We start from the raw sequence: 228013 nt of genomic DNA, 5'->3' as shown, positions 1-228013 counted from the left end.
TAAACTATTACTAAACGGTTAGTAAGGGATGTTTTTGCCTTTTTTGGTTGTGCATATAATAATGAAGTTTGGTTGTAAGTGGAAAGCACCTCAAGGTTGATTGGGTGAGGGAATGAATGCCAAGAGTAAGGATTTCTCTATTAATCGAGAGATAAGTGTCACATAATAACACATAAAATGTCATATGTAATAACATTTTTACCCTTTTGTTTATCATAAAATTACTTTTTTATTATTGAAAATGTAAGTAAAAACAATTACTTGTCTCTCCATTAATAGATAAGATATATGGTGTCCTAAATTCATAAGAGAGTATACTGTGTCTGTTACCATTGGGGGTCACTGACATGGAAAGGGCAAAAAAGGGATTTTGAAGCTTTCTTTTATGTGTTTGGCTGACTGCATCTAAAATGCAATGGCTAGCTGGTCATCATTAACTGAAAAATATGTTATTTGTATCTTAAGTTTTGAATGTCATAATCATATACATATATTTTTATCTTTGATTTACTTTTTATATTGTTTGTTTTAAAAAAATATAACTAATTTTTTTTTGGGTCATACACCTCTATGAGTAAGAAAATAATCTCTTTTAATATGTATAATTATCTCTTTAGATAGACGTATAATTTTGTGACTTATAATAAAAAGAGTGGGATTGTTACAACTTTAAGCATACCCTCTAACTATAATGAGAAATTCTTTTTTTTGTATTATCTATCTCTTCACCTTATGAATAAATAACTAATCAACTTCAAGTTATGTGGTTGTACAAGTGTCACTTATAGAAACCAGACTCTTCATTTTTTAATCATCTAAAAAATATAGTGGATTTGATCTTATATTATTAAACCAATATCTTATTAGTTTGTTTGTCATCTAATTCTAAGTGTGGCTGCTGAGAATTTATGTTTATGGAAAAAGATTAATTCCTATAATGGTATCAACACACTAAATTAGCTACATAAAATCTAGTAAGTTATAAAATGAGCTAATCAATTAACTTATACAAAAAATAAAATAAGATAGAATTAATTAAAATAGAAAATCCTGATGTTTTATATTCATACTGCTATGCTAATTTAATGGAACAAGATCCCCTCAATTAATGGAGAGACAAGTGATTATTTTTACTTATATTTTTAATAGTAAAAATGTAATTTCCTGTTAAACAAAATAATAAAAATGTCACTACATATTATATTTTATGTGCTATAAAATGGTATTTAATGGAGAGGATCCTTACTGAATTTAATGGGTGTCATGCCCCCAATTACGGTGGAAGACGGCTTACGTGAGCTATTAGAGTCCCTATTATGTTTTTATAATTAATTAAATAAAAAATCATCAAATTTTATTCTCAAATAAATTAACAAATAATACATATTGCTATAGTATTGATTAAGATTTTCGTGACCACCTATTTTTACTATCTACAGCTCAGTCTAGGAGTGAATTTCTCTTCGATATCATACTTTTTTTAATTTTTATATTATATTTTTAATGTCATTTCTTAAATAGTCAACCTATGACTAGCAAATAAACAGCCCAACAAAATTCCTAGTTACAGTGTTTCTGCTAGTATTAATCTTAACACGATTTCAACCTCTTTATTTTAGTTCAAGTGGTACATGTTTGATTCCCTTTAAGTAAGGTCTCAGATTCGAGTCTTATAGATGGAAAAAATGTCCACTGAATATACCCGACTCAGACATGATTGCCTCCAGTGCAAGGACACATGTGTGAAAAGAAAAAACCTCTTTATTTTAATTTTATAAGTTGTGAATGAGAAAGGACCCGACACAAAAGAATAATAATGAAGCCTTAGTCCATCCTTTTCTTTCTTGTCTTCTGTTATGTTGTCATTCTTTTAGACAAAGTTCCAAAGTACAAGAAACAAAAATGAAAATCTTAAATAATTATGATGTGTATTATACAAGGATAAGAGCCTGCATCTTTAACTATACTGCTTCATTGTTTATTTAGTCTAAAAAACTTTAAATATCCTTACAGAGTGTGATACAACAATAATAATAATAATCAAACGACTAATGCTAAAGTTTCATATTTTAAGAAAGAATATTTAGGATTAAGGATTCTCTCAAAGTAACTCAAAAACAAAATGAATAAATAATATGATAATATATTTTTACCATTTAAATATAATAATAACTTGACATTTTTATCTTTAAGATCAGAAGTAAAAGTAACAACTTCTTTCTCTATACGGAGTCTCATTGATTTTATGCTCAAAGTTAAAGTGTTTCAACCAATGTTATGAGGATCAGATCGGGCAGTCCGATTGGTCACATTGTTTACCAGACTTGAAAACGATATTGGTTTGCAGTCTTAATCAAATGAAAATTGAACTACTTTGAATTAGGAAAATTGTAGTCCAACTGCGTTAAACCCGATTAAACTTCACTTAAAATTTAAATAAAAAAAGTGGAACACACTCCAAGGTTTTATTTTATTTTTGTCCAAAAAACAATAGAAAAATACTACTTCAATATAACTATGCATATTTATTAATTATATATAAAATATATGATTTAAACTAATAATTTAACCGTTTAAATTAGTTTAATTTCTAATGGGCTTTTTTCAATTCCTAGGCAAGCAATATAAGATCTTCACTTTCAAAGCTTGACCTTCCCTTTTTTAAAAGTTAACTCAACCAAACTTGACTTGTGTGCTTCAAAATAACAAAAAGAATGAAAACCTAGTGGAAATCATTTCTAGCTTGACCTTCCCTATTTAATAAAACTATTTATAGTTTTCCAATATTCAATCATCACACTGCCTTGAAAAAAATTACATCGATTTTAGTATACACTTTAAAAATTTTAAAATTGTGACGTGTGCTAATTTTTTATCGACTTTATGTGCTAATAGTTATGCTAATTTTTACTATGTTGGTTCAAGTGGTATATGTTTGATTCTCCTTAAGCAAGAATCCGGGTTTAAGTCTTCTGGATAAAAAAATATTCGCCGAGAGAACTAACCCACGTATCTGTGGATGTTGCCGAATTGGATAAGAATACAATAAGCCGATGAAAGTCATAAAAGCATTATAATCTAATATTCTACACCCAAAAAATTCCAGAGGCCATCCTTGAGCCACCAACGCTATGGCGGATTTTGTGTCGAACCTTTGAAGTTGAACTGTGTCATACAAAATCTTATTCCATAATTTCCATTATCCAAATCTCAATGCTCACAGAAACAAAATACATACATTATTTAATCACGTATTAGCTTAACTTCAACCTCACCTTCTTTTTTTCTCACTAAATGGAACCCTTATCTCTTTCACTTCTATAAATGGACCTTTCTGCGTTTTCCACTTTCAATCCACTTTCCAATCCTTCACCGTTTCCATTTCCTTCGATTCTATCTCTTCGTCACCGCAACTATGGCTTCCGTTCGAGTCGCAGTTCAAAGCCGTTTGCTCCGATCACGATGTGTTTGGAGAAAGGTTCATCGTTCAACGGTTATCGCCAAACCAAATCCGATTTCATTGATGTCGTTGGAATTGGTAGCAGGAAGGACGCTGTTCTAGATTTCTGCTTCAATTCGAAGTTTCAGTTAGCGTCGCTGCGGTTTTGGTAATACTCAATGTTTTCATGATCTTGTTATTACTGAATTGAATTTTTGGGAGCTGTTGTGGTTTATGATAGCCTGTTATTTTCCTTTAATGTATTCGAGTGGATGCTTTTGGATTCTTGAGTGCATGAAATGGATTTTGAGCCTCAGCATATTTTTTATAATTTGAGATTCCATGTAGTTAATGATTGTAATTGCTAGTTTATAAGTTATCTATTTTAGTATTGAACAATGTAGGGTTAAAGGAGGGTTTGTACATTCTTAGGTTTCTACACTGGGAAATAAAAATAATAAACCAGTATGATGTGCATGCAATGTTTACTCAAAGTTTTGTGATGCTTTTGTTTTTGTTCTATTCACTGCTTTTACTAGTTATGAGATTTGAAACTATTCTGCAGGAATATCCTTATGAAAGAATCACAAGAGGCACAATTACAACAAAGGCCAATTGAAGAAGGTTTACCTTTCGATTTTAAATTGTCACAATTCCTTTTTACCCTATAATTCTTATCTGTCAAGTTGAATATAGAAAAACAGGCATTTTAATTTTTTGTGACATCTAATTAGATGTAAAATCTTAAATTATAGTTATACATTCTACTTGATTTATTATTTATTATACCTTGTGTTTTTCATTACTAAAAGTGAAGCTTAAACCTCAAACTAGAAGACAGATTATGAAATTCATAAACTTTTTTTGTGAATAAGATTAAGTTGAAATTTTCATATGTATGCCAGTTTGTTCTATACGGTTACGAGTTGCTGATATATCTGCTTATTTTTTCAGAATATTGTCCAAGAATTGTCAAGGCTCCAATATTTATGAAGTCATGCTCAAAGACTATTGTCCTTGTTTGTACATTCCTTACCTCAAAACTCTTGTAGTAAGACCTTTGTTTTATAGTGATAATTTTCAATTTCCATCCATAAAGTTTCCATGGGTATCCAGTTGGTCTGCGTTATCCCATTTGGTTGATGATTTGTAAGTACACAACTACACACAAGTAAACCGAGCAACTTCAATTTATTATACATCACAATAGATAAATGTCTATTATGTGATTATAATGAAATTGTAACCCACTATTTATTGCATCAAATATGATAAATCTTACTGACTTAAGGTTGCATTCCTTGCATAGTTACATATTTATGTGAAAAATAAGATATGTTAGCCAAAACTGTGAAAGTTCTCCTGTATGACCTCTGTCCCCCCTCCGCCCATTTTTCTTCTTTAGGTGGCTAGTGCAGGATATGGATTGGACCACACTGTTGCAGTTGATATTTTTGATACTGTAAGGTCCAGAAATGGATTAACAGTTGCTATAGTTTTGAAACCTTTTAACTTTGAAGGGCTAAGACGGCAAGAGGAGGTATTGTCTGTGCTTTGAATAATATTTGCTGTGATGATGCAAGAAATTAATTTTATAAAAAGGATTTTTAAACATTTCAACCTGCAATATGATAAATATTTCCACGGGCTCAACATCTTATGAATTATGATAACTTGAGGAAAATGGCTAAAGAGTAGAAAACTAGAAAGAGAGAGAACAGAGAGAGAGAACAGAGAGAGAGAACAGAGAGAGAGAACAGAGAGAGAGAACAGAGAGAGAGAACAGAGAGAGAGAACAGAGAGAGAGAACAGAGAGAGAGAACAGAGAGAGAGAACAGAGAGAGAGAACAGAGAGAGAGAATGAGAAGTAACAGTAATTTCTTAGAAAGTGAAAGTTAGTTACAAGAATGAGAGGGAAATCCATTTAAAGTAGTTAGACTAAAACTAACTAACTACTACCAAAGTAACTAATTATTTACAAAGGATAGTAACTAATACTTCTTTCTTCTAAAACATTCTAGATCCTTCTAGACTCTTCTATTTTATTCTGGACTCTTCTCTAATAACATATTAGGCATCTACTATGTTTTCCACTCTATGATTTTTTGAGATTCCTTGACATGATTGATTAATCATTAATGTTTTGTAACTCAGCCATTTTTTTTTAAAACCATTTAGTCTGTACTACATATTAATTGAATCATAATTTCTCAGGTGAAAGCTTTGCTGGGGAAACTTAAGGCCAACACAGATTTACTTATTGGTGAGCTATGTTTCACGTGTTTGCTTGTTAATTATAGTGTAATTTTTTTCTAGGGCCTTCCTTTTTCCCAAACGGATTCAGTACTTAAAGGGAGCATTTTCTTTTTCTGAAAAGAGTATTAGTTATCAGAATATCTAAAAGACTTCATTATCTAGGATGTCAACTTTTAGTGTAAAATGACTTTCATGTCCTCATCTATCTAACCTCTTATTTTTAATCAAGGTTAAAAAGTTCGACCAAATGGACAAGTCTCCCACTTAGTGGGGTCCGGGGAGGGTAGATGTACACTACCTTACCCCCACAAGCGGAGATGTTGTTTCCAGGATTTAAACCCGTGACCTCATATGGTCACTAAGCAACAACATTACCGTGGCGCCAAGCTTACCCTCTATTTTGTAGTCAACGCTAATTTTTGAAAATCAATCATATTCCCAGGAATGTTTTATATGAACCAAACGTGGGAATAAAACCTACCCAGGTATCACATTCCCAAGAAGGTGCTCAAAAACATTCCTGCAACTAAACACCATCTTAGAGGATGGTGGAGAGCCTTTTGATTTGTATCACCAGCATGTCCCACCCATGTTATACCTTTGATCCATATTGCCCCAGTTACTTAGCTGAAATTATCAAAATGTTCATTCCAAACCGTCTAAGCTGATTGTAATTCAAAAAACACAAAGTATAATGATTTATTGAGTTTCTCAAGTGTGACACACATTAGGTGACTAAAGTTGGAAAAGCATGATAACTGGGATGTGTTAGAATATATGACTATCATATAGGGAATATCTGAAGGATATTTGGATCGAGATAAATATCATATTTATCATGATTATATCTTAAGATTAGTTTTGAATATTTTAGAAGACCTTAGGATTGAGACTACTTTATCTTATTTTTTATGATTTGTTTCCTTATTTTATTATGAGCCTAGTATTATTATAAATAGGGTTTAGTATTATGTCTTTTGTATCATAAATAATTATTTTAATATCTATACAAATTTATTATTTTTGAGTACTCCTTCTCCTTCTGTACCTCAACCTTGTAATTTCAACATGATGGATTCATTTGTAATTCCTAATAAAATATCGGTATATAAACAGGTGCATTTGACTTCCCATTTTAGTGCAATAAAGGCTTTAAGTCGTTTTAAACTGCTTGTCAATGATATAGTGGCTTTCTTTTATTTTTTCAAATTGATGACACTGATCTGAGATTGGAATAACTGGGAAAAGAAAACTATATTTTATTTTGAATCAGATCACCTGAAGGGCTACAAAAAACCTGAAGTTTTGCTCACTTTTTGTTGATTTATGCACAGAAATTGATATTGATGCACTGCTCAAAAAGGACTTGTTGACTCTAGATGAGGCTATGAAGACTACTAATGATGCAGTTTTGCTGGCTATTAAGGCCATATTTATTTTAAAATCTGTAAGTTTTTTTCTAGCCTATTTCAGGTTGTTAGTTTCTATAATACAATCATATGATTACAAATGGATAGATTTGCAGGAGATGCACAAAAAACTTATACACAGATTGCATGATGGCATGAAAGAAGCTAGCACTTCAGAAGTTAATAAAGTAAGTTTATAAGATTTTCGCCCTTGTAATGTTAGGCTTCCCCCCTTAAAAGATACTCGCTAGCCTTGTTTATATTTTCTTGAAACAGGGCCACATTTGAATATCAAAGTGTTCTCTTTTGAAATCCACTTCTGATATTTGCATTTCCTGTCACCCTATTCCTATGTAAAACCAATATTACTATGTACAGATATTGGAGTGCTATAAAGAAGCAGAAATTGGATTTGGAGCTGCATATAACATCGGAACTTCAATTTTGAACTCTATATTTGATTGTCCTTTCCTTGGTGTTCGTTTGAAGGTATCTCTCTTTTTTACTTTCTATTTTTCTTTGTTGATGGATTACAATTTTTTAAATGCATAGCTTTTGTTGCTGGAAGATCCTTTTTTTGGAATAATTTGCCCCTCTACCATATATTCAGTGTAGAACCTTTTTCTTTTTATTATTTGTTTAAACTTTGGATTGTTTAAGCGTCACTCTTCTGGTAATCTTGTTGCACTGTAGTTCGTTTTCCTTTACTCTATAAACTTATTGTAATCATTACTTTGTTCAGGATCCAAATAGCATAGTTATATGCATTCTCGCAAGTTCAGTACCCATCAATGATAGTGATATAGCAGCTTTTGTGCGTACTTTCCGTCAAACAACAGAATACAAAAGAGACATTATACTATCAACAGTCCATGAGCCTAATGCTGAGCCCAACCAACTGATTACAACAGTCCTTACACTTGGGTAAGTATCATATTTAAAAATAGTAATGCCTGTGGGTAAACTTATGCTCCAATGTTTATATTGAAAACATGTGTTTTTTTCTTCCTTCCAACAATACATTGAGGTTTTTTTGAATTTGATTGCATTATCTCACTCTCCTTCATATTTTAGGTTGTTGGTTGAGATCGAGCATGATTTATCTTTTCCCCCTCTATCTTACTGAAACCTTTCCATATAACCCCCAACCCCCACCAAAGCCACTTCATTTAAAAAAAAACATTTGAAGAAAACAATGGGGTTCATTTCACACCGAAGACTGATTTTTTATTTCAATTGAAAATACTGGAAATCTGGCAGAATTTATGGTAGTGGAATTGCTAACAATAACAAGTGAATGATAATATACTAGGATCTTATCATCTGTTTAACAGGGGAGTGTTTTATAGTGTAGGTAGGATGATGAAAGGAATTTCAGGAGTCTGTGAACTGGTCTTATTAGAATGAAATTGTGTGAGGATTAAGAGGAAGAGTAGAATTAGAGTTTCACAAAACATTGTGGTGATAGCCATATTTTGGAAACTAAATAATGGCTTCTTTTGATGAATGGGCAAAGGGTTGGAATCTGTTTGGATATTCGCAAGGTGTGGGACTTCTGCCCCACACTAGAATGACTACTTTTGTGGTTGAGATTTGTATCAATTGGTATAGGAGCCTTCCACAATGTCTCACAATTTCAAAGGAACTGTGTGGGCGGTGATGCTCGCATTGTAGCGTTCACCTATGACTAGCAAAGTGATAGTACACAGCTTGCTCATTGGACACTGGAGCTGCAAAGCATGGTGGAAAGTTACGATTCATTTGTAAGATATGATACTTGAATGTCACATTGGAAGTATGGGATAACGATGTGAGGTTTAATAACCTCAGGCTCTCCCACTATAATCACTGGCTGCTGTGGTGTGCTTCTCAAAGGTTTGTATAAGAATCACGGGCACAATAATCCCAACTTACCTAATTTGTTATCAGAAAAGATACTACCAACGGCACCCATAGTTTCTCAGTATTGTAAATTTCATAAACATCATTTATCAAACTATCCCGTTTGTGAATTTTCTGGAACCAGATTCATGTATTGGCATAAAAGACTTACTATCTGACTCAACTTTAAAGTGCATATTATCCTGAACTAATAATTATTTCCTTAATATCCAGACATTTCTACAAGGTCATTTACTTTTTTGGCATGCATAACTTTGATGGTAATGACGAGTCAGATGTAATAAATTGCACACGTCTTTATTTTTTAATGCTTCGGGGTTAACGCCACATGTCTTGAATTTCTAATTGATTTCTGTTTTCAAATGTTAGCAGTTTAAACGCGGAACAGTCCCCCCAGAGTGGTGGTATACTGTCCACACTGGCCCTGCATTTTCCTCTTCTTTTTAGCTTTTGGGAGAGACATAATCAGCAACAAATTGCTACTAAAAAAGAGAATGCAGTATCTCCTCACGAAGTAACAGATTCTAATGACATCGATGAGGGAGCAACTAGGATTGCATCCGATCTCATAGATGAGAATCCTAGTATGGACTATGAAGAGTTGGAGCCAGCAGTGAGCAGCAGCAGCAACTCAGAGTTGCCTGCTTCAAGGTTATATCTCGTTATTACTTTTCATTTTGTTTTTGTTATATAATCTTTTTAATAAAATTTATCCTGCTGTTTCACTCGCTCCCATTTTGGCCTCTGAATAACAGGGGCTCTGAAAAAAGTGAAGATTTATTTGACAGTATGGCCAAGTATTCTATTCATTATGACTCCATTAATGAAGGAGGTAACTTTGACATGCCTAAAATTCGATAACTTTGTGTCAGTGCATATGAACAGTTGTTCAGTAATATTTTTCTCTGATGTTTTTTCTCATTCTGAAATCAAGTTGCAGTAGATGACTATGCTTTTCAAAGGGAGCGACTTGAAAACTGGAATCTTGGTCCTGGATATGAGGTGGCAAAGGAGTGGGCCCAAGAAAGAGCAGCTGATGCCACACCCGTGGTTGATAAAATAAGCATCTTCCACCTTCCAGTTGGTGTGAGGCCCTCAGAAGAGTTCAAAGACTATTCAAAAGATCCATTTATGAGAAAACAGCATGAGCCAGAAATTGATAATGATGCAAAAGTACCAACCACAAATGGAGGTATGTCTTCATGGAGCACAGTGACTGATGCAGGTTTGGAAGCAGTGATGGAATTTGCATATTCACTTTTGAAGGGAAACAATGCTAATAAACCAAAGAAGCATGGAGTTCTATCTGTTCGTGCTGCATCGATGCTGGTAATAATGACTGAAATTTGTTATTAATATATGTTCATTAGTTCATACATGTATTACTGATTGAAAATTCGAGTAGTGTTTAGTAAATTGATATTTGTGGAAAAGTTGAGTTATGTCAAAGTAATGCATAAATTCTATGGTTGACACTTGACAGTGACAAGTCAGCAAGTAGCAACAGACAAATCTCCAAAATTGGATGATCATCATGAATGTCGCCATTTTCTATCCTCTAATTGCTCTTTGTATACTTTATTAAAGAGCTCCTTTTTATTAAGTTTAAATTTTTATTCTCATGCTGTAAACTCTATTAGTCTATTGCTATCTCATGTCATTAGGATTTGAGGTGTGAATTTATATTTTTCACACAGGAGGCAGAACGTGATTTGCCAAAAAAGTGGAGTCCCGTTGTGGAAATGCCATATAGAGGAGGAAGGTACAAGGGAAGATGCCAAGGAGGTCTACCCGAAGGAAAGGTAAGTTGTTAAAAAATCTAAAATAGGCAACAGGAGCTTTGGGCTAGCTTTGACTCTGGAAGTATGATTTTTTGTTTTTCCTACATACTGAAGAGAACAATTATATGAAATGAAAATTGACAATCAGGGGCGCCTTGTTCTTGGAGATGGAAGTATATATGATGGTTTATGGCGCTATGGTAAGAGATCTGGTACAGGTACATTCTATTTCAAAAACGGAGATATGTTTCAAGGATCATGGAGGGATGATGTCATGCATGGCAAGGTTTGTACTCTTTTGAAGTTGGCTTTTAAGTGATGATTGTCAAAGCTAAAGATGAGACAAGTAACTTTGTATAGGGTTTAATTTACCTAAATATCTTACTTGTGTGTGAATGAATGTGAGTTTTTTATATGTAGAAGGCTAGGTAATGATCAGTTAGCGCTGGTGTAACAGTCCTGGCAATGGCTACATCATCATATGACTTACGGAAGAGATTTTGATCAATTTATCTGTCTAGTTGTTATTAATAATCATGTTGGCCTTTCACACCAAATTTAGCTATTATAAGCAGCTATAAGTAAACAATCATATGGTTTATATTTATTTTTTATTCGGAAAGTGGATCATACATTATAATGGATTACACGACAGTCTTTGATGCAGTACTAGATAAATTTCTATTAGTGAATTGGATGGTAAATGTTGCATATTGATTTTGCAGGGTTGGTTTTATTTTCATACTGGTGATCGGTGGTTCGCAAACTTTTGGAAGGGAAAGGCTAATGGGGAGGGGCGGTTCTACACAAAGTCTGGTGATGCCTTCTTTGGCAATTTCAAAGATGGATGGCGGCATAGCCAGTTTCTTTGCATTAATTCTAATGGAACAAGGTAAAGCTCAGTTAGTCAGACTTCTTAATATTACTGTTATTACGCTTTCTAATTGTGGATATAGTTTTCCTCTCCAAACAGCATATATGATTATCAGCATTGCACCATTTTGCAAATTCCACATACCATTTTACTATGATTGTTGTATGTTGAACTGGCATGTGAACAGGTATATTGAGATTTGGGAAGTTGGTGTTCTTGTAGACACCAAGCACTTAGGTAGGTGACTGAGCTGGATAAGATAAATATGGTGCTTCAACTTCTGATTACTGTTAATCTCATAAGTCTTCTCTCTTTTTCAGTCTTGTATAGTACCATTATTACTTCACCATATCTTGTGTTTTATTTATTAATTTTCCCTTTTAGTTTCTTTTCTTTTCTTTTTTTACTGCTACGTTAGACTCGTATTTAGAGTCCTATATGGTAAATAGATTTTCAAATTACTTCGAAATCTCGTAGTGATGTATGAAGATCTAATGCCTTATGTACCTAACTTATTTCTATTTGTTACTTCAAATCTCTTTAAACCGTATGTATACCTACATGATTATGGCCATGATTGTTTGATCCATTACTTGCAATTCAATATTTTATTTACATTTTACTATTTTAACTATAAATTTAGTATCGAGTTGGTGAATCGAATGTGTACTTTAATTATGATAATTTGTTTTATTATAGAAATATTACATTTAAATAAAATAAGTACAAAAATAATTGTACACAAAACTTTTTAATTTAAAGTAAATGTAGTTTGTATTCTGAATATTAAAAGTAAATAATAGATGAATTGTTTTATGTTAAAAATCATCTAAGTGGAAGAATGTAATAATACTTCTATCTATCATATACAATGAAAATAGACGTGTCAGTTTAGAATTTAGAGTATATAAATGTAATATAAATATAACATATCTAGGTTTTGTAAAATAAATCTCAAATCCGATAATATGTTCTCATCAGTTCTTTCCAAAGATCGAAAATCTATTTCAATCTGTTTTTGAAATAAAAGATCCAATAAAAATGAAATTTAGTAAATTCATACAAAAGCCAACCAAGGTAACATTAATATATATATAAAAAAAATTATGTACTCTCACAGTGTATAAGTTTTATTTATTGTCATTGTATCATATATTATTTATGTTAAATTGCTATTCACTCTTAAAAAAATGTTACAAATGAATGGTGAATGATGTGCATTTGTATATAAGTATCTCTATATATTATATGAATCATTACCTAATGATGCATATTAACATTAAATATCAATAATTAGTGATAATGGCACACAGAAATCGATTTTGACATAAGAAATTATTTGTTTTGAAGTTTCAAAAGTTTATAGGCCAATGTTTCATTCTATTTTTCCTTTTTGTTAGGACTTCACTTCTCCTTTACAAAAATGAAGGTCAAAAATCCATTTTTATTTTATTAATTTGTTTTCTCTATTTTTTTTTAACTTTGTTTTCATTATGATGATAGAAACCAATGAGATATTGATTTAGTGGTGTAAATGGAATGGTATAAAAACATACTAAATCTATATAAGTTTTAGTAACTAAAAAGATACCGTGATAAAAAATTCAACAAAATGATTAACGTGATCCAAGTGGTAGTTTTTCACACTCTAAGCATTTTCAACTTTTGTTTCTTTTACCACATTACCCACATTTGTGTTATTAATGCTATGGCCCTATTTTCTTCTTCTCAAATGATATATAACTATAAACTAGAAATAACACTTATTTTTCTCATATCCTCATTTTTTTTAAAAACCCAACCACAACATTAAGAAAATTACAAATGATTTTCTTGGAAGTAAAATCGAAAAAAATCTGAAGAAAACTCTAAAATACCAGGTGTCACTCTGTGATTAGTAGATATGGTCCAAAAAAGTTGTGAGAATCTGAGTAATAATGAAAAGAATATTTGGAAATAGAAATAAGATTTGAACCAAACGCATCCTTCAAGTTTCAACTGTTACCAAATAAAACATCATAAGCTTTTGTTGTCTCTACAAAAATACCCATCACTCTCTTAAACCCCTTTTCTCATCTCCGATCTCACTTCAGGTTTCCCTCTTTTCCCTTTATCACATTTCTTTTCTCTTTTCATTTCAATTCTTCATCTTTTATTTTTTATTTTTTTTCAATTATCTGTAATATTATTACATTCTAATGATTGTTTAATCTGTGTTTCTTGTAGATTTGGATCCATTGTTGATATTTATTTGGAAATTTAGTGAATCAGAAGCAGAATTGTTAGAGTTGTGATACCTTGTATTTGATTTGATTTTGATATTAGATTCAGTTATGGCTTCTCATGTGCCTCCTCCTGGGGCACCTAGGCCCAGAAATAACACACCACAGTCACAACCCCCTAATTTTAATGCCACACCTGATTCACTATCTGCTAATTTCCATAATTTGAACCTTAATCGCCCTCCTATTACCTCCAATCCTGTTTCTAGGCCTCCACCCTTTGGCCAACCGCCTCAGTTTGCTAATTCGGCTCCCTCGCCTTCGTTTTCGCGACCTGGTCCACCTCCCGGACCACTGGTGAGGCCTGCAGGGCCTCCTTCGGGTCCACCTGGCCCACCGTTATCCTCGTCGAATGTTGCACCTGGAAGGCCAACTGGGCCCCCTCCTGGTCAACCTCCCTCTTTTGCGTCGAGACCTTCTCCCAATGTTGCAGCGCCATTTTCTGGGGTTCCTCCCCCTGGTGGTTCTCTGCCAAATCGTCCACTTGTGGCTTCACCACCAACTATGGGTGCTCGTCCTGGTCCAACCCCTTTTAATTCGTCGCCGATAAGTACTCCTCCAGTCATGCCCCCTACAAGTGCACCCAGTCACTTTATGAATAATGGTCCGCCAGCATTTTCTGGTGGAGCTTTGCCAGGTCCCCAACGCTTTCCTGCACAACAGCCTATTGGTCCTCCAACAATGAGAGCTCCTCCAGGCCCAGCTGTTCAACCTCAGCCTCCATATCCCATGCCATCTCAAGGCGCAATGCAGCCTCCAGCTTCACCTTTTGGAGCACCATGGCAGATGCAATCCCAGCAGGTAGCTCCTCTATATCTGAAATTTATTGTATTTGAATGTATTTTATCTAAATTGGGCCTACAATATTTTGTTTTCGTCGGTACTAGAACAATGATGTTGTTGCTAATTGGTCGAAAGTGGTTTCAAAGGAGATGTAAAATTTGTTATGATTGGTCTTAGATGGGGAATTTTAAACTGTGGTTCTTGAGTTTGTTTGTTGGTAGAGAGATGGTTCAGAAAAGTATTTTCTTCTGAGAAATGAAGGTGCTCATTTTATCATAGAGAAAGCTTATATGAGTTCGGCTTAACCCATCTCCACACATTTGACTAGTAATTGCAAACTTACAAAAGGAGCTGACTATTTTGAAAATCCTACTCTCTATTGGTCAATAGTGGGGAGTGCCCTATATGCTACACTTCAATATCAACACAGGATACAGTATTCTCTGATTACAGCAAATTGATGAGTAAACCCCATAAAAGTCCCACTTCCCAAGTACCTTAAGTATGCCAGATAAAAAATACAGACCTATTCTCATGTAAATGCAATTGGACAAGTATGGTTTAAAGGTGTTACATTTACTTTAACCAGTAAGTACAAACTATTAACATAAATTCTTGATTTTTGCGCATGTCTTGTAGGTGGCACCGCCTCCTCCAGTTCCTGTTCCTTCAGCTCCTCGGATGTTTCATATGCCACCAGCATTGCCAAATCAATCTATGAGTACTACTATATCAACTGCTGTTGGTCAAACTGGAGCCCCAATGACAGGGCATTCGAAAATTGATCCCAATCAAATTCCAAGGCCCTCTCCAGGTTCTGCAGTGATCTTGCATGATACTCGTCAAGGCAATCAGGCAACCATTCCTCCGGTATTCATCTGAAAATTCTACGTATTTTTTAAAAACTGGAGAAAGAGAAAATTGGGTTTATGTTGATGCTTGCTAACTGTGCTTGCATTCTTGGTCTTCAGTATTATTAGTTACAAGCTTCTTATTCCCCAATCCCCTTTATTATCTTTTCCTTTTATTTTATTCCCTTTTCAAAAAGCTTTTTAAATCTGCAGTTTTATAACCAAAGTCCAATATCGTGTCTTATGTTTTCTGGAAAGTTTTATATATTGCATTAATCACCACTGCTGTATGTTCTTATGATTTATTTATGTTCAAATTTTGGTCCAGCCTGCCACAAGTGATTACATTGTAAGAGATACAGGGAATTGCGGTCCGCGATTCATGAGGTGCACAATCAATCAGGTCACATTTAATGTCTACAATATACTTTTAGCTTCAAATAAGATAATTAGAAATGTTCAGATTTTCAAGGATAAGCTCTTGCATGTTTCACTTCATAGAGTTGTATTTGTGGGTTCTATGTTGAGTATGTTGTGGTTAGCTAAAGGTTACTTTTTGATGAACTCATATGCAGAGGGATTGGAGGACTTTATTCTTTTGATGTATTTGTTCTGCTTTGACTTATAAGTAGCCTTCATTGATTCGGTTTTTTGTTTAAGAAGATACCTCATACTCTAGCTCTGTATTCTCCCCTCTCTCTAATAACTTACTTTTATTGAAAGCAAATTTTAACCTTAAGGTAATTTTCAGAGGTTTGTTACTGAAAATTTGAAAATGTTGACATTCCTGTCTTCTCAATTTTTATATTGATCTTTCATTTTCTTTTTGTTGTTGTTGAATGAAACAGATTCCTTTCACTGCCGACCTTTTGTCAACATCAGGAATGCAGTTGGCTATGTTGGTCCAACCTTTGGCTCTTCCACACCCATCTGAGGAGCCCATCCATGTAATGATTATTATTTTTCTTTAAAGTTTCCGCATCTGTCATTATTTTGAATTGAAGTGCTAGTTGTAGATGTGCTGGAGTCGTCTAAATTTTTGGCCTGTAGCTTAATAGGGTAACTTATATAGATTTCATGTGGTATTACTATGTTTAGTAAGTAAATGCTAAGGTTGAATTTTTCTTTATTTTTGTTCAATGTTTGATGGCCTGTTAGCTTTTTCCAGCATATCTTCTTGAACTAGCCAAATACATTGTTTGGGGAAAGCATCCCTTCCATTTTAAAAATTCATGAACCAACGACATTTATAATTCTCTCTTCATATTCAGAATGGCTGTTTCTCTTCTTTTAAGGTTTTTGGAATGTTTAGACTAATATGCTCATTGATTTGTTGACCCTAGCATCTGTTTTTTCAGATCATATCTTGTCTAATCTGTGTTGCTTTGTGCTATTTCTAACATGTTGCTTTCAATCAATAATTAGAGAAAAAAATTCCAATACATCCTTTGGCTTATAACCTAATGTTCTTATAGGTTGTTGATTTTGGAGAGAGTGGTCCTGTTCGTTGCTCACGTTGCAAGGCCTACATCAACCCCTTTATGAAATTCGTTGACCAGGGGAGGCGTTTCATCTGCAACTTGTGTGGTTAGTACAAGTAATATCTGCAATACACTTGAGCCATCTTATTATTGTATGTTAATTTTAGAACTTAGAAGATACAAGGATGGTAGTCTTAGTTTATTGTTTGTGGGCTTGGGCCTGTACACCTAATTATTAGTATAAATAAGCAAATCTGGTAAGCGGCATCACATTTTCAGCTTATCAATAGTATTACTCTCTCCGATCCTTTTTATAGGACCATTTTGAGTAATTTCACGTGAATTATGGAATTTGGTTAATATAGTTAGTAGCATTAAATTTATCAACAGTTAGATGTATTTTTCCAAAATTACCCTTTAGTAGTGGGACAGTGGGACTTATTCTTTCTCTTTCTACTCTATTAATAAAGGTATTTTTGTAAAGAAATTAATCAATGTACTTCAGAATCTGAAAATGGTCCTATAAAAAGGATTGAAGGACCGAAACCAAATTCTCAAGAAGTTCCTATAAAAAGGACCGGAGGGAGTTAGTTTATGCTTGCTATCTGCCTCTCTCTTCTCTTCTTTTTCCTATTCTTAATCCTATAATTCTGTAACAGTTGGCAAATACTATGGAAGGTGCTGATCAACTGTCTTGCTTATTTTGTAATTTTTGCTATTGCCTAATGGCTCATTTAAAGTCTATCATTCGATAGTTTGATTCTGTGACATGGACAACCATTTAGTTGTGACTGCATATTTGTTTTACAGGATTTAGTGATGAAACTCCACGGGAATATCACTGCAATTTGGGTCCAGATGGTCGACGTAGAGATGCTGATGAAAGACCTGAACTATGCAGAGGAGTAGTTGAGTTTGTTGCTACAAAAGAATTCATGGTTAGTTTATTTGTAAAATATAGAAGGCTTTATGAAGATGGGTTTTTGAGTGTGTATTTCTTTTATAGTGTGTGATTTTGTTGAGATTGAAATTATATCTAGTAAGTCAGTTAAAACCTGACCCTCTGAACCTTAAATGCTATACTCTAAATGCGGTTTATTCTCAACATTTTTATTTGCCATTTGATCTGTAATATGAGATTTGAATTAATTGTCATGATTAGATGTTGAATGGCTCTAAATCCAAGTTGGCGGAAAATAAATTAAATAAGTGAAATTTAAAATCATGGTAATAATATACCATTAATGACTGCCTGAAGGTTGATACTAGGATAAGTAGATGGTGTTAGTCATGAAGAAGGATTTCTAAAATTCTACTTCATAATAGGAGTAATTCTTGAAGAGGTCAGGTTGACCTTCATAAAAGATAATTCACTGGTCTTTTTCAATAAAAGTTCCCTAAATTATCTCCCATGGCGTTGAACAAAATTCTTGTTCTTCTAGGATTAAAGCTTCCCATTCATATAACCCATTAAGGGAGACCTAAATATTAAAACTATGCCTGATAACATATTAGTTTTAATTCCAGATGCAAGCTCTAAAAATTTAAAATTAATACAGTATTGACATTCATAAAAGAGTCATGCTTCCAGGTTGACATTATGAAGTTAACATGGTAGCAGCTCATTGACCTAATAATTTTAAGTAATTTCAATATTTTTTATGGATTGTTACTCTGTCCCCGTATCAGAACTAAATCAAAATATTGATGCAGTTTTGTTTTCTTGCTGATACTTTCTTGATGCTATTTCTACCTTCTTAATAATTGTTTGGTTGCTCATATTGCATTGACTTTCTTTGATCTTTTTGTGTTGTGGATTGATAAAGTATGGTCAATTTTATGTTGGCTTCATATCTGTTATAGATTTAAGCTTAAACATAAAGTAAGCAGTTATGCATCGGTCTTGAACAAGCTCTCATGTTTCTCATTCTTGTTTGTCTCACCCTTAAATATCCATGATGACTGATGTGCAATTCACTCTATTTTCTGTAGGTTCGTGAGCCAATGCCTGCTGTGTACTTCTTTCTCATTGATGTATCTATGAATGCTGTTCAAACTGGTGCAACAGCTGCGGCTTGTAGTGCCATTAGTCAAGTTATCAAGGACCTTCCTGTGAGTTCTAACTGTAGATATGTTTGATATTGTATCAACCATTATATCTGATAATGTTCTGATGCTTAGTGTTTTCAAATTTTCTTGTTCTGTTGATTGAATCTTAAATTGCTTCATTATACTTCATTTAGATTGTCACTTAAATATCAAGAGACAATACCTTTAACCTCCTCTGCCTCCAAAATAAATAATGAGAAAAATGTTGTTTGAACTGAATGGGGGTGATAACAAAAATAATTTTTCCACTATGTTGTAGTAATCTCCATTTAATCTACTCTCCGTACTAAGGCTTCTAACGCTCTCCTCTTCACATGCCCAAACCACCTAAGACGAGATTCTACCATCTTTTCTAAAATAGGAGTTGCCCCAAATTTGTCCTTGATGCATTCATTTCTGATCTTATCTTGTCCACACATACATTACCAAAAAAACACAACGGCACTACTATTATTTCTGTAATTTTGATGTATTATTTTATTATATATGAGATTTTTGTCTTTTGGCCTTCTATTATTTGAATGTGATGTTTATATTTTGATGATGATCTGGCAACACAGCTAATTCCGGATGGTTGCTTGTCCCTTGTCAACTCTTTTTACTGTGAATTCCAGCTATATTAAACTCCAAATTGCACAATTGGCATACAGAAATTACAATGGTGTTCATGCTCCCATTCTTATGATCTCTTTCCATGTTGATTATGAGCACAGTGAACATGCTCTGCGATGTGGTATAGAGTAAAGGGCTTAAATTGAAATCCTTGTTCAGTAAAAAAATGAGAAAGAAAAACCAGCAATGCGAGAGAACCTTTTTATCTTTTCCCCACCCATTTTGCAAACGTCTCCTCATTTTGTTGATATTCATGAATGGTTATGTGACTGAATTCCTATTATGAGGCTTAGGGGATTTTTATATTTTGCAATTCATAACTAGTTTTTTTTGTTGATTCAGGAAGGTCCTCGCACAATGGTAGGAATTGCAACATTTGACTCGACAATTCATTTCTACAACTTGAAGCGTGCATTGCAGCAGGTAAAATATAAATATATAACCAAACATACACTGATTTTTCTTGGAAGTTTTAGTTGTATTTTTTTTCATTTTAAAATAATTTGAACTTTTTCAATAAAATGTATATTTTATATTGCTTGAGGCATTAACTTGAACTTCTTTTTTTAGAAGGTGAATGACACTAGTCAGTAGGTATTAGCTGCTACAGTTAATTGGTGTATAAAGGAAAACAAACAATCATATTTGCATTGTTTGCATCAGTTTTTATGCAATGTAGTAGAAACTTTGGTTTTCTAATTGTTCTTTGTCTGCATTTTATGTTTTTTATTTGTCTGCATTTTATGTTTTTTACTTGTGTTTCTTGTGATAATTACAACATGAAATGTACTTCCTCATGATAAATAGCTATTTAGAGGCAAGCCTTGATGCAACGATAAGGTTGTATGCTTTATGACCAGGAAGTCATGGGGTCAAATCCTGGAAAAACTCTTCACTTACGAGGGTGAGACTGAAACTCCAAATCATGAAAACATCCTCTTCCCTGGCAAGGGTAAGGCTGTGTACATATAGCTTCCCCAGATCCCACTAGGTGAGAGGCTTGTGCATGGGGCCGTCATTTTTTTAACAATAAAAAGTTGTTTACAGATCTGTGTAATTGAGTAACTAGTTTAGATAAGTTTGGAATTTTTTTAGATAAGTTAATATTTACACTGTACTCTTCTAAGTAGTCGAGTCTTGCTGATTTTGAAATTTAAAATTTGTAGCCGTTGATGCTCATCATTCCTGATGTACAAGATGTTTACACTCCTTTGCAAACCGACGTTATTGTTCCACTATCTGAGGTAAGTTTCAAACATTTTGCTTCTTGATGAATGCTAGTAAATAAATTGACTTAACTTTGGAGAAGGTATTTGCATTGTTGTATTTCTTGTACTTTTGGTGTAGCAAATTTTTCTTTACTAAATTGGTTTGCTTCTTTGTGGTTAGTGTCATCAACACTTAGAATTACTTCTGGAAAGCATTCCTACCTTGTTCCAAAACAGTAGAACCTCTGAGTCAGCCTTTGGTGCAGCTATCAAGGTATGGCCTTTTGTTTTAAAGTTGTGATCGCCTGACTTTGCAACATCTTACATGTTATTTGCTTAGATAGTTATAGCAGTGGCATCAACTCTTTATCTATATAATGTTCATATAATTTCTTTCTTTTAAGATTTTCCTTTATACTACCAAGGCTCCTTGGTAGTCTTTCCATGACTGCTGTTTTTATTTAATTTCAAAATAGAGGGAAGGGAAATAAGGGTGAAACTAGGAGAGATCGGGTGCAATGTTTGTTTTCCCTGCTTGTGTTTGGAACACCAACTCCCAGAAGAAATCATGTTTAGTTTTTAGTAGTAACTGAAAAGAACGGTTACTCATATTTACACTAAAAGTGTCCATATTTGTAAAGCAGTAAATAATGTGCTAACAATGTAAAAAAATTACATTGCTAGTGCACATGGAGAATACTTCCTAATTACCAAAGACAGACCTGGAAGGATCGTTATATGCATATGAAAATAAGTTGATGCTCATACTATTGTTGTCTTGTTGTAGGCTGCATTCCTTGCACTGAAGGACTCTGGAGGAAAATTGTTGGTATTCCAGTCAGGTGAGCTTGGCACCTTGTATATTTCTTAAACACTTGAAATTTATATCACATAATTGTTGTGTCTACATGTTCAATTATATGTAAGTTCTTACCCTATGTAGCCTTGATGGAAAACTTTTCTTTTGGAGTTATATGACTTGAAAAAAATCAGTATATCACCATAAATATAAAAATAGTTATTAGTCTTCAGAAAAACTGCAATTTCTGCTATGTAATGTTAAAAATACTAAATGGTATTAGAAGATTGTGCTCCAACAAGAGTTTAATGACAAAAAATAAGTAACTAAATTTGTTAACATGGTTTATTTATGTGGCACAGATGAATTCCTCAGTTGTTAGTAAACAACTTTGTTTAAAGCCCTTTCTCAGCCTCTCCTCTTTAAAAAAAATAGGCGCTTCAGTTAATCATTGGTGCACCTAAGTTTTTCCAACATGTCCTGAAACAATATTATTGCATTTACAGTTTCATTGCATTATTTGTGTTTGGACATGATAGTTAGATCTTTATTTGTATGTTTGGTTGGGCCTTTCTTTTATTTTTTGTTCTGTTTTGCTTGTAATCATTTTGTTTTTATCTTAGTCCATTTCCTTGATTCCTTCTTTTTCTCTGTAACCACATGCATTTTACTGTTTGATTCATCATTGAGTGTGTTTGGTGTTCCTCATGATTTTGTTTTGTTGTTCTCAGTCTTGCCATCTATAGGCATTGGTGCCCTTTCGGCTCGGGAGGCTGAAGGTAGAACAAACATCTCTGCAGGGGAAAAGGTATTCATCTCAATTTGTCATTGAAAATTTGAATTATTTCCTTTATAGTAGAAGAAATTATATCAATTTTGTTATCACTCAATGGCTATGATTTTAAGATTCTATTGTGGCTTTTCTTGCTACAAGGTCGAGCTTGACAGATGGTGACTTGTGATTAATGCCATATATTTGCAAATCTATTGTATTTTGTGGTGGAATGGAGATGAAATTTCATAGATCATGTAATACTGGCATTTGATTATATATTAAAAAGAGGAAACATATTTACCCTTACAGTATACTTAAATTTTCTGTGATACATCTGATATTCTGCATTGTTTTATATATTCTTCTATAAAATTCCATTTTTATTGAATTTTAGGAAGCCAATAAGTTACTTCAACCAGCAGATAAAGCATTCATGGAACTGGCAGTTGAATTTGCTGAGTATCAGGTCAATCTTCAGCACCTTTTTTGGGATTCAGGCATCACTTCTGTTATATATGTGGTTGAGGATACTGGCTGCTATTTGCTTGATATGGATGGGTTAAGTGTAATCAGTGTTTAAATGTGCAGGTTTGTGTTGATGTATTTGTGACTACCCAGACTTATGTAGACATTGCATCCATATCTGTTATCCCGCGAACTACTGGTGGACAGGTAAATGTGAATTCTTGATGGCTCTGTTGTTTAAGTACATACTGAAGTGTTAATTTTCATTGTTTTTGTGCTAAGGAGGTGAAGAGCTGATTGTTTTTTTCTCCTTAAGTTGATCTAGATCTTTGCAGTAGTGAAAACATAAACGTTCCTTTTTAACCTGTTCCACTTCTTATGTAAGTCTGTCTGAAAATGCTGGAGACCCTTCAACCACTTATCAGGAAAGGGTAGGAAATGGGCCGAAATGGGAAACTGATTGAAAAGCATACCCATTAAAGGGTAGCAGTTGTTGTATCTGAAGAAAGAACAGCATTAACTATATCCATAAAGGGGTTATCAATATATATATATAGCCAAAATTTACTTGATGCCACCTGATCATGTTATTTGTAATCATTTTGTTATTCCTGGCTTGGAATTGGCTATGTAAGGATTGACTATAAAGAATGGCATAGGCGGAGTTAAAAAGGGTAAAAACTTGGGAGAAACCTTATAACGCCATAAACTAAATGAATTGATTGAAAATTTGGTTTATGATCGAGCTTGATGGCATCATTTGATCTATGTAGCCAACCCCACCAAATGAGATAAGGCCTAGTTTTTACCTCTCATTTTGTCCTTGTAATGTGATAAGTAGATTTATTTTAAGCTTCCATAAGATATAATTGATGAGTTTTTTTCGAAAGGAGAAAGTATTTATTCAATAATTTAAGACGTGTCTTTGTTTTAATCTATTAAACTTGTTATGTTTGTAATTTGTCTTTCTTTCTTTGGTGAAGCCTTTAATATGTTAAAGAATTAATATGTTATAGAAATATGTGTTGCACACATCAAATTTAAGATGGAAGTTCTCACCTTTTGCCAGGTCTATTACTACTGTCCCTTTTCAGCACTTTCTGATCCAGCCAAGCTTTACAATGACCTAAGATGGAATATAACTAGGCCTCAAGGTTTTGAAGCTGTGATGCGTGTGAGATGCAGCCAGGTAATCTGCTTGTGTCACTATTTTTTTAAATCTCCTTATACAACGTACAGGCTCTAACAAATTCAGCATATATTTTGTCAGGGTATCCAAGTACAAGAATACCATGGCAACTTCTGTAAACGGATACCAACTGATGTTGACCTACCTGGGGTTTGTATATTTTTCTAGATGTTGGATATAATTATATACATGTGTATTGATATGTGCAACCTTTAGCGTATGTTTATCTGTGTGAATATATGCATGGACAGATAGATATTAATGTTGTCGTTTGTGTTGTTAATATGTGCTTAATTTTTTGTTTTAGTGTATTTCCTTTAATTACTATGGTATGTTCAACTTCAACCTGTGGCCTAATTTTTCTTTTGTGCAGATTGACTGTGACAAAACTTTCATGGTAACTCTTAAACATGATGATAAGTTGCAGGATGGGTCCGAATGTGCTTTTCAGGTATTATAAAATTTTACTGCTGAAGGAGTTTATGATCTTCGGATCCGCCTTATATTGCTCTTCAAAACTCTTCAGTGGCTGTGGCCTGTGGGTGTAAAATTTTCTGCTCATTTGTTCTGATTAAACTTTTCTTTTCCATTATTCAGTGTGCTCTTCTTTATACAACCGTGAATGGCGAAAGAAGAATTCGTGTCATAACCTTATCTCTGCCTGTCACTAGTATGCTTAGTAACCTATTTCGTGCAGCTGACCTGGACACTCAATTTTGTTGTTTCTTGAAGCAAGGTATCTCATATATCCTCATTATTTTGTTTTTGGCATTTGTGGTTGCTATATAATAACTGGAAGAGCTTTGTATTAAATTTGTTGGCTTTATATGCGGTAACTGTTTCCAGGGTGGCGTCATCCTGTTCATTTTCTAGAACATGTGTATAAGTGTATTCAGTTAAAGTTTTTAGATGAAAGAATTTTAACAGCGTCACTTTTATCTGTAGCTGCTAATGAGGTTCCTTCCAGGCCACTCCCGCTTGTTCGAGAAAAAGTGACAAACCTCTGCATCAATGCTCTATTTTCATACCGTAAATATTGTGCTACAGTATCTTCATCTGGACAACTTATTCTTCCAGAGGCACTTAAGCTTTTGCCTCTCTACACGCTTGGTATGCATGAATTGAATTTATTATTCGCAAAAGTTTCCGAATTAACAATCATGTGGAACTATTGATTTTATTTGTTAATTTATTATTCTGTTACCTTCTACCTTGCATATGAAACAGTTCCCTTTAACCATTTTTTCTCTTTCTATTGTTTTTTTTTTAACTTTGCCACTCCTGCATTCTGATACTAGTACCACGTGATACAAATTCTTAAAACTAAAACATATCCTTTGGAAGAAATTTTCCTTCATTTTATTGGTTATACTTTCGATGGGTTTGCAGTTGCTTCCCCTTTAAAATGGTCAGTGACTTTCATTATTCTTCTTTCTAGTCCTTCTGTTTTGAGGCAGGGTCTTGTTTATCGCTGTGAATTGGGGATGACTTCCAAAGCTGATAAATACTTGCTTTATTTGTCAATGATCAATCTTTATTGTTCAAATTCAAAATGAATATAATGTGGTCTCCCTTCTTTTCTAATAATATTTCTTTTCTTATAAAAAAAAGTGGGTGCTAATTTCACTCTTCATTTTTTCCAGCATTAACTAAGAGTACAGGGTTGCGAACAGAAGGAAAGATTGATGAATTTTCATTTTGGCTTAACTATGTCTCCTCTCTCTCTACTCAATTGGCAATACCACTTGTGTATCCTAGGATGGTAGCTATCCATGACCTTGACTCAAAGGTATATCGATTAAATGTTAAAAGTTGTTTTTATAAGAAAATGTGATGTTCCTTATGACAAATAATTAGATAATTGTATAATAGTTAGTAGTTATAAGAATGTATCTTTTATTTTGAAAATTATAATGAATTCTTATTTTTGAGAATAAACTTGTCTTGCATGTTATTTAATTTACACAGTCCCAATTACCCTGACTTATTTATTTACTTTACTTGTAGAGATACTGATAGTTTTTTTTATAAAATGCAGGAAGATGAGGAATCTGTTATTCCTTCCTTTCTTCCTCTTTCTAGTGAACACGTCAGTGATGATGGAGTATATCTTCTCGAGAATGGTCATGATTGTTTAATATATATTGGCGACTCCGTAAGTCCTGATATTGTGCGGAGACTGTTTGGTGTTGCCACTGTTGAAGAAATTCCTTTGCTGGTAATTTATGTTATGCTCTCTCTCTCCCCTGGTTCTGCTGTCTAATGTCCTATATTCAGCCCAATTTGACCACTATCAGCCCTTGTTTTCAAGGGAATTTCAATTATTGGCCAGTCAAGTGATTGGACATCTATGGTGGATGCTTGCTTTCTTAAATTTTTTATGATTTCTTATCTTCTAGATGTGCATTCTTTCTTTTTCTTCTCATCGCCAAAAGCAAGGAATTTGTGGTAATAGAGGAACTGCTGAATCTTCAAGTGGTTTACAATGTTCGAAGGGTAGTTAATGAGTTATTTACTTCCAAGTTTTACCTACCTTGATTAGTGGAAGTAAAATCCACCATATATGATGAAAATTTTAGATTAAAATTCATCATAACCCTCAATTAATCAAGAAGAAAAGGCAGGCATTGGTTATTAGTTGCATTGCACAATGTCAGCATTGATGTGATATGACATTTTTCTTTGAAAGCTCCATCATCAAGAAGGTTTCAGCATTTTAGCATTTGCAAATAAAGATTAATCATTTTCCTATAGTCAAAACCTAGAAGCGTCCATTGATTTAATCCCTCCTAACCCAACTTTCATTCCCTATAGCTATTTATCATCCTTAACACATTGTTATAAGCCCCATCATAGTTTTTATGGATACTAAATCCCCAGCATATTTTTGTCTTTTACGTTATTGAAAGAAATGGTTGTTGTAATTATGTTATTTTCTACTTATTGCTCTGAACTGGCAATGTAACAATTATGTTTTATCAGTTTGTATTGCAGCAATATGACAATTCACTATCAAAGAAGCTAAATGAAGTGGTTAATGAGATACGGCGGCAAAGATGTTCTTACCTCCGGTAAGCTAATTGTTTTCGCAATTATAACATATTCTAGACCTTGTTGAATTATCGTTCATGTAAGGCAACTAAATGAAGTGAAATTTTAAATAATCTTGTAATCTTTTGGCAGGTTTAAGTTATGCAAGAAAGGAGATCCATCAGGTCAGTGCCCTGGATTTTTTAAGTATCAGAATGAATAAAGGAATGCTTAGAACATGAAACTGCATGACATCATTCCCCAATCTTACTGGAACTATTTTGATTTTGCTTTTCAGTCTCATGGGTTTTTAAATTTGGTTACTCTTTTGGTAATAGTTGGTTCATGAATCATTGGTCTATGTTATGTTGAATAGGGTTATATCTTGGTCCTGGACCTCCAAAACTTGACGATGTCCACTAAAGCATTTTCATATTGCCATCACCAAGCTAGAACACACTTGCGTAGAGTTTTTTTCTTGTTGATTTCAACTAAACCTTTTCTTTCACCATCCTTCATGACCAACTTGTTTTAACTCCATGCATTCTTTCTGATTTATTGAACATTCTCAATAATTATTGACAACTTCTGTGCCTAATTTTCCTAAACTGAATGTTTCTCATCTGTAAATCTTGTACATTGCGTTAAGCTGCTTAGATTGGTGCATCGTCTACGTTTATTTTAACGGGGTTGTACATAGTTTTCTGTTGGGTTGGTATGCCACATGCCAGGCTAGATTAGAATGAGGTATTCAAATAGATGTAATCTGTGTAAAATTGTTAACTTGTACACTGTTAATGTTCTTTCTTTTCTTTTCTTTTTTCGAGTAACCGATCTTTATTTATGGTATCTATCAGGAATGTTATTCTTCTCATATATGGTGGAAGACAAGAGCTCTGGTGGCTTCTCCTATGTAGAGTTTCTTGTCCATGTTCATAGGCAAATCCAGAATAAAATGGCATCATAAAGACTATATTTCTGCTTCATTTTTGCAAGCTTTTAGACCTAAATGATAGACCAGACACCAACACAAGTTTATGGGCATTCTTCATTTGCTGTGAGTTTATCAAAGAGGAAAACCAGACAACACAAATTTTGTTATTTTTGTTGATTTACACATGTACAAGGTAATTGATGTTGGTAATAGTTGAACTGTTTATTTATTTTTTAAATTTTGTTTTGTTCTATAATACCTGATAAAAGTTTTGGGCAATTATATGTTAACTTTACAAATGTTATTACCTGTCTCGTTTTACTAAATTTTGAATTTAAGAACAGAAAGGCAATAATTATATGATGTTGATATCATGGTATTCAATATATTTTAGAGTGGAATATGTATACATTGATAATGTAAAGATTTTTATACAGTCAGTACATTATTTACCATTAATTTTGTATTACTTTTAGTTAAGAGTCAATAATGATTAAAAAATGAATGGTAGATAATGCAGTGATAATGTGAAAAATTCATACATTATCAGTGTATACATATTTTTTATAATTTTAAGCATTATTTATGCTGCAGTTCAAATGTCAATGAACGTGAAAACCCAAATGATTTTCGGACATTACTTTGAATGTGCTTGTATTTGGTATGTAACAGAAATGAGTTTCAGATTTCATTCTAAGGGATGTTAGGAATTAATTCGCATTGAGTTACACTATTTTATTTTTAATAACCATTTTCAACTAGTTTTGAATAAAATTAATATTCATTCTGTTCAATTTTAAAAACACTTAGTTATATTGAAGTCAAATTATAGTAATTTCAAGTCACTCAAAGGTTGTATATGAATTTTTGACGTAATCTTTGGGTGGGAAGATAGTTGTGTTACGCATTTATCTACAATCATGATAATATATGTTTCAATAATCTTATAATCTTTAAACAAATGTAATACAATACTTAATAACGGAACAAATTGAAACAAATATTTATCCAAGTAATATTAGTGAAAGAAAGTGTTTTTAAGTTTGTCTTTCAAAAAAATTGTGTAATTTATGCTTAGAGCTTATTCCAACAAGGGATGACAACTACATGATTGGGGTCAAATGTACCAACTATGAATATGAGCTTATTCCAAGAATTTAAGTTTAGGGTACACGACTTCCATGAATATGTCAGGTGGATGGGATCCCATCCACGACTTTCCTCAAAATCGTGGATCTCATCCACGATTTTCCTAAAAATACACTACTTCTATAAATATTTTAAAACATATACGAAACGTGTGATAGTGTAGTCAAATTATATATCCACGTAAATTTTCCAATGTAGTTCCACTTTTTAACTTGCTTTATGAGTGGTTGAAACCAGAGCAGTAAGCCATATTCTGATCACACGTGTGAGATTTGGTAAGTTATAGAATTTCCCTATTTAAATCCTTCATTCATATTCTGATCTCTACTCCGAATTTGGAACTCTGTCGCAATAAGCCATCCTCCGTCAACGGCGGCGATCCTCTCCATCACCACCCTCGCTACGTACTTCATTCTCTCTCTATCTAGATCTCTTTATCTCATTCTCTTCTACTATTCAATCATAACTCTCTTTTTTTAATTTAAAAATGTTGAAATTGAATGCAGCGCTGTTTCTTATGTTTTCCTTTTTCAAATAGTAGATAATAAATTGCAGTCGTGTTATGTTGTGATAATGTGTTTTTCAGAAAAGCTTTCATCGAAAGAAAAAATGTGTTTGCAGAAAATTTACCTAATTGGCAGTGCACACTGAAAACAATTTTCTTTGATTGAAAAAGTAACACACAAAAAAGGAGAAGGGAAGAAATCATTCCTTTTATATGAAGTGTTTTCGATCAGGGACACACATGTTGTCGATCAGATCTTTATCCCACTTGAGTTTTGGAGGGAAATTGAGGTTAGAGAGTCATGAAATACGCTCGTAAGATGGCTTCAAAACCTTCTTTCTCCCTTATTTCCTCTCCAAAACTCAACTTGCAAATAGACCTTTCACGAATTCACACAATGGTTGTTACAACTAACTCAAATATTTATACATACCTAGAGTTGTCAGTTTAGTTAGTTGAAGTACATATACGAAGCTATAGGTGTTGTTGTACATGAAAAGCTCATCCCTGTAACTCAGTAGCTGTTAGTTTAATTCATTTTCTCATTCAGAAAAGTGTGTCCTGTTTTTTCTCTAGTGTTCTTTATATCTTCATTTGTTTCTTCAATTCTATGAGTGGCCATCACTCGTCATCGTTCAGTGAATTCTTTCTCATTAGAACAGTTACTAGAAATGATTTTGCTTCTGGTTTTTTTGCTAGACTGTCTAGTAATCATATATTTTGCTTATCATCAACATCAAGTAAAAGGATTAGCATTTGGCACCACTAATCTAAAGTTAATCAAAAGATGGATATAGTACAATATTAAGTGTGTTAAATTGTTAATACTAGTTTATAGTTTAATACCATACTCAAACTCAAAGTACTTCTAGACATGTAGAACTACAAAACTCTCCCAGTTAGATGATCACTGACCAATATTTCATATTTTCTCATTTGTGGTGAGTGAAATAGTATAAGATGCTGTAGGATGGTATTCCATATGTAGAAGGAAGCTCTCGTTGTCTATAGTCTTTTGACTCTTTTTTAGGACCACTTTGCTTTCTGGTGGTACAATATTCCTATTTTCCTATTTGGCTTTTTAAACGTAATTAAAAAAATTGCATTTACTCATATATATGTGATATGATGTTTCTGCTCTGTTGAGGTCATCTAACATTTTTGTTATGCCATTCAGAAGTAGTACCAGTGTCAGATGGCATCCTTCAGAGCATTCTTGAACAGCCCAGTTGGTCCTAAAACAACTCACTTCTGGGGACCTGTTGCTAACTGGGGATTTGTGGCAGCTGTGAGTTTCACTCATATCATATGATCATCTTTTTTATAGTTGAAGAAATCTGGCATATTTATTTACTTAGTACTTACTAGTTATGCATATTATAAAGTGGGCTTATCCTTTGATTATAGACTAATATGTCAAAATATTTGATTAAAAGGGATTGGCTGACATGCAAAAACCTCCAGAAATGATCTCTGGCAACATGACAGGAGGTTTAACATCTCTGTTCCCTCAAAATGTTGAAAAAATTTCATTTACTTAAGATCAGTGGCTTATTGAACCTCTTGCTTGATTTTAATGCTGCAGCGATGTGTGTCTATTCAGCATTGTTCATGAGATTTGCATGGATGGTACAGCCACGCAACTATCTACTTCTTGCATGCCATGTCTCAAATGAGGGTGTTCAACTCTATCAACTCTCCCGATGGGCCAAGGCACAGGGGTAAGCAGCTGAGCATGCAAGCAAAAACAAAAGTAGTTGATTTTAGTCTGTTCTATTTGCCATTACTCCCTGTTATTATTATTTTTTCATGCGTTCTCATTGCTATTGACTTCTAATATACTTATGATATGAATAGCCTAGGGCTGTTAATGAACCGAACCAACTCCGTATTCGTTCGAAACTCGATTCGTTATTTAGCTCGATAAACTTGGTTCATGAACCAAATGAGTCGAATTTGAGTTGGAAATTGAGCTCGATAAATAAATGAGCCGAACTTGAGTTGGATAAAGTTCGATTCGTTAAGTTCATGAGCTAGCTATATATATATATATATATTTATTTATTTATTTATGTGCATATATGTATATATATTTATGTATATAAATTAATTTTTATGCTTATTATGATCCATACATTATATTTATATTTACTTTTATTATATTTATAAACCATGTTCTATTTATATATGTAAAACATTTTATAGTATTTTTTAAAATGAAATAAGTATTTGAGTTGTCTAAATGAACCAATTCAAACTGTGCCGAACTATTCCCGAACTTTAACCGAGTCGAACTCGAGCTAAAAAAATAACTCGTATCGAACTCGAGTTAAAAAAATAACTCGTATCGAACTCAAGTCGAGTTTCGAGCTGGACCAATCCTTATCGAGCTGAACTTTGGTTTGACTAAGTTCAGGTCGTTTCTAGCCCTAGAATAGCCCTTTTAACTTGTGTTTTAAAACGGTAGCCATAATTTTGTTATGCTCCTAGACATACTCTTTGTTTATTATGCTTGGCCTCTGTCAGTGTATTTGCCACTGAATTCCATCTCCATTTTATTATATGTATAAATTCTGTTTGTCGTCTAGCAAGGTGTTAATTCAGTAGTATAAGAGTTCGCTACATCCTTATGATGATCAAAAGGTGAAGGGTTTGATTACTGAGAGTGACGTTTGTTGAGAGGGGTAGTCACACACTCCAAAATAGATTAGTTTCTTATCCTATGGGTAAGGGAATAGATAACATTCATAGTACCAAAAGAAACATTGTTTGTCATTCCAAGGTGCCCCTTCCCTCTCTTATGTCTGATTCTAAACTTGCACGGTCTTTTATGCAATATTAGATATTATATTGACTCAAAGAAGGTATGTATATCAGTTTACTGTTATAAGTATTGTATCTGTTGCAATTTCTTTGGTAGGTATCTCCCAGAGAAGAAGGAGGAAGCTTCATCTTCATCCCAGTGACTTGATGCTAACATTTTCCTGAATGGGGCAGTGTGAAAAGATTTGCAGTGGAACTTATCCATGTATTAATAATTGATCCAAAGAAAGGGCTAGTGGAAAATGTAAAAGATTGTTAATTGATTATTTGGATTTGAGAAGGAGTAAACAAAAAGTTTATGGTATACCATAAGCAAACGGTTTTTCAGTTATATCCATGTTGAAATTCAGTTTAATCATTACAATTGGGGCATGCATGATCCCTAACTCTTCTAGGTTCTAATGGCAAATGGAGCAGACGTTGAAAACAGAAACATCAGTGTTCCGGAGAGATAACATGTCCTAAACAGTGTTACACTTCAAGTTCCAAGCCAATCAGAATATTATATTTTATTACTTTTTGCTTTTAAAATTTTTCTTTTATTCACGTGTCAATATGTGATTGTCTTGGAACATGGAATAAGACACAGTTGAGGACAAGTCATTCATGCTAACTGTTCCCTTTTGTCATAACATTAGGCTTTAATATTGATTTCAGGATTAGTCTCTGGTCAATTAACCAAAAGATTAATCACTATCAATGAAGATTGGTTTTTCATTAGAGAGAATTCGGGTCCTATGATACAGATGTGCCTTTAAATATGTATTTATGGCTAAGTATAAGTATATAGCCTCCTAAGTTGAAATGAGTAATTAATTGTAACACACAACTATAATAGACTAAAATGAATTTATTGGTTAAAACTTGGTAAAACAAATTGCAACAATGTTCTAGTTCACAACTTGAAGGCGATTAGAAGCTCTTGGTTTCAGCCACAACCGATTTGAGTACTTGTATTAATAAAAACAAAGATAAACACACTATACATTATTATGAACATCACACTAAATGAAAAGTAAAAAACAAACCTACCAACTTTTCAGTCCTTTATCTCCCAAATAGATACAACCTCCTCTTTTCCATGTTTTAAGAGAAAATTTAAACGATTTTAATTACTCTTTTCTTAAAAATAGATAACACATTCTACTAAGATTTTAATGTAACTGAAAGGAAATAAGAACATTACCCCAAAAAATGTAAAAGAGAGGGAATAAACAAAAGGCAAGACTGTGGAATATAATATTACTAGAATAATAGATGATCATACAATGAGAGCATCAAATCAATTGGCACATAAGGCTAAAGATAAGTCTAAATTAATTTTATCTTTGACAGTTGAAGAACTAGAGCAGTCCTTGAAGTTTGTAAAGCCAGGACATGATGTTATTGCCTCACTTATCTCACTTGCTGAAGAAACATTACTACCCTTAGGGGAAGGATTTGGCAATGGAAGTGACAATGACAATTCACACCTTCCTACATTTTCATATTCTTCTGCATGTGTCCCTCTCTCCTTGTTCATCACTACTTTCATTGGCTGTGAAGTGGTCCATTTTTTATTTAATTTAGTAACCTGTCAAAAACCATAGGTAAACTATGCATAAGAAATAATGCCATGCATGCATGGTATGAACACGTTTGCAAAAGTTATGGAAGGTTGGTCCATATTATTTGTAAACTATATGAAAGAACTCATTTATCTCTAAACATGTGATACCTCATTTACTCATACATAGTTCAATAAATCAAATGCTGTCATTTTGTCTAAAAATGTTGTACAAAAAGACATTCCTCATAACTAGAATGCCCCATGACCTTATAAAGAATATAAATTTAACAAAGGGCAAATATAAATTTGCATTCAAAATGTTTCAATTAATTATGGTGGACCACTGAATGTCAGAAACTCAGAAGTAATGGAGTGTACAAGATAGAAGCCAATAATGATGACCCTTTTGGCCACAATGAAGATCATGATAAATTTTGGACTGTAATAAGCCCCCTAAGTTCCCACTTAAATGTACATTTGTTGTATAAGGTGACCAAAAACATATAACCACTTCATAAAGTGATTAAATGCCTACACACAAAAATCTATCTAAATCTTTACCTAAAAAATCTATACATTTCAAAACTTATAACAGTTTCTCATTTAAGCAAGTTCAATTTTAGTACAAGTGTGGTTTTCAAGGAACCAAATTAGTCAGAATAAATTGAAAAAAACAAACACAATAAACTACAGCTGCAAGAGAAGGTAACAAGAAATAATTCAAAAGCAGGATATTTAATAACAAGTATGCAATCTTAAAAGTATTCACTTTTCTTCTACATTTAATCACAGATGGCAGTGAAAGAATAAAATCCATAAGACAACTAATATAAAAAAAGCTAGTTAGGATATTTAAAAAGTACCAAAAGAGAGAAAGAAAATAGATTTTGTCTTTTAGGAGTGGCACCTGTAGGAAATCAGAGTCTTGGTTTGGATATTCTAATGAACTGAGGTTGCCAAAATAATGAGGTTGGTGTTGTTGTGTCAGCCATGTTGAACCACCAACAACATAGTAACCACTCACCTTTATGCCATTGTGTTCAGTTAACTTCTCTCCTATATCATTAGAGCATTGGTAGGTATTTGGCACTGCAACACTCATTCTTTGGCTGCATTGCAGACTCTTTGACATGCAACAACTCTTCATCTTGATTCTAGCTCTGAGGAAAAGATAGATAGAGAAGCCAAATAAAAAGGAATTTCAAAAGAAGCAAAAAAGTTAAAGTTGGTTTAGAACAAAAAAGCTAAAAGATCTCAAGCTAATATTTCAATCCTTTTTGTTTCTTCCACACCACCTTTTAAAGTTAGGACAGTTTACCTTTTTGGGGAGAGATTACTGTAGCTGAATAAGGAATCAGATTCTTTTGCAATGGGTTTTGAACAAGCAGGACAGTGAACTCCAACATCATTAACTTCATCAACACAACCATCATAGTCCTCAGAAGATTGGTTTCTATGTTGGGTAGATGTTCTACCTATCAAAAGATAAACCAACACACTTGAGCAAATGAGATTTTTTTGATGAAAGCAATTTAAGAGTGGACACTCACACACACACACACATATATATATATATAGGTACATAGAGCATTAACAACATTTGGATTTTGAAAACTAACATAAATAAGTTGAGTTTCATCAAAATGCTATTAGAAGAAGATTTAAAAGGACATTGGCTTCACATTCTTCCTACACTATTTTGGCATCAACTAAATGCAGAAAGGACTAATAAATGAGCAATGCATTTGCATATTTCCCAAACTTGTGAGAAAATGAGAGCTCACAGTCTTTGTTTTTTAAATTCAAACAAGTACCAAGAGAGGAAATAACTATAGACTGAATCAGATCTATTGCTTCCAACATGTACAACTTGGATGACAGAAAAGTAAATACTAGGACTTCTATAAGCAGAAGTAGAGGGTTGAAAAGAGAATGTTTTAGCACCTTGTCTACGCAAATCACCTCTCATGCTTCTATACATCTGGTTAGATTCGATGAAAAAAGAGGTAAAAAAATTAGATAAGTTGAGCATCATGAAATATGTTTCTAGTAAAACTAAATAATATTTGTGTTTGTGTGATAAAGGAAGAAGAATAAAGTAAAAGGAACCTGTAGATGACTCTTGACGTGTGAAATGGTGAGCCCTTTAACATCCATTAACTGAAGAACAAGCTTAGGAGTGGCCTCTAGAAAGGGATACATACAAAAAAGTAAATCATGTTGGTAAAATTGAATCCAAAATTCTAAAGAAGAGAGTATCAAAAATGGAAAACAAATAATTGAGAAGATGAACATATAGTAAAGTTATTACTGTGATGACCACCAAGGTTCTCAATTGCATGAACAAAGCAACGATGAAGCTCATGAGTCCACCTTAAACGAGGGACCTTGGACCTTATATACTGTCTCACTGATCCTTCTCTTACACAACTACCCATTTCCCTTCTTTAACAAAACTCAAAAAAGATCTTCACTTTCTTCTTCAAAAACCAAATGGGTCCTCTCAAAAACTATCCTTTCTCTCTTATATAACATAGATAGATAAAAGCAAAAGCAAAAGCAGCACCTTCAGCAAAACAAGAACAAACTGGGGTAGCAAGAGAGAAGGAATGTCACGTGAGAAAAGGAAAAGACGAAGAGAATATGGTTAAGAGAGTCCTGCAAAAGTGAAAATTCCTTATTATGACTTAAGAAGAGTCATCATAATATAATAGCTTATGAGAAAGGAAAATAGTTCATAGTTCATAGTACATAAAAATTGAAAAGCAAAAAAAGGAGAAAAGGAAAAGACTTTAGAAGTGATAATAAAAATCACGAGGAGGCTTCTTCTGATATTGTATGAGCTTCCACGAAATGATTACAGCTATAGGATATAGGATATAGCTTTCTCTCTCTCTCTCTCTCTCTCAATGTCAATGTAATGAATAGTACTATTACTATATACGCCAACTTCGTCATGATCACTATGTTAGAGAACAAGACTCCATGAAAAATAAAATATAATCATCAATTACCTTTTTCTGATTTTACCCTGCTATTACTATCTTATATTGTCTTCTCAACGATCTACTTATACAAGAATAGTACAAAAATTAATTATTTTAAATAATAAGTAAATCTAAGTCAATAAATTTTTTTACATTCGATGGATATGATGATGTGAAGTAACTTTTTTTATTTATTCTCGAAATAAATGAACACGAATGATTCTTATATATGGCTTATTTATTGCATATGGAACTTTATGTTTTAATAAATAAATATATGTAAATTTTCAACTTTATTCACTTCATTTTTTAATCTCTTTGTTAGGTAAAATAGTTACTTATATCTATTATGCATCATAAATCAAGTTGTCAAAAAATATATTTTATAAAATAATATAAAAATTGATAAATAGTATAAAATTAAATACATTCACCATAAATTATTACTTATATCATATAGATTATCAAAAGAGCCTGATATTTATACAATGTCATTATAAAGATTTTCAGTTTTTCCCCATAATGCCAATGTTGTTTTTCCCCATAATACCAATTAGGGGTGAGCATGGGTCAGGTTGAGACAAGTTGAGGCTTGTCCTTACCTGACCCTAACTATTGGTCGGATCACTTTTTTGAACCCGGATTCGGCCCTAGATCCGAAGTTAACCCGACCCTAAATAGCAATCGGGCTAGCCTTTAAACGCGACCTGACCATAAACTCGATTATATATAATGCGTACTCATTTTAGATAAAGATTTCTCAGTATTATTTATTATTATGAATGTATAGTTTGACTTTAATATATAAAATGATATATGTATATATATTATTAATCATGTATATATTATGAAAAAATTAAAGAATAAATTATACTTTCGACCAAAAGGCGTATCATTACTCTATACATTTAAGTAGAAACACATACAAATATGATAAGTGGAGATTTTAGCACGGTATAGGTCAAGTCATGCTTGGTCTCTACCTAGCCCTAAGTATTGACTGACTCTATTTTTGGAACCTCAATCCAACCCTAAACTCGATAGGGATCCTACTCACCCTAATGTCAATGTTTGTTTCCCGCTCAACTTGGATAACCTGTGACCTAAGTAATATGCTCTGATTGGTGCCTTTGGGTTTTGCATGGGGAGTTGCATAAAGTAATATTGAAATTTTCAAAGCATTGGATAGGATACTTTCATAGAAATTAATTTATCTATGGATCTTGATAAAGTCATGAGCCTCCTATATTTATTTAGCTTATTTTTATCAAATAAGCTAACAACAAAAAGCTTATAATCTCATTGATAGTGTTATCAAAAAGCAGTAGATAACTCATTTTTTTATCAAACAAACCCAAAAAAATAAAAACATATTGTGCAATTCTCAGTCTTGTATCATGACACTCTAGCTCTCTATAATAATTCACAATAATATGTAATAAAGAAGACATATATCTACTCAACATAAATAAATAGTTAACATAAAAATGAGTATGAAACTCACAGTTAGAAATGTATTTTACTCTATTGTACATAAATTAATAAATATACTCCTTCTAAAATTGTCGGTGATTATCTTCTGCATATAGGAAAAGACATTATTTGCTAAAAATATTCTTTAACAAAATATAAATAATGATGAGGAATATTATGATTATTATCTAGTAAAAAATGCTGTATGAATTCGTGACTAGACACTTCAGTTAAACGTTATAAGGAGAACCTTTCTTTTCAATGGGAATATTGAAGGATAAGTCAACATATTTACACAATTTACAGTAAGATTTATATGGTTGATATTTTTTTCCATACTGGGATGGTTATCTCTTCATTTTTTATGTAAGTAACTAATTTATTAATTTTGGATTTGTGATTGTCTTTTTTAGTAAATATTACTCACGGAATTGAGCCTTCGATCCTAGGATCTAGTAAAATCTTATATCAATAAATTAATACTAGTTATTTATATGGTTGATATGAGCCCAAGAAAGAAAATTAAATGGAAAATATAATTAGAATAAAAGCAAACTAGCAAATTAATAAATGCACGTTTAATTTAATTTATAGTTAAATCTTTGAAGAAGAAGAAGAAAAGTGATGAATACTTACCAAACATGGTTTAATGGGTTTGAAATTTGATAGTCCCAGGTTGACACCAATTGGAAGGATCTTGATAAATTGGGTGTGTGGAATTTCAACACTTAACTATTCTCCATTCTCCATTATTCTCCATCTATCACTACTATCTACATCTATCATCTACCATCAAAATCAATCAATCAATCAACTTTAATATCTTCAATTCTTCATCATCTTTTTATGTTTATATACTAATATTTAATGTTTGGTTTAAGTCAAACTGAGGGTAAAATGGTGTATTAGATAAAGTTAATCCCATCACTTGTAAAAGAGAAACTCATAGATCTGATTAGTGAACAGGAATTATGCCAAATTAATGTATCTCTTTATCTATAACTAAGTGTAATAATTTTAATTTAAATATTAACTTAATTTTTATTTGTCAAGTCAATTGTGTCCAATTATTTTTTTATTACTTTTAATATGAACGTCTTGTTATTAATATAATAATGTTTCTTCTCATTGTGATAAACCTAATTATATTTGGTGTTTGATGTAGTAATTTTAAATTTATACGATAATATTAATATATGTGAGGTTTGGAGTTTAATTCTTAAATTGCTATTTTAATAATTTAAGTTGACTAATAATGTTTTCTTAATAAATTAACATGCATAATAGTATATGATAGTTAGTATAATCCTCTTGCTCACTTACCAAATTCAAGATTTTAATTTCATGAAACAATATCATATCATGTTTTTGTTATTATATCCATCAAATGAGGTTTTAGTGCCATTTAAAGTTTACTTATGAATTCATATACTTTCAATTTTTACAATTTTGGTGTATTTTAAAGCTTAATCATGAATTCTTATACTTTCAATTGGTATATAAAGTACTATTAATTAGTAGGTATAATAAAACCATAATAAAATACGGATTAATTTATATAAAAAATAGACCATTTCATTTTATTTTACTACAAATATTCCATTGCACAGTATTTGATGTACCAAATTCAAAGTCCAAAAGAATGAGCAATAATAATAGTACAACACTAGATCATAGATGGTATATTTATTTAGGGGTACAGAACATTTATAAGAGAGGAAAGGAACAAAATTACAAAATCAGCTGATGAGAAGGAATTGTTCTAAAAGATGGCAGAAAGTGCAGAGTTTTGGGATAAATGTATAGTAATAATAATACAAATGCATAGGGCAAAAGGAATATAATTGAGATAGAAAAGAAGGGTCAGCTTAATTATCTCTTTTAACTTCTGAATATGTGTCAGTATTATAATGATGGAATTGGCAGAAAGGAGAATGGTGCTAGTAATTTCTGCACAAATGGAATGATGGGTTATGAAACACTCCAAACACCATTTAATTTCATACAACTATTCATTATCTTATTGGTTGCATGGATTCAAACTTTGTATTTTGCAGTAGGACACTAATGTGCCTAGGTATATGTGCTCTTATTTTCTCTCTTTTTAACTATCATTCTACACACAACTTCTGATATAATAGGAACATTACTTATAGTTTATCTCTTTTTATGGTAGGGTTTAGTTTGATGAATGCAGTTATACATTAATAAATCTCATTTTAGAAGCTGAGATATTACATTTTAAGGAATATGATAAAAAGGGTCATTCATAATAACAAATACCACATAAGTGAATATATAAATACTTATTTACTCACTTTATTGTATTTATTTGTATTCTATTATGCAGGTGAGACTATTGTGAATTCTTATGGTTAGGTTGTGCATTAACTCTGATATCAAACTTTATGCTAATTTACATTTATTCCCTTTATTTATAGTTATGTTGAGTCTTGTCAATAGCCGAGCTAGCTAGGACGCACATTATCTAAGATATACTAAGTCCTCAACTGTTCCCCATTTAGAAATATGACATTAATTAATAGGGTATGCAGATTGCAAAATGCAGTCAATTAAATACAATTTTTCCTTTTCTTCTAGGCTTAAAATTGTCATATTTAATATTGGAGTGTGGGTTAACCCAAAAATATTATTCTAGTACAATGGGTCAACTAGTTCGATCTAAAATAGATACATAATCGGTTTGAGTAGTTCATATGATTGGTCATGACTAATAATTAATATGAATCATCGACTCTATTATTTTATAAAACCAATGACTTTGTTAGTTAAATTAGCCAAATCAACCAACTTATTTTTAGAAAATGCCAAAATAATGTCTTTTTGCAATATTCTAGTTATGTTTATCGTAATTAGACTTCTGTTTATCATTTATTAGGTTATCTTGTAACAAAATATTAGCTATTTATGATCTCATAAACTTTTTATTTGAAGATTGGTACCTTGAGTCTATTTTAATTTTGTTTCATACTTGTTAGTTGGCTTTGTCTCTATTGTTGTTTTCTACGTCAATAATTGCCTAACATGGTAGAAAGAAAACGTTAAAAAGAGAAACCTAACAAAACAATCCCATCACAAAATCCATGAAGGAAACACTTAAGTCAATGATATTAACCTTGTACCTTTTAATCTCAAATCCAGTGCTCCAAAAACATTGGTTAATAATGAAGTTAACAGCACATGTTAGCCCTTGATTGTTATATAGTCAAACAGGGAAGGAGAGTTTGATTTGAACCCCACCACTGAATATGTCAAAGTTAATAAAACTCTCTCTTTCTTTCTCTCCATAACACCATAATTTCAAACTTTTTATACCTAACTTAATACACCTTCAGGATGTAAAGTCAATATGGTGGGGGTGCCTTTCTTCAATCATTACTCACATCACAACAAACTTCTTCAACCTCCTAATATTTTATTCATCTTTTCAGTGTCAAGTGAGCTAATATATAATAACCACATAACCTCACCTTTTTTTTAATTCATCAACACACCTAAATTACGTAAGTTAAATGGATACAACAAACATGTAAGTTCTTTATAATTTGAGTTCTTTATATTCCATTTTATTTTTTAGATCCAACACTTGATTGGAGGTTGTTAGTGATGCGATAAAATTATCTTATTATTTAGGCCTGCTTACATGTGTTGTTTATATGATATTAACAGGCCGTTATTAACATTTGGAGAGAACATATATACTAACCATAGTCCATAAACAAAATTTCGGTATATACGATATTAATATAAAATTTTGGTATATAAGAACATATAAATTTTGTGGGATTGGAGAAAAAAGTAAAAAATGAATAGAAGAGACTAATCCAGATTACATGCAAGACTAAGTTTGTGGATCAGTTTAGTAATCCAGAAGCTACACCACCATCAGCTGCTTTTAGTCACTCTTGGGCCTACATAACTTGCACAAGTTGTTTGCCACAGCACCAGGAAGTGCTTTTCGATAGTATTTTTAACTGGGTTCCGCTCTTGCTAAAAATTATGAACTCTTATATTTAACAACTCATTTGGATTTCAATCTTCACCTATTTGTGATCACAACTCAGAAATGTTAGGCTACAAAAAAGGTAAGATTAGGTGAACCAAAGTTGTTACAGTATGCACAAGAGAAACTCCATGTTGGATATAAAAGGAACTGTGATTGTCCTAATGGAAAAATGCTTTCCAAAACCAATAGGGTCTGGCTTAACATACGCCCACTAGCCCTAGGCACCTTGCAACATATATAACCTGATAACACTCTCTATATACTACGACTTCAAAAATATATTTAAGCTAAGTTTTGATTGAAAATGCAAAAAAAATCAAACCCTGTATAATTTACCAGATACATTTTGTCTTTCTAGCGATGAACTCAATTCAAGACAGAAAAATACGGCAGAAGTTGCCTTTTTAAAACAGCAGGCTTGCATTGCATGCAAAGGTAAATTCCAAACCAATTATGTGATTAAGGAGAGGGGGGAAAACATGTGAAATCAAACAGTTAGCAAATCCCTTTATGAATTGTTTACAAATTTTATTCCTTCAAGTAAATCATGGGTGCATAACAGGGGGAAAAGGTAGAAATAAAGTATAAGCAATCTGCAGCTGTCTCTGGATAAACATTCCAAGTAACTTCGATTCCAAACAATAGAAAAACATGAAAGAACAGCTGATCCAAGCAGAAGTTCCTGCCAAAGGTTGAACATGAGTCAAATAACATACAAGGCATTAGAAAGGGACTCAAAAGCAGGTTGAAAAGGAGGATGGTAAAAAAGGCAAGATCTGAAGAACCCATGGAAAAAAAACAAATGAAGCTTACAATGGGAGACTTTATAGCTTACACTAACTGTTACACTTGTGGAAAACAAAAAAAAATTGGCCCCTTTTAGATCCCTAGTGGTTTAGAAGGAAGCCATATCAGTCAAGATTGCCATTCAACAAAACAGAGTCCAAACCACATTATTTAAATATCACTTCAGCATGAAGAAAAACAAGTGATTAATAGAAGTACAGATTCCTCGGCATGCTAAATTCAACATTCATAATTCTCATGTGGCAAATTAGTTTATTTTTTTAAAAGGGAGAGACAGTTTGTTTAATTGTGTGCAACCATTTACAGGCTTTACAACTAAAAGTTGTTTAAAAGGCTCATAAACTTGAGATCATATTATAGTAAGCATACTATCTGATATAGCCTCTTTAATACCGGTTACCAAACATTAGAACGAAGCGTTTAATTGTATCACAAAAGCATCAGAGCCAACATTCAAAGCAAAACCCCTCAAGAACATATTGAAAAAAGGAGAAGAGACATGAAGGGGCAGAAAAGCGGAAAGGAATATAAAATAAGATTTGAAAACCAACCATTTAATTCAGAACAGCTGAGATATAATCTGACAGGGTTTCCATTACCATTAATACTAAGTAACATAACATGACAGGTATAAAAGTTATGAATTCATTTACATTTGTTTCAACAAGTAACTATTTTATATCATGCAAACACTTAATATTAATGTTCTCCAACAGTCCAAAGTCCAACACAATACTTAGATTACAGTATGTATAACCAACTGAATCCAGTCCAACTCCAATGCAAGCAGCAATGAGATCAATGATATCCAAACCATAAGTTATAGTAGTATTACTTGAAATCAAGCCTAACTATCACGATAGCGTTCAATTAGTCTCAAAATTAGTCAATATAAGAATCTGATGTTACTTTTCACCCCAGAAACTAGTTACATATTAATTATTACTCATTTCCCATTCCCCTTAATAAAAAATCAGCATCAAAGAGTCACAAAATACCAAAAATTTGAGTTACACTTTACTGTCTCCTAAAATTAGCTCCTAAAAATTGTTAAAACCGGGTTCAATCCCGATGCCTAATTACTCATGAGCAGATCAATCACAATCAATTCAAATAAAGACAAATACCTCCTCAATAATAAATTAAAAAAGTGAAAATATTTCGACAAAGCCCCAAATTAATAAACCCTAGATCACAATAAATCGACGAATTGAAACAATCAATTGAAATCGAAGATAATATACCTCAGGCATTTGCAGTTTTGGGGATAAGGGGAACGCCAGCACCTTGAGGGTGAGAATTATTGATGTTGGCTTGTTCTTCGCGGATCTTGTTCATCTGAAGCATTCGCTCCATGACGAGTTCGTATTCGCATTTCTCGTAGGAGTGGCGTTGGTTCTGACACTTCCAAGGAAGGTAGAATTCGGATTGTCTGCATTTGTTGAGAGGGATCAATAAGTGAGCGCATTGATCTCGATACGCTAATGGAACCCTAGCTTCAACCATCTCCTCTTGTGTCGCTATCATCTTCTTCGATGACCCTTCTACCTCCATTCTCTATGATTCACTAAATTCTCATCAAAAATATGTATATGCTTTTTATACATAGGATCAAACCAATCAAATAGTTTTATTATTTTCATTTTGTTACATAGTTTTTTGTTAAATAGAATCACTAAAAAAACTAACTAAAAGCACGACCAACATTATAGTTATGAAAATCGTACATCTAGTTTCAATTTATTATTCCCATTAATTTTATTTAAAATATATGTATTTTTATTTAAAAATACATTTTATAATAATAATTTCACTATTTTTTTTATGAATGATTAATATAAACCTCTACGTGTGTATATATTTCAAAAACATTCTACATTACAAAGTCACATATTTTCGAAATAAATAAAAGTATTTCTTACGTTCTTTATTAATATCCTAATAATGATGGTATAATATATAGAGTAAATTACATTGACATCATATGAGTTTTAGTTAAATTACACAAACTATTTTTTACTTTTCTACATGTATACAAACTCCTAAATTTTATACTTTCATTATATTAACCACTCCTGCATGAGAAATAAGTGTAATCTTTTAAACAAAAAATATGATAATATAATTAAGTTAAGCAAAACATTGTATATTGTGAAGACAAATCTAAATAATACACAAATCAATGTACATTTATTATTTTTTGCTACAAAATGCATCAACAATTCTAAAGAGATATTGTTTAAATCGCTCTTATACTATATCGTAATGAACCAAAAATAATAAAGAGGTATTGACTTATATATTATTTGAATTTGTATCCACATTATATTATGTTTTGTTTAATTAAATTATATTTATCACATTTTTTGTTTAAAAAATTATACTTATTATTAAATTATACAAAAATTATACTTATTATGTTAAAAAAAGTGAAGAATGAATTGTATAATTTCAATAAAACTCAGAGGTATCAGTATGATTCAATCTAATATATAGGTATATATTGTTATTTGCAATGGTGGAAACATGTCTGGGTTTGACTTTGTTAGTCAATTTTAAAAAATTCAAAGTTTGGGTCTAGCCTATTTAAAAGTTGGTCTTACTTGTTAGCCCATTAAAAGACATTCTATATTATATATATGTTAGGAAAACCCAAAATAACTATCCATCATGGTGTAATTTGTGATTCTCCCTATTTTGCCCTCATTATTTTCTAATTTTTACAAAAAAATATATATATATATAACTTAATGTTCCTCTCCACCTAATATATGCTCATATTATTTGGTTAATTATTTTTTATTCTTACATTATGACTATCAGTCTTTAATGCAGAACATTACACCAATCAAATAAATTCAAATGTAGATTACAAATATTTAACACAAAATATTATATTTAACATTTATGACATACAAACTATACATTATAAATGATAGGAAAGCGGATTGACAGACACGATAGTAACTGTCAACACGCTAGTGATAATTAAATAAATCACTATGTCTACATTTATATGGACTTATAAGCTCACTTTTAACTATGTCTATCTAACTAATATTAAAATTATATATCTTTATATAAATTACATATATGATAATATTAGTTATATTAAAATATCATAATATGAATATTGTTATATAATATAACTAAATTGGTCGGCCTTCTATACTTAATGGACATTTTAGGTGGTCTAAAACCTCACATGTTAAACTAAATATATTTTTCAAAAAACTTGAGTCTAACCTAATTTGTTATAAGTCGAGTAATATACATCTGATAGATAGTATGATCTGTTATCACCCTTAGATTAGTGGTATATTGTTTAATTAATAAATCATCCCTTGAAATGTTACACCAATACAACATTAATAATATATAGCAAGACCCATTTTCTAAATGTTATTTTTTGGTATAATCAAAGATATTTTCTTACTTTTTTAATAAAGAACTAATTCATTTATAGGTGTATGATTATTCTTCCAACAAATGTCGCTCATATGAATCGAATTCATGACCTTTTGATTATCTCATAAATCTAGTGGTACCTCATACAATTAGACTAATATATTTTTGGTATTTCTAAAAGGTTTGATTAATAATAGGTCACCTTAATGTATTTGATAAATATGTCTTTCAAAAAAAGTTGCAAGAATATCCCTAATAGGAGAATATACTCAATAAATTAAATATGAAAATACTGTGTTATATGAATACACATTTTATACAATATAAAGATTAAAAAATATGATTCTTATGCATAAGGTAAAAGTCTAAAGACACCTACTTAGAATTTTTTTTTTATAATTTCCTAGTACATTCTTGCTTGAGGCTAAACAGTCAAATACATCAAACTAACCTAACCTTACATCCTTGGATGACAAAAATATATATATTCATAAAAATGTTTACAACAAGTACCTACAACAATACCTTACATATCACAACAATTATCATATTTGAAATATATAATCTATTTTATTATTATTTAATATATATTACTTACGATGTAAAGTTTCTACAAAATAAATATATTATTCATTATTCATATATATTAGAATCAATTATTAAATGATGCAACAGCAAATAAAATAATATATCCCTTTTCTATAAATATTATTGTTCTTCTCATTAATATATGAACCATAAATGATTCAACAACAAATAAAATAATATATATTTTTCTGAATTATTATTGTTCATGTGTAATACCTACTATATCTTTAATATCTAATGTCTAATTCTTGGAAGGACACATATTGTGAAGAGAAATCACAAACCCAACAAAAATTAATTTATTATTAAAAAGTGAGAATACACTTAATAATACCAAAAAATATCATGTAATACCTATTTATACATATGTTAATTATATATAAATATTAATTAAATATGAATATACATAAAAGTGTATTACTTCATGTGCCATTATTTATGATTTCAGAAAAAAATACTTAATCATTTTTTTTTTACAATCAATCACAAGCACAGTATCACATGGTGGAGTGACACACTTTAGGTAGAACAGATGTGCTCCGTGTATGATAGGACCCATCGCGCACATTGTTATCTCGAGTCCTTACCCTTTCTTCCCATTTTCACTTCACTGTTGGCAGCGGCGGCGGCACTCACCATCTCCACCTTCTACGGATCTAACACCACCACTCCACCTCCACGTACGTATTTCCCTTCTTCCTCTTTCACCTCTTTCTCTGTTATCTCATTATTCCATTCTAATTTGTTTGGTTTTTACATCACAACACTTATTATCTATGATTGACATGATGACATTATAAACCATTGTAAACAGTGAAAACCACCAATGGAACAATCACCTGAAGCTGCAGTCACAGAAGCTGTTCAATCCTTGTCTGTCTCCAAACCTGAAATTGCTGACTCATCCAATCCAAATTCAAATCATGAGTAAGTTATGTTCTTTATCATTCACTCAATTAGGGTTTAGAGGTTTAATTTCCCTGATCTAGGGTATTTCATGTCTTAGGTTGAGTTTGGAAGAGAGGTTTCAGACCATAAGGAATATTGGGGAAGAGTGCATTCAAGAAGAAGAACTCCGAAACCTGCTTGCTAAGAAGCCTGAACCAATTTGCTATGATGGCTTTGAACCCTCTGGCAGAATGCACATTGCTCAGGTCCTTTTCCTTTTTACTTTCAAATTATACTCATCTACCAACAATGCGTTGGTACAGTGGTGTAAGATCCTACTAGATCCCTAGAAAAACCCAAAAGGTCAAGGTATTGATTTGATTCCTTAGAGCGACACTTGTTTGGAGGGGCAACCACGGACCCTGAAAAAAGATCAGTTCCTTACCTATAACGAGGGGATACCCTCGGTAGTACCGAAAAAACTAGTCTCATCTCAATATTGATAAATAATGAATTGATTTATATTGTCCAAGTGATTTCTTTTTTAAAATTGTTGAATGTTGATATTGCTGCTTGAAAATGGAAGAATCAAAATTAGATTTTAGTACAGATAGATAGTGAATAGTTGAGTTGTCAGGTTATATGAATCTTTGGAGGTTGTTGGCTTATATCCTTTTACTTGCATATATATAGGGAGTTATGAAGACAATCAATGTGAACAAGCTAACATCTTCTGGTTGCCGTGTCAAAATATGGATTGCCGATTGGTTTGCCAAGCTAAACAATAAAATGGGGGGAGATTTGAAGAAGATTGAGATAGTTGGCCGTTACTTGATTGAGATTTGGAAAGCTGTTGGGATGGATCTGGAAGGAGGAAAAGTTGAGTTTTTGTGGTCATCGAAGGAGATTAATGCGAGAGCTGATGAATACTGGCCTCTTGTGTTGGATATAGCTCAGAAGAACAACCTTAAAAGGATTATCAGGTTTCTTTTTGTTTTTTCCTTCAATTTTTTTGTATGATATACAGACCTATTAAATGGTGAATCTATACTTAAAATGCTACCTCATGTTTTGTTTTTACCCAAATTATAGGTGTAGCCAAATAATGGGACGGAGTGAAACTGAAGAATTGACTGCTGCTCAGATATTCTATCCATGCATGCAGTGTGCTGACATATTTTTCCTCAAGGTTCATTTCTGTTGTTTGCTACATATGTGCCTTTGCATAAACTTTTTTTATAACTTTTGTATAGATTGTTGAGTGTTGATTACTGTAGAAAACTGTCCAAAAATAAATTTATTCATAATCATCACACTTGCAGCAGTAAAAATGGAATTTGAAATTGTTTAATTGTTTAGTGACTACTTAATGATATCTTCACCTAACTTATCTTTTGCTGTCATTGGTATTTACTGTCCTATTTTTGTTTGGCTTCTATACTTTTTACGGCTTTCTACTCATGTTGTTTTGTCTCATAAATCTTATGTGCTTAGTTGTGAAACTATGGGTGTGAATTTGCTTGAAATATATTAGTTAGTAATGCATGAACTTTTTTATATTAAAATAGGCCGACATCTGCCAATTGGGAATGGATCAGCGAAAAGTGAATGTCCTCGCGAGGGAGTACTGTGATGACATTAAGAGGAAGAACAAACCCATTATCTTGTCACACCGTATTTTCCAAATTTTCCTCTTTAGATTAATATTTATTGAAGTTGTGTATTTCTTACTAATTGATTCAGGGGTGATTTGCAGACATGTTACCTGGTCTACAGGAAGGGCAAGAGAAGATGTCAAAAAGTGACCCATTATCTTCCATTTTCATGGAAGATGAGGAGGTAAGTTGTGCTAAGTGTAGTAAATTTAGGGTTTTATGCTCCTCTCCCAATAAACTCTCTATGTCCAAGAGCAAGGGTCTTAAATTTGTCATTATTACAAAAGTGAAGATCTACTGTCTTCCAGTTGCATTATGTGTTGGGCATAAGGACAGCCAGGTGAAGAAAATCTTTTTTCACATTTGTGAAAGAGTTAATACTCAATTTGGTACTCCGTACTCCAAAAATCACGTTGCCATCAATTTAGTCCTCCAAAGAAATTAATCACCATATTAGTCCCTCAAAGATTACATTTGCCACCAACTTAGTCCTCCAGTAAAATTTGTCATTATATTAATCTCTCAGAGATTAAATTTGTCACCAAGTTAGTCCCTATATTAGTCTTTCATAGATTGAATTAGTCAACAAATTAGTCTCTATGTTAAAATGCTGTTAATCTTTGACAAATGACTATAAAGAAGTACTCATATTCTATGAACTTCACCATATATTTATAATATAGGTTATGTAAAAAAGTGTTCTATGCATGCTGATTAATGATTTAAAAAATGGTGATTTTTAGACTTAAAATGTCATGTAAAGATCATTTAACTACGACGAAGACAATGACATGTACACAATTAGACACCATATTCAGTGCCACCAACTTAGTCATTTAATCTTTAAGGAACTAAGTTTGTGACAAATTTAATCTTTTAAGGACTAATATGGTTTGAAGGACTGATGTGGTGACAAATTTCTGGGAAGGACTTAGATTTAATATTTGAGGGACTACTGTGGTGGCAAATATTTTGGAGAACTAAGTTGGTGACATTTGTGATATTTGGAGGAACAAATTGACTATTAACCCATCTTTGAAAATTGCAAAATTATGAAAAGGGAAAATGTCGGAAGGAATAAAAGTGCCGATTCTGTGTAAATTTATGGTCTTTTATTCCAATATTACATATTTTTTCAGGTGGTTCTTTTTTATAATTGTGCTCTTAATTTTTTTTTTAAACTTATGTTCTGACTGTTCAACTTCATATTTGGATATCATAGGCTGAAGTGAATCTGAAAATAAAGAAAGCCTTTTGCCCGCCAAAGGTTGTACAAAAAAACCCATGCTTGGAGTACGTTAAGTATCTTATTTTACCCTGGTTTAATGAATTCAAAGTGGAGCGTAGTGCTGCTAATGGTGGGGATAAGTAAGTTTTCTAGCTCATCCTCTAATAGTATGTGGTACATATTTGATGTTTGGGCTGCTTTACAATCCTTTTCTGCTCTAAAAATGTTTGGTTGATGTGCTTATGTTTCCATTCAATGTAGGACATTCAAAAACTTTGAAGAGCTGGCTGCTGACTATGAAAGTGGGGAGTTGCATCCAGCTGATCTTAAATCAGCTTTGTCAAAGTCATTGAATAAAATTTTGGAGGTGATTTTTCTTATTATGTTTATGCATCTTCTTGAATTTGATTTTTTCATTCTTATATTAATATGCTGCAAGCATATAGCGTGCCATATTCTGTTGCTTTTGTTTGTGAAATTCTTTTAAAGATTAATCCATCTAAATAGATTCAGAATGTCTAATCATATTGGCTAGTGTGTGGGAGTTTGAAATTTAATGTGTTGGTTTTAGTTTGCAGATTGAATAGGCTATATGAAGTAGATGGGTTATTATATCTTAAATGTTTTAATACATAAACTTCTCCAAGTAAAGCAAAACTAGTATATCTGTTTAGAGAGTACCATTTTCATTTCATACTTCTGCATTTGTATGGACAGTTCATGACATTTCTATTGAGGCTCTAGAGGCTATTTACATGTGCTTCAATTAATTAATGTATTCATGTCGAAATTAAGTTGGTCCAACCCATGAGAGGAAACAAGAGAGACATCAGTGCTGCTATCCTCATGCTTTGGCTGCTCTTGGTAATGTATCATATTGGTGCTGATAGCATGTTGTGACTTTTCATTGTGAGCTCAGCCAAAGCAACAGTAGTCGGTGTTTTACCGTTCATTGCTATAGTGAAGCTTACTTTCATTCCTTTATTTTCCAGCATGTGGCACAAGCTAAATTGTTGTTTATTGAATATGCAGCCTGTGAGAGTACACTTTAAAACAGACAAAGATGCTAAAGAGTTACTAAAAAGGGTCAAGGTGAGACTCCTCTAGAACTAAAAAACACAATTATCAATCATTTTTACTGAGTATGTATACTTATCAAGATAATGATCTGAATTGGTCCTTGTTTGTAGGCTTACCGAGTCACCAAATAAGCTGATTAAACACTTCAGGCTAATTCTGTTATTTGTCAAAGAGCCATATACTTTTCAAGTTACCAAATGCATGGAGTTACTTGTAAAATATCGTGGAGGTTCTCTAGTATGGCAAATGTGAAGAATATTTTTCTATAAGTGTAAGATGATTTTCAAATAGTGGTATGCATATTTAGGGTGTCTCAAACCCTGGGTCGCAGTGAGTTCTATTTGGATACTCATTTCCCTTTCTTTTTAAATGTTGGGTTATTATTTTTCCTTAAGGTATAATGTTTTGACAGCAGATTTTCAATTCACACTTTAGCAGACTTATGAAAAGCTTTAGTATTTTGAATAAAGCTCATGCATTTCATTTAGACACTATAAGCTCTTGTCAAAAGGATATTTTCATGGTTGAAGTTATCTGGAATTTATTTTATTCCTCCATGGTTGTTGGTGGACGATTTCCTCCTTAATGTGGTTTAATAAAATGGCTAGCAGTCTGTTTCATTGGAATTGACGGGAAAGAGAGTTAATCACAAGAGTATTTCGTGGCTCTCAAAGTAGATTCCAGGAGAACAAGGTTCTTTGGGTCAAATTATCAAACGGGGGGAAGCATAGGAATCATGGTTGTGGCTAGCTTAGAGGAAAAGTAAGGCCTCAACATCTCAGCCTGGTGCATTAATGAAAAACCAATCTCACCCACTTAAAAATGTGATTTTAATATTAAAAAAAATGGTTTTAAGAAGAAAAAAAGTCTTTCAGAAGCTGAAAAATAAACTTTCTTGTTAAAAAGCCGATTTCTATTCTTTGGTAAAAGTTCGATAAAATAAGCATATAAATGTCACAATTAATTTTTACTATAGAAGAATCATTTTTCCAGTATTGAGAATAAAAGAAACCATTGATAAGATAGATGAAAAGATTGAGAAATTCCAAACCACAATCATGTAGACTGGAATTTATTCATACAATTTTTTTTAATGAAATTAAATTTCAAAACTCTATATTCAACAAAAAAAAAAAAGATGATATAGGAAGCTACAACAAAGTGGGGTTCGATAAAATACATGTAGACAACTTTAAGGGAAGAAGAATACAAGTTTTTGATAGCTAATTCCTAAACGGTGGAAAATAAACTATTCACAAATTCATTATCAGCCACAAAATTATGGAGCCATTTTTGTCATTGGAGAAATAGGATGGACATTATCCTCTTAGTGCCCAACATGAGGCCTAAGTACACTTCCATTTCTTCAACTCAATCTCTTCCCCTCATAAAACCTCACATTATCCAAAGAGTACCAAAAAATCTTATACCCAACTTCAATTAATAAAACTACTACAAATAATGGTGGATAATAGAATGACTATGATAAATCTTTACACATATATTACAATGTATTATATTTATGTGAAAGACCAACTCAAAATTTGAGTGTACTGTGTTTCACTTCAACTTTGTACTTAAACTAGTCTTCCAAAGGTAACAGTGTTGTTATTGTTGTTGGCTTCATGGCCAAGCCAGTGTCCATTGAGGTATGGAACCCAAATGGGAAATACAGAGTTATTAGCACTAAACCAATGCCAGGAACTCGTTGGATCAATCTTCTAGTCCAACAAGATTGTCGTGTTGAAGTAATCAACTTTCTTTCTATATTGGTGTTTGCTTTTTCTATGCATGTGTTCTCTTCTTAGTAAATTAAGAGATTTTTCATTCCTGTTTCGTTTCATGTGTACTAATCAGATATGTACTGAGAAGAAAACTATTCTGTCAGTTCAAGACATTATTGCTTTGATTGGTGATAAGTGCGATGGAGTTATAGGACAGGTAATGATAACAAAATCATGATCAGTTCCATGAAGTAAGAGGTTAATCAGTATAAAAAATCAAGCTTTTTTATATTTGTATTGTTGTTGTTATTATTTTATGGCGTCGTTCGATCCATGTAGCCGACCCCACCTAGTAGGATAAAGGCTTGGTTGTTGTTGTTTTCTGGTGTGGGTTTTTCTCGGTTTTGGAGTTACCGAGTATGTGATGGAGTTGGTTGTTATTACAGTTGACTGAAGATTGGGGAGAAGAATTGTTCTCTGCCTTGAGCAAAGCTGGAGGCAAAGCTTTCAGTAACATGGCAGTTGGTTACAATAATGTGGATGTCAATGCTGCAAACAAGTATGGTGTTGCTGTTGGAAATACTCCTGTAAGCTATCTCTTTCATATTACAATTCATATATTAAATGCATGTGGCTTTTCTTTTTGTAAAGCTGCAATTTTTGCTTGGAAGAATGTTTCTTTGATAATATAACTGCGACCTAGTTGTCACCGGTTTAAATTCTACACATAGTCTCTCCACTTGCAGGGGATTAGATGCGTGCATTTACCCTCTCCAAAGTCCAAACCTTATCTATCAGGTGGAAGTCTAGTGTACTGGGTTGTCGGTTATAATATATTTGGTACCAGAAAAGACTACTAGTATATTTTTTAATATGTGATGCTAAAGTGGTTTTAGTTCTGCTCAGTATGTTTCATGAGCAAAGAAGTGATAGCCTTGAGGAGAAAATACTGATTCTAACATTAGTCCATCATTTATTTGTTAGGGAGTGCTGACTGAGACAACAGCGGAGCTAGCAGCTTCACTCTCTTTATCGGCTGCAAGAAGGATAGTCGAGGCCGATGAGTTCATGAGAGCAGGACTATACGATGGATGGCTACCTCATCTGTATGAAAACTATTCACATGCTTTTCTTGCTTCATTCTAATAGTAATAATGTTAAGATACAGTGAACTTATATTCTTTGCTCGTCTTCGAATACTAGATTGTATTTTTGACATAACTCTTCTGGTGGCTGGAATGACTGCTTTGGTTTTGGTAGATTTGTTGGAAACCTGCTGAAAGGACAAACGGTTGGCGTTATTGGAGCCGGCCGAATCGGATCAGCTTATGCAAGAATGATGGTAAGATGTCAAATTTTCAATAAATCTCAGATTTGGTGTTCTTCCTACTCTAGGTTGAATTGATAAATTGCATTTTTTGTATGAAAACCAATAGCTTATAAATTGATGAATGATAATATTGATTATCCATATGATCAGCATATTCAATGTTGGCAAGGGTAATCTTAGAAGTATATCCTTTGAATCAGGTTGAAGGGTTCAAGATGAACCTAATTTACTACGATCTCTACCAGGCGACTCGGCTAGAAAAGTTTGTCACAGGCATGATCCTACCCCACCACTCACCTCTATTTATAAACCATATTGCTGCGAAGTGATGATTCTGTTTATTCCTATTGCAGCTTATGCTGAATTCTTGAAAGCAAATGGTGAACAACCAGTAACTTGGAAAAGGGCATCAACAATGGATGAGGTCCTCCAGGAGGCAGATCTAGTAAGAACTCGATGCTGCGAATTTAACGTACTAGCATAGCATGTTACATTCGACTTATTTCGAATAATATGGTTTATCATGGACCCTTTTGTAGATCAGTCTTCATCCGATCTTGGACAAAACTACTTATCATCTCGTCAACAAGGAGAGACTCGCCAAGATGAAGAAGGTAAAACTTAAAGAACAAACTTTTGATCTAAAATCTAATTTATTTCCGGCATAAAGAGATGCAAACTCTGTTACTAATGATATCCCTATTACAGGAAGCAATTCTTATAAACTGCAGTAGAGGACCTGTTGTTGATGAAGTTGCACTTGTGGAGCATTTACGACAGAATCCATTGTTTCGAGTAGGTCTTGATGTGTTTGAGGTAATTGAACCTTCCCTATCTCTGAATACTAGAATTTGTTAATCTATCTCTTAAACTCTCTATATGATTTAACTTTTTCTTAGGATGAGCCCTACATGAAACCTGGACTTGCAGAGTTGAAGAATGCCATTGTGGTACCTCATATTGCATCGGCTTCCAAGGTAGTTCTTACCCTTACTGTTGGATTTATTCAAGTGTGAAGTCTCACATTGGATATGAGGGGAGGAGTGAAAAATTTTATAAGTAGAAAAGTCCTATGGAACTAATGCCTTAAGGTTTTGGTTCAAGTCGTGGTGTCTCACTTGTGACTCTCCACTCTTCCCATACTCTGGTAACAATGAAACTCCTCGGTGGTTAGAGGCTCCCCGACCGCAGTCTGCTCTAACACTTACATTATGAAAGTTAATTGACATGCACAAACAATGAATTATTTTATCTATCTTTGCAGTGGACCCGTGAAGGAATGGCCACATTAGCAGCTCTAAATGTGCTGGTATATGCTTTTTCATCTGATATATTTGTATGATCACTTAAATTCTCAGTGTATTGATGAAGCTCCTCATGAAATACAGGGAAAAATTAAAGGGTATCCAGTTTGGTTTGATGCCAATAAGGTGGAACAATTCCTTGATGAGAATGCTCCACCTCCAGCTGCAAGCCCAAGCATAGTTAATGCAAAAGCCCTTGGTAATATATAACAACATTTTATATTGTTAAACACTTAGGCCAAAATTTTGTTTTGGTTTAAACCCTCTTGACAATAGGCTTATATAATTACAGGTTTGCCAGTTTCAAAGCTATAGGCATACACATGCTTTTGTTCTACAAGGGCCTTCAATTGCAAAGGAGAGTTTATGTCCTTGTGTTGTGTATGTAGAGAGTGTCTGTGGAAGTGTATCAGAATAAACACTGTCACCTTAATATTAGTATAATGTACTTGAAATATTAATTAAACTTCAAACATAAATGAACTTATACATGAGAATTCATCTCATTAAAATCCATCTCAAGGGTAGCTCCTATTCATGTATAGACCTGAGGAAGAGGTTCCCTATTCCTTATTAAAATTCTGCTCTCATAACTTAGGGTGCATTTGGTAAATAATAAATAGCTTAATTAAGTGATTACTCATTAAGCTATAAGTTATTTTTCATAAGTTGTTCTCAAAAGTCCAATATACTCTCCATAAGCTCCTCCAAACACCCCTTAGTCTTAAACACAACTAAGAACTTCAGATAACAATCCAGTTACTAGTGAAAACTACAAAACTGGCTTTAATCATCAATAGATAAAAGAGATTGTGATTGAAAAACAAACATGAATCCTGTTGCTGCACCCTGATTTTTGCTTAAGCTATAACAATGAAGCAGTAATCACTGCATTCAATCATGGAGCTACTCTCTATATTATCCTTATAGTTAATATTTTGTGCACCTGATTTAATATAAAGTACTTTGAAAAATTAATTCACTAATAATCTAAAGGTGAATCAGTTTTTGCTTACACCCTCAACATATAAGTTTACATGTCATAAATTCAACAAGCTAACACAATACCATCAACTCAATATTGTTGGAATAATAAGATACCATTTATAAATAACTAAACATAAATAATTGAAGTCCAATTATGAGGCTGCATGAGTCTAAGATGCAATATGCATTCATATATTATTACCTAGCTTGAAGCTAAAGCTCATGTGCATTTTTATTCAGCAGCATATTCCACTTGTTAAACATTACCACAATACTAAGGGTGCACTTCAGAGACAAATTTTCTAAGGGGTTGCATTAAAATAGTTCATCTAGCATGGATTTGATATCAAAATTATTAACCTTGGACTTGATATATAACATGTTCTTGTCCAGATAAGATTTCTTCAGCTCAAGCTTGATCAAATGCTTGTTAATCTCTTCGATCCTTGTTTTAGTATCAGTTACCTCTAGTTCCTTCTCAGCCAAGGTTTCCAGTTCTGATTCCAGCTCTTTCCTCAACAATTCCATCTCACGATCAGAGTTAGCGTTTGCAACCTCTGCAGCCCCGTGCTGATTAATGAAATCCATGTTGTCAGCAATTTCGTCGAGTATGCTACGCAACCAAGCTACATTAAGTTCAGCAGATTCTACATCCTTAAGAATTGCCAACATTTCTTTGACTTTGGACTCGGTTAGGTGAACTATTGAGGTTGATTGTAACTCTTGCACCACAAAGCACACACATTCTATGTAGTATGACCTCATGACGACTGATTCCAAATGGCAGCTTGCACCTATATCTCCATGCTTGTCAAAGATGGACAGCAGGATGGATGCAAAACTTTCTTTTACATGGTATCTTCCAACAGGAACGCGCGATTCCGAAACCACAGACTTGGTCTCCTCTCCATCATAGTCATGAGAAATATTAGACAAATTGAAGTCCATGGATCCATCAGCTGATTTAGTGAGACCTCCGGTGGCATCAACATTGGTGACCGGAACAACTTTCCGTGAAGAGTGTTTGTCCGATTCATGCTTTATTCCCATTGGGTTGGCAGCAACATACTCCACACGATCCTTATTTGGTTGGACTTTGTGATTAACCGGCTGTCAGAGAAACAAGTCAAATATATGCTTATTGCTTAACTAGGAACCATATGACATGATTGAGAAATATTTTTACACAAAATTCATAAAATAATTAAAAGGTATATAAATGAAAAGTATCTAAAAAGTATCGAAGTATCGGATATGATATGCATCAGATACCAGCGCGACAACCATTTTGAAGCATGGTGCTAAATAGTTGCTTAACATTGGTATACTTGCAGACAAAATTTTATAAAGAATTGCATGAAGAGCATAAGAGAAAAGAAAGACCACTACCTTGACATCTTGGATAAATATTTCTGTAGAAACTGGTATTATCTCACTTCGTTTTGTTTCCACCATTTTCTCTTCGGAATGATTCAATGATGGCGATGAAGCATCAGAGAGATAAATAGCCCCGATTTTTGAGGCTGGAACACTGTCAAGAACCGGGGGTTCTGGCTTAGAACCTAACTTCTTTCTCCTGTCAAGTGACAATGTACCTGCAATTTGGATTGTTTTAGAAACATATTCATAGTGTGTGGAAGTTCTCTCAGTATATCAATGATATCTTTAGTACCCTCAAAGTAACATTTTTTAACTAATCAAACAAATAAGCAGACAAGTCATGCAAGCAAATTTATTAATCGAACGAAGTTCATGAAATGACCAAACATGATCAAAATGCGAGATAGTTTATATCATGTGTACATACAAGTTGTTGAAATCCGAGTTTAATCAAACGATACCTGAGTTTATTTTCAATCCATAAACAATCTATTTCTTGGCAAAATATAGATAAATCCCACACTAGTTTTATATAATCAAAGAGGTTGGTTTACATGACTTATAGTAAATGGAAGAAGCAGGATATTCTGTACTGCATTAAAACCTGAAATATTTCTTAGGATCCCCTTTGAGATAAATCTAATTTGTTCAAATCCTCTAGTCTTTTTATAAGGTGGTAAAAATAAACAAAGAGAAATCTGTCTATTTTCAGAGCCTTGGCCTGCTAAGAAATTCACTACAAGAATACAAACTAAATAACCGGTTGAATGTTACGATTTAGATAAAAATGAGCAACATTGATATCCTTATATAGAAGATTAAAAAGGGGTTAAACCTGAATCAGCTCCTGACATTCTTTTGTTGCAAAAATCATCACACACATGGTAAGGATTGGATGCTTTAGGGCAGCCTGAGTGTGTGTGTTTTTGTCCGGTCGTCTTTTTGCCACGCTCACCATCTGCAACACTTCTGCGATAATCTTCGAACAAAAATACAAAAAAGAAAGATTGTTCATGCTTTCCGAGACGGCAGCTAGGCATTCCAAATATATTGGCTGAATTTGAAGCATTACAGTATTCTTATTTAAGACCAAATAGGAAATACTCAGCTCAAAGTATATAACAAATTAAGAACAGTTTGAGCATATCAAAATCACAAATAAGAATAGAAGGAAAAATGAAAACAGGCACAGAAGAATAGGTACATGCATCAGTTACAATTGTTAGCACTATATAAGTGATTCTTAAACTACCAGTGCACAAGGCTCCAACTTAGTGGAGTCTGAGAGGGTAGACGTACACAGCCTTACCCTACAAGCCGAGAAACTATTTCCAGGTCACACAACAAAATACAGGTATATAAACAAAGCATAATTGGCCACTAACCTGCACTCTTTTTAGTTTTAGTAGACTTGGTTTCCTTGATTTTTTGCATGCAACTATCTCTGCATTCATGATAGAGATTTGAAGCATATACACAGTTTGACCTAACTTTTTGGTTCTGAGCCATCTCTTTTCCAAGTATCACCTACCACACCTTTGATATGGATCAATCCAATTGTAATTGTTGCATTGCATTCACCAAAAAAATAACTCAAATTAAACCCCAAATAATAATCAATTATATATAAAATAAAAGGATCAAATCAGTTTATGTGCAAATCTAAGTAATACATACAATACAAAATATCCAAGAGAGAATCAGAATTTTACTAAGAAACAAAAAAACAATAACCAAAACTCAAACAACTGAATGATCTCATCACTTCAGTTCACTCCATCAACTGATATATGTTAAGAGTTATCATATAAAATAAACATTATCAAAGGTTATTATTTTTTGATGCATATTTGTTATCAAAACAAATGATGAACACATAAACAAAAAGAGACAGCCATAAAACATAGAACCAAGAAAGAGCAACAAAGGCAATAAAACATAGACAAAGATCACAAACAACAACTACCTAGGAAGAGAGATAAGATGTTGGTGCAATAGTTGAAGAAGTAGTTGATGCAACAGAAATTCCAAATAATGAAAACAATATTTGATGAGAATGAAGGCTTTGTTTTTGGACATGTGGGTATTGCTTTAGTATTATAGAACACGTGAGGACTCTTTCAACTACAAAATAATGATATAAATGGAAATAGCAAAAGCAATGAAAACACTTCCAAAACTAGTCTTTCTTAAAGGTTTTCACAACGGCTCAATTATACTTAAATTCCTCAATTTTCAATATTAGAAAGGCTTTTGAGTGGTATATATAATTTTGATATAAAAGTAAGAGTATGCACATTTATTTACATTTATTCACTATTGACTCTAAATAGGTGCATCAAGTGTAGCCGCCCAATATATCATAAGAGGTTATTTGGAAAAATATTTTTATTTTTTGTGATTTATTTCATTAGTATGTTTATTATTTTATAGTTTTATTTTAGGTACATTTGATGAACATGAAATGAAGCATCATATACCTACCTAATTTTCCAAATTCGGATAATAAAATTTTAAAAAATATAAGATTTAAATAAATGAATAAGACAAAGTAGATTAAAAAGTGTATAACAAAATATGGTGTGAGCACAGTATAAGTATTGTGAGAGATGTAGATAGTGACAATAGGAAGTACAAATTGGTTAAGCTATCAAACACCACTAGCCCTAGCTCTAGGCTCTAGTATGAGTTTTTGACACATTCGACTAAGATAGTAAAAAAAAATAACACACATTAACATTTATATCTTTTTTATTTAAAATAATATTATTTTTCTTTAAAATATAAAGAAAAAAGTCACTTGTCTATCCATTATTTTTAATCATTATTAACTTTTAGAAAAAAGTAATACAAATAAATGTTAAATAATATATTTTTACATTTCGAGTGCATACATATTACATTCATTGTTTATTTAGTGAAGATGTTATGTGATAGACACAACTAATAAAATATTGACAATAAATTTAAAATTTAATTTTAATTAAAAAATTATGTAGTACTAAAAAAACACAAAACCATTTATCTCTAAATATAAATATCACATATTAGTTAGGTTTAGATACAAGTTTTTGTCTCTTTATTTGTTACTGCTTCATAATATTTTAAAATTTGGTTCAATTTAATTATGTCAACCGAAAAGGAATATCCTTCCCTTCTCAAAATTTAACCGTTCCCACGGCTAATAATATAATAAGAATTTCTCTACTCGATGACATAATTTCTTTTGGTTTCCCATATCCAAAGGTATGAGATTAACTCTCTTAGTAGATATTTTTTCCATTCACAAAACTCGAACCTGAAATTTTGCTTAAGGAAAATCAAGCATATACCACTTGAACCAATACCCATTGACATAATTTGCAGATTAGTCATTATTTTTTAAAATCTGTCATGGAATATATAGCAGAAGAACCTAATAATAACAAGCCAAACAAAATAAATCCTATATAATTCATTTATCATTTTCTTAAACAATCCTAACTTTTTTAATTTATTAATAACTCCATACTGTGGAGTGTGAACATTAATTATCTTTTGATTATTTTAGATGTTATATACCCTCATATTAAAAATATATGACCTGCATTTGCTGCAAAAGGTTGCAAAAGTCATAGAAGTTTGTAATCAGTGTAAACAAATAATGATAGAATGCATCTGCAAAATTAAATGCCAAAATGCTAATAACAAAGCTTGTCATTTACCAATGTAGTAGAAATTATGTCAAATTCATTTCAGATCCAAAATAGAAGAAATCATTCTTCAATTATATTCAATTCATCATGACCAAATACTTTCAAAGACCTACAACAAACATTCAATTTTCCCAGTAGAAGGAATCAGCATCTAATAGAGTGAGCTTCCAATTAGCTAGGAAAGTAGCATTTCCTCTCTCCAGTTGTAGATACCAAATGTTTTAATGATAAAAGAAAATAACACATTAATCTTTACATCTCAAAGTGTTTGGGGACAGTCCACAAAACCTATGGCTTTGAGGCATTTGGGTAACTTCACAAAGTTATGTTACAACTCTTTCAAATGTTTAAATTCTTCACACTCAGCTCCAAGCTCACTCAGCGACAGGTAAAGCTTTGGCGCGATCTTGGCCAACATCAATTTGAAACCTACAGAGGTTGAGTTCTGAATGCTCTTGTCACTGACCGAGGCGTCTTTAGTTAGTGTGCCAATCAAATGGCCTTTCATATATGCATCACAAGCCTTTAGGATGTTATGACCACGCCCCTTAAAATGTTCTTTCACGAGCACTTCAAAGTCCTATAGCATTCATCAACAAATTAACAATCAAATGTTACTGTGTACAACAACAGTCTCATGTAAGCACGAATCAATAAATAGAATGCAAATATAGAATGCTAGAGAATAGAGATGCTATAGGCACAGCTATCGCAAAAACAAAAAAATTAACTCAGCTATACAATTAATAGAACGGTTTCATATACTATAAACGGTCATTTTAAGTAAGTTGGACCAATTAACTTTTAATATACTGTAGGGTAAATTTGCGTAAATTTACTGTCAATACCACTTGGTGAGAGCCTCGTGTATCATGTCACCATTTTTGTCCTATATCCTCCCAAGAAAATACATGATATTAAATTATTATATAGTAAATAGCAATTAGAGGCTGCCACCAAGAACTGAGTATGACCTTACCAAGGTAGGGTGTTATTTTGCATGCATACCAATTACCATCAACTCAAATTACCCAAAAAAAGCCTCCTACCTCTTGTCTTTTAGATTTTCAATTTTCTATAATGATACATGAGCAAATGACCTATACATATACAGATGGCAATGAAAACCGAGCTCATGGATATCCATCCGAATCTAACCCAAATTTAACGAGGAAAACCCAATGTGATTGGATTTGGGTTTTACCCGAGTTTAACTTTCGGGTTTGGTATAGTTAATACCCTATCCCAAACCCGATTAATATATGTAGAATTAAAAAATTTCACATAAATACATATATAAAACCTATTATGTATAGAAATTTGACATATATATATAGAACCTATATATATATAGAAATACATGTTTTGGGCGGGTTCCCATCAGGTTTGGGTTACCCGAAACCCAACGGATTAGGGGATGGTATCATTGTTATCAACCCCACTTAATTCGGGTTCGGGGTTGGGTAAGCACAAACCCGACCCCGATCCGCACCCTTGCCATTCCTATTAATACATATTGAGTCTTATGAAAGCTAAGTAAGCATAATGTGATATTTATTTAACTAATCATATAAAATAGGAAAATTGTTACAACTTTTATTCATAATCACCTTTGGGGGTTTCCTCATGAGATACATCATAGTCTTGCAGTTAAGAAGAAATGTATTCTCATTGTATGACAATGAATTCTTCTCTCCTTCGGCTGTTCCAACCTGCTTATCGTAACCAGCTTCATTGAAGTAAGGCTTAGAGTTGAGCACTAAGCCTTGCAGCGAAACTAGGACTTGAAGGATGCTAGACGATTTTGGATCCCATACTTCATTTCCTCTACCTGTCCATGTATTTAGAAGGCTAAGGCACACCTTCCCTTCCTCATATAAATTAGGGTTAACACGCCAACCACCAGAGTGATAGTAAGCCGACTGCAAAATTTGAACCAACATAAAGAACACATAGATGAGATATAATCATTTGGACTAAATTTATACAAATTGAATGCGTAATTTATATTTAATTATCTATCTGATCACTTTTCTTGATTGGGGCATAATAAGTGACAGCAGAACAGTGTCAAAATAATATTCCTTACCGGTGGAACGTCTGGGTACTCTGGTGGAAGGTGAAAATCAAAGAAGAAAAGTCCATCTTGGTAAGGGGTTCCATATGGCCCAACAATAACTGCTCTCAAGAGATCCATTCTATCTTCATAAACTCGTACATAAATTTCCTCTGTCAAAATGATTCAAGTTTTTACACTTACTGCAATGTGTACAGTACACTATGAAACTCAGATGGCATAAAAGAAATGTATCACTAACCAGGAAGGTTATTCTGCAATATGGTCCAATCTTGTTGCACCTTCTTAAACCATTTTCGGTTGTTACTCTGAAAGTGGATAGAAAATCATAATATATTGATTTCAGTCTGATATAGTAAAGGAAATTACATTCAAAATTAAGAAAACATTTGAATGAATTCATGAACCAGTCACATGTTTGATGCTCCAACATGATCAATACTGTTGTTTTTGGTATAGCTAAACTGAAAGGAAACTAACATAGATGAATACTAATATGCATAGATCACTTTTGTTAAAACTCGGCTAAGTGCATCATGCACATTTGTCTTGCTCAATAATAATCAGAGGAGAAAATATTGTTCACTAAAAAAGGAAGCATCTATTCATTTTTCATTTTCCCTACTTCTACCTTATATTGTTTCTTGAGACATTAGCAATAAGGCAGGAGCAGTACCTGTCCATTTGAACCAGTAAAATGATGGTCTGAAGGATCTTTAGTTATATCAAAGTGTTTGAAACTGCAAGCACCATCGTTATAACTTGCTGGAGCATCATCATTCCTCAAGCTACACAATGCCTCACATGCTTCCAAAATTTCAGATGTCTCTGGAATGACTTCCTCATTTCTTCCACTCATATTGCCTGAACTTTCACCATCAATGGCAATAGATTTCTGAGAACTAGACTCATCAAATGATGGATGTTCACTTTCATCTTTTGGCTGCAAGTCAACAAGATCTAAGTTTCTTTGGCCCCTTGAGAATATTCCACTGGCAAGTCTGGTGACGAAACGAAATGCTGCTAGGGGAACAGCAAGTGCTGCAGCCCTAACATAGTCATTCTCTCCACTCTCTTCTGTCTCAGAAGTAACGCTGATTGAATTTTCCCTCTCAATATTCTGCACATCATTATCCTGCATAATTAAAAATGACTAATAACTACAATTAACATCTTTAGTTGGCCAATAAATGTCTGCCATAGAACAAATTCATTTATCCAAGGGACGAACTGGCTCAAAGACCTTTTGAGATGATGAATTTCACAGTAACTTCATGCATCGGATATTAAACAACCATTTATACTTAAAGCATTGCCTAACTATTTGTGTAAATAAAGGAAGGATGAAGCAGAAGAGAAAAGCCATGAAAACAACAAATTTTTTTAAGATGGGAACTTTAAGATTTCCAGATCCCAGATTTCGTATTAATGAGTAAATGCAACAGTTAGATAGGGATCATGATATAAGTAACAGGTAACAGTTATTTTCTTGGAATTCCTCTGGAAAGAAACAGGTTTAAGACACACTGATAACCACAGCACAGATGGGAAAAGGAACAAACCTCTTTGGATTCCTCAAGGACTTCCATTTCATCATCATCAACAGTTTCCCAGCTTGCAGCATCACTTATATCACTTCCAGCAGCAATTGATTCATCATCATCTCGACCAACAACATAGATTGCTTGGGGTCCAACCTGAGTAAATAATTGACAAATAAAATGGAAAATCTGTATCAGCATATGAAGTTATCAACTTCACCCTTCCGTTTTGCAACTTACAGACTTCAGAACAAGAGGATAGAATTCAAAGAGTCTAATTCAAACATCATGTAATATTTTGACTTTTGAAATCGAAAGATTCCAAAACCCAAAATCCATAACACCCTTCTGGCAGAAAAGGATGTTAACGATTTAGTAACCTCAACAGCAAAAGAACACGTCTTCATTTTTCTTAGCAGGTTCTGGGTTTTATGTGATATGCTTATTTTAAGGCTACCAATAAAAGTTTGGCAACCTCAAATAGGCATCAGACATTAATGTTAAATTATCAATAACATACAATGTAGATAATCGAAAACCTTTCAGGCAAGTAAAATTACATTATGAAAAAACAGAGAGATCACTTCCCCTCGTCATGACTACGAAGTAGGAAGTGATCATAGAATCCCAAATCTATAACTCTTGATTTTGACTTGGTGAGACAAGCAACTGATGGACCTACTGTCAGTAAGCATATGGAATGATTTGCTTGTGACACCAGGGCTCATTATAACATTCAAAAACAATTTATGGACTTTTATCCAGCTAGTTGTTAGAATGTTTTAATGCATTTATTTGCTCTTTGTTTCAGGGTGTTTGGTTAACTTCTGTACTTTCTGCTCATAGGGAGTATTTGATCTTGGATATGTTCGGGACTTATTAGGTTACATTATGATGGTAGATTTTAGAGAACATGGACCCTAAATTTTTAACATGCTTGCTACGCAACTTTATAATTTCCCTCTATTTCAGGATGTAGAGTAGAACAAACTAAGGTATCTAGATTCATCTTATTTTAACCCTGATACTAGTTCAAACTTCAAACTTCTACAATCAGTTTGGAGAAGTTTCTGATTTAATTCAAACTCTAAATTCCGTGCATGATATTATGAGCTAAACAAGCATCCCAAAGATATATCCTTCTCTGATAGCCGAAGTTTCTCTAATGTTTTCCAGCATTACGTTTCATAACCCCAGAAAGAACCCTTACCTGATTGTAAATATTATGTATAAATTCTTGCAACATTACCACAGAAGAATATTTAACAGCCTGATTATGTTCTACTCATACAAATTTTAGCTGCTTGAAATTTCAACCAGACACTGATATAACTGAAGCAGTTCTTCAGTTTAAAATGTGAGAACATACAAAGAGATTGCTAGTGTTATATCAATGATATAAATGTGAAAACTTCAAATTAGTAATATGCAGCATTTATTTCTTATGAGTAGGATAAGAAGAAATTAAAGATAAAAAAGAGAAAATAAATCTGAGCATACCGTTGACACCATTCCATCAGCCCAAGTAACTTCAATATCACCATTCATAAGACCAGTTATATTTCCTACCCAAGAGAGGTCTGAGAACTCCTCACAAGTTTCACCAGCAGATGCATTTTCTCCTTTACTGGTACCTGTTCGGCTTTTTGTTTCTTTTTTAATCCCACAGTCTTCATTTTTCTGCTTTGATTGCTGAATGGACTCTCCAACAGAAGTTGTTTCTAAACAGACAGACACAGGCGATAGCCGAACAACAACATCCCCATAGCAGTAATCATAATCTGGATGTCCTTCCAGCTCATATACGCTTACAACTTCCTCCTTGTCGAACTCCCGAGGATCTTCTGGTCGGTCAACTGGTTTTAACCACTTCACACAAGCTGTCCGCTCCTTGGCATTGACACTTCTCAACACCCCAACACGCCTAGTTTCACAAATATCCACACCATCATCAGAGGTCTTCTCTACCACATATTGTTCTGCGACAAATTCATGATCACCAAGATTATCTATAGGAATCAAACTTGTAGAATCCCGTTTGCGCTCTATCACTCCATCCTGCCATGCAACATCAACTTTTGTCCTTGTGTTGACAATCAAAAGAGCTTTCTCAAAACTTTCCTCCTTCTTTCGGACCTTTTTTTCTTTCCTGATGACAACTTTCCTTATTTTCTTGCGGTGAAGAGGCCAGGTTTCATGGACAGGGTCCTTCGATACTGACATAGAAGAACTACCACATGAGCTCGAATCACGTGAAGGGTTACTTACAACATTTCCATCATTCCCATCCAAAGCATCCACTGGATCAAGGTCCATTGAATCCTTATTCCCGTTTAATTCTTCAGTTGTAACTTCTTCCGAATCACACCCACTTCCTGTCTGATTAGAGTCTTTTTCATTGTTAACAGAATTGTTAAGTTGTAGTTTTGATATGCCTTTGTCCATGGAAATTGAGGATGACAGTGCCGATGAGGGAAAGAGACACCAGTCACCCAATTGCCAATTTGCATGAGAAAAACAAGACAGTAATTTTAAGTTTTTTGGGCTCTGCTCTTCAGCTGGGGAACTAGAAGAGTAAGGCCCATAACCTGCAGATGATATCCAATAAACAAACACTGATCCTACTGTAACCTTAGTGACAGTACCTTCCAACCTACTAGCTTTCCACAAGCCAGACAGCCATCTTGAATTCTTGAAAACTGATGAAGAGCTAGCCCTTACACGTTGCCCTGGGTAATAAGGGAAGTGCCCATCTTCAAGGATATTCTTAGATACAGGTTTAAGATTCAATGGATCTGCTTTGGTGACTTTACACACTGAACCATCATCAAATAAGACTGTCACATTATCTAAAACATCATCAACTCTTCCTAGCCAAGACCCAAGCACGACATAATCACCAACAGTGAAATCCCTAATACGTTGTAAGTTTTTTGACGAGATATCTTTTATTATAGATCCATCAGAGGCCAACAGGTCCACAGACATATTCACATCAACCACTACACCTACTTGCCCAGTAGGGTCTGAAGCAGCAGCAACAAAATCCCCGTGTAAAAATCCCCGATCAAGAACTTCTACCTCATTGAAATTTTGGGTGGATTCAGATTCGTTAATCCAGAGTACACGCATCTGTTCAGCCAGAAGAGCATCAGTTTTACGATCCCCATCAGCACCATTCTTATCAGAATTTCTACTAGCATTGTTACTGTCATCAACATTCTCTTCCTCAAAATCTGCATCCTCATCTTCACTATCGTCCTCATCATCAGTAATGCTGCTATCCGAATCCGAATCTGAATCACCGGCAACCTCTGTCACAATCCCAATCAAGCCACTGGTAGTATTCCTCACAACATCCTGTCTATAGAAATGCGGTGTATTACTTTTCTTACAAGAAACACCACCAGGTTCATTAACTTCACTGCTTTGAGTATTTGCAGTGGGATTGCTAACTTCAGAGAGACTCACAGGACCCTTCTGGTTCAAAGAACTACTGGCACAAGCATCTCCAGCAGGCTCGTTGTCTTCAGAAAGTCCTTCCTGTTGTTTAACTCCCATCTAAAATCATATAATATCAATGTCAATTAGAATAGTGATTTCAATATTGTTATTCAACTTAAATTCACCAATCAAAACAATATACACCCTCAAAGGCATGTTCTACCCCCACCCCCAAAAAAACTTTCCATATAACTTGATAACTAGAAAACAATGACAAGAATATGAGCTTTATACAATAGGCGACACGACAACAACAAAATGAGGAGAAAACACAAAGTCAAATAGCAACCGACTTTCGTCATTCCATAGATGATCAATCAAAAGCCAAACACACCTATTGAGGATCTGAAATTACATCACATGATTAAAAAAACATGGTTTTGCTGCCAATCAAAAACCGGCATCATCAATAAACAATTTACCTCAATCAGACGGTATCTCAAACATTAAAATTACGGCAAAACACAGATTAATATACCCTAAACCAGCTCAAACATTAAATAGAAATAAAAAAAAATAAAAACTACACAAATTGATATACCATTAAAAGTTAAGCTACGCTAATGAGCTAATTATGCAGGTAATAACGACGCCTCAAAGGTTAATCGTGACATAAAATAAACATCAAAAGAGAAAAAAGCGAATTTGAATATAGAGAAACAAAGATCAAAACTAACAATAAATTTCACAAAAAACTATGTATTGAATGAATTGTTGATGAGAAGATGAGAGGTAGATTGAAATTATACCTGGCGAAAATTTGAGACGAAGAAGACGAAGATGCGAATGAGTCACAGAGGAATGTGTATTTGTTGCAGAGGGATAGGGACAGTTTCGTAATTCTATTTTCGTCAAATTGCTTCTGCTTCTCTATATTCCAGCTGCGTGGGTAGGCCCATCAACCACCATCCGTTTTACATACTAAATCAAAGACCGGAATAAGACATGTTATTTTCCCATATCAGAAGATATTTTATTTCTCGTAACAAAATGTACAATGAGTTCTTTATTGTATTATGAGTTTAAAATCTATACAATGATAGTATAAAGTTTTTTACACTATCTATACATAATCATCCACAATTGATTTTTATTAATTTAGTTTATGAGTCAACGATGATCGTCTGACCCCGTGTAAAAAAATAGTTACACTGTCATTATATACATGTTAAATATTTTTGTTATCTCATCATTTATTTTGATTACTTTTTTTGAAAAGTCAGAGATTGTTAAATATCAATAGAATAGTGAATGAGATAATAACAGTGTATAAAAATCATATACGGTAAATACATATATAATTTTTATATCAATATTACATAGACATTGTACTCATTTTAAAGATTAATATTCATTCTAATGTTTTTTTTATAAAACAAAATGGGCTTTTACTTTTATTAATGTATTTATTTATTTTAAGATGTGATTTGAATTTCCACACCCAAGAGAATAGAAATTAAGAGATCTATATTGGTGGATTTCTTTCTTCCCAACAAAGATTTGTTATAACATGTTTAGTTCCAAAGCTAAACCATGGGATATGCTTTTTTAGGTTATGTAAGTTTCTTATTGTTTATTGTTGCTTCAAAACTAGTATTTCATCCCAAGATAGTGCATAAGTTTAATAACAGACGTAAGGTATACATAGATTTAGGTGGAGTCACCAATATGAAGTCCATTTCTTGCAAAATTCTGTTTTTCTTTTAGTTTTTTCCCAAAAATAATACTAACCCACTTATTTTTTACGAGTGAATCATCCTAGCCATCAATTTTATGAACATCTAATAATTTAGATTTACTTATTAATCCAAACTTTCGAATTTTTCCCTGAAATTAACGACTAGGATGGAGAGTAAGTTTTAGAATAAGTAAACCACTCCTCATTTTTTATATATCAAAACCAACTCTTATGTGATTATAATAACAAAATCTCAAAATTGATATGATAACAAAGCATGAAAAGTGGTAGAGAGGGGAGGGGGCTTGTTTGGAACGACGTGCACAAGTGTTATTGATTATTTGTTATATTTTTTGGTCAAGTAGTCATTAGAATGTTTAGAAAATGAAGGTACCTAGAATAAAAATGTTAAATCTTCCAACTATACAATTAATCTATAAAGTTTTACACACTTATGAAAATAATATATATATCATAGACTAATGTTTTATTTATTAACCATTCTTTTATGATTGATACTTATCATTTTTTTTTATGGATATGAGAATTCATATATTAATTTATACAATGATATATCATATTAAAATTGGTTTAGTTAACTATTGTCATCATTTCCCATTACTAAAAACTTGTTGTGGATTAGTTAGAGAGAAAAAAATACATGTAACCAAAAAAAGAAAAATATGTATATATATACTAATGTTTTATTATAAATTAAATTTATTAATAAAATATTGACCTCTTAGTTATCCTTTATCATTCCTATTTATATTTTATGAACTTTAGTTTACTTTCTTGTTGATATTTTATTATCCACTATTTAGTCACATATAACATTACATATCTTATAAGTGTGCAATAGTCATTATCATTAAGTTTGAGTGATACATTTCTACCACAAATAACGCCCGAGGTACTCAAACATTTCATTCAACTTGCTTGAATCATATTCTTTCAATTTTCTCACCATATTATATGATTGATCCAATATACTTAAATATTGTAATTATTTATAATCATATTAAAATAACGTATATTCATTTATTTTAACATAATCGAATCAGATTTTCTCGTTTCAAAGTGATAAAATCTATCATTTAATTTAATTAAGAATGCAAATCATAATCTATCATTTAATTTAATTAAGAATGTAAATCATAATCGTCCGGTTAACAATTGAAGTATAACATCGTTACTCATAATAGAAGTCAATTAAAGTTTGAACGGTGCAGATTGATCTATTGAATGGTACACCTATCTGCAGCACAATAATCCGAAGAGAAATCGAGATCGGAGAATATGATCATATGCGTCGCCGTCGTAGGTCACCAGGTGAGTCATCACTCTTTTCCGTTCTCACCACATCGTTATCACTATTGATCCAATTCATAACAAGTTAATCTTCAAAATTCGTTGAACAGAACAATCCACTGTTCATTCAGAGTTTCACTGAAGCCGATGATGCTCTCAAGCTTCATCACATCGTTCATTGCTCCCTCGATGTTGTGGATGAACGAGGTTCGTTAATAATACCCTGCGTTCATTCCTATTTTGATAATGTTGTTGTTACTCACCTTTTGATTTGGTTTTTGTAGTCAATAATCCTAAAAAATCAGGACCTATGCTTAATGAGACGTTTCTAGGTCTTCTTTATCCTTTTGAAAATTACAAAGTGTGAGTGTCTTTTCGAATTGTATGATTTTACCTTTCAACATGATTTTTGTATATGTTAATGGTTGGTTCATGATTCGATTTGCAGTTATGGCTATTTGACTAATACAAAGGTGAAGTTTATATTGGTAACAACAGATCTGGATGTTAGAGATGCAGATGTTAGAAATGTGAGTACAATTATCAATTCATGGTTTTGTTTTGTTTTGTTTTTTGCTTGTGTGGTAAATGGATAATTTTATGTTTATTTGTCTCCTTCAAGGTTGAAGTCATGTTACTCTTTTTTAGCATACAAATCTATGATGGATGGCATGAGGGTTACTTCGATCCCATGATTTGTGGCCTAGTCTTATAGGGGATCATTATTGAATGTCTTATAGCAGTATTGTCAATTATATAATTCAATAGCTAGAGGTTGATCCTTTAAACCCTTCAAGTCTTGGCAAAAAAACTCTCTACTTGCAGGGTTAAGAATGCACATATACCCTTCTTAGATATCACCAGGTGGGAGTCTCATGCACTAGGCCACCCTTTATATAATTCAAAGGCTGAATATACTTAGTTATTTTTATGAAATGATGTACCTATCTTTCATGGACAGGAAACCTCAGTGCTTTTTTTCACTTGTGCTGTTGCTAATGGTTGAACGCTAAGTATGTTTATGAATTGTATAATTTTGCTTAAACTGAGCAGCAGCTATTGCCAGTGATCATATTATGTCAGAAATCTGTAATTTTGATTTTTAAACTGAAATGTAATATATACGCCTGTTATCATGTCCCAATTAATTTATATCTAGCAGAAAATTTGACTTCGGTCATGAGAGCAATACTAGCCTATATCATATGTATAATGTGTGTGATTCAGTATTTTTAGACAAGATACTGGCATGTTCTTCTGTGGAGTTATTGAATTCTCAAGGCTTCACTTTGGTGCACTCCTCACCCTTAAGGATCGGAAAGCACTTTATTGCCTAATAATACCTCTCTATCTTCTTTCCTTTTTATAAAAATGAGAAGTCTTTTAATCATTGGATTTTATTGATACAACTTAAGGATGAGACCATTTTGTCTGCCTGTGTCTTTTTCTCCTTCAATGTTGAAATAATTGCTCTTGCTTCTCCCATACATGGTATCCATTTAAGAATCTGTGTATATTTTTTCCCTAGAGAAATTGCACCAATACTAAGATGTTTGATCTTGTTCTCATCTATGTGTTTTTTCATGTTAGTTAGTTGGATGCTGGTATCTTAACTTGGATTTAGATACTTTTATCCTTATTTTTCTCTTTCTGGATGCTAATTTCTTGTGGGTTGTACTATTCAGTTTTTCAGGAGGTTCCATGCTGCATATGTAGATGCTGTATCAAATCCATTCCATGTACCTGGTAAGAAGATAACCTCAAAAACTTTTGTCGAAAGAGTGAGCACCATTGTCAAGTCATTTGGTTTAAGTTCAGCTGGGTGAATCTCTATTAAGATGTTGCTAGTCTAATCCTTTTGTGGATATTTCTGGCACAAAACTTGTGTTGCTTTATTATTTTGTGCCTCATAACTGTAGTGGTATTATTTTTCTTTTGGTTGAATGCTAAAATGTTTATTTGGATGTCAAGGACCATTTTAAACAAAAATTGCATAATTCAATATATAATATTCCAAGTGTTCATTGCTGAAAAGCTTTATTTTACAATTTAAAACAGCACTGATCAACATCAAGTAACATAATGGCAAGAAAACTGTTAATATAAGTAATAACTGGATGAAACAAAGAATTCTCCCTGATTGGTGAGAGTGCAAGTCAAAAACCAGTGAATATTCTTTGGATCACAAGGAATAACACAAGTTTTGTGCCATGATTTCTGGTCAACTTTGCACAACCCCTGGTGCAAAATCTCCCACCAAAGTGGCCTCCTTGAAGCCTAGCCACTCTGCAACCACCGAGTTCACTCCATCAACCGAATCAACACCTTTTCAGTTGCAAACATCCATGTATTACATACAATGAAGGTTTATTAACTTAGACATATTAATTATGAGTAGTTTTTTTTGCTTCTTATATACGAACTTTGTTGCATTTTACATCATATGTTACTACACCTATAGTTGTTTACGTATGTTGTTCCTTAATGACAACCACCTTTGATGAGTACCTGATGGTGGCACTTGGAAGCACATTGGCAAGGGCTTCAACATTAACTTCTTTATAATACAAGGAACTTCACAGTCTCCACTTCATCGCATGAAAGCACCAAACATCAATAATTTTAAGGTAAACATTAATAATTGATTAGTGTTAACCAAAACCAATAGAATCATTTTGAACATTTTGTCACCTCAAGTTACAACCATGTAATTCTCTTGAACGCAAGTTAAGAGCTCTATTAGAACCTCGCAATTGCCAAAAAAGGAGTTTATTAAATATGTTAATAATTTTTTAACTAATTTAAGATTTTGATTATGAAATCATTATTGTGAGACATAATTAAATCTATTGACGATTTGAATCTATGCAACCCAGCAAACATGCCTGATGCTATTACTCCTGGGTACTCTTTGGATTGTTTTATGAGAATCAAAGAGAAAAAATAGTATAATTATTTTAAGGAGAAAGTGGTCTATTTACTAATAATTCAAATATATTTTCCCACAATTAATGTGTTAAAATCATAATTAACCTTCAAATACAGGTAATTCACCTAAATGATGAATTATACATTAACATTGCAAAAAAAAATTATACTTAACATTATACAAATTAGGGGTGAGCATGGGCCGTATTGGGACGGGTTAAAGTTTGTCCTTACCAAGCTCTAAATATTGGTTGAATCACTTTTTTGAACCCGGACTCGGCCCTAGATCCGAAGCTAACCCGACCATAAATAGCGATCGGGTCAGCCTTTAAACCCGACCCGACCCTAGACCCGATTAAATATAATGCATACTCATTTTAGATAAATACTTCTCAATATTATTTATTATTATGAATATATAAAATGATATATGTATATTATTAATCATATATATATTAAGGAAAAATTAAAGAATAAATGATATTTTCGACCAAGGGTATCATTACTCTATACATATTTGAGATTTGAGTAGAAACACATTCAAATATTTGACGAGCGAGTGACCCTGGGACGGGACAGGTGGAGTCATGCTTAGTCTCTGTCCAACCTTAAATATTGACTGAGTCTATTTTTGGAACCCGAACCTAGACCCAATTGGACCCAACCCTATTTGGACCCGATCATGAGCAGGCCGTGCCAGATGAGCGGGTAGGGTCACGTCCTGCTCACCCGTGATACAAATATTAAACTCAATTTTAAAGTAAAGCTTAATATTTATGCATTATATGTTTTTTACACTAACAAAATCAACTCAGGAGATTAAAAAGAGATTTTTCTTCTTCTTAATTTGAATTATTTTTTATGTTGAATGAATCCTATCCACAAAGTTCGATTTATGTTGAGAGGTATATGATATTTTGTGGTACTTGTCTTGTGGAGCAAACAAAGATTCCGAGGTTTCATTTTGATGTTCTTCTTTAATGGAAACATTTGCAACATCTTCCTCTGCAACTCTTCTTCCTTCTTCACCTTTCTCTATTTTCCCATCAACCTCTCCAACTATTCGCTTTTCTCCTAAGACCCTTCACTTTCGTTTACCCTCTAAGCGTTAGTTCTCTCTCTCTCTCTCTCTCTCTCTCTCAATTATTATTAGTATTACTGTTATGATTATATCTCCTTAAATATTTGTGCTTTTATGTTTCAGGTGATGATGATGATCGTGATTCCATGGAGATCAACAACAACAACAACTTCATTCCAATTATAAGTGATCGCCACAACCTCTCTCTTTCCCCTCTTTCTAAAGTATGTATTTTTTCCATTTCCCATACTCATTTTTAACTGAAATTGAAATGGGTCAATTATATCTTCGTTTTTATTGTTATTTTAGCTCTATTATGTACAACCCATCAAGTAGGACATGAGCATGATGTTTTATAAATGGTTAAAAAAGAATCAACTTTTTTGCCCTTGATCATGGAAATATTAAATTATGTTATTCCTTCCCCAAAATTCAAACTTCAATGGATTTTTGCACCTAAAATATCTGAATTCTCAAAAGGGTCAATTATATTGTATGCATTGGATGAAAAAAAATGGTTTTTAATTTTTTTAATCATGAGATTATTGAAGTTTGGTGATAACTTTTTGGGTCTAGGATGATGCAATGGGGTTGGTGTTGAGTGCTGCGACGGGTCGAGGATGGACTACAGGTTCGGGGATGGAAGGGCCCCCTGTTCCAGCGGATAAAGAATCAGGGATAGGGAACATATCCACTTTCCCTTGGTCTCTCTTCACTAAATCACCTAGGCGGAGGATGCTTGTGGCGTTTACTTGTACCATTTGTGGCCAGAGAACTACACGGGCTATTAATCCCCATGCTTATACTGATGGCACTGTTTTTGTCCAGGTAACATTTCCTTTACCCACCATGTGTCTTTGTGGAGGGAAAAATTCCTATGGAAGAAAAGTAGTGTAATATAGTGATAGGGACTAATTCCTGAAAGGGACTAATTCCTTGCTCATAGAGCGAGGGAATAGTTAACAAAAATAAAAGTAGTGATAGGAAAAAAATTGAGAGAATATCATGTCACCTATAATTTTGTTTGAATCATTGTTTGCAGTGCTGTGGATGCAATGCGTATCATAAGCTGGTGGACCACTTGAACTTGTTTCAGGAGACGAATTGCTATCTGAATTCGAGTTTTAAGTATAAAGGAGATGGATGGGATGATCTTAAGTTCAGGTTTATGGACATAGATGAGGAAGATGATAACACATTCCCCACTTCATGAGTGAAATTACCTGCCTATGGTGGATATAGTTTCTACCTGATCATGTGGAATTTTAATTTTACTTTTAGGTTCCTTGTATATTAATTAGATTGTAATGCTATAAAATTTGTCAGTGACAGTATTTCTTCAATAGTAATAATATGTGTATGTATAGCTTTTGAAACTCATTTGTACTCATCAATTTGATAATGTGCAATACATTAAATGTATATTTCCATTGCTTCTCTACATTCTGTGAGATCATTAAGCTTTCTGCCATTCATCATTTTCTTTGCTTCTTTCTGAGTGTTTTTTCTTATTTAAACACCAAAGTCTTCTATACATATAGGAAATTTAAAAATGCCTTATAAAAGGATAAAAAAACTTATACAATATGACTTATACATATAAGAGCACAGAGCAGTACTACATTACAAAGTTTCATAGCATCAAATATGAAAATTACAAAGTACTTTACAAATGTCTACAATCCTTGTGTCAAAAGGGGTAGGCTACCTAGAGGAACCTTGTGAAAACTAGAACACTTGTATAAACAATATAAGGCTAGGTGTTTGGATGTATACATAATTAACATTGCAAGTTTGAAAGACTAACTGTTATGCCAGTGGGTTCATATCATTTTCCTTCCAAACAATCTTTACTTTGAATTACCTATATTTGCCACCGAGTGCTCTTGATCCCCAAGGGTCAAAGTATGTTTCTAATGTCCCTAGAAGCCATACTTTATATTATACCTATAATGTGGTCTCTTCTATTATCTTCTTTCTGATAGGGTATGAACTATGAAGTATGAGCAATGGTTTTGTTGAGGAAGTATGAAGCAATGGTTTCTTCTATTATCACCACTCACCACCTCAGACCAAGGACTCATTGCGGTGGTTGCTGCTAGTTTCACCAACCACAATAGGAGGAACACTCCTGATCATTAGACTCTGAAAAAATGCAGCCATCTGAAATGCAATGTGTGATATGTTAAGGTTAGCTGCATCATCAAGGAACATTGGAAGAACTAAGTGACACTTAGTGATGAAAAACTTAAGCAGCAACAAACAAGCCTTAATATTATATCTATAATCATAAAACCCAAATCAAGGTTCAACTGGATCATGGTTAAAAAAGTTTTTCATCATAGCAAGAATGAAACTCCACACAAGCCCCTTTGCCTAGGATAGATATATTTTGAGATGCTAGACTACATTGATTTCTGCTATTTTGAGCAAGTTAGAAGCCTATTAATTCATGTTCAAACTTGATCCTGGTATCACTTTTCATTAATAGCGATGGGAATTAAGAAAAGCATAACACATTATATTATATATAAACCTTTCTTCAGGGTAAGAATTAACTCTATAGTTTCTTTTTTGATGAACACAATATTTTGTTATTATTTTCTAATCAGTAAGACAAGTAAGTAGATGATAGGATTCTAAGATCATGTTACCAGTGCTAGCCCGAGACACATTAAACTGAACCCAGGAAAATAAAATGGTGCTTCATCTGACAGGAATAAAGCTGCATAAGATAGAAAAACAGCTTATTAGTACTATAATTTATAAAAAAGCTGCACTAGGATTTTGCTCCTTCTTATACCTGTCAATGGACTGAAAACTAATGGAGAAATTATGTTCGCTAAGGAACTAATTCCTGAAAGACATCCTTGAACCATTCCCTATATCAAAAGATTGATCAGTTAAACTAACAGTGAAAGGAAGAGGTAAGTTCTATTCTGCTTCATTATAAAAGCTTTAACAGCAGATTCATATCTGATTGTATGAGTGGCAAGTTCTATTCTGCTTCGTTAGGGATACCTGTTCAGTAGCTCCAACTTGTTTTGATGCAATGCTGCAAATCTGTGACAACCACAAAGTGATAGATCAGAATAGTAGTAAAATGAAAATAATTTCCTATAGTGGTTGGTTCTTGGTGAACTTACACTCGGACGTACAAAAACTCCAAAAATCGAACAACCTGCTAGAGCATAAGGAACCTGCAATATTTGGTTTTCAATAATCTTGATGGATTGTTTTAGAAAACTATAACCAAATAACAATGTGTTCAAATAAAATTACCCATCCTGCCCAAGATATGCTGTAGACAAACATCTGCATTGAGCATCATATATTATGAATCACAGTAGTCTATTTCTGGTACATTGTTACTTACTAGCATTGGCAAAACATGCCTGAAATAAGAAATGCTGGAACTTACACTAATGCAGCTAACTAAGAGCCCGGTCGATATCAACTTGACCTCTCCTACAGCTGGTATTAATATGGGCATAAAAAATAGCTGATACAAGTTCAGAAAACCAAACACAGCAATTAAAATTAGTCACTAGTATTGTAAAATTTCATTGAAAATTTTGGGAAACTGAAAGATTAAAGATTATATGAAGATAACAAAGCAACTACTGTAGGATTGACTTAGGTGTACCTGTGTGAGAGTTGCTCCAATCCCACTAATCATCATCAAATCAGCAAACTGATTCTTATTGAATTGGAAACGTGCCTTTAAATAGTACTGCATGTGGTGCAAAATTGAATTATCACACACCAAAAAGTTACAAAGTTCTTGGTGGTATTAGACTCTAATGGATTAGCCATTATACATTTATTTTCTGCTGTGAACTATGCTCTTTATTGCAGAATTCTAAAAATCTCCTCATTCCAATTTCAAATGTATCACATTTTTGTTACAAGAAAGTAGTATAGGGTATCTTTTAATTAATATGGTAGGTGTCATTTACTAAGTATTTTAACTAAACGTTTTGAAAAGTGATAAACTACCAGCAATGAAGCCATTAACCCTCCATCTGCAAGACTACTGAAGAACAAAACAACTGCTGCTTGTGAAAATGTAGGACTGCAAAATGAATCTTCTAAGGTCAAAAAGTCTTCCAAGTACACAAACATATGAGTAATAATAACATTCACATAACTATAAAGTTAACCATGAATTCCAATTTATATAAGATCAAGTGTTGCATTCTTCTGCATTGCAACACTTACCTACACTTGAGCATAGAAATTAAATCCCCAGCTGAAGGAAGATTCTTAAATGTTCCTGTTTTCATTTTGGAGGAATCACCCTCACATTGTTGAAGGCATGGTTCCTGGCCCTCTCTCAATAAAGGCTGTGTCATGCCAAAACCATTAGGTACACTATCCTCAAGGAAAATTCTCATGTACACCAATGCAATCATTGAAAAAATAGCACCAACCTGAGTAAATTAAACAAATCATATATGAAGCAAAAGAAGAATATGTACTTATATATGAGATATCTCAAAGAACTATTAACAAATATAACAGTTATGTAAGCAAGATTTGAGATTGGAAGTACTTGAAATGTTAGAGCAGTGGATAGAAAACGAGCAGCTATTGTTCCACCAACAAATGATGCTGATCCAACACCAGCAAGTACTCCAAATGTTGATCCTCGTTTCCCTTCTGGAACTTTGTCTGCCTAGTTACATCAACATCCAAATTCTAATGTAAAGCTAATATGGATTATAGTTACCAAATTCGTAGTACTTTTTCATATGGATACATAGTACGCGATACGTGATTTTCGAGAATTTGTATGTTATTCACAAAGATACTAAAAGAGTCCCGTAACAAATTACTTGCTAGCAAATACTAAAATAGTGTTGTTTTTTATTGGTTAAAAAATACATATTTAAAATTTAACAGTAAAGTATTTTTTTGACTAACATATCGAATGATACATTTTTTTCGACCGAAGATGTGATCCACATTCAAACACATAGTTTTATGAGATATGGAAGTACCACATATGCAAGTGCTAGACAATGGAAGCTGCCTTCACCTGCCATGGCAGCAAGAGTTTTGAGCACATAGTAAGCATAGAAGAAATTTGTAGCCCTGCTATATGCCAATATCACTGCCACATTAATTTATTTAAATTAGTATCTTACCCAATCAAACTTTATATTTATTTTTTGGTACTTAATGTAACAAGTTTAGAATAACTACTAATTTTTTGTATTAAGTAACTTTTGAATAATTAATAATTATTCAATATATCCTAAAAGTTTGTAGTTAAATTTACTCTTTTTTAAAGAAGTTGGGAGTATTAGTTATTATAAAAAAATAAAAATAAAAATGACGCTATATAGGCATGCTTGTGTTCACTACTCCTTGTCATGATGCACATGTTTTTTTGTTGTTAGGCATCTTTTTTGGTTTCAAATTTACATGTTTTTTATATTAACAAGAGTATTTTTCATCTTTATGGTTAATAAATTAAGTGTCGCATTAGGAATTAAACATTTGATGTTTTGAAATCATATAACTTTTATATATAAATAAGGTGGTGGAATTAGAATATAATTTTGCATAAAATATAAAAGATGTATAACATAAATATATATATATATATATATATATACGCATGCAAAATAAAGCGAAGCATGAGAAAAAAGTAACGTGAAGAAAAAGTAAGTAAATTAAAGCAAAAGGAGTGGCAACCCTTGAATGTGAAGGTTTTATCGAGTGTTATGGGTATTTATATAGATGAGATGAAAAATTAGGATTTATTTGTTGTACATGTTAAATGGGGAATGGAATATACTTTTGGTCTGGGTCATGGATCAATGGTCAATCATTACAACAGGATGTTTTTGCATGCCAAAGAGAGAAAAGGATCCTCTTATATTCTCCATGTTTTTCTGTCTTGGATCAATAAAAATTTGTCAACAAATAAAAAGTAACATTATCTTAACTTTATTTTACAAAAATGATATGTTAATTTCCACGATAAGGAAGGGTACATGAACAGGGGACAAAGTATTTGTATTCATTAAGAGAATCGAGAGACACATTTGATTGATTGATTAAAAAATATATTTAAATTAAAATTTTAATTATTAAATATTTTTCTAACCAATTATTAATAATATAGGGACAGAAGATCCGGTTCCGACAATAATGAATGGATTACCTTGAGGAATGATAGAAAGTAAGAGAGGAAGTGTGAGCAAAGCTTTCCTACCATAGTGGTCAGACAAATTCCCTATCAATGGGGTCATCAACACTGATCCCACTCCTGTCATCTACAACACCATAACATCATTCACTATTCATTATTTTACAATTATATTATTCACTTGTTACTACTCTAATAATATAATTGCTAACTATAAATTTATAATTTTCTATTACTCACATTTAGCTTTTCAACAATTTTTCTTTTAAAAGATTAGAATTTGTTGTTGTTCTTTTCAAGGGGACAAAATAAGAAAACTAAGTTATACCTCTTTTTATAATGTATTATTAAACATGTGTATATATATATATAAAAATAGTGAGAGATAAAGATGAATTGATATAATATTTAAAATGTTATTGCAATTAATAAATTTTTTTTTGCAAAGAGTATATTAGACGAGTCATCTCTTTCTTCCCGTTATCATCTAAATAAGTATAATATCTATATACTATTAGTACAAAAATTTATACATAATTAATATATTATTCACTACTTATTTGTATTACTTTTTGAAGAGTCGATAATAATAAAATACAAATGATGAATAATGAATTAACAATATATAAAACTCATAAATTCACTCTAGTCACATGTTGAACTTTTTTCCTTTTTCTTAATTTGATGAGTGGACCACTAAGGCACAAATAGCTTTTGACCTTTAGGTTTGTTGAGCACTATAGTTTAGAAAATGTTTAATGTTTAAGTTTTAAGATCCGTTTGAACCCAAGTGACCTTAGTCTTGAGACATGATATTTAAATAACATTACTCATAATCCTAAAGTTAAAGTAAAAGCACATAAATAACATATGATACACACTGTAAAAGAAAATGAGGAAACTAATTTATGCTTGGCTTGCGTGAAGAAAATGAGAACTTAGGACCTAATGGTTGTGGTCACAAAAAGCTACAAAGTTTTTGAGGTATTGATTTGATAACTTAACTATATGACAGTTTAATCCATTAACTAATTATTGTGTGTGTGGGTGTATATATAATTTGTCAAGAGAATAAAGAAGGATGGGGATGACATATGACATATTCCTATTCTATGTCCCATTTTGTGTTTCAAGCCGATCACAAAGCTCCATTCATTTAAAAAGAAAAATTATAAAAACATAAATTAATATTTTAATAATATTTTGTGACATTTGCTTAGCCTGAGACAGGGGATAGAAAAATTATGGTCCTTATCCAATAAAGAATATCCTCATATCATGAGATAATTTATCTCTTTCAGCCCGTAAAAGTATAACACATGTAGTGTTTTGTTTAGTTTTAGAAATATTTTTGCAAAAAATAATTAAATAATACACATATTATAATTTTAGTAACGGGGAGAGATAAATTGTCTCCTTATATCAGAAGATAATTTACGATTCATTTCTTGTAGATGAAGATGTCATCAATTATAAAATGTGTTAATTAAAGCTTATCAACTCTAAAACTAACAAGATACTCTTATGTGGATTTCATTTTCATCTTGAAACAAATAAAGAAAAAAACTTTCATGTTTTCTAAGTGCATGGAAGCTTGTGTTAGTATTGACCTATGATAATGAGGTAGACGAAGACTCAACTTTGATTTCTTTTAGCTTATGATGGAAGTTGGGCTCCGACTCGGTTTCATCTCAAAACCGATCAATAAAGTAAAAATAGTAAATAGTAAGACAAAAAGATATAGACATATATATAATACTCACAGCTTGCTGGAAACCAGTGAGGAAAATGGGAAGAGAGCATTGAAATTGATGAGGGCAAAGTGCAGCAATGGTGACATCTGTCATTGGTGGAATGACTATGACAGTAGCAAAGGTTGTAAGAAACATTGTCACAAATAGATGTCTCAACCCTCTTCCTCTACTACTTAATGTTAACCCCTCCATCTATTCTAGTTCTTAGTTTCTCTCCTTCAAGAGTATATTTTTTTTGGTTAATTTGATTGGGTTGCTTCTTCTGTCATGTACTTAAATTCTTGTGAGTGAGTGAAAGGATAAAAGAGGATGGGGAATTATGTGAAAAGAAGATTCTAAATGTCGTTTGGATGGAGATATTAAATGCAACACACTGAAGCAAATGAGAGAAGTGGCTTCTAAGTGTGTTCCACATAAACCATAACACTTATCATTGTTGGGTTGGACAACCTAATTAGAGTCTTAAACCATGTTCTCAACTATTAAAAATATGTTATATCAATTTTAAAAATTAAATGTTGGTTATTTTTTTTTTTTGCTTTAATATCATTGATCCGAAGGCATGCCATTAACCAAAATTGTTGGAAAGTAAGTTCCACATCACCTACCACATTATCTCGGTAATGGTTTAAATATTTGTTGGGCTACTCCTCTTATTGTCAATTGGTTTTGAAATAGAACCTTAACATGGTATTAGAGCCAAAACCCAACTTCTTTTCTGTTGTCATGGGCCAAAAGATGCCATTCAGTTATGGGTCAAAGGTAACCCTTCGCCTGGTCCGACAGGCTTATGTGGAGGGGGCATGTTGGAAAATAAGTCCCACATCGCCTACCTCAATACGCTTTTTTCTGGTTGTCATGGGCCAAAAGACTTATATGAAGGGGGACACGTTAGAAAGTAAGTCCCACATTGCCTACCTCATTGACATAGAACCTTAACAAAAACTTATTGAGCACTTGCATTTCCCTACTTTTTCAACCAACAAATTTCTTTGTCTAATAACGCTTAACACTGTGTTTTCCGTAATAAATCAAATAGAATGCGTTATATAAGTTACTTTATTATCTTTTCATATTTCCTCCATGCTTTAAAGTTTGACAATGATAACCAAGTTTTTTTTGCTTTGTTTTTAACACAATTATTAATGCTTTTCATGTTATATCTCTCTCGGATAAAAGAAAAATCTACTTTCTCTATTAAAGGAAGATATTCACTTTAATAGTTTAATGTCCATCTTTAGAGATTAAATTTGTTATCTCACTTCAGATATTACTTTATAATTTAAAAGAAAATAATTTTTTGATTGGTCATAAATGTATAAGACATGATACTAATATAAAAAAACATTAAACTATATAAGTGGAGTTATTTATTTAAATATTTGTTGTGGAGAATGATGCTCCTCACAAAGCTCATTCGTAATGTATATATTAGATATAAATATGTTGCCATTTATCATCACTCTTCTACAAAGCAATTTGTTTTAGAATGGAGAATACTAAATAGTGACAACAAATTCCCACAATTTTCTACAAAATGGTTTGTTAACCCTGTGGTGAATGTAGTATCACTCGATTTTTTTTGTGGGTATAATCAAAGATATCTTAACAGGCCTTACACGACTAAACAAAAGTCTTATTGGTAGTATCACCAGATTTTTTTTATAAGCAAATATTAGCATATTAATATTTTTGTAATAAGTGAAAATTAAACCGTCTACCTCTTTATCACTTCACCTATAATTCCCTTGTATCATGAGATTTGATAGCTTTGAAGTTTCAAATGAATTAAAATAAAGGAGCAAACAATAATAAGGAGGCACAAAAGTTAAGGGAAAACAAAAAAATAATAAGGGGACATAAAATGAAAAGTGAAACATTAATGTAGGAAAGCAAAATAATAAGGGGACATTAAGAAAATAATTTCAAATATAGAATTCATTTTTATTTCTAGGTTCTTCTATTATTATTTTCTAGTTGGAATTGAAGAGAATTGTGAGCCTAGAACAATTCAGAAAAGCTTATGGACAATGACATAAATAATAAAGTGGGTGGTTTGGAGTGAATGATACAACTTAACTTAGGTCCATGATTGAACATCTAAATTTCTTTATTAAGTTAATGATTAGAACCTCTATATATATATGCATGTTGTTTAATTTAGAGATGAAATATCACAATCGTTAAACCTATGAGCAACATTGAAATTAGTTAGTGGGTTATCAAGATAACAACATCTTCAAATGATATACTATCATTCAATATTCTATCATGGGTGACTCTCCGTAAAAAATAGTACGAATAAGTGATGAATGATATAATGATTGTGTATAGATCTATACACAGACAGTACCTAGATATTACCCTCGATAAATAATTACTCAATTTGAATATAAACAAGATCAAATACTTTATTGTCTGAAATCAAAATTCAAATGCCTAAGGCAAGACATGCATGAATTTGGTTCCCTAGTTACTACAACTTACAAACAATGTAATAAGTAGATGTTGGAAGAAAAGTAGGAGTCATTAGAACATGTAATATATAACCCTCTCTCTCTCTCTTTCTCTCTTTGGTGGGTACAAAACTGTGTAAAAGGCACAAAACCTATCAATTCAAACTAAAATATTGGAAAAATGGTGACATAAAAATCCTAGCCTTTTAACTAAGGCTTCAACTATGAAGACAACAATGAATCAACAATGTCAAAAGGGTTGAAAGTTATCCTCTGTACATTTTTCATGAGAAACACCATCAAATGAAATCTTGAAGAACTGAGTGAACTGCATGCAATCATCAAGCTCAAATGAAATGCATGTTTAAATATCGATACCACTGACTGAAAACTTGGACCGAGACAAAGCTCCAGTTTATAATGAATCAAGACTCCGATATTGCTTCACAACACACAAACTGACCAACCAGGCCATTGTAGATACAAAACTCTCACAAATATATTATACTTGATATTTTGAAAGCTTTTCTTTTATTGGGGCCTCCAAAGCAGACATACATTGGTCCCATGCTCCATTTCCCAGCATCTATAAGAAGATGGAACATCCTTCACCAGTTAGTTTATATTGCCGCGAAACAAAATGAATCACGAGTTATACTACATGGAAGAACTCTACCAGGAGTGTCAAAAATGAGAAAATTTCTAAGAAGATTGCAGTTATGAGTTGTGCATAATAATTTCTAAGGTATGTGCCTGACAGAGAAGCAATACTAACCTGTTTATATCCATTCAAGACTTGGCAGACATCATTGTGTAAGTCTTCACTCCTTATTTCCTACCGACATAAGTAAAATAAGTTTTATTACAGAAACTTCAAGGCACTTGAAATTATAAGATGATGGTGATGGAAAACATACATGCCAACTTGCAATGGCATTGCACATATACACAAGTGAACTTAGAGCTCCAGAAGGATTAGCTTTGACCTGAGAAGAAATGGAAAGCCCTATTAGTGAGTAGCTAAGTTTATGAATGCTTGTATTATGTACTGTAGCCAGTGTCAGCTTATCTGACTTCACTCATGTAAACAGTTCATAACTACCTTCAATAAATACGTAGTTATACACCAGTAATTAATCATCATTTCAGTGATGGATCACATTTCTGTTATACCTAACTCTCTCCCTCTTTAATCTTCTGTTTCTAACAAGCAACAATTACTTGAGCAGTCACACACTCATGTATAAAAAATTAGTGCACAAAAAGGAGCTTACCATAGCACAAAGACCTCTAAAAGCGTCCTCTTTCTCAACGTCATCTCGTATCCTGCAAAAAGCCATACAGGACAAATCAATAAACAAGGTACCCCATGATGAAACAGTGGACATGTAAAATCATGTTCAATGTGTAAAGTGAAGATGTTTAGAGATTAGTTTATTGTCTGTTATATATTCCTATGTGTGAGTTTCAAACACCTACACACAAGCACAAGATACTATTATTTACCGATTTTCAAAAGCACTAGCCAAACAAGTTGAATATTTAAGACAAACAAGGTAATAAATATGCAGTGCAAACTGAATGATTAGCTCAAAAAGGGGTAGAAAATGCTAATGCAATTGTTGCATGTAAAATGTGGCGATGGCCTTAAAATTCAAAGTTTTCTCAGACGTCCTTTAAGATCTTCATTATAAGACAGATGGAAGCTCTTACGAAAATCGATTTGTTGAACAAACTTGGATGTTATGTGATCAATCGTTCAATACTATATAGAATCAAAGAGATTGCTACTGCTAAAACATAAATTGAAAGGATGCATATTAAGATATTAAATGGCAAACCAGTTTTAGAATTTGACAGAGAAGATTACCCCATCCTGTTAATAGTTCTTCCAGTATCATGCACTATTTTATAAAAGTAAATTAAACACGCCTAACATTCCCCAGTGCAATTTACTTACAAAGCATTTACTACGCACTAAAAACTAACAGCGCATTTTTTCAATTTCAAAACACAATTTTTTATAATAATGAAGAAAACTGGGGATATTTGTTAGGGGCTCATTGGTGCAAGCATCACTACAGAGAGCACATAATTGGTAAATAAGTTAAGTATACTTCAATGACTTACATCGACAAAGCAGTGCACCAAGGTTGCATGAAATGCTCCATATGTGGTGATACAAGTTCTGGACAGACCCATGCAAGCCTCCCCAGAGTTATTGCACTATTTTCTATAAGTGACTTGTTTAGTTCCTAATACACCAGCAAGACAATCAGCAATTAAATGTGACTCAAATATAATTGAATAGTGTGATAAGACAATTACCTTTGCATGCTGAAGTATTGGGACCAGGCATGAAATGACAGTTAAAATAACCGGAGAAATTTCCTGACGAACCTGAAATTCAAAATTCATATTTTACACCAACAGATTTGATGCATAAACGAATAAATAGTGCTATGGGCTAGTTAATGTCTATTGATAATCCATCTAACAACAGAATATCAGAAACAAGTAAAGGCTACATGTATTGTTGCAAACCCACAAGGAAAGAAAAGTAAACTACAAACACATGTACACATCAGACTATATTGTTGCATATTATTTAAAACCCGGGCACGAATGAAATAATATGAAATTACATCAAAGTATTCATCTTAGACTATTCTATTTGAACTCTGGAATTGGTGAGATTAAGATTGAATAATACATTTATAGAATTTGACGAGAAAGGCATCATATAAAATTAACCAATGCACAAAACCTCCATCAAAACACCAATATATAAAGCTGAAAAATCTTATTAGAATATATTGCAAAATTATGTATCAAGAGCCTGAATTAATTAATATCAACAATCTAAGAGGCACATTTAATAAGAACATGTGTGGAAGAGACGTTAGAAGCCACAATAAGGAGAGTAGACCGAATGGAGGTTAATCCAATTTCTAGAGGCAGGGGGAGACCAAGAAAAACCATAGGCGAAAAGATTAGGAAAGACTTATAGATTAATTTTTTGACAAGAGACATGATTTATGATAGAGCATTATGGTGTCGGTCATCCATGTAGTAGACAATGCATATACAACAACAGTCAAACCTTATTCCACTACATGGATCAAACATACCTATAATACACATGAATGTGAATTTTCAAAAGAAAAACTAAAAAGTACAGAAGTGGCAGGAATGCACGGACAAAAGAAAAATAATATTAACAAGTACTTCAGAATAAGTTCATTTAAAAACAGGTGAAATATTCTGAATAAATAGCTAAAACTTCAGTTGATCCAACAACCACATGCCGTTCTACTTCATTTAAACCAAATTCAGGGGCTCCCTTTCACACTCGAGGTATTCATTATTGTCTAATACAGGTTTTAAAAGTGAAATTGTCCTGATTGTTAACTAGGAAAATCCAGAACTCCATTAGTGAACCGAAGTACAGAAATGCCAATTAGATTCCAGCTAAGATGAAGTTTTGTCAAGTTTGATAGAAACAGCATTTTAGCATTAAAATACCTTAACTGCCAATTCTCCAATAGCCCAGCATGCATTATTTGCAACTGAAATTGCCTCCTTTACCTTAGAAATTTCCTGTATAGTGAGCAAAGTACATCAAAAAACATGTTCAATTATATTTAAACCCACAGCTAAAATTATACCGAGTATACACATACCAGCTGCTTGGCTGCAGCCTCCAGAAACTCCGACAAACGAGGGTGCAAATGAATCGGGCACACCTAGCCAAATTACCATAGTAAGAATACCATCAACCAAGATAAATCCCCGACTCACTCCAAAAATGAAGTAAAAATAACATATTTGGTAGACCCCCTAAACTTACATCCTGCCCCCACCCCCCACACGCACACTTTCAAACATGCACAAGTATAAGGATCAGCTTATGGCAGTGGTTCCTACACCCTTTGTCATACCGTAAGTGTAAGGACCACAACAGATCCTATCGGTGGCTATGTAGGATTGACTGCTTGAGTAAAGTGTAGGCAGATATACATTTAACTTACTCGTGCAAGGTCTCCCAGTAAGGCAAAGGCACTTTGTCGAACATCAGGAGCTTTATCCACACAGCAGTGCAGAAGTAGGTCCCTCAAAGAACTTTGTGAAACCTGCAGAACAGTGAAGATAACCTCAATAAATCATGCAGTTGATGGTTTAACAAATCTCAAGCAGATATGAATGTGTCAAAAAACATAGAAAGTGAAAAGGATGCAGAACTGCTACCAGTACGACAAAAAAACTACAGTGGTGGAAGCAAGGTAAAGATTAACCAGTAAATGCGCATTTATGGATAGGATTAGTTGCAATTACTTTGAAATGTAAAGGTATGAAAATTAAAGCCAAATTCAGGACTCTTCTCATGATGATGAATTGTTAAAAAACCTAAATTCCCCTTTTGTAAACAAAAAAAAAATCACGAAAATATATACAAGACAAAGTCTTAATTTACTAGCAGAAATATATGATCTAATATTTAAAATAAAAGTTTTGAATGAGTACCAAGCTTTCTACTCCACTCCCAAGACCCTCTGCTAGTCCAGAAAGCAGATCAAGAGAGCATACAATGAATTCCTTGTCATATTGTGCCCCAGCAGCAACAGGATCAACCTGACATAGGATATAAATACACTCAAAACTTGTTGGAAAATAAAATTATCCCCAGACAAATCATCATAAATAAAGAAGGTAAAGGATATGAACCTTTTAGAATCAAATATAGTGCACATACGTAATACTAATAGAGAAAATAATATATGCACTGATAGTATAAAAGTTTGTTATATTGTCAGCAGAACATTATTCATTCATATGTTAATCATCATTGACTCTTAAATAAAAGCAAAATATATCAATGGTTAATGATGCACTGGCAGTGTAAAAAACTCTTACATTATCGGTGCATAGATTTTACACTCACTAATAAAATAGGCAATGAACCAAGCTATCTAATAATAATATGACATTATTCAGGCTTCACCTATTTCAGACATTCGTCTGTAGATGTAGGACTTATAGGATTAATAGTGGTTAGAGACTTAGAGGCTTAACAAAAAATAAACATACATGAGATATAATAGTACATTCTTAAGGTAAAGGTTCCTAATTGACCCAACTCTATACTCATAAGTATACTGTCATTTGAATTTGGAATTACTGAGAAAACATGTAGCCATCAAAAGTTGAGTTTCCAAACAAAATGTAATGTTAAGTATTATTTAAAAGACCAAATAAGTGAGTGTGGCCAGAACCTTTGCGAACTGTTGGGACTGTATTATATTTAAGCACCTCCTAAATACTGGTTCAGCAAATGGAGAGAATCCAGTACCCAATGCCTGTTACAGATGGAAAATCATGATTCTATATCAGTAGCAAGGGAATCCAAATGATGGCATAGATACAGCCATATAAAGCATCCAGAATAATATGGTTATCTCAAATTCTATGCATAAATAATATCAGAGAATGATAACCTAGCTTCAACTGCTACCAAAAGCCCATTTAATTCAAATATAATAAATGAATTTAAACTTTCCACTGGGAAAAATTTAACACTGTCTACCTTATGTTACTTGTTTCATCTATATATAATATATAAATAAATATAATTGTATAAATATTTATATGCATAATAATATATATAAATATTTATATGCATAATAATATATATAAATATTTATATACACATAATAACATATATGATTATATAAATATTATAAATGAACTTGTGTAGTTGTGTTATTTTGCTATTATGACTTATGGGTTATGATATGTGACCCTTACGAGTTGAACTTGTATTATTTCATATAGCATTTTGATCGTTATGAGTGTCACGATACTAACTACACTGCTGCTCAGTGTCAGTTCAATAATTTAATATTTGACCGACTACTATCAAATTTTATCAGATAAGAAAAGAAGTATTATAAGAATAGAAATATTATTAGGAAATAAGGGAGAAAATTACAACAGGATAATAAATCCTCACAGACACAGAGAATGATCTAGAAACTACGTAAAAGGGTTATGCAACAAAGCATATGAATCTCTCTGCATCTGTAGCATATGAACAACAGTAAAAAGCCCATGGACTTACTACTATCAACTATTCACTGAAACATGTGCTTTGACAGATAATGTTGATCAAAGAACAACCTTGATGTAATTAGTCTTCCAGCATACCAGTATTGATTTATAAAATATGCATATGTATAATGAATGTTCTAAAAACTAAATAACATCACAGATTAGGCAGCACATGCTTTTAATATACAATACAAAGGGAAAACTGAGATACATACATGTGCTATAGATGTAAAGCATTCCAGAAGTGGAAAGAGATCTTTGTCTGAATTTGAAAGTTGCTGCCACTTCTCAATTAATGGTGGCATGAGAATGTCAAGACATCCGGGCTGCAAAGCAAGGATCCAGTTGGTATAGAAATGTCTTTGGAAAAAAGAGAAAGAATATTTTATATAAATCATGACAAATAACTTGGAGGAATAGAAGGTAGTGGAATCTACCGATGATTTCTATTAAAAATAACATACCCGATTAAGCTCTCCTCCAACAGCTTCAGCTAGAGTTCCAATAGCATCATATACAATCCTGAGATTGCGTCTCTGAAAATTAGGACCAAAAAATTAAATTAAAAGATGCCTGAGCGGACATGTAATAATAATAAATGTGACACAAAGAAGGGCTAGTGTTCATTCAAATAAGGGTTCACTTTACAATATACGTAAACAAGAATTATGTATTGACATTGCAATCAAGGGTGTGTTTGGGTTAGATGCCGATAAATTATTATTTCAATAGCTGATTATAATTATAATGATTCTTTTTATAATCGGTATGATGAAATCAATTTCATGTATGGAGATGTTAGCTAAAAAGAGATTTTAAGATAATGCTTTTTTGTATAAAAGGACCATTTTATGTATTAACTGGCCCAAAAAGATAAGGGATAATTTGAAGTTATTCGGTTGAGGGAAAAATAGCATGTCTCTTATATATGTGAAAAATCACAACTGTAACAATACCTTGTGGAATACAAACTCTTTTTATGTTTTAATAAATTGTCCTAAATATCTTTGATGTATCCCAATTCCAAATATAGCTTTCGTTCCACATATATAACTATTACTTTGGGCTAAATTAATAATACCCAAACTTTAAGTGCTTAAGGTCAGAAAATAACCTGATATTTCCCGAATGCAATCATCAAGTGTTTTAGTATAATTTCCAAGCGTGGTGCCAACTCTTCAGCAGCCTCCTATTATAAATAAACCAAATTATTATTTGTATAAAGTTTTTTACAATGGAGTAACTGAATCAATTATTTAATGATAAACGAACACAAATTACAGTCAGAACCTCTTCCAATGTTGCAAAGGCAGAACAAGCAGCCTCTTGCACCCGCTTGTTATCATCCAAAATTCTTCGTAGAAGACCCATAAGAATGTTATCAAATTGTTCATAGCCTTTTGGATGCCCAATACCCTAACATGCAAAATCAATATTAAAATGAGTACACCTCTAAATGAAATGTGTAGACTCAATTCCACTATATTTATCAAACAACGAATTAAAATAAAACAAATATATTAGTTCATAGGTATTATAAATGATATTAGCTTGTGGAATTACCATTTTTCAATAATCAGAGTTTGAGCAATCTATAATAAATAATATCACATTGATTACGCATGCCAAATTTTTTATGCAAGATATGCATGAAGCAACCCACTAATGATTTTTTTGTGAAATATTCATCATATATTCATATTTAGACTGTGACATGTGTAAATTTATATCATATAATTATATAAGCTAAAAAGTAAAAACAGAATATTAGATGCATGAATATACAAGCAAAGGTGATGAAACCTTGGAAGCATCATTGGATCATGGCAAAGAAATCATCATGGCTCAACTGCAGGTGAGAGATAGTTCATACCTGAATAATAAATTTGCTAAAGCGAGAGAGTGTCCAGCATGCAATACTTCGTATCAGTGGATACTTATCATCAAGAAGAGGAATGAGAAACGCCACAATCTAAAAATGCAGAATTATAAAGGATTTAATATTATCAAAATTAATGAGCAAGAACTAAGAGTTACACCTAAGAATTCAAGTTCAGAAAAAATTCTAACAAATGTTTAAACATAAGAAACAAATAAAGTAGATCAGTTTTGTTAGATATATAAAACAATTCATTGCCTTCATCAATAGCTTAAAGTTGACATGGCATCAAAGCCTTTATGACGAAGTAGTCATGAGTTCGATCCTTGTCGTCCTCATTCTTCTAAAAAATAAAAGAAGTTTGTGCATTCCACGCTTCAAGCCCGAATGGCTATTGCTAGAGGGGTGTTATATATATACATATATATATAGTCCTTGAAAAGTCTCAATATAATATGGATGCTAGTGACCAAGGCTGTAATTAATGTTATCAAATAAAAAAATTATTTATTTTAGCACAAATTCAAGATTAAAAACCCATTCACGGAACTATCGTAAGTATGTGATACCGATTGAATAATTGAACACATGCATGAATAGATTAAAGCCATCAGAACCAAAAATAGAATACCTCCGGCAAATTAGGATAAAGACCATTGATGCAACCCTCCCCTATGGCACCAAGAGCCAAGACAGCAGCTTCCCTGTCTTTCCAAGCTTCATCGCCAGTGGCTACCAACTTGGCCTACACACATTATTAGAAATGAGTGACTGCTTGTGGAGAAATTAGCATCATACAATAATCTGTATCAAGCATCAACTCCCCAATAGAGTAAAAAACGAATACATATTTTCAGAGTAGACAACGAAGTTATTGCCATTGATTGCTTACATACATATACTTTTATGTTCAATCCAATATCACCAGAGGTGGAGGCAAGGTGATTAAAAAGTGTCTAATGTTGCTGTTGCTACTCCATGAAATAGTAAGGGACTGAAAAATACTCCATGAAGTAGGAATGATGTGGGATGGAAACATGGAATTTCAGTTAATGGGAATATATACATGTGTATTTCTTTCTAATATACCACCATTGCTATGATTCTACCCCTCCCTCCCGTTCCAAAATTGACTCCACACATTAGCAACCTTGGCAGGGGATGACCTGCCATATCATGATCACCCCCAGCTATACGTTATCCTTTAATTTTACTATATAAAATTATTAATATCACCCCTATTTTGAAATGTTAACATACATTAGCAGTGTATTATTGAAAGATTAAAGTTCTTAGAATATCTTACTTATATTAGTTCTTTCATGTCTAATTATATATTTATATTGAAGTAATTTATATTAAACTATGTTAATTATTATCAAATTCATTTAATATAATATGTATGTACTAACTAAGTTTTCGATTACTTATAAGCCACATACTCTTTAGTCTTGGCCCCCTCATAAATGAATCCTGGCTGTGCCCCTGAATATATATATATGCATTACATTCGGCCTTTTGAATGATAGAGCATCAGTTCACTGGGAACTCATTAATTAGCCACTGATAATTTGAAGTTTTGAACCATTCCAAAATGATTACAAGAAGTAGCAAATCACCTCAATAATAGGCATAAGAGTAGGGAGAATCTCATCCCCAAAAACATTTGACAGAATATCTACACCAGCGGCACTGCATTTCCGTAAATTCCATGTGTTAACAACATCATCATCCTGTAAATATGAAAAATATAATCTGAAGTCAGATCAGGGAATGATGCTTTCCTTGTCATTTCATCTTTCAAAGGCTACAAAAACTGGAACGAATAGAAGCAAAATGATCAAACAAATAACTGGGATAAGCAATCATAAGAGCAACTACAACATACTTCATCTTCTACTTCTTCCGATCCGTGAAACCTTGATACATGAAATCGGGGTTTAAGATCCTGTGGTGCAAAATTCACGAAATTAGAAAAATGGTAGTCTCAAACCAAAGAAAAGCCAGTAACTCAACCTAAAAATATCAAACCTGATCACGATCAGGTTCGGAACCATCTTCCTGAAAAGAATGTAAAAACAAATGAAGACATTTAAACAAGAAAAATACAATTGAAAGTCATCTAAAAACACTATTGATTCAAGGGAAAACCTCAGCTTCAATAACAGATTCGTCATCATCTGCATAAGCCATGTTTGACAATAATATCTACATAGATACAACAGATAAACTTCAAATCACAAATTCCACACAGTAAAATAATTATAAAATAAAATGTGTAATTAGGTTTTTACTGGAATCAGACGAGGCAAGAATTCTCTCAAGTTTTCAGGTGGCAGTTGAGCATCACAATATGCAGACCTACAATACAAATTATTAATAAGGAAAAGGTGCAAAATCAACCATATTTAAGAGAGACAAAATTTAGTATAGTTTAAAATCTTAAGTACGCTAGTGAATAAATATAGCAAACCAACTTTGCAACTCCATGCAATGGAAACATCAAATTCTTATTTACATGATCTTGTTAATTTCAGAAACAGGTATTGCTTATTCATATACCATCCTAGAAACTAAGGTCGAATAAAATGAACCCCCATTCATCAATCTCATACATAAGTGAAACTAAATATACATGATTGGAAAATTGTTCAGCTTGGAAGCTAGAAAAAATCAAAAGGATTGCTACTACAGCAGATTGATGACAAAAATGATTTGAAACTGCTATTTGATAAACTTCACAGAAAATATGAAAATGAAAAAATGGACAAAATTTTTAAAATTGACAAAATATGAAAATGATCTATCTTTACGCCCTTGTGGGAAATACAATGCAAGTTGGAATAACAAAAGAAACACATACACATGAAGCTTCTATACAGAAATTCCTTGTGATTCATATCAATATCTAGAAGCTACAAGATGAACATCAGTTACTAGTTGTGACAATTAGAAAATAATATCCCAAAAAAAGATACCAAAATTCACAGGCTTCAAGAGCCACTTCCTCATCTGTGTCCTTGTTGACTTGTAACATGTATTCAATCACATTCCTTAGATGTGGCTGCAATGTGGATAAGAATTGCATAAGACAAGATCGAGGTGATAGAAAAAAGGTAAATTAAAGAAATAAAAAAGACACTGCACCACACTTGTGCTTCTTTGTTTGAGTGGGTGTAATATTACAATTATACTTTTGACTTGATAAAGTCTACCGACAATATAAGAATGTAAAACATGGCAAGGTATGACTTTATTGTGTCCAAATGAAATGCATTATTATTTTCCACCTTCACGTTTTCTGCTTACTCGGGAAAAAACAAAGTAAACCCTTAGATAAAGTGTAGTTTGATGGAGTGCATAGAGTAGATCCACGGGCTCAAAAAGCAATGTTTCAAAAAAAAAACCAATTAACTTCAATTAACCAGAACAAGATGGCTACCTCTAAGAAAGATGGACGGACTTCAATTAGCTGAACGAATGCTGCGCAAACCTGGTCATCAGTGGCAACTAGGATGATTCAATTGTTTCCAACATTAATAACAATACAGCGAATAACAGTTAATCAAATTCCTTGTCGGGATAAACTGTCAAATTAAAAGAACAGTGACACGCAAAAGTGAACAGGCCTAGCTGTCATCAAAATAACACATTAAATATAAAACATGCAGCAGAGGGCAAGCCCAAAAGGCCAACACCTTCAACCATGAACAAATCAAACCAGTGGGACTTGAAAAGGAAATATTAAGTAATTAAGTAATAGTGAAATATTAGAAAATAATGAAATATTTCATTTGAGTTACATCAAATACATGCACAAAAATAACATGTCATTAAGAACTCACCAATTTCCGCACTTCAGCGTTAGGGTCGTTTGCAAGAATAAACAGACCTTGAAGATATTGGTCCATGGATAAGTATAGGGCCTGAAAATAGTGATTTAGATTATTACTACCAATTCCAAACATCAGTATTATAGTTAATAACCAGAGAACTGAGATGATAAAGTCTCATATTATACTTACAGAAGGCATTAACATAATGTATTGATTTACAGAACCCAGTGATAGCCTTCTTAATGAAGCATGAGGAGATTGGAAAAACTGTAAAACAAAAAAGAAGGAAGAAAAAAAACAAGATATAAAAGAATAAGATTGAAAAAATATTTACAAACAGTACAGGGAAACAAAAATAAAAAGAAAATACTTGTTACCCGAAATAATCTGGGGAGAAAAACGTTTATAGGGCGCTCTGCTAACCCAGGTACATCAGAGTCGAGCAATTGGGGAATATCCTCACAAATCTGTGATGCAGAGTCATATATAGTGTAAAAATGTATTATTGGAAATAAATGGTATGGAATATGGACTATAGTCACTATAATTGGTATTATGTTGATGTGTAATTTGTTTGTTTTTTGTCTTTTCAACTAGATCAGTTTTGTTGCCAATAATAACAGCAACCTTCACTAACCTTTATCTAGAAGGGATCTAGTAGCACCAAGAATGAAAGAACCGTTATTCTCTTTGAATATACTATTTTAGCTAAGTAATACAATTTAAGCATATTATTCCAACTGTGAACTGGAGAACATACCTTGGATAATGCATCCATTCCACCTTCCATGTGATTTAGGTCACTACTGTCCAAGCAATTTACAAGGGCTTGCAACAATTCAGGCCACCCAATAATTCCTTCTATTTGAACAACAACACTGATAATAGTGCCCGCCGTAGACCTTAAATGCTTATCCACAGCACCAAGACATGGCAGCAATTCTGATTTCACATACTGTTGGTATGCAGGCAGCATAGCTTTATATGTGTTTCTAAGGTTATTCTTCAGATACAGACCAGCAGCCTGCCGAACCTCCACTGGTTTTCCCTGTCCAAAAGCAAATTAACACAATTGTCACGTAAATTATCGACAAAAAAGTTGAAAATTCCAAGAGACCGTAAACGCTACGGACCCTGAACATAAGCAATAACTACCATTCATGGATTCAACGAGCACAACATTTTTAAACTTCCATATACAAAAAATCCCATATATTATTGCAGGCAACCCCATCCAGGATAAACTAAATATTATTGGAGAGACCATTCGAATGATTTGAAGACATCTAAGACAAATAGTTGCCATTTTGAATATGGTCATAAAAAGTCGGGCGAAACTTAAAACGCGGAAATTAGAAAGCATAGTTATCGGGGCTTGTACAAGTGGACAAAGAAGTGGTCCAAGAGACAAAATAAAAAATAGAGAGTAAACTATGTTATGTTGTCCTCTAATGTCGCAACCTTTTACAATCAATCACTCAGCCATCACCTTAATCAGACAATACACTAGAATTCGCTAATTAGAACAATCAACCTAGACAAAAATTTCCACATCCCACATAAATAAATCTCCCATAACATATGAAGGTGTAAAGGGAAGCTAAGAAGCACACTAAAAACATGAAAAACAGCACAAAAACATATAGAATAAACAAAACAAGAAAACCCAACATTTCAAAGCAAACAACATAGAAGTCAATGTGGAAAAAAGCAACAAAATTTAGAGAAAAGGTGGCAAAGGGTGAAGAAAAAAAGAAACCTGAGCACGGGAGAAGATAAAAGCGAGGTAATTGTTAAAATCAGGAAGGTGAGAATAGTTCTGAAGATGGTTCCAAATCTGAGACTTATCAGCGGAAGAAAGATGAGAAATCTGCTGCTCAAGGAGGCCACAGATCTCTTTGAAACCTTCCTCCTGTGGCTGCCACACCGTAATCGCCGCCATGCCGGAAAAGGTGAGTTTTGAAAGGGGTTTTAGGAATTGATGGAAGAAGAAGAAGAAGAAAAAGGACAAAGATTTTGAAATAAAACACAGAGAAATATGCTTATATGCAGATATGCTTGCTCACACAACTCACAGTATCATCAAAAGGGTTTTCTTTGTGTTTTTGTTTTGGGTCTATGGTGCATTGGTGCTGTCAATTGGACCACAAATTGGTTCGGTTTTACTCATTGGGTTTATATTAAATACAAAAAAATCACAAATTTTAATCACTCCAATATGATTGTTTTACATTCGATTTTAATTTCTTATATGACATTTCTCGTACCGAAGACAATCCTGTCTTTTAGTTATAGTTTGATTTTTATTATGAAAATTGAAAAGTTGACAATATGAAATGTCATTCCCTATATAAAGTTAAGGATGACCACCAATCTCAATGAGAATTGATAATAAAATTTATATATTAGCTATTATTAATATGAGAAACTTGATAATATAGCCATAGTCACACCAACCAAATTGTTTTTATGTTGTTTTGATTAGGTTTTGACAAAAGAAAAAATCAATTTGAACCTAACCATTTTAGATCAATTAAACATATATCTCCCATAAACATAAGTTGGTATCATTGGATTACACTTGTAGTCAAATGCCCCTAACTCACTTCAATAGCATAAGAATTGGGGTGGAGACTTTGTTTGCATGTATATGGGGAAAATGTTATTATCAAATCATGCAACCGTTAATATTTGACAGATAGGTTAAAATTCATATTCAACTAGTTACTGTTATTCATGTTAAATCAATGGAGTATGCATGGTGTTTGGAACAATCTTATAAGATTTAGAATTATTCGTTTTTTTTAAACCTTCAATATTGAAGATTAATGTAAAGTCATGGAACATCAAAATGAAATAAAAAATAAAGTATTATTTCATTGCAGTGGCAATCTGCTGTAACATGAGGATTTTTCTGACTCACTATAGTTAGAACAGCAAGGTGATGTGTTTGGTAATTCCCCTGAACCCAAAAATCAAAATCAATGAAGCAAAAACAGATAAATAAATGAACTGACAAGTACCCTGATTATAAATATCATAAATAATCAAATTACAAGATAAATTAACATTTATAAAACAACCAACATGAACTAGGAAAGAAGTCTCCACAAAATCCAACAGCAATGAACCCTCAATGCAATTAACACCACCCAAAACTATGTATGTAATACAACTAATGTTTCCCCTCACCAAAAGAAAAAAAGGCATAAGAATCATCATAATATCTATGGGGTCTCTTCTTTCTGACTAACTGACTGGAAATGTGAGGCACTCAAACATACTAAATCCTTTATTATTTATGATGGATAGAACAAATATGAACTTTGGGCAAGAAAGCAAATTAATTAATTAATTGCTTATGACACTAGGTGCTGATTGAGTAGAAGATCAAGGTGCTTGAACTTGCTTGATCATCAGTTACTGGCGTCACGGCTGTAATATGCGTCAAGAGTCTTGGCTGGTATACGATGAAGAAGCTCACGAGGGAAGATCCGAAGTAAAGTCCATGCAAGGTCTAGAGACTGGAAAATATTGCGGGTGTCATAAGCTCCCTGGGCGACAAACTTCCTCTCAAACTTGTCCAAAAATTCCAGATACAACTATTGATGAAATGGAAAACAAAAGAAGAATTTCATTAATAACCACTTCAAGGGCAATTTCACTTAATCAGACAAAATATCTTTAGAGAGAAATTAGAGACCAGATCCTCAGAGGAAAGTGCTTCTTCTCCAACCACAGCTTTCATTGCCTGGACATCCTTTCCAATGGCATAATTTGCATAGAGCTGAAAAGAGAGAAAATAACACCAATAAGATACTTCATCATAACAAACAAAAAAAGTACTACAATGAACAAACAAAATTAGACCTGGTTGGACACATCAGCGTGATCCTTTCTTGTCATCCCCTCACCGATAGCACTCTGCAGAGGTGGGCAATGATGCATCATTAGTGTGTAAACCACTTGCTTTTTAATTAAAAAACAATAAATATATATCACTTGACAGCACCGGGATATCAAACAATAAAAAATAACCTTACCTTCATCAACCGAGATAAAGATGGAAGGACATTGATTGGTGGATATATCTGCTCAATAAAAAGGATTATAATGTTTAGTCTCCGTCTCAATATTAAACACATAAACAATCAATATAAAATGCAAGCAATTTACCATGTCAGTTTGACTGATTGGAAAACTACTAATAAACAGAATAGATTTGGAAGTTAAGAAAAGGCTGATTCAATTTTATGTACCAATGAAAGGACAGTTTACAACAAAAATCCTACACAATCTAACAGGTCGCATATGTCACAGCATGTCAGATTGATGTGTTGATGGAAAAATAAAATCAAGACATTTGGTTAAAGCTATGGAAGTATAGAAAGAGAATTTACAAATTGGAAGAAAGGACAAAGTTCTCTCATGGAGAATTTACAAATGGTAGGATGTATTCTGCACCAAATTCTCTCGTGAAACTATTTCCAACAACTAATCCAACATGGTGTACAATATTCATTATAGTTGAGAGCTACAACATAACCCACCTGTCTATTATGTAGCTGCCTGTCAATGTATATCTGACCCTCGGTAATATATCCAGTAAGATCAGGAGTTGGATGTGTAATATCTGTGAAGAAACAGAAATGCAGTCAGTCAGTATCAAGAAAGAATTATGCAATATAGCTGATAAAGTTGAATGTTTCATTACCATCATTGGGCATGGTTAGAATCGGAATTTGTGTAATAGAGCCTGTCCGCCCTTCAATTCTTCCTGCACGTTCATAAATTGTTGCAAGATCTGTATACATGTAACCAGGATAACCACGTCTTCCTGGTACTTCTTCTCGGGCAGCAGACACCTATATTATAATAAAGTAGTGATCAATATATATATGATATAGTACTAATTTACTTTGTAATTAAGCTATGTTCTATAATAGTCCAACTATCAAGAAGGGAGCATGGGATCAAGAAAGAAGAGCCAAATATGTTGGAGGGCAATGGCAAGATGAACCAAGCATTTGAAAGTTCCATGGGAAGATCTTTGGAAGCTTGGATGGCATTAAGAAGCCCAAGGACCAACCACAAGAAGGTGAATGCTCACATGATGCAAGCATCAAACTTTAGGAACTCTTGTAAGATAGTCCAATAACCTTGAACCTTTGTTTGACATTGATTTCATTGAGTTTTAATGAACATGGATTGTCATCCTCTTGAAATGAAATAATCCCTCAAGCTTAAAGGAATTGAGTATTTACAGTTATCCATTAGCAAGCTTCATAATGAATTTGCCATGTCATGGCTCTATGTTTAAAAGTTATTGCTAGATTTTTATGTTTTAAAGCAAGTACTCGAGTACATTGTGTATTGCCACAAATTAGATTTTCCAGGGAAAACGTATTTGAGTGCACTTGAAGAGGTACCCAAGTACCTTCATTTGAAAATTCTTAAAGAGAGTCGTGTACTCAAGTACTACATCTTTGAATTTCACAGCAATGAATAGATTTTAAATTCTAATTAATGAGGAAAACTTTTCCTTATTTGTTTTGATCGAACCTATTCGGAATAAGGTTTAGTTGTTGTCGTTGTTGTTTTGATCGAACCTACTTTTCTGAATGAAAAACGTGGAGAACAACTACAGCACAATAACCTAAACCTATCAACCTTTGCCAGTCCATCTTCATCTCTATTACTCTTAAAATCACTTGAAAACCTTGAGTTCTTGATTATTGTTCTATCATAGTGCTTCAACTTGTATCATCTGCACTTTGAGAGTGCTTACACATCCTTTATCATCTTTATCAGTGAGGTATCCCTAGAGGGTGAGGTGTCCTTCATAGTATAGGATGAGATATCCTTATAGTTTTTAAATGTAAGGTATCCCTATAGTTTTTAAAAGTGAGGTATCCATTAGTTTTAAGGCGAGGTATCCCTAAGTGTGAAGGCTAGGCATCCTTCGGTGTAATAAGGTGAGGAATCCCTATTGTGAGCATTTGAGGCCCCTTACGACCAGTGAGGCATCCTAGTAGTTTTCAGTATGCTCAAGATTGGATTGGATTATGGAACTCCAATTATTAATACAACAAAATCCTAGCGGCATAGCTCAGGGATTGGATGTAGGCTGTTAGTCAGTGACCAAACCAGGATAACCTTGGTTTGCATTCACTCTTTACCCTTAACTCTTTAATTTTCTTCATGGTTTACTCTCTGGCTCTCTGCTATTATTCACGCAACATATTGTTTGTGTCGCTCATACTATTTGATTGCTTTGAAAATGAATAGTTTTAGAGTTTTTTCTATAAATTTCATAAACACCCAATTCACCCCCTCTTCGGTGATGGCTGCCAATTCCAACAAATATCCAAGGATAAGAGAAAATGATGAGCAATGTAATTTTTAATTAGCATGCAGGCCTCTGGAAATTATTGAAATATGGAGAAATAAAAAAAAATAACAGGAGAATGGTAAAGGCTGTAAAATGTTTCCTATCTCACTTCTTTCCTTTAGTTGCTTATTTTTCCTAATGAATTACAATTGAAGATATATTACCTCACGAAGAGCATCAGCATAAGAACTCATATCTGTGAGGATCACAAGAACGTGTTTGCCACATTCATAAGCCAAGTATTCAGCAGTAGTAAGAGCAATACGAGGAGTGATGATACGCTCAATTGTAGGATCATTAGCCTGTAAAAAATCACAGTAGCAAGAGAACGAGCATTTTAAGGATCAGCTCGCTCATGCAAGTCATGAAATCAAAATCCCAAAATTATCAGTACAAGCCTCCTTTGAATCCATTATTAATGAAAAAGATGTCATTCCCAATGTATAACCTTGTCTTTATGATGATCCACTTTAAAAAATTCAAGGTTGTGTACATTTTTCATAACAAAAACAATACGCAACTACATTATCATTCAGATGTTCACCAGCTAGAACATTCAATTTTTTTACTTTTTTCTAAATTTTAAGGATGTACTTGGTTTAGGTTAGCTTCGAGAAAAATACGTCTGCAGTAATCATGAACATACTACCACTGCATAAGTATTATATATATATATCAGTGAATCAATATGTTAGATTTAAAAATACCACGAGGAAATGTAATTTATATTATTTTGTAATAAAAAATTGGGTCATAATATTAAATCCAAAGAAAAATCAACAACAAAACAACAACAACCAAGCCTTGATCCCACTAGGAGGTCGGCTACGTGGATCAACAATAAAACAAAACTATAAAATTAGCAAGTTCCAAGATGTACTACAAGACAATATTGAAATACGGACCATTGTTTTCTTTAACTTTAAATATACATTCACAATAACTGGAAAGGAAATCAAGATGATGAAAAAGTACAAAATAAAAGAGGAATATGGGAACACCAGCAAACTTACCAGATTAAGGAAAAGGGTCACTCTCTCCATTGAGCCATTCTCCTCAAAGTCACGTTTAAAAAACTGTGCAGTCTCCATGTTAACTCCCATAGCTGCAAACACAATGGCAAAATTGTCCCCTTCACCACCCTGCATAAAGGAATGTCTATAAGAATAACCACCATCTTCATAATGCAGTTAACATATTAGAACAAAATGCACTTTAGTGAAGCAGCACCTCATGAAGATTATCAGACTTTTCTAATCGCTTGACTAAGCCAGCCTGACGACATATCTGTGCAGCAATTTCATTATGGGGTAGACCAGCAGCTGAGAATAGAGGGATCTTTTGACCTCTAGCAATAGAATTCATGACATCAATTGTAGATATTCCTGTCTGTATCATTTCCTCGGGATAGGTTCTCTCACTAGGGTTGATGGAACTTCCTGAATTATAGAAAAAATGTTATGGGAAAAACAAGCCATTAAACAACAAACAATTTGTAAAGCAAGCCTGAAAAAGTTGAATGCCTGAAATATCCAAATAAGCCTCGGGCAAGATCGGTGGACCATTGTCAATTGGTTTTCCAGAACCATTAAATATGCGCCCAAGCATGTCCAGAGAAACAGGAGTTTTTAAGACCTGTGGGGCCATCAACGAGGGAAAAAGGAGGAAGTCAATGGTGGAATGAACTAATTCCAATACAATAAAAGAAACACAAAAGAAAATGAAAGAATAAAAATTAAAAGGAAGAATTCTAGTTCCATGGCTAAATTGGTAGTAGCAAGATTATGAGGGGATAAAACAAGTGGAATAAAACACTTGAGGATTAACCCTACAGAAGATATTAACACATAAGTAGTCAGTCAAACTTTATGAATAATACAGTTTCAGTGTATCACAATCCCTCCTCTATTTTCTAATTAGAGGTTGGCTTTCACAATTTCTAGGTTTGCCTGTATTAAATAGTCAAATTGAAGTATCCGTTGTCCACTCCAAATGTCAAGTTACCATGCAGAAAAAAACAGATACATAATGTATGATGTATCACTTAATAAAATTAATTGATAATCAGCATAATTTATATTGATACTAGTGAAACCAACCTGCATGTTTAAAAAAATGGCAAGCTTATGGGATGGTTATACTTGGATCCTATTATTCAATCAGTGATAATTTAGAAAACATTGTATTAAAAGACTAGCCAACAATCGGCCCAGACTATATTTTCTAGTAGCCAACTACAACTTCCAAACTGTTAGTAATACATATTCTAGGTCCTAGAGAATTAAGAGAGTTCGTGTACTGAGATGAGTCACAAAATAGCAGATATTTCCGTGAAAATATCACATTAATATGTGTATGCATTGTTTTACATATACTTTTGAATATAGGTAACAGTAATAACAAACAGTTTATACCTCTCCAGTAAATTGCACGGTTGTAAATTTATTGTCAATCCCAGAAGTACCTTCAAAGACCTGGCCAGTAGTTAAAATAAGTGAATAAACTTTAAACTTATATTAATTATATTAATGATACCAGTAGAAGTGTAGAACAGTAAAACTAAACACTGAAAATTATTTGCTATTAAAGTCACTACAGCTACATGTGTATAGAAAGGAGAACAATGAAGGCATTTCTAACAAAGAAAGGTACTCGGGAAGATTGAGAGAGCAGGGGAATCTTAGAGGTGCATACAAAAGATGATTATGGAAGTTATACGCACTCACCTGAACAACAGCCCTTTCGCCGTCAACCTCTAAAACTTGTCCACGCCGAGTACTTCCATCTCCTAAACGAATATTAACAATCTCTTGATATTTAGGTCCCTGGTGCAGGTGGTCAGAATATAACAGTCATTTCATGCATAGTGCAGGACATTGTCATCCACACACACACCACATATTATATATATATTAAAAGACTATAATATCAGAGCACACAACCATTACCTTAACTTTATCGAGAATGACCAACGGTCCAGCAACTCCTGATACAGTTCTATATTCTGCAAGGTTAATGAATGAACAAATAATTTAGGGTGAAACTGCTCACTAACAGAGTGAATAAGATCAATCAAGTAGCCTTGTCTACAAAAATATCTCTTTTCTTCATAGTGGAAAGCATTAAATTCCTTTTCTTCATTTACCAATGATTGGTGTTTACATACTCAGAGAGAAATCGATCATGATTGAAAACTAACAAGACAGGTAATTAAAGTGATAGGACACATACCCATTCCAATCTCCAAGTTACCATCCTCCACATCGATATTGTTCTGAGCCACACCCATTTTGAAACTTCAAAACAATAAAAGGAAAAAAACAGAATCTTATAAAAGTCAATACATGACAAACCAAAATCACAAATGAGAATCAACGCTAAAAAAGACAAAGATTCCATTAAGAATTCGGACAGAGCAAACACCAAACTTAATAAATACACAGATAAAAACAAAAACAACAGCCATAATGAAACAAGCACAACAACAAAAACTCAATCCAAAAACCAACAATCAAAATTTAATCTAACTTCAACCACACAAATTACACTTCATTAATGCGCAAAACTTTAAAGGATTACATAAAAAGCAAAACGAATTCTCAGAATCGAATCACTTCTGAATTAAGCGGCGGAAGACGAGAATAATCTTCAAATTTTGAAATCAGGTAGAGTTAATTCATTTGGTAAGTGATCATCAAACTATGAGCTAGTTTGATATCCAAACCTCATCATACATCAAAAAAAATGCAGTAAGATTTAGGGAAAACAAAAAAACAAAGATCGAGAAACGAAAATATAAGTGTAAGATCGAAGAAAGAGAAAGTGAAAGTACCTTTGGAATGAGAAAATGGAGAATGGGAGAGGAAACTGAAAAGCGTAACTGATTTTTCTGTGATCTGATTCGGGGAGGAGAGAACACAGATCTATGGACCAGAAAATTTAATAACAGTAAATTATTTAATTATATTTATTGTTTTAATTTATTCAAAAAAGAGAAAGAAAAAATAAATTATACCCAATTACAGATTAAAAGTTTTTACATCGTTCATCTACTGTTCATTTCATTATTGATTTTTTAATATAAAAGTTAATATAAATAATAGTGGTGAATAATGAATTGAGTAAAAAAATTAGTATTATCAAATGTAAGGAATTCAACCTTTTCATTTTTTAAGTTGTTTGCCTTCCAATAAATGTCACTCTTAAAATTGAGTCATTAATCTTTTGATTATCATAAAGATCTTGGAAGATCTTACACTATTAAATCAAACACTTTATTATTATGTGTGTCCAGTAATTTAAAGACAAATGAGAATGATATGTGACTTTTTTTTTTGGACAAGTATTAATTCATCCTCATTTTAGAATGATTATACATATACTTAATTATTAAAAAATAATTTAAATATATTTTTTCAATCAATCAAAATGGTGGCACTTCGAGAAGAATAATTATTTATTTTATTCTAAGAGGACATAAATAAGTGGTGACACTTCATTGATGTTATGGGTGATTAAAGTTTTTTTAGGGAAAAGTGAAAAAAACAATTTGAACTTGTTTTATAAATAATCATAATAAATTATTTTTCTATTTAATTAACATTTAAACTTTATCATTTGTGAAATTGATCACTATATAAATATACTGTTAAATTATTCATGTATAATAAGAAAATTTCTATAATTAAATTCATAATAGTGACAATGTAACAATGCAGATTAGCCAGTATTAATATTCGGAATAAATTGTCATCAAAATATATAATTGATTGAGAAGAAGAGAATAAATAAATTTCAAAGTTAAAATAGTTAATATAATACTATTGTTATATAAAAAATTAAGTTTTAACAATGGAGATTTAAAAGAATACTTGAATGACAAAATTTAATTTGTATTAATTTAAAAATTTAATGAGTAGTTATGAAAAAAAAAGTCAATAATAATTATTTGTAGAAGGCATAAAAGTTTATGATACATTTATAGATTTTTCTTTTTTTTAATTTAAAATCTCGCTTTATTTTTACTAGTGTGTCGATCGGTACTCCGTAATTGTCGACCCGTATTTTTTTTCTTCTGATATCAAATATATGCCTAATATTTTTATAAAATTTTCGCCTATAAATTTCTTAAAATTTCAACAAAGATACATAGGTTACTTTTCATCAAAGTCATCAACCATTTATTGACATTGTGGAATTATGAAGTTAAGAGAATATATAAAATCTAATTTAATTTCATTTGTTTTTATGTTTTATGCAACATGTGTGGTACAAAATTATTCGCAATATATGTTACAAAGTTATTCGCAACTTCTATTATATATTACAAAGACAAATATAAAAAGCATTGGATAAAGTTGATGACAAAATTGGAATATAAAAATTATGCATGTGCAATTATATATTTACCCCTTAATCATGTTTTTATATATCAGGATAGATATATATTATTCCCAAAACTAATTGCATAGTTCCTAAACATATTCGTAGAAGGAAAACAGAAATAAAATTAATTTTTACCTTTAAAAAACTCATTAACATTAAATGGGTATATGTGGATGAAAAAATTATATGCTGAAAAAGCTAACCTCACATACCTGTGGATATTCTTGACTCGAACATGATTGTCTCGAGTGTAAGAATACCAATAGGAAATAAAAAATGGATATAATGTTAGACAAATATATTTGTTTTTTTGTTTACCCACACATATCTTTCACCAAATGCAATCTTATTTGGGAATATTCTTTGGAGCTAGCTCTCCTAAATATATATATTTCTATATGTAAATTGAGGATGTACTTTATCCATGTGATAACCTTGAATTATTTAAGTGTAGTTGATAATTTATGTCCTTTTATTTAATGAAAAATTATTATTTTATAATATTTTGTGTTGTCTAGTGCTACAAAAAATGATAAGTTGTATAGATTCCTTAATAAATAATAATTATCATCAATATTATATATATATATATATATATATATTACAATGGTTGTAGTTTGAAAGGGTTTTAGAAACTAGTCATATAAGAGAGTATATCTTTATGTCCTATAAATTCTACAAAATGTCATGGTTACTTGTATTAAAGAGGAGTTAATTTAGTGATTAGCAAAACTTGAGAGGTGGATGTCTGATTCATCCAAGTGATATTTACTAAGAGGTAGGGCTGAAAACGAGCTGAATCGAGTTGAATTATAGTTTAACTTAGTTCAGCTTGATAATGATTTGTTTAGCTCGAAATTTGATTTAAGTTATTTTTTTAGTTCAAGTTTGGCTCGATTAAAACTCATGAACTGTTGGGTTCAGTTCGAAACAGTTCATTTTGATAACTCAAATAGTTAATTCAATTTTTTAAATAATTATATGTATATATAATATTGTGTATATATAATAACAATAAATATAAAAAATATTTTATATTATATATCGAGTTAGTTCATGAACTTAATGAGTAGAACTATATTTAATTCACTACTTCATTTAATTTATTAACCAAGATTATCTAACTAAATAATGAATTAATTCACTTCATTGTTACCGAAAGTTAACAAACACAATATCTAAATGAGATTTGTCCTTATGCTAAGGATACCGAGAAAATAAAAGAAAAATGATTAAGTTGGTTACTGTAAGTGAAAAAGACTTTTTTTCGTAGAGATAAAAATTATTAGAATGATCTCTTCATCTTGAAATGAATTACTCTCTTTAGCTATCGTTTGATAAACATTCTTGGTACAAGAAAATATGATATGAATTTACAATATTAATATATACAAATATATATCATTCATATTTTAACAATCATTAGTTTTAAACAAAATTGATATAAATAAGTGGTTGTCTTTTAACTAAGAATGTAAAAAACACTTAATATTGTTTGTGTTAATGATGTTTGTACTTATAAGTTCAAAAAATCAATGAACCACACCCATGCCAATACAATATCTTAATTATATGGACATATAATTGAACCCATCAACATCACTCAAATTAAGTCATAATTTTCAACCTTCAATGTTGTAGTTGTTATAATTATAATAACTAAATTATATGTTTGAAACCCACATTTAATTATTACTGGGGTGTTAAAGATATTTTTGTGTCTATCAATCTACATTTTTATTTTATGTTATTAAATATTTTATTTTAGCGAATTATAATATATTTTTTGTACTCATGTACGTTATATGTTAAAAAAATTATGTATTTATTATAATATAATTTAAAGTGAGATAAATGATTATTATGTTAATGACAATTATTTATGATTATATAATATTGACGTGTCGATAGACACTTCCTACTGACCGACCCACGTTCTTATTTTATGATATTAAATATTTTTATTATGTATTCAATAAGACAATTAAATGATTATTTATTATAATGTCTAATTTAATGTAAGATAGATAATCATTGCATCATTGGTATTTATTTAAGATTAAATGATTTTTTTTTAATTTAAAACAATATTAAGATTAAAATTGGAAATCTGAAATTATGACATAGTGATAATTACACTATATAGATATAAATATATAATCTGATATATATATATATATATATATATATATATATATATATATATATATATATATATATATATATATATATATATATATATATATATATATATATATATATATATATATATATATATATATATATATATATATATATATATATATATATATATATATATATATATATATATATATATATATATATATATATATATCAGATTATATATTTATATCTATATAGTGTAATTATCACTATGTCATAATTTCAGATTTCCAATTTTAATCTTAATATTGTTTTAAATTAAAAAAAAATCATTTAATCTTAAATAAATACCAATGATGCAATGATTATCTATCTTACATTAAATTAGACATTATAATAAATAATCATTTAATTGTCTTATTGAATACATAATAAAAATATTTAATATCATAAAATAAGAACGTGGGTCGGTCAGTAGGAAGTGTCTATCGACACGTCAATATTATATAATCATAAATAATTGTCATTAACATAATAATCATTTATCTCACTTTAAATTATATTATAATAAATACATAATTTTTTTAACATATAACGTACATGAGTACAAAAAATATATTATAATTCGCTAAAATAAAATATTTAATAACATAAAATAAAAATGTAGATTGATAGACACAAAAATATCTTTAACACCCCAGTAATAATTAAATGTGGGTTTCAAACATATAATTTAGTTATTATAATTATAACAACTACAACATTGAAGGTTGAAAATTATGACTTAATTTGAGTGATGTTGATGGGTTCAATTATATGTCCATATAATTAAGATATTGTATTGGCATGGGTGTGGTTCATTGATTTTTTGAACTTATAAGTACAAACATCATTAACACAAACAATATTAAGTGTTTTTTACATTCTTAGTTAAAAGACAACCACTTATTTATATCAATTTTGTTTAAAACTAATGATTGTTAAAATATGAATGATATATATTTGTATATATTAATATTGTAAATTCATATCATATTTTCTTGTACCAAGAATGTTTATCAAACGATAGCTAAAGAGAGTAATTCATTTCAAGATGAAGAGATCATTCTAATAATTTTTATCTCTACGAAAAAAAGTCTTTTTCACTTACAGTAACCAACTTAATCATTTTTCTTTTATTTTCTCGGTATCCTTAGCATAAGGACAAATCTCATTTAGATATTGTGTTTGTTAACTTTCGGTAACAATGAAGTGAATTAATTCATTATTTAGTTAGATAATCTTGGTTAATAAATTAAATGAAGTAGTGAATTAAATATAGTTCTACTCATTAAGTTCATGAACTAACTCGATATATAATATAAAATATTTTTTATATTTATTGTTATTATATATACACAATATTATATATACATATAATTATTTAAAAAATTGAATTAACTATTTGAGTTATCAAAATGAACTGTTTCGAACTGAACCCAACAGTTCATGAGTTTTAATCGAGCCAAACTTGAACTAAAAAAATAACTTAAATCAAATTTCGAGCTAAACAAATCATTATCAAGCTGAACTAAGTTAAACTATAATTCAACTCGATTCAGCTCGTTTTCAGCCCTACCTCTTAGTAAATATCACTTGGATGAATCAGACATCCACCTCTCAAGTTTTGCTAATCACTAAATTAACTCCTCTTTAATACAAGTAACCATGACATTTTGTAGAATTTATAGGACATAAAGATATACTCTCTTATATGACTAGTTTCTAAAACCCTTTCAAACTACAACCATTGTAATATATATATATATATATATATATAATATTGATGATAATTATTAGGAATATAGTATTAATGATAACTGGAGTAAAAAAAATCATGTATGAATTTTAGTTACTATTTTCATATAGATATGGCGATAATTACACCATATAGTAAAAAATCATGTATGAGTTATGGTACTATATGGTGATAATTACACCTTATAGATGTAAATATACGTATGAGTTATAGAATATGAGTAGATGAGGTTGATTTGAGAGGGTGAAGCAACAAGTGTCCTCTCAACAAAAAAGTGATTGTTTAGTATAGGTGTTAGTATTTTCGGTTTCGACATGTATCCACATACCGGAGAGAATTCTGTTAGAGTCAAAAACATCTATAAATATTTAAGTTAATTATATTAACGAATATTTTTATCTACAAGACTCGAATCGAAATTTTAACAATTAAATCAGGTACCACTTGAATCAACACATGTTTGATTGATATTGTGTTAGTGTTACGGTTAAAGTTACTATTTTCATTATTTCATTACACACTCTCTCTCTCTATTTCTATTCCAAGCCTCACATTTCATTTCTCTCACAACATGGCTTTCACTTTCTCCCTCCGCCTCAACCGTATCCACACCGGTTCACCCTTCTTCAGACACCCGCTTCGACGCTTCACCGCTCCTCCCATCGCTAACCCAATCTCAACCGAACCATGGCGAGCCGTAAAGCGAGGTGCTTTAACCACCAGAACAGTGGTTGCACCGGTTCAAGCTGGGTCTAGAGCCGATGACTCTGCACCGTTCGAGATGTCGCTGGAGAACGCGTTGAAGCTGTTGGGTGTGTCAGAAGGTGCTTCCTTTGAGGATATACTACGCGCTAAGAACTCTATCCTCGCTACTTGTAAAGATAATAGCGAAACCATTGCACAGGTTTGTACTTGTTTTTTTGTAGAAAGATTTGAAATTCTTTTGTGGGTTTTGTTTTATGTTGAATTTGATGCTACCCCTTTTTGTTGAATTTGATTATGTTCAATATGGAGTTGGGAATTGGATTTTGCTTCATCTTGGGTTGAGAAGGGAAAAGTGGGAAATTTGGAAGTAAAATTACTTTACACTTGTTTGTTTATGAAAGATGCTTTTAAGTTTTAAGCAAAAAGTTTAATTAAATGTTTATTTAATTACAATAGAGGCTTATTATATTATAATTGTGACCTTTCTAAAAGTGTTTTTAGTTTATGAATGATTAAGCTCTTAATCAGTAAATGCTTATCACATGAGAGCTTATACTTTCTATAAAGTTCTGTTTAACTTTTTTTCATAAGCTTCTTTGATAAGCTTATTGAAATAAGCTAAATAGAGCTTATAGGGAGATCTTAAGCTATTTTCATGAGCTCTTCCAAACACCTTTTCAAGTGCTTACATGATAAGTCCAAAAATGTTCTTCCAAGTACCCCTTTTATTATAGCAAGCATATGAGAAGCTGGAAAGTTGAATGAACTTATTTTAATTCGGGGCCTCGACTTTGATGGTTTCTCTGATTTTCATCTTGCCACTTTCCTTTCTGCTCAATCAAACGGACCCTAAACATGGTTCTGAAACAATAACTGCTTGGGTAAAAAAACATACAGAAATCTCATAGACATGTAGAAAACAACTGAACTTTTATGCAGTTAACCATGAACTTGAACTATGAATTGGCTATACATTTATCGATTAAATATGTTTGACAAATTATTTATCAATTACTCCCTGCTACTTCACCAGGTGGGTTAACCATGAGTGGTTATGATTGCATACGTGTTTGTCATGTTTTTGTGCACATCTTTCTAGCATCTTGAGTAGGCTTTATACTTTATAATATTTTCGCTCTTGTGATATGTGTGGCTATTGGTTACGTATGTAAGTACAGGTTGGAAAAAAAATAACAGTGTCATTTAGGTAAAGATCTTGAACAGTAAGATATGAACTTGCAGTACTATGTTTGTTAGCCATTGACAATGATAAGGTCACCCATATAGGTGGTGATTTCATGTTGCTGTAGAAAGCATTAGAATCTCTCATTTTTAGGCCCTAGTAACCTCTTTCAGAATACTTGATAAATTCTATTACCATATTGATGTGTTTGGTGGGTGTTTTTCAGGTTGAGGCTGCATATGACATGTTACTTATGCAGAGCTTAACTCAGCGGCGGGCAGGAAAAGTAGTGAACAGCAGTGTTCGTTATGCTGATGTCAAACGAGTTAAGTCCCCGGCTACAGGACCAATGCCTCAATGGTTGCAATCCACCATTAAAAATCCACCTGTTTCAATTGAGTCACCTGCTGCCACCAGTAATTTAGGGTTACAAGCTGGAGTATATGGTGCTTTAATGGGTTTAACATACATTAATGGGGTTTCTACACCCTCAGCAGCTTATGGTGGAGCTGATGTTCCTGGTCTCATCTTGGCTGGTAGCTTTGGAGCTTCTCTTTACTTCATGTCCAAAAAAAATGTGAAGTTGGGTAAGGAGGTCCCTCATGCACATTGTGCACTCTATTATCATTATTGCAATGCAACCGAATTTTGTTTCATGTTAGGCAATATTCATCAAATGTTAATTTTTTAGAAAGTGATAGTTGAAACTATATAATTTTATTTACTATACATTAATCAAATTATGCTCTTCAAAATCGTCTTATCTCAATGGCTGATCTGTGTTGACTTGTATGCTGGAAACAAAGAGAGCATAGGGAAGTCCGTTATTGGTGGGAGAACGAGAGAAAATTAAAATGACGACTTTTACCTTATTGTTTTCCTTAGTTTAAACTGTAACATTTGATGAAAGCTATACAAATAAAGCAATGAGTGTTTTAAAGTTACTGAAAGTTTGGTTTTAGATTTAAGCAAAGGACATGATGTTGTCGTTTGATCCAATTGGGCAATTCCCTGCTGTGGGATAAGACTCTGTTGTTGTCTAAATCGTTTTCTGAGGTAATTCAAGTTCTATGTGCCTAATGAGACCTTGCATGATCTAATAGTCTGTGAAGGCTACTGAGTTTTTAGCCATTCACAATAGCATCTTGTGTGCCGAACTCCACTTGCATTGTATTGACACCTGGAGCACACAATTAGTGTCTGCCATTGTCTACATTGTTTTCTGAGGTAATTCATGGTCGATCTAATAGTGTGAGAAGGCTACTAACTTATGTTTTTAGCCATTCACAATAACATTTTGTGTGCTGGACTCAACTTGCATAGTTGCATTGTATTGATACCTGGACCACACAATTAGTGTCTTCCATTTCCATGTTATAGCCGGTTGCATATTTGCATTGTATTTATACCTGGAGCACACAATTAGTGTCTTCCATGTTATAGCCAGTCCACCAGTTTTGTTAGAAGGAACGAGGCAAACCCGCTAATACAATGTTGCAATTCCGATGCTGCTAATCTTGATACCTTTCCTTGAGTCCCTCAGATGAGTGCTTTATTTGCCTAACATGGAGATTTTGTCTTTGAAAATGGCCGAGTCTGGAAGGATTAAGAAATGGGAAATAAAGTTTGGTAGTTATCGCTGATGAAAAACTTGACCACATTAACAAATGGTACTCCTGGCTGTAGGTGGTTGGGATTTTTTTTCTAAGTCTTTCAGACCTTTTACCTCTATCATAAGCTCTGTTTAATTATTATTTTAAACTAGCATAAACACAATTCTTTCCCTTTTTCATCTTCCTCTTTTATATTCTGCTTATTTTTGCAGGGAAGGCTACTATTATAACCATAGGAGGTCTCTTAGCTGGTGCCGTTGTCGGGTCAGTTGTAGAGAACTGGTTGCAGGTAGATATTGTCCCGTTCATGGGCGTACACTCCCCTGCTGCTGTTGTTAGTGAAATCATAATCATCTCTCAGTTCTTGGTGTCTCTCTACCTAAGGTAGACCGAAAGACATGGTGTGATCTTATATTCAAATGTTAAACTTGTAATTATTCATTTGCATGCAGCATGATAACACACAAGCTTTTTTTAGGATTGTAAATCATTGCATATTGCATTAAACTTCGAATAGAATGTAGTTCTCTATCTGGGCAAATTAAAAGCATAAAACTTTTATTGGAATGATCTACACTAATGTCAATACATCTTGTTTTTTTTATGGAGCAAGTAATATAGAAAATAACAATAGGGAGTTGTTTCCTTTTAGTTCCCCCTTTAAAGTGGCTTTAACTCTGCTCTATTGCTCAATTTGGTTTTCAAACTTAAACCCAGTGCCTCACATAGAAGTGATTTTCTTAGCCCAAAGGACATATGTCTTATTTGGATAATGTGTGTATCTTTCTGTGTTATGGCCCCTCAGAAAATCTGAATGTTGAAGATATGCTTACATGTTTGTGGTGGAATGAAGTTATGTTAGTCCTACATTTTGGCCTTTTGTCTATAAGCTTTATGATAAAGCATCTGTCTTGTTCATTTTTTGGTGGGTCATAAGCACATGTTTATACTTGTACGTCTTTCACACAAAGACCACACTTCAACCTTTTCAGCATGCAACACAACTTGTGCTTGGATGAAGAATAAATGCTGGGCTTGTATGTATATATAAAAATATTATATAGAAAAATCAAATATATTTTTTGCTAGTTAAAACCCCATATATTCTTATAGTAACTATAGCAAGTACTGTATATAGTGTTAATATATCAAGAATCCAACACAATTATGAATCATCCCCACATTTATTAGCCAGAGTTTGAGGATTCAAATTCAAATCTGTATTAATATTTAATAATTAGGTGGCAGCTTGATTAAGCTAGCTAGATGACTGCATGATTGTTTAGTTATGATAAACTATGGTTTCTACATAGAATAACAATCATTTTGACTTAATTTGCATGTTCAGATCAACTGAATTTATTTATTAATCAAATGGTTTAGTTTTAATTGGGGTATAATATTATTATTTGTTAGACATTTTTTCATGGGCTATCCCATAGCATAGCTATGATACTAACCCATAAACCAGATAGTCAAGTAAATTCTTACCATGATGTCAACTCCAATATTCAGATTTCTGACATGATGCAAGTGATTAATTCACTTGGAGTCATTGTTAAATTAATAATACAGATCTTAAAGGAAACCCTCTTGAATTTCCTGCATTTTCTTGGCTTTCTACTTTCTACCATCTAAATACAAAAAAAGCTGAAATAATGATTCATAATTGACAAACAACACAATGGACACTCCCTGCAGTATTTTACCAATACATAGTGCAGTCAAGTCAACCAATACCTTAAGAATTGATGTCTCAGCGAGCTGCTTTGACACAATACTAAACAAGAGTAATTACATTAAAAAAAACACCCCAAATCCACATTCACCCTCACTAATACCAATACACTATTGTCCAGTTTCACTGTTGCAATTTTCAACATTGCAACCACCCTTTATATACCTTATGTCCCCACCCTTGTCACTATCTTCACTGTAAGTAACAAGGTCATTGTACATTTGTTCTGATGCTTTGGAGAACTCGGTTATAGAATCAAACACTTGAGATAACCCAGATTGCAATCCATGTAATGTGATCCTCCTTGTCTCTTGCATGCAACTGTGGTGCTTCTCCTTCTCTACCTCCAGATTCCTTCTCAGTGTCTCTAAATAATCATTCTTCTCCATCATGCATTCGTATCGATCGTCTGTTCCCATCTCCGATGTCTGGTCGATGACTTGCAACTCAAGCAACTTAGTCTTCGCCTTATATGAACCTGAACATTTTCTGTCCAAGTCTTTCGCTAAGCTATCTACTTTCCGTTTCTGCTGCTGCTCTTCACCTTGCTGAAACCTTAGAGCTTTCACGTCCTTCACGACAGTTTTCAATGCAAGTGAAACTGTTTTTTCGGGTAACTTTTGCATGGAAGATAACCAATCATTGCAAATAACAAGTAGTGCCGGCCCATTAACTTGGAATGGCATGCAAACATTTTTTCTTTTTGAGTAAAATTCAACTTCAGGGACTATGAACTTACTTAGCCATCCATGCAGAGCTTCAACATATGCTTTTTGAGCTGCAGTATACTCGTTAAAGCACTCACGCCAACTTTGAAGCTGAGCTCCAAGCTGATGCGTTGCCATTAGATGAGATTGATTGCAGTACCTTCCATACATGGGACAGGTGAAAGCATTTACTTCAGAAATAATCTTTTTCTGAGTTTCATGGGATTCCAACATAATCTTCCATGTTTGTGTCAAGCTGCATTAGTAAAATGGAAGATGAGAAACCAACAAAACTCATAATTGTAATGTTTGTTTTAGTTTGCAGTGGTATATTATCTCACCCTTTTAGTAGTTCAACAATTTGAGGCTGTAATTCTTCATCTCTCAGTTTTTGAATGATCTTTGAGATTGACTCTGCACGACGAACTGCAACCAAGATCCCAGCATATAGATCTTTCACCGCAGCTCTGGTTTTGTCCATACTTACTTCATCATCTCCTTTCACATTCTTGTTCCTCAACTGTGCACATTTTTTCTCGTAGTTTTTGCGTGTGCTATCTCCAGCCTAATATAATAACAACAACAACACAAATGATAAGATTTTAACAAACAGAATAATGTAACTCTACTAAGCCTATGATGTCAAACACCAATAAAAGTTAAATACCCCCAGAATTACATGTAGATAAGTAGATGCAAAATGCAAAAGAAAGTAACAGTTATTTTGATGCATTCCAGAATAGATGTTGAGGCAGTATCATCATAATAAGAAGATATTGATTCAAATAAAAGGAACTATAAAACTGGTTTACCTTAACCTCATCAAACAGTTTCTTTTCCCATGCATATAACCGTCCTAAGGTTAGTAAATGACTTCCTGAATCCATTCCTCCATAACCATCAAATAGATCATTTTTGTATTCCACCCAAGTCGAAGAATTTTTCATACTTGAAACCACAAGACTCTTGCATGATGATGGCTTAGGTGACATGGACTTCCATGTTATAGCTTGAATGAGTTTGGTTGAGCTTTCTGCATTGAGATGAGATGAATTAAACTTGAAACTGATGCATAGAATCAGCTTGTTAACAAATACAGAGACAACGAAGTGATAAAAACTCTAATGATTATTAAGCTAATTTGGGTAATTGGTTAACATTGATCAATATGTACAATATGAAAATGAGCTATGCAGGAATATGAGAAAATCCAAATCAAAGACAAGGATAAATATAAACTAAGCCATCCAAGATTTGAGTTTACCCCATAATGGAAATGAAAAACAAGTTAACATAGACATAATAATCATATACATTTAGCATGCTGAACTTGAGGCTAATCTAAGTAGGTGACTAGAGCTAAAACAACAATGTGTAATTTTCCATGAGCCAATTACTTACTCCATTGTAATCACTATTATCACTAGCAGTAGTTATAATCTAAGAAACTAAACTGCAACTTCAGTTTGATATTTACAAAAGAAAAAAGCTCAAAAGATTTGTGATATTATAAGGAAGACACATTGAAGTTAGAACATAGAACCCACCTTTTATTTCCTCCAAACTAGAATGAAGGGGAATCATATTAGCCTCCAGCATCCTTGTTACATCCTTGCCAGAATCATAAGCCCTAACAAAATGGTCCTCAATATCTTTCAAAGCTTCAAGCAATTCTCTCCCTTCTTCTGGTGTATCTAGAACTGCATCATGCCCTTCATTTTGTTCCCTTTGGTTGTTCACAGTAGCCTCATCCACAACCACATTCTCTGTTTCAACACCACTCATCACATGTTCCACTGCACCTTCATTATTATTCTTCTCTTCAGCACTAGTATTCACCACCTTGTTCTCAAGCTCTTCTCTTTCAACAACTTCTTCCTCTAACTCTGGGATCCCTTCTTCCTCCCTCACTACCCTTAAATCATCATCCAAGTTCCTTTGGTAGCCACTTACAACTTCATTTCTCACACTCTCAAAAGGGTTGAAGAAATCCCACCCAAAATCTCTTTGTGGAGATGGCATTGAAGGTGGCATAGGCATAGGCATATTCATATTCATATGCATGTAGTAGTACTCACATGGATGTTCTTCAACTTGTTCTTCTCTCTTCCCTTCTTCTTTTCCCTCCACCTTTTCTTCATCCTCTTCCTCAGAAGACTCAGAAGATGTTGTTATAGAAGAAATGCATGAATCACAAGCAATTGTTTCATGCTTTGTTTCTGATGGTGTCTGCTGAAGAAACATGGGGTTGTTTATCACAACATTCTCAGTAGTTGGTGTAGAAGAATGAGTAGTAGTAGAAGAAGAAGAAGGAGGAGGGAAAGTTATGAGGAAAGGTGGTGAAAGAGAAGAATGGCGTGTAACAAAGAGATTAATAGCTGCAGCTACACCATTAAGAGAGTGAAAGTACTTGCAATGTGCCTCAGCAAGTGCATATCTTTTCACAACAGCTACCTTTAAATACCGTTTTCTCTCTCTACATATAGCTACTACTTCACCTTCTTCCTCTAGTTTAGAGGCAACACATCCCATTTTTCACTCGTGAAACTAATGTGTTACTTGGTTCCTTAGTTACCCTTTGGCGAAGTTAGAAAGATGGGGTAAGAAAGGTTCAAACTTGGTGGAATGTGGTGTTCTTTTCCCTGACAAAAAAGGAGGAAACTTTGTTCTTATTTCAACTGGGTTTTAAAGAAAAAAACATAAAAAGATGATTTTTGAAGAAGATAGAGAGTAAAACCATTGTTGTTTTTGAGAGAAACAATGCAGATGAAGATATGGATGGGTTGGTTAGAAATGAGGGATAGAGAGAGTGAATAAGTGCCTTAAAAACAGTACCATTTGTGTTTGCAGAAATATCCTTACAAAAAATGTAACTTGACTATACAGTAGCATAGGAGAGAGAGAGAGAAGGTAGGGGCTCGAGAAAGAGAGAGAAAACAGGCATCTAGTGTTTCCCATTTTGCAATGGGAATGGTGTTATTTTATCCTCACACCGGATGCAATAATATCCGAGTCGGGAACATCACATGTATGTGATGTTAAATGGTTAATAAGAACCTGAGACTTTATTTAAGTGAATGAAGCACCTACTACTTTATTCAAATAATTTAAATATTTGGGTTGATTTTGAGGACTATATATAATCAACAAAACATTGATTCAGTGGTAAAAGATTTCTTTTATTTTAATATTATCAAAATGTCAATAGTTCAATTTTTGTGAATGATATATACTAAAAGGCGTGATTATCCTATAAAGTGAAAGATAGCCTTTGTGGTATAAAAAATATAGAGATATAGAAACTCATATTAGTCTTTAAATTTTATGTGATATGTTAGAGGTCTAAAAATAAATAAAAAAGTCAACATGATTTTCAAATGATAACTGTAAAATTAGTTTTTAAAATTTATCCTAAAACAAATTAATTGTGTGTTTGACAATGCAGGACATATGATAATAAATTAGTCAACCCATTTATTTGATCATGAACAAATCATTAATTATATTTGACTAGATAAGATTTTTATAAAAGTTTCAAGTGTAAGTTTTAATTTTATTAATTTTTTTAGAAGTGTGATTAATCCTTTTAATTAGTTTTTCTTATATGAATAGAATATTTGACATTTTCATTTATTCGATGATAATGAAATCTTACATTACCAGGTCAACACATTTGTTCACGAGTATAATATTTATGCACTAACAGTATAAATGATGATAAAGAATGATGTATATACAATCAAGAATGAATGGTGGGTGATATAATAACAATGTAAAGTGACTTGTGTTTCCACCGGTGCCAAGGTGACCATTATTTTGTTACAAAAAAGAGGAGGCTTGTATATAGATATAAAAAAATAGTTTGATATTATTGAGTTTTTTTGCACAATTAACTTATTATTGAATCCTAATAAATATAAAAATGACATGTAATGTACCAAAAGTATAAAAAAACTCATAAGAATAAATAAATAGAATCTTTGAATATATAGTATTGAAAATAATGCATAAAAAAACAAAAAGAGAGGTTAAATGTAGAGAAGGACAAAGATGCAAATATTGAATGCATTGCAAAAGATGAGTCAAACACAAACTGACTCATTTGACTCAACCAGAGGGTAGTTAATTGGTTATGTCAGTTAAATAATATTTTAAAACGTTGTTTGTCTCTTAATTCTGTTATATATTATATATCTTAAACTAAGTTCTGTTTTAGTTTAGGTTTAACAGAACTGTCACACTTGTCAGAGTCTTTTACATTATATACACGAATCTATCCCTTAGATTAGATGCTTGTAGCCCCACTTCTCATTCTCACCAGATTTTGTCACTCTTTCGGATAAAGGTGTAACCTTGCAGGTGGTATTATCTCTCACGATATTGTACATTAACAAGATGTTGATCTAATAGTATAAAATATTACTTGATTTTTAAGATTAATGGTTCGATTCCTAGGAGGACACTTGTTGATAGAGACAATCACGAACCATGCAAGAACGAACATTCTCATAATTATAAAGTGATGTTTAGTTACTAGCATGATTTTGAGCTCTCATGAATGTTAATATTAGTCTTCCTTCAAATGAGACATACAAGAACGTTAATTCCCATTTCTCTTTATTAAATATGGCATTTTCCCATAAGAGATGCTTACTAATGTAAAAACATTTGACCCAACATTATTCCTTGGAACAAGTCCACCATCAATTTTTATATTCCTTGGAACAAGTCCACCATATGCTTGTTTCAAACATGTGAAAATTGGCGCTATCCAATCAAATTGTTTGTTATTCTAGTCAAAACACATTTATTGAAGCCCAATAACAGGTCAAATATTTAGCTAGATCCGGTCAAAAAAACATTTATTGAACTTAATGTGATATGAGTCAACCAATTGTCCACACTTAGTACCACTCCATGTGTCATGACATTGTGATTGATTAAAAAAATATACTTAAGTTAAAATTTATTTTTTAAGTGATTTCCTAACCAATTAGAAGGTCATGGTACATGGAGTGACACCAAGTATGAAACATCAAATGTGCACTCCTATGAAAGTGGGTCAACACTTAACATGACTTATGATATAATCCGAAAGGTTGGACTTTTAAAGTCCATTTGCGAGTTAGATTTTGGAGTTAAAGCAATGAAATCAGAAAGCTTCAGAAACATAAAATATACTTATGAGATGTCTTTTCTTTCCTTTTCTTCCTCTTCAAAACTAGTATCTCAAACAAATCATTAAGAGTATAAGGCACCCCATTTTAATAGCTCAATTGGTAAACAAGTGGCATGTATGTAAGCATACTTTCTTTTCCTTAAGAAATATTTAGGTAAAGGAATTATGAAAGGGTACCAAAGCCACAATATGGTGGTTCACAAAGCTACCTCTCTATCTCTCACACATGCACATACTAACATTTCATATAGGCATTTCCAACAAATTCTAGCCCAATTTGATCAGCAACATTTTTAATATGTTAAGTTATCTTGAATCTCAGAGATTTCTGTTAAGATTTAAGCATATAAGAATAGCTCAACCCAAAAGACTAGTCTATTAGGTAAGAAGAGTCTCATGGAATATAAGATTGTTGAATTTATCATGTTCGATCTAACCACGAAAACACCTTTAACATCAAAGGGGTGATACCAATAGGGGTCAACACAATTTACAGATAATTAAGTACACCTTAAACATGACTAACATTGTTTGCACGAAAACAAACTATTAAAAGAGACAAAACTCACTTCGATAATAATTACGTCTGCGACGAGATTGGCGACCATAGAAGACACCCTTGGTGGATACCAAAAGGGGTGTGATCTTCCTATCTCCATCATCTCAGAATTATCTACAACTAAGAAGAACTTCTACATCAAGACATTAGCAGTTACATGCAAATAAAACATAGATGATTGCTTACAATCCCGAATCACAATTTGTAAAACAAAAGTTACCAAAGTAGAAGGGGAAATGGCGATAAAGGTAAAATGGTGCCGAGGCAACTCTTATAATGGTGATATGAGGGGAGAAACCTAAACATGAGTATTAGTATCCTAGTAAGTTTATAGTTCACATTCAAAGAATTGAAGGGCTGCTCCACTCATTGCTATTTGAACATAACTATACTCACACAAGAAATCGATTCAACAAACAAAAAGATAAGAAGTTTGATCAGGTACCGCCGATCTCTGTTGGCGTTGTATAAGGTGCCAATGTGTTAGAAGGCAAGTGAATACCGCCCCCTCTAACAGAAATACTAGGGAACTTGACAGTGCTTGCCCTACTCATGAGATTTGAGTCAAGATACACAACAATCACAGTGATGTCATCATGGAAATGCCGACGAACTCCACGGTCAATTTTCTTCAAGTCTGAATATCTCATTTCTCTCTTCTTTGCTGCTTCTTGAAGTGCAAATTTCACCAGCCTCCTTGCACTTCCCTGAAAGAATGATAGAAAATAAAGCATTTATGTATTTTGTATTCTGCTTCTGTCTGAAATTCTTCAGGAACTCGTAATATCCATTAATAAAATAAATGTTATTAAACTTTTTCCAAGCCATGATAAGTATAAACATATTTTATATATCATGCAGCAAAGTGATTTGAGCATATTATATGCCAATATCTTATTCAACCACCCCTCATCTATCGAAAATTATCAAACAGATTTGCTATAGTTACAATACCAATTCACACAATCACATTTGATTTAAGCAGAGTTAAGCTAAAAACATATCTTTTTCGAGAGTTATCCAACTCAATGGAAGGCTTCATATTCCAAAATAAAGTTGTCTTTCAAAGCTGTAAAAGACAATATTTTTTGTTTTAATATAAAGAATAAGATACTGTAACCTAAATAGTAAATACTGCATGATCAACAAAAAAACATATTACTATTTTCATAAGGAAACATGACTAGCTATATTACTATATTGAAGTGACATTCTCTAATGAGTTTGTAGGCATGAATCCACTACTTACAATAAACTTCGATTGCTGCAGATAAAAACAATTAGATCGCGACACTGCTTCTGTTCAACTTAATCAAACAAACTCAAACAAGGCCACGAACTTTCAACTCAAGAGAGCCATAAATGTTTTGAGCTTACTGATAATGGTATAATACTCTATAGTATAGTTGAATTTAAATAAATATCTTACATTGCGAGAATTGTTTCCAACTATATCAACTGCTTCTTGATTGCTGAGGTGCTCCCATAGCCCATCAGATGCTAATATAATAAATTGATCATGTGGCTGCAACTGATGCACTGTTATTGATGGTTCTGAGCTAAGTATTGGCCTCTTGAACGGCTCACGAACTCGGAACTTAGCGTAAAGCGGTTCTCTATTGAATTCAGCCTTTTTCAAATATACGTCACCAATAGATCTAGAAATCTGCAAGGTAAAAGATTTTAAAAGGTTACCATGTAATTCAATCAAGAGAGAGAGAGAGAAGATGTTTTGACTGAAGATTTGTTTGGTACGAGAATAATAAGAATAGAATTAAACAAGTTGTGGTGCCAAAATCTAATGAAGTCGGTGATTGCAAAGCTCGAGAATTATCAGGAAGTACCAAGATAAGAACTATATATGACAAGCTGAAGGTCCAAGTTTCATGAAAGAGAATAAAGACACCAAAACATTAGTAACATCAACTTTCACTGAACATTATAGAAAACATCTCTGTATGTGTATTCAACATCATTCAGCTAAATGCTCGGCCAATGGAATTTGAGTCTTTCTGCTCCTATAGCTTTATAAAAACCTATAGTCGTGATTAAAAAATACCACCCCTTTTACTACTGCACAGCATAGTTCTGTATTTTTGAAGTCATTATTCAAATCCTCAAGACTGAAAAGTTTGATTCCACAAAAAAATGTTAAAAATTAAAATGATATTAAGAGGTCAATGTTTTGAGTTCAGGAATGAAGAAGTGTCGGCCATGATGTTATCTACCGCATGTACGTGTAACACTGGGATATATAAATAGCTAGCTCTAGCAGCAAGGAAGTAATAGCATAAGCTACAGGCTACTTACTTGAATAATGCCCTTCACACGCCATACATTATGCTTTAAAACAACGACGTTTGGATCATCAGGGTGCAAAGAATGCAGCTCCTGTCTTACAGATTCTATTGATGCATTATGTTCTGTTGATAATTGGGTGGCTAAAACCTCACCAGTTGCCTTGACTATGCTTCCTAAAACAGCCCGAGAATCACCAGCATTTGCTACGTAAAGAGTTCCATTACAAATAACACTAACAAGACAGCACGATCCAACAGCCGCAATTTGTGGCTTCACTGACCATTGTCTGGCAACGAGTGACATAAACCCGTCTTCTGTTGCTTGAAATGCCTTGCGAATTACATCCGTTGACATTGATTGTTGCTCTGAAGTAAATCCTGAAAAACAAATTGAGAAATAATATGTTTAATCAATAACCATGTGGAGAGAAACGGTTCAAGACACAGATGAATCTGTAAAAGACAGATATGCAACTAAACAGGTATTCGGACACACAATTTCCTTACTCTCAATTAGTGTATATCTGACACTTTTTTATAGTACCACTACATTGCATAGCTGATAGAATGACAAATACCATGAAGGAAAATCAACACCAACTGCCACTGCTTCTAGCAAAATGGAACCAAAAAGAACAAAACCTCACTGACCTATACTTTTATTGGCATGCCTGGTTTTTCATAAGCCGAAAATCCAGTCTCTTGAATAATAAAACAAGCAGTAGAATACAAACTCTTCTAATCTCTAACACTCGTAAGTAAAAAATGGACCCTGAATGCTTTTCTTCCCTTGACTGTATCTAAGACAATAACATGTAAGCCTTTTATTAAGTTAGAAAGCAATATTAGCTACAAGAGGCCTAGAATCAGAAGGGAGAGGGAAATACAACAAAGCAACAAGAAAAGCTATGCCAATACAGAAAGAAAAGCTTAATGAAATCACTTATCCAGTTGAAAACTTACTTTTGAGATGGTGAAATAGGTGATCATTGATAAACCGCGATGTTTCAGGTCCTCCATGCCCATCATAGACACCAACGAAGGTACCATGAGGGCCAAATTCATTGGAACTCAAACTGCCAGATTCAACCTGGCTTTGATCCTCCAGCAAGTTATTGGCTTGAACCACAGCCATTGAAAATTCACCATGAAAGTGCTGCCCTGAGTCTTTGTACCACAATAGTCCATCTTGTCTACCTCTAGCATCCGAACCTGTGCGTGTGTAAATAACCGAATTTGGCCGAAAGCAGGCCCTGAAAAAGTTCATCAACTGTGATAACATCCCTCATCTCACCAAACTACCCTCAAGGAATTCCACATCTATCAACTACCCTTGAACAATTTCACCCCAAGTTTTTTCATTCACTATGCATACAGTCCTGAACTTCTTACACCAAACACCACAATGATGATGATCCACAACAAACTACAACAACATCAACAAACAAATAAAGATAAAATCAATTATGGTTAAACTCCAAATACAACCTTGTATGAACTAGAAACACCTTAAACAGGCTGCTTAATACAGTTTTTCAAGGGTTGAATGATGAGTCAAACCCAAAAACAGAAATTAGCTTCTTAAATGAAAAAAATTCAACTTTTGGGCTCTTTTTTATCACAACAAAAGCTATATGACCATGAACAGCAGCAAAAGATGAAAAATTCAACAAAAGGCAAATTTGTTTCTTTTTTTCGAATGGTCAAAACCCACTTTTTCATACACAAGTCAGCTAAAAGCATCAAACAGTTCACATTGAAAACAAAAAACAACATGTTTCAGTAATCTCCATAAAATCAAATAAAGACAACAAGTGACTTTTGAATCAAGTATAGCCATAATTGTATATCAAAAACAACGTAGTAACAAAACAATGGAAAAAGCAAAAGTCAGGAGAGAGAAAGAGAGAGAGAGAGAGAGAGAGACACCCCCACAAACTTGATTATTGATTGGAAGCTATTGGAAAGAACAATCTGGAAAAAGAACAAGAGTGTGAAAAAGTATCAGATCTATGGATCCATCAAAATCAATAGAAAAGAACAAAGTTGACTCTCTTTTTTTGGGTTTTGGATTTTGTTATTCCTCTGGTTTCTGTGTAGTAAGTGGATTGAAGATGAAGAAATTGTTGTTGAAGAAGAAGAAGAACAAGTGCATGAAATAATTAATAATAGGAAAAAATGAAGACTTTAGTGTTGAAAATTATTAGAGCAAGTAAAAAGGCTTTATTTTTTTTTCTTGAGAAATGAGGAGACAAGTCCCATAAAAAGATCAACAATGGAGAACTTGAAGCCAGCAAAGCAAGGGTCCTGCCATGGGCTCCACCAGTGTTTTAAACCATGACTACATAAATCGTGATTAGTTATTGCGGTTGTTGCAATACGTATTGCAGTCATTATGCTGTAAATTATTTTATGATTACAAAATATGTTTAATATTAATACAGTGATGTAGCCCGATATAATTGCATTGCAATCCAAATGTGATTCAATATAATTGTGTTTCAGCCTGTTGTAGTTATATGGTTGTGATTGGATTCCATGATGAGACAAAATCACAAAATTTTGGGAGCATCATATAATGTTATCCACACTATGAAATAGTAGACTCCACCATCACTATGTCAATAGTAAGTTAATGCTAGAAGCTTATAATTAAGAATTATTGTTGACTTTTTAAATAAAGTAATTCAAATGAATTATGAATAATTGAATGAATGTGTATATATCTTTATATTGTCAATATATAGCTTTTATACTAGTAATAATAATAATACACTATATTTATATATTGTTGGCAAGAATAAGGATGATTCAATATGAATATGATGTAAAAATCTAGTACATTTACTATATTTTTTACCATTCTTTTATTTAAATTAAAAATAAATGGCAAATGGAATTTGTTCTTCCATTATGTGATAATTTCTTATGCTTATCCTTATAACTTATAAATTATAGTTGTAATAGTATTAAAATGATAATCAAATCAAGAGATGGGAATGAATAATTCAAAATATAAAAGTAATTCTTAACAACTAAGTTTATCTATAATTATTTCATTATTTTTATTGCTTTTTTGGTAAATGTATACTTTTTTGTTTTGTTTCATTATTTGATATTTTGTTATGCTTATAGTTATAACTTACAAATTGTAGATGTAACACTATTAAAGTGCTAATGAAAATCAAATTAAGAGATAAGAATGAATTTATTCAAAATATAAAAGTATTTGTTGCCAACTAAGCTTATCTATATTTTCCCCTTCTTTTTATTGCTTTTTTTGGTAAATATATACTTTCTTTTTTAGTCATACATGCATCAATGTGTATCAGCTTTTGCATTAGCATGTTAAACATTTATTTGAGGTGTATTATTATTTGTATTATTATTTGCATTCACATTAACTCCTCAGGGATAAGTTTAAACCCAAACGTATATGCGAATAATACAAAATGGATCTTTTTCATGACACCAATTACATTAACTAATTTTCAAAAAAATATTTGCTGGGAAATCATTTTATTGATTCTAAATATTCAGTTTTATGAGAAAATGTAAATATTTATTTATTAGCTTTCTTACCTTTGCCTGTAATAATTATGGATAAGAAACTAAAATGGAAATAAATTATTGGAAATATAAATCTATCACTTAACAAAGTATTAAATACTGGATAATTCAATAAAATTATAATATTTTATTTCCTTTTTTAACTCCTTATCATCATCCCTCATAATATATGTTAAGAAAATCGTCATTTTGAATTCATTCAAAAATGAATAATTAAATCTAATTAGAAGTATTGGTAATACAATACACAAAAAATGAATATTTGATTGTAATTAATAATCAAGTTGTAATGTCTTGCTTCTAAAAAATTGTAATCCCTAATCAATATCTAGCCATATTTATAAAGTTAAATATTCTAATTAAATATGAACAGCTGAGAAATGTTATAATTGAATATATAGTGTAGTTTCCATTTAACTATTTTTTATTGTAATTAACTATTATCACAATATTTCCCACACAATAAAAATATTAATGAAAGTTTCTAAAGTTACATATACCAAAAATATCATATCTCGATTTAGTTTTTAATAGTATTACAATTTATTTTCATATTTTTTATTACAAAAATTATAATATCATATACATTCAGTACAAAAAGTATAATATAATTCTCATAAATAAAATATATAAAAATAAGTATTCAATAATAGAAAATAAAAAAATGTGGGAAAATTACCTATCAATAAGCTCGTTTAAGAATAATTGTCATAATGAGGTGTAATTCGATGTTATTAAATTATATGTTTAATGGTAATTATAGTTAGTGCATACAAGCAAAATAACATCTTTCATGGCAAAATAATGAAGAATAAATGTATTTGTTTAATTATGATGTAACAAATGTGAAATTGAATTATAATTCTATCTTAATCAAAACTCTCAAATTTAACTCTATTGCTTTAAAACTATGTCACTCTATTATTTTCCTATCTGAATTGAATTTGAATTACTCATCATCATCTATAATAGCTATGCAATAAATGTTTTTTAATTATAAGTATCATCTACAAAAGGAATCTTTTTGAATAATATACAAATGTGTTTTGACAAAACGTATGTGAGAGTCAATAAAATATTTGAAACTAAAAATGCATTTTTTTTTAGTTTTTTCAACATGTTTGTTATCTTTAAATGTCGACTACCACGTTTTTTTGTTTACAAGTAAATTTAGAGAATAATAAAAAAGAAACCATATTAAGATATGTAATTAATTTTGTTAAAAATGGAAAAATAATATATGATTGCTTATTTTTACCTTTAAATTTTATTTTCATTTATTATCATTTACTCTCATCATAAAGATATTGTTCAAAAATAATTTTATAATATTTTTTAAATTATGAGTATAAATATATTTTGAAATACATTTTTATTCTACTAATTGAAAATTATTTTGAAACAAACTAGATATGTTTAAGCTTCAAATGTTAATTGCGTAGGGGTAAAAAAATATTTTTTTTCATTTTAAGAATTCAATTTGAGTTTTTAAATATCATTATCTTAATAATAATATCATTCTCATTGTCTAATATGTTTGGTACATTAGAAAGGACTAAAAATAAAACTATCTAGAAATATCCATATCTATCTAATTTATTGTTGCCAATGACCTATTATAATTAATAATTGAATTTCAAGGTTTGTCATATTACGAATAATATTTCAATACTAATTAATTTTATCATTAATATATTTGCCTAACCTGTAGTAATTGTTTTAATTTAGGTCTAATATTTCTTATTTAATATAAAATGACTTTTTTAGTGAGATTTGCATTTTTTGAAACTTTGAGTAGCTGCAATTGAAACTTTGATTAATATATAGAAAATAGAATGAGTATTGTGCATAGTGCATGTAGTGTTAATGCTTTGTTGGATTGATGAAAAAAGTTAGAAGAAAGAAACATTTGTAAAGAGAAAGAAAATTTTAAGAAAAAGTAATAGTTTTTTATATTATTTTGTATGAGAATCTTTCTTTTTTATTTCTCTCATACTAATTAATATAAAATTCTAATCATTTTCTCACTTTTTCTCTCTTTATTATCTTTCATACATTTCTCTATTTTCACTCTTTTTTCTTAATCAAATAAAGCATTAATATAACAAGGATAGATGAGAGCATAATCTAAATCTATTATGACCACACGTTTAATGTCTATTTTTGGTGCAACTTTTAGGTCCAGGATCACATGCAATATTTTATTTATAGCAAACTTGCAATGGACACTTCAAAAATTCTAAATGGTTTCCATTAAGGTTCTATGCTCAATATTATAGATTTTGTATTGTACTTATAGCATATTTTAAAAATATAATAAGTGGGTTGTTACGTTTTTCCATTTCCATTCTGAACTTGTAACACATTCCCTCGTAGTTGAGAACACAAAATTCCAAATTGTAATGTTAGTTGGTTTAGGATTTTTTACTACCATAGGATTCGAGAATTATAAAATATATTTGTGTATAGTGATGATAAAATGAGCAATACTTAATTTAAGACTGTAACTTTTGTGTGGATAAGACGTATAATTTTAGTCTATTTGCCTATTTTATCTGACCCCTTAGGGGTGAGCATGAGATGGAAGGGTCGGTTAAAGGTTTGTCCCTTACCAGACCCTAAATATTGATAGAGTTATTTTTTAACCTGAATTTGACCTTAGACCTGTAGGTAACCTGATCCTAAATAATGATCAGGTCAACCTTTAAACCCGAATCCGTCACTATTTCCGATTAAATATAATGCATACCTATTTTAGGTAAAGTCTTATTATTATGAATATGAAATTTGACATATAAAATGATATATATATATATATATATATATATTATTAATCATGTATATATCATGAAAAATTATAGAATCACTGATACTTTGGATCAAAGATGTGTTATTACTTTATACACAATTGAATGGAGACACACACAAGCATGATGGGTGAATACCATGAGACGGGTCTTGTTTGTCCCCTAGCTGACCCTAAATATTGATGAGTCTAATTTTTGAACTTGAACTTGACATTATTCAAACCGAACCTTATTTAGACTCGATCATGATTGACCATACTGGGTGAACGAGTAGAGCCATATCTTGCTTACCCCTGAACTTTGCTATGTATGTGCACATTCTTATTAGGCAATATGAGTGGCTAGGGGGCTTAATGTTTTAAAAAAATGTTAAAGTTAAAACAAATTGTAATATGATATAATTTAATGTTTCAAAAAATGTGTTAAATGTTCAGCATATCAAATTTTCTTTATATTCTCTCTTTAATTTCTCCGTTTAATTTCTTTATATTAGTTTTATGACTTATATGATTTATGAGGTGTCTCTCAAGTCTTCAATTTTGTTTTTAAACCTAATTCTATTTTTATGACTTATGATAAATAAACTAATTAAAATTAAGGAGATCTTTTCTATCAATGAGATCATTTGTCCCAAAAATATTTCTCAAAATGTGTTGAATGCAATTTCACCTTAATTAAATAATTGGTATAGGGAAAGATGCAAGTCTATCTTTATGACTTTAGAAATGACTAACCAGCTAAAAAAGAAAAACCATAATCCAAGTTATGTATATTATACTACCTCTTATACCTATGTATGTGCACGGTCACATTAATGATAGAGAAATACGATAATGCATTATATATCAAATAATATTATACAAAGTTAGATCAGAATCAATGGAACTTGTTTGCACCATTTTACATGTGGTCTAATAACTCTATTTCTTTGTAACACCAAAAATATTAACTAATTCTTTAGATAAAGAACTAATCATTTTTAGGTTGGTCATCTTAAAGATGTAATGGGACCTTACACCACTAGATGAACACATTGTTAATCAATAACTCTTATTTAATTAATTAATGATGAGTCTCTAGTTAAATTTGTATCTTTAATTCAAAGTGTAACATGGTATTCATTTTTTTAATATGATCTTAAAGGGCACGTCCCTTCCAACAAGGTTCCTTTTTCTACATGAATTAGATAGGTTCCCATGAATTAAGCAGCAACTAGCTACTAAGAGTTCCAAGAGATGCAAAATAAACCTTCACTAGAAAAGTGCTCTTCAAATACCATAATGTAATTATTTTCAACATATCATTATTATTTTTTTGTCTTGGACAAACTATGAGTATCTTTTACAATAGACATGACAATGCTTGAGTATGATAAGATTTTTATAGGACAATTCAACTATGTATCTAAGGTCCTAAGTCAGCATTAGTACGTAATTAAGTTGGATCATTAGTATTTAATATGATATATTTACACTCTCACCATATCTTTCAATGTCACTATCTAACAGCATCTCCGACATCAAATGAAATGTTCATTCTTATTTAGAGTCGACACATTACTTTATAGTTTATTACAATTCTCCATAAAATATGAACAATATATATCTTTTTCTTACAATTGAAACATCATTCTTATTTTTATCTGTGTCCAACAACATCTACTTTTTTCCCATAACATCTACATTTCTCATTACTTTCCTTTAACTAAGAAAATCAAGAATTGTTCTTATTTAAGAACAAAAAACATAAAATAAGAATACATAGAGTAAGAACATTTCTATTTCGTTAAGAACAACCATTGTGATTACGGTAACAAATCATCGAAAGTCTTCCTATTGTAGATAGTCCTCTCTATATCCCACTTCTGTACATCTATATAGATTCTACTTGTAATTTTTTGTAACTTTGGTACCATAATAAAATTAACTTTCTTATCAATTGATTTTAAACAAAAATAATACAAATATATCCTTGATAATATAAATAACTTTACACTGATAAGTGTTAACACATGAATATTGAATTCTAATAATTATTGTGCTAGCTATATATTTGTCATAAACTATTGGCATAGCATGGCACATGGACAAATAGGAGAAGGTGAAAGGGAAAGGTAAAGAAAAGTGGGAGAGGAAGCAGCACCCTTTACCTAACATAAATACATAAATGTTATTATAATGTGTCACAATAGCAACCTAATCTCACAACTCATTCATTGGATATACTTGTCATCTTGTTGCATTATCATAAATGTGAGAGGCCCAACACCCAATCTATATATCAAGGATCAAGATTGTCTGTTTCGAATGATATTTCACTCTATGTCCCAAGTCAATCAGAGTGTTTCATTTTATTATTTTTTGCTTTTAAAATTTTAATTTTATTCATGTGTTAATATATGATTGACTTGGAACAGAGAATGTGACACCGTTAAAAATAGGTGATCCCCATCCATATATCATGTATATATACAGAAAATGTGAGCTGAAAAAAGGGAAGTGGTGGGGAAATGATATATTATTCTGATTAAAATGTACTCCAAAAACTTAGATAGCATTATTGGAAGTGGATTATATTGAATTGATTTGAGGCCCCTCAATTGTGCTACTTGAATAGAATAAGATATCTATCCCTTTTATTTCATATATTGTTCCCTTCTTCTATCTTGTTCTTGGAAAATCGAGGCAAATACTTGCACCTAGTAAATTTAATTTTTTAAAGTAAAATGTAAGTGGTCTAGAATAGTATTAATATAAATCGTTTTAGTTCAACTTGATTCTTGTATGATTATTATCTGGACTTATAAATGGGTATATGCATCCCCAATTGAGAAAAGTTGACTACTTAATATGATGTATTATTATGGCTAAAGATGTTGAAACTTTGATTATATATCCTTGTTCTCGATTAAAGGTATATTTTTAAGTTGATTTTTGATAATAAAAATAATAGAAAGACTTGATAGTCATAAAATATATTTAGCTTATGATATAATTATAAAACCCTATTTCTCATTTTCTTCCTTAAAAGCTCAACTTGCTAAAGAAATTTAAGTAAATCGAATGATTTTAGATTGAGAGAGTTTTTAAAGTAAAGTAAATTATTATTTCTTTTTTTTATCGATATCAGCAACTATGTGTCTCAATCATGAATTTTGGTTGTCTAATTTATCACCTAATACACAAACTACAAAATAACTTAATTCATTGGTAACCCTAATCATGGTCAACCACCCCAGCAGAATGAGAGCAATCTCTTCAAATCAGTGTACTTAGTCTACGTTGTGCTTATGCATTGATGAAAATGGTCCACATACCTATATGTTTAGTACTACCTAATTAATTAATGTATTGTTATAGAAACTGCTATTTTTATAACATACAACAATATATTGCATATTAGATTAGATTAGATTAGACTTTGCCTTAAATAGACCAAACATATATAGTATATAAGAGCCTAAACATGACTTGTTAGTCTGTTTAAAAAAAATTCAAAGCATAGACCTGACCCGTTTAAAAGTCTGATATATTAGTCTCTTTAAATGCCTGATATACTATGTGGTCATCACCCTATCTATATTTGAATGAGATAATAGACATACTTTTGACTAGACACATATAACTCTAATAATTAAAATATAATTTTATATTTATATTTATATTAAAATTAATATATAATATAATAGTATTACTCATATTTTTTTTTGGTTTCCCACAGTTATCCTCGCACTGGAACCCGGGCATATCCACATGTAAGTGGGGCTAACTCTCCCAACGGGCATTTTTTCCATCCACAAGACTCGAATTCGGGTTCTTGCTTAAGGGGAATCAAACATGTACCATTTGAACCAACGCCCGTTGGTATAATATTACTCATATTAAAATAGTATAATTTCAACATTTTTATATAATATAATTAAATAGGCTGGTCTGTTAGGTTTAATTGGCCTGAAGCCTAGCCTGTTAAGCTAAATAAACTTTTTAAAAAGTCTGAGTCTGATCTATTCATAAAAAAAGTATAGTCTATTATAAGACAGATAATAGACCCTGATAGATGGCCTAGTCTATTTCCACCCTTAATTGCATTTAACAAAAAAATAATTATGTGATTGTGTTATTTTAAAATATTTTTTCGAGACTTAGACAAGGAGGTAAAAATTTCCTCAACCTCACTGTTTTGTTCTTCCTTATATATACGTTGTATGTGATTATCCATAAGAAGTTATCACACATAAACTTTGACTTTTATATAAAGCTAGCTTAACAATTAAGTCAAACTAAAATCTCTATAATTGAATATTTAAGGGTCAATTTATTGACAAGTTTTATAGCAATACATGGGCACCATTGGTTCTACAATTTCTACCACTAACTTTGAAAATTAATATTATATTTTTCAAAGGACGATATTTTGAGTACATAATTCCTTCTTCAATTATAGTTTCCTTGGAAAAACAAGTGTTAATGTGATGTTACATTTGAGGAATAATATAAAATGAAATATGTTATCCATTACAAATAAATATATACTCATTTCATTTCAGTATCTTATATTTTCGATATTATCAATTGATTCCTCAAATTTTAAAAAACCTAAATTGTAGGTCAAATTAGTCATTTTATCATATTTTATAGCACCTGATAGCAAATAGTTTACCCTAAAAATAACTTATTTAACCATATGTGAAATGTTTTGTGACCATTTTAATCAAAATTTGAAGAACCAAATTAATAATATTGAAAAACACAATAAACTAAAATATAGTATTTACTCAAAAAGCTAGAAGACTTATTTTTTAGAACTTAATTCACTGAAAGTGTTCATCAGCTAAAGTTTATTTTTAGCTATTAAAAGAAACTAATAATGTGATGTTTCCATTTAAGAAACATGAACTGTCTTATAATTAAAAGAAAATGCATTCCGAGTGATTTGGTTTAGAACTTATCCTAAAGCTAAGTTATGACCCATAATTTGTGGCACTTTTTTTAATGATGAAAAAATTATTTAGTTACTAGTATTTATATATTTAATAAATTATATTAAGTAATTTTAAAATTAATTTTATATACCAATCAAAGAAAAAATGATCCATGAATTTAAGACAATTAATATTATATTATTGGGGTAGTATTAGTTGGCTAGTTATAGCCTCATAGACTTTAAACCTGTCATAGAATAGTCAAATTAGATTCATTAAATAATGGTCAAATTATATGACGTAGATAATGACAAAACACGAAAAAAGCATAAGCGATGATGATATGAATCTAATTATGTGCCATTTGGAATCTTTGATTCTTTGGGGTTTCCCAAAGGTTACTTTGTCTTTTGAATTTTGACTAATCAAATGTTGAATCGGTATTAAATGGGATTGAAATTATCAGTTTCAAATGGTATCTTAATATTTATTCTAAGCCAATTAGATTATTACCATTTTATTAGTTTTAGTTTTTAAAAATTTGCTTTTATTTACGTATTAATATATGATTGACTTGAAACAGACCTGAGACACTCTTAAAGATTTATGGTCCCCATCCTATTAGACGCACTTTTCAAATTTTATATTTACGGAAATTTTGGGATCCGGTGACAGAGGCAGGAGATAGTATAGAACTGACTATGACAGTTATTAATTTGTTAGGCACTCAACAAATTAATCTTTTTTGTTGTGTGATTGTTTTTTCCAATAAATATCGTTTATAAAAGTTGGATTCTAGATTTTTTGGTGTTTCTATGGATCTAACAAAGCTTTATCTTGCTAGACCAATATTAAAATCATATTAATTAAAGATGATAAGTTAGAGTTATGCTATGGAATTATGAGTTATAATCTGTGCAAATATCTCATGCTCTTTTGAAATAAATATAGTTAAATAATGCAATGCAACAATTAAAATAAGCCCAACTTTTGCCCTAGTCTTAAACCAAATACTTTCACATACACAACTATGAGATTAAGGGTGGAAACATGTGAGACTAGGTTAAATTTTGTTTTAAATAGGCCTAGTTTATAGAGCATATAAGAGCTTGAGCGTGACCTGTTAGTCTGTTTAATTTTTTTTCCAAGCTTATATCTGACATGTTTAAAAGCCTAGTCTGACCTGTTAGTTTGTTTAAATACATGTTATTATATATAATATTGAAATATGTCATCATGTATACTTTTAAATATGTTAATATTCATACTGTTAATTAGACTTTTCTATCTCTAACAATTAAATTATATTTTTGTATAGATTTTTATATTAAAATTATACATATATATATTATTACTTATATTAAAATTATATAATATAAATATATTGCATAATATAACTAGATAGGTTGACATGTTAAGTTTAATAGACATTTTGGATGACCTAAAGTCTGACCTGTTAAAGTAAATAGACTTTTCAAAAAGTTTGAGTCCGGCCTGTTCACAAAAAAGTCTGACTTAATCTAACCTGTTATAGGCCATATAATAGGACCTTGGTAGACGATCTAACCTCTTTCCTCCTAAGCTAGCTTCATGACCGGGGAGAAACTCTCGTCATTTTAAAAGTCAAAGGAGTGGTGCCATTTCTCTGGCTTCTACTGCATTAGATTAAAGTTTATTTCTTAAATCCTCATAGTGACCTCCATTATAAGATATACAGTAGAAGACTTTGGTGTATAGCTTCGAACACTTATTTTTTTTACTGTTTTGGTTGGTTATTCTCGTTGTCTGGTGATAACTGTAAATGATGTGGTTACACATATGATTTAGATGACGTCCTTTTTATTTTAATGTAAATGATTTATAAAAAAAGACGTCATTCAAATACTAGTGAAAGAAAAATAAATAAACCTGAAGCATGTTAAATGAATTATGTCCTCAAATCTATGTTTAAAGATGGAGAAAATGTATGCAGAAATGAGTTATATACATATCATTCCATAATCTATTATTCATATTTAATAATGAATGACTATTTGAAAAAATAATCCAAAAATAAATAATAGATGATGTATTGACTATGTTAAGTTTTTATACATATAATACATAAGTATTACACTCAAATTTAAACAGACTATAAATATAACGAGTAAGACTCATTTCCATTAATGGAGAGTCAAGTTGTATTTTGTAGTGTACTTTTAAGGTTAAAATTGTAACTTCAATAAGAAATTAAAGGTAATGTTTTGGTTTTTCTTATCTAACTCAAATATAACATACCCACTCTTAAGAGCAATTTAGTTGAGTTAGATACTTTTTAATCCCTTTTTGGCAGGTTAACTGAGGTTTTTCGAAGAGATAACCGTAAAATAGAGATCCTGACTCCCGAGTTCAAGTGGTTATATAAAAATTTCTATAAAAATAATCAAGTAGATTCATTTTTTGCTAATGGGTTTATCATTTAGGTTATGGAGTATGTACAATTCCGACCCATATCAAAATACTTTGATAGGCCCAATAATTGAAACAAGTTTACCAAATATAACAACTAATTTTTGTTATAAAAGAAGTATCTATTGACACGCGACACAATTTTAGGACAGATGATCTACATTCAATTGCAACGTGTCCCTTATGTATTAGCCTCATGATAACATCAACATAGAATTTAAAAGCCTAAGATGTGTGATTACCTCATTTTGTGAACCAGCAGCATCTTAGATACTGCCAAAAAGTATAACATCCATTAAGAAACTGATTAAACTTCAAATCAGTAACATTTTATTGAAAAGATAGAGGAGAGTTGTTGTTCATGTTACAATGCACATTTATACCATCACCTATTTTTGTTACAGATATAAATAAATTCCCTAGTAAAACTTGAAATGGGTAACTGATTCATATTCAAAATGCTTAAAACGTGAGAAATGTAGTATAAAAGCAGCCAGATAAAGTTATGAAAACTCTACATGTAAATCTAAAAGTAAATGGGAAATAACCCTTCTGATTAATCCTAGCTATGGACATTTTCAGTTAAACTTTAACTTCTTAGTGATGACCTCGTCTGAGGATAGATAGAAATCCTCCTCCTGATTTATCTCTGTGCTGCTCCTTTCCTTCATCTTCGACCTGTCATACATGCACACAAACTGATATCCATGTCATGATCAAATTCGACACAACAGTAAGGTTGTTTGTCTTGTGACTTGGAGCTCATAAGACATCACTGTCTCAGGCATTTGCTCTCGTAGAGTCGTAGTCACTACGGAAACCAAACCCTACCTATAGGACAGACATGGTAACGGAACTAAATTGCTGGCACTTGGATTTAAATGATTTTCAAATTAAGCTTTTAACCGGTGAATATATAAAATGGATACAATGAAGCCTTAGTGCTCTGAATAAGGAAAAGTGAAACAAATATTATATATAAAATAAGGTTATTATACCTCCTTGGCCAACTCCTGCAGTATCTCGATAATCTCAGAGAAATCAGGTCTCAATGCTGGATCTTGCTGCCAAGATCTCTCAAGAAGCTCAAAAAACTTTGGATGAGTGTTCTTAGGGATGGTTGGTCGTAGACCCTGAAATCCATGCAAATGTTTAGTAACAAATAAATGAAATAGTCTCAATCTATACAACAGAAGTCTATGCATGCCATCAATCATGTAAACCACTTTCTTCAAAATTTCAGAAGCAAGAAGACACATCTATCAGTTTATTCTATCAATTTAAGTAAAAAAGTTACCTTTTGAACTACTCCTATAGCAGCTTGTAGAGGGGTCAGGTATTCATACGGAAGCTGGCAAGAAAAACACAATAATTTACATTAGTGGAAAAAGTATATGGTAGTAGTCACAAGAGAGTGTAAATAATAAATACCTTTCCAGTTAGCAATTCCCATAAGACAACTCCAAAACTAAATACATCAGCTTTGTGATCATACGACTTGTGTTCTATAACCTTCAATGCAGAGGAACCATGGTGAGAAAAGAAGACAAGATGAGCTATCCCCAGATATCTTCGCCAACAGAAAATATTTTAATCAACAAAAACAGATAATATGAAGCATAGTGTTAGTTGGTTAATACTAACATTTCCGGTATTGGATTTGTAAAATCTTCACATCTTCCAGTAAGAAAAACAGATATGTATATGTTCGCTTATAACAATACAGCTCCATAGATATCTAAAAGAGTTAAGGCTATGATTACATTCATTATCTAAATTTTGCACATTTTCTACCAATAACAGAACTACAACAATGGTCATTCTTGAATATAATGTTTCATCAAACCTTTTTCTCACACTAAACACATCAATATATGGGAACATGACAATTGACAAGTAAACACAGGTGTTGAAAAGCCCAATAAGATCATGTAAACTATTTGGATAGTCTAATGATAGTAATGTTAGAAGATTATATACCTCAGGAGCCATCCATCGATATGTTCCAGTTTCTGCTGTCATAACTCCAGATTGAGCTTTCACTCTAGCTACCCCAAAATCAGCAACCTTTACAACCTGCAATGTAACACATACGAAAACCTTCATTTCTGTATGGCCAGTTAATGTTATTAATTATATTTAGCTATAAACATGATCTACGATAGAAAGAGACAGGAAGGAATGAATCTCATCATAGACTGAAAAACTAAGCTAAAGGAAACTCCATACACCATTTTCATCCATCAAAAGATTGGCACCCTTCAAGTCTCTATGGATTATGTCATGTTGGTGCAAGTAGTTCATTCCTTTAGAAACATCAATAGCAACTTTGAGCAGGGTAGGGAATTTAAAGCAACCCTTCTGTTTATGTAGGTAGTCATACACACTTCCACCGGACATAAATTCTAAAGAATGAAAAGGAAACAACCGTTACAATGGGGTTGACAATTGCTAGATAATTAAGATCGCATCTATCCATTTACTACATAATGTTATCCACTGGACGTCACCTGTAACTATGCATAAGTGTGGGAGCTTTGTACATGCTCCTATGAATTGTACAACATTCTTGTGACGAACCTTTCTGCAAGTTCCAGCAGTGAGCATAATATAGCATATAAAAAATAGGTAGTGAGATTTGGCGAGAATAGATATATGTAGCCTCATCCTTGTAAGCAATAGACTATTTCTAGGATTTGAATGCATGACCTTCAGGTCACAAGGCAAACAATCTTCGTTGCGCCGAGCATAATATAGTATATGTGTTTTTAATGAAAATACAAGTTTTAATCAATTTGAAGTCTTCAAAGACAAAAAAATCGGGAGTAAGACACCTACATTAGATGTTTGCAATACCAAGAAACCGGATCAGAAAGAACCATAAAGTGGGGTAATTTTGTAGTGTGCATCAAGCTCACTAGAAAAAGTAATAACTGATTTTTAGAAAGTCTAATATTCTTCATCTGTATAAAATTTCTCCTTGTTCTATATTTTGAGTTTTGACTTGAACTTCTTGTTTTTCACTGTATGTTATGAGGAGAAAATGGAATATGCACTAAATACTATGAACAGTTAGGTCCAAGGTCTCACAAAAAAATCAAAATCAAAGGCAGAAATTAGGTCTTTGGTTTGTTAAGTTGGTTAGAGCAGCTGTGAAAAAACGGACAAAACAGTAATAGCAAGACAATTCATATTTCATAATTGAGTTCTGACATGACAAAATACTATCTCAATAAACAGGTAGGTACACTTCAGATGGTTAAATTTTGCAAATTTAATATAGCACACCTCATGATATAGACTTCCTGCGCAAACTCTCTTTGCAAATCTGAATTTATATGCTCAGGGTCAGCCTTGAGAACTTTAATGGCTACTTCTTGACTACAATATATACCTCTAAATCTGATTTCATTAGTAGCACCGGTCAGTTGGAAATTGAAACAATATATACACTTGGTATTAAACTAAAGAGAAAATGCATACTTCTGGATGACTATGTACTCACAATTCACCATATGACCCGGACGCAATATGTGTTCCATATTTCAAATGCTTAGGATCTATTTCCCAAACATCCATTCCATCACTAGGTATTGTCAACTGATCAGGTTCACATTTCACCTTATCTTGATCAGGCTTCACAACAGAAGATTCTGATTCCTGACTAGACCTTGCCTGCCACTGAAACCAATGGTCAAATAAAATTTTAATTATAGAATCTTAGTAAAATACTAAAATTCACTCTTGCTTTCATCTGAAAACACAGTAAGATGCCTGATTTACCTCAATCATTGAGACTTCTTTTCCCAATGTTGCTTTAAGCTTCTCTGTTTCCTGTTTTAATACCAAATTGTCATGCAGCGCCCTATCAACAAAACCTTTAACAATCATGAACACTAATGAAGAGAATGAATGGGATGGCAAAAGTAATATAATTGTATCCCATAATATGAAAGAAGCAGCTTTCAGCCAGTATGTTTGATAAGCTGGTGCTTGTGAACTCATATTGTTGTAATATCATGTATCCATCCCAACCAATTAACATAAAAAATAGCAACATACCTCATAGGGCCATCCTTCAACAACAAACACATCTAATGAGTAACCGTCTGTTGTGGAGAAGGCATGCGCCTCTTGGATGTTCAGCCCAATTTCAGCAAGCAAAGCAGTTAACTGCAGAAGAAACAGTACATGTGAGATCCTCTCATTCATAATCCAAGGTTCAAAACTTCTAATTATGTCCGGACTAAGTTTAGCTTAGTATAGTCTAGGGGGAATTATATGCACATTCCAGTTAAGTCAAATGCTGTCTCAACCATAAATGGATGGAGAGTATTGCACTCTTAATTTCTGCCAATAACAGACAATATTTTCATTAGAAAAGCTATCATATACCTGACTAAGACGCTTTGGCTTGTCATCTGTTGAGAAGGTAATTTCATGCATGGGCCTACATCATTTTCAATGACATAAATGCTCATTATTTAAATTAAAAAAAACCATCAATTTTTAATTAAAACGTGTGACTAGAAACTTCATCAAACATCTTATAACGGCTTGGCATATAATTCAAGTATGCATATGGCATATCATGGCTAGATAATTCATCAAATATCTGAGTGAGTATTGGCAACAGGAAACATGTAAGTGTTATGACCAGAGCGGTATACAAAAAATAATTGAAGCACCTCAACCACAAGAATATCAGAGTTTGTTATATATTTGAAAAGTTAATATATGGAAGCTATGGTTATTACATGCCAACTGAGTTGCATTTTCAGGTCCATCCTCATATGAAAAGCAAAGCATAATTAATCTAGATTCTAGGCCATCGATCAAACAAATTTTCCAAGCCTAGGCCTATAGTTCACAACATAAATTTTACCGTGAATATTGTGCACTAGCATGCACAGATTGTTCCTCCTCCATGTCTTCAGAATTATTTGCTTCAAGTGTTAGTGCTTCAAGATTGGGAGAAGAACCAAAAGCAGGAGGTGGATGTAAACTAGCAAATGAAAATTTTAATTAAATTCAGAATGCTGATTACAAGCGTCAAGCCCTAATTATATAGTCAGTAGTGCTTTATACAGAGCCGCAAGTGGAGCTTTCTGATAATTGCACCCAAAAAGTTCAGAATTCTATGAAATAAACAAAGCACGTGAGAAAAAATACCCCTGTCTTCTTGAGAAATTTGAAGAGCTTTGATCAGATTCTTTTCCAGGATCGTCTGATAGGACGGAGTCATTTGAGTTTCCATCAGATATGGGATGAACCTGCACCAAGATTCCAATCCTCAAAAGTGTTACCCTCATGGAGTGAGGTGAATATGTGAGCCATACCACTCAAAATGTAAAAATTGAAACTGAGAAGAAATTGAATACAGGAAAAACAACATAGTCTTTGCAAATTCAGAGGCATGGAAATTATATCTTGATAACTTAACGAGAGACAAGTCTATGGCAATTAAACTAAACAGATGCAGATTAATTTGCAAAGAGAAAATAGTCCCAGACATAGTGATGAAACATGTACAGAATAGACTTCTACACTTTTGTCTATACCTGTATGGATATGTAGGTCATACAAATTTAACCATCATACATGTACAGGACAATTTCTTCAACAAATGATGTGATGAAATTAAAACCAGGCTTTGACTACTTCGCCATCATACATAATACATAAGTTATTATAATTTGTACCAATAAAAACAAACTCAAGCCATTAACCTGGTGTTTAACTTGGAAGCAGTTGCAATTTCAGGCACAAACAAGCATTTCACAAATAAATTGAATGTCCTAATATGAAATATGAAGTCACCATTATTTTGTTTTTTTCTTCTGTTTTCACCTTGTCACCGTTATGCATAATACCCAAAGTAGTCCAGTTAACTTCAGGTCACATATATGAAGAACAAGTGGATATAAACATACAAAAATTCCACTTCCAAAATCTTCGGAAAAACATAAATCAATCCATGCAAACTCATAGAAGCTAGAAGTTTTAAGCTTATCTAATAAGATTGATTTTTTGAAACCTGTTACATTTTTACCATTTCAGCCTAGCATAACTAACTCACAAACAATTAGTATAAAAAAAAGTATACCCTTTTGTTATAATTTACTATATGCGATTGACCTTTCTACACAACCAAAAAGAAACAGATTACTTCAAAATTGTTTTTCAACAAACATTACATTGATCTATTAAAGCCGATTCTTGAAATAATCTATTCTCCTCAGCTATTCAGAACACAGTTTTCACAAGGGTCTCGTAGCAGACCTGAACTAATCGAACTTCAATTGCAGGTCTGTTATCAGGATCACATGCCAAATGTAGTAATCTCTTGTGCATAAGTACATCTGCAGCCCTTTCCACATTCACATCCAACGCATACCTGCATTACAGTTACATCAACTCCATAAAACTCTTTCCAAAACCCTAAACATTTTCTTTAAAAAATAAAGCACATACCTAACCAACCACATCAAATAGAATCATACTTATCAAACAAGGCACAAATTAAAATCAAATATCTTTCCATATTCATGAACTCTACAAAAGTGCTTTCATCGAGAGTTGTGCTACGAAAAGGACTACCTATAAGCTGGATTAAGGTATATTACAGTATCCTGATAGGTGAATGAAGCCGCCAAAAGAGAAAGGGAGAGAAAGGGCTACCATCGTGTTAGTGTCGACAAAATGAAAGCCGTCGTGGACATCAGCCCTTAAAGAGCCAGCAATGTTAGGAGTCCATATTGAGTAGCATAACAAACTTAATGTGGTCTCCCAACTAATAGACTAGTCTTGAGTTAGACTCTGCTCATGTATTTAAGTCCTAACAGAATATCACAAAAACAGATAATTCTACTACATATACTCAATCAATGAAGCTTGAAAAGAAATAAATCTTACTGCAAAAATCTGAGATAAAGGTAAACATAAAAAACGATGAAGAAAAATGAGAAACATAGATATATAATGATATGATCAAATAATATGTAGAACATGAAAAAAGTGGTGCGAGTAAAAGAAGAGAGAAGAGGACCGTGTCGGGAGGCGATTGAAGTGAGCCCATAGCTGATCGTCGAAGTAAGGTTGCATAGCTTCATCATCACCGGAATCTTTGAGACGGCGGAGAACTTCATTGAACACTTGTAGCTTTTTCCATTGTTGGCGTGATTGCGCCGCCGTATTATGGTGGTGCACTCCGGTGCCGTTGCTGACGTTGTTATTCCGCGCCATCGCCATTGAAAAATGAAATGTGATGCGTTTTGCTCTGTGTGGGTTTCACGTGAATTATGAATACTGTAATACGTGGAGCTAGGTAAGCTGGGTTTATACGCACGTTTTTTATTTTATTTTATTCAAGGAAGAATGATACACTTAATACACCAATAAATTTTTTAAATTTAATCTTATCCTAATTATTAATTCAGTAAAAATTCAACGATTTGAATTAGTAAATATATATAAATCATTATATATCTATCTTTTCTAAAAATTTAATTTAACCCAAAAAAGTAATTATGTCTCTTACTCAACAATTTCATATTTTTTCTATCATAAAAATAAATTCTCATTTATTTTACATATTATTAACTTCTCATTTATTTTTAATTATTATTGCCTCTTTAATGAAAAAATAATACAAGCAAATTGTAATAATGTATTTACTGTAAATAAATGTTTAGTATTATATTCTTTTACTATACATTTGTACTTTTTTTAAATAAAATAACTTGTCTTTCACCATATATGTTATGAATATCATGAGAATAATCATCAGTTAGAACTTAGAAATGAGGATTAGGTACATCTATTTTGAAATAATTATTTCATTAATGAGTGTTAATTCAAGTGGTACATGTTTTATTTTATTTAAATAATGTTTTGGGTTTGAGTCTTGTGAATAGAAAAATACTCATTGAAAGAATTAGCATTACACACGAGAGAATGCGAATTCCTAAGCTAGACCATTGTTGAGTTAAGTGTTTATAAGCTTTAACAGAAAATTTAGGATGTAAACGAACTTATTTATATATATATATATATATATATATATATTGAGTGTAAAATCTGTACATAGACAGGATAAAAATTTATACACATGTACATTATCATCCACCATTCATTTGGATTACTTATTTTGAAAAGTCAATAATAATTAAATATCAATGATGGATGATACAATGACAGTGTATAAATGCATACATCTTTTCTCATATACATTATCTTCATTTTTATTATTTTCATAATCTTTAAATACAATTGGTCTTATCTCATTACAGGTGTATGTGTTTTCACTATGATTGTCATAAATGTAATAAATAATTTCCATCATTAGAAGTTGCTATAATAATATGATGATGAACATTGCCATAACACATTATTCGTCAAGTACATATATTAAATATTCATTTTATAATAATTGTGTAGAATTTTACACAATGGTCAAAAAATAATTAAATACCATCCAGCATAGCATACCAAAACTGAATAATGAGTGCAAGTACTAATTATATTATTCTTTCTTGCCCACCTAACAATTTTTTGTTTTAATTTTAAATGTGTAACATGTGTATCTAATTTTATCTTTTAATTTTTAAGCATGATATAATTTTTTGAGAACGAAACAAAGTTTTATTGCTAAAGGCAAAACAAAACATACTTTTATAATATTTATGCATAGAAAGGATTAGTCCTTGTTGATGGTTAAACTTACCTTCAACAATTGTTTGTTAAAAAAATAATTAACTTTGAATTATTATATTGTCCAGGAGAATTATCAAATTGTTTTTTGTATTGGTTAAGAAAACAAGAGGCTTAATTTTATCTTCATTAAAGTCTACTTCCCACTCCCAAAGTCCCATTTCTGACAACTACAATTTACGAATACTTAATATTACAAAAAAACTAATCCTATCAAATTGGATGGATAGTTGCAAAAAATATGAAAAATGAATAAATAAATAATTGGACAATCTAGAATAAATAATCTTAATCACATATCCCTTATTGATTAAGAATAAACATAATTAATTTTAAATTATTAATATGTAATTAATAGTAAGGATTTGTTTCATACTGATGTATCTAAATAAATTCTCCACCAACATGATATTATTCAAGTCGTATAAAGTTTCGTTAGATTCTCAGAATGATTAAAATGTTAAGGATTGAATTCCTAGAAACGACACTTATTAAAAAAGACAATTATGCATTCCAAATGGACTAATCCTTAATTAAAACGTGAGAATATATTCTTAATAGTACTAAAAAAAATTCTATATAATATGGGTATTCATATAGATTTGGATAACTTCATTTAATAAGTCATTTTCATGGCCTTCTAAAAAACACGTTCTTTTCTAAAAAAACACGTTGTTATTAGTTGAAAGATGTAGTTATATTAATAAAATGTTAATTTGGTGGTGTTATTAGTTGAAAGATGTAGTTGTATTAAATTTCACGAACAATGAAAATCTTAAAAATGTTTGATTCCAGTAACTAGTACTTATATACACTAAATAGACTATGATTAAGGGATACAAGGCAATATAACTTTTAATATAAGCTGTAGGATATTAATAAACTATTATACAAAGCTTGAATCAAATGCATCATATATATATATATATATATATATATAAAATCATCTCTACCTCCTAGCTTAAGTTAAATCCATAATCTGTATATAGTAAACCTTACTCTTAAAATATCCAAATTGATCCAACAATAACAAACCATAAAACCCTCCTAATTATGTCCTCACTGGAATCATTACTTCATTACCAATTAATCCTCCCCATTTTTCATGCATTCATATTATTTGCTATAGCTGACGAGTCATACATATTATTTAACAAGGGAATATTGTTGGATTATGTAAATAATTAAATTTGTAAGGTGGAAAATACTCAAAATAGTGTTAATTAAGTAGATTACATAACAGAAGTTGGTATAAGGATTGAGAAGAATCTAATAACATGCCTAAACATGGATCTATATGGTACAGATCATGATGTTGTTCTTTCCTTTGTGTCACGTCATATGTCATGTGTCTGAAGATATGATTGACTAGAAAATTATTTAATAATCTCAATTTTAATTTAAATAATTTTTTTCCAATTAATCAGATATGATAATATATGAAGTGACACAAAAAACAGGATAAGGAATTAGTTTCTTATCTAAAAAATTAAAAAATATCTTTGATAGTATCAAAAAAAATTGGTCATACATAAATTAGAAAAGGAATGATTAATGTTTATTAGTGGATGGTCAATTCATTCGTTTTCAGAGACTACTTCAGGAGCTTCCTAAAATGGAGGGTGGAATATAATTAATGATAAATTAAGAAGGATTATTATGGGGATGGAGTTAAACAATATTATCACGTTGGAGTACTAAAGATATTGTTATTTAAAGTATGGGATGAATCAGAATTATAAATTAATAATAACGTGGGATGAGGAAACCAGGCCAACCAAATAAGTGGCAAACACGAAAATTGATAAGATAAATATTTAATTATTAAAATTTTAATTTAAATATTTTTTAAATTAATTATAACAAATATTACATATAGAGATATTCTAGAACCCGCATAAAAAACTGATTATTTAATGAGATCAAAATTAAAATATTTTTTAATTAAGCATTGGAATTTGGAAATCTAAAATTACAGAAGTTTTAAAATTATACAAAAATATAGAATGGAGGGATATAAGGTACCCATCAATCTATTAGTATTGCTACTAACTACTTGAATAATTAATTAGCCAAAATCATTTTACCGGTAAGAAATAATGGTTTAAATCATTTTTAAATAAGTTCAAATAAAAATCATTATATAGACACATATAACATAACTATTCATATATTCCCTTTTTATCGATGTTATATAGACACTTTATCTTTTAAAAAAAAATGCATGACTCAAAATAAAAGAGTAGTAACATTGAATTGACCAAATATAAACATTGAAGATTTTTTTTAGTTTCCTACGGGTATCCTTGCACTGGAGGCGGGGCTAACTCTCCCAACGAACATTTTTTCCATCCACAAAACTCGAACCCGGATTCTTACTTAAGAAGAATCAAATATGTACCACTTGAACCAACGTTGGTAAACATTGAAGATTTAAAAAGGAAAAAAGTTGATGAAGATAAAGAGAAAAAAAAGAAGGAAGGGGAACAGTGATATGAATTCAAGTGGCCCTTCGAGGTGATGAAGGGACATAAGTGGATAAACATTGACAGCTAAGCCCTAAGTGGCCACTACTTATTTTCTACATTAGTTATAAATTTAATTTCGATACTCATAAATATGGATAAGTTCTTTATATTAATTTCCAATTTAGTTTGATTTTTTAAGTTATTTATTGTTTTGAACTTGGTGATACTAAAGTTATGAATTTTATTTGAGAATGTGAAGGGTTGAGGAAAAAACAATAGATATAATCAATATGAAATAAAAAAATATCGGGATAATTTAAAAAATAAATAACTTGAAGAATTAGTCCAATAGTTTTTTAATATAAAAATTATACCACTAAGTTGTTGAAGCATACTTACTTTTTTTATAAGAAATTAATCTCTTCTAAAATATGTGATTTTAATATTCCTTTAACTAATTGGATCACATGTTTTTCTTTTATATTATTTTAATGGCCAAAGTTAAACACATTATTTTATGCACAAAGTGATACATTTTTGTTTGAAATTGCTTGAACTCCAATCAAACCTAAAGGTAGACTTGAAATATAAGGCTAAGAGTATTTGAATTTATCGATGGTGATTGAAGAACTTGGGTAAGTGGTGAAACTCCATCCCTAAGATCTATTGATCGACATTATTGAATATAATAAAAGATTGAAATTATTCAAAATTTAAAAGAATGTATACATTAACATTAATGATGTATAAGTTTAATATATTATTGCTATATTATTTACTGTTTATGTTTAATCATTATTGAATCTTTAAAAAAATAGAAATGAATAATAGATATACCAATTACATATAAATTTTTATATTGATCGTACTCAAGGAGGAATCTGCTTATGGAGGGTGGAGCAATGACTTGCCAAAACTTGATATGTATCCAAATAAGATCAAAAGCATTGAAAAAATCATAGAAGGATTGAACAGAGTGAATGTTTCATTAAAACTAAAACAGTGTAATGACTTTGATAAAAATATCAAACAACAAAATAAACACAAATTCAACTAAACAACGACATTAAAAATAATAACTCCGGTGTGAGTATATATGGTCATGAAAGGCCACCTATACTAATGTTTTAATCAACAAATCGGTTACAGTTAGTTTGTGAGTTAAATTTTTAAGGGAATGAAGAGAAATATAAGGTTTAAGAGTCATTTCACAAATGTATTTTATGACTCTCAAATTTTCTCTTTCTTTTCATTCCTCTCTAAAATCCAACTCCCAAAATAACCCTTAATGTTCATATGCTAAGATCTATGTTGACTTAAATTAGAATAATGCACTTCCTAAAATTATGTAATCAAACTATAACATTCATACTATTATTTTTCTAAAACTAATTTATCATTATTACTCATAACATATTATAAGTTTTATTAGTTTAATTTTAGTGCTATATAATCTAAATTATTGAATATAGTAAATTTAATAAATTGAACGTCATGTTCTAGTATTATAAAAGCTCACACCTACAAGATCTCTTGGACGTGTTAGAATACATTAAATTAAAGTGTTGATTTCTATTTTAAGTAAATGCATTTCATATTTCCATAAGAAATAAAATAAAGAAGAACAAAGCATAACAATTTTATTTGTGGTTTTTTTTCAAAAGAGTGCTAGAGGCCCAAAGTAACGATTACAAAGAAGGTGTCACGGTTCCAGGCCCACTTGGCACAGTTCCAAGAAAAATAGAAGAGAAGCATGACAAACAACAATAATAATTAAACCTTAAACGTAACTATGTAAGTCTCTGAAACATATATATTGTCTCATAAGTTGTGGCACAACATGTTTTATTAATTTATGATTAATTGAAAAAATATATTTAAGTTAAATTATGATTTTAATAATGTACTAATAAATCATCAAATAGTGTATTAATAAATCATGGTTTTAAGTACCGACTGAGATACAAAGTTTATTGAAGACACTCATAAGGGCTCATGATATTGTGAAGAGTGAAGACCATAAACAATTAGTTTTTCTAGTGAATACTTGTTTTGATGTTCATATTTTTTTCTTCCTAATATTGTTCTTTGGGTAATGTTTAATGAATCCAAAATGTAGAATCTATCTTGAAAAACTTAAAAGTACTTTACTCTTGATATTAATGTATAACTCTCAATATGTTTTTTTTGTAAGAGCAATGTTTAGCAAATAAGCATGTCGCAATACCTTTTTTGGCCATTTTTTTCCTCTTTCAAAAGGGGAGAAGTTGCAATACTAAGTGGGCATGAAATTAAGCATTAAGTATCTTTAATTTCTTAACCTACAAATGACTTAATTACTTTACCATCAAGCTTTTTAGCATTTTTTATAACACTTGGTAGGGATTAATTCGACCCAAAAAATGACTAATTTTACCTACATTTGAAATTTTTGGGGACCATTTTAGATCTCTTTTTTTGAATGAATAAACTCGTAAGGTCGAAAAATATGAGTGACTCAAATGAGTATTTACTCTAAAAATAATCACTTATCAATAAGAGACTCTTAAATACACAGGATCACCAAAATGTCAAATATTCGATTTATAAGAGAGACATTCATACACGCAAAAAGAATTAATTTTTTACACCCTAAAATCACTCCAAGCTGAAAAGGATTCAAAGGAAAAGATGGAACTAATGGAAATATAATATATATTTACTAAAATAAGAAGTAACCTTCATTTGGAGGGAAAAGTTACTGATGCAATAAAATATTTCATTTATCTATGGGTAGAATATATCTATATAATATTAATATAAATATTTATAAAGATTTAGTATATCATTTATCATTCACTTAAATTACATTATTACTATTGAAAAGAATGATAAATAATACAATGATAATATATAAAAGTTATACATATTTTTTTTTCTTAGCCCTTAATCAATTACTACACCATTTTTTAATGAAACAGAATCTGATGTTGGCGCCACATTTTCAAACTGTTACTGTTATGATTAAATTTTATTATTTTTATTTTCCCCATAATAGTAATCTTCACATCACATATGTTAAGGCTTTGGTTCAATTGATACATGTTTGATTCCCCTTAATAAGTCTCGAATTCGAGTCTTGTGGATAGAAAAAATGCACGCTAAGAGAGTTAGCACCACGTACCTGTGAATGTTCCCGGCTGAGACATGATTCATTCCGGTGCGAGATGATACATGTGGAAACCGGAAAAAAAAACAAAGAAAACCAGGTACCAGGATTTGATTCACCCACAGTAATGTTGCCACCTGAATTCGTGTTTTTTCTGCTAATACAAACAACTTTTCTCATTCCTCATTGCAACAACCCATGACACTGTTCCAATATGGATGAGTTGAGATCGAAGATTAAAGTAGATAATGATGCTGCACAAGAACACAAGTCCAAACATAACCATGTAGATGAAAAAGATGATTTTTTTAAGCAGAAAGTTGGTAGAAAAAGAAAAACTTTCAACAAAGATGAAGAAGTTAGTGATGGTGAATCTCAAATGCCTTCACAAAGCACCACTCAGAGACGTAGTTTAAGAAATGCTCATAGACCCAGTAATAAAAATGAGATACCAAAAGTGAAGAGAACTGTTAAAGTAACATCTTATGATCATTCAAGATTACTAACATAAATGTTTTGAGTTTTGTTTTGTTTATGACATGTATGTGAATTACTGATTCAGATTTTGATGCTATTTCTGTTTCTTATTGGATAGTTTACTGAAGAAGAGTGCTTAATGTGCCATCAATGTCAGAGAAATGATAAAGGAGAGGTTGTGAGGTGCAGAAGTTGTAAGCGCAAAAGATATTGTTTGTTCTGTTTAAAAAATTGGTATTATATTGATTCTCTTCCAGTTTTTTTATACTTCCATGTCTATTGGCTTTCTTGTTATTGAATATGCTTGTTCCTAAGGCACTTCCAGTTACAAATAGTGTAATATATTATTATTTTTTTGTTCGATTTTACGCGTATTGGAGGGTATTGGCAAGATGAGTAATGGAATGACAAGCCCATGTTTGATTGCAATCATCTGTTGTTTACAGAGACTTTTTGCCATTCATGTGGGAATTTTCAAGAAATTTCATAAGCAGATATGCTAATAGTTGTTCTGCTACTATTTCTTATATTTGAAAAAGATCATAATTTAGAGAGAGAATTGCAATATCAATACTCTGAAAAGTTATTGCAAAGATTATAGTGTAGATTTAGATGATGGATACCTGACCAATGCTTTCATTCCTTGTTTTTTGCTGTGTTGTATTAAGGTATCCTGAATGGAAAAATGATGATGTTGCCGAGGCATGCCCCGTGTGCCGCGGTAATTGCAATTGCAAAGCATGCTTGCGGTCTGATGAACTTATTAAGGTCAGAAGCACCCTCACCACCCTCACTAGGTTGGTTTTTTGTGTAATTTTGTCATATGAAATATGCTTTTTGGTTTACTGTAGAAAATGAAGAAAGAGGTGGAAGAGAAGAGGTATGGAGGTAATGAAGTTGAGCTCTCTAAGTATATGCTGATACGGATTCTTCCATATGTAAGACAGTTGAATGAAGAACAGATGATTGAGTTGGGGATAGAAGCTAAGAGACAAGGTAGTTCATTGATTTTTGGATTGTTGCACTCAAAAAAATGAATTTTGTGTTAGTGTATGTGTTTTCAGATCTCACTTAGTTAGTATGCTAGACCAGACTATAAGATTGTTTTAGCCTCATTGCATTTGATGGCTGATTGCAAAAGCGAAATACTTTTTCTGTTTTATAAGCTTTGAAATTCTATTAGCATTGAAAAGCTTGATGGTTGCAACCCATTTTTCTATTGTTTTTTCCTCTTATTTACATAGTTTGCTTTGCTTGTGTTTCCTGGATTTGATGCTTTTTTCCCGTTTTTGTTTGGATTACTTATCGATGCGGCATCGTGCTTTAAGTTATTTTTCTTGTATACCCCCAAGCACCATAGCTTGGGTTTTGTATACTTATATCTATTTCATTGTCTAATTTGTGTTTGTGATGTGTGCACTGCAGGACTCTCACTCTCAGAGCTAAATATTGAAAAGGCAGAATACTCACAAATGGAGCGTGTCTACTGGTTCGGATTTGTTTCATTTATTTTGGTTTCTCAGTTATATCCATATTGTTTAGTTGTTGACTTGATGCTTTGCTGTAGTGACAACTGCAAAACATCAATATTTGATTACCACAGAAGTTGTAGAAAATGCTCTTTCGACCTTTGTCTTACTTGTTGCCACGAGCTTCGTGATGGTCAGCTTCTAGGTGGTGCGGATCCAGTTGAATTGGAGTTTATTAAATGTAGTCCTGAGTATTTGCATGGTGTAAAAGAAAAGAAAAAGGTAAAAAGAAATGCATGCGTGCATGTTGATGCTTAGCCCGAGATTCATGAATTACATATGCCGGTGCTAAGCTTGAGATTCATGAATTACGCGCTGATGCAGGAGTCTGAGATACATGAATTACCTGCTGATGCTGAGCCGAAAAATCGTGGATGGTCAAGATCTGAGTGGCGTGCAGAAAGTGATGGTAGCATTCCCTGTCCAAAGGTCAATGATGAATGCTGCCATAGTTTTCTTGAATTGAAAAGCATATTCGGTCAGGCTTTTATTTCAGAGTTAGTCTATAAGGCAGAAGAACTAGCAAAAGCATATAAGCTTGAAGATACAATTGAGACTCCTGGATTCTTACTTAAGAAGAATCAAATATGTACCACTTGAACCAACGTTGGTAAACATTGAAGATTTAAAAAGGAAAAAAGTTGATGAAGATAAAGAGAAAAAAAAGAAGGAAGGGGAACAGTGATATGAATTCAAGTGGCCCTTCGAGGTGATGAAGGGACATAAGTGGATAAACATTGACAGCTAAGCCCTAAGTGGCCACTACTTATTTTCTACATTAGTTATAAATTTAATTTCGATACTCATAAATATGGATAAGTTCTTTATATTAATTTCCAATTTAGTTTGATTTTTTAAGTTATTTATTGTTTTGAACTTGGTGATACTAAAGTTATGAATTTTATTTGAGAATGTGAAGGGTTGAGGAAAAAACAATAGATATAATCAATATGAAATAAAAAAATATCGGGATAATTTAAAAAATAAATAACTTGAAGAATTAGTCCAATAGTTTTTTAATATAAAAATTATACCACTAAGTTGTTGAAGCATACTTACTTTTTTTATAAGAAATTAATCTCTTCTAAAATATGTGATTTTAATATTCCTTTAACTAATTGGATCACATGTTTTTCTTTTATATTATTTTAATGGCCAAAGTTAAACACATTATTTTATGCACAAAGTGATACATTTTTGTTTGAAATTGCTTGAACTCCAATCAAACCTAAAGGTAGACTTGAAATATAAGGCTAAGAGTATTTGAATTTATCGATGGTGATTGAAGAACTTGGGTAAGTGGTGAAACTCCATCCCTAAGATCTATTGATCGACATTATTGAATATAATAAAAGATTGAAATTATTCAAAATTTAAAAGAATGTATACATTAACATTAATGATGTATAAGTTTAATATATTATTGCTATATTATTTACTGTTTATGTTTAATCATTATTGAATCTTTAAAAAAATAGAAATGAATAATAGATATACCAATTACATATAAATTTTTATATTGATCGTACTCAAGGAGGAATCTGCTTATGGAGGGTGGAGCAATGACTTGCCAAAACTTGATATGTATCCAAATAAGATCAAAAGCATTGAAAAAATCATAGAAGGATTGAACAGAGTGAATGTTTCATTAAAACTAAAACAGTGTAATGACTTTGATAAAAATATCAAACAACAAAATAAACACAAATTCAACTAAACAACGACATTAAAAATAATAACTCCGGTGTGAGTATATATGGTCATGAAAGGCCACCTATACTAATGTTTTAATCAACAAATCGGTTACAGTTAGTTTGTGAGTTAAATTTTTAAGGGAATGAAGAGAAATATAAGGTTTAAGAGTCATTTCACAAATGTATTTTATGACTCTCAAATTTTCTCTTTCTTTTCATTCCTCTCTAAAATCCAACTCCCAAAATAACCCTTAATGTTCATATGCTAAGATCTATGTTGACTTAAATTAGAATAATGCACTTCCTAAAATTATGTAATCAAACTATAACATTCATACTATTATTTTTCTAAAACTAATTTATCATTATTACTCATAACATATTATAAGTTTTATTAGTTTAATTTTAGTGCTATATAATCTAAATTATTGAATATAGTAAATTTAATAAATTGAACGTCATGTTCTAGTATTATAAAAGCTCACACCTACAAGATCTCTTGGACGTGTTAGAATACATTAAATTAAAGTGTTGATTTCTATTTTAAGTAAATGCATTTCATATTTCCATAAGAAATAAAATAAAGAAGAACAAAGCATAACAATTTTATTTGTGGTTTTTTTTCAAAAGAGTGCTAGAGGCCCAAAGTAACGATTACAAAGAAGGTGTCACGGTTCCAGGCCCACTTGGCACAGTTCCAAGAAAAATAGAAGAGAAGCATGACAAACAACAATAATAATTAAACCTTAAACGTAACTATGTAAGTCTCTGAAACATATATATTGTCTCATAAGTTGTGGCACAACATGTTTTATTAATTTATGATTAATTGAAAAAATATATTTAAGTTAAATTATGATTTTAATAATGTACTAATAAATCATCAAATAGTGTATTAATAAATCATGGTTTTAAGTACCGACTGAGATACAAAGTTTATTGAAGACACTCATAAGGGCTCATGATATTGTGAAGAGTGAAGACCATAAACAATTAGTTTTTCTAGTGAATACTTGTTTTGATGTTCATATTTTTTTCTTCCTAATATTGTTCTTTGGGTAATGTTTAATGAATCCAAAATGTAGAATCTATCTTGAAAAACTTAAAAGTACTTTACTCTTGATATTAATGTATAACTCTCAATATGTTTTTTTTGTAAGAGCAATGTTTAGCAAATAAGCATGTCGCAATACCTTTTTTGGCCATTTTTTTCCTCTTTCAAAAGGGGAGAAGTTGCAATACTAAGTGGGCATGAAATTAAGCATTAAGTATCTTTAATTTCTTAACCTACAAATGACTTAATTACTTTACCATCAAGCTTTTTAGCATTTTTTATAACACTTGGTAGGGATTAATTCGACCCAAAAAATGACTAATTTTACCTACATTTGAAATTTTTGGGGACCATTTTAGATCTCTTTTTTTGAATGAATAAACTCGTAAGGTCGAAAAATATGAGTGACTCAAATGAGTATTTACTCTAAAAATAATCACTTATCAATAAGAGACTCTTAAATACACAGGATCACCAAAATGTCAAATATTCGATTTATAAGAGAGACATTCATACACGCAAAAAGAATTAATTTTTTACACCCTAAAATCACTCCAAGCTGAAAAGGATTCAAAGGAAAAGATGGAACTAATGGAAATATAATATATATTTACTAAAATAAGAAGTAACCTTCATTTGGAGGGAAAAGTTACTGATGCAATAAAATATTTCATTTATCTATGGGTAGAATATATCTATATAATATTAATATAAATATTTATAAAGATTTAGTATATCATTTATCATTCACTTAAATTACATTATTACTATTGAAAAGAATGATAAATAATACAATGATAATATATAAAAGTTATACATATTTTTTTTTCTTAGCCCTTAATCAATTACTACACCATTTTTTAATGAAACAGAATCTGATGTTGGCGCCACATTTTCAAACTGTTACTGTTATGATTAAATTTTATTATTTTTATTTTCCCCATAATAGTAATCTTCACATCACATATGTTAAGGCTTTGGTTCAATTGATACATGTTTGATTCCCCTTAATAAGTCTCGAATTCGAGTCTTGTGGATAGAAAAAATGCACGCTAAGAGAGTTAGCACCACGTACCTGTGAATGTTCCCGGCTGAGACATGATTCATTCCGGTGCGAGATGATACATGTGGAAACCGGAAAAAAAAACAAAGAAAACCAGGTACCAGGATTTGATTCACCCACAGTAATGTTGCCACCTGAATTCGTGTTTTTTCTGCTAATACAAACAACTTTTCTCATTCCTCATTGCAACAACCCATGACACTGTTCCAATATGGATGAGTTGAGATCGAAGATTAAAGTAGATAATGATGCTGCACAAGAACACAAGTCCAAACATAACCATGTAGATGAAAAAGATGATTTTTTTAAGCAGAAAGTTGGTAGAAAAAGAAAAACTTTCAACAAAGATGAAGAAGTTAGTGATGGTGAATCTCAAATGCCTTCACAAAGCACCACTCAGAGACGTAGTTTAAGAAATGCTCATAGACCCAGTAATAAAAATGAGATACCAAAAGTGAAGAGAACTGTTAAAGTAACATCTTATGATCATTCAAGATTACTAACATAAATGTTTTGAGTTTTGTTTTGTTTATGACATGTATGTGAATTACTGATTCAGATTTTGATGCTATTTCTGTTTCTTATTGGATAGTTTACTGAAGAAGAGTGCTTAATGTGCCATCAATGTCAGAGAAATGATAAAGGAGAGGTTGTGAGGTGCAGAAGTTGTAAGCGCAAAAGATATTGTTTGTTCTGTTTAAAAAATTGGTATTATATTGATTCTCTTCCAGTTTTTTTATACTTCCATGTCTATTGGCTTTCTTGTTATTGAATATGCTTGTTCCTAAGGCACTTCCAGTTACAAATAGTGTAATATATTATTATTTTTTTGTTCGATTTTACGCGTATTGGAGGGTATTGGCAAGATGAGTAATGGAATGACAAGCCCATGTTTGATTGCAATCATCTGTTGTTTACAGAGACTTTTTGCCATTCATGTGGGAATTTTCAAGAAATTTCATAAGCAGATATGCTAATAGTTGTTCTGCTACTATTTCTTATATTTGAAAAAGATCATAATTTAGAGAGAGAATTGCAATATCAATACTCTGAAAAGTTATTGCAAAGATTATAGTGTAGATTTAGATGATGGATACCTGACCAATGCTTTCATTCCTTGTTTTTTGCTGTGTTGTATTAAGGTATCCTGAATGGAAAAATGATGATGTTGCCGAGGCATGCCCCGTGTGCCGCGGTAATTGCAATTGCAAAGCATGCTTGCGGTCTGATGAACTTATTAAGGTCAGAAGCACCCTCACCACCCTCACTAGGTTGGTTTTTTGTGTAATTTTGTCATATGAAATATGCTTTTTGGTTTACTGTAGAAAATGAAGAAAGAGGTGGAAGAGAAGAGGTATGGAGGTAATGAAGTTGAGCTCTCTAAGTATATGCTGATACGGATTCTTCCATATGTAAGACAGTTGAATGAAGAACAGATGATTGAGTTGGGGATAGAAGCTAAGAGACAAGGTAGTTCATTGATTTTTGGATTGTTGCACTCAAAAAAATGAATTTTGTGTTAGTGTATGTGTTTTCAGATCTCACTTAGTTAGTATGCTAGACCAGACTATAAGATTGTTTTAGCCTCATTGCATTTGATGGCTGATTGCAAAAGCGAAATACTTTTTCTGTTTTATAAGCTTTGAAATTCTATTAGCATTGAAAAGCTTGATGGTTGCAACCCATTTTTCTATTGTTTTTTCCTCTTATTTACATAGTTTGCTTTGCTTGTGTTTCCTGGATTTGATGCTTTTTTCCCGTTTTTGTTTGGATTACTTATCGATGCGGCATCGTGCTTTAAGTTATTTTTCTTGTATACCCCCAAGCACCATAGCTTGGGTTTTGTATACTTATATCTATTTCATTGTCTAATTTGTGTTTGTGATGTGTGCACTGCAGGACTCTCACTCTCAGAGCTAAATATTGAAAAGGCAGAATACTCACAAATGGAGCGTGTCTACTGGTTCGGATTTGTTTCATTTATTTTGGTTTCTCAGTTATATCCATATTGTTTAGTTGTTGACTTGATGCTTTGCTGTAGTGACAACTGCAAAACATCAATATTTGATTACCACAGAAGTTGTAGAAAATGCTCTTTCGACCTTTGTCTTACTTGTTGCCACGAGCTTCGTGATGGTCAGCTTCTAGGTGGTGCGGATCCAGTTGAATTGGAGTTTATTAAATGTAGTCCTGAGTATTTGCATGGTGTAAAAGAAAAGAAAAAGGTAAAAAGAAATGCATGCGTGCATGTTGATGCTTAGCCCGAGATTCATGAATTACATATGCCGGTGCTAAGCTTGAGATTCATGAATTACGCGCTGATGCAGGAGTCTGAGATACATGAATTACCTGCTGATGCTGAGCCGAAAAATCGTGGATGGTCAAGATCTGAGTGGCGTGCAGAAAGTGATGGTAGCATTCCCTGTCCAAAGGTCAATGATGAATGCTGCCATAGTTTTCTTGAATTGAAAAGCATATTCGGTCAGGCTTTTATTTCAGAGTTAGTCTATAAGGCAGAAGAACTAGCAAAAGCATATAAGCTTGAAGATACAATTGAGACTCCTGACAATTGGTGTTCTTGTCCGAAGATCAGTAGAAACCCAGATGTTAGAAATAATATGCGGAAGGCGGCTTCTCGTGAAGATTCCAGTGACAACTGGTTATACTGTCCCATTGCTGAAGATTCACGATCGTTCGATTTAAAGCACTTTCAATGGCATTGGAACAAAGGGGAGCCTGTTATTGTCAGCAATGTGCTTGAATGTACATCTGGTTTAAGCTGGGAACCACTAGTGATGTGGCGTGCTTTTCGTCAGATAACTAATACCAAGCATGGTCAACATTTGGATGTGAAGGTCATAGATTGCTTAGATTGGTGTGAGGTTGGTTTGATTTCTCAATCTTTAACTGGAGCGGCTTTTGGGCGAAATTCGTTGTTTCCCTTCATTTTATTGAAGCGCATTTCTAATATAATCAATGTCTACAATTTTTTTTACTCTAGATACTAAGCTTCTAGCTGAAGCAGAGGAAAAAGAAAGAGATGTTGCTGCTTTATTTTTAGCAATATGTTCCTGCTTTTGGTTAACATGTGTTTTATGTTGATCACATGCAGGGAGAGATCAATATCCATCAATTCTTTACCGGCTATACAAATGGTCGTTATGATTGGCTTAATTGGCCTCAAATACTGAAATTGAAAGATTGGCCTCCTTCAAATTTATTTGAGGAACGCTTACCTCGTCATTGTGCCGAGTTCATATCTTCCTTGCCCTATAAAGAATATACAGATCCTCTCAAAGGTGCTCTTAACCTCGCTGTGAAGTTGCCTCGTAAATGTTTGAAGCCAGATATGGGACCAAAGACATATGTTGCTTATGGAGTTGCTCAGGAGCTTGGACGTGGCAATTCTGTGACTAAGCTTCACTGTGATATGTCTGATGCAGTAAGATTTAATGCCTTAAGTCTTACTTTGCATGTTTTCTTGGAGGATTTCTTTTGGTTTATCTGAATGTTTTTTTGTTGTTAGCTTACAAAATCGGAAGTTGTGTAGTCTTTATGATGTATAAACTGTTTGTCTATGAGTCATTGTTGTTTCGGGTCACTTGAAAAAGACAAATTGTTTATCTGAATTGCTCGAGTGTATTGTGCACTCAACCCTTTTATATTTATGATGACTATCTTTCAACTTTAGTGGAACAAAATCATATTAAATAATTACAAGATATGATTCTCAAATCATATAGACAAACCTAACCAAACATAATAAATACAAGATCGGGTCATTAATCTCAAGAATCTCAACAAAGTCCATGCAAGAAGTTTGTGCTTAGAGACTTGGTGTAAATTCTCTTTAATGCATACACTCTCATTTGATTTTTATGTTTACTGGAGTATTCATACTTTGAGAAGGGAAAAATGTTAAATCTGGCTGTTTTAGGTAAATGTATTGACTCATATTTCCAAAGTCGAATTGGAGCATAAAAACCTCGTCGCCATTGATAAGTTGAAGCTAAAGCACCTTGAGCAAGACAAGAGGGAACTAATTCGAGATGATCAGGAGGGAGAAACTAACATCGGCGTGCTTAGTAATTCATCCTCTACAGTAGATGGTCTTTCATATGGGCCAGAGTTGAAGGATGTTGAGAATGTCAAAATGAATCAAGAAAACAGTATGTCAATTGCGGAGGATGCTTCAGATGGTGCTCTCTGGGATATTTTTCGGAGACAGGATGTACCAAAATTGCAGGAATATCTGAAGAAGCATTTTCGAGAGTTTAGGCATGTCCATTGTCGTCCATTAAACCAGGTAAATAAGTAAAATGATTTTCCACTATTTATCAGGATTCTCCTTTTTAACTTGTCTCATTAGTTATACTTGGATCCTACAAAATGATTGCTTAGGCATTGTAGTTTACAGCTGCTACTTATCCGATAGTCCTCACGCCCTTAATGTCATATTCTTCGGAAATGTAGGTTATTCACCCCATCCATGACCAGACCATGTATCTGACCTTTGAGCATAAGATGATACTAAAGGAGGAGTATGGTCAGTATTGTCTAATATACTTTTCGATTTTGTTCGGGGCAGGCTTGTGCCTGTACTATATCAGTTATATATTTTCTTGCAGGGATTGAGCCCTGGACTTTTGTTCAGAAGCTAGGAGATGCTGTTTTCATTCCCACTGGCTGTCCTCACCAAGTCAGAAATTTAAAGGTAAATTCAATATGCATGTTGATTTATTTCATCTTCGATGTAGATATGATGTTACCTTGTATACCTGTAAGTATATAAATCCTAAGGTTTAATTTTTCTTACTTTTTTCGTACCCGGATTCTAACATGATATGATTGCAGTTTCTCCTATTGTTTCTGTTTTGGTGCATGTTCAATCATTAGCAAAAGAAGCCTTTTTAGGAAATGGACTCTTCTCCTTTGCTTGTTTTCTTATTTTCCACACATGCTTGTACAATGATTTCCTACAAACTTCATAACTCCATGCAAACATCTATGATGTATACCTTCCTTTTGCAGTCATGCACTAAGGTTGCGCTCGATTTTGTCTCTCCTGAAAACCTTGGCGAGTGTTTCCGTTTAGCAGAGGAATTCCGCACACTTCCAATAAATCACAAGTCTTCCGAGGACAAACTAGAGGTAAGTTGATCTGCTTTGTTTATATATATATATATATAATTGTCCTTTTATATGCTTCTTCATTGGTTTGAGATAATGTCTCCTATTTTCTGGTTGGTTTCTTTCAGCAGGTTGTTATATTTGGATTATAAGGTTGTCCTTAAAAGTACATTTGTTGAAATCCAAATGTTGCTAGTTGCTTCTGCTAACCACTAAGATGATTAATAATTCACACTAGTAATTACATTCTGACATAATAATTACATTTTGACAAATTTGCATTTTAAAAAATTCACTGCTATGTAATTTCAAATTAAAAATATGTCAATATTCTGTTTTGTACTTTTGTTGTTGTTGGGCTGAAATGGATTTTATATAATTTTGTCCCTTGGTTCCTGCTTTGGAAACAGGTGAAGAAAATGATAGTACATGCTATGGATAATGTGGTTAAAAATTTGTATAAAATAAGGTTAGTAATTGTGAGCTAAAGGCCTTTTCTGCATCCATTTGTTGATTACATTGTTCACTTATCTCTTATGTACTATTGCACATTATGTTATGTTCATTAGGATCATTATTTTAGATTTGAATTATGAAATTGATGATTGTCATTTAATTTACAGGTATGGGGAAACCAAGGTTTCCCTGGAAAATGTATCTGTAACAGATTGAAGCCTAGAGATTATATCCAAATTGAAATTCAATTGTGAATATTGTTTGGTAACAAATTAAGTGTGTTTGATAATGCTTTGGATTTAGAGAAACTTCTTTAATGTTATGGACACCTAATTTGGGTTCTGAGTATACCCTTCTTTTCTATTTTTCTTTCACCTTGACATCAAATTCTTCCATTCACTGAATTTTAGAGCTTGAAGTAAAGCTATAATCCTAAAACTTAAATTTCTTTCACAATTTCTCATAAAGACTAAACTCTATAGTTTGAGGGTTTTATTTTATACCCTTCATTAGTTACCAATTTTTCATTACATAGTTTTTCTAGAGCTGTTCATCCTCTATAGAATATCTAGTTTTGATTTGATTATTTCAGTTATTCATAGAATGTGTATTTGGATAGTAAGTATCCTATATTTTATTATTAGAATGAAAATAATGGTTGATGATAAATTTTATAAGGTGATTACTGATCTAGAGCAAAGTCTTGACTTGAAAGGTGATACATGAGCAAATAAACAAGATAATATCAAGAGTAATGCCCAGAATGATAATATGAATAATTTTCATACTAGTCCAAATGTGCCCTCTAATATGGGATGAACATGACTTGTCTGAATTAATAAAAGATGACCTGCACTAATTCAAATGTGCCCCCCCCCCTGGATAAATGACACTAGACTCTATGTTATGGTGATTGATTCTTCGAACCGCAATAATCAAACTTTAACTTTAATCTCACCCGGTGTAACAATGAGTCTTCCAAAAAAAAGTTAACTGCTACAAATTTTAAGACCATCTTCTCAAGAGAAAAGCAAATCATCTTCTATTAATGGATCATTCAACAAACTTTCCTCATTGTCTTGGTGACAGCCAAGTTTCATTTGATGTACAACAAATTTCAGCATACAATAAGTCTCTTCTGAATTAGGATGCGTCTTATCATGTGCCATAAATCTATGAAAGACTCCGGATACTTCAACAAAACTAAACCCAGGTGATTTTTTCACCCCTCTTCTCTCCATCTCTTTTCTCATGCTTCTTGCATCATCCCAGCGTTTGACAACTGCATAAACATTTGATAAGCCAATATATCTTCCATCATGATTTGGTTCTAGCTCAATAAGCTTCCTGCCGACTGTTTCTGCTAGATCAAAATTTCTATGGTTAATACATCCACTCAGAAGAGCACCATACATTGAAGCTGTAGGTTCTATTGGCATTTGATTAATAAATTGGTATGCTTTGGTTAATTGACCGGCACGCGCCAGCACGTCCACCATGCAAGCACAATGTTCACTGGTAGGCCTCATGCCGCATTTGCTTAGGCTCTCGAAAAAGTACCATGCTTCTTTAACTAACCCTCCATGGGCACAGGCAACCAACAAGCACAAGTATGTGATCTCATCAGGAAGGATACCAACTACTTGCATTTCCTTAAATAATTTAAGAGATTCTTCAACTAACCCATGTGTCGCGAGACCTCCGATCATTGCATTCCAAATCAAAACATCAGTTCGTCTCTTTGATACACCATGGAATACAAGCAAAGCCTCTTCTATTGCCCCACATTTGGCATACATGTCCACAAGAGAAGTGTGCAAGACCAATGTGAGTGGTAAACCACTGTCAACAATGTACTTGTGCATCATTATTCCCTTCTCAAGGGCTCCAAGGTGTGCACAAGCACACAAGACACTTACCATAGTGACTTCATTGGCCTTGGGCCCAATGGCACACATCTTTTCAAAGATAGCCATAGCTTCCCGGTATTCCCCAGCTTTAACATAACCATCGATCAAAGAGCTCCATGACCGAACATCCCTTTCTGACATTGATTCAAAAACTTTCTGAGCCAAAACCATTTCTCCACACTTAGCATAGCCATCCAACATGGAATTCCACGAAACCAAATTTTTTAACTGCATACCATCAAATACCTTATGAGCCCACATAATATTCCCACAAGTCGCATACATATGAATCAAAGAATTCTGGATAAATGTATCAGACTGGTGACCAGTTTTTATAATGTGGGCATGCACAGATACACCCATTTGCTGATTTAAAAGGCGCGCTGATGCCTTCACAAGAAACGGATATGTTAAGTAATCCGGTGCAACCCCGAGTCGCAGCATGTCTAGAAAAATAGATAATGAACGATTTGGATTTTTGCTACATGAGTACCCTCTTATGATTGTATTCCAGCTAAAAATGGTTGGAGTGGAAAGATGGGAGAAAACCTTGTGGGAATAAACAATGTCACAGGAATCAGAGAGAGCGGAAAAATAAAGAATTTTGGATATAAATGGCCTGTCTTGAGACAAGCCTAAAGAGATGACAATAGCATGAAGTTGCTTCAACTCGAGCATCGATTTGCATTTATCAAGGAGGGCGAGTAGAACTTGGCTTCTGTTTGCAAAATTACTCGACGACAACACTCCAACCATCTAGAGATATGTCTCAAACACTTGAATTGTATGTATCATCCAAGCAAGGCTGAGATTGAATATAAAGAAGTTAGTTAGTGATCAATGAAATACAGAAACCCAAGTAGTCATGAATGAATTCTGTTGAGTCATTTTGTCAAACACCTTGCAGTCAGCAACCCTATTACTTGAAATGAAAAAACAAAAAAAACAAGCTTGATGAGTAAAATAACAATAAATGAAGCATTGAACAAGTATGAAGTGAAAGAAACAAGTACCTTGATACCCACAACGAGAGAAGCTTTCACGCAATCAATATGTAACTGTTTCTATGTTGCGTTGCGTAACACTTCGTTTTCAAATTTTATTATAGCAGTTTCTTCTTCACACACTGAAATACCAACATAAATCCCTCACGACATTACTTTTGAATTGAACAAGATTTCACACAACACATATCATACGTAAATTGTACCAATCCGTTTCTTGCACTTTTACACAACTTTACCTAATTACTTTTTTGTACTACCAAGAGTATTCACTCACTCGTGCTTTTGTATAAGTAACTAATCTCTTTCGGCGCGTGTGGCTGACCCCGTCAACAAGTGTGGCTCCAGGTTAAAAGCTGGGAAATTGTGGAGCCCACGGAAGGTGTTTTTGCTCATTCATTGTTCCTATTTCTAACGTTCCTCAATTTTCAATATATATAGTCTTATAATCACATTTTCATCATCATCATCGTCTTTAAGCCTTGTTCATTCTCTGTGATTGTTCTTCTTCTTCTTATGGAGAAAGACAACAACAATAACCGCAACGAAGAACAACAACATTCGAATTTGAATATTCTAGAGGAACACATGATTGAACGTGACGATGCTATAGGAACTGGATCTGCTTCATCCCCTCGTAGAACACCTTTCACTAATCTCATCCAAGTCGATGCTGACCTAGCCCTTGCCCGAACCCTTCAGGAGCAGGTATCTATTTATCTATCCCTTAATAAATCAACTCAATTACAAATTATATTGCCCGAACCCTTTTGACCGGAAGGTCGCGAGTTTAAATACTGGAAACAGTCTTTCTGTCTGTCTACGGATAAGACTGCGAACATTTATCTTTCCAGAAGTCGTAGGTTTAATTGGTTTTATTATTGAATAGGAGAGGGCATATATGATGCTTAGAATGAATAATGATGGAAGTGACCATGGAAGTTGGGAAGGTGGAAGCTATTTGCATGAAGGTGACTCTAATGATCTTCATGATGCCATTGACGAGGATGAGGATGATGATGAAGATGATGATATCGAGGATGTGGAGGGATACGAGGATGAAGATGTGTTTGATGTCCATGCTCATGATAGCCCAAGGGTTGAATTTGACCCTGCTGTATTTACAAGTGATGAAGCTTATGCAAGAGCATTACAAGAGGCCGAAGAGAGGGAAATGGCTGCTAGACTCTTCGCTCTTGCTGGTATAAGTGATCGTAAGTTTAGTATGCTATCAACGTGAAATCTGTGGATTTTTTTTGTTCAAATTATCCAGCCGTGAGAATTGCTTGTTTCATTTTCGATTACAGGAGAGGAGCATGGTGCTAATTCTCAGGTAATCATCTTTATTCTATGTGTATATAGACTTAAAGATATTCATGGAGATTGTATCTAACATTTACTTATGGACGGATATTAGCTCGTGTTTTGAAACTCAACTATGATAGTTGAGTGTTTTCATTTGCATCGAAGCATACTTGTCACAGACGAGACAAGATTCATTTAATATTTGATTGAATGATTTACACATTTGTGGTTGACGATGTTTTATTAGATAATGTAGATATGCTATGGCACGGAAAATCTGTTAGCTCATTCTTCTTAAGAATTGGCATATTTATAGATAAGTGAATTAGCATGGGTCATGACATTGCCTTTTCTCTTAAGTACCGTGATTTGATGCCACACTTTCACAACATGCATCGTTTGCGAGTGAGCATTATATTGATCCATGAATTGCATGGGTCAAAATAGTATGTGTTATAGTATATTGCAGTCTTGCAGCGCTGCTATTAATATGTGTTGATGTAAACTAAGGGGGGCAACCTATGATTTTTGGAGGCCATGTTCTTGCAAAGAATTTATAGCATAGTTTGGTTTATTTTATTTGCATTATTCAAATAAATGAGATTGCATTCTCATGTAGTCTTAGGTTTAATTTCCTTCAAGTATTTTTAGTATTTAATTCATGTAATATGGGTTGGGACTTATTTGTAACATGGTCCATATTTCGTGACCAAGTAGTTCACTTAGGTTCAAGGGTAAGCCTTTCACGTGGCTAGGGCAAATGGAAGTCAATGCATGATCATTTCAAGGAAGGAGGCACGTAAGGAACTCTATCTATAAGGACAAACAAGGAGATAAGGCAATTCAGCTAACACTTTATCTCTAAGGCAAACAAGGAGATAAGGCATGGAGGGAAAACGAATTTAAAAGAAGATAGGTTTGTTTTAGCAATTTGAATTTGAATTTGAATTTGGATTTGAAAGAAGATAGATTTGAATTTGAATTCAAGGGTATATGGCACACGTTTTCAAACTTGGAGATAAAGAGAAGATTATATGAAGATTAAAGAGAGATTAATCAATCTCCCAAAGATGCACACGGCTAGAAACAAGGAAAGAAGATAGGAAGCTCAATCTTTTAAGGTGCACAAGGCTATAAAATAGGGAATCCTAATCTCATCTCCAACCAACAACAAATCAGATTGGATTCAAATTAAATATGATTAGTTCCTCAAGATGAAGTCAAATTGATCAAGTCTCTTCCTTCTCCTCAACAAATTCGGCCAACCATCCACCAAAACCGAATTACACTCAAGACTAAGTCAAACAAGCAATTCAGCTCAACCAATTGATATTACTTAGGATTTTATTTTTATGTTTATTAGAAGATAATTTGATTTCTATCTTCTATTTTATCTATTCAGCCAAGGCAACTTTGCCTATTTATAGTTTGATCAAATCATTAATAAAGGTTAAGTTTTATTTTGAGTAAATTTGAATTGTTTTAGTTGAGAGCACTTCTCCTAAACCTAGGTTGGCCGTGGCCACCACCATACTTGTTCTTATCAAGCATCCTTGCTTGTGGCGAACCCCATAGCTTATCAAGCAGCATTGCTTGTGGCGCTCCTCACCTTCCATTCTTTTCCACCTTCACCTTCATCCTACAAACCATACACAAACCCTAGCCTAATTATACATCCCAAACCGAAGCCACATCTACCCCAAAATTACCCTAATTCCCCAAAATGTTATAGTAATCACATAATTAATCGGGTTGGATTAACATTGACTCATTCTACGAATGCTTCTCATGAACCATCTGATTCTGCAGGATGCATGGGAGGATATTGATCCAGATGAACTTTCATATGAGGTACTTTGATCCATACCGAAGTTTGTTTAATGATACTCATTCTCCTGTCTCCTATCTTTTGTTTTAAGAGCGAGCTTCCGCTATTTCAGGAACTACTGGCCTTGGGTGAAGTAGTTGGAACTGAGAGCAGAGGTCTTTCAACTGATACTATCGCCAATTTGCCTTCGGTTAACTACAAGACCGGTGGTGATCAACATCGAAGCAACGATTCGTATGTCCAAATTCTGTTACTTCTAAGTTATAACTAGCCGTGACCATGATATACTGTCGTGCCTGATTGTTACGGCCCTCTTTCAGGTGTGTCATTTGCCGTGTGGACTACGAGGATGGTGAGTCCTTGACAGTTCTTAACTGCAAACATCTGTACCATCCTGAGTGCATTAACAACTGGTTGAAGATAAACAAGGTATGGTTATGCCTTCTCCCACTTGATGTATATCTTTTCTAATTCTTTACATTTTGCTACATACACACACAATTAATTCACACATCCTCATATAGTTATTAATTTTCAATTTCCATGTGCATGTTCTAGCTTTCAAGCTTTAAAATAGTTTTGAATAGAAATGTTATTCCCTTGGTTCTTTGTGTGCAGGTATGCCCAGTTTGCAGTACTGAGGTGTCTACTCCTGGAAGCAGCTTGTAGGAGAAGGATTAATAGCTGTTATTGGCTTCAAATTGAAGAAAACTTGTACAAATTGGGATCTACAATCCCTTATTTTAGTAGTAGTATTACAGGTTTGGGACACAAAACTATGTTTTAAGGGAAATTAAACTTATACCACTTGAATTAGTTAATGACCAGTAATATAAATATGATTGGATTAGGTCCCTAAAAAATGGATGTCCTAATTTCATAACAAGTCTATTTTTTTTTCAACATAAAATTTATGAACGATTAAAAGCATTTGTTAATATCATTAAATTTGTAAACAATTAAAAGCAGTTTTCTAAAATTGTTTTACATTAATGAGATCATTTATTTTCTCCTTCCATATAATTAATTGATTTTTTTATATTCCAATCAAATTTTTGTAAGAAAATGGATTAATGTAAATAAAATTTTGAAATTAAAATTGTGAAAGTGAGGGAAAATAAGGGGAAATATAATTTTGATGCAATCAAGTAAAATAAGGGAAAATATAATTAATACTTCTTCATTTACCAAAAACATCTAATAATATAACAAATAAAAACACTAAAATGATACGTGAGATAAGGGAGTAATCATTTTACATTGGTCATCAATATAAGCAATTACGTGAATAAGTAAATGATTAAGTAAGTTAGGCAGCAAGTACGTAAGTCGGTAAGTAAATCAAATTGTAAGTCAATCAGTAACTAAGTTTAATTTAAGGTGATAATGCTAATGTCAATTTGCAATTAATATTTAGGTGATATTTTTTTATGATTATATGATTTTTTTCATACAAAATTGAATAATGTTATAAGAAAATAGAAATTAGATGATTATAATAATTACATTAATTTTTTTATAAATATAATGTTGGTTTGATTTGACATAACTATATAAGGCATAATGTAGAATTTGTGAGAGAAAATACATAAATATGTTTTGTGAGTGGACGGAAAGAAGCAGTATATAAGGCAGAAAAATTGGGATAAGACAAACAATAATCCCCTCACCATGTCGGAAGCACCGTCTCAACCACCCGTTTCTGTGTCAACTCCCGAAACGTCGCCGTATTGGTGTTACCACTGCGAGAAACGCGTCTCCACCGAAACCCTCCCCAACCTCTTCGATCTCATATGCGCCGACTGCAAAAACGGCTTCGTTGAACAAATTCCTCTCCTTAATCATTCTCCATCCCCTCCTTCTTCCGATTCCGATCATTCTCAATTTGCTTCCAACTTTCTCCATGTTCTTCGCCTCATTGCTCAATCCGCGCGTGATCACGACGCGCCTCCCCCTCCTCCTCCTCCGCCTCCTCGTTCTCGCTCTCCTGGTAGCGATTTCCTCAGGATCGAGCTTGGTGGATGGAACGATGATGAGGAAGGCGATGACGATAATGATGATGGAGAAGAAGAAGAAGAAGAGCGGGATCGAAACGGCAATATGGATCTTCATGGAGATGATGAAGATCTGAGGAGGAGTAGGAGGAGGCGAGAGGTTCTTCGTCTTCGAATTAGGGATTTGGCGATGCGAACAAGGAGCATGAGGAATAGGATCTTGGATTGGTCTGATATTCTGTCTGGTCTCGATGATAATTCGATCCAGTTTCGTCTTCAGGTACCGGAATCTGATCGATACGTTGGGAATCCGGAGGATTACGTCGACGCAGCTGAGTACGAGGCGTTGCTGCAGACGCTGGCGGAGACAGATGGTGGTGGGAAGAAGGGAGCACCGCCGGCGGCGAAGTCCGCGGTGGAGGCGTTGCCGATGGTGGAGATCGTGTCAGAGAAGGATGTTCTGGCGTGTGCTATCTGTAAGGATATGGTTGGTGTTGGTGATGCGGCGAAGAGATTGCCGTGTGGGCATCAATACCATGGAGATTGCATTGTTCCTTGGTTGGGTTCAAGAAATTCGTGCCCTATTTGTAGGTTTGAGCTTCCAACTGAAGATAAGGAATATGAACAACAGAGGAAGAATAAGAGGGTGATGAATAGTTCTTCAAATGGAGCTTCCGGTTCGGGTGGTGGATCGGGTTGATTTCGATCAATCTGGTATGTTATGTTCAGTTCTGCTGTGCCATTTGTATAATATAATTTGGTGCTTTTAATCTTTTGTCAACTTTTTTTATTTCCCCCTTTTGTAACAAAGGTTGCACAATGTTATTTATTTGAAGCTTCATGTAGTTGAATTCTTAGCTGATGCTCTCAGATCAATGTATATAGTCTTTTGTATAACACTACTTCAACGGAATTTGCAGTTTCTCCTGAATAAAATTATGCCTGCCTTTTGTTGCGGTCATTTCGATTGTTGGATTTGTGGTATAATTCCATGGATTAAACACTGCTTAGTGAAATTGATCTTGGTCAATTTTGTTTTTCTTCCCATTTGTTGTCATTCTACTTGTGGCAGATAGCCTTGGAAAGTTTGATTAGGTTAGATGAAACTTGAAAGATTATTTAGGAACTAGGGGGGAAGGAAAGGAGGAGTACAAGACACAGCGAATAATAAATACGATGAATGAAAAGGCCATAACAAACAAGGGAAATACGATGAATGAAAAAGACCATAACAAACAATGGGAGCACATTCGCTACTATATAGCTAATCTCTTTGCATGTCTGATAAAGAAACCCTCTGATATTTTCCCTTGTGTGAGCTGCATAGAGAGGCTAAGAAGAAAAACCACATTGTCTCATAGGAGAGGCATTGGCATAAAAATTAGCCTTTGGAAGGTTTACTTTTTGAGCTGAAATATTATACTTGAATTGTGTGTTCTGTAAGCTGTGTCAGATTTCGTAATGGCCCTTGCCCTATGATTTAATCAGAAGAATCTGAATTCGAAACTTGTCCATGGTATGAGGAAATGTGGCCATATCATTTCCACTTCATCCTTATGCCCCACGACCCCCACATGCAGACCATGTTTGTAGTATGGAAAATCAATGATTTTGGATGAAGATAGCAATATGGTCCAGAAACATATATAGTTAAAAATGAAATTAGGAATCCACTTTCAGAGAGTTTAATTTCTTAGAATATGTGTCAAACCCACACCCTACCATTCTCATCTTTCATTGCAGGTTACAGGTAGTTGCGAGTGAGGCTGTGCTGGAGACAATATTGGTTAGCTTTACTTTACTAGATTATGTCTTGGTCTGTTAATATTAATATGGAAGCTAATCTAATAACTGCAATCTTATCATTGTTGATAAAATAAAAAAACAGAAGAGACCCATGGCATATGGAATCATGTTTATTTAAATGAATTATAGCCCAATTAGTTTCTGGTCATCTGATACTGAATATGCTTGCAGATTTTATCAGAAATGGCCAGAGTGAAATGTGGCCAATGTATAATTTTGTGATGTTAAAATTCAAACTTTTAGGAACTTCATTTATCTGTTGGACGAAGGAACCAAAACTTCAATAAACAATAACTTTTTTTACCATAAACAAGATGATGTAAAAAATTGTACATTTTTGAAACCTTTTCCTTCAAAAAATAACTGATACTCGTACCTATGTTTTCGTCTAAGCATGAGCTACAAGACATCTCAATGCTTTCTGAAAATTTAGAAACCCATAAACCAGAAATCAAAATCATCCGTATAACAAGCTCTATATACTTCTGTGAAGGCTTCTTCACATTTTGACTTTGGTTGACACACTTCAGTTTTCAATCCATAAACCCAATCTCACTGCATATCACAGTAACAGTTTCAAGCCATCAGTACAAAACATGATTCTATTTTCCAATCATTGCAAACTAGGCATCATACATAGTTATACAGAGCATAGTCTGCATCTTGCAACTAAGCAAATGAAATATCATCCTCTCAAGATTAAGTACCATGTTCTAGGACTCCATGTGCAAAATTGTCAACTTTTCTCCCATACTTATTCATCCTAGTCAGAACTGATTGATGATTTTGAGAAGTGTTAAGTACCATGGATGTGGAGGAACTTCTTGTATACCAACTAGCTTATGAGAAGTATTCAAGAGCTCTTCTCACTTTGGTTGATGAGTCCTTATTATCCACAGAGGTATATAGGGTTAGAAGTGAACAAGGTGACTATTTCAGCTATGGATCATCATGAAGACTAAATGAAAAAAAAGTATACAAAATTTGAAGATTGAATTTTTGTCTGTGTTTGGAAAAAAAAGTATTATATTTAGGAACATGTCATCACAGGTTATTGAAAGGAAGATTTGATATGTTCAAATTTTGTAGAAAGGAATATAAGCAACCATTTAATGTTTTATGGAAAAGGAACTTACCAAATCATTGCCACATAGTTTCATGCCCCAACATGGAAGGATCATAATTCTTAATAGATGTTCTTTTTGCATCTCTTCTGCTTTGTCTTTTGTGCCTTGAAAGGGGAAACAAATTTGAAGGGGAAATCATATATACTATATATATATATATATAGTATATAGTAGTTATTTCCATTACTTTTTTTTGGTACTACCAAGATTATCTTTTCATTTTTTGGGTAAAAAATTAATCTCTTTTGGGGTTCGTGGTTACCTCTCTCAACAAGTGTTGCTCCCAGGAATGGAACTCTCGATCTTGGAATCCAGCGGAACTTTACACCATTAGACCATCATCTCGTTGACAGTAATTTCCCATTCCTTTGAACAGCTACAGAAATTATCAAGATTGATAGTTTCAGAAAAATAGTGATGAGGATACATGTATACTATGACCCAAATCTATTTAGTGAGGGTTAAACACAAACTTTGACACTATAACTAACAAGACTTTGTTGAGTACAGGAGTTAACTTCCATGGTTACATATATAATAAGGGTCTAAGGGTGTTAGGGTGTCATAGATAACTAAACTTCTTATAGGAACAAGTAAAATTCTTATGGTTGCATTTATTCGTTATTAACTATGATTTCATATTAAGCTTAATCGACCAAAACAACTTTATAAAATCCCTAACTATAAATCACAAAACTCCCTACTCTAAATCCAGTGAAGCACTTAAATGATCTTTAAGCAATTTTGAAAGGCATAAATTGTTATATCCATTAAACTTATAAGGAATTTTAATATTCTACAAGTATTGCCAATATTTCTTATTTCTTTAATTATTATAACTCTTATCTTTTGAAGACTCACAATTTATAAATTTAAAATGGAAAATAAAAAATGGAAGTTAAAGGTTGTTGATTGAAGTATCCAACACAGTGAGATATTGTTAGAGTTTGATTTTGATGCATACTTCAATGGACAAATCTTCATTACTTATTTATATCACTCTTTCACTTTTAATCCTTTTCTTCCTCTCTTTCTCTCCAACCACCAAATACTCCACCCTCCACCACCACCACCACCACCGTCACCGCCGCCTCATCCTCCGTTCCAACTTCACCCTCACCCCTTCCCACCACCACGACCCCGTCTCATTCGACCCCCTCGTTGCTGAGCTAGAGCGCCGCCGTGAGGACAAACAATGGGAGAAGCAACACTCTCATCCTGAACTCGTTCTACATGACTCAGTACCTGGGAATGAGTCACAGACCGAGTGGGAGGATTTTATGGATGCTGAGGATTACTTGAATGATGAGGATAAGTTTAATGTTACTGATAGATTGGTTGTGTTATTCCCTAAGATTGATGTGGATCCCATTGATGGGTTTGTTACTGAGAACGAGTTGACTCACTGGAATGTTCATCAGGCTCAAAATGAAGTCTTGCATAGAACACAAAGGGATTTTGAACTTCATGACAAGAACCATGATGGTTTTGTTTCATTTTCTGAGTATCATCCTCCTAGTTGGGTTCAAAGTTCAGGTTTTTGTTTCTCATTTTTTGATATTTTATTTTTCCTCTTTGATGGGTTATGTTGTTAGTACTATAAATTGTTCATTGACTTCATTCACAGTAATAACTTTATGTTTTTATGTTGTAAGAATTATGATTTGTTAGGAAGCTTGTGAATAAATAATTGAGTGTTAACAGGACCGGTCTTGTATCATAATGAGCTTCACTAAATTTGCATTTTTGGAATCTGTTTCGTGCTTTTGTTTCGCCGATTTTCTGTTCCAAGTGGTGGGGCTTGATTCTAGATCGCTGTCAATTAGTCTAGACTACTTGTTGTGGGATCAAAAGATCAGTCAATGGTTGCAAATTTTGGCACTATGTTCTGTATCAGAATTATATAAGGGTCTTCTTAGACCAGTTAAGGAATCAAATATAGAAAGTCTTTAAAAGAAAGTGATATATTAATATATTATCCTAAGGGCACTCACTAGTTAGCATTTGCCAAATTACAATAGATGCTGATTTCTGTTTCAGCATTGATAACTTTGCAAATGTAAGTGATCCTTTCTTTTAAATACTTCGTGTTTTGGCTCTCATGCTTTTGATTATTTGATCATTATAGGATTGAATTTCCTAATTTTTGTTTTTCATCAGATAATAGTTCTTTTGGTTATGATATGGGCTGGTGGAAAGAAGAAAATTTTAATGCATCTGATGCAGATGGAGATGGTCTTCTAAACTTAACTGAATTCAATGAGTGAGTTCCTACTAATTTTTAAAAAATCTTCTTGGCTGCACACACTCTCTGCTAATCGTTTTCGTTAATTATTTTTTTGTTCTCTTCTAGCTTTCTGCACCCAGCTGACAGCAAAAGCCCAAAGCTTCATCAATGGTTGTGCAAGGAGGAAGTCAGGTAACTTAAATCTCTTTAAACCAATGACAGCTTCAATATCAGTTTCTTTCAGAATAAGTGATTTCTGTTTGTAACACTGTCTCTCAACATAGTTCAATGTATGATAGATCCTTTTATTTTCTGAAGTGTCTAAGTGTGTATCTTAATATAAAAGGGCGGCAGGGTAGATTTATGCAGCCTTGCCCTCACAAGAGAAAAGGTTGTTTCCAGGATTTGAACTCATGACATCCAGATTATAAGGCAAGCAGCAACTTTATTGTTGTGCCACCCTCTAAATGTGTATCTTCATATATTTTGATAAATGAAGAAAATATTTACTAAACAATGATGAAATTTGGTCAAAACGGAAACCACAAATGATATGTTCTTGGTCAAAGCTGATTATCCGTGGCATGTGTCTCTGTCAGAGATTTGATCTCACGGGTGTTTGTTTGAATCAGTTTATTGGAAGAAAAAAATTATTTTTTCAATGGGGGCACTTCTTAGGGGTTTGAACTCTGGCACTTACACTTCATGTCTCGCAGCTCTGCCAACTGAGTTGTTTCTTGGGGCTGACAATACTTGCAGTTAATCTTATTTTGCTCAAGTTAATGAGAATCTTCAATTTATATGCAGTTAGCTGATTATATCACTGTCTTGGCTTACGCTTGCTCGAAATCCCTATTTCTTTACAGGGAAAGAGATACGGATAATGATGGGAAGGTCAACTTTAAGGAATTTTTCCATGGGATCTTTGATTTGGTAAGAAACTATGACGAAGAGAATCACAATGATTCACATCATTCTGATAATTCCATGGATGCTCCAGCTAGAGCTCTGTTTGCTCAGCTTGACAGAGACGGTGATGGGTATTTGTCTTTTATTTTCCTCTCATCATTAATCAGTTTTCTTTGAATAGTTATGGTAGTTTCCTTCTTCCATACTATCATTTATTTTTAAGGTATCATCTCAATCTTTGTAGGTACTTGTCAGATATTGAATTGCTGCCCATAATTGGGAAAATCCACCCATCTGAGCATTATTATGCCAAGCAACAAGCAGAGTATATCATTTCACAGGTACTAAATTTAACCTTAAATAATTATACTTTTTTTTGTTAATAAAGATGTCATTTCTTGCTTGCAATGTCATTTTAACATGCAAGTGACTCTTTATTCTACTGGCTTGACATGGATTACATCTAAAATATTTTTTACTTTAATTGGTAATTGAGAATTCTACTTTCCCTGTGAATATGTGATCTCTCCAAAATTTGGCCACTTTCGAGCTCTCATTGTGTATCTGTTTTGTGCAATTCTTCTTGAGATAGTTGTTGTTTGTTTTAATTGTTAAACCCTACATTAATTAAATCTTTCATTTATTATATTTTTTCTGTGCTTTCCAGTTCAGTAGTAGAAAATGCATGTAATACATTTGCCTATGGTGGAATGATGTCTTCATCTCAGATATAATAAGTGCATACATCACTACAGCCAGAGTCAAACCCACTCATTGCTGCTAAGTAAACTTCTTTTGCTGAATATTTTAGCCTGTTTAAGGGGTAGGAAGAGAAAGGTTTTCTTATAACAGTTATGCACGCCCATAATCTGTTGCGTAACATCATGAACTAATTTCAGACAATGTAATAATAGTATTATGACTGCAGATATTGACAAAGATGACTCGCACACACTCCAACCTCTGTTGCATAACATCATGCATTGATTTCATCATTTAACATGGTATAAAGTCATGAAAATAGTTAATGTTATGACAGGCAGACGTTGACAAAGACGGGCGCCTTACATTGGCTGAGATGATTGAGAACCCCTATGTATTCTATGGTGCTATTTTCAGTGATGAAGATGAAGATGAATATGATTTCCACGATGAGTTCCGGTAAATTCATGTTAGGTAAGGACAGCACTCTCTCATCCCAGGATGGATACACACTGAAAAGCTCGGCACAACTTTTACCTTGTAAGTTCCTAGTGAATCCTGCTGGGTGTGAGATGGCAACATTTACTGCTACCTTCCTTTCATATTACCATGGCTTGTCAAATAGAGGACAATATATAGGATATCAACTTTATTATTGTAAAATTTGTATAACAGAGATTTTCAAATCACTGGTTGAGCTAAAATTAGTTAAGTACAACACTTCAATTGTCAATGATACATGTACTGTAATGAGCATCATGATCTTTATTCCTAGTACCATTTTACAAATTTTTGGGCCAAGTAGCAGTGCCATATTGTTCTGTTAAGAGAAATATTATGTCTGAAGAATTACCAAAAATAGCTAGCCTCTTTAATAGTTTTATGTGATGAATAAAATATCTAGTTGCTTTGCTTTGCTTTTCTTTCGTTACAGATATATCAATATAGTGTCACAAAAGTATTTGTTTGTTGGGATTTCAAGACAAATACAATTGAAATTCAAGACTTGGGATTAACATATAACCTTTTTAGATCACATGATAAAAGGTGCAAATAACACTTCCTTGCAGTGTCATTAATGGGAATGGTGCTGATCTTTGGCCATTGCAATTTTAATTATAATCAAGTTTTCTGCCCTGTGTAATTAAGGCTTCCGGAATGATTTAACACCCCTTTTTTCTTCTCCTGTTTGCACCACTCTCTTTCAAGAACCAAGTTTCCAAAAGTGTTAAAAAAATAGGGGCCTTGATTTCTATTTTTTAAAACAGTTTTTTTGTTGGAAAAAAAATATGGTTGTAGTTTTTTGTTCCCAAATCTTTTTTCTTCACCGCTACCACATCAGTACACCCTTTTCAGACATGTTGTATTTATAAGCTACTAAAAGTATGTTTAAAAACAATTCTTGTGAAACTGGTTTACTTTATAGTGCACCTACTTTATAGTGTTTTTGTGTGTAGAAGTATTGCATTTCAAGTATCTACAAGGAAGCAAATATAATATGATGAGTGGTCAAACATTCCAAGGGTAACCCCTTAGCATAGTCAAAAGAATCATTGAAAAGGTCATTTGCTGTATTTGGTATTACAGTAATCTTTATATATATAGACATGATTCATGTATATAGATGGGTGGACATTGCCCTGACACCTTTTCTTTCTTTCTTTCTTTCTTTCTTTCTTTCTTTCTTTCATGTATAAGACTCCTCTCTCTCTATTTGTGTGTGAAAGTTGCACATGTGAATCCATCACTGAGGGATCTGGTCTACCTTGTTGGGACCTCAAGTTGGAGTGCCTTCAAGCAATGCCTTTTTTTACCTCTTTTGGAAGTTCAGAGTTTAAGAAAAGTCACTTTTACTCTTATCATTTTCTTAATGTGATTTATTAACAGAACTTGCATGCCACATATGTGTGTGTGTACATTGAATAGTATTGTAACTTAAGAAAGTATTAATGTTCATATACTTTATGCATAGAAATACCCTTTACTCAAATATATGAAATATTTTTCATAAAATATGAATTCATGTTGACTTGGTCAAACTTTCACAGATCTGCAGCAAAATATGCGCATGGAAGCTAGCTAAGTAGGTCCTTGACAACCATATATCCTTGGTTTCCATGCATGGTGGTTTAAAATGGTAAAGATAAGACAAACAGTTAAACTAGCATAAGGTTGTATATTCATAACCAATATAAATAATAATTAGAATATTTACAGGAAACATTATGCTGCTACATGGCATAGCAATAGCATCCATGTTCTGAGGACAAAAATTCCCTGTTGTGGGCTTCAAAATAGATGTTACCACTTCAATCAGCAAGACAAGTTGAGCAACACATGTCAGCAGGCACCCCTTAACAGCCACCCTCTAACTCCATACCTAAACTGTCTATAACAAAACTTGAAGAAGACTATCATCATCATTCACCATAGTAAGCAGCAAACAATCTAGAGCCTAGACCATAAAAAGATATTTCAGATCATCCACTGTAAGACGCGTTGCTGTACCGCCAGCATGGTCTTCACCAAATGCAGATGCAACCATCTTTCTCTTTTCTTCCTGCAATGCCACACAGTCCAACCCAACATCGTCTGAGATTTAACATTCCTCTACAAATATGTAACATAAATGCTATGCTATCTACTCTCCATGCAATAATCAATAAAAATGTCATCAAAAGTAGAGAAGATGTCATAAAAATAGAAGATGGCCCAGTGCACGAAGCTCAGTGCACGTGGCTCCCGTCTGGGTGTGGTCTGGGGAGAATAGATGTACAAGGACTTACCATTGCACAAAGGCTCACCAACAAATTCAAAAAGGCAATCAATCAATATTTTAAAAAAGAAAAGAAACGGGGAAGAACAAATAATTCAAAACTTCATATCAGTTCACTTTCTCAACTAGCAGCTACAGCCTCACCGTGGTGATTCTAAATCCAAATTCTCAACCAACTATGATGGCATTTTGGCACCTAAAATCATATTCAACTAACAGGAAGATTAATACCTGAAGAGCAAGTATTCTGTCTTCAACTGTATCTTTTATAGTGAGACGCGTCACAGTAACAGGACGAGTCTGCCCAATTCTATGAGCTCGATCAACAGCTTGGTCCTCAGTTGTTGGATTCCACCAAAGATCCAAAAGAATAACCTGGCATGCAGCAACCATATTCAACCCAAGATTGCCTGCTTTCAGTGACATCAGCATAACAGTTACCTGAAAAAAATTTGGTTAGTCAGAGTAAATAATGCAATTTCGAGAAATGGTTCAAACCATACTAAATGTACTTACATAAAGTAGCATCAGTACAATAATCATGAAAAAGAGAATTAAATTTCACGATACTGCAGCTACTAAGAAATAGGTCCTCATATTACTTGGTGACATTAACAACAACAACCAAGCGTTAATCCCAATAGGTGGGGTCCGCTACATGAATTGAACGACAGCATAATGTTCAATTCTAACTCATGTTCATTGACAGTGCATTGATATCTATATGTTTCCTAATCATTTCGCTTAGGGTTTTTCTTGGCCTTCCTTTTTTTCTAGAAATTGGACTAACCTCCATTTGATCTACTCTCCTTATTGGAGCTAATGGTCTCCTCCGCACATGTTCAAACCACTTAGACGTGATTCTACCATCTATTCTACAATAGGATTTATTCCAACTTCATAAAAATGCATTCATTTTTAATTCTATCTTGTTTAGTCTTCACTCATCCAACACAATATTCTCATCTCTACTACATGGAGTTATTCTCTTGTTGACATTTTACCGCCCAATATTCATTCTCATAATATTTTACTAGGTTAAATATTTGCATAAAGAAATAATCAAAAGGTTGAACAGCTTTACAAATGTTGAGGGCCAAACCTCAGGATCAGTATTAAAATCCTTAACAGCTTTGTCCCTTGCAAGTAGAGTCATCCTACCATCAAGTCTCCTGTATCGTATACGAATTCGAGATTGCTTCAATGCATCCTCGACTAAGTCCAACATACTAGTCCACTGGGAAAAAATTATCGCCTTTATTGGTCCTTCAGTCGTGGGCTCTGAATATTTTTTTGTGTGTTTTGTAACCTGAACATCTGAATCGCAATCTTCAATAAATGAAATATCAGAAGACAGTAAATCTCCACGGCCTCCACAGGAATTCGGTGAGCCATAAGTAGGAGCCTTCATTTTACGATTTGACATAAGAATCTCAAGGACAGCTTTGATTTTAGATGAATTGTACTCACTATCTTGAAATAGTGAATAATCAACATGATGCGAATTTGAGGAACTACTGCCACCAAGATCATCAGAGATGCAGCTTCTCAAAGTAGCTTTGGAGAAAACAACATCTTCACCAACTGTTTCTTTACAATAAGTTGCGGGGCACGTATTATCATCAGCAGTCAAAAAGTCTGATACACATTGATAACAGAAGACATGGCTACACATAGTAATAACAGGGTCTTCAGGTGGATCCTGTAGAAACCACAGCACAAATCAGTAAGAGCCCTTACTGACCACAGATTGCTATTGTTTACCACTCAGCTAAGACAGGTTAACTGAGAAAGCAAAATCTAAAAATTTAACAAAATAGGGTAAGAAAATCATAAGATTCAATAACCAATCAATAGAATGTATTCTACCGTCACTAAAATCTCCTTTGTAAAGCATCCCCCCCCCCAAAAAATATGTATCACCCTGGGATAATAAACATGTCTTAAAATACAACCACAACTCCTTGTGGTTTAAGACTCATTTCCATCATAATCACATCATTTTCTCTTAATTGAAGGTTAAGTGGTAAGAATAAGATTTACCCAACTTTGTAGGAGTGCATTTATACCACAAGGATCCACAGACAACATGTGTGACACTCTTAAAACATTACCAGTATAACCATATCCATACACATTAATATTGTCAGGGCTAAACTTCATATTTTCTCAAACCATAAAGGATGTGAAGTGTGACCTCCAAAGTTCTATATTGTCAAACCTAAAAAGCTACATCTACAATAGGAACATCAAAACTTCTATGATATATAACAAGGATCTGTAACATCAGGTTCTTATAGGGCATATTCACAACAAAGGAAATATACATGAAAACTCTCATTTTTGAAAAATTAACTCACGTTGCAAACATGGCAGATAGCAGAGGTTGTATCCAATTCCTTGAATAGATTAATGAGTAAATCCCTTGGAAGCCTTTTTGCCATTTCAATAGAATCCTGTCCGACAGGATTGGAATTATAATCTTTAACAAGAAGTGGGTGGTCACAAGCCTGACGGAGTCGTAAAAGCATTAAAAGAATATTTGCATAGTTCTGGTTCACTGTGCCAGCAGCAGCATATGCCTGCAAAGTACAACCTTTTTCATTTCAAAACTAAACCTTCAGCGCCAAAAGATAATTTAAACAAGAATATTCTAGAAGTTGCAACACAAAAGCATGCAAGAAATTGATGAATCACATGAAGATTGAGAGATGAGAATATAACATTTCTCATTACAGCATCTCTTATACTACCTTCAATCCTTTTTATAAGACCCTTTTGGGTAGTTTCACATGAATTAAGGATGGTAGTCAATATTGTTAATATCATTAAATTGGTCAACAACTAGATTTAGTTTTCCAAAATTGCCCTCCACTAATGGGTCTCATTTATTTTCTCTTTACAATCAATTAATGTAAGGATACTTTGGTAACAAAATAATAAAATGTGCGTACAAATTTGAAAAGGGTTCTATAAAAATGATCAGAACTAAAACCTCAAAAGGGCATTCTGAAAAGGACGGGAGGTAGTGTAACAAATATATTTCTTAATGGAGGTGTTTATATGGACTCCGTTTCAACCCAAGACTTCATTTGCTTTGGATAGGATTACTCTTTTGGCAATCCTTTGGTGGTCTACCCATGGGTTTTTAGAGGTGTTTCTTTGCTAGACATGTAATGCGATTGGCATGCTTTGTTACATGTTTTGTACATAGGATTTCAGGTTTTTCTTTTTATTATGTTTGTCTGGATAGTTCATCCCCTTCTTTTTTTTACTTTTCTCTTCCCTTCTAATTAAATTTATTTGCTTATTAAAAAATGTGGATAGGTTAATAGAGAACCACTACTGACAAATTTGTTAGATATCTCCAAAATATATTTTTAGTGTATCTTTGTGTAGAAAATCTTTAGAATATATAGTGAAATCAAATAGTCATCTAACTGACCAGGCAATGGGGTTGCTTCCTAATTTCATCATTTTCCTACTTTGTTTACTTAGTGACAACTGACAAATTGTTTTGTGAATTGCTTTAGTTTTTTCTGGACTAGTTGTAGCTTTATTTAGTCAACGAAATATTTGAGGTTGAGTGTTGATGGACAGACATGACAGAATGCCTAAATAGTCAGACTACTCAAAGAGTTATTGAACAAAGAAGAAAGGAAGAGTTTGACCAGAGACGACGAACCAACCTTGATAGTGGTTAGTTGACAGGACGTCTAGGATAGCGGAATGATTAAGATTTCCCCAATTTTTTGTCAGGCTCATAGGATGTGAGCTCTAATACCAACTTGAAAGTGACAAATTGTTTGAGTTTTTTTATTTGATAATCATATATTTAATCTTAATCACATACATGATGTGATTTGACAATCATATATTTAATCCTAATCATATTCATATTATGATTAGATAATCATATATTTAATCTTAACCACATAGAGAGTTTTCTAATTATCTTGGCAATCTTCTATTTATCTCAATGATCTCAACACTCCCCCTCAATTTGGATCATATATGTCGAACACATCCAGCTTGTCACATATGTATGATACTCGTGGACCTCAGAGAAACTTAGTGAAGATATATGGTATCCTGCTTCTACACTTTGTTTCTTGCTTCTCCATGAGATAAGGTTGTCACCAATGAAAACACAAGAACCTGAAGTTGACTTCCTATCATTTAGACAGCCAGCCCAATCTGCATCAGCCCACAACATCTACCTCATTGTCTCACGAATGGTTTAAATACTTGTTGGGTTACTTCTCTCATTGCCAATTGGTTTTGAGATGAAACATTAACATGGTATGAGAGCCAAAGCTCAACTTCTCTCCGGTTATCATGGGTCAAAAAATGTCATTTAGTCATTGGTCAAAGGTAATCCTTCGTCTGGTCCGATTGACTTATGTGGAGAGGGCATGTTGGGAAGTAAGTCCTACATCACCTACCCCATTATTTCGAGAATGATTTAAATATCTTTCAGACTACTCTCATTGCTATTGGTTTTGAGATAGAACCTTAATTGTAATATTATTGCATTATTGGACCCTCACTTATGATATTGGTATTATACTAGTACTTGACCTTATTATTGACTCTCACATGGTAGGATCTAAGAAGAGTAAACATAAGCAGCCTAATTATATTAAAAAAAGGCACCTCAGTGCACGAGGCTCCCACCTAGTGAGATCTAGGGAGGGTAGACGTGTGCAACATAATTAGAGTGTAAATAAATAGGTGTTATTGCTTTGTATTTCACACATCATAGCAATATAATAACATTATCGATAACCTCTCTCTTTTTTCCTCATTCACTATTTAGATCCTATAATTTTAACAAAATAAAAGAAATTGTTTGAATATATTTCAAGGCTGCAAATATTAGAATGTCTACCTATTCTACTAAAGAAGACAATCGCTTTGACTCACTATCGAACTGAATTTCTAAAAACTAGGTTTAAATATCATTAGTGAAAGGACACTCATCGATTGCTATTTAAAATAACAACATGAATCACTGGAAACTGAACAAGCCAATATAACAGATGTAGAAGAAAATAAACCTTAAATTGAGAACGTGAATCCGCTTCCAACTTGGTGTAGAAGGCCCGCTCCTCACTAGAGAAATCCACCTTACTGAGCTCAATTGTTTTAGGGGGCAAATTGATAATTGGCTGCCCATCAATCAAAGTACCTAAACAAATGCACAAGTGTGGCAAATAAGCATCCCATGCAGTAAATTTGACACCAACTTCAAGGAAACTCCAGCTCAAGTAAACAAATGAAAACCTAGATGGATGACATGTTCAGCCCAATCCCTTAACCAACCAAATACTGTGTATAGTAAAAGACATAAAGCATGGGTTCATTGAATTGGAGGAATAATTCCATCATTAGAAAGCATATGAAAATTAACCAACAAAGGAGAAATTTACTTGGACAACATGGTCATATTTACATGGTATATAATCTCATCATCAATAAATTCTCTAATTCTACAAAAATGAAGGATAAAGTCTCGGAGAGGAAAGTTTTCTGGTCAACAGAGGTCCCTTGTATCCTCGAGTGATGGCTGAGTAGATACTTAGGCTTCAGAATGAACTCCTGCTGATACTGGAGCAGGTAGTACAAAAGGTTGAACAGGACATGAAAAGAATTTACGAAAGATAAACTAAATGATGATCGTAAGAGGAGACCAGCGAGAATAATTAAATGGAGACTGAACCTATGTCATGCCAGGAAAAAAGTAAATGTGTACAATCTACGCAGTCAGGAAATCAGCAACTACACATTTAGAGAAAGAAAAGTCACCTTTTGTACGACGTAGCATTATGGCCCTCAAGACTGCTTGAAGCTTCTTGTAACCTTGGACAGCATTTCTGGATATCGGAACTTTAATTGTATTGTAGAATGACTTATATACAGCATAAGGATCATACCTTAGGAACCTAAAGTAGCTATACAGATCGTCAATAGTATTTTGGATAGGCGTTCCAGATAAGCACCACCTTCTTTTGGCCCTAAGGCTGCAGCAAGCTCTAGCCACCTGAGTTCTATGGTTCTTGATTGTTTGAGCTTCATCTAGAATAACCCTAAACCAACCTACTTTTGCAAGAGGACCAGAACCACAATCAAGAGAGCTGTCAATTCCCTTTCTACCCTTTCTACTCTTCTTATTTCCATTGTATGTCTTTTTCCTCTTTTTACTTGCAGAAAACTCAGAAGATAACCCAAATCTTTCGCCATTTTTTTCATCGCTTTCATCCTCGTCCACTAATGGTTGCTTTGGAACTTCATTAGTCACAATAGCGTATGTTGTGATAACCACATCATATGTTGCTAGCTCATCGGGATTTTTTGTCCTACTGCCCCCATGATAAATTAAAGCAGAAAGCTTTTCATTTCCAACTTTTTCATCAAGCTCCCTGGCCCACTGTCGAACAACACTTGCAGGACAGACAACCAATGTACCAGCAGCAGGCCTTTTCCTACTTGGTGCCCGTATTGAACTGCTTGGTTCTGTAATAGGATTTATATCATCAGCTTCTTCATTCTTTTTAATCTTATCCACATCAACAATACCATTATCATCATCATCATCATCCAAATTCAAAGCTTCAGTTTTATGATTGAATGCATCATCTGTTCTTGATTTTGACTGCAATGACCTCTGCATTAGGATAAGGGCAATCATCGAAATTGTCTTTCCAAGGCCCTGTTGGAACATGGTTTTGATATTCAGGTAAAAACAAAAAGCCTTAAATGTCAAGTGCAAATGATTAAGAGAAAGTTATTTGCCAACTAGATACATAAAAGATCACCTGGTCATCAGCCAAAATACCCCCCAGGCAATGCAAACTTCTGTTTTCCTTCTGAAGCATCCACGCTAATCCAATTTTCTGCATTATAATGTGATTAGAGCTTAAGACAAATAAAACTGCCCTCCTTAAAAAACAGCAATTATAATTGACAAGCCATAATACCTGATGTCTCAGAAGAGGGACAGACATAAGACCATCAGGTAAATCAGTCTCCGTCTTTGATCGATAGAGATCCTGCGACAACCATACCCAAATCACAATTAAATATGATGTGATTCAAGTGAATCTCAGGCATAAAAATGCACAAGGTTATCGGTGTTTACAAGTGATATGATCCTCGAGGTTCACATCAACAAGGACACAAAATTTAATCTCTCACATTGACGCAGGCGTGTTGACACACTTACATCAAGAAAGAACAAGTATTACTTATTAGGGTTTAAATTTTGATTTGGAGCTGATTTATGATTCTCTAAACCAAGCACTGATATTTAGGGTTACAAGTTACTATCTTAGTAGGTTGTTACTTTATTTAATTTTGTATTTTTAGTACTGGGGTATTTTGTAATTTTAGTATTTCATAGTATTATGGCGTTGTTCAATCTATGTAGTCGACCCTACCTGGTAGGACTAAGACTCGATTGTTGAGTATTTCATTGTATTTAGGCTAGAATTTATGTTAAGTTAGGTGTTATTGGGTTCCTGTTAATGTCCAAGTTCCCTTAATGAGTTTGCTCAAAAGCATCAAATGCACATTGTTTGTAACTATTTAAAATAATCACCATAGAAAAACAAATCAGATTTCATCCATTCTCAACACAACAACAATAATCAAATCCCACTAGGTGGGGTCGGCTACATGGATCGAACAGTATCATAATGCTCTATCATATATCATGTTCATTGACAGAGTATTGATCTCTAGAGTCTTTCTTAATCATTTCACGAATAGTTTTTCTTGGCATCCGTTTTCCTCTAGGAATTTGGATAACCTCCATTTGATCTACTCTCCTTACGAGAACTTTTATTGGTCTCCTCCGCACATGTCCAACCCATCTAAGGTGCGATTCTACTATCTTTTCTACAATAGGAACTACTCTAACTTTCTCCCTAATACATTCATTTCTAATCCTACCTTGTCTAGTGTGTTCACTCATCCAACACAACATTCTCATCTTTGTTACATGGAGTTTATTCTCTTGTTGACATTTTACAGCTCAACACTCAGTCCATATAACATTGCATATCTTATAGTCATGTTGTAAGCTTCCCCTTAAGCTTGAGTGGTACATTTGTATCTTAAGGAGAAGTTTTAACGCACGCTATAAGACTTGATGTTATATGAGACTAAATGTTAGGTTGTAAAATGTCACCAAGAGAATAAGTCCTACTACCATCACAATGGACATACCAACATCGAATAATAATTTCAACGCCCTGAAATAAAATACAATACTAATAACCTAATGGGCATGTAAAAGAATGCCTGATGCACGCATTTATAGTTCAATACCTTCTAAGAAAATGTCTCCAAACATAAAAAACAACAAAAACATAAAAAACCAAGAGGATCAACTTCACTCCACTTATATTCAGGTGCACTGCATCTTGAACCCAACTTCTCGACATCTATCACCAATTTCCCGAAGAGTCAACTATGACAATGTGACATTAAGGCCCTAATGAAGCTCACAGTTCAGGAAATAATTTCTATTTAACAGGTTTGACTAATGATTTCTCCTCATACTTAACACAGGGAAGATCATCATACAACTTAGAGCTTCAAAATAATTATAGTACATATAAGCATATATATATATATATATATATATATATATATATATATATATATATATATATATATATCTCCAGAACGGTATGCAGATTCACTGGAACTGGCGAACTGTGGATTTATAGCCTTTCCATGTGCCAAAGATGAAGGAAGAATCCTACTCCCGCCATTTTGAAACATAAAACGATCTCCATCATTTCCCCTGTTATAATTGTCACGAATGTAGCTCTTGTCACCGGTCATGGTAGGCCCTACTCCATGGCGACGACTATTATATGTATCATGAAAGTGACTGCTACTCATGTGATCTTTTGAGCTGCTTGCTCTGATATCAGGTGCAAATGAGGAAGATGAAAGAGCCTTTGTTATTGATGACTGAAGAGATAATGGAAGGGTCCTCTTGAAAGCTTCTTGAGATGACATTTTGTCATAATCGGAACCAGAAGCATTAGAAATTCGGGAGTTGACCGTGTGATGCTGACCCGAGTTTCCATTCTGGGTACGATAGGAAGGTTCATCCCTTTGTGAAACTCTGTGATTCAGTGAGTTGTTGCTGGAAGAGGGTTGAGTATGAGGTCTGATTTGTGAATGACTATTGACATTCGAAGTTGTGTTTGAAGTATTTGCTCCTCCTGAAGAGTTACCCTTCTTAGACCACCCACCATTGTCTGCTCACAATATCACACACACGATGATACTAATTTATACGGAAATTTTATAAGATGGGAGATTGTGGTAAAGATCACCAACCTGAATTCCTTTCAGGAGCAGCCCATTGTGGGAGAGACCTCCTTGGATCTTCTATCTCCTCTAGGTCATCATCCGATGAACTTAGACATATATAATTGTCCATTTACTCTAAATTACAATTAATCTTTCCACAGTCAACCTAGAAAGAGAACCATTAAATGCTGAGCCAACCTGTAGTAAAAAACCATCATGAGCAGCCCATTACACATGACAACAAAAGATAAAACTTCTCCAAAAGAAAACGTCTTCACTCACTAATTTTGAATAAGGCTTTGATATTAAACCAGAAACAAACCACCTAGAAGAGAACAAACCCTCCAAGTTGAGTTGATGCAATCAGGAATAGGGTCCTCGTTGTCGGGCATCTACTTGAAACCCAAACCACATTCCAGCTTCCTAATTAAACAACCCATTTATCAGCAATACAACGGAGAGTTTTAATCGAAATAGAGTAAATATCATCATAACATAAAATATAGGAGTACATTATTAGTGTTGAAGGGAACAAAAAAGTGCTATGATCAAGATAGACACCATCATTATCTATAAATACAAGTATTTCATCAACAAGGCATTGGTCTAATGGTGTAAGGCCCTGCTGGATCTCAAGATGAGAACTGGGGGCGGCACTTGTTGGTATGAGTCGTCATGCAGCCCAAAAGGGATTAGTTCAACCTGGGTAGTACCCCAAAAAAATACAAGGATTTCCACCATGTTATTAAAAAATAACAACAAAATAAAAAACTATACGGGTATAATTGAAACTAGATTGAAATCAAAAGCACAATACAGTGAAATAAAACCTAGAAAAGGGGAAACCTAAACTTAAGACGTGTAAAACCATCAAGACATTAACTTTAAGCACATACATGGAATTGATGAAAGCAAGAAAAAGGAAGAGAGAAAAATACGAGAATTGAGAGGATTGGGCTTCGATTAGCCAAATGTGTTGAAAAAATTTGATCTTTGGAGAAGGGGAATTGAAGGGTGTAGCAGCAGTATAGTTGAATCACATAGACTAGGGTTCCAGTGTGAGACCAAAACGCGGTAAGAAAGATAAAAACGACATGGGGTTGAAGCAAAAAGAATAGAAGGTTTAGTAGTTACCCAGAAACTAGTTTGAAAGTGAAAGTGAGGATTCTGCTGATTCACGAAAATTTCGTGAAAAACGAGGATTCACTTCTCCGCTTAATGACTCGTCACTAACCATTTTTCCGTTACTTCTTATATATCACTTTATTGTGATTATTAGAATTACTAATAGGAGATTCGTGCATTCATATGAGCTTGATCTATTTTGTATGAATGTATATAAGCATTAAAATAATAAATTTTGAATTTAAAAGTTATTGATGATTAACTCGATGATATTAAACTATTTTGTTGATAAATTGTAGATGTTGACCATTGACATGTTGTAGAGTGTTGTTCACGGTAGAAAATTAAATGTTTGTAGAAAATTATGAACATTGTCAATGAGACATCTACATTCATGGAATATATATGACATTTTTAATATTTTTATGTAACATGATTTTTGTTTTGAATACATGATTTGTCATTTTAGTAAGAATCAATCTTGTATCATTACATAATTTTATGGTCTAAATTTTCAATAACATTATTAGAATTTCAATTTGTAACTTGATCCTATGATTGAGAACATCGAGATTAAAAGCAGACTTAAAAATTATGGAGTTGGTATATTGAATATTTTCCTTTCAATTGCATGAGATATATCAATTTCATATAAACTATGGTATTTTCTTTCTTCCCCTATAGTTAAAGATATATTAGTATAACTTTAAGAAATAAATTAAATAGAATGTATGGAAAACTGTAATTGAAAAATTAATTTATCTCAAATTTTACTTAAAACATATATTCATTGATTTAGTCGATAATTTCAATTGCTAATGTAAATATTGTTCTACATTAAAGAAATTCTTTATCGTTGTAATAATTTAGTAAGTATGGATAAGTGCTAGAGACTAATGCATCAATTGGATTATTAAAATCCAAAATCAAAAGCTCTTCTAGAATATGAACTCAAACATAACCATCATTAGACTCATATAATTATCTTCGGCCTTTAATATCTATTATCAGAATTTCTTAATCTCCGATGCATTGTCAATTAGATCTTGAATTTGAATAAGGCATATAGGTTTTCATTGATAATTTTATATAAGATTGTTTGATGTATTCAATATATCACATTTTAATATAGAATGTCACTTTGAATAAGAAATCAATGCATGGAAATATTTTTATTTTTGGTTGTTTGAATATCAATATTAAGATATTAGTTAACATTTTCCTTGTATAAAAAAATACTTATTGACCAATGATATTAAAGCACTAGATACTACCTATAAATTAATATACAATGTCATAGATTAAGAAACATTCAATATTATTGATTAATTTAAATTATAGATTGAAAGCAAAAATACTTCATAAACCAACGAAGGTAAGGCGACTTCTTACAACTATAAATCACGAAAAAAACTGAAATAAAATTATAAATTGAAAACTGTTTTTGTTTGTAAAACTTACAAAACATAAAAGTAAAAACTATACTTAACATGTCTTAAATTATTATTATTTTTTCCCTTTATTAATAATAATTGTATTTACTTTATTAATGTGAATTTCTCAAGTGTTCCTTCCAAAACTTTTAATGTTTAAGGTTATACATCTAATTTAAAATTTTAATAAATGATGTAAAAATAGAATGTAATTCAACTAGAATAATATCATTTAATGCATATTATAAGCAAATTTAAAAGACACTGAGAAAGGGGTGAAAAGGATAAAATTGAATACAATCTAATTAAAATAACTTCATTTAATTCACATTAGAAATAATTGAACTAAAAATAATGGGAGAAATATAAATGAAGGGTATCAGGAATAAATAACGCTGTAACTGAAAAGTAATGTATAAAATTATAAATGTTAATTTTCTTTTTTAGTTTCCCACGTGTATTCTCGCACTGGAGGCAATCCTGTCTGAACCGGGCACATCCACAGGTAAGTGGGGCTAACTCTCCCAACGGACATTTTTTCCATCCACAAGACTCAAACCTGGGTTATTGCTTAAGAGGAATCAAGCATGTACCACTTGAACCAACGCCCGTTGGTCTTATAAATGTGTATTTAGCTTATAAAATAATAATAACATATTTGGAATAACATGCAAAAATTAAAATATCAAAATAAGAAAAAAAAGGTTAAGTATTAATCTGTACGTTTGATTATGCATACAATTGACAAATAGATATTTGATTGTGTCTGTTGAGATTAATGACATTCTTCATTGAAATTCTTGTCACACATGAGTCATAGTATTTAATGCCTTGGTCTTAATTACCACATCACCTAAGGAAATAATTATGTCATGTATATACTAATAGTGTATAAGTTTTATATATCGTCACTTTATTATCTATTATTCATTTTTTGTTATTATTAACTTTTCAAAAAAAGAAAAAAATGGTGAGTTGGTTTTCATATTAAGAGTTCAAACTTGCGCATTGATACCCTTTCTTTGCAATTAATTGATAGTTTATGAAGTCTATCCCGAACATCTCAATATTTCAATTATTACATATTTTATTCTTTGCATTCAAAATGTTTGATGAATTGTCCACGGAAGAAAATAAATATTCTTGTTATTTTATCTCCTAGTTAATTTAATTTATAGTAGAGCTAGTTCTATTTAGATCATTGTCTACAAAAATAATTGAATTTATGAATAAGTACTTATTCCACAATGTTGTGTCTTTCTTTAGACTGTTGTACCTGACTAAATAACGAATCGAATTTCAAACGAATAGTGAATTAATTCGATTGATTGTCGGTCTTAGTTGTACATGTAGATTATGCCTCGTGTGCTAGGGAATAGCCCATAATGCTCATTCCACATGTTTAGTCTTAGCATTCTCGAATCTCCGCCATCTTTGTATCAATGTTTCAACAAAAACATTGAAACGGATCAGCTTCCGTTTTATTATTAAAATGTAGATGAGTGGAAATTCCATAAATATAAATATATTTGTGGAGGGACCCACTTACACCAAAAATAAGTTTTTTAAATTTATTTTTCAGTATAGCCGTCAATTATAGGAAAATTTAATGGGTTGAATTAGTGAGTAGATTTAAACTATTAATTATCTATAAAATGATGACTATAATGAAGAATAAGTATAAAAAAATTTATTATTAAAGTAAATGAATTCCCACTCAATATATTTTGTGTATGGGAAATTGTATAGCCAATAAAATAAAAACCTAATAAATAATGGATGCATCACATATGGAGTTTGAGCAGCTTAGGTATAGCTTTGTGGTAGAAAGTCTATGTAGCTCCGGGGAAGGAGAGATCCATATATGTATATATGACCAATTCTTTTGTATCATTCCATACGGAGATAAGAGTGGTCAGGATAATATTTAATAATTACATTTTTAATTTAAATAATTTTTTCAATCAAATAGAGGAGATAATACATGAAGTGAGACAACAAATATACTTTGAAACAGTGTTATAAAAATCGGTTTGTGCCGGTCGGTTCAACTGGTAAACCGATGAACCGGTCTCAATATCGGTACAATACAATAATTATATCGGTCATGTAATCATACCAGTTAAAACCGATCCTACCGGTCGGTTTTCAATTGAACCTACCCAGTCATATCGGCCAACTTTTATTTAAAATTTATTTTTTAATAAAATTAAAAAAATATTGATTTTCAACATTAATAATAATATATTATATTTTTATATCTAATTTCGCTGGTATGCGGTTTAATTAGTGAACTACCGATTAAACTGCTATACCATTATACCACTAACTAGTAACCTAATTGGTTTGATGACCAGTACAGTATTAATAACACTACTCTCAAATGTATGACTGTCCAAGACCCACTGTAATGAGCAATCTATTTTTGTAAAACTTTAGTTGAATATTTCATTTTTTATTTTGTTTTATTAATTTTAATATTTTTATAAATCATATAATAGTTTTATACATTTCATAATTTCACTTTAGAATTCATTTGATCACAAAGATAATAATGAAAAGACATCAAGTTGAATTATAAATTAATATCTTATTCAAATTTTAATGTTAAGTTTTATATAATATAAAAAAAAAACATTTTTATTGGTTAAACTTTAGCGAATGATGTGACTGTATACACATTAGCCACCCAATTTCCCAAATCTTCATATATGGACCTGAAATATTTTAGGGCTGTCGATGTGGTACCTATTAATATGAGTTGAGAATCTTTTTAGAAGTACAATTTTTACTATATAAATGAAATATATTTTTGTCTTGTTTTATACAATATTTTTTCTCCATTATTAGAGAGGAGTCTGTTAATATATACCTACCCCACTTAAGATGGAAACATACTTAAGATGGAAACATGCTAAGCTGTATATCAGTGACCTATTACTTAACCTATAACAGACTAGATCAGGGTATGCTTATTTTGTGAACAAGTAAGGCTCAACCTTTTTAAAAAGTCTATTTAGCTTAATAAATCAGAGTTCAGGCCCTCTGAAATACATATTAAGCCTAATAAATCGACATATTCAGTTGTATTATATAACAATGTTGAAGTTATACTATTTTAATATAAGTAATATTATTATATATGTAATTTTAATATAAATATAAAAATATATTTTAATAATTAGAGTTAGATCAATCTAGTCAAAAGTAGGCCTATTAACTTATTCAAATGTATATATATATATATGATGATCTATTTCATGACCATATAATATATTAAGTATTTAAACAGATTAACATATCAGTCCAAACTTTTAAACAGTCAATTATAAATTTGATTTTTTTTAAACAAACTAACAGATTACGCCTATACTCATATATGCTATATAAATTCGACCTATTTAACTCAAAACATGATTTACCCTGTTTCCATTCTTATCCTCGTGTGACCTAGGTAATAGATAATTGCTTTGTTCTTTCTTTACCATGTCTAGTACTTTTTTTAATCTTTGGACTTTGGAGTCCTTAATACACCAACAACTTTTTATCATGACAAATGACTTTAGAAGAAAAAAAATGAAATTTCCACTCCCTTGCTCAGTAAATGTCCAATCATTTGATAGAATCATCCATCCATCAAACTGAAGAAGAAAACATGTACCGAATCAAATATTTTAAGCTATCATATCAACATTATCAGCGTAATTTTAGGTCTTTCATACATTAAGATACAACCAACCCCCCTCCATGTTACCAAGATACACCCTTTCATTCCATGGATATTAACCTGAAGCAATGTCTAATAGAAATTATTGCTAAGACAGTACCCATAATCCACCAAATAACGGTGGGTTAGTCAAGTTTAGAAATGAATTTAGATTAAAAAATTAGATTCAGACAATATTTAGGGTCATATAGAGGATAATGATAACCCATCTCTCTCATGGTCACTCACATATTACTTTTATATATATTTATATTTAATATAGAATAATGACATCTCTTTTATCGAAATTGTATTATCTAATTTTTCATCATATATACATGATTAACAATATATATACATACACAATTTCATATGTCAAATTACATATATTCATATTAATAAGTAAAATATTAAAAAAATTATCTAAAGTTATGCATTATATTTAATTGAATATAAAATCTCAGATTCAAATATTATCTTAATCGATATTTAAGGTTGAAAGCTTCCAAAAATAAAATAATGTATATGAGTAATCGGAGGCTAAACATATAGTGAAAAGTGATAGTACGATAAAGTGATTATTATTTGTAAGAAGAGTGAATATGAAAGTGTCCATCTTCCATACCCATGTGACCACCTACGCCATTGTTTCCATAGTAAGATCTTTTTGTCTATCTAACAATGATTCAGAGCGCCGTATATATGTTCACATTCACAGCAACAAGTACTTGAATTGAACCATTTCACTATGCCCTTTTTTCCCTCTCTCACAAACCATACCCTTTTCCTTAAACTCCTTCAATTCCTATGAATAAAGTTACCCTTTAACCCTTCCTCAATAACCCAACATTCTTACTAAAAACAAAACCAAAAAGTTCATACCTTTACACTATTATTATTCTTATCATATATAAAGTCTTGCAGCATTTATTTACACTCACTTTGCTTTCTTCTTATATTCTCTCTTTCATTTCATCAAGAAGAGGTAAATGGGTGTTGTGTGTTGCTGTTTTGAGCCACGCTCGGTGCTTGTGCATGGGAAGAGAAGAGTGAGGAGATTGTTTTGGAGGGTGAAAGCAGATATTAAGAGAAAAGTGAAGGCTAGGTCTAGTAACAAGAATTTCAACTATGACCCTTTGAGTTATTCTCTCAACTTTGATGATGGTAATTTTGGGTTGTTTTGCTCAACACAAGTAAAGGGGAACAAGGGCCTAGAAGTTGAAAAAATGAGTAGCAACACTCAACAACATGTACATGATCACTTGTTTCTTTTTTGTTATGTTTTGTTCTTAATTAATCTCTAGAGTTTCTCATGCTTTTTGATATGTTTGTATCAACTTTCAAGTAAGGAGATTAGTTTTGTTTCTATTTTGACTTGTCCTTTTTTCTGCTATAGTAGAATACAAGTAGTAGAATATATTTCTTGGTTTTCTATGTTCTCTTTCATGTTATATTGGACAAGTTTTGGTGAATCACCCGTTGCTTAGATTCAACCTTTTAAATTTAATTACAGAGGTTAATTATTATTTTATCTCAAAAAATTACTCCTTTGGAATTCATGCCTTGTGTTATTGGTAAGAAACTAATCCCTTTCGGGCTTTGTGACTGACCTTCCTAACAAACATCACTCTCAAGAATTGAACCATCGACCTTGGAAATCTAGTAGACCTTACACCACTAAACTAACATCTTTCTTGATTGTGTTGATGAATACTTTGGATTAGGCTCTCAATTTTCCTGCATTTGTATGTGTTTCAATTTCCATGAGTGCTAGCAAATTTGGTAGTCGAACCCAATGTGTAAAGTGATTCACTTTAGCTTAAAGTGTTTGAAAAGTTCCCATTTTGGTGTATGTTCTGAATCTTTACCAGGATTTTCTGCAAGCTAATCTTGTTTGATGCTGACTGTTTTTGTGAGACAACAAATATCATTTTTCAATTATTATAAAATAAATTAAATACAAGATCTTACGTTTTCTTTTCTTAGTTTTTTCTTCCAGAAACTACAAAATAAACGAATCCAAATACATACCAGATTTAACCCCAATGGATCAGGGTATGTGTACTACAATGTCACGTTATTCTTCTTTTATTTTTCTACTTAAAACCATATCTTATATCTAACAAAATTTTCATTCTCTCATATATTATTTTATAATTTAGACTAAATTATACTAATATTTTTTGAACTTTAATGAAATTACATAAATATAATTAATCATGAAATAGTAACGAGTATAATTATGTGACTATCACCGTAAGAGAGATACGTGTAATTTATTTATGAAATAATAATGAGTATAATTATGTCAAACAAAATATGATATAGTGCGAAAAGATGTCCAAATAGTATGAGAGTTGATGTCAACTCATTATTATTATTCATTACAAAATTTTAAGAAGATATTCAAATTACTCTTATACTATATTGCAACTAACCAACATAATGAATAAACATCAATTTTTATATTATTTGGACTTATCATCACACGATAATATTATATTTTGTTTGATTTAATTATATGTAAAATTTCACTATTATAATGTAACTTTAACTTTTGTCTAGTCAACAAAATTAACTAGTATAATGTAAATAGGTGTCCTTAGAGCATTTGTTTTAAAAGCTCAAAAAGTAATTATGTACTGGAAGTTGAAGTGTTTAACACTTTGAGAAGCAGCATACCTTGTTAACACATGTCGATAAATAAAGGAATTTGTACATGAAAAATTGTAACTCTGTAAGCCTCGTGTACTTGACTGCCCTTTTATGTATTGGTTATGCTCTCGTATGAGATTGTCTCTGTAGAATGTGGCCTGCTGTGCATACATATGAAGCTACGAAAACGACTTGAATGTTGATTCCCCGGTGTCCTTATTTTTCATATATCCAAAAGTAGAATGCGAACTTTATTCCGTTATTATCTCTTTCATTTTATTTTTTGTCTTGTTTGTTTTCCGATGAACTATCTAGTGTTATGAGGGATCATAACGGCCGATTCGCATTCTTATCTTCATCCAAAAGAGCATTAAGTTTTGCCTATGGTTTTTTCATTTGCTTCTGATTTGTGTATGCTCATCAACTTTCTGAATCCTTGTAGCTACTATGCTCATAGATTCTCAAATAACAAAAACAATAGTTATTCTTCACCTACTCCTTATCAATTATCTCAAGTCTTAGCTCACCTTTTCACAACCAAATACATATATAGTGATGTGTGTGGATATAGTTATTCTTTTTATCAACTATTGAAATGTTCACCACCATATGCTTCATTTTATATTTGTCTGTACAATTTGTAGAATAATACTTGACTCTTACGAATACTATTACATATTATTCTTATTCTTTAACTCAAAACAATGTACTAATGATTTTAAACTAGATCCTTGAAGGAAAAAAAGCATTAGAGAAGGATATAATTCTCCAAAGAAGCCATATTTAAATAAGTGATAGAGTGAGGATCACTGAATTCAACTACATCACAGTGCAAAATTCACCAGCCAAAATAGTTGTTACAAATTCATAAAACTTCTTCAATTCAACTCATCCTTTAGTTTATGTTTCTCCTCTGATTATCATATGCAAGACCAATCTAATCTTCCTTATTGTGACTAAGGTGATTCATGAAGCAACAGATCTAGGAAAGTTCTTTAGCAGCAGCAATAACAGCTTCCTTGGTGATACCAAACTCCTTGTATATTTTCCCTGCTGGAGCACTGGCTCCGAATCGATCAATGCCGATAGCTTTTCCCTTACTTCCGACAATCTTTTCCCAACCAAATGTTGTTGCGGCCTCGATACTAACTCTAGCTGTTACAGCAGCAGGGAGAACACTCTCCTTGTATTCATCTGATTGGTCATCAAAAAGTTCCCAGCTAACAAAAGATACAACTCTAACAGCTTTCCCTTCCTTCCGTAGATCCTCAGCAGCGGCGGCTGCAATTTCCAACTCGGAACCAGTTCCGATCAAAATAACATCAGGCTTGTTACCTGATGAGTTGTCAGATATGGTGTAGCCACCCTTTTCAACTCCCTCAATAGAAGTTCCTGAGAGGTTAGGCAACTTTTGCCTCGAAAGTGCGATAATTGAGGGTCTCTTCCTGTTAACCACAGCAACCTTGTATGATCCAGCAGTTTCATTACCATCAGCCGGACGAAGCATAAGAATATTTGGCATTGCTCGGAAGCTCGCCAAGTGCTCTATAGGCTGATGAGTCGGCCCGTCCTCGCCAAGTCCAATTGAATCATGAGTCATCACGTAAATAACTCCAGCTTCAGACAGGGCAGAAATCCTTATGGCAGCTCTCATGTAGTCGGTGAAAACAAAGAAAGTTGCACAGTATGGAATGAATCCAGGGCTGTGAAGAGCGATACCGTTGCAAATTGCTCCCATTCCGTGTTCTCGTACACCAAACCTGATGTTGCGCTCTTCCGGAGTATCCTTTTGGAAATCACCAAATGATTTCAACAAGGTCATGTTGGAAGAGGCAAGATCTGCACTGCCACCAATCAGACCAGGAAGAACCTTAACAAGGGAATTCAGATTTTGCTGAGACAGATTTCTTGTAGCATCAGCAGGATTCTCTGGAGTGTATGTCTGAAAGTTGAAATCAAATTTTAAACATGATTTGATGGAAGTCAGGTTTTATTTACCTCCAAAAAAATTTTTGATGGAAGAAGTGTGATGATGAACATGCTACTTAATACGATCTTTAAAACTTCGACGACATTAGGTTTATGATATTATGCAACCAGTAAGGAGAAATCTAAAAGTTAGACGACTTTACTCACCGGAAGCGCTTTCTCCCAACCAGCAGGGAATTCACCACTAATAATATACTTTAGCTCCGAAGCTTCCTCCTTGTATTTCTTCTCATATTCAGCAAACTTAGCGTTCCACTCAGCTTCAAGCGCAGCACCCTCGGGGGTGTGGCGACTCCAATGCCTAAGGATAGTTAAGCAAGTTTTGTTCAAGATCATGAAATATCTCAAAGTACATAAACATGAAACAAAGATATTTCTAACCCTTATCCTTACTTTTTAACATCTTCAGGCACATGGAAAGGCTCATATGGCCATGCAAGATTCTTCCTTGTAGCATCCACTTCTTTAGCACCTAATGCACTTCCATGAACACTGTAGGAATTAGACTTGTTTGGAGAACCATATCCAATGGTAGTGGTTACCTGTAAAATAATATTAACATTGAAATATGATATGATCAATATCAAAGCTGAATTTATCTGATATAAGACAACTGGTATAAAAATGTTCTCACCTAAACTTTAAGGTACTTTGGTTACTATTAGTATAATAAACTCAAGTCATGTATATGATGGATTGGATAAATCCATATACTTCGATCTACGATTTCAAGTAACTAACCTTGATCAAAGTGGGCTTGTCTGTGACAGTCTTTGCTTCCTTAATGGCTGCACGAATTTCATCATAGCCAGTATTTCCATTCTTTACCCAAATCACATGCCACCCAAGTCCCTCAAAACGTTTATCGACACTTTCAGTGAATGCGATTTCAGTGTCACCATCAATGGAAATGTGGTTGTCATCATAGAAAGCAATAAGTTTCCCTAGACCCCAATGGCCAGCAAGCGAGGCCGCTTCATTAGAAATTCCCTCCATTTGACAACCATCACCCAATATAACATACCTGGAGGAAAAACAAATATGTTTTATTTTCGGCTACGCGACTCTAATGATATTTGTTTTTCCCTTATGTTTTATATCATTAGAGTCACTCATTATGAACCAGCTGTCGCATCCCTTTGGCACACGACTATTAGTTAAACACCATGCTAGTAAGGCACAATGATAGAGAGAACAAGATGTAGTAATCTTACGTATAATGGTCAACGATCTCGCTATCAGGCTTGTTAAATCGCGCAGCCAAGTGCTTCTCAGCGAGTGCCAATCCAACAGCATTGGCAATGCCCTGACCAAGAGGGCCTAAACAAAATACAATTATAAGGACTATTAGGATAACAGAACACAAGAAAATGTTGAATCATTGTAACATAAAATAAAGAGGAGTTATTATGTGACCTGTGGTAACTTCAATTCCAAGTGTCTCAAAGTTCTCAGGATGTCCAGGAGTTCTGCTTCCCCATTGTCTGAAACTCTTCAAGTCTTCTTCCTATTATTCAACCCCGAAAACATAACAAATTCAGGTTAATGAAGATGCCTAAGATAAAATGGTCATATGAAGTTTTGGTAGGGATACTTTAAAAGGACACACTTATTTCATTAATTAGTGCAATGCTGAAAATTAAATAGACAGAAGAACAACTTACTAGAGCATAGTCTTATATAGGTTCCAGTATGCTCTTCAAGCCATCTTATAACTTTATCTGAAGTTATGTTTTGTTTTATTCTTATCTTATTTCTTGTAATGATTTTTATGTCTTTAATAAACTTTATGGTCCACTAACACTTCAATTCAACCAATCTTTGAATTCAAAACATCTTCAAAGCTAACAACATTGCATTATTACAAATGCAAATCATATCAAGATCACAAGTATGAAAACAAATTTTCATCAGATATGCTCATATATATAGATCCACAAATAGAGAAAAAAGAGAGAAAAGCAAGGAAAAGTGAGTGATTACCAGAACACTATCATATCCAGCAAGATGCAGAAGAGCATATTGAAGCATGCAGCCATGTCCAGCAGACAAAATAAAGCGGTCACGGTTAAACCATGTATGATTCTTAGGATTATACCTCATAACCTCATCATATAATATATGACCCATAGGAGCACAACCCATAGGAAGACCAGGGTGACCAGAGTTAGCTTTCTCAACTGCATCAATGGAAAGGAACCTAATGGTGTTGATAGATTTCTCTACAAGAGTTACATCAGTGGTTTTGTCTAGTGTCTCAATAGCAGTAGCTCTAACACTAGAACTAGAACTAGAACTAACCCTTCTACTTGAGGAAGTAGAGGTAGGTGCCTTGCATGATGAGGAAGTGGAAGAAGAATGTGACCTTAGACCAGAGAATGATGGAAGGTATAGAGTGGAAGTGGAGAGTGAAACACGGTCTGAAGAAGGGTTTAAGCCATGCACAGCACGTGCTAAAAGGGCTTGAGATAGATAGAGAGATGAAGAAGAAGCCATGAGTTTTTGTTGAAGTGAAAGAACAACTCACAACAATAAAAACAACAACAGTTTATGTTGTTGTGTGAGTTATATGAGAGAAAGAGAAGAGAAAAATGAAATGAGTGATGTATAGATTGATATTGAGGAGATCATAGCTTGTGGAAAATCTCAGCCTGTGATTCTGGCTAGCTTTATGACTTATCTACCTCAAAATCCTATCCAACCAAACTCTAAAAGATAAAAAGTATGATAATGTTTTATATTCATTTTTGTTGTCCTTTTTGTTTTCAATGACAACATATTTTCTATCGAAAATGCATGGTTTGGGTGTAGAAAATGGTCCAAATGATAAGATAATGTTCCTCCCACTCTATCTTGTCTTATCCACATGCAAAATACCATCATAAAAAAATATACTTACATTAGTGTTGTTATTGATGTAATATCTGAATTTTTGTATGCATACCAATCACCTAATGAGTTTCAACATTTTCCATGCATATTTAAGGAGTTGGAACCTCTATATTTAAGGTATATACTATGAGGAATAGTGCTTATTATGCATAATACTCAATGAACTTTGTTTTATCCACTTATTTGGATAAGGGGGTTAAAGCTTGCTAACATTGGAGCAGGACCACAAATATTGAGAGGCTTTGAGTGGTAAATATAATCTGTCATATTACTCACACATAGAAGCATCAACATTATCAGAAAATATGCATCAACATTATATGATTATCAGCATCAACATTATAAAAATAATAATTCTTGTTTTTTCTAACTAAATAATCACATTATCAACATCTGTTGTCCTACACTTAGTGTCATAACACATCCCGACTCTCATTCACGTTATAAGAACATCCAAATTGAAGTACAAAATGCATCATTTTACATGTCAAATTTGTGAGTATGCATTATTTTAATCGGGGTGTGAAGTAGTTTCAAATGTTGACCTAATCAACATTTAGGACTATTTTCGAGTCTAAAATCAAATAAATATAAGTCTTAACTGATGTTCACTCGACCTATATGTACCCGACTAATGCTCACCCCTACCATACGTATACGTGAGTAGAGCATTAAAATAATATTTTTAAAGAAGTTGAAATGTGATTTTGAGAATAGAGGGGAAGTTGGGTAGTGAAAAGTTGAAATGAGTGACTTGGGGAAGTGAAAAAGGTGAACCAATGATCTAAGCCGTTTAATTGATCCAACGGCTCAAGATTTCCGTTGGTTTCCATAAAAAACGAAAACGGATTTTATACGAAAACCAAACATGGCGTACGGCGGTTCAGGCATGGGTGCGGTGGTGGGTCCAAGCGGCGCAACCGCATCAACAATTAAGCAGGTGAAATTAGAGAGAGAAAGCGAATTGAGAATCGAAGTTGGTAACGACGCACCTCTTCGTCTTCGACTTCTTAACGGTACTGCTGAGATTTTCGGCACTGAGCTCCCTCCTCAAATTTGGCTCAATTTCCCTCCCACTCTCAAGTTCGCTGTAACTTTTCCTTTTTCTCAAACCCTAATTCCTTCTTTTATTTATATTTATTTATAATCACTCACTATGATCTCGCTTCTAAAGGTAAATGTAACTTGTATCAGGTGTTTACTTGGTATGGTGCAACTGTTGAATTGGATGGTTCTACTGAAACTGATTATACTGCTGATGAGGTTAATCATTTTACTCCTCCTACATTTATTTATGACTCAATTATTAAGTGTTTTGATTGCATCGGTGTTTCAAATTGCGGTGGCGCGATGTAGTTGCCGAGACTACTGAAACCATAATATTGGGGGTACAATTGTGGTTGTGAAGTGCAATTTGAAACACTGTTTGGTTAATAGGTCAATTTTTGGGTTTAGTCTATTATTTATCTTTGCTACTCATTTTACAAGAGAAAAAAATGTCTATGTATTTTTAGTCTCTCCTCAAGGGCTACCAGCACACTATTTTTAGTGTCTCAACTCTCACCAGATGAAATTTACTTAGCAACTAAACCTATTAATCAGAGGAACAAAAACTTATCTAAAGCTTTATTCTTTTGCGAAATGAGTTACTTTGTAAGGCAAAACAAGAAGGAACAGTACAAAATGACTGATGGAGATTGTGACTTTTGATTGCAGACACCAATGGTTAATTATGTAAATGTCCATGCTGTACTAGAAGGAAGAAGAAGTCGCGCTAAAGCCTCATCACCAGATGATCCTGACTCTTCTCAGGTATTAGCAGATGGAATGGTTAACATACAAGTTTGTGTAGAGTGTTTGTTTTTAATCAATTTGTATGGTTTATAGGTTTTACTCTGAAGTTCTCAATGCAAACTGTGAACTGTGGAAAATAATGATTTACTTTTTTATAAATGAAAGACTTGAAACCTTTTGTGTTTATCCTGAATAGCAATACTGGAATCTAGAGACCAAATTTCTATTGTATCGTTATATCCGTTTGGCCTATCCTATCATGTTCACCTACTGTATTTTGAATACTATGGGGGAGCTGAGTTAGAAATGAGTAGGATAAGATAGTGCAGTTTTCTCCTCATACCCTCACACTACTATCACCCCACCACACTACCACCATATTAATGACACAATAATCTGGTGCGTACCAAACACCAAACAAGAGATAAAAGTTTATTCTGTTCATATCCTATCCTGCTCTCTATCTTATCATGTCATTATTCTATCCTTACCACCAAACATACCCTTAGTATTTGAGTTTGACGGATTTGATTGGTCAGGGCCCTCGGGTGATTGTTGTAGGAGCTACCGATTCTGGGAAGAGCACTTTGTCAAGAATGCTTCTTAGTTGGGCAGCTAAGCAAGGTTGGAAACCTACCTATGTTGACTTGGATATTGGCCAAGGGTCTATAACAATTCCTGGATGCATTTCTGCTACTCCAATTGAAATGCCCATTGATCCTGTTGAAGGCATTCCTCTTGAAATTCCTCTTGTTTACTACCATGGGCACACAACTCCAAGGTAATTACTGCTGTAACTTCTGCCATATTTTCAATTATAACTTGGCAAAACCATTTACCCTTTCATAAATTTGAATGTATTATTTAATTTTGCAGTAACAATGTAGAATCGTATAAAGTGCTGGTCAAGGAGCTTGCCGGAATGCTGGAAAGGCAATTTGCTGGAAATGCTGAATCACGAGCTTCAGGCATGGTGATAAATACTATGGGGTGGATAGAAGGAGTAGGCTATGATGTAATTGACCTTTGAACTCTACCTTGTTAATTGATGACTATTCAAACATGGAATGCACTGTTAATTCTGATTAATGGAATCATGGTTGTAGTGGTATATCCCTCTCATTTTTTTGGTTTTTTCTTCTACCTGCAGTTGCTTTTGCATGCAATTCGTACATTTAAGGCCAATGTTATCTTGGTTTTGGGTCAGGTACATGCCATATCTATACTCAATACACATGATTGGATTTTCATTATTATTTATTGATTGAAAGCATGTACTTGGTATTGCAAGGGTTATACTTTCTGTATGCTTAGTTGTAGATTCATGGCTTTATTTGTGAAAATTTTCAAATAAAAGTTTCCTCGTTCCTGGGGGGAGGGGGTACTAGGCTGTATGTTTTGTGAAAGCTCAGTGTATCTGGCTTATCCTTTGAAGTCTATTTAGGAAAAACTGTGGAGCATGCTCAAAGATGCACTGAAGACTGAGCCCAAAGTAGATGTTGTGAAGCTTCAGAAATCAGGTGGAGTTGTATTAAGGAACACAAAAGTCCGGCAGAGGGCTAGAAGTTTAAGGATAAGGGTAAACATATTTGTTCATTTCTTGGATTTCTTCTAAGTGCATTAATATATGTTGACCTTTTCCTTCCGTTTTTTCATTTGAGAGGATTTCAATTCAAACTACGATAATCTGTAGTCTGTAGGCCTTTGTGCTGCTGAACTTATTATTAATTGCAAGTATAGTAGTGTATTACTCTTAGGAAACAATACATGCTGTACTGCAAATCCTGATCTAGCCAAACAGTTCAATGGGAAAGGGGTGGCTTTTATTATTTCAATGCTGAGTAAAAAAACTGGTCTTCTATTGACACTAGGTAGTACACAATTTCCCAACTATTTGGAAATCTAAGTATAAAAAAATTGTGAAATCAAGTGTAGGCAGAAACACTTCTTGATTTCAAAACTGCTTAATTGGAGTGGCATAATGAATGTTTGACAGCTTGATATTTTGTCAACATACATAGTCAAATGATCGGCACTTATTCTCTTTTAAGTTTTAACCATTAATTTCTTCATCTCCTATGACTAATGAGCCCTTATCCACTGTTCAAAATCATGCAAATACACATTTTTGTGCAATGTAAAACTGCATTGATAGAAGTTCACATTTACATTCACAGTTGTCCTGCCAGTTCAACAATTTTGGGTGTCTAATTGAAATTGCTGCAATCTGATTTCCATGCAGGAATACTTCTATGGCCTTGCGAATGATCTTTCTCCGCATTCTAACATTGCAAATTTTAGTGACTTGTGTGTCTATCGGGTTGGTGGTGGGCCACAGGCCCCACGCTCAGCCTTGCCAATTGGGGCAGAACCTGCTGCGGATCCAACAAGAGTTGTACCTGTGAATATAAATCGTGATTTGCTCCACTTAGTCCTTGCTGTCTCATTTGCCACAGAACCTGATGAGATCATTTCAAGGTAACTAAAATTTTGCATGGTCAAATTTTTATAGTTGAATCCTTTTATTTTGTTTTTCTATAGAACCCAGTGTTTTTTCTTTGTGCAGCAATGTTGCTGGCTTTATCTTTGTAACAGACGTTGACATTCAGAGGTTTGTTTAGTTAGGTTTCATTATCTATTTCATCTACTGTTTATGAAGAATTTTTTGCAGGATAGTTTACATTTCTTTCTTGATTTATTATACGTTACAGAAAGAAGATAACATACCTTGCACCATCAGCTGGAGATCTTCCAAGCAAGTATTTGATAATGGGATCCTTAACATGGCTTGAAACATGAGTTCACCAACAGTTTTGTAATACAAAATCTCTATAAATTTGTTATTTTCTTTATCCAATCTCATTATCAACATAAACTCTTACATTTGTTTTCTAACTTAGTGTTGTTATTTTTGACGTATAACCATTAAATCTGTGGGATAAAGTAGCTATTAGCTTAGTGTTACCTCAAGATATATCATGAGTGCAATTTTTAGTCTCCACCTTAACTTGCTTCTGGTACCTGATGTAGTTTGTGAACTGTGTACCAACTATCTTACTTTCTTTCTTTACCGTTTTCCCTTTCCTTATGTAACAAAAAAAATCAACTATTTGATGAGGTTATATAACATTATAACACAACTAACTATTAATCAATTTTTTTAATCATACATACATACAAATTTTTTTTAATCAATTTTTAGGATAAGACCTTATACTATGAAGGCCTTTATGTTTTGAGCCCGTATCTTATGCATGCAAAGGAGGCCTTGGTGACATTTGGTTACAGAAAAAGAAAATGTTCAATTGAGTAAATAAAAAGTATATATTTATGATTGTTATTATATCATCAAAAAAATGAGGGATGAAACATAGATAATGTAATGAGCACTACATTATCTACACTTTGTAAAAAAACTCCTTTAAGGCATACATTTTTTACATAAAAAACCTGTTTTTTTAACACAATGTAAAAATGATCAAGAAACTTTAATTTAATAGTTTAAAGTTTCACATTGGTGAAAGATTCAATTATGTTGAGCTATATTTGGACCAACAAACTAAGGATATAGAACATCTTTTATCCCAAAAAATATGTCACTCTATATATTATTTCTTAATCAAAAAAATACTTTACTATTAAATTTTAAATTAAATATTATTTTCTAATTAATTAAAACAAGTGATATATGGAATGACATAATTCTTGTGCAACAAATATTTACCTCACATGCGGTTGAAAGAAATATAAAGAAACAAGAAATAATCATTTTGATTTGTTGTGGCAATTGATATCCACTCAGAATCTGAAATCTTGGTTTCCCCTTTTCTTTGATCCCAATGGATATAGATCCTCCTCCCAACGGCAACACCACCACCACCACCACCGTCGACCCCTCTCCTCCTCCACCCTCCAACCTTCCCCAACTCAGCGAATCTCTGAAGCTCGAACACCAGTTCTTGAGGGTCCCTTTCGAGCAGTTCAAGAAGACAATCCGATCTAACCACCGCGCCCTCGAGAAAGATATCTCCGCCGTCATATCCACTGTTAACGTCGTTGCTGCCTCCGACCTCTCTCCTGACGATGCCGTCAACCACCTTAACTCCCTCATCTCCCGCCTTCAAGGCCTCAAGAGGAAGGTTACTACTTAACCTAATTCCTTCACTGTTATTCTTTATTGTGTATTTGAAATTATTTCAGTTTCGGGTTTCTATTTGTTTATTTCTTTTGAATTGAAATTTATTTCAAATTCTTTAATCATGAAGTTACATTTTTTAGTGTTTACAGTTTTATTGAAAACATGTCCTTTCTGTAAGTTTATGATGATGATGATGATCATTTGTATAATATGTGAAGTTAGAAGAAGGAAATCGGGCAGAGAATATTCAAGCGCAAAGGTGTCGCGCACGCATTGATCATTTGGAATCTGCAGATGCAGAAAATATGTCAGAATGGAATAACACTCGTTTGAATCGAATTCTTGTTGATTACATGTTGAGAATGTCATATTATGGAACTGCAGTGGAACTTGCAGAATGCAGCAAAATACAGGTACCTTACTGGTTTCCAAATGTAAAGAACATGATAGGGATATATACAACATTAACCTCGTTAATGGGGTCATGGAACGACGTCATAATGCTCTATCATAAGCCATGTCCATCGGCAAAACATTTATTTCTACATTTTTTCTAATCGTTTTGTCTACGATTTTGTTGGCCTCCCTCTACCTCTAGAAATTGGACTAACCTCCTACTCTCATTACTTGCCTTTTAACAATCTCCTCTACACATGCTCAAACTGCATGAGGTGCTATTCTACCATCTTTACTACAATAGGAGCTAACCTAACTTTCTCCCTAATGCATTCATTCCTAAACATATCTTGTCTAGTGTATCCACTTGTCCAATGCAACATTCTTATCTATGTTGAGTTCATTGTGACACCATTTCTTAGATATGCTCAATAAGTATATCCTAGACTAATGTAAACATGTAGGCGCTCAATGTTGATCTTTGGTGTAGTCCTACAACAATAAGGAAATCATGTGAGACCCCATTTTATGTGCCCACATGGTCTTGACCTCATCATAAATATCATTGATTGTTCGAATTTAGGCATTCTAAACCCCTTTATTCTCTAATCTCTAGAGCTGTCAACAATACCTCTCTAGACCCCTTATCACGCGCCTTCTCCAAAACAATGAAAACTATGTGTAAGTTTCTTTGGTTCCTTTGGCATCTCTTCATCAAATGCCGTAACAAGTATATAACCTTCATTGGAACATATACGCATATCATATTTGTACTTGACATTCACCAGTATTCTGAACATGGTGGTCATCTGTGACTGGTTGATGGCTAGCAATATGCTTTTCGTTCCAGTTCTTTTCCATTTAATATGTTGCATTCTGCATTTTTATGTCACTTTGATTATACCAACAATCTTATCATCTTTGCACATCAGGATCTTGTTGACATTGATATATTCCAAGAAGCAAAAAAGGTTATTGATGCTTTGCAAAATAAGGACGTTTCACCTGCCCTTGCTTGGTGTGCTGAAAACAAATCAAGGCTGAAGAAGTCCAAGGTTTATACTGCCATTTGAGCTTATTAATGTTGCTGCATCATACTTGAAGAATTGGCTTTTGGATTTATTTGTTCTACAGTTTAAGCAATATGCATTTCTTTTAAGGCATTAAAAACAAAGAAACACCTAAGAAATACTGCAACTATAGAAGTGTTATTCATCCAAAAGAGGAAGATATCCACTGTATGAGGCTGTTGAATGAATATAAGAACTGTTCTAAGTATGGCTCGAAATTGAAAAAAAAAACTAAATTAATAAATTAATGCTAAGTTAAGAAGCCACCTTAATTGATGCTTTGTTCTTCCATCTTTGGGTTTTCGCTATCTCGTGTGGTGCTACTCGTCAGTAACAAATGCATACTTAGGGTATCCCAGCATATCTATTGTTGTTAATTTAGAGTGATTTATTGACAACAGAGCAAATTGGAGTTCCATTTGAGACTTCAGGAGTTCATAGAATTGGTAAGAGCTGAGAATAATTTGGAAGCCGTTAAACATGCTAGGACATATCTTGCGCAATGGGGAGCCACCCACATGAAAGAATTGCAGCGAGTCTTTGCAACAGTAGCTTTTAAAAGAGATACTGAATATGCCATATACAAGGTAAGATTGAATCATGCTTTAGTGTTTTTGTGCCTTAGTTATAAATATTTCTAACCACCTGGCAATATTAATGATATTTAATTTACTCTTGTCATTAGCTTTTAATATTGTTAAATGCAACATTGTCAGGATTATATTTATATCAAGTTATCAACAACTGTTAGAATTACATAATTCACTATTCAGATTTCATGATTTGATAACATTCAGCGAACAAAGGTTCATATCATGTAGTGAATCACAAATGATTTTGAATTGTGCATGTATTGGATGAATCGGTGCAACTCTGTGTCATAGGTGAATGATTCAACGAGTCATTATCACCCCACGTTTTCTTTTTAGTTTCCCCCATTAATTCATATATGAGATTTCGAAGGGGGTAGGGAGGCTTAAATTGTTAAATAAAACGAATTGAGGTGTTATGTATCACACTCTGTTTCTTGTTCTGCTTCATTTGGAGGGGCAGGGAAGTCTTCTTTGTGTTCATGTCGGAGAGCATTGTTCTCGTTGCATACTTATGACTTATGATATTATGGGAGTTTGCTATTTCCTAAGTAATATGTGATATATAGGTACTTATTTGAGATATTTGATTATCTTGTTCATGTTTTTAGGTGTGGAATCATGTAAATTTAAGATTTTTTTTGTTGTTGATGTGTTTCTCGATCATGCAATATGTTATGATTCACAATTTAGGATTCAAAAATTAAGCGAACAATTCTTGTTATGCTACACAATTTGACATCCATGTTTTATATAATAAGAGTAAATTTTTTGGAAGTGGACAAAGCGAAGTCTTTTTGTTTCGAATTTTAGTTAAACGACGTACTTCATGGTAGAAGAGTGTGTAGTTCATCAAGAGTCGGTAATTTTCTTTGTAGAAAAGAGAAGGAATTACAAGCAATGTGCTAATGACTCTATTTATATGGATATGAATTGCAAATATGTCTCTTAGTTTTTGTATTTGTTAGTAGATGTGGTTGGCTACCCAAGCTAGCTCTAAGCTGTTTTAATAATCAATATCATTGCCATCATGCATCTCTTACATATTTCAACTACAGTTCCTCTGTTGATTACGTTAGAAACATGAATATTTATTGACATGAATTTTGATTTTTATCTGATTACTTGTTATCGTAGAAAATCATCATGTCCGGTGTATTTCCAGTGAAGTCTATCAACATGATATTAGTCAAACACAGCATTTTGATACTTTTTTATTTGCTGGACCTTTTGCGTTCAATTCAACACTCGGTTTATTTTCATTCCCATAATATTTTTACAGGTCTTATTTGAAGCTAAGCAATGGGATTTTCTAGTGGACGAATTCAGACAGGAATTCTGCAAGTTATATGGCATGACTTTAGAGCCTTTGCTTAACATCTATCTGCAAGCTGGCCTTTCTGCCCTCAAGACTCCGTATCCATTAACAACTCTGTAATATTTTGCTAATTGCCTCCTTATTTAACTACTTTTCTTTGTTGGCTTAAGGTAGGTTTCCGGAGAGAAATGTAGTTTCTTTAAGCGAAATGCGTATGATGTTCCGTATCATTCTTGCATACATAAATCTTAAACCCCTTGGACCCTCCTTATCTTCTTCTGGTACTTGATGGAAATTTATCAGGTTGTCTATTAAATATTAATTTTAGTTCCTTTGGTTGCGGTGTCACTATTTCTTGCTGTCCTCCATAATTAGCAGTCCAAGAGCATTCAACAACAACAACAGTCAAGCCTTAGTCCAGTACCTTTGATTGTATGATGTTTCGTATGTCATTTATTAATAGTAGGGTTCTGTCACTCTTTCGCTTTTTTCTTTACTCCGTTTAACGGAAGATTTCAAAACTAGTACCAATAACACTATAGGCTCTACTCATTACTTTCCATGGCTGGCATTTTGTCTGTGTTGGTGTTTATGCATTGTCTCAGCTAGCTCTGTTTAGATACAGCCCTTAACTTGACAAAGAAATTGTTACGAGGATGATTGCCCAAAAGAGGACCCTCTATCACAAGAGCCTTTCCGCAAACTTGCCACGCCACTACCTTATTCGAAGCAGAATCACTCAAAGCTTGTTTGCTATATAACTAAGGAGATAATGGACACTGAGAATCCACCCCAAGTCTTGCCCAACGGATATGTTTATAGCACTAAGGTACCTTTTATTCCGGATATTAGATATTATAAGCACAGCTTGAGGCTAATTATATTATGATTGTCATTATAACTATGCCATTATTTGACTCTTTTTCAGGCTCTGGAAGAGATGGCTAAGAAGAATAATGGTAGAATCATATGCCCAAGAACAGATTTTGTTTGCAACTACACAGAAGTGATCAAGGCATATATTTCATAAATCTACATGCTTAGGCTTTTCATTATTGATTGAAAATGTCAATCTTGCCTTTTAGACTTGTGTTTCTGGTGTTGACTTAAACATGTACATATGTGAGACATGATGTTTCAACTGTCACTGGAACATGTACATTTGTATGTTAAGTTTGAACAAAATTCACAGTGCAAAACTAACTGTGAGCTCCAAATAAAAATGAATAAACATTGGATATGGGAAGAATTTAATTATACTATTTTTAGTTTTTTACAATAAATTTTAACAAAAACATGTATCGGACAAATTATTATAACATGAGATACTCTTTCTTTTCAACACGAGACCAACTTTTTAATGAGTCTTAACCTCTTAAAAGACATTGTTCTTTACTCATTCTAGTTTTCACCTTATTTTGATTATATATCAATGCAGTAATATAAAATAATGATTACTATTATAAACAAAATATTTAATGAATTTATGCATAGATTATTAATTATTAATAACACACTTGATTTAAAAAACAATAATATATTTATCATTTATTAAATGTTATGTTGAACTTAGACTTATTGAAAAATACTAAGTTAGGAAAATCCTATAGTTGAGATGAGATAAAAGGAATGATCCATACGGGTTCCCATGGCATATTTATTCCAAAAAATTACTTAATCCGTTTGATTCTAATTATCCCAAGAAAATAATTCAACCATCACTTATGGAAAATGACAAACATTCTTTTTTTAGTGTTGGAGACTTAGCCTCTCTTTGTTTGAGGTGAAATAGAGTGGAGAGAAAAAGGTGAGAAAGAGAATGAAGAGAAAGTGAATCTTTCTCTCCTTTGGATGAGAAGAGAAAAAGAGGGAAGAGAAAAAGAGGGAAGAGAAGAAAAAGTGGGTGGGACCCACCACAAATGAATTCTCTCCTACTATGGAGAGAAAGGGAAGAGAGAATGAATTTTTTTGTTGAAATCTCAAAAATGTCCTTCAATTTTGTTTATTTTCTCTATTTATTAGTTTTAAATAGTACTAATATACATATGCCTTTTTTTAATATAAAAAACTATCAATTAAAAAAAGTTGATTGATATTATAATAAAATATATAATAACATATATAATTTAAAATTATAACATTTATTTTTAATTAATAATAAAACAACAATTTTCTCTTCTCTTTATTTTAGGGACATTTTCGTCATTTGAATCATAATATCATCTCTATCTTCTCATTTTCTACCCAACCAAACAAAAGAGAAAGAGAATAAAATATCTCTTTCTATTCATTTTCTCTCATTCTTCTCTTATACCAAACATCATAAAAATCTACTCTATTTCTTCTCTTTCTCTTTCTCACCTCTTTCTTTCTTACCTCTTTCTCTCTTTTTATTTTCTCTTATCAACCAAACAATATATTAAAGTGCAACACCACACCATATTTCATTGATTATAAAGGGAGAATAAAGAAGGACCGAACCATGATCAACACAAACAAATAACTATAGTATTATAAAGGGAAAACACAAAATAATCACCCATCATGGTGTAATTTGTGTTTTCCTATTTTGCCCTCAATATCTTTTTATTTCTACAAAAAACCATATAATATTATTTTCTTATTTTATCCTTATTATCTTCTTATTTTAAAAGTGTATTTAAAAAATTAAATATTAGACCAATTGAATAAATTCAACCGTAAATTTAGTGCAAAAAATTATATTTGAATTTATAAAATACAAACTATACATTACGAACGAAAGGAAAGCGGGTTGATAGGCACGACTATGCATGTCAACACGCTAGTATATATAAACACAAAACGACAAGTTTTAAATAATTACTCGTTATATTTAAATAATTTTTTTATTTTAGTTTTGATATTATTTTTAGAAATAAAATTATAACATATTATATTGGTTTCATTTTTATAATATAACAATATCATATTATAGACTATTATAATAACTATTAAAATAATATATATATATATATATATATATATATTATAATCATTTTATAATAATGAATGTCCCATGACCTTTTTAAGGAGAGTCTTGTACCGAGTGTTATCAGATTTTTTGAAAATAACATTACAATATTATCAAATGTTACTTTAAAAATTGTACTTTCTCAATCACAGGCCTTCTAGTCTTTGGTTGGAAACACACAAAGAAAACCAAATAAGTAATATGCCATCTTTTCCCATGCAAATTTGTGTTATTTAGCCCTATTTGCTCAACAGAAAAATAGAGATGAAACTAATATATTATATTTGTAGATACATACATTTATGTTTATAAGTACTATTATTTAGAAATAAATATGTCTTCACATAAGCAGTGTTATTAAAATTGTACCGGTTATCAAACCGGTCAGGGTACTTGTATAGTGGTATAGTAGTTCAACCAGTGGTTCAGTAATTGTCAGTTAAATCGGATATACCTACTTATATATATATATATATATATAAACCTATAACAAAAAATTCCAAATAGGTAGATACTCAAATTTATAATCTATATTTGTAATCTACTAAAAAAAAAAATATGTGTACGAATCGGCCGGTTTAGTCAAATATCGGCCAGTTCATCAGTTTTGACAGGTGTTTGACTGGTTTTAACCGATTTTGATACTTGGCCGATTTAACATCTGTACCATATCGGTTAGGGATCAGGTTCACCATTTTTTCGATTGAACCGGCCAATACGATACGGTTTTTACATCATTGCACATAAGTGTTTCTCTTTGCTCCATTAGTAGCCGCAATTCAAGTTTCCATGTGAGACACATGGACTAATTAACAAGAGGTGTGTGCTGCTACATGCCCTAATGCTCTTCCCTTTTTAGTGTGATAACGGTATTATATAACAATTTCATGCAATCATATCAATTAAAATCAATTGATTTTTTATTTAGAACTCTACCATTTATATCAATATTTTTCAATGAAAATATGGTATATCATTAAGTCACTGATTTTTTATGAAAATATTCTTGTAGAGAATTAAAACAGAACCATCACCTTTATTTATACTTCAAATACCTAAAAAACATGGTATATCATTAAGTCACTTATTTTGTTTTAATAAATAGTTCACTGATATACAAAAACGATAATGTTAAATTTTTGAAAGTGACTATTATAATGTAAAGCCCTATTGGACCATCAAATAGACTAAACCATCTAATTTTCGATTCTTGATAACAATTTTTGTTGAGAATGATAATCATACACCTCGAACAAGAGTAATTCCTTACTCATAGAGTGTATGATATCTTCCGTTATACCTAAAATAATTTAACTATATACTGTGACAACAGTATGATATTAATAACCCTAGATGGACGAGATCATGTAATATTTTCTCAGACCCATCACCCTTAGTCTCTCTCTTTACATATTGGAAACAAAATTGCAGAAAGTAAAGGAGATCGATAATTTAATGGCATCACAATCAGGATTCAATGGTTTTAAACGAATATAGCATTGTTCTTCTGACACAAAAACATTGCACTTATACATACACATAAAAACAGACACATTGTAATAATAAGGAAATAATGGAATATTGAGATGATAGCATGTCACATGCTTTTAATTTCATGAAAAAATATTTCAACATTAAGCAACAAGAACAAAACTATAGCAGAAGCCACCATTTATTCATAATATTATAAGCAGAAACATTATTTTATTTCAATTACAACTACCCAAGTATCCCCTTGCCCTCCAAGATGCTTTCTTTTCCCATTTGTTCTTATCATAACTGTTATACAAACCATCTGTTCTCACAGACCAATGGGTTTCAGTATGTGTTCCTTCTTTGCTAGGATTATACAAATCAAAGTTGGAACACAACACATCCCAAAATATTAAACAATATTTGGGTGTACTAGAATCAGTGGTTATAGACCATGGTTTTCCTTGTACTGAAGGAATATGAGTCTCTGTGAGGTTGTAAATGAAGAAAACTCCTGGTTGATCAAGCGACATGTCATTGCTAATTTCAATGAAGAGATTTGAATCAGCAAATGTTGGGATTGAGCTATTCAAACACACTATCACAAGAACAAGTAAGAAGGACCCTCTAACATGGATTAAAGTGGACATTTTGTTTCACCAACGTAACTGATATGTTCTCACACACACACACATATATATATATAAACGTATTTTTGGTCAAATTTTGTTCATTAATATCCCGAATCTTTTTTATATATTCATATCCCACTGTGATTGATCCGCACAATGATTCTTCATATAGTTAGATAATATGAAAAAGGTAAAAATGCTAAAAGTCACGATTAAAATATGATGAAGGAAATACTAAATAAACCTAGAATAAAGCACTATGAAAGCAAAAGAGTTTACTTAAATATGCATATAGTAAAATATAGAGTTAAAACATTAGGAATAATATGATATGAGTTTTCAATTTTTTTAGAGAACAAACTAGTAAAGTTGAAAAATATAAGAGATTGAAATGAGTATTTATTTGAAATTATTTAATACTACCTATATATTTTAAAGTGACTTTTTTATGGTAAAAGTATTTATTTTATTAAAGTTAAAGTGACTTATATTTAGAAATAATAAAATATTATAAATTATGACTTTTAAATTGGGGAGAAGTATTTGTTTCACTAATTCATACTTTTTAGAATAACCACCAATATTCTTTTTTGGCAGAAATATTATTTCAGTGTAGAATATTCATATTATAGTGAGGCTATCTCTTTGAGATTTTCTCCAAATATAAAACTCGAATGGGAATATTTGCTTAAGAAATATAAAAAGAAAAGGCATGCATTACATAGCCAATCAATATTTATGATGATTCTTTTTATTATTTACTTCACATCCTGATATCATGAATATTTGATCACAATATTAGGCAAGAAAATAATTATGAAATTCTTGTGAAAAATAAAGCAAAGCTTAATATATCTATATTATTTATTATTAGTATTCTATCCAAAAAATATCAGTCCTTACTATTTTCTGTGTTTTTATTTATATTTTTAAAGTTTGCTATAAAAATATAAACTTTTTTATAAGTAAAAGTGGTATTAATAGAATATACCAATTGTACAAGGTTTACAATACAGGATCAATAGTCACATTTACATCAAGAATTTAGTAGCAATAAGAAAGTAAACATTCATATGGCTTAGAAATCTATTCACAGTTTGAAATTACTATGTAATTAGTTTTTCCTCTAATTCAAAGTCATGATTTCATATTCACAGTTTTTAAAATTTGTTGGAAATAGATCTTGTTAAAATTGAATATGTTGTCATTTCTTACCAACCAAATTAATTATATCATTGATAATCATATGATGCTCCATAATTTCTTGCTATTTTTGTTAGTAGTGTGACCGAAAAACAAATGTTTGAATAAAACCACATTTTGAAAGTGAAGAATAAAATGGGAGACTCTGATAAGTGCCCTTAATATTTGGTTATTCAATTGAAATAATACCATCAACCATTTTGAGCTTCATGTCCTTGAAGTTAAGGGATACCCCTAGGATCACATTCGATTATCTATTGTAGTTTTTATAGATATAGATGTTGGTAACATTCGTTATAGATAAAAAACAATTCGTGTATATATACACTAATAATGATATTTTGAAATCCATTTTTTATTTTTATACATATCTTATATTTATTAGTGATTTTTTACTGATACATTTTAAAAAAACAATTGTTGAGTAAATTAATGGTTAATGGTTATAAAACAATGTAAAAAATGTCTGTAGAAAAAATGTAAAATAAATTTAAACATTGCCATTGTTAAGTTGTTTATATAATTCCATAGCTTGTAGTATATGATAGATTGGGCCTTGACTATGTTAAGTTGGGCCTAGTTGTAACTAAACTTTCTTATTAATAGAATGAGGTAGTTAGGTTGATTGTTAATCCCAACCTACATTTTCTAGAATTATAGTTGCAATTCATTCTATTCTTTTCATCACTTTCTTTCCCTCTTTCTTTCAACTTCTTCTACGAGATATAATTCTAACAGTGGTATCTAGAGATAGAACGATCAAAGAAGCCCGTGGTGGTGCCTACAGTGGTGCAAGAAACTTCAAGAGTGAAGTTCACGACAGTGATGTGGTGCAGATTGGAGTTCATCCACTCAATGAGAATTCTACAGAAGCACAGAGATTGGAGCATAGGGATGCAATGAAAAGGAATTGCAAGGCAGTGTTCTTAATACACCAATGTGTGGACAAAACAAACTTTGAAAAAATCTCAACTGCAACCTCTGCTAAAGATGCTTGGGAGATCCTTGATAAATGCTACTCAGGAGGAGTGAAAGTAAAGAAGGTCAGGCTACAAATGATGCATAGACAACTTGAGTTGTTGTAGATGGAAGATCAAGAATCAATCTCAGAGTATTTCACCAGAATTTGTGCCTTGACCAACTTAATGAGGAGTTGTGGAGAACAATTGGTTGATCAAGGCATTGTTGAGAAGATACTCAGAACATTCTCTGCCAAATTTGATCATGTAGTAGTGGCAATTGAGGAATCAAAAACTTAGAATTCCTAACAATTGATTAGCTCCAAGGTTCATTGGAAGAACATGAGCAAAGGTTCTTGGAAAGGCTAACTGAAAGACAAACTCAACAAGCCTTAAGTGTACAATTCAAGAAGAAAGGTAATCTTACACAACTTGAAAGACACAACAAAACCAATGGAAAATGGCATGGAGAGAGGAGTAGTGATGCTGCCAAGATAAATCTGCCTGATCATGCAACTCACAAGTATGATACATCTAACCTGAGTCATGATATTGAGTCAAGAAATGCAAATGCAAAGAGAAGGAGTAATCTCAATTCAAAGAAGAAAAAAGACAAGAGCAAGATCCAGTGCTACATTTGTAACAACTGGGGTCATTTTGCATATGAAGGCTAGCTTAAAAGGAGGAACAAGGAAGCAGAGGCCATATTAGCAAAATATGAAGAATCTGAAGAAGTGGACTCAATCTCAGATGAATTCGAAGTTGAGAACTCTAACACAGAACTAACATAGATTGAACCAAAAGAAGATGCTCTAATGATGATCACAATCAAGCAGGACCAACACTCATCATCAGGCAACTGGTATTTGGATACATGATATTCCAATCACATGACTGGACATGGAGAATGGTTTACATCTCTTGATAGTTCAGTAAAGACTAGAGTCAAGTTTGCAAATGACAGCTCTATTAATGCAGAAGGAATAGGCAAGATTTCAATTAGAAGAAAGGATGGAGCAGTCTCTAGCATTACAAATGTGTTGTATGTGCCTAGGATTAAAAATAACCACATAAGCCTAAGACAACTGCTTGAAAAAGTCTATAATATGAGAATGGAAGATAGAGTCCTCAAAATTTTTAACAATGAAGGTAGACTAATCTTGAAGGGTCCACTCTCTATCAACATGGCCTTCAAGATAGGAATCCACCTTAGTAATCACAAGTGCATGAAGTCAGTAGCTGATGAAACAAGAACTTGGCACCAAAGATTCTATCATCTCAATCTCAAGAGCCTAGAGGCATTAAGCAAGAGTGACATGGTGACTGGATTACCTGTGATCAACCCTTCCACCAACATATGTGAAGATTACATCATAAGCAAACATACTAGAAACACCTTCACATCACTTATCTCAACAAAAACGAGCAAACCTCTAGAAGTGGTGTACACAGATGTATGTGGGCCCTTAGAAGTTCAATCCATTGGAGGAAACAGTTACTTTGTGACCTTCAAGGATGACTTCACAAGGAAGCTTTGGATCTATCTGATTAAAAAGAAAAGTGAAGTGTTTGAAAGATTCAAAAGCTTCAAAGCACTTGCTAAGAATCAGAGTGGAAGTAGATTACTACTAATAAGAAGTGATGGAGGAGGGGAGTATGTCTCAAAAGAATTCACTGATTTTTGCAATAAAGAAGGTATCACACATGAAGTGATAGCACCATATACACCTCAACATAATGACACAACTGAAAGGGTTAATAGATCCCTCATGAACATGGTGAGAGGAATGCTGAAAACAAAAGGGCTGCCCAACCTACATTTGTAGTATAGGATAGATTGGGCCTTGACTATGTTAAGTTGGGCCAAGTTGTAACTAAATTTTCTATTAATAGAAAGAGGTAGTTAGGTTGGTTGTTAATCCCAACCTACATTTTCCGGAATTATAGTTCCAATTCATTCCATTCTTTTCATCACTTTCTTTTCCCCTTTCTTCCAACTTCTTCTATGAGATATAATTCTAACAGCCATTACATAAAAAATAGCATAAAATAAATACTAAATTTTTGGTACAAAATAAGAATAGAGTGTAATATCTATGCACAGATAATGTAAAGATTTGAATTAATTTTTTGAAAAGTTAATGATGATTGAAAATGAATAGTGAATGATGTAGTAACAGTATAAAAACTCTTACTCTATTAGTATATACATCTTTTTTCCATAAGGATATATGTCAACCAACAATATTAAATTTATTATTTTGCTATACATAAAAACAAAATCAATGAAGGTTTGAATAAAATAACGAAAAGTACATAAAACCCAGGAAGTAATCACCATAAAATATTTTTTCCTTCCTAATAAGGATATATGTCAACCAATAATACTGTTAAATTGTTAGTAGGTTAACAAGGAAATCACCACAATTACATTCACAATATCAACAATGCAACAATGCAAGTTAGCTAATATTAATATTCAGAGAAAA

The 228013-nt window shown here is 32.6% G+C and overlaps 28 protein-coding genes and 1 long non-coding RNA gene across 54 annotated transcripts; 15 read left to right on the top strand and 14 right to left on the bottom strand.

Annotated features, from left to right (window-relative positions):
* On the top strand, window positions 3092-12235 carry LOC109354515 (protein ACCUMULATION AND REPLICATION OF CHLOROPLASTS 3). Of its 8 annotated transcripts, none has more exons than XM_019597081.1 (16): window positions 3092-3608; window positions 4005-4058; window positions 4392-4458; window positions 4845-4979; window positions 5654-5702; window positions 7030-7142; window positions 7221-7292; window positions 7483-7593; window positions 7847-8028; window positions 9376-9657; window positions 9762-9838; window positions 9941-10335; window positions 10704-10808; window positions 10936-11073; window positions 11513-11679; window positions 11849-12235. In XM_019597081.1, exons 1-16 carry the CDS (start codon window positions 3325-3327, stop codon window positions 11904-11906), a joined length of 2289 nt encoding a protein of 762 aa, XP_019452626.1. In that variant the 5' UTR covers window positions 3092-3324; the 3' UTR covers window positions 11907-12235. The 8 variants fall into 8 exon arrangements, with proteins under 8 accessions (XP_019452626.1, XP_019452625.1, XP_019452629.1 ...); XM_019597080.1 differs by having other exon boundaries at window positions 4005-4063; window positions 4394-4458; window positions 9379-9657; XM_019597084.1 differs by having other exon boundaries at window positions 4005-4063; window positions 4394-4458; window positions 9777-9838; window positions 9947-10335.
* LOC109354514 (protein transport protein Sec24-like At4g32640) lies at window positions 13635-28483 on the top strand. Of its 3 annotated transcripts, none has more exons than XM_019597076.1 (25): window positions 13635-13754; window positions 13911-14744; window positions 15366-15596; window positions 15906-15980; window positions 16426-16524; window positions 17053-17164; window positions 17869-17996; window positions 19051-19170; window positions 20122-20202; window positions 20946-21023; window positions 21169-21261; window positions 21775-21829; window positions 22518-22594; window positions 22956-23027; window positions 23150-23233; window positions 24096-24215; window positions 24297-24365; window positions 24589-24666; window positions 24813-24951; window positions 25161-25325; window positions 25859-26004; window positions 26254-26433; window positions 27198-27286; window positions 27399-27430; window positions 28103-28483. In XM_019597076.1, exons 2-25 carry the CDS (start codon window positions 13995-13997, stop codon window positions 28210-28212), a joined length of 3183 nt encoding a protein of 1060 aa, XP_019452621.1. In that variant the 5' UTR covers window positions 13635-13754; window positions 13911-13994; the 3' UTR covers window positions 28213-28483. The 3 variants fall into 3 exon arrangements, with proteins under 3 accessions (XP_019452621.1, XP_019452620.1, XP_019452622.1); XM_019597075.1 differs by having other exon boundaries at window positions 13650-13754; window positions 13888-14744; XM_019597077.1 differs by having other exon boundaries at window positions 13653-13754; window positions 13987-14744.
* LOC109353698 (mitochondrial pyruvate carrier 1-like) lies at window positions 29714-32987 on the top strand. 2 transcript variants are annotated; one of them, XM_019596054.1, is made up of 6 exons: window positions 29714-29732; window positions 31011-31121; window positions 31270-31324; window positions 31419-31554; window positions 32754-32783; window positions 32815-32987. In XM_019596054.1, the coding sequence occupies exons 2-6, from the start codon at window positions 31029-31031 to the stop codon at window positions 32819-32821; spliced, it is 321 nt and encodes a 106-aa protein (XP_019451599.1). In that variant the 5' UTR covers window positions 29714-29732; window positions 31011-31028; the 3' UTR covers window positions 32822-32987. The 2 variants fall into 2 exon arrangements, with proteins under 2 accessions (XP_019451599.1, XP_019451598.1); XM_019596053.1 differs by lacking the exon at window positions 29714-29732 and having other exon boundaries at window positions 31005-31121; window positions 32754-32987.
* Window positions 33872-37074, bottom strand: LOC109353661 (putative Myb family transcription factor At1g14600). Its single transcript, XM_019596006.1, has 6 exons — window positions 36517-37074; window positions 36315-36391; window positions 36150-36186; window positions 35524-35680; window positions 35113-35365; window positions 33872-34229 (listed from the first exon to the last, which is right to left on the bottom strand). The coding sequence occupies exons 1-6, from the start codon at window positions 36641-36643 to the stop codon at window positions 33939-33941; spliced, it is 942 nt and encodes a 313-aa protein (XP_019451551.1). The 5' UTR covers window positions 36644-37074; the 3' UTR covers window positions 33872-33938.
* Window positions 44745-45053, bottom strand: LOC109353876 (NADH dehydrogenase [ubiquinone] 1 beta subcomplex subunit 7-like). The gene has a single exon (XM_019596237.1). The coding sequence runs from the start codon at window positions 45051-45053 to the stop codon at window positions 44745-44747; it is 309 nt and encodes a 102-aa protein (XP_019451782.1).
* Window positions 48057-52833, top strand: LOC109354513 (tyrosine--tRNA ligase 1, cytoplasmic-like). Its single transcript, XM_019597074.1, has 11 exons — window positions 48057-48175; window positions 48310-48422; window positions 48502-48649; window positions 49077-49366; window positions 49476-49572; window positions 49952-50057; window positions 50140-50222; window positions 51261-51406; window positions 51528-51633; window positions 52299-52358; window positions 52457-52833. The coding sequence occupies exons 2-11, from the start codon at window positions 48322-48324 to the stop codon at window positions 52475-52477; spliced, it is 1158 nt and encodes a 385-aa protein (XP_019452619.1). The 5' UTR covers window positions 48057-48175; window positions 48310-48321; the 3' UTR covers window positions 52478-52833.
* Window positions 53869-57198, top strand: LOC109354512 (glycerate dehydrogenase-like). The gene is made up of 13 exons (XM_019597073.1): window positions 53869-54094; window positions 54204-54287; window positions 54517-54657; window positions 55055-55176; window positions 55331-55412; window positions 55601-55673; window positions 55754-55845; window positions 55940-56014; window positions 56109-56216; window positions 56300-56377; window positions 56665-56709; window positions 56789-56903; window positions 56997-57198. The coding sequence occupies exons 1-13, from the start codon at window positions 53972-53974 to the stop codon at window positions 57017-57019; spliced, it is 1161 nt and encodes a 386-aa protein (XP_019452618.1). The 5' UTR covers window positions 53869-53971; the 3' UTR covers window positions 57020-57198.
* Window positions 57775-61144, bottom strand: LOC109354511. Its single transcript, XM_019597072.1, has 7 exons — window positions 61038-61144; window positions 60457-60607; window positions 59907-60050; window positions 59081-59286; window positions 58011-58801; window positions 57898-57948; window positions 57775-57861 (listed from the first exon to the last, which is right to left on the bottom strand). The coding sequence occupies exons 2-6, from the start codon at window positions 60578-60580 to the stop codon at window positions 57924-57926; spliced, it is 1290 nt and encodes a 429-aa protein (XP_019452617.1). The 5' UTR covers window positions 60581-60607; window positions 61038-61144; the 3' UTR covers window positions 57775-57861; window positions 57898-57923.
* Window positions 62827-70772, bottom strand: LOC109354510 (probable ubiquitin-conjugating enzyme E2 23). Its single transcript, XM_019597071.1, has 8 exons — window positions 70638-70772; window positions 67885-69945; window positions 66406-66540; window positions 65520-65978; window positions 65085-65151; window positions 64856-64995; window positions 64377-64688; window positions 62827-63346 (listed from the first exon to the last, which is right to left on the bottom strand). The coding sequence occupies exons 2-8, from the start codon at window positions 69943-69945 to the stop codon at window positions 63095-63097; spliced, it is 3426 nt and encodes a 1141-aa protein (XP_019452616.1). The 5' UTR covers window positions 70638-70772; the 3' UTR covers window positions 62827-63094.
* On the top strand, window positions 72799-74847 carry LOC109354562 (trafficking protein particle complex subunit 2-like protein). The gene is made up of 5 exons (XM_019597165.1): window positions 72799-72898; window positions 72988-73084; window positions 73162-73240; window positions 73326-73407; window positions 74563-74847. Exons 1-5 carry the CDS (start codon window positions 72866-72868, stop codon window positions 74701-74703), a joined length of 432 nt encoding a protein of 143 aa, XP_019452710.1. The 5' UTR covers window positions 72799-72865; the 3' UTR covers window positions 74704-74847.
* LOC109354561 lies at window positions 76733-78329 on the top strand. 3 transcript variants are annotated; one of them, XM_019597163.1, is made up of 4 exons: window positions 76733-76912; window positions 77010-77110; window positions 77463-77714; window positions 77929-78329. In XM_019597163.1, exons 1-4 carry the CDS (start codon window positions 76786-76788, stop codon window positions 78097-78099), a joined length of 651 nt encoding a protein of 216 aa, XP_019452708.1. In that variant the 5' UTR covers window positions 76733-76785; the 3' UTR covers window positions 78100-78329. The 3 variants fall into 3 exon arrangements, with proteins under 3 accessions (XP_019452708.1, XP_019452709.1, XP_019452707.1); XM_019597164.1 differs by having other exon boundaries at window positions 76733-76913; window positions 77014-77110; XM_019597162.1 differs by having other exon boundaries at window positions 76733-76916; window positions 77011-77110.
* Window positions 78464-85157, bottom strand: LOC109354560 (tetracycline resistance protein, class G-like). The gene is made up of 14 exons (XM_019597161.1): window positions 84810-85157; window positions 83062-83173; window positions 81890-82002; window positions 81442-81564; window positions 81108-81319; window positions 80886-80961; window positions 80533-80619; window positions 80308-80388; window positions 80169-80201; window positions 80033-80086; window positions 79908-79949; window positions 79690-79768; window positions 79541-79611; window positions 78464-79049 (listed from the first exon to the last, which is right to left on the bottom strand). Exons 1-14 carry the CDS (start codon window positions 84990-84992, stop codon window positions 78954-78956), a joined length of 1362 nt encoding a protein of 453 aa, XP_019452706.1. The 5' UTR covers window positions 84993-85157; the 3' UTR covers window positions 78464-78953.
* On the bottom strand, window positions 87329-101118 carry LOC109354509 (transportin-1-like). Of its 2 annotated transcripts, none has more exons than XM_019597069.1 (29): window positions 100839-101118; window positions 99840-100127; window positions 99457-99546; window positions 99269-99346; window positions 99089-99169; window positions 98686-98736; window positions 98222-98307; window positions 97538-97604; window positions 97395-97451; window positions 97275-97304; window positions 97132-97191; window positions 96863-96976; window positions 95875-95988; window positions 95238-95336; window positions 94655-94780; window positions 94479-94553; window positions 93829-93900; window positions 93580-93690; window positions 92530-92613; window positions 91781-91888; window positions 91288-91389; window positions 90940-91002; window positions 90782-90844; window positions 89585-89656; window positions 89387-89511; window positions 88531-88582; window positions 88174-88242; window positions 88032-88091; window positions 87329-87842 (listed from the first exon to the last, which is right to left on the bottom strand). In XM_019597069.1, the coding sequence occupies exons 1-29, from the start codon at window positions 101019-101021 to the stop codon at window positions 87759-87761; spliced, it is 2664 nt and encodes an 887-aa protein (XP_019452614.1). In that variant the 5' UTR covers window positions 101022-101118; the 3' UTR covers window positions 87329-87758. The 2 variants fall into 2 exon arrangements, with proteins under 2 accessions (XP_019452614.1, XP_019452613.1); XM_019597068.1 differs by having other exon boundaries at window positions 90782-90856; window positions 100839-101117.
* On the bottom strand, window positions 102136-109423 carry LOC109354508 (V-type proton ATPase subunit B2-like). 2 transcript variants are annotated; one of them, XM_019597066.1, is made up of 15 exons: window positions 109303-109423; window positions 108702-108766; window positions 108419-108474; window positions 108197-108295; window positions 107885-107944; window positions 106994-107105; window positions 106701-106909; window positions 106484-106612; window positions 105635-105772; window positions 103794-103944; window positions 103630-103712; window positions 103123-103170; window positions 102950-103003; window positions 102783-102866; window positions 102136-102681 (listed from the first exon to the last, which is right to left on the bottom strand). In XM_019597066.1, the coding sequence occupies exons 2-15, from the start codon at window positions 108757-108759 to the stop codon at window positions 102496-102498; spliced, it is 1467 nt and encodes a 488-aa protein (XP_019452611.1). In that variant the 5' UTR covers window positions 108760-108766; window positions 109303-109423; the 3' UTR covers window positions 102136-102495. The 2 variants fall into 2 exon arrangements, with proteins under 2 accessions (XP_019452611.1, XP_019452612.1); XM_019597067.1 differs by having other exon boundaries at window positions 108702-108771; window positions 109305-109390.
* On the top strand, window positions 115276-118845 carry LOC109354898 (protein CHAPERONE-LIKE PROTEIN OF POR1, chloroplastic). Its single transcript, XM_019597703.1, has 3 exons — window positions 115276-115681; window positions 116892-117252; window positions 118491-118845. The coding sequence occupies exons 1-3, from the start codon at window positions 115349-115351 to the stop codon at window positions 118664-118666; spliced, it is 870 nt and encodes a 289-aa protein (XP_019453248.1). The 5' UTR covers window positions 115276-115348; the 3' UTR covers window positions 118667-118845.
* LOC109355096 lies at window positions 119853-123670 on the bottom strand. The gene is made up of 4 exons (XM_019598033.1): window positions 122271-123670; window positions 121536-121756; window positions 121065-121288; window positions 119853-120979 (listed from the first exon to the last, which is right to left on the bottom strand). The coding sequence occupies exons 1-4, from the start codon at window positions 123253-123255 to the stop codon at window positions 120127-120129; spliced, it is 2283 nt and encodes a 760-aa protein (XP_019453578.1). The 5' UTR covers window positions 123256-123670; the 3' UTR covers window positions 119853-120126.
* LOC109354507 (probable protein phosphatase 2C 60) lies at window positions 126597-131074 on the bottom strand. 2 transcript variants are annotated; one of them, XM_019597065.1, is made up of 6 exons: window positions 130691-131074; window positions 129725-130187; window positions 128772-129139; window positions 127891-128127; window positions 127646-127725; window positions 127059-127168 (listed from the first exon to the last, which is right to left on the bottom strand). In XM_019597065.1, exons 2-5 carry the CDS (start codon window positions 130041-130043, stop codon window positions 127657-127659), a joined length of 993 nt encoding a protein of 330 aa, XP_019452610.1. In that variant the 5' UTR covers window positions 130044-130187; window positions 130691-131074; the 3' UTR covers window positions 127059-127168; window positions 127646-127656. The 2 variants fall into 2 exon arrangements, with proteins under 2 accessions (XP_019452609.1, XP_019452610.1); XM_019597064.1 differs by lacking the exon at window positions 127646-127725 and having other exon boundaries at window positions 126597-127168; window positions 130691-131068.
* LOC109354066 (serine/threonine-protein kinase STY46-like) lies at window positions 142936-149794 on the bottom strand. 2 transcript variants are annotated; one of them, XM_019596420.1, is made up of 16 exons: window positions 149556-149794; window positions 148790-148904; window positions 147680-147780; window positions 147393-147512; window positions 146903-146957; window positions 146570-146680; window positions 146291-146341; window positions 146013-146188; window positions 145796-145909; window positions 145018-145091; window positions 144737-144912; window positions 144488-144583; window positions 143939-144019; window positions 143805-143858; window positions 143506-143640; window positions 142936-143205 (listed from the first exon to the last, which is right to left on the bottom strand). In XM_019596420.1, the coding sequence occupies exons 1-16, from the start codon at window positions 149756-149758 to the stop codon at window positions 143086-143088; spliced, it is 1782 nt and encodes a 593-aa protein (XP_019451965.1). In that variant the 5' UTR covers window positions 149759-149794; the 3' UTR covers window positions 142936-143085. The 2 variants fall into 2 exon arrangements, with proteins under 2 accessions (XP_019451965.1, XP_019451966.1); XM_019596421.1 differs by having other exon boundaries at window positions 142937-143185.
* On the top strand, window positions 157020-159441 carry LOC109353875 (lysine-specific demethylase JMJ25-like). Its single transcript, XM_019596236.1, has 7 exons — window positions 157020-157310; window positions 157431-157546; window positions 157981-158080; window positions 158164-158308; window positions 158738-158801; window positions 158880-159063; window positions 159166-159441. Exons 1-7 carry the CDS (start codon window positions 157050-157052, stop codon window positions 159439-159441), a joined length of 1146 nt encoding a protein of 381 aa, XP_019451781.1. The 5' UTR covers window positions 157020-157049.
* LOC109354502 (lysine-specific demethylase JMJ25-like) lies at window positions 162833-168579 on the top strand. 2 transcript variants are annotated; one of them, XM_019597053.1, is made up of 14 exons: window positions 162834-163124; window positions 163245-163360; window positions 163795-163894; window positions 163978-164122; window positions 164552-164615; window positions 164694-164877; window positions 164980-165534; window positions 165765-166094; window positions 166590-166958; window positions 167126-167198; window positions 167281-167366; window positions 167684-167803; window positions 168193-168251; window positions 168406-168579. In XM_019597053.1, the coding sequence occupies exons 1-14, from the start codon at window positions 162864-162866 to the stop codon at window positions 168452-168454; spliced, it is 2511 nt and encodes an 836-aa protein (XP_019452598.1). In that variant the 5' UTR covers window positions 162834-162863; the 3' UTR covers window positions 168455-168579. The 2 variants fall into 2 exon arrangements, with proteins under 2 accessions (XP_019452597.1, XP_019452598.1); XM_019597052.1 differs by having other exon boundaries at window positions 162833-163124; window positions 164552-164877; window positions 168406-168574.
* On the bottom strand, window positions 168980-171273 carry LOC109354503 (pentatricopeptide repeat-containing protein At5g08305). Of its 3 annotated transcripts, none has more exons than XM_019597054.1 (2): window positions 171162-171273; window positions 168980-171064 (listed from the first exon to the last, which is right to left on the bottom strand). In XM_019597054.1, exon 2 carries the CDS (start codon window positions 170902-170904, stop codon window positions 169258-169260), a length of 1647 nt encoding a protein of 548 aa, XP_019452599.1. In that variant the 5' UTR covers window positions 170905-171064; window positions 171162-171273; the 3' UTR covers window positions 168980-169257. The 3 variants fall into 3 exon arrangements, with proteins under 3 accessions (XP_019452599.1, XP_019452601.1, XP_019452600.1); XM_019597056.1 differs by having other exon boundaries at window positions 168980-170953; XM_019597055.1 differs by having other exon boundaries at window positions 168980-171070; window positions 171162-171264.
* LOC109354506 (E3 ubiquitin ligase BIG BROTHER-related-like) lies at window positions 171519-175097 on the top strand. Of its 3 annotated transcripts, XM_019597062.1 has the most exons (8): window positions 171519-171860; window positions 172042-172366; window positions 172460-172485; window positions 174267-174308; window positions 174398-174519; window positions 174606-174714; window positions 174904-174974; window positions 175019-175074. In XM_019597062.1, exons 1-7 carry the CDS (start codon window positions 171669-171671, stop codon window positions 174952-174954), a joined length of 867 nt encoding a protein of 288 aa, XP_019452607.1. In that variant the 5' UTR covers window positions 171519-171668; the 3' UTR covers window positions 174955-174974; window positions 175019-175074. The 3 variants fall into 3 exon arrangements, with proteins under 3 accessions (XP_019452607.1, XP_019452608.1, XP_019452606.1); XM_019597063.1 differs by having other exon boundaries at window positions 172042-172354; window positions 174904-175097; XM_019597061.1 differs by having other exon boundaries at window positions 171520-171860; window positions 174904-175097.
* Window positions 175857-177240, top strand: LOC109354505 (E3 ubiquitin-protein ligase CIP8-like). 2 transcript variants are annotated; one of them, XM_019597059.1, is made up of 2 exons: window positions 175857-175968; window positions 175999-177240. In XM_019597059.1, the coding sequence occupies exons 1-2, from the start codon at window positions 175957-175959 to the stop codon at window positions 176977-176979; spliced, it is 993 nt and encodes a 330-aa protein (XP_019452604.1). In that variant the 5' UTR covers window positions 175857-175956; the 3' UTR covers window positions 176980-177240. The 2 variants fall into 2 exon arrangements, with proteins under 2 accessions (XP_019452604.1, XP_019452603.1); XM_019597058.1 differs by having other exon boundaries at window positions 175863-177240.
* Window positions 180108-183834, top strand: LOC109354504 (reticulocalbin-2-like). The gene is made up of 6 exons (XM_019597057.1): window positions 180108-180748; window positions 181373-181475; window positions 181566-181631; window positions 182306-182479; window positions 182593-182689; window positions 183388-183834. Exons 1-6 carry the CDS (start codon window positions 180169-180171, stop codon window positions 183511-183513), a joined length of 1146 nt encoding a protein of 381 aa, XP_019452602.1. The 5' UTR covers window positions 180108-180168; the 3' UTR covers window positions 183514-183834.
* LOC109354501 (helicase-like transcription factor CHR28) lies at window positions 185207-196421 on the bottom strand. The gene is made up of 12 exons (XM_019597050.1): window positions 196294-196421; window positions 195442-195578; window positions 195187-195357; window positions 194495-195104; window positions 192807-192915; window positions 192645-192722; window positions 191635-192538; window positions 190887-191017; window positions 188187-188408; window positions 186929-187528; window positions 186058-186267; window positions 185207-185610 (listed from the first exon to the last, which is right to left on the bottom strand). The coding sequence occupies exons 3-12, from the start codon at window positions 195287-195289 to the stop codon at window positions 185506-185508; spliced, it is 3072 nt and encodes a 1023-aa protein (XP_019452595.1). The 5' UTR covers window positions 195290-195357; window positions 195442-195578; window positions 196294-196421; the 3' UTR covers window positions 185207-185505.
* On the bottom strand, window positions 197672-208684 carry LOC109354499 (transketolase, chloroplastic-like). Of its 3 annotated transcripts, none has more exons than XM_019597048.1 (8): window positions 208051-208684; window positions 207484-207574; window positions 207282-207387; window positions 206809-207091; window positions 206461-206609; window positions 206215-206368; window positions 205057-206020; window positions 197672-197697 (listed from the first exon to the last, which is right to left on the bottom strand). In XM_019597048.1, the coding sequence occupies exons 1-7, from the start codon at window positions 208561-208563 to the stop codon at window positions 205061-205063; spliced, it is 2256 nt and encodes a 751-aa protein (XP_019452593.1). In that variant the 5' UTR covers window positions 208564-208684; the 3' UTR covers window positions 197672-197697; window positions 205057-205060. The 3 variants fall into 3 exon arrangements, with proteins under 3 accessions (XP_019452593.1, XP_019452594.1, XP_019452592.1); XM_019597049.1 differs by lacking the exon at window positions 197672-197697 and adding an exon at window positions 200720-200729; XM_019597047.1 differs by lacking the exon at window positions 197672-197697 and having other exon boundaries at window positions 204843-206020.
* Window positions 209813-213820, top strand: LOC109355315 (protein CLP1 homolog). Of its 2 annotated transcripts, XM_019598402.1 has the most exons (11): window positions 209813-210049; window positions 210154-210222; window positions 210676-210771; window positions 211293-211534; window positions 211630-211768; window positions 211904-211960; window positions 212198-212332; window positions 212996-213231; window positions 213320-213364; window positions 213465-213577; window positions 213661-213820. In XM_019598402.1, the coding sequence occupies exons 1-10, from the start codon at window positions 209828-209830 to the stop codon at window positions 213550-213552; spliced, it is 1329 nt and encodes a 442-aa protein (XP_019453947.1). In that variant the 5' UTR covers window positions 209813-209827; the 3' UTR covers window positions 213553-213577; window positions 213661-213820. The 2 variants fall into 2 exon arrangements, with proteins under 2 accessions (XP_019453947.1, XP_019453945.1); XM_019598400.1 differs by having other exon boundaries at window positions 213465-213820.
* On the top strand, window positions 214498-219524 carry LOC109355039 (macrophage erythroblast attacher-like). The gene is made up of 7 exons (XM_019597944.1): window positions 214498-214892; window positions 215110-215304; window positions 216220-216342; window positions 216759-216944; window positions 218230-218363; window positions 218908-219094; window positions 219194-219524. The coding sequence occupies exons 1-7, from the start codon at window positions 214593-214595 to the stop codon at window positions 219293-219295; spliced, it is 1227 nt and encodes a 408-aa protein (XP_019453489.1). The 5' UTR covers window positions 214498-214592; the 3' UTR covers window positions 219296-219524.
* Window positions 218284-218920, bottom strand: LOC109355040. The gene is made up of 2 exons (XR_002108624.1): window positions 218803-218920; window positions 218284-218529 (listed from the first exon to the last, which is right to left on the bottom strand). It is a non-coding gene; the product is annotated as an uncharacterized LOC109355040 (long non-coding RNA).

Source organism: Lupinus angustifolius, chromosome LG08 (genome assembly GCF_001865875.1).
Source record: "Lupinus angustifolius cultivar Tanjil chromosome LG08, LupAngTanjil_v1.0, whole genome shotgun sequence".
NCBI classification, from domain to species: Eukaryota; Viridiplantae; Streptophyta; class Magnoliopsida; order Fabales; family Fabaceae; genus Lupinus; species Lupinus angustifolius.
The sequence above is the reverse complement of the archived record's forward strand: the minus strand, read 5'-3'. Positions and strand labels throughout refer to the sequence as shown.

What these genes read in the sequence shown, in the direction of transcription:
- LOC109354515 (XM_019597079.1), top strand. Translation starts at nt 3,325, where the DNA reads ATGGACCTTTCTGCGTTTTCCACTTTCAATCCACTTTCCAATCCTTCA. An exon ending in GGCTAAGACGGCAAGAGGAG is followed by an intron (nt 4,980 to 5,653) that starts GTATTGTCTGTG and finishes ATAATTTCTCAG; the next exon opens with GTGAAAGCTTTGCTGGGGAA. An exon ending in TCAGAGTTGCCTGCTTCAAG is followed by an intron (nt 9,658 to 9,761) that starts GTTATATCTCGT and finishes TCTGAATAACAG; the next exon opens with GGGCTCTGAAAAAAGTGAAG.
- LOC109354514 (XM_019597076.1), top strand. Translation starts at nt 13,995, where the DNA reads ATGGCTTCTCATGTGCCTCCTCCTGGGGCACCTAGGCCCAGAAATAAC. An exon ending in TGAAGCGTGCATTGCAGCAG is followed by an intron (nt 20,203 to 20,945) that starts GTAAAATATAAA and finishes TAAAATTTGTAG; the next exon opens with CCGTTGATGCTCATCATTCC. An exon ending in ACATCTCTGCAGGGGAAAAG is followed by an intron (nt 22,595 to 22,955) that starts GTATTCATCTCA and finishes ATTGAATTTTAG; the next exon opens with GAAGCCAATAAGTTACTTCA.
- LOC109353698 (XM_019596053.1), top strand. Translation starts at nt 31,029, where the DNA reads ATGGCATCCTTCAGAGCATTCTTGAACAGCCCAGTTGGTCCTAAAACA. An exon ending in CTCTGGCAACATGACAGGAG is followed by an intron (nt 31,325 to 31,418) that starts GTTTAACATCTC and finishes TTAATGCTGCAG; the next exon opens with CGATGTGTGTCTATTCAGCA. An exon ending in CGATGGGCCAAGGCACAGGG is followed by an intron (nt 31,555 to 32,753) that starts GTAAGCAGCTGA and finishes TTTCTTTGGTAG; the next exon opens with GTATCTCCCAGAGAAGAAGG.
- LOC109353661 (XM_019596006.1), bottom strand. Translation starts at nt 36,643, where the DNA reads ATGGGTAGTTGTGTAAGAGAAGGATCAGTGAGACAGTATATAAGGTCC. An exon ending in ACGTCAAGAGTCATCTACAG is followed by an intron (nt 36,187 to 36,314) that starts GTTCCTTTTACT and finishes GAATCTAACCAG; the next exon opens with ATGTATAGAAGCATGAGAGG. An exon ending in AAGACTCTGATTTCCTACAG is followed by an intron (nt 34,230 to 35,112) that starts GTGCCACTCCTA and finishes GGTTTTTGACAG; the next exon opens with GTTACTAAATTAAATAAAAA.
- LOC109353876 (XM_019596237.1), bottom strand. Translation starts at nt 45,053, where the DNA reads ATGGAGGTAGAAGGGTCATCGAAGAAGATGATAGCGACACAAGAGGAG.
- LOC109354513 (XM_019597074.1), top strand. Translation starts at nt 48,322, where the DNA reads ATGGAACAATCACCTGAAGCTGCAGTCACAGAAGCTGTTCAATCCTTG. An exon ending in AATCCAAATTCAAATCATGA is followed by an intron (nt 48,423 to 48,501) that starts GTAAGTTATGTT and finishes TTCATGTCTTAG; the next exon opens with GTTGAGTTTGGAAGAGAGGT. An exon ending in CATTGAATAAAATTTTGGAG is followed by an intron (nt 51,634 to 52,298) that starts GTGATTTTTCTT and finishes TTGAATATGCAG; the next exon opens with CCTGTGAGAGTACACTTTAA.
- LOC109354512 (XM_019597073.1), top strand. Translation starts at nt 53,972, where the DNA reads ATGGCCAAGCCAGTGTCCATTGAGGTATGGAACCCAAATGGGAAATAC. An exon ending in AACAAGATTGTCGTGTTGAA is followed by an intron (nt 54,095 to 54,203) that starts GTAATCAACTTT and finishes TGTACTAATCAG; the next exon opens with ATATGTACTGAGAAGAAAAC. An exon ending in GCGATGGAGTTATAGGACAG is followed by an intron (nt 54,288 to 54,516) that starts GTAATGATAACA and finishes TTGTTATTACAG; the next exon opens with TTGACTGAAGATTGGGGAGA.
- LOC109354511 (XM_019597072.1), bottom strand. Translation starts at nt 60,580, where the DNA reads ATGGCTCAGAACCAAAAAGTTAGGTCAAACTGTGTATATGCTTCAAAT. An exon ending in TAAAACTAAAAAGAGTGCAG is followed by an intron (nt 60,051 to 60,456) that starts GTTAGTGGCCAA and finishes TTTTGTTCGAAG; the next exon opens with ATTATCGCAGAAGTGTTGCA. An exon ending in AATGTCAGGAGCTGATTCAG is followed by an intron (nt 59,287 to 59,906) that starts GTTTAACCCCTT and finishes TCCAAATTGCAG; the next exon opens with GTACATTGTCACTTGACAGG.
- LOC109354510 (XM_019597071.1), bottom strand. Translation starts at nt 69,945, where the DNA reads ATGGGAGTTAAACAACAGGAAGGACTTTCTGAAGACAACGAGCCTGCT. An exon ending in TTACTGGTTCAAATGGACAG is followed by an intron (nt 65,152 to 65,519) that starts GTACTGCTCCTG and finishes ATCCACTTTCAG; the next exon opens with AGTAACAACCGAAAATGGTT. An exon ending in AGTACCCAGACGTTCCACCG is followed by an intron (nt 64,689 to 64,855) that starts GTAAGGAATATT and finishes CAAATTTTGCAG; the next exon opens with TCGGCTTACTATCACTCTGG.
- LOC109354562 (XM_019597165.1), top strand. Translation starts at nt 72,866, where the DNA reads ATGATCATATGCGTCGCCGTCGTAGGTCACCAG. An exon ending in TCGCCGTCGTAGGTCACCAG is followed by an intron (nt 72,899 to 72,987) that starts GTGAGTCATCAC and finishes TTCGTTGAACAG; the next exon opens with AACAATCCACTGTTCATTCA. An exon ending in CCTTTTGAAAATTACAAAGT is followed by an intron (nt 73,241 to 73,325) that starts GTGAGTGTCTTT and finishes TTCGATTTGCAG; the next exon opens with TTATGGCTATTTGACTAATA.
- LOC109354561 (XM_019597162.1), top strand. Translation starts at nt 76,786, where the DNA reads ATGGAAACATTTGCAACATCTTCCTCTGCAACTCTTCTTCCTTCTTCA. An exon ending in CGTTTACCCTCTAAGCGTTA is followed by an intron (nt 76,917 to 77,010) that starts GTTCTCTCTCTC and finishes TTATGTTTCAGG; the next exon opens with TGATGATGATGATCGTGATT. An exon ending in CTCTTTCCCCTCTTTCTAAA is followed by an intron (nt 77,111 to 77,462) that starts GTATGTATTTTT and finishes TTTTGGGTCTAG; the next exon opens with GATGATGCAATGGGGTTGGT.
- LOC109354560 (XM_019597161.1), bottom strand. Translation starts at nt 84,992, where the DNA reads ATGGAGGGGTTAACATTAAGTAGTAGAGGAAGAGGGTTGAGACATCTA. An exon ending in ACTTTCTATCATTCCTCAAG is followed by an intron (nt 82,003 to 83,061) that starts GTAATCCATTCA and finishes TTAATGTGGCAG; the next exon opens with TGATATTGGCATATAGCAGG. An exon ending in TTGGAGCAACTCTCACACAG is followed by an intron (nt 80,389 to 80,532) that starts GTACACCTAAGT and finishes AACTTGTATCAG; the next exon opens with CTATTTTTTATGCCCATATT.
- LOC109354509 (XM_019597068.1), bottom strand. Translation starts at nt 101,021, where the DNA reads ATGGCGGCGATTACGGTGTGGCAGCCACAGGAGGAAGGTTTCAAAGAG. An exon ending in GAATGGATGCATTATCCAAG is followed by an intron (nt 99,547 to 99,839) that starts GTATGTTCTCCA and finishes TCTGCATCACAG; the next exon opens with ATTTGTGAGGATATTCCCCA. An exon ending in TTTATCCTAATTTGCCGGAG is followed by an intron (nt 95,337 to 95,874) that starts GTATTCTATTTT and finishes CTGCATTTTTAG; the next exon opens with ATTGTGGCGTTTCTCATTCC.
- LOC109354508 (XM_019597066.1), bottom strand. Translation starts at nt 108,759, where the DNA reads ATGGGTGTGGCTCAGAACAATATCGATGTGGAGGATGGTAACTTGGAG. An exon ending in GCGAAAGGGCTGTTGTTCAG is followed by an intron (nt 107,945 to 108,196) that starts GTGAGTGCGTAT and finishes ACTACTGGCCAG; the next exon opens with GTCTTTGAAGGTACTTCTGG. An exon ending in AGTCTGATAATCTTCATGAG is followed by an intron (nt 106,613 to 106,700) that starts GTGCTGCTTCAC and finishes TCCTTTATGCAG; the next exon opens with GGTGGTGAAGGGGACAATTT.
- LOC109354898 (XM_019597703.1), top strand. Translation starts at nt 115,349, where the DNA reads ATGGCTTTCACTTTCTCCCTCCGCCTCAACCGTATCCACACCGGTTCA. An exon ending in ATAGCGAAACCATTGCACAG is followed by an intron (nt 115,682 to 116,891) that starts GTTTGTACTTGT and finishes GGTGTTTTTCAG; the next exon opens with GTTGAGGCTGCATATGACAT. An exon ending in CAAAAAAAATGTGAAGTTGG is followed by an intron (nt 117,253 to 118,490) that starts GTAAGGAGGTCC and finishes TTATTTTTGCAG; the next exon opens with GGAAGGCTACTATTATAACC.
- LOC109355096 (XM_019598033.1), bottom strand. Translation starts at nt 123,255, where the DNA reads ATGGGATGTGTTGCCTCTAAACTAGAGGAAGAAGGTGAAGTAGTAGCT. An exon ending in TAGTTTGGAGGAAATAAAAG is followed by an intron (nt 121,757 to 122,270) that starts GTGGGTTCTATG and finishes ATCTCAATGCAG; the next exon opens with AAAGCTCAACCAAACTCATT. An exon ending in AACTGTTTGATGAGGTTAAG is followed by an intron (nt 121,289 to 121,535) that starts GTAAACCAGTTT and finishes TTATTATATTAG; the next exon opens with GCTGGAGATAGCACACGCAA.
- LOC109354507 (XM_019597064.1), bottom strand. Translation starts at nt 130,043, where the DNA reads ATGTTATCACAGTTGATGAACTTTTTCAGGGCCTGCTTTCGGCCAAAT. An exon ending in CCTATTTCACCATCTCAAAA is followed by an intron (nt 129,140 to 129,724) that starts GTAAGTTTTCAA and finishes TTTGTTTTTCAG; the next exon opens with GATTTACTTCAGAGCAACAA. An exon ending in GTGTGAAGGGCATTATTCAA is followed by an intron (nt 128,128 to 128,771) that starts GTAAGTAGCCTG and finishes TTTACCTTGCAG; the next exon opens with ATTTCTAGATCTATTGGTGA.
- LOC109354066 (XM_019596420.1), bottom strand. Translation starts at nt 149,758, where the DNA reads ATGGCGATGGCGCGGAATAACAACGTCAGCAACGGCACCGGAGTGCAC. An exon ending in TTCAATCGCCTCCCGACACG is followed by an intron (nt 148,905 to 149,555) that starts GTCCTCTTCTCT and finishes ACTGTAATGCAG; the next exon opens with GTATGCGTTGGATGTGAATG. An exon ending in AATTTCTCAAGAAGACAGGG is followed by an intron (nt 147,513 to 147,679) that starts GTATTTTTTCTC and finishes TTCATTTGCTAG; the next exon opens with TTTACATCCACCTCCTGCTT.
- LOC109353875 (XM_019596236.1), top strand. Translation starts at nt 157,050, where the DNA reads ATGGATGAGTTGAGATCGAAGATTAAAGTAGATAATGATGCTGCACAA. An exon ending in GGTCTGATGAACTTATTAAG is followed by an intron (nt 158,081 to 158,163) that starts GTCAGAAGCACC and finishes GGTTTACTGTAG; the next exon opens with AAAATGAAGAAAGAGGTGGA. An exon ending in GATAGAAGCTAAGAGACAAG is followed by an intron (nt 158,309 to 158,737) that starts GTAGTTCATTGA and finishes TGTGCACTGCAG; the next exon opens with GACTCTCACTCTCAGAGCTA.
- LOC109354502 (XM_019597052.1), top strand. Translation starts at nt 162,864, where the DNA reads ATGGATGAGTTGAGATCGAAGATTAAAGTAGATAATGATGCTGCACAA. An exon ending in GTGTAAAAGAAAAGAAAAAG is followed by an intron (nt 164,878 to 164,979) that starts GTAAAAAGAAAT and finishes GCGCTGATGCAG; the next exon opens with GAGTCTGAGATACATGAATT. An exon ending in ATTGCTTAGATTGGTGTGAG is followed by an intron (nt 165,535 to 165,764) that starts GTTGGTTTGATT and finishes GATCACATGCAG; the next exon opens with GGAGAGATCAATATCCATCA.
- LOC109354503 (XM_019597054.1), bottom strand. Translation starts at nt 170,904, where the DNA reads ATGGTTGGAGTGTTGTCGTCGAGTAATTTTGCAAACAGAAGCCAAGTT.
- LOC109354506 (XM_019597061.1), top strand. Translation starts at nt 171,669, where the DNA reads ATGGAGAAAGACAACAACAATAACCGCAACGAAGAACAACAACATTCG. An exon ending in AGCATGGTGCTAATTCTCAG is followed by an intron (nt 172,486 to 174,266) that starts GTAATCATCTTT and finishes CTGATTCTGCAG; the next exon opens with GATGCATGGGAGGATATTGA. An exon ending in ACTGGTTGAAGATAAACAAG is followed by an intron (nt 174,715 to 174,903) that starts GTATGGTTATGC and finishes CTTTGTGTGCAG; the next exon opens with GTATGCCCAGTTTGCAGTAC.
- LOC109354505 (XM_019597058.1), top strand. Translation starts at nt 175,957, where the DNA reads ATGTCGGAAGCACCGTCTCAACCACCCGTTTCTGTGTCAACTCCCGAA.
- LOC109354504 (XM_019597057.1), top strand. Translation starts at nt 180,169, where the DNA reads ATGCATACTTCAATGGACAAATCTTCATTACTTATTTATATCACTCTT. An exon ending in CTTGACAGAGACGGTGATGG is followed by an intron (nt 182,480 to 182,592) that starts GTATTTGTCTTT and finishes CAATCTTTGTAG; the next exon opens with GTACTTGTCAGATATTGAAT. An exon ending in CAGAGTATATCATTTCACAG is followed by an intron (nt 182,690 to 183,387) that starts GTACTAAATTTA and finishes ATGTTATGACAG; the next exon opens with GCAGACGTTGACAAAGACGG.
- LOC109354501 (XM_019597050.1), bottom strand. Translation starts at nt 195,289, where the DNA reads ATGGACAATTATATATGTCTAAGTTCATCGGATGATGACCTAGAGGAG. An exon ending in TGCTCCTGAAAGGAATTCAG is followed by an intron (nt 195,105 to 195,186) that starts GTTGGTGATCTT and finishes TATTGTGAGCAG; the next exon opens with ACAATGGTGGGTGGTCTAAG. An exon ending in TCCCTCTTCTGAGACATCAG is followed by an intron (nt 192,723 to 192,806) that starts GTATTATGGCTT and finishes ATTATAATGCAG; the next exon opens with AAAATTGGATTAGCGTGGAT.
- LOC109354499 (XM_019597048.1), bottom strand. Translation starts at nt 208,563, where the DNA reads ATGGCTTCTTCTTCATCTCTCTATCTATCTCAAGCCCTTTTAGCACGT. An exon ending in ACAAGCCCACTTTGATCAAG is followed by an intron (nt 206,610 to 206,808) that starts GTTAGTTACTTG and finishes ATTATTTTACAG; the next exon opens with GTAACCACTACCATTGGATA. An exon ending in GTGCCTGAAGATGTTAAAAA is followed by an intron (nt 206,369 to 206,460) that starts GTAAGGATAAGG and finishes AACTATCCTTAG; the next exon opens with GCATTGGAGTCGCCACACCC.
- LOC109355315 (XM_019598402.1), top strand. Translation starts at nt 209,828, where the DNA reads ATGGCGTACGGCGGTTCAGGCATGGGTGCGGTGGTGGGTCCAAGCGGC. An exon ending in ATGATCCTGACTCTTCTCAG is followed by an intron (nt 210,772 to 211,292) that starts GTATTAGCAGAT and finishes TTGATTGGTCAG; the next exon opens with GGCCCTCGGGTGATTGTTGT. An exon ending in ACAGACGTTGACATTCAGAG is followed by an intron (nt 213,365 to 213,464) that starts GTTTGTTTAGTT and finishes TATACGTTACAG; the next exon opens with AAAGAAGATAACATACCTTG.
- LOC109355039 (XM_019597944.1), top strand. Translation starts at nt 214,593, where the DNA reads ATGGATATAGATCCTCCTCCCAACGGCAACACCACCACCACCACCACC. An exon ending in TTCAAGGCCTCAAGAGGAAG is followed by an intron (nt 214,893 to 215,109) that starts GTTACTACTTAA and finishes TAATATGTGAAG; the next exon opens with TTAGAAGAAGGAAATCGGGC. An exon ending in CAAGGCTGAAGAAGTCCAAG is followed by an intron (nt 216,343 to 216,758) that starts GTTTATACTGCC and finishes TATTGACAACAG; the next exon opens with AGCAAATTGGAGTTCCATTT.